This window comes from Schistocerca piceifrons, chromosome 8, assembly GCF_021461385.2.
Source record: "Schistocerca piceifrons isolate TAMUIC-IGC-003096 chromosome 8, iqSchPice1.1, whole genome shotgun sequence".
Lineage (NCBI taxonomy): Eukaryota > Metazoa > Arthropoda > Insecta > Orthoptera > Acrididae > Schistocerca > Schistocerca piceifrons.
The window spans coordinates 93,420,545-93,664,337 of record NC_060145.1 but is presented as its reverse complement, the minus strand read 5'-3'; the positions used below and the strand labels follow the sequence as shown (position 1 = coordinate 93,664,337).

The following is a 243,793-nucleotide window of genomic DNA, read 5'->3' as shown; positions in this document are numbered from 1 at the left end:
AAAACAGTGACCTATATCTTCTATGTGAATGCTACATGTGCAAAGCCAGTTCATAACATCAATGTATACAGCTTGAACATAAGGGAGCAATCTATTTAGTCTTTCCATCATAGTAGTTATTGCTGAGTGCAGACCTAACAAGTTATCAACTGTTGAGTGCTGCGTGTAAATACTCTGCCCGTCGGCATTTTTAACTCTTATTGTAGTATCATCATAACTGATAATGTACTCACAGTTAGGCCTCGACAATAGATGTCCTGGTAGGATTGGGCCAGAACATATTCCGTAGCCATATGCCTCTTGATGTTTGGCACAACAGAATTCATAATTCATCCTACTCATAGTCTGAAAAACGCACTTTAATACTTTTTGGCACATTTTCGAGCACTACACAGCTGACACGTCACTTCTTGTGAATCTTCAATTCCTACATTAATACGTTTTGAACCGATAGTTGTTAAGGTATAGCATGAGGTGAATAGTAAAGGTGATGGTGCAGTGGGGGTGGGTAGCTTCTCATCCACAATATCCACACCAGTGTGATTAGCCATCTGTTGTTCCATTGAGGCTGGAATGTCTCTTGCGCTTGGCTTAATGGATGTTGCGTACGATGGGGTCCAGTACAATGTTGCACCCTCGACAGTATCGAGCAGCACAGACAATAGAGCCCCATTATCCTGATCCAGCATGCTGAGAAGCTGCATTAGAGGATCCAGCGATGCCATGGGTGCAGGTCTCTGCAGGTTGGAACCTGCCCACCCCGACAGGCTGGAGTTTGCCACCACTGCATGTGCGGAACCAGATTGGTTGGAACTCGCCGGTCCTAGCTGGTTGCATCTTGCCGGCGCCATGGGTGTGGCTCCCGACAGGGTGGAACTTGCCAATGCTGACAGGGTGGATATTGCCGACACTTGTACTGACCCTGACAAGCTGGAGGGGGACTCTATGGATACATCTGGTGGAGAGAGAAGAATAATCATCAGCATCATATGTTGCTGCTACAGAAATAATAATAATAATAATAATAATAATAATAATAGAGCAAAGTAGATACTTACTTTTCTGCTGCATCCTCCTCCTGTACAGCTGGGCTGACTGGCACTTCACCATCCTGGCTGACTGACTGAAAGCGATAGAGTTTGAGCAGCTGATGGACTCGCTTTATGTACACCATGCCTACATCATCATGATGCTGTGCTCCTATAGGTTGAACTGCACGATCACATGACCTAACGCAGTGCCCTTTAGCGGTGAACTCTCGAACTAGCTCAGTTCGGAGGCAGTTGCCTCTTGTGGGGTGGCAGCTTATATGTGGGTTTTAGAAATGACAGACAGTTGCAGCAGAGACAGCTGTTTCCATGTGTTGTGTTATGCATCTTTAATGCATCACGATGCAAAGCATTTATTTGCAGGACTGTATTCTTCCTCTTCATATGTTCAAGCATTAATGCTCACTTCCATTCTACATGTAGGAGGCTATGGGTGCAGTCCTCAGCCGTATGCTTTTAGGCAACATGGCTGTTAAACTTCTTCCAGTCAGACATCAACAGCTGTTCAATAGAACACATTCTGCACAGCCATGAGGATGGAGATGAGCAGTTGGTCTTCAATGGTATATATCGCATATATGAATATGCTTCCACTGAAGCGAATTGACATGAACTGCACGCATCTTCCGTTTTAGGAGAGTGAATCCTTCGTGTTTGAATATCTCGACAGTTTGCACATGCGCATGAGCATGTGTTGTTACGACACGCATCTTGGCTGAATCCCTCTGCTTTGTCACAATCCGCTGAATTGAATTCTTCTGCTTCTCTCTCCTACACTCTTCCGTTGTCATACTCTTCCATACCTCATGTAGTGAACTGTGGCTACACTCCTCATTGAAATGTGTGCATGCAGTGCAGCTATTGAAAGCTGCTCTATCCTTCACTTTCATCTCGATGATCGAACACATCACGATGGTTCCACCATGACAGCTCAGCAAAGACTGAACGTGTGCCACCAATTCTGGTCATGTGAGTGGAGAAAAAAAAAAAAAAAAAAATTCCCTCCAGAATTCGAAATTCCCGCCCATTTTCCAAGAGGAGACGCACCATCACGCAAAAGTGGGAAAGGGGGACCCGTAGAAGCACATAATTCAATTTCCCGCCAAAATTCTAACTTCCCGCCAGGGGGGCGTGGCACTTTCCCACCAAAAGCCACCATCTTGCATAATGATACTCACGACATCAGCTGACGTCACGGCCGCCATCTGGGATAACAGTACTCCGGTCATCAGCTGAGGTCACGGCCGCCGTCTTGGATGGCGCCAGTGGGGCTGTAACAGCTTTGGTTTACTACTTTCCTGCTAGGAGAATGTTTTTAGGGGCGAGTATGACATAGATAACTACGTCTATATAATGGAAACGTTCCTGAAAGCAAATGGGTTCAAAAGTTGTCGCTAATCAGTTAAATGTGATTAATTATTTAAGAAAGTAGATTGTATTAAGTTTTGATCCTTACCTTTTTTCACGTGAATTGGCATGACAGGATAACTGAAGAAATATTAAGGACAGCCTCAACATTGTCTACACGTTGTAGCATTCCGCCAGTAAAATTAATTTTGTATTCTGCTGAAAGACAAACTCGTTTTTGAAGTTGTTATACTGGGTGATTCAAAAAGAAAGAGCAGATTTCAATTGTTGATTGCAGACAAACTATGAATGATAGAAACAAATCGCGCGTTGAATCAAGAGCTTCAACAATTCGATTTCTCAGCTTCTGGAGAGTACCTGCCTAGGGTTTTCAAAGATTCTTTTAGGTACTCCCACAGAAAAAAACGTTACAAGGTGTGAGGTTCTGGTGATTTAGGAGGCGAAAAGCAATGGGCGAGATCCTGTTGTCTTCCTTTTCCAGTCCACCGTTGTGGAATGATGCTGTTAAGATAACATCGCACTTCTAGGTGAAAGCGAGGCGTGCGCCTTAATGCATACAAATGAAATCATTGGAATTTTTGTGTTGGAGAAACAACCAGTTTTGCAGTACGTCCAGGTATAACATTCCTAACACTGTTTCCTCCGAGAACAAGATGGGCCCGCAAACTCTGTGAACAGAAACGGCACAAAATACGTTCAGTTCCGGTGAGTCTCTGTGATGTTCGATGACGATTTCAGGATTTTGTGACCCCCGAATTATTTTATTATGGAGGTTTACATTCTCTGACATATCCTGGACAACTGAAACGCAAAATTCGTACCTTCTATTATGGTAGCCGGGACACAAATAGTACGGTAAGAGTAACTTGTAAGGCTTCGAATACAGGCCTCGTTTCAAAACACGCCACACCACTGTTTGAGGAAGTTGAAATTCTGGCCTTCGCGTCTTGTGGACTTTCGACAGCTGGAAATTTTCATCAAACGTGCGAGGCTGACCAGTGCTCTTCCCTTTGCATATGCAACCAACTTCCAAGAATTTTGTATACCAGTCCAATCAGCTCGTGCAGAGGCGGCTGCTTACTGAATAGACGCCGGAACGCACGTTGCACTTGAATTGTGGATTGACTTCGCGCACAAACCAACACACAAAATGATTTCTCTTATGGTCTTGTCGCTTCAAACAAACAACGTCGCAGCTCTGTTAAAACTTTGAACCTTCCTCTATCCAGTGACAAACGTGCGTGTTTCTATCTTTTATGGTTTGTCCGTTACAAACAATTCAAATCTGTTCTTTTTTATTGTACCAAGCGGTACTTCATTAATGCAAAAATTGGTCATGAAAATCTTACAAGGGAATGGTCCAATAAGACATGCCGAAACCTGCCATGAAATTTTGTAGACAGGAAGAAGACAACGAAAGAAATGCACTCTCAAAATTTTAGCTACTAAGAGGCACTGCAAGTATTTTGTAACAGATGTTGAAGTCACACATTTTTGCCGCGCGAAGAACAGCTTATAATGGCGGTTTGCACAGCCATACCCGCCTAGCGATCGACTCGGCGAATCGCTCACGTAGCGTCCGTAATGAAATTGTGCGGAGTTCACAGACACCAATTTTAAGCACCTGTAGCTTTGTTTACAATTGAGCAAGTGGAAGTGGACACGTGCGAATGAGCATTTGCAGAAAATTCGCTACCATTCGCTTGTATATTGACAGAATCGTTTATACTAGAGGGAGTGAAAGAAAATACGAGGTAGCGAACATTGCCTATGAAAGCTGTGTTATTGGTTTTTAGTTCTTGGAGCTAATATTCAGCATACAAGATAGAACTGTATCTTGTTGGAGCCACAATGCCAAACTTTGCTATTCAGTGAGGATTACTTTGCATGGCGAGCCCACTGTTCTCGACGGAGTATGCAAAATGGCGCAGGGAAGCGCAACACGAACGGAGATCGTGCTCTTTGCACGGAATTGCATCTCCATCTCTCCTTGCCACTGATCCAAAATTTTCCTTGTTTGTCGGCTGCCACTTTCTCCTGGCTTCTCATTACCATTGAGGGGAAATTTATAAACAGAACACTAATTGCCGACGTCGACCACCATCTCGAGAGGTGACACGATGCGCGTAAGGTCTAAGGGTCATATTCTTTTTTGTTTTTCTTTTCTTTTCTAAAATAAAAATGGCCTAGTGGCAAAGCGCGCTCTTCATGATCAAAGAGCGCGGAGTCAAATCCCTTTCACACCACAACTTTTTCACTATGATTTTTAACCGAGCATTCACTTCTCACAGGTGTTGGCGTGACCACGAAAGACATGTGCTTCGGGTTCCACGTTAAACTGCAGGTCTCCATTTTCCGATGAGGTAACTGGGGATGGTTGAAACACCTGCAAGAGGCCTACCGGGTACACCAGACAGAATTCTCTTTTGCTCATGCTTGTTTGCTCCGGTGAAAACCTGGCTTAAACCAAACAAACGTATTTTTGAATAACTTCATATCGACAGTTCAATTCTTGCACATGTAATTCTGATAAAAGTAGCTATGAGACAACATGAAATCATGGCAGTGTTAGATGTCACAGATGACTTCCATCAATGAGGACTTGTAATTTGTTGAAATGAAATGTGTCTCGCAGTACTATTATTTATAACAATTCCTGTGGGCCATTCCTTATAATAATGTTTGAATGTTGTATATTTGACTATCAGTGAAACAGTTCTTTGTTCATTCCCTGCAGTCGTCACAAAAATGTGGAGTGTCTACTGAACGACAAAAACAAACATCTTTCTTGCACCAGGCACATCGGGCAAAGGAAAAATTGACGCAGTCAGGCACTTCGCAGTAACAACTAGTCTTACACTCCTGGAAATGGAAAAAAGAACACATTGACACCGGTGTGTCAGACCCACCATACTTTCTCCGGACACTGCGAGAGGGCTGTACAAGCAATGATCACACGCACTGCACAGCGGACACACCAGGAACCGCGGTGTTGGCCGTCGAATGGCGCTAGCTGCGCAGCATTTGTGCACCGCCGCCGTCAGTGTCAGCCAGTTTGCCGTGGCATACGGAGCTCCATCGCAGTCTTTAACACTGGTAGCATGCCGCGACAGCGTGGACGTGAACCGTATGTGCAGTTGACGGACTTTGAGCGAGGGCGTATAGTGGGCATGCGGGAGGCCGGGTGGACGTACCGCCGAATTGCTCAACACGTGGGGCGTGAGGTCTCCACATTACATCGATGTTGTCGCCAGTGGTCGGCGGAAGGTGCACGTGCCCGTCGACCTGGGACCGGACCGCAGCGACGCACGGATGCACGCCAAGACCGTAGGATCCTACGCAGTGCCGTAGGGGACCGCACCGCCACTTCCCAGCAAATTAGGGACACTGTTGCTCCTGGGGTATCGGCGAGGACCATTCGCAACCGTCTCCATGAAGCTGGGCTACGGTCCCGCACACCGTTAGGCCGTCTTCCGCTCACGCCCCAACATCGTGCAGCCCGCCTCCAGTGGTGTCGCGACAGGCGTGAATGGAGGGACGAATGGAGACGTGTCGTCTTCAGCGATGAGAGTCGCTTCTGCCTTGGTGCCAATGATGGTCGTATGCGTGTTTGGCGCCGTGCAGGTGAGCGCCACAATCAGGACTGCATACGACCGAGGCACACAGAGCCAACACCCGGCATCATGGTGTGGGGAGCGATCTCCTACACTGGCCGTACACCACTGGTGATCGTCGGGGGGACACTGAATAGTGCACGGTACATCCAAACCGTCATCGAACCCATCGTTCTACCATTCCTAGGCCGGTAAGGGAACTTGCTGTTCCAACAGGACAATGCACGTCCGCATGTATCCCGTGCCACACAACGTGCTCTAGAAGGTGTAAGTCAACTACCCTGGCCAGCAAGATCTCCGGATCTGTCCCCCATTGAGCATGTTTGGGACTGGATGAAGCGTCGTCTCACGCGGTCTGCACGTCCAGCACGAACGCTGGTCCAACTGAGGCGCCAGGTGGAAACGGCATGGCAAGCCGTTCCACAGGACTACATCCAGCATCTCTACGATCGTCTCCATGGGAGAATAGCAGCCTGCATTGCTGCGAAAGGTGGATATACACTGTACTAGTGCCGACATTGTGCATGCTCTGTTGCCTGTGTCTATGTGCCTGTGGTTCTGTCAGTGTGATCATGTGATGTATCTGACCCCAGGAATGTGTCAATAAAGTTTCCCCTTCCTGGGACAATGAATTCACGGTGTTCTTATTTCAATTTCCAGGAGTGTATTTGGACAGAACTGGGATGGAATCATAAATGGTCCCGCCCGTTGTTCTGCATATTGCGCTGCGTAGCAGACATACTTGATCAAATTCGTAAAGCGTGGCGAAGATAACTGGTAATGCACAAATGACTGGAGCTTAAGAATACTGTTCCGCTGATAAACCTGAAATGAAAGAGAGGTATCGGAAATTATGTTGTCTGATAATTTCCTGAAAAATACTTTCCACTGTCGAAAAAAATTCTTTGTCGAGAGGTTGAACCGTACTAGTAGTTCCTCTGCACACTGCATAGCTTCAAGCATTTTTTTCCCTCCGTCATTTAATCAATATTCCACTGCCTTTTCACGACGCTGAAAGCTGCTGCAGTACGTATTTTTTTCACGCTTGGGAGGTATTCTTCTTCAGAACTGTTACTGGCACAACTGACGACTGAACCACAGTTCATGGAATCGTCACAGTTATTTCCAATTTCTTCCAACGTATCCACAATTTCAAACGAAATGTAGATATCGTTCGAATGAATGTCAAGGAAATCAACTAACAAATGACACGTATGTGCGTCGGCCGGAGAAGTAAGTGACTTCGGCTGGAAACCAAGTTCTTCATATTTCATCATTGCTAAATTGAGAGCGTTAATTGGATTCCACGTTACTGTGAAAGTGGAAGAAAAAAAAGGTACTATTAGCACGCGTGCCTTATGAAAGCACAATAAATATTAACTCAGCTTTATACGTACTGTCAATACTTACCAATACTGCAAAAGGCAAGTGATAATTTGTGATAGATGTTACTTGAGTGACTAATTTGAGAGAATAGTAACTGTGTACTGTAGTGTCAGAGAAACTATCAATGAACGGTATCCTGAAACTATACTACGCTTGTTCGTCCTCTACCAGCGTGTTGCTGTGTGATATGGTAGCCTTACCAGATAGAATCGACGGAGAAAATCGAAAAGGTCCAAAGAAAGGCGGGTCGTTTTGTATTATTGCGAAATAGGGGAGAGAGTGTCACGGATATGAGGTGGCAATCATTAAAACAAAAGCGTTTTCATCGAATTTCAGTCACCATCATTCTCCACTGAATGTGAAAATTCCATAATTTATTGTCGCCAACCTACATCGGGATAAATGATCATAGTAGTAAAATAAGGGGAATCGGAGCTCTTACAGACAGATTTAAGTCTTCATTTTCCCCAGGCGCTGTTGGATCGTGGAACGGTAGACAAATAGTCTGAATGTGGTTCGAAGAACCCTCTGTCAGGCACTTAAGGGTGTCTTTCACGAAAAGGACCGCTATTTACAAGATGCAACAAATTCACAATTTTGAAGATAGGGCAATGAAATTTTGTACCATACTTTACACGAAATTATCACGTTTGATGATAAGTTCCTTGGATTATACACATTTAAATTTTTATATGCAATTTAAAACTTTTGTGTTCAAGAGATTATATGTGTACCTTTTCTCAGAAACTATTCAAGAGATTCCTACAGAATTTTCTCTGTTTAATCTCTTTACATATTCTAAGCTTCTCGCATGAGGTTTTTTGAATATATCTAATAGGAGAATTTAAATTTTTTTAATTATAATTGTGTAAGTATATAAAATTGATGCCAAGTTCCAAGCACGTTGCACCGTATCTCAGCCTATAATCAAAGTTTCAAAATTTTCTCTTGAGACAACAGTTATTGGGTTTATAGAAATAAGTGTGCAAAATTTAATAATTCTAGTCTTCATGGATTCTGAGAAAAAGGTATATAAACTTTAAAAAACATAATTTTCAGGAAATGCAATTTAAAGTTCAATCAGACGTTTTTTCTTGTGTCATCTCTTCAGAAGGCCCCAGATTCTCACTCAGGGTCCTATTTCCCTTCAAGGCTTCTCTTGTGGTTTCTTGTTTACTGTCTTCTTTCCTTCACCAGGTCTTCAACTGACTTTCCAACTGCAGAGAGGCGCTGTAAATATATTTTTCTCAAGATTTATTATATGGAATTTCCTACATTAAAGCCCATTCTCTCTAATACTTTCATTCTCCCATTACTAAATACAAAAAGTGCATCGTATGTTGCAATTCTGACAACTATAGCAAACGAAAATGTGCTTTTAGGACCTCGTTCCCGTATGAGTGAGTTTGCAGAGAAAAGTAGATTCTGGGTTTTGCCATGAACTCATTTCTTTAGAAGTTCAGGGGCGACCAGAAACCTGTAAGTGGGCGTCACAACATCCAGGATACAATTTTGAAGCCTCACCTTGTGAATGTAATCCGCAGGACAGTTGTTCACCGAGCTAGTACTGAAGCCTTGTGTCAAAAAGTGGGCGTGGCAGGAAGGTCGCGTCACACGTGTAATTATTTTTCAGTCATTTCGGACGCGATTTCATCATTGAACTTTGGGAACTTATTGTCCATTAGTTCTGTTAAGAAATAAAAAATACATTGAAAATTGACATTTTTGGTGAGTTTCATGAAGTTCTCCCTGAAGTGTGAATTGCAGAGAAGTAATGTAGATGTTGACATCTATACGTGTCAGGCCCTTGACCTAATAGCTTCCGAAAAATGGGAGATTTAGTGCGGGTGCCCTCAAGGAGGAAAGATCTTCGTAACTATGACAGTGGCCGTGGGATAACATATGCAGTTGGACCACAGTCAAATTACGTGTGCGTGGGCTCGAAGCATGCTCCAGGCAATACACTTTACCTGTGGCGGAAAATGTAAGTTGTCTCGAAATTCATGCATAGTTATGTTAAATAGAATAAGTTTTCTTTAATTTACGTCTGTGGTCACAAACGTTTTGTTAACAGATTACCGATTTCGGTCTATAACGACAAGCATCAGATATGCAGCAAAAAAATGAAAAAAAACATAAATACACTCGCAGATTGTCTACAGCTTAAAAACAATAAATATACCACAATGAAAAGTTCTACTGTTGTACATACGCATTTGTGCGCTTTGAGTATGAAGAGGCATACCTGTTTTATAAAATCAAAGTCCTAATGTACTGCAGCCATAGTGGTATCGTCAACTACTGTCTCTTAACTCTTCCTCTTTTTAACAATCTGACTTTTGTCGTGTTCTCTTTCATCGCTTTTCATTACTGTAATCCTTTTATGCGTTATAAACTCATTACAGTCTTCAACTATTGTATCCCCCCTTTATTTTACGCTGTTCAAATAATTATTGAAAACTAGTGTATGCCTACGTTAGCGACATCTGCTGAACTTACAACACAAACATCTTGTAGCTACTGTACGGCAGCTTGTTTTGAGCAGTAATGCTACTGACAACATGACTCGTGCATATGATGTTATTTATGTATATGTGACGATGCTGGTGCTGATTTTGCATTTAACATTTGACGATGCCACTATGGCTGCAGTACATTAGGACTTCGTTTTTATGAAACAGATATGCCTCTTCATACTTAAAGCGTACAAATGCATATATACCGGTATATAAGTAGTACTTTTCATTATGGTCTATTATTGTTTTTAAGCTGTAGACAATCTGCGGGTGTATTTGTTTTTTTCCCATTTTTTTGGCGCCGGTCTGTTGATGGTCATTATAGACCGAAACAAAAAGTTTGTAACCATAGACTTAAATTAAAGGAAACTTATTGTGTATACAGGTCACTGTTTTATTCACAACAATGTCGCAGCTTGTTAAATAGAATAAATTTTGAAACCTCCTGGCAGGTTAAAACTGTGTGCCGGACCGACATTCGAACTCGGAACCTTTGCCTTTCACGGGCAATGCTCTACCCAAGCACGACGACTCAGCGACCCCCCCCCCCCCCCCCCTCCCCCAAACAGCTTCGATTCTGCCAGTACCTCGTCTCCTACTCCCACTTTCCAAACCTCACAGAAGCTCTTCTGCGAACCTTTCTGTCAGGTTTGGAATGAAGGAGACAGGTACTGGCAGAATTGAAGGCGTGAGGACGGGGCGTGAGTCGTGCTTGGGTAGCACAGGCGGTAGAGCACTTGCCCGCGAAAGACGAAGGTCCCGAGTTCGAGTCTCGGTCGGCCCAAAGCACACAGTTTTAATCTGCCAGGAAGTTTCGTATCAGCGCTCTGTCCCCTGCAGAGTGAAAATCTCATTCTGAGAAAGAATTTTATTATAGTCAAGGGGGAAAGTGGTCACTACACGAGATTAATTACACTGGTGGTACGTGTTGGGTCATCGGTGCAGACTACATTTTTTTGTATTGTTTCCTACAAAGTACATATCCCGTTTTCAAGAAATGATAAGAGGAAATGGAGATGGAAAGCGTCACGCAATTATTTCTGGAATACCTCTTTCTCTGTCTCTAGCTGTAACATATTTTTTTTGCAAATCATGTGGGACGTGATCGCAGTAGGATGCGGCTACACTCAAGGAGGAAAGATCTTTCTAACTGTGGCGGCCACAGTTTACAGCCCACCGCAGATAACAACTTACTAATGTAAGTTTGTGTGCGCGTATGCATATAAAAGAATATTCTTTTAGTTGTTTTTAGTTTGATGTCGATGTACGTGTTTTCAAATACACAGTGGTCATACTATCAGTCCGAGGTCCATTTATTGAACATACCTGAGAATTTAGTGTACTGTTTCTCAATTCATTTTCTACGTGCTTACGTCGCCCACCCGCGCATATGGCAGAGGCGTGTACCAAATTCAGTTACTGAAGACACACGATGAGTGTGAAATTATTGCTCTAATGCACCGCTGGGAATTTCGAAAGCTTATCAATTGAGGCGCCTGCAACACTCTTTCAATTACGTTCGGAATTCTGTACACTCATGGAATTACCGGGATCTCTGATACAGATTTACTAGCTCAACGATGACCTCGCAGCATAGCGTATTACACGGAATTCCTGATCTCTTTTTAATCTTCACACATTAATATCATAGTATCAAGAATGTAGTTTTAACTCTTAATGTTAAAGTACTTATAGGCCGACAGATAGCAGATTTCTTATCCTGACAGTACCCGAACCCTTTCAAGGTGTTTGGACAGATTCACGTCTGAAGAAAGAAGTTTTTGCTGTGCGTTCCTTGACTGTATAAACTGTACTTCTGATATATCTACATTCACACTCTGTAGACTGCAGTGAATTGTGTGACAGGGATACTTAGTATTGTACGTCTAGGCCCACTTCCCGATCCATTCAGATGTGGAGGGCAGTAAGAGTGATCGGTCACAGGCCTCTATGCGTTCTTCAGCTAGCAATCGAAAGGAACGACAGGAATCTGTAGTACGTCGTTCGATTGTTATTTTAAATTATCTGATTACTTACAATTATGTGGCTGTGATTCATCATTTTGCTACGGTCGCAGGTTCGAATCCTGCCTCGGGCATGGATGTGTGTGATGTCCTTAGGTTAGTTAGGTTTAAGTAGTTCTAAGTTCTAGGGGACTGATGGCCACAGCAGTTGAGTCCCATAGTGCTCAGAGCCATTTGAACCATTTGATTCATCATTTACTTTCATTTTTCTGTTGTTTTCTTTGTAAGCTTTCTATAAAAATTACTGTCTGTCAGAGAAAACCGAATTTATTGATTTCAGAAACTATCTTCTCATGTAACACGTATTTTAGATGTTGTTGTTGTAGTGGTCTTCACTCCAGAGACTCGTTTGATGCAGCTCTCCGTGCTACTCTTACCTGCACAAGCCTCTTCATCTCCGAATAACGACCGCAACATACATCCTTCTGTAACTGCTTGGTGTGTTCATCTCTTGGTCTCCCTCTACTGTTTTTACCCTCCAGACTTCCCTTCAATGCCAAATCCGTGATCCCTTGATGCCTCAGAAAGTGTCCAACCAACCGATCCCTTCTTCTAGTCAAGTTGTCTAGGAGTATAGTTAAGTTGCGCACAGATTCCTCTTCTCCCCAATTGTATTCAGTACCTCCTCATTAGTTACATGATCTACCCATCCAATCTTCAACATTCTTCTGTAGCACCACATTTCGAAAGCTTTGATTCTCTTCTTGTCCAAACTGTTTATCGTCCACGTTTCACATCCATACATGGCTACACTCCATACAAATACTTTCAGAACAGACGTTCTCACATTTAAATCTCAATGTTAACAAATTTCTCTTTTTCAGAAACGCTTTCCTTGCCATAGCCAGTCTACATTTTATATCCTCTCTACTTCGACCATCATCAGTTATTTTTCTCCCCAAATTGCAAAACTCATTTACTACATTCGGTGCCTCATTTCCTAATCTAACTGCCTCGGCATCAACTGATTTAATTCGACTACATTCCATTATCGTCGTTTTCCTTTTGTTTATGTTCTTCTTATATTCTCGTTTCAAGACACTGTCCATTCCGTTCAGCTGGTCTTCCAGGTCCATTGTTGTCTATGACAGAATTACAATGTCGTCAGCAAACCACAAAGTTTTCATTTCTTCACCATGGATTTTAATTCCTACTCCAAATTTTTCTTTTGTTTCCTTTACTGCATGCTCAAAATGCAGATTGAGTAACATCGGCGTTATGCTACAACCCTGCGTCAGTTCCTTCTCAATCACTGCTTCTCTTTAGTGCCCCTCGACTATTATAATTGCCATCTGGTTAACGCACAAAGTGTAAATAGGTAATTTAGACATCGTATTCGATTTCTGAGTAAAATGAACTGTTGGTTGGCCCTGGGCTGCGAAAGTGAACAGTGTCCTGAAATAAAACTTTAAACTTCATGACATGCAGAATTTGAAATAAAGAAAATGAATATAATTAAATGCCAAAAGAGACTAACTGTGGGCTCAGTGGAAACTGTATAATTACGTCTCAAAACCGAAGTACATTATGAAGCTTGTGTGGAATGAAGTGCAATGTTTGACTTTGAATATCAACAAAAATAAATTACTTCTCCAGTTGCATGAAAATAAATATTTGAAATTACCGGCACTGTTCACTGAAAATTAGTCTGCTTACTAGTACGACATCTGACAATCTCGAATACACATATATTGCTCAAGAGTGTAAGGTGAGGCTCACCCTAAATAAAAGTAACTTTCTTCTTGCACAGTATACTCTACTTGTCTCTGGAACACGACGTTCTCGAAAGCAAATACAAATCAGCGTATGCAGCAGCTAAAGGAAAGGAATCTACTACTCGGTAGTGGGACATCCTATGTGCGGCCCCACTGACGTCATCCAAGATGGCGGCCGTGACGTTAGCTGATGACGCAGGTGCATTTATCCAAGATGGCGGCCATGACGTCAGCTGGTGATACGGGTACCATTATCCAAAATAACTGCTTTTGGCGGAAAAGATTTCCCCCTGGTGGGAAGTTTGAATTTTGGTGGGAAATTGAATTATGTGCTTCTACGGGTCCCCCGCCCCCTATCCGACAATTTGCATGATGGTGGGTCATCCTCTTGAAAATTGGCGGGAATTTAGAATTTTGGACGGAATATTGCTCTAAGAGCTTACTCCTGCAGCTGAGGGGTGTTTGTATGGTCTCACCCCATGTCGCTCATGATGTCATTCAGTTCGAATATAATTTGTTTAAATTAGTATAAATTTGTAGAAATTCGTTTAAATTTGTCTAAATATTATTATCTACTTACAGCGTTATTGGCTTAGAGTAGTGTTACTACCACAAGAGGCTGAGATATCAGTGCTTGTTCAGATGTCAGTGTGGAAGAAGTACGGGGAAATGTCGGTGCCAGATGGGGGGAGCTTTAATAGCTGTATTACATGCACTCATTCAGCTGTGGAGTGCACCCATAGCCTCTTACATGAAGAATGGAAGTGAGCATTAATGCTTGAACATATGAAGAGGAGGAGTACGGTCCTGCGAATAAATGCATTGCATAACACGATGCATGGAATCATCTGTCTCTGCTGGAATTGTCTGACAAAAAAAAAATGGTTCAAATGGCTCTGAGCACTATGGGACTCAACTGCTAAGGTCATTAGTCCCCTAGAACTTAGAACTAGTTAAACCTAACTAACCTAAGGACATCACAAACATCCATGCCCGAGGCAGGATTCGAACCTGCTACCGTAGCGGTCTTGCGGTTCCAGACTGCAGCGCCTTTAACCGCACGGCCACTTCGGCCGGCAATTGTCTGACATTTCTAAAACCTACATATAAGCTCCCACCACACAAGAGACAACTGCCTCTGATCCACCAGAGCAAAGAACTGAGCAAGTTGGCGAGTTCACTGCTAGAAGGCACCGCGATAGGTCACGTGGTTGCGCAGTTCACTCCATAAGAGCACAGCATCATGATTACGTTACATGTTTTTCTCAGGTACACAAGTGCCCCAGCCTCCTCGCCGCCCAGCGGTCTGGAGGGGTAAATTGGTAGGCTGCTGGAGAGAGTAAGGAGTGTACTACTTTTATTTTGGAACAATTTATGTTTAGGGATGGATTTCACCTAGTTTATTTATTATGCTGATACAAAACACTCAGCCTGACGTGCTTGGGGTCACAATACACAGTTTACAGACCTGTTAACTACTCCTAAATGATGCAGTACACTGATGTGCAGGAATGCAAACAACTGGTAAATTTCTAGAATGAAATTTTTACTCTACAGCGGAGTGTGCGTTGATATGAAACTTCTTGGCAGATTAAAACTGTGTGCCGGACCGAGATTCGAACTCGGGACCTTTGCCTTTCGCGGGCACTTGCCAGGAAGTTTCAACTGGTAAATTACCGAAATAATCCAGTACACAGCATACGGACGTGCAAACTACTCGTAGATAACCGAAATAATGCATGCAAATATGCTTAAACACCCGAAAATAAAGCAGTGCACAAACACTCAGTGCACCTAAAAAACACAACGTATCAGCGACTCTAACCCTGATCCTACTGGATGGAAAGCCTAAGTGGATCCCACGACACATGGAAACTGTCCAGATGTGGTTCAAAACATGGCTCTGAGCACTATGGGACTTAACATCTGAGGTCATCAGCCCCCTAGAACATAGAACTACTTAAACCTAACCAACCTAAGGACATCACATACATCCATGCCCGAGGCAGGATTCGAACCTGCGATCGTAGCGGTCTCGCGGTTCCAGACTGAAGCACCTAGAACCGCTCGGCCACTACGGCCGGCCTCTAGATGTGGGAGGGGAAGGTTAGCTTAGTGTACTTTATTTATTTTGATCGGAAACTGACTCAAATATCGATCCTAATTACGTAATTAATCACAAAGATCGGTCCTAATTACACAGCGACAGAAGAACAGCTTAAAATCGCAATGCAGCTCAAAAACCGACGATATCATACAACTGGTCTTATCCTGCTGGGAATAGATTTCGCAATACCTCGAAACAGACCCAAATGTCGATACTAATTACGTAATTACTCACAAAGATCGGTCCTAATTACAAAACTATATGCATAGCGCTGCACAAGGACGGCTTAAAGTCGCAATACAGCTCAAAAACTAATGATACCAACAACTGGTCTCATCCTGCTAGGAAAAAATTTCGCATTGCCACTCGAAACTGACCCAAATATCGATCCTAATTACGTAATTATTCACAGAGATCGGGCCAAATCACACAACTATATGCATAGCGCTACACAAGGACGGAAAGAAAAAGCTCAGTACACTACAAAAACTGATGATTCCATACAACTGGTGTTATCCTGCTCGGAAAAAATTTCGCAATACCACTCGAAACCAGCGACAGAAACACTCAAACTCTACCCTACACCTAGAAGCTGGGGGGAGGGGGGGGGAGGGGGGGGGTTGGTGAAGGCTGGGGTGTAAGGCACTATCTCTATTCTTTATGGTGGGAAATAAGTTCAACTGACGAGATGCTGGTGTTGGACAGACAGGAGTTTTAAAAAAGTGTATTACCTGCAAGAATACAGCATCTATCGCTGGTTGACGACAGAGTTCACTATACACGCCTACTAAAAATCACCCAACAACCCAACTAACTGAAACCAATACACGCTGTTAGAGTTGATGGAAAAAAAATGCATCACAGTTCTAATTACACTTCGAAATTGTCATAAAAAAACCAGCACTAGTATTGAACTGGTCATAATGCAGCACATGTACTAACGAAAATCGTCGTCCTAAAAGATTGCAGCTGACTGTGTGTTCTTCTTCTCCATGGACAATCAAAAACTGCCGACAATCCACCTATGGGATAGAAGGACTGAGGGAGGGAGCTACTCCGCCGGCAGTCTCGTGACAAATGCTGACCGCCATCCGCCTTGAAGCGGTGGTCCTTTGTCAACACGAAAGCAGATAGGAGACAAAAGGGCGGCTTTCCCAAATGCATGTTGGTCGTCTAAAGTATAGTGACGCAGCCACTCCTAATGGCTAGGAGGGGCCGATGCAGCGACTAGCTATCACAGACTAGACAGGTCCCCAATGCCCCCAATAGGCCTCTCGTTTTGGGATGGAAAACACTTTTGTTTGATGTCACATAGGACGCTCCAGCTGGGACTGGTCTCATAGAGAAGTTGCCCGCCGATCTGCACTGGATTATTTAACACCAACTTGACTCCTGTAGTATAGCAAATGTTTAAAAAAAAAGGGAAAAGAAAACATTCGCGACGATAATAAATGTCCTCTTTCCATGAAAATAGACAAAGTCCATTTGCATTTAGTTTCATGAGCAAAATTGGTATAGTTTTTTACGTTCGACTGAGATATTTATCCCGTCTATGAAGACCTTTACGTGAAAACTCGAAAAAAATAGACGAAACTGAAATTTCCATTCGCGAATACCGATGTCGGTGATACAACAGATTCCAAATCATCCTTATAATTTACAAAGACAACTAAGGTGTTTTCCAAGTCTAGAGAATCAGCAAACGTGTGCTCCACCCGTCATTCACCTGCTAGATGCACTCAACACACTCCACGATCTATCTTCTCTCAACCAAAAAAGATGGGAAATGTGAAGAAGCAGTCAGTTAGACAGTTTACATGGGAGGGAATAAAGGTCCAGTTGCAAGCACATGTCCATATTGAATCTTCTCCAATTTCCACGTGATCACGATAGCTGTCCAACACATACAAAGTATTAGTCCGCTATTCGGCCGTCTAGAGGGCGACATGGTTACATCAACTACATTACTGAATCACAACAGGCTTCTCCATTCGGACAGCTCCTGCTGGAAGCGGGAAACGCGAATCATTCTCGTCCCAGGCCACTCCCGCCGCAGCGCCAAGCACGTATAGACAGAATCATCCTACGAAATCGGCCACATATATATTTGATCACTATACTTACAATTAAATGTTATGATTGCGTTTTCAGATGAACGACATTCGACACTGAGCGAAGAATCGGAAATACACCGTGGTGACGGCTGTCGCTCTGGAAATAGAAAAAAATATCTGTACCATTCTTATGACTTGACCCTTCTCTTTGCTATTACAGTATTCCACATCAAATCCATACCTTCCTTACGACTGTTGCCTTCGCGCATGTCGGAACACAAACACTATTTTATAAGCCTGATGCTCAAGGCGAACCCTTCAAACATCCACCACTACTAAGTATAATACTTCATCAGTAACTGACTACTGGCGATACGAAATAATACTGACCGATAATCAACGATGGGGTGACATGTCTCATAAGTTTTCTTGCAAGTGAAAGAGAGGCTTCATCGTCTTACAAATAGCCAGATGTTAAAAATACAACCACATTACTATCAGGAGCGGTCTTGGTTCTACAGGCGCATACAAGTATCCATGTTAAAAGTTATACTCGTTTTATAAATCTATATATGGTATTACCTCTGAATGAAGTGGTTTTTTTCCAGACAAATGCCGTGACACTGAATGTAGATGGTGATCGCCGGAGTGTATAGTATCAGACACAGTGTGGTTACACGTCGCCAACTGTGCTACCTCATAATAAAATCACAGCGACACATGCATATCCACAGACATACAGAAAACAGAGGAAACGCTCTCTAAATGTGGAATATGTGGGGTGGAGGCGACTGGATACAATACAGTACAGTGCTATACTACGTCTCCTGATCAGAGCGTTTGGGCTAACAAGGGGAGGCCGCCAATTGTGAAATTCAGATTCGATTCATACTGCGCATAATAAAAGCTCATGGCCAGAGGTGTAATGTGGCAAAGCACCAAGATGCACTTCTCAGCCGTTGTCGAGAAAATCTACAGTTAAAAGAAACCGTTACAGTGAAATACTCTCTACGATTATCAATTTTCTACAGCGTCGTGGCGCAGCGGTAAGCGCTCGGGTTCGTAATCCGAAGGTCGCCGGATCGAATCTCGCCCCATGCAACTTTTTTTTTTTTAGTATTTGTTTTTTGTAATTAAAATGTGTATACACACACACACACACACACACACACACACACACATATATATATATATATATATATATATATATATATATATATATATATAATTCCCGGCAATCAGTTGCAATAATTATGCATATAATAAGTTGTTGAAAGTCGTTTGTCGTGGAAAAACTGGCGACTTCGAACATCATTATGTTTTCCGCAAACAAAGTTGTATTTCACAAATGTTATTAATTGTCTTCGTAATGTTTACCACGTATAGTTAACGGAAGACTTAGAAACGATATTCCGAAACGAATACGTATAACGTAAGTCAAACGTTCGAATTAGAATAGATACCCAAGAACACAAATTTGCTGTGGCAGGTATGAAATATGAACTCCGTTACTCGCTCGTTACACTTGAAGGACAGATGTTGAATGGGCCGAAACGAGCCGCCGCATAACAGCGTAGTTGCCTGCTAACTTCGAAAGAAGGTAGATGCGGTCCCTAGCGCAACTTATAACATCGTCGAAAATCAGTGCGGACGTGAGAGCTTTGGTACACCCTGTTGAACAAACGGAAAAATGGAGGCGGTACAATTGGAGAGCGATCCGCCTTCACGAAAATGCATAAGCAATTCATTAATAGTTTATGTGTGTGTGTGTGTGTGTGTGTGTGTGTGTGTGTGCGTGTGTACATTTGAATTACAAAAAACTAATAACAAAAAAAGTTGCATGGCGGAAGATTCGATCCGGCGACCTTCGGATTACGAACTCGAGCGCTTACCGCTGCGCCACGACGCTGTAGAAAATCATTAATCGTAGAGAGTATTTCACCGTAACGGTTTCTTTTAACCGTCGATTTTCTCGACAATGGCTGAGAAGTGCATCTTGGTGCTTCGCCACATTACACCTCTGGCCATGAGCTCTTATTATGCGCAGTATGAATCGAATCTGAATTTCACAATTGGCGGCCTCCCCTTGTAAGTGTTGGCAGCTGTGCTACATTTACAAGCAATTTTAGAACTCAGAACGAGAGGTTATGTCATGATCTCATGGATAGAATTGTCATAAAATCGATAGAATTGCCAAAAATGATGGGAGAATATTGACGAAGTACTTGCGTATCTTCTGCTTGGCGCAGAACTAATTGTACATGGGAACAAGTATGCGATAGCAAGAGGAATCAGAGAAAACATCGACAGAGAAGCCAAGGTAACCAGGGAAGCAGTCACATTTTTCCATCGTGGTAGCATTATACTGTATGTGTATTGAGGTAACAGTGATACACACAAGTTGACTACTGTATTTGACGCTTTTCAGGAAGACAGAGAACCATCTGCCTCTAAACTTACATGCATCTGCGTTAAAGGATAACAGAGAGTGGATGGGATGATCGATTGAGATGGAGCTGTAACGAGGTACGATTTAATGGTAGACTGCTGATGCATTCTAGAGAGGGAGAAGTTGCTGCAGGTCAATTTTTCCGCTGTTCTGTCAGGATGTATCAGTCGTGTGACAGCCTGTGTTCGACTCGTATACAACCATGTGTTCTGTATGTGATTTAGATCACTGTCTACTTGCGATCGTTAACGGCAAACCTGTCGGTCATCAGAGGACTTCCATCTCATGTGTGATGAAACGTGACACATTCCTCTAAACGAACTATGTTTTATGCAATGTACTCCATCCCCCTGTCGCATCTTGGGTGTAAAATCGAGACTTCAGCTTCATAACTAAGATGATTCTAAGTTAGCCATAGGTGTTTGTGAGGCACTGCAGTCCCCGTGTATACATTTGCCTAACTGACAGAAGTGCTGTTTACAGAGTTAGTGGCTGAATGACTTGTAATTTCACATGTCGGACGCTGCTGCTATGCTTTAATCTGTTTCCTTGTAAGAGGTATTCTCCATTACTAACCATTATTTTATATAAGACTAATGAGGGCGTAGTATAGTGGTTGTGTTTTTTAACATCTGGCTGTTTGTAAGACGATGACGCCTCTCTTTCTAGGACACAGTGGCATCACTCGCAAGAAAGATAATGAGACATGTCCACCCATCGTTGATTTTCGGTCAGTATTATTTCGTATCGCCAGTAGTCAGTTATTGGTTGGTTGGTTTGGGGGATTAAAGGGACCAGACTGCTACGGTCATCGGTCCCTAGTCAGTTATTGACGAAGTATTATACTTAGTAGTGGGGGATGTTTGAAAGGTTCACCTTGAGCATCAGGCTTATGAAGTATGTGTTTGTGTTCTGACATGCGCAAAGGAAATGAGTATGTACAGTCATAAGGAAGGTATGGATTTGATGTGAAATACTGTGATAGCAAAGCGAAGAGTCAAGTCGTAAGAGTAGTACAGATATTTTTTCTATTTCCAGAGCCATAGCCGTCAGCAGGGTGTATTTTCGATACTTTGTCCTTGTAAACTATAAGGATGATTTGGAATCTGTTATATCACCAACATCGGCATTCGTGAATGGAAATATCATTTTCGTCTACTTTTTTCTAGTTTTCACGTAAAGGTCCTCACAGACAGGATAAGTATCTCAGTCGAACATAAAAAACTATACCCATTTTGCTCATAAAACTAAATGCAAATGGACTATGTCTATTTTCGTGGAAAGAGAACATTTATTATCATCGTGAATGTATTTCCCCCCCCCCCCCCTTTTTTTTAAATGGTTGCTTTATTATAGGAGTCAAGTTGGTGTTAAAATAATCCAGTGCAGAACGGCAGGCGACTTCTCTATGAGACCAGTCCCAGCTGGAGCGTCCTACGTGACATTAAACAACAGTGTATTCCATCCTAGAACGTGAGGCCTATTGGAGGCATTAGGGACCTGTCTAGTCTGTGACAGCTAGTCGCTGCAGCGGCGCCTTCTAACCATTAGGCTGTGTTCACACTGCCGGCCGGGCCGAGCCGAGCCTGGCCGGGCCGCCGCCCGCTTCGATATCAAACACATGGTTTTGAATTGCGATGTTCACACTGGCGGCCGGGCTGCGCCGACACGGCGTGAGCCTCCCGGAGCCGAGCCGACGACATTCCGAGTGTTTAATATTGCCGGCGCGAGCCGACCGCAGGCGCGAGCCTGTGGAGCAGCACTACAGCTTCTGCAGTACACGCATCACACGTCTCCCTTCTGCTTTCTTCACAAGTGTGACTGCACACGTCTTTTATATTAAGATGTTACCTCACATTTCACAATCAGTGAGGAAAAATTACGTTTATTATGATGATACATGCGAAATTACTTTTATTTCATTTATTTAATCTACCGTATTTACATGCATTTACAACAATAGCTTGCCAGCGATCGCGGCATTGCCGCCACTGAATAGTTCGCAGTTACTTGTAAACGGAGACATATGAGTGTCAATGAGGGACGGAAATGTGTCCCTACCAGATGATAATGCATTGTAAAGTCATGCTGTGGCAGTTCCTTATCAGTGGAAATAGAACCACTGAGTCAAAGGGCATTATCTCAAAACTCTTCGCCTATCAGTCTGTCTATCTTACAAGGTAATGAAAAGAATTCTGTGAGGTCATCAGTGGCTCCACATGATGAACCATCACCACTGCCAAGCGCTGCATCATGAAGAAAAAAGAAGAAACAAGTTGGAAAATTCTGAAGGAGTATTTCTGCGATTCTTCGTTGAAGGCACAGCAAGACATTACCCAAAATGACGAAGCTAATTACTTCCTAATGATTCTCAGGAGTCCCATAAACTCTCTTCCCCTCAGAGGTTAGCGTTTGTGAAATTTAAAATACAAAAGCATGACTACAATTAACTGGAGGTAGCGAATGCTGTACAAAGTTCTACTGCAAACCAAAAATTTTGTACTAACGAATCTTACCTTATCGTTATACACAATTTTTCTTCTGCTGTTATACTTCTGCGAAAATTTGTGTTCTGTTTAGAAATTTTGTCTTGAATGTTCTGCAGCACATACTGAAATGTATTATGATTCATTCTGTAATTAGAATAAAATTTTTCAGGATAGTTTTTAAGTTCTTCATATAAAGAAAAAAACTCTCCTAAATGTCTGTCGCTATTTATGGGATGAATCCATAACCTCCTAGTTCTTCTGTACTTCAAAACTCGACGAGTTACAGCAGATTCAAAACAATACGAATAGAAGAGTGAAGACATTGTTCTACACGACAGCACAGACTAGCTAAAGGCGAGCAGCTGTTGGCTGCAGCTGCGTTTTCTACTGACTTGCTTGTCAGCTGTCGAAGGGTGGGGATTTTTTAAAATTTATTTATTTGGCCTCCGGCAGCTGACATCCATTTAGCCAAAGAGTGGGGATTATCTTGACAGTGCAGCGCAGCCCGCCAAGGAAGAAAAAAAAAAAAAAACAATGAAGAACAATGAAACGCACATCTGTGTCGATGTACAGTAGTTTCATTAACTCTCCATTATTTTTTCTGTTAAAGTAGACAACGAGACTACAGAATTGCGCTTCAGTTTCTGCAGTAAACGTATCACAAATCTCCAGTTTGTTTTTGTGATTAGTTTTACACCACTGATCACTAGTAATTAATTTTTTTCTGTCCTGCATAATATGACTACATTAAACCAAGCTGTAACCGCTCGAACTCCGTGGCTTGCGGACGCGGCACTGACGCCACTGAATATCTCGCATTACTTGTGACCAGAGACAGATATCAGTGTCATTATCATTTCAAAAACTTTTTGGTACTTTTAGCTACATTTCATTCGCAACAATGTATGGTCTAAAACGGATCTAACAGTAAGCTACCCGCTACATAACTTTTTCACTACAAGATTTGTAAATCAAGTGCACAACGTTGACAAATAGCATCATTTCACAATGACTGTTAAGAAATATGAAAAGATAAATGATTCAATACGAAGCTAAGATGTTACACTAGCACGTGTACAAAAATCAGATTTTTTAGCCGCATACTTTCTTCAAAATCGGTTGGGAAGCGTTACGAAACTAAGAAATCACGCGAAACGAAAAGTAGACTTTTTCTTTTTTCACGACGTAAGTAACGCTTTTAAGGAAAAAATGAGTTCATAAAACGATGTGGCGCAGTCTTATATACCTCTAAGAATTTTTAGAACATGAAAATCGGAGAAGTGGATTTTCCCCCATTCCGCCGACCCGGCTCGGCGCGGCGCGCAGTGTGAATGCCCTACACGTCGGCCTGAGCTGGCTAGGCACGAGCCGAGCCAGTACGCGTCAGCCCGGCCCGGCCCGGCCGGCAGTGTGAACGCAGCCTTAGGGGCGGCTGCATCACTATACTTTAGATGACCAACATGCATTTGGGAAAGCCGCCCTTTTGTCTCCTACCTGCTTTTGTGTTGGCGAAGGACCACCACTTCAAGGTGGATGGCGGCCAGCATTTGTCACGAGGCTGTCGCCAGATTAGTTCCCTCCCTCAGTCTTTCCATCCCCTAGGTGGATTTTCGGCAGTTTGTGATTGTACATCGAGAAGAACGCACGTTCAAGTGCAGTCTTTTAGGACGACGATTTTCCCCAGTACATGTGCTGCATTATGACCCATACAAAACGAGTGCTGGTTTTTTCATGACAATTTCGAAGTTTAATTAGAACTGTGATGCATTTTTTCCCATCAGCTGTGATAGCGTGTATTGGCGTCGGTTAGCTGGGTTGTAGGGTGTTTTTTAGTAGCTGTGTGTAGTGAACACTTACATCAACCATTGACAGATGCTGTATGCTTGCAGGTAATACACTTTTTTAAAACTCCTGTCTGTCCAACACCAGCATCTCGTCAGTTGAACTTATTTCCCACCAAAAAGAATAAAGATAGTACCTTACACCCCAGCCTTTTCCCACCTAGCTTGTAGGTGTAGGGTAGAGTTTGAATGCTTCTTTCGCTGGTTTCGAGTGGTATTGCGAAATTTTTTCCTAGCAAGATAACACCAGTTTGGTATGGTCAGTTTTTGCGCTATATTGGTATTTTATGTCATCCTTGTGTAGCGCTATGCATGCAGCTATGTAATTAGACACGGCCTTCGTGATTAATTACATAATTAGGATCGATACTTTATCCAGTTTCGAGTGGTATTGCGAAATTTTTTCCAAGCAGGATAACACCAGTTGTATGGTATCGTTAGTTTTTGGGCTGTATTGCGACTTTAAGCCGTCCTTGTGCAGCACTATGCATATAGTTGTGTAATTAGGATCGATCTTTGTGACTAATTACATAATTCTGATCTATATATGAATCAACTACGACGAAAATAAATAAGGTACACTAAGCTAACCTTCCCTTCCCGCATCTGGACAGTTTCCATGTGTTAATGTGTGCACTTAGGCTTTCTATCTAGTAGAATCAGGGTTCGAGTCGCTGATTCCTTGCGTTTTTTAAGTGCACCGAGTGTTTGGGCACTGCTTTAATGTCGGGTGTCTAAGCGCTGTTAGCGTGTTTGCATGCATTATTTCGGTGATCTATGAGTAGTTTCCACATCTTATGCTGTGTACTGGATTATTTCGGTGATTTACCAGTTGTTGCATCCCTGCACATGAGTATACTAGATTATTTAAGAGTAGTATGTTGTGATCCCAAGCACGTCAGGGTGGGTGTTTTGTATCAGCATAATAAATAAACTAGGTGAAATCCGTCCCGAAATAAATTGATCAAAAAAAAAAAAAAGAAGTACACTCCTTCCTCTCTCCAGCAGCCCAGAACAGGCTGATTTCTTTTCCCATCAATTTTCTCCTCCGGACCGCCGGGTGTGGGGGGAGGGGGTGGAGGCTGGGGCACATGTGCAGCTGAGAAAAACACATGACATAATCATGATGCTGTGCTCCTATGGACTGAACTGCGCACTCACGTGACCTATTGCAGTGCCATCTAGCGGTGAACTCGCCAACTAGCTCAGCTCTTTGCACCGGTGGATCATAGGAAGTTATCTCTTGTGTGGTGGGAGCTTATACGTAGATTTTAGGAATGACAGACAATTCCAGCAGAGACAGATGTTTCCATGCGTTGTGTTATGCAAAGCATTTATTTGCAGGACCATACTCTTCCTCTTCATATGTTCAAGCATTAATGCTTGCATCCATTCTTCGTGTACGAGTCTATGGGTGCACTCCTTGGCTGAATGAATGCATGCCATACAGCTATTAAAACTCCCCCTGTCTGGCGTCGACATTTCCTCGTGCTCCTTTCACACCAACAACTGAACAAGCACTGATATCTCAGCCTCTTGTGGCGGTAACACCACACTAAGCCACTAATGCTGTAGATAGATAATAAATTTAATCAAATCTCAACAAATTTATACAAATTTAAAGAAATTATATTCGAATTAAATGGCATCATGATCAGTCTCTAATGGGAGTGACACCATAATAACTCTCCTCAAATGCAGGAGTAAGCTCTTAGAGCAAGATCCCCTCCAGATTTCTTTCACACCAACAACTGAACAAGCACTGATATCTCAGCCTCTTGTGACGTTAACACCATACTATGCCACTAATGCTGTAGGTAGATAATAAACTTAATCAAATCTCAACAAATTTATACAAATTTAAAAAAAAATTATATTCGAATTAAATGGCATAATGATCGCTCTCTAGTGGGGGTGACACCATAATAACTCTCCTCAAATACAGAAGTAAGCTCTTAGAGCAAGATCCCCTCCAGATTTCGAATTTCCCACCCATTTTCCAAGAGGATGACGCACCATCATGCAAAACGTCGGAAAGTGGGGGCTGAGGGCCTGTAGAAGCACAAAATTCGATTTCCTTGCAAAATTCAAACGTCCTGCCAGGGGGGCCTGTTCCTTTCCTGCCAAAAGCTGCCAACTTGGATGCCATCATCAGCTGGCGTCACTGCCGCCATCTTGGATAACGGTACTCGCGTCATCAGCTGACGTCAAGGCCGTAATCTTGGATGAAGTCAGTGGGGCTGCACGTAGGTTGTCCCAATACCCTACCCTGTTTCTTTTGTGCTTGTCAGAAACAATCTGTGACTTCATGTGGCGTAAATGGCAATGGACGCACGACAAAATATTCCAAACTTCACTATGGATCATGGAGGTGGGTTTTACTGTAAAGGAATTCGTTATTGAGAAATCAGACCCTGATTACTGACAAAAAGACTGCACATCATAAGAAGACTCTAACACTTGCGAAATTCTCTCATTACAAAAATTACAAACATTTCAACCAATTGCGTTATTTGTCACATAATGAAAACGAAGAGATGAAATTAACACTAAACCTGAATCTTCCTAATTACCTAAGGGACAAAGATTTGCTGCAATTAATAGTTCTGCCAAACAAACATTTCATTCTTGCGCATTCAATGGTTACCATGAAAAATTCGTTTACAAATAAGCTTTCATCTCCATAATAAAACATTCAGTATAATTTATCTCAGTTTCACGTACTCCTTCTCTAAAAATTCGACTGACTTCTACTTTGTCCCAGATAGGAATGTCCTAGTGCGGCACAACTGACTAACTAGCAAATCAGCCACAGACTAAACTAGACACAGAGTCAAGGATCTTATTCACTACTCGTGCAGTTCTCACTAATCTTTGTCGCAGTACAGTAAAGTTGAATTATTTACAATAGCAGAAAACATAAGAGAACGTTACACCATGCGTCCGTCGGTTCTTATGTAGCCAATATGTGCACATTCGCAACTGTTAAAAGTCACATCTGTATGCATTTCAATGTAAATAGTCTTTCCTTTTGTATACCACAACGGAGAGCCTTCTGTCAATTGGAAACCCATATTGTGTGGACCTAGTGGCTAAGGGACAACCAATGGATTGTAATGACCGAATCATGAAAGACTGTCACGAAAAAAAAGAAAGAAAACATCCAGATCTGAGTATTAGCTGTAAGTCTTGGAACTTAGGTAGAGGCGCACAGTGCAACCCGCTATCGTCAACCCTTGGAGGAGGTCCCGTCCGAAAGTGAAGTATAGGCAGATAGTGGTGAAGGCGGAAAATTACACTTCATTGCGCCTACAAACATACTCACTGGCAGAACCTAAAAGGAATAGAGCAGCTGTTGCGTGAATTAGAAAACAAGTTAGGGTAGTGTAGAATAGTAGCAGGGACTGAGAGATCCAATTGGAAAACACCAATTTCAGTTTACACGTTAGTGATTACCACCAACCTCGTAACAATAGAAGTGATGCTTAGACATCTCGGACGCAGTATCCAGTGCAGTGTTATGTCCGTGTGTGTGTCACTTTTGATCCAGCTCATGGGAAAGTTTCACAAGCAATGCACCCCCCCACCCCCCTCCTCCCCAAGTGAAATTATTTCTAACCACAGTGCTTAGACATCAGATACACAAGATCGCAGATGAAAAATGGAGATGATGTGATTATTTAGCGTACATACTTTTGTTCTAAGGATATATTAATTGTATCAACGAAAAAAAATTATGTTTGTATATTTATATGCAAAAACAAAAGAGAAACCAAAGTATTTATGAACATATATGTACACACCGGTGCAACTCGTGTAAGAGAGTAGTGTAAAATTAATGCCTAAGATTCAAGGCGAATCTTCCCCATTTAGCGAGTCTTTTTTTCATGTCTTCTCACTGGTTTGATGCCGCCCGCCTCGAATTTCTCTCTTGTGTCGACCTTTTCGTCTCAAAGTACCACTTGCAACCTTCGTCCTCAATTATTTGCTGGATATATTCCAATCTCTGTCTTCCTCTACAGATTTTACCCTCTACAGCTCCTTCCTGTACCATGGAAGTTATTTCGTGATGTCTTTAACAGGTGCCCTACTATCCAGTCCCTTCCTCTTGTTAGTGTTTTTCGTAGAGTCTTTTCTTCGTCCATCCTGCGGAGAACCTCCTCATTCCTTACCTCATCTGCCCACTTAATTTTCAACATTCTTCCGTAGCACCACATCTCAAATGCTTCGATTCTCTTTTGTTCTGGTTTTCCACAGTCAATGTTTCACAACCATACAACGCAGTTCTCCAAACGTACATTCTTAGAAATTTCTTCCTCAAATTAAGGCCTATGTTTGATACTAGTAGACTGCTCTTGGCCAGGAATGCCATTTTTGCCAATGCTAGTCTGCCATTGACGTCCTTGCTCTGTCTGTCATTCGTTATTTTGCTGCCTGGGCAGAATAATTCCTTAACTTCATCTACTTCGTGATCATCAATCCTGATGTTAAGTTTCTGGCTGTTCTCATTTCTGCTACTTCTCATTACTTTCATCTTTCTTCGATTTATTCTCAATCCATATTCTATACTCATTAGACTGTTCATTCCATTCAGAAGATCATGTAATTCTGGTCACTTTCACTAAGGATAGCAACATCATCAGTGAATCGTATCACTGATATCCTTCCACCCTGAATTTTAATTCGACTCCTGAACCTTTCTTTTATTTTCATCAGGTGGATATTGAACAGTAGAGGCGAAAGACTACATCCCTGTCTTACACCCTTTTAATCCGACCATTTCATTCTTGGTCCTCCACTCTTATTATTCCCTCCAGGTCGACAAATCCTATGAACGTAACTTGGTTTTTCTTTAGTCTTGGTTCCATAACCAAAGCCAGCATCAGAACTACCTGTCTGGTGCCTTAACCTTTCCTGTATCCAAACTGATCGTCATCAAACACATGTTCCATTTTCTTTTCGTTTCTTCTGTATATTATTCGTGCAGCAATTTGGATGCATTAGCTATTAAGCTGACGGTGCGATGATTCTCATACTTGTTGGCTCTTGCAATCTTCTAAATTGTGTGGATGACATTTTTACGAAAGTCAGATCATGTATCGTCAGACTCATACATTCTATACACCAACGTGAATAGTCGTTTTCTTGCCACTTCCCCCAAGGATATTAGAAATTCTAGTGGAATGTTATCGATCCGTATTGCCTTATTCTATGCTAAGTCTTCCAAAGCTCTTTTAAATCCTGATTTTAATACTGGATCCGCTATCTCTTCTATGTCGGCTACTGATTCTTCTTCTATCACGTCAGCAGGCGAGTCTTCCTCCTACATACAGGCCTTCAGTGTACTCTTTCCACCAATCTGCTACCTCCTGTGCATTTAAGAATGCAATTGCCATTGCACTCTTAATGTTACCACCCTTGCTTTTAATGTCACCGAAGGATGTTTTGACTTTTCTATATGCAGAGTTGGTCCTTCCGAAGTTCTGACGGAATCATGAGCGGCTGCCAGAAAAGAGAACAAAAGCATTCAAGTATGAATATCAGTCTTGTGACTTAGGCAGAGGCGCACAGTGCAAAGCGCTTTCGTCAGTCCATTAAGAGGTCGTAGGCATTGCGAAAACGCTGAATTCACACACACCGATTAGGAATTGGAAGTAAAAGGCGACGCAGTCACGTCTCACCTGTAAGCACATAGCACCAAATGCCGTATCGACAGGCCTTCAAACGCCATTCAAGGCAGAGTTCGAGAGTTTAAAAGTCCAGCAATCAGAAGAGTTCCAGCCTCGGATGAATGAGTTTATAAAACGAGTAAGCTGTTGTGGTTCAGAACTCTTCGCCAGTTCGCCCATCTCAGTTTCAATTTTACGAATGTCATAGATCGAATGTCTTCCTCCATTCCAATCTAGTAACACAAAAAGCTTTATCGACTCTATAATAACAGGTTTTGTGGATTCAGAACTTATATGTTTGTACACCATCAGCCTCTGGAGTTGTAGTGACAAAAATTCTATTAGACAGCTTTTCGCATGTTTCGCTTAAATTTCTTAATTATACTTCGCATAAAACTTCCAGGCTGATAGGCCGTGCTCGATGCACAAAACTGTAACTTAACGTTTCATCTCCGACTGCGGGAGACATCTTCAGAGATAAAGCAGCGCTGAAACATCGGGAAAGTTTTAGGCATCGATCACTACCTATCGACCCGGAAGTTCTAAATGAAGTAAGTATCGGCCGTGAAAGCTTACATTCTATCATCACATTCGAAGTTATGCTATATTAAAAGGTGAGAGATCTCAGGCATAGAGACTCACGTGATTAGAATACGTGGAAGGAATGGAATTAATGTGAAACTGTACAAAATGTCTTTTTCGAAAATTACATTGCGCGAAGTCTTGAGGGTCTCACAATGGGGTGAAAAAAGTTATGCGATACCTCCTAATGAAACGTCCCCTTTGAACAATTTATACAGGACTGTGCTTAACCTGACACACAATACTTTGTTAGCGCAACGCAATCTGACTTTCAAAATTCCCTACTAAAGAATGGCCCTGACTAACGTTAAACTATACCTTTCGCAAATCACTTACCTCACAAAAATCTCCGCTGCTCAAGCTACTGCAATACAGCGAGCGCCACTACTGCCAGCTAAATAAAAGATTCAAACTATGGAAGGCACTAACTACTGAAAGATATTAATAGAGAACAAACAATGTATTTACCTTGATATCATCATGTATAAATATACCAGTTCATGACAAATTACAAAACTCCGCCATCTCTCTCCCCACATCCACCACTGCTGGCGGCTCACCTCCAACTGCGCAACGCTACGCGCTGTTCACAGCCAGCTGCCTAACACTACAAAGGCGAGTATTACAACAATGCAAAGCAGACACAGACTGCCCACAGCACAGCCAGTGATTGTCATACAGAGGTGGCGTTACCAATAAAAAACCTAAACAGCCTACTTACATAGAGAAAACATAAACAGCCTACTTACATAGAGAAAACATAAACAGCCTACTTACATAGAGAAAACATAAACAGCCTACTTACATAGCCCCCATGCTCCCCACAAAAAATTTTACAAAACTTTTTTGGGCAGTGGCCAATAATGATTTGATAAAATTTTTCATAATTACAATAAAAAAGAAATCAAATGCACACACTTATTGATACAATGTTGGCCAAAAGCTAAAATTTTCTCACAGTCCATAAAGACAGTCCTAATCGTACATAACAGGAGAATAGCAGTGTTTTTCTCAAAGTCTGAGCAGTAAAAGAAAATGCACACGGAAGTAGTGGATTTCCATGCAGTCTTGAAGAAGTAGTGTTGTCCTTCCAATGGAAAGACAGTGTTGACTCTCGACATGCTGACAGGTAGTGGGCCACAACAGAGCAAACCCACTGCAGAGTCAGTCGAAGTTTTGATGAATATTGGTAGGTAGGTCATCACAGAGCAGACCCACCGTAGTCCTGGTAGAGATTACGATATTGGTGGGCCACCAGAGGTGCAGACCCACTGCAGTCCTTGTAGAGATAATGGTATTGGTGGGCCACCAGAGGTGCAGACCCACTGCAGTCCTTGTAGAAATAGCCAGCAGCCATCTGTTGTGACTGTGCAGGTGCACAATCACCATTGAAGAGTCTTGCGAATAATATAGCAAGTCCATAAACCACCACTTGTGCACTCACAAAGTTTCTGGAATTGTCCTTAGAACCAGCAATGCTGTTATCCAGTCCCTTGCTGAATTATAAACACACGTGCAAACACTAACAGTCCCAACTTCTCACATATTGTCCATATACTATGACCAACAGAAACGTGTGCAGTGAAATGTAACTTACAAGTTAATAATAAGATGATCTGGTGTCAATTACAATTTTATAAATTTACAACATGAAAATACAATTACAAAGGTACAAAATACATCATTAAAGAACATAATAATACAGATAACATTTGTAGTACAGGCTTTACAAAAGAATAGAAATAAACATATACATCAGTGGAATTATGACATGAGTACATACATAAAGGATCACAATAACTTTCGAAACATCAACTTCACACATGAGCATTAAACAGAACGGAATTAACAATATGTAACATCTTTACAAAGTAAATAACATATTATTAATGCCAATTATATTCGAGGATAACAGTATTCCTCATCATAGTGAATGTAGCTTAATATTAAAAGAGAAAAAAATTCTATGAAACTGTACACAGAGACAGGAAGAAAACAAATACACAAGGGTACACAAACATATAGTGGGATAACACAAAAGGGAAAGGACAGGGTTCATTTTCAGTGTAACATGTGGTACTGCAGTCCAACCCAAAACTTCATATATCTTTCCTCTTATTTCATCCTTTGTTTCCACCCAAAAAATTCTATCTAAGCATGCTTTCTGTATTTATATGTTCACACATTCCTTACCTCAACATTTATTTCCAAGAAAATCCTACCTAAACCTGTTTTCTCAATGCATTTCTTCCAATTCATCGCAACTCATTCTCTTAGAGGCTACCCCCTCTTAAGCTAACTTAAATCTACTGAGCTCAGATGCTAAACTAAGGGACGAGGCAATGCAGCATCACATAACAATTAATATAAACAGCAATTACCAAAAAATTGGAAAATTGCAAAGCAAGCTACCGTAAATCTAAATTAACAGATAAAATGCAAAATTACAACTAATATGAGCCAATGTGCAGCAACATGAAAAATCAATGAGTAGTAAAATTGGCTTAGCAGAGTAACACAAATTAAAGTTCAGTAGCACTATGCCTGGCAAACAGCAGCTTATATCTAAACATGACATAGCTCAAGAAGAAAAAATATTACAGTAAAAACAACAATGCAGATAAGGGAAATGTATATTCACATCTTAATGTCTATGTAATTAAAGTGGTGCACCACAACAACTTATTGTAAAAGAAATATTACCATGTACTTGAAAAGAATATTATGTATGCAGTTACTAGTTCCTTCTTATTGTTCTTTCCTTTCCAAGTGCTCCTTTTTTAAAGAATGTGGATCATAAAATAATTATTTAATAGATCTGTTGACAGAAAGTGTTCACATTAGCAAATGCATTTTATTTTATAAAAGCAATGCTGCAACACAGCTGGAAACCAGTTATCAAGTGAAATAAGCAATTACGCAAACCAAAGCATAAAAACATCATTCAATAGTCATGTGGCATTTCGTAAGTCAGTAGCTCTCAACTCTCATAGAAAGACACTTGTCATAATCAGGTGTGCAGATGTACGAATATTTCCCATCAATTCATAAGCATTTCAGCAATTAGCACAAAGTGCGAGTAATCATATGTTTTCAAGTAACGAGGGTGTCGCATTAGCGATGAAAGGCACACCCTAATGGCTTGTTCTCCAGGTGTTTTCCTGTGCTCTGAAAGGCACGCGCTAATGGCTTTTTCTCCAGGCGTCTGACACAGCTGGGTGCCCACGACGCATTATGTGTAGGTGGTCCGTTAACTTTCTTACGGAAATATTTACGACAGCAGTTTCCGCTACAGAGACAGTCGCACATAAAAATATTTCACAGGTCAAGAATTAGCGTTGCAAATCTGTAGAAACAAAATCCTATAAATATAAGTGTCCAAAAAAAATATTGGTCAGCATTGTGATACAGTCACACATTTCATAACTCTTAAAGTACGTTTCTTGGTTTCCAACATCCTTTTCATAAATCAGAGTCCCTAAACACTACTCATTATTCCTTACCTCATTATACATATACATATTCGTCGACACTTCTTCAATATTTCATCATGAGAAATACGTAGCATAATAAACATTCCTCAACAACATAATACACATCGTCGTCGTAATAATAACATCATAACACTTCAGTCAAATCTCAAAATCGTCGTAACTTCCTCCAATAATTTCTAAGCCTAAAATAATTCTCTGCTCATGTCAAAAGTGTCAGCTGCCTCAAACGTACTTTAAAAATCATGATCTCATACCAAATACATCATTCAAAGCTCTCATAGTATCACAATGATTCCGAAAAAATATGAACAGTTTACAAAGTACAGACAAAATACAGTTTCATAAGTGTGAAGTTATCCAACGGTGTAATTGCGTAAACATCTGTCACTGATGTAGTAAAAAACATGTTTATCTCTCAGTTAAATGATCAGATAGCTGTGTAATTTGTGTGTTAGAGAAATATGGTACCGATGTGTAAAGTTGTATAAGCAAATACCATATTAGCTAGGGTTCCTTGTGGTTGCCACACACATGGTACACAAAGTAAGCGTGTACCCCCCTGAGGATTTATGTAATTATACCCTCAGGTGTTACAGATTACAGCAATGAAATGAAATATATCACGGAAAACTTTCTTTGTAATTCAAAAATCTTTAAAATTAAATGTTTTAAGTATAAAATTGATCACTGAAATGCGTGTCCTGTAGCGCTAAATGTGCATCTTGTTGTAAGATAATCTCTGTGGAAGTGTCGTAGTTATTTTCCTCCGAAAGCTAAGTTCTGCAGAAGTCAATGTACTTACCTCATGATACACAAAAGTGAAATGCTTTGCGTATAGATATCTTAGTTATTACGCTTATTGCCGTGATGAGGAAAGTACTGTACAGTAACGTATTGTTATGCCACGAAAAAGGCTGTCTCATTGTTGCTATACCACAAAAGTTACTACTAAAACATGTTTTTCTTCCTAGAAGAATTCAGAAAACTGTGCAGATATAAAACAGATACACCGCAAAAGCAACATTGTAAATTGTCACTCATTAGTAGCGTCGTGATAAAAATCGTGTGGCTGTCACATAAACTAACCACTGTGTCATCTGGTATCTCACAGAAAGTACTTTAAATCCAGAATATATTTTCAAGTAAACCAAAATGTTGCATTAAAATCTCATTAGCAGTACTGGTAAATGTTCTAAGTATGTAAGCCTTATAGTCGTTCCATAATCGTGCAACTAACAAGCAAGAATGTACACACACAATAACACTGTGACGTCTGTTCACTATAGCAATGCATTCGTCATTTCTGTTTAAGTAAGTTCTCTTGGTTCTTGATTGGATATTTAACTTCAAACATTGTTGTATGTTAACAGATTCTAAGTCTGATAAAGCATACTAGTAACGTAAAGTGAAAAGTTATATGGCAAAGACAAAGGTAAAAAGCAGATTATCTCTCAATAAACGGTTTTACATGTGAAATGTGGTGTAAACCTTTACTCTTCATAGTACTCAGAGTTTGAACTTGAATGCAATTGTCAGGCGGTATACGTCGGTAAAGAATACTGGAGTTTTTCTCAAGGTTAGCGTCTATGTTATTTTTCTCTGAGCCACCTGGCGCACGCGGCTGCCTGCTGTGCGAGTCATTGTCTGTCTCTTTGTTGGCGCGCGTCGTTATTGGGATTAGGAGACCTAACTTCTACAAATTCACCGTGACGAGAGGGCCCTGCTCTGTTTGAATCCCGCCAGTTCTGATGCAATTCAGGTCTGTCGTTACGATCATATCGTCTGTCGTCATGTCGGTAGATTCCATAGTTTCTTTCTTGTCGGTCACATGGTGGAGAATTTCTCCCTGAATCGTAACTGCGCGCTGGTCCTTTGCGTCTAAAGTTATTCTGTCTCCCTTGATAGTATTTGTTTTGGTTCCCATATTGTCTGTTTCTCTTATTGTCTCTGTGATAGTCATTACCACGGAGAGGTAATCTTTCCCTATAGTTATTACTACTCTGCCAACGGTTGTCATACGGGTGGTGTCTATTTTGGTCACGATTTGTGTGGTGAGAATAGCCTTGTCGCGTCCAGTTATCGTTTCTGTCGTCACGGAATTGTGACGGATGTGACCTGTAGTGATTGTTTTCCTGTTTTCGCATCCCGCGACTGTCTGTGTCAATTTCTAATTCTTGTAACAGTCCCTGAAATGCTTCAATGTCGTCTTTGCAACGTCCTGCCAAAATAATATGCCGTAAATGTTCAGGTAATTTGATTAAGCAAATGCGGATGAGTTCTGAGGGGCTGTATGGGTTTGAAAGATACTGATTCTTATGCAACATGTCTTCAAAATATTTCATAAGACTGGAAAATTCAGATTGTTCGAAACGTTTCATCATTATGATGCTATGTTTTACACGGTCTTGTGTGGCTTGAGACCAATATGCTGAGAGGAAGGCATGGTAAAACTCTCCTTCACTGTGGCAATCGTGAATTACCGATCGCATTCTTACAGCTGGTTCATTCTCTAAATAGCCACACATAAATTCTAATCTGTGTTCTAATGACCAGTTGGGAGGAAAACAATGAGAGAATTGATGGAGCCATGCTTGTGGATGAATGTCGTTGCCAGAATTCTTAAATGTTTTGAATTTACGTGTAGTAATGAACAGCTTATAGTCAAAATCATCATGTCGGCGAGTCGCATATCGGTCATTGTTAGGTCGTGTCGGCCGTTCCATCTCAAAATTCGGTGCACATTGCCAATTTCCTTCATAGCTTCCGAAATGCCCTGTGTTATTATTTTGCAGCTTTTCCGTGTTTCTAAGTCCCTCTTCCCGTGTTGGAGCGCAAGTGTCTTCTGAAATACGTAATTCTTGTATTACCTGTGTCAGCTGATCTTGTACTTCCCGGATTTCTCTTTGGTGTTGCGTATCAATTTGATTCAGATTTTGTTTCAGTTTCCTAATTTGTTCGCTCTGTTCTGTGTCATTAAAGACTACCGGTTTTGCGTCATTCAGATTATCATCTACCTTCGTAGATAAATTATTTAGCTGATCCGAAAGTTCAACTACTTTCTCTGATAATGAACTAATTTCCTCCATGTGTCTTTCTACTGTGTCCTTTAAGTTTTCCTCAGTTTTTGCAAGTTGCGTAACCGAATCGGTAGATGCAACTGAGTCAATTTTAGCTTGCAAGGTCTCATGATTTTCATGAACAATAATTTGCAGTTCTTTTATGGCTGCTTCGTGATTCTGTAATGCATTTTCATGCCGCGAAAAAATAGGTTGAAAATGCTCACAAATTTGTGTTTTTACGTCGTTACAGACTTTTTGACATTTCGATTCGATTTTATGTAACTCAGTAGTTAAATCTTCACGTGTTTGTTCAAGTGTGGTGTCTAACTTTTGAAGATTTTGTTCCATTGTGTCTAACTTTTTAAGATTTTGTTCCACTGTGTCTAACTTTTTGAGATTTTGTTCCACTGTGTCTAACTTTTGAAGCTTTTGCTGTGTTTGTCCCATTTGTTGTATTAATTGTAATAACAATGCATTGGTGTCTGAAACATGTTCCTCAGTGCTTTTCGGCAGTGAATTTACACCGGAAACATTCACATTTTGACAAGCAGAAAATGTGTCTTGACTTATTTGAGAAAACAGTGAGGATCCAAAACCTGAATCTACAGTATTTGCGAGATCGTGTCGTGTCATTTCGGCTTCCTGAGGCGAGCTGTTGCCGACCGATCGATCAATAATGATTCCCTCTTCACTAATTGTTTCACTGTCCACGCCATTGTTTGACGCCCGCTCCATTTCCCTGTGCACAGTTACCAAATTACTACTTTGAACATTAGTAAATTCATTACTCTGCGGCGCTGATAAGCTACGCTCGTCGTCACTATTATTTCTCAGTTTAGTTTGGAGCCTAGTGTTACGTTTTTCACACGCCATAATTGTCACAATATTTCACACGATAACACAGAAAAGCACAATTTGAAGTGCAAAAATAGGAGAACACATTAACATAGCACTGAAAATAATATCTAGTTAATTGCAAGCGTAGCTGCGAAATACTTGGTGCAAATCTATATGCATGCCACAACTGTTTTACTGTACAACAATGAAAGACTGCAACTACAAAGGAGATTTTCTCTACAATTACGCGCTAGAAATAAACAAAATCTACACTAATTACACAAACTACAACAAAAGATCAGAAGATTCCAGTGAGGTATCCTCGGCTAAGGGTCGACATATGAAACGTCCCCTTTGAACAATTTATACAGGACTGTGCTTAACCTGACACACAATACTTTGTTAGCGCAACGCAATCTGACTTTCAAAATTCCCTACTAAAGAATGGCCCTGACTAACGTTAAACTATACCTTTCGCAAATCACTTACCTCACAAAAATCTCCGCTGCTCAAGCTACTGCAATACAGCGAGCGCCACTACTGCCAGCTAAATAAAAGATTCAAACTATGGAAGGCACTAACTACTGAAAGATATTAATAGAGAACAAACAATGTATTTACCTTGATATCATCATGTATAAATATACCAGTTCATGACAAATTACAAAACTCCGCCATCTCTCTCCCCACATCCACCACTGCTGGCGGCTCACCTCCAACTGCGCAACGCTACGCGCTGTTCACAGCCAGCTGCCTAACACTACAAAGGCGAGTATTACAACAATGCAAAGCAGACACAGACTGCCCACAGCACAGCCAGTGATTGTCATACAGAGGTGGCGTTACCAATAAAAAACCTAAACAGCCTACTTACATAGAGAAAACATAAACAGCCTACTTACATAGAGAAAACATAAACAGCCTACTTACATAGAGAAAACATAAACAGCCTACTTACACTAATTTCGTGTAGGATTTCCTAGTACCCGGAGTAGAGCATCAATCCGGCGTGCCATGGACTCAGCAAACAAGTCGTTGGAAGTCCTCTGCAGACATATTGAGCCAAGCTGCCTCTATAGCCGTACGTAACTGCGAAAGTGTTGCCACTGCAAGAGTTTGTGCAGAAACTGACCATTCGATAATGTCTAATTAATGATAGATGGGATTCATGTCGGGTTATCTGGATAGTCAAATCATTTGCTCGCATTGTCCAAAATGTTCTTCAAACTAATCACGAACAATTGCGGCCTGGTGACATGGCGCATTGTCATGGGAACATGAAGTTCATGAATGACTGCAAATGATCTCCAAGTAGCTGAACATAACCATTTGCAGTCAATGATCGGTTCTGTTGGATCAGAGAACCCGGTCTATTCCATGTGAACACAGCCCACACCATTATGGAATTGGAAGTAAAAGGCAACGCAGTCACGTCCCATCTGTACGCACATAGCACCAAGTGCCGTATCGACAGGCCTTCAAACGCCAATCAAGGCAGAGTTCGAGAGTTTAAAAGTCCAGCAATCAGAAGAGTTCCAGCCTCGGATGAATGAGCCTCCAGGAGATGCTATGTAAATGACCAGTCAGACTCAGTCAACACTGTGCACTAAAGAGAACTTGCAAAGCTTTCTTGTACGTAGCTCTGGGCTGCTCTGGGCTGGGGTTATTGGTTTCCATCTAGCATTTGTCTACATTTACCTCTATGTATTTGTCACCTACGTAGTGACGACTACTCGAACCTAAGGGTCCAATTAGGGCAGCAGACTCTCACACCTCCATAGTTTCTGGTCTGTAGTACGAGGCATTACTGTGTACAGTGTACGACTTTATATGCAACGGTAAGGAGAGGTTGGCTACAGAGATGTGTGGCAAGTGTCGTTGTAGGAAAGCAGAAATGATTAGCGAGCAAGGCAGCGCAACAAACATAAGTGAGACGCCCTGCTAAACCCGCAGGACAGGATAGGTAGTTTAAGTTGTGGAAAGGGGCCAAAATAAGCGGCTGTCAGCCGGACTCAAACATACAACTTTATTATTTGATCAAACATTACAAGAGTGCAAAAAATTTTTTTGAAAAACACATAGCTTTAATCTTTGGGACTGAAAGCCACCTTAATTTAAAAACGGCTGAAGGCTGATAACTTAAAACGGAAGCATAATCAGAAATGTAAAAGGCAAGCCTTATATTATAACAGTTCTTTATTTAGGCTGAAGTCCCAAAGAATCTGAGATTTTCAGAGCACACAATTTGAAATTAAAAATCGGCTGAAAGCCCAACAGTTAAGGCTAAACAACATTAATTTAAAAAAAAAAAAAACAAAGGCCTTATGTAAAACAATTCTTAATCAGTCAAAACTCAACCGAAACAGAAATTTAAAAGGTAAAGCCTTACCTTAAAACAGTCCTTTACTTAGGCTGAAGACCCAAATAATCAGACACTTCAAGAGGAGACAAGTAAAATTCAAACCGGCTGAAGGCTTACCACTTAAAACTCCATAACATCAATTTTTTTTAAATACCAAAGGCCTTGCGTAAATCAGTTCTTTAATTTAGGCTGAAGGTCTTAAGAGCAAAACAACTCAAACTCAAAATCGGCTGAAGGCCAACACTTAAAATTCAACAACATTAAAATTTTTAAAATGCCCAAGGCCTTACGTGAAACAGTTCTTTGAACCAGGCAGAAGGCCTTAAGAGCAAAACAACTCAAACTAAAAATCGGTTGAAGGCCCAACACTTAAAATTCAACAACATTAAAACCTTTAAAATGCCGCCGCGCGGGATTAGCCGAGCGGTCTAGGGCGCTGCAATCATGGACTGTACGGCTGGTCCCGGCGGAGGTTCGAGTCCTCCCTCGGCCATGGGTGTGTGTAATTGTCATTAGGATAATTTAGGTTAAGTAGTGTGTAAGCTTAGGGACTGATGACCTTAGCAGTTGAGTTCCATAAGATTTCACACACACTTTAAAATACCAAACAAAGGTCTTACGTGAAACAGTTCTTTAAATTAGGCTGAAGGCCTAAAGAATCTTACGGCTTAAGGGCAAAACAACCTAAATTTTAAAAAATCGGCTAGAAGCCATACAAGTACAAACAACAAGAGCAAATAAAAAAGTTCAGTACACCCAAGGGCGCTCGGATGTTCGAGGGTCGGGCTGAATTTCAAACACTAACGCTCGCTTGGGTGAGACAGGCAGTCAGGCCAACCATTCACGATCCGACGACAACCCAACCAACCGACAGTCAACGGACCCACCGACAACTTCCACTTTAGCCGTTCAGGGCACAACAGGGAGTCCAACGGAACAACGTAGAAGATATTGGTGCCCACAAACAATCATACATGGAGCTGTCAAACTACACACCGTGCTGTACAGCAAGAACACGGTGAGGAAACTACATTGCCTGAAATTTACGTTAACGGCCAGGGCAGGTAACCGGAACGTTAACGGTCACAAGGCAGAAGATTCCGCTGGTGCACTTCAATTCAAATAACCAATACAGAGAAGCTCGACCCAGGGTGGCTACAATTTTCCAACTTGAAAAGCAAGTTTTTGCTCGCGGGAATACCCCAACAGCCGACAATGAACTCCAAATGACACAAAGTGAACAGCCTTGACTTGCTGGTAGATTAAATCAAAACTCAACTTTCGTGTCCAGGATCGGTGGGCCACGGACCTCGTAGCAATGGGAACAGCACCACACACTCCGACCGTGTAGAGACCGCAGGCCCCGGCCAAAGTACATCTCACGGACAGTTCCTCGCTGCTCCACGCCAACCGACCGACTACAGACCCGGAAAAGGTGAAAGGACCAAATATACGTCGGCCGATGAGACGACCAAGCGAACGACCAACCAACGTACGTCCCGCTCCAATCTCCCTCCTTCGGAAAGTTCATGTGTCGCGAGCGGTCGGCGAGCACTGAATGTCGGCGCCTCACCGGCGCTGCGTCCCCCGTCTTCACTGCTGCTGCGTCCCGACTGCACTGCTGATCCGTCCCGAACCAACACCGACTCAAAGGAAGGCCTAGGCGCTTCTTCGTGACGTCGCGTCAGCTAGGCACGGCGAACGCCAGATCTGTTGCAGGCATACTCATAACGGTGGTGTCTCCCTCTCTGACACAGGACAACATGAAACTATTGGCGGTAGTTGACCAACACACATTATCCTGAGAGATGTCTGCAATCAATTAATTGTGCAATTCATTACACTTCTTAACAAATAGTGTACTCCTGACCTTAAATTTCCACCTGTTTTGAGGATTGACATACAAAAACAACTTCACGGTCCAGCAGCAATAGAATTCGTGCTTCTTTACCTTATTTGTAAATCTGAGGAAGTTACGTTTGTACTGGGTTGCTTTTACAAGAAACTGTGAACATATTGGTGCTCTTCTTTAGGTATCTTGGTTGACTTATCAAATAAAATTTTTTTACCTTATAAAGTTTCTCCTTTCAGTTGGAAGAGGGGAATATTTATCTTTTCTAATGTGCACGTTTAAAAAAGTTTAAGCTCAGCAGTATTTTCGATGTATGAAGCTAGTTTGTTTCCTGTTTAGAATTCCTTTCGTTGAAAACGATTGTAATCTAATAACTGGCAACACCTGGACATTTACACATGTAAATTAGTTCACATTTCCAGAGACGATGTCAAACGAAAATAAATAAATAAATAAAAGAAACGAATTAATTGTAAGGGGGTTGGGGTAAGTTTCGATAGCAAAATGGATCAAGTAATTATAGTTACTTGAATGTAAAATTTCCGAAGCTTGCAATGGGGCAAAGCATCTTCTCATATTGATCTACGTTTGTTTCGACAGGATTCTGTAATACAGAACTATGATCTTCATTTGTAGCTTTACGATAGTAAGAAAATCTTTCATTTAAATAAAACTGCAGAATCCAAAATAATACCAAACATTTTGTCCAAAAATAAGAGATTTATAGTGATAAGCACGCCGAGGCGTTTCTACCTGCAACAGACCTGGCGTTCGCCGTGCCTAGCTGACGTGACGTCACGAACAAGCGCCGAGGCCTTCCTTTCAGTCGGTGTTGCTGAGGCACGCCTGGCCCTGTACAAGGAACGCCCTCTGCTGCCGCGATACAGGTCGGCCAGCGGCAGCCAGACGTCCCACTCGGTCTCGGAGCCTCTTCACTGCGACACACTACACAGAGGCCGCCTTGTAGTGGCTCCGACTCCATCGTTTGTGCTTTAGTACAGACAGCTTCATCCTAGCTTCTATTGTATTCGCTGGACTCTACTTCTTGCTATATTATTTGTGCTGAGTCTTCGTTCGCTTGGATAAATACAAGCTAAGTAAATCTTATTGAGCCGTGCACGGCTCGCGTTTATCCCATTTATTATTTGTCATTTCCTATTACGACCAAAAAAGGCTCGTCAGGTAAGAGGTCAAATGTCTTTGTCTTTGAACGATTAGTTTATCACGAATGCGTGCTACAGTGGCAAACTGTTAATCGGTAGTACTATCGGGACGTGTTGCGACGCCTGCGAGAATATGTGAGAACGAAACGGCCTGAAATGTGGCGACAATTCATGGCTCTTGCATCACGACAACGCACCCTCACATTGATCCCCGCTGGTGAGTGGCTGTTGCACAAATAACGAAATCGCTGTGCTGCCTCATCCTCCGTACTCTGCGGACTTTTTTTATTTCCAAAGCTGAAAACCCCGTTGCAAGGACGAAGATTTGCAACTGAAGACGAGACAAAAGAAAAGCAAGAGGCTTATCAAGACTGTTTCCGGAAGTGAGAACGGCATTGGGAGCGGTGTTTCAGGTCTGGAGGAGAGTATTTCGAAGGAGACCACGTACGATAAGTGGCCAAAGTTCCGGTTTTTTTTTTTTTTTTTGAACAGACTACGTATATACCCGAATCTTAACTACACTACTGGCCATTAAAATTGCTACACCGCGAAGATGACGTGCTACTGAAGCGAAATTTAACCGACAGGAAGAAGATGCTCTGATATGCAAATGATTAGCTTTTCAGAGCATTCACACAAGGTTGGCGCCGGTGGCGACACCTACAACGTGCTGACATGAGGAAACTTTCCAACCGATTTCTCATACACAAACATCAGTTGACCGGCGTTGCCTGGTGAAACGCTGTTGTGATGCCCCGTGTAAGGAAGAGAAATGCGTACCATAACGTTTCCGACTTTGATAAAGGTCGGATTGTAGCCTATCGCCATTGCGATTTATCGCATCGCGACACTGCTGCTCGCGTTGGTCGAGATCCAACGGCTGTTAGCAGAATATGAAATCGGTGGGTTCAGGAGGGTAATACGGAACGCCGTGCTGGATCCCAACGGCCTCGTATCACTAGGATTCGAGATGACAGGCATCTTATCCGCATGGCTGTAACGGATCGTGCAGCCACGTCTCGATCCCTGAGTAAACAGATGGGGACGTTTGCAAGACAACAACCATCCGCACGAACAGTTCGACGACGTTTGCAGCAGCATGGACTATCAGCTCGGAGACCATGGCTGCGGTTACCCTTGACGCTGCATCACAGACAGGAGCGCCTGCGATGGTGTACTCAACGACGAACCTGGGTGCACGAATGGCAAAACGTCATTTTTTCGGATGAATCCAGGTTCTGTTTACAGCATCATGATGGTCGCATTCGTGTTTGGCGAGATCGCCGTGAACGCATATTGGAAGAGTGTATCCGTAGTCGCCATACTGGCGTATCACCCGGCGTGATGGTATGGGGTGCCATTGGTTACACGTCTCGGTCACCTCTTGTTCGCATTGACGGCACTTTGAACAGTGGACGTTACATTTCAGATGTGTTACGACCCGTCGCTCTACCCTTCATTCGATCCCTCCGAAACTCTACATTTCAGCGGAATAATGCACGACCGCATGTTGCAGGTCCTGTATGGGCCTTTCTGCATACAGAAAATGTTCGACTGCTGCCCTGGCAAGCACATTCTCCAGATCTCTCACCAATTGAAAACGTCTGGTCAATGGTGGCGGAGCAACTGGCTCGTCACAATACGCCAGTCACTACTCTTGATGAACTGTGGTATCGTGTTGAAGTTGCATGGGCAGCTGTACACACCATGCAAGCTCTGTTTGACTCAATGCCCAGGCGTATCAAGGCCGTTATTACGGCCAGAGGTGGTTGTTCTGGGTACTGATTTCTCAGGATCTATGCACCCAAACTGCGTGAAAATATAATCACGTGTCAGTTCTAGTATAACATATTTGTCCAATGAATACCCATTTACCATCTGCATTTCTTCTTGGTGTAGCAATTTTAATGACCAGTAGTGAATGTTATAGGCCGGGGTGGCCATTTGTCCTGATAACCAATTGGAGAATGTAGTAGGCCTCATGTAAGTTCTTATAAAACTAGTTTCTGTGCTGTTCTGCGTGTTCCTTGCTAACACTTGAAGAAACAATAAAAAGCAGACTAGTAAGCCAATCCAGGAGTCTCATTTCTCATATGTACCCCCTTACCCCAACGTCTGAGTAATGCTCTACTGTCTGCCACCGCAGACACCTGACAAATCTCAACTTGACCTTGTCGCTGTTTGCAGCCGCTCGCATTTCAAGAAACGGATGACCAAAAATGCCGCTTAACCTCTGTTATGAGCGTGAGTTTCTGAAGTAAGTATGTCGCTGAGCCGTGCTGCAGCTTGGGCTGGTGCTGTTTGTAGGTTTCTGTTGGAGGCCAGACCGTATCGTTTAGTTGACAAGGTTGCGGTTGTTTGTTTTGTCCTCGTGTTGACTGGCGCCACTTGGTTTCGCAAGTGTTGCCTGTCCGCTAGTGACAGCGGCGGCGGTTATCGATATGTAGTAACTTTGGCCCTATCTTTGGGGCGACGTCGTGGTTCTTCCGGGTAGAGTCAGTTGGCAGTTCGGTTGGGGACTCAGGAGAAGCCAGGTCCTTGCACTGCGAGAACATGTCAGGACCGTTGGCGGCACGCATGGACTGCCGGATCGAAGGTCTGTGGTCACGTGGGTGCATGACCTCTTCGTAAACCGGATTCAAGTAGAGGAACCTCCACTATTGTAAGACCTTGCAATTCTCCAGTGATCTGGGTTCCTGTTGCTGCTCGTAGTGTTGCTGAGGTGAAGAGCAGCGAGTGGGGCACTTGGGGAAGGCGGATCTGATTAGCTTTCCTCGACTTCTAATTACTATTTATTGCGTTCAGTTTGTTACTATTTGTTAAGTTCAACCAGCGGTATTTTTCGTGCCTCGTGGCCACTAACGCCCAAGTTACCTACCCTTGGGGTTAGTGTATGTAACAGCAATGTACGTTTCCTCGCCTTGCCGCTGCTGTCCGGTGAGGCGTGTAGTTTTGACAGCTTTCTTGATTGTGGGTTGGTTGGCGATTCTTCTACTCTGGTGGTAGCGATTTCTTTCTCGTTCCTGGTGCTCTAAGCACAGTATTCTGTGGACAGAGTCCAGACCGCCGGTTCCGGCTTTGGCGTAATTTTACATCTTTGCATTTTGTTTATTGGATGTCAGGTAGCCTCAGCAAGATTATCATTAGTCATTCGTTAGACTGCCACTAGTCTGAATTACCATCTTGTGAAGTGAATGTAACTTTTGAATGCCTATCTCATCGCTCGTGTTAAGTGTTTTTTGCCGGACCTACTCAGAGGTCGATTACTGGTGCACCGTCTGTGACTGGCCCTTGTGTTTTATTATTGTATTTGCTGTTTTATTGTATGTTTCGAAAATTTTTTATATAATTGCCATTCTTGGCGTTACAGCAGGTTTAAATGATTGCGCTATCAAGTTTACCATCATTTTATCTCACCCGTTTGATGATCAGTTGCTTGTCCTTTTAAATTAACTTTTGCTGTTGTATTTGCTGTTTTACTGTATGTTTTTATTTTATTTTATATAATTGCCATTTTTGGTGTTACAGCAGGTTTAAATGGTTGTCCTACCATGTTTACCATCATTTTGTCTCACCCGTTTGGTGATCAGTTGCCTGTCTTTTTAAATTAATCTTTGTTATTGCATTACTGTTTTACAGTGTGTTTGTTAAATTTTTTATAATTGCCGTTATTGGCGTTAAAGGCCTTCAGCCGTGCCTGTGGTTACTAAACTTAAAATTCTAACTAAGATCACGTTGGCTTGTTTTTTAAACATTATTTGCTGTGGCTGTATTTTATGCTCCTTTGGTAAATTGTAATGCACTGAAGTTTATTCTTTCATTAATAACGTGTGATATCGTTACTTATTGCTGAGTCTGGAATCACCGTTTTAAAATAAATGTGTCTAATTGCAAGAGGAACCAATAGTAATTGATTACGGCCCCGTCCACAATCGTAACCGAATCCTGCCTTCCTTGACAACCAGGTTTCAGTTGCGATCCACGTTGTGTTATGACAGGATACATGAAAATAATAGAAAAATGAAACTATGTAATAAATCACAACCATGTATTTATAAACAGATAATTTAAATGTGCTGCCAGGAAAGACTTCAGACCTGTTAAGAAAATATTTTTCTTTATATTATATTTTTCTTTATATTATTCTTTATATTATTTTCTTTATATTACAGACCACTGATGATGCCTAGTATGAATTGGTGAAACACATTTGGTTGAAAACAAAATAAACATCCATTTGTAAAATACAAAATTTTTCTTATATACATGATAAACATCGAACTAGCAACTAAGGAAGAATGCCGAATATTAACGATACAAATAGGTCAGCTCCTTGCTTTGCGGTGACTCTAAAGCTCTAGCCTTTAGGTTTTACTTTTCGGTGATACGAGTATCTGAAAGATCAAATGTTGAATGTGCTGATTTCTGTAACTGTCTTATCTAAGAAAAAAATCATATGTTTACGTTGGGGACAGTGCATGGCGCATCCTGTTGTTGACAATGATAAGTTCTCTGTCACCTATTTTTATGTTTTGGGACGTTATTTGCCCTTCCTTTTGAGATAACAGTTGCTCTCAAAGATGAAGAACGAATTACTTATCAGTGTTTACACGAACTTTCAATAACAGGATAGTTTCACCTGCTTCTCGATAAAAACGTCTTGACGTCATACGATATTCAACCTGAAGCGTCCAAGTTTGTTTCCCGATATCGTCTGTCCATCTTCCACTTCATCGTTATCTAGTTCATTGTTAACACGGCAAATGTAGCACATGGCATATAGCAGTAAAACTCTTATTGCAAATTAAATGCACAGACGGTGCCTTAATAAAATGGCGAAACGTGCCTGGTTCATAAATAAATATAGACTATAGCAAAAAAAAGCATTTCAGTTTATAAAACGAGTAAGCTGTTATGGTTCAGAACTCTTCGCCAGTTCGCCCATCTCAGTTTCAACCTTATGAAAGTCGTAGATCGAATACCGTCTTCCCCCATTCCAATCTAGTAACACAAAAAAACTTTATCGACTCTATAAAAACAGGTTTTGTGGATTCAGAACTTATATATTTGTACGCCATCAGCCTCTGGAGATGTAGTGACAAAAATTCGATTTGACGGCTTTTCGCATGTTTCGCTTAAATTTCTTAATTATACTTCGCATAAAACTTCCAGACTGATAGGCCGTGGTCGATGCACAAATCTGTCTTTTAACGTTTCATCTCTGACTGTGGGCGACATCTTCAGAGATAAAGCGGCGCTGAAACATTAGGGAAAGTTTTAAGCATCGATCACTGCCTATCGACCCGGAAGTTTTAAGTGATTAGAACACGTGGAAGGAATGGAATTAATGTGTTGCGCGAAGTTTTGAGTGTCTCACAATGGGATGAAAAAAGTTATGCGATACCTCCTAATTTCGTGTAGGATTTCCTTGTGCCCGGTGTAGAGCATCAGCCCGACGTGTCATGGACTCAACAAACAAGTCGTTGGAAGTCCTCTGCGGACATATTGAGCCAAGCTGCCTCTATAGCCGCACGTGACTGCGAAAGTGTTGCCAGTGCAGGAGTTTGTGCAGGAACTGACCATTCGATAGCGTTTAATGAATGATAGATGGGATTCATGTTGGGTTATCTGGATGGTCAAATCATTTGCTCGCATTGTCCAGAATGTTCTTCAAACCAATCACGAACAACTGTGGCCTGGTGACATGGAGCATTGTCATGGGAACATTAAGTTCATGAATGGCTGCAAATGATCTCCATGTAGCCGAACATAACTATTTGGAGTCAATGATCCGTTCTGTGGGATCAGAGAACCCAGTCTATTCCACATGAACACAGCCCACACCATTAGGGAGCTGCCTCCAGCCATCAGCTTGCACCTTGGGTCCTCGGTTTCGTGGGGTCTGCACCACACTCGAACCCTGCCATCAGCTCTTACCAACTTAAATCAGGACTTGTCTGACCAGGCCACGGTTTTCCATTCGTCTAGGGTCCAGACGATATGGTCACGAGCCCAGAGAGGTGCTGCAGGCGATGTCGTGCTGCTAGCAAAGGCATTCGCGTCGGTCCTCTGCTGCCATAGCACGTTTACGCCAAATTTCGCCACGCCGTCCTAACGGATACGTTCGATGTTCGTCCCATATTAATTCCAGCGATTATTTCACACAGTGTTGCTTGTCTGTCAGCACTGACAACGCTACATAAGCGCCGCTGCTTTCGGTCGTTAAGTGAAGGCTGTTGTCCGTGGTGAGATGTAATGTCTGATATTCGGTATTCTCGACACACTATTGACATTGTGGATCTCAGAGAACTAAATTCTCTGACATTTTGCGAAATTGAATGTCCCATGGGTATAGCTCCAACTGTCCGCCCCCAGTAGATGAGTGGTGCTTGCACGGTAACCCAGCGTGTTTGATCAGAGGGCTAGCTGCCCTCTGTAATAAAAAAAAAAAACTGAGTTAATGGATCAACAACGAACTGAAATGGGTGTCTTTCGGCGTCCGCCCCGAGCAGATACAACGAACGAAAACGAACAAAAATGAGATGAAAAAAACAAAAAAACAAAAAAAAAACAGTGGTCAGCGCGACAGAATGTCAATCCCAAGGCCCCGGGTTCGATTCCCGGCTGGGTCAGATGTTTCACTTCTCTCAGGGACTGAGTGTTGTGCTGTCCTAATCATTATCATTTCATGCCCATCGACGCGCAAGTCACCGAAATGGCGTCAAAGTGAAAGACTTGCACCCGGCGAATGGTCTACCCGACGGGAGGCGCTAGTCACACGATATTTACATTTTAGCTCCAACTACCATTTCGAATTCAAAGCCTTTTAATTCCCGTCATGTGTCCATAATCAAGTCGGAAACCTTTCCACGTGATACACTTTTTAAACATGGCTGTTTCTCAGCAACCGTAGATATTTTTCAAACATAAGAATTATACTGGTTGCAAATAACTGTTTGGTACACTGATCCTGGTTTCGACACCTCTAAGAGTGTCTTCATCAGAGTGAAATTTATAAACAGTAAAATTACATTGCGAGAAAGAAATTGTCAGAGTTTTGAGCAGATATGTCCAAGTGAAAAATAAAATAAAACACGTTCCAGCCTTTGGCACGTATGCCCTAGCTAGGGACAACATGAAACTGATCGGCCTAGTGGCTTACATTGCCGCCACATTGCTTTCTTGCAGTGTAATTTTGCGGTTTCTCAGTTTCATTCTGATGAAGACACCCTTAGAGGTGTCGAAACCTACATCAGTGTACCAAACAGTTACTTGCAACAGGTTGCTTGTATATTTCCTATGTTTGAAAACTTTTTACATGAATCACATGAGTGCAAATGAAGGCTCCGCCAATCCACCGCCCTTTTATACCTTGTGTACGCGATAGTACCACCATCTGTATAAGTGCATTACGCTATCCCATGATTTCTGTCACCTCAGTGTACATCACTCCGCGAAAAACAAACGTCAACTTTTAGATTCACTTTAAATGCGAACATTTTAGGTTAGGCTTTACCGTAACTGTTATTGACTTTACTGTTTTACTGTCACCGGTCACTGTTTATTTACCTCCATGACGCGTTTCAAATGTTGGAACCTCCATCATCAGGTGGATTTACATTTCTTAGTATGACGTTTGTGTCTGTGTTTTGTTACGATTTTTTGGAGGAACTTGTGGCACTGTTTAGTGGAGAAACAAAACATTTCAGAATATGGATTTGGGTTTCTTTTGACAAAAACTAAATGTATATCAAACGGTAAAAATAAAATAAGTAAAATAGAGTACCTCCAGTGGTCACAGTAACACATGTATACTGTCATATTTTTTACACAAATATGGCGTCTAGGAACTATTAGGTGCAAGGACCATATAGCAGAAGAGTAAACATTATCACAAAGTACAAAGAATATACATTGTACAACATTACTGCAGAATAAACTTTAAAGGCTTTTGGATATCTTTGTTTTGAAGTGTCGAATACATGCATTGGAATAAATATTTCAGGTGGTATGTAAATCTGATTTTGACAAGTTAATAGAGCTTAAACTTCATACTCGTTTATATAATCAGGTGACCTGTTACAAACTTTTAAGTTCAATAATTATGTTGGCTACAGTCGTAAAATTATTCAGTTCAACTAGAAGACGCAATCTGTATTTGCATGGTTTTACAAAACCAATAAATTCTGACGTTATCTAGAAATATTGAGGATGGGGTACTTTTTCGATAAGCGTGTTCAGAAAGAAGATTACCTGAGCCGTCAACATCAAACATGCGTCTCCGGGTAATATGGATGGATAAAATTCAAGGAGATAGGAAGATGGGAAGATTAGGGTCAACATTCCGGCGATATCGAGGTCATTAGGGTCGGATCACAAGCTCAGGCTGTTTCAAGGATGGGGAAGGAAATCTAGCCTTTAAAAGGAGTCATCCAGGCATTTGCCTGGAGCGCTTCAGGGAAATCACGGGAAACCTAAAAATTCTAGTGTTGCACAATACGCTTTCGAAAGATGCGTGCCAGGAAAATTTTGAAGAATGTTGGAAAGACACGCAGTTAATAAGTATCCTTGTTAAAAAGTTCCTACAAAAGCGAAACGGCTGCAGGACAGATTTAAGCGGAAAGCTTTGTCGATAAAAAAAAAAGAAGCAGAACGAAGGGAAAATAAATCTAAGGGGACCAATGCGAGAAACGTTAAGTAAGTTCGAAAATAAAATTATATGTTCCGATGTGACGAAAAGCATTCGCCTCATATAAAGGAAGTAAACAGATTAAAATCATCTGTCCAGTCGCTCAGTCATCACATTTGCACTGTTACGGAAACTTGAAGTGTCTAATGTGCCTTGCGAAATTGTGTCATATTACGCACTATCCCTGACTGCGACATGACGCATGATTTAATGTAGACCATTTACATTTAGTTTCATATCTTTCGCAGTCGGTTAAGGAATCACTTGATGAACAAATGTCTCGTTTGCCCAGTCATTTTCACTTGTCATCCGTCGAGGCTGAAATGACATGAAGTGTCTACAGGGTGGCGCACGAAATGTGTTACCAATTGTTTCTTTCACAATTTACGAGGCACAGTAGATATCCGGCTGGGATCTCTACAGCAGTACCAGCAGAGCTTGGAAACACAAATGAGATACGAAATGACGTGTAATTCACGATACTGCCGCTAGGAGACTGGTAAGCAGCAATGGCTGACAATGGAAGACTGACGACACAGCAACGATCGGCAATTGTGTTACTTTTTCATGAAACGAAAAGCCTTGTTGTGGCTCAGAGGCGTTTTCGACAACAGTTTAACACACGATGGGTGCCTTGCAAGAAGACCATCCACAGGTTGTACGACAAATTTGTACAGGAAGGAACAGTATTGGAAACGAAGTGACCTCTGCCTAAGCCTGTTTGTTCGCCGGAGAATATTGAAGCGGTACGAGTTGCTGTACAGAGAAGTCCCGGGAAATCGTGTAGAAAAGCAGCAGTTCAACTGGGAATATCCAGACGCTCCGTTCAACGCATTCTTAAAAGTGACCTCCATATGTACCCATACAAGATGAACTGTGCACAGAAGCTCACTCACTGAAGAACACAAGCAGCAGGGACTATTGTTTGCTCAGTGGGCGGCGGATAGGGAAGAAACTCTCAACAACGTTTGGTTTTAGACGAGGCGCATTTTCATTTAGACGGTGTGGTTAACAAACAAAATGTACGCTTTTGGGCCACTGAAAACCCACAAGCGCTTCATGAACGACAACATTATGCTCCGAGGATTACAGCAGCAGCAATTTCCAGTCACGAAATTATTGGACCCTTTTTCTTTGAAGAAACTGTGAACACCGAGCGTTATTTGAGCATGCTTCGCAATACCTTCATTCCACAGCTTCTTGCTACTGGCTTGCCCTTCAACACGCAGTGGTTCATGCAAGATGGAGCAAGGCCACATACTGCAAACGCTGTGTTGGAGTTTTTACACGATCATTTCGATATGCCGATCATTTCACTCAGGTTTCCAGGTCGCGTCAATGATGGGCAAAATTGGTCCCCAATAGTCCAGACCTCAATCCATGTGACTTTTTTCTTTGGGGCTACCTAAAGGAAAATATTTTCCCGAAACGTCCACGTGATTTAATGGAGCTCAGAAGACTTATTCTTCAAGCTTGCAGTGAAATTACGGAAGACATGTGCCGTAGGGTGATCACTAACTTCAGTGTTCGTTTGAAGGAAGTTAGGAAACGAAATGGTGGACATATTGAGCATGTGCTGAGTTATAACAAATCTCCATGGACGGCTCTTCATTGTAGTATATGTTCCTTTCAGATTGTATTGACAATAAAGTTTATATTCAAAAACAAAATGGTAACACATTTCGTGCGCCACCCTGTAGATCACACATAGTGTCGCATCTTCTGCTCTTTTGTTATAAACTGCAAAAGCAGTGCGCCAAGCCAACGGTAAGCCACGCTCTTGAATACGATATCCGGTTAATGCCAACAGTATCGTCTACCCGTATTGTAACATGGTGTGCATAGAAGGGAGCGTAGGTAACGAGATGAATTTTAACAATAACAAAAAGAAGGCACAAAATGTGTAATTCTATAACGTTCCTAAGGACCACAAGAGGTATGAAGCAGCGCGTTACTGGACAGTTTAGCTGCAGTTTTCTCGTAACCTCCATGAATTTAAAAAAGAATAACGTTTCCATACATTGAAATAATTAGCAACCAGTTGCATAAAATAAATTTAATTTCTTTCTTAATGATAGAGGAAGCCGTGTGGTAGAATTTTGCACAGAGCACAACATAATCATAGCTAACACTTGGTTTAAGAATCATGAAAGAAGGTTGTATACATGGAAGAACCCTGGAGATACTAAAAGGTATCAGATAGATTATATAATGGTAAGACAGAGATTTAGGAACCAGATTTTAAATTGTAAGACATTTCCAGGGGCAGATGTGGACTCTGACCACAATCTATTGGTTATGACCTGTAGATTAAAACTGAAAAAACTGCAAAAAGGTGGGAATTTAAGGAGATGGGACCTGGATAAACTGAAAGAACCAGAGGTTGTACAGAGTTTCAGGGAGAGCATAAGGGAACAATTGACATAAATGGGGGAAAGAAATACAGTAGAAGAAGAATGGGTAGCTTTGAGGGATGAAGTAGTGAAGGCAGCAGAGGATCAAGCAGGTAAAAAGACGAGGGCTAGTAGAAACCCTTGGGTAACAGAAGAAATATTGAATTTAATTCATGAAAGGAGAAAATATAAAAATGCAGTAAATGAAGCAGGCAAAAAGGAATACAAACGTCTCAAAATCAAGATCGACAGGAAGTGCAAAATGGCTAAGCAGGGATGGCTAGAGGACAAATGTAAGGATGTAGAGGCTTATCTGACTAGGGGTAAGATAGATACTGCCTACAGGAAAATTAAAGAGTCCTTTGGAGATAAGAGAACCACTTGTATGAATATCAAGAGCTCAGATGGAAACCCAGTTGTAAGCAAAGAAGGGAAAGCAGAAAGGTGGAAGGAGTATATAGAGGGTCTATACAAGGGCGATGTACTTGAGGTCAGTATTATGGAAATGGAAGAGGATGTAGATGAAGATGAAATGGGAGATACGATACTGCGTGAAGAGTTTGACAGAGCAATAAAAGACCTGAGTCGAAACAAGGCCCCGGGAGTAGACAACATTCCATTGGAACCACTGACAGCCTTGGGAGAGCCAGTCCTGACAAAACTCTACCATCTGGTGAGCAAGATGTATGAAACAGGCGAAATACCCTCAGACTTCAAGAAGAATATAATAATTCCAATCCCAAAGAAAGCAGGTGTTTACAGATGTGAAAATTACCGAACAATCAGTTTAATAAGCCACAGCTGCAAAATACTAACACGAATTCTTTACAGACGAATGGAAAAACTAGTAGAAGCTGACCTCGGGGAAGATCAGTTTGGATTCCGTAGAAACACTGGAACACGTGAGGCAATACTGACCTTACGTCTTATCTTAGAAGAAAGAGTAAGGAAAGGCAAACTTACGTTTCTAGCATTTGTAGACTTAGAGAAAGCTTTTGACAATGTTGACTGGAATACTCTCTTTCAAATTCTAAAGGTGGCAGGGGTAAAATACAGGGAGCGAAAGGCTATTTACAATTTGTACAGAAACCAGATGGCAGTTATAAGAGTCGAGGGACATGAAAGAGAAGCAGTGGTTGGGAAGGGAGTAAGACAGGGTTGTAGCCTCTCCCCGATGTTATTCAATCTGTATATTGAGCAAGCAGTAAAGGAAACAAAAGATAAATTCGGAGTAGGTATTAAAATCCATGGAGAAGAAATAAAAACTTTGAGGTTCGCCGATGACATTGTAATTCTGTCAGAGACAACAAAGGACTTGGAAGAGCAGTTGAATGGAACGGACAGTGTCTTGAAAGGAGGATATAAGATGAACATCAACAAAAGCAAAACGAGGATAATGGAATGTAGTCGAATTAAGTTGGGTGATGCTGAGGGAATTAGATTAGGAAATGAGACACTTGAAAGTAGTAAAGGAGTTTTGCTATTTGGGGAGCAAAATAACTGATGATGGTCGAAGTAGATATACAAAATGTAGACTGGCAATGGCAAGGAAAGCGTTTCTGAAGAAGAGAAATTTGTTAACATCGAGTATAGATTTAAGTGTCAGGAAGTCATTTCTGAAAGTATTTGTATGGAGTGTAGCCATGTATGGAAGTGAAACATGGACGATAAATAGTTTGGACAAGAAGAGAATAGAAGCTTTCGAAATGTGGTGCTACAGAAGAATGCTGAAGATTAGATGGGTAGATCACATAACTAATGAGGAAGTATTGAATACGATTGGGGAGAAGAGAAGTTTGTGGCACAACTTGACCAGAAGAAGGGATCGGTTGGTAGTACATGTGTGAGGCATCAAGGGATCACCAATTTAGTATTGGAGGGCAGCGTGGAGGGTAAAAATCGTAGAGAGAGACCAAGAGATGAATACACTAAGCAGATTCAGAAGGATGTAGGTTGCAGTAGGTACTGGGTGATGAAGAGGCTTGCACAGGATAGAGTAGCATGGAGAGCTGCATCAAACCAGTCTCAGGACTGAAGACCACAACAACAACAACAACAACCGGTTTCGGGCAGTTAGTGCCTTTCTTCAGAAGATTCTACCTATCGCATCATTTGCGAGTGTCAAAAGTAACATGCATACACGAAATGCCGTCGTCGTGTGGTTCGCTGAGCCTGTACAACAATGGTGTAACAATTCTTTTTAACAACAGGAAATAGTAAACAGCAGAAGTCTTGAGGAATTGCAGAATGACGTCGTGTATCTACACAAGATCGTGAAGCTGTGTTCATTATACTCCGAAACAAACCAGTGTATGAATGAGTAAAATATGAAATGGTACCGAATACAATGGATGCAATACCTGCTGCTCCCTCTCTCTTTTAATCTGCTTCTCTCACTTCTCTGGATGCACCTCCTCCCCTCTTCCCGCCCCCATCACGTTCTCCTATCTCCGTATATCTCCTCCTCCGCCTCCGTCATGCCATCTCCTCTTTCCCCGTCTATGAAAAAATGCGTACATCTGCGAACTTTCATGCTGATTGACGAAACGATGTTGAATTTATTTAAAGGTAGGCCAACCCTCCACCATCCAGCATACGTTGGCTTGTATAAATACCTTCACCACGTAAACATACATACATGAGCCAACTCCCAAGCTGATCAGTCAAACGGTGCGTAATTCTGTTGTAAGGTACCCTCTGCCATACACCGTATGAAATTTCACGTAGAGGGAGAGGTTCCCCTTGGTTTGAAGATCAAATGCACAAAATTTCATCAGGATTGGAGGAACACTGTCGCTTATGTTGAAATCCGTAAGTAAAGTACCCTCTACCATGCACTGAACGAAGTTTTATGTAGACAGTGACCTTCCTCTTTGTTTGGGAAATAGGGATTCATTTTTATACACCCCGCTCGCTTTATGCCGACTTTGTTGCGAAACATAAATAATAGATTCGAACAACAGAAATCATGTAATGTTTTCTGTCTTATAAGGGGCAACATAGCTATTAAATAATAGCAACGAGATTACGAGAGCAGTCACTTTCAGTGTTACGTAAAATAACGTTATACCTTGTAAATTATTACGATACAAAATGAAGATGATAAGCAATGTGGGACTTCCTTCCGTTTGCGTTTGAAACTCTCGGAGAAATCCTGCGTGGCGAGGAGGGTGGGAGGGGGCAGCAAGGGGAGCCTCGATTTGTTTTGCCGGCCCCGGCCTCTGACAGGTTTAGTGTGCCACTGCTCGTAGGAAACCCCACGACACCTGTGGTTCCGACCAGGCGAATTCGGTGGTCAAGGTATCAACCTGAGGTCACTACCATGCGACCCAAACCACTGCAGCGCGATTCGGGGTAGACTAGCACGAACAGGCGCAAGTGGTCCGAAAGAATGTTCGCGTAGCCTAATCGACGGCTGTCATTGTGCATTAGATTACTACCACAGGCCCCCTGGAAGCCTAGCTGACCGCCCACCATAGCATAACACTGCCCCCATCAGCCTGCGTCCGTGACGTAGTGCATGTTTAGAACAGCTGTTTGTCTGGATACAGGGTTACCTGGAAACGCCCATTGCCCTGACGTAACAACAAACGCGATTCATCCGACCAGGTGAAACATTTCCGTTGATGCAGGGTCAAATTTTGATGATTCCGTGCCCACTTTAGCCGTAACTGACAGTGCCGTTGCGTCAAAATGGTGAACACGTTGGGGTGGTTTGCTGCGGAGCCATATTCTGCATTGCGCGGCACAGTTTCTTAATGGTCTCGCAGTAACCATGTGCATTGATTGTTTGGCCTCGTGGTAAGAAATCAATCAGCAAAATGCTTCTTCTGTCCCAAAAAACGGTGCACATGACTTTTCAAGGTGTCAAGATTCGCTTAGGCTTAACCTTCGATGGGGATGAAGTGTGCCTCCATTCCATCGATTGCCGTTTTGTTTCAGGGGTGTCGTACGATACCCAAGTTTCATCCCCCGTGACTATCCAAGAAAGAATACCATCGCCTTCTTCATTGTAGCTTGTCAGAAACTGAAGTGCACTGCCCATCCGTTGTTTTTTTGTGTTGTCCAGTAAGAATTTTCGGTACCCAACGTGAGCAAAGTTTTCGAAATTTCAGTACACTATCAGTGCAGACAGTCCTTCGCCGTTTATTACGGCATGGGTTACGGGCACATCGTCCACTTCTCCGCCTGCCTTTGACAAAAGCTGAACAGTCCTAACTACGCCTCAATGCGAAGAAGATCGTTTACCTATCAAGAGATGCAAATAATACGGACACCATCAAGATCAACGGTATAGATCTGCCAAAGAAAAACATCTCGCTGCCGACGGCTCACTTATCCCAGAAATCATGCCGGCGGGGGTGACCGAGCGGTTCTAGGCGCTACAGTCTGGAACCGCGCGATCGCTACGGTCGCAGGTTCGAATCCTGCCTCCAGCATGGATGTGTGTGATGTCCTTAGGTTAGTTAGGTTTAAGTAGTTCTAAGTTCTAGGGGACTGATGACCTCAGAAGTTAAGTCCCATAGTGCTCAGCGCCATTTGAACCATTTGAACCCAGAAATCATAAACCGCGTTAGCAATGTGTATTGCAGACAATGAGTGGTGTGCTTTGTGGTCAGGACATCACAGACCCGTGCAGTTCGCCCAGTTGCCTTCTGCTGTGCACGATGTTGGTCCGCAACAAAATTGGAAATTTGTGGTAAGGTGTTATGGGATCAAACTGCTGAAGTCATCGGTCCCTAAGCTTACTAAGGACGACCACCCATGCCCGAGGGAGGACTCGAACCACCGACCGGGGTGGGGTGGGGGGGGGGGAGACGCGGACCGTGACAAGACGCCCTAGACCGCCCGGCCCGCAACGAAAAAACCAGATCAAAGACTTGCTGTAATGGAAACCAAAATGCTTCGGTGAACATTTGGTCTGACACTACACGATCAAGTGATGACCAATAATGAAATTCGCAAGCTGTGCTGAATGTCAGATATCGCCGAGAAGATGAGAAAAAGGGTGTCTACGATGGTACGGATACGTACTTCGAGTAGATCAATAGATATTAGCGGAAAGGTGAGTTTTCGCTGAAAGTCGATGGTAAACGACCTATTGGGATATCGAGGCGGGGTTCACTGGTTACCCTCCATATAGACCTCAAGATAGCGGCTTTCCAGCCTTACCAAGCACAAGATCGCGATGTCTCCGAAGCTACATACGTTTCAAATGGTTCAAATGGCTCTGAGCACTACGGGACTTAACTTCTGAGGTCATCAGTCCCTTTAGAAGTTAGAACTACTTAAACCTACCCAACCTAAGGACATCACACACATCCATTCCCGAGGCAGAATTCGAACCTGCGACCGTAGCGGTCGCTCGGTTCCAGACTGTAGCGCCTAGAACAGCACGGCCAATCCGGCCGGCCTACCCTCATGGAAAATGTTTGCTGTTACCAACCGAACCATGATTCTACCTAAGCGCGCACCTCTTCGTTCGAAGCAAATCGACGACCACGAATGTCATTCTTCGGGGCTTAAAAGTCATGTAAAAGCGTATGCGGAAAGATCGGTACTGTATGGACGACGTGTAAGGGCTTTCCAGAGAAACTTCTGAGCGTACTCGAAACAACTTTTCCAACCTGTGGGCTGGCATTATCCTGCAACAGAATGCTGCCTTCCGTCGATATTCCTGGGCGTTTCTACTTCATGATGCGCCTCAATTTTTGCAAAGTGTTCACGTAGCGCTGTGCGTTAACTATGGCGCCGTGTTCCAGAAAGTCAATAAACAGCGGGCCCTTGCAGTCAAAGATAAAGATTGCCGGAGCTGGATCGCACGGCTTTGGATTTTTACAGTGGGAGAGAATCCATTTGCATCCATGGTTGGCTATGACGCCTTCTCTCCGGCTCAAGATGATGACACCTTGCTTCATCTCCTGCGAAAATGCGGGACAGGAAACGACGTTCTCCATCGTGGTACAGTTTCAGGTGCTGCAGTAAAGTCGACATTCTGCTCAACTTCTGGTCCTGTGTCGGACTGTGTGGAGAACCCACTGCGCACAGATTTTCCGGGACTTCAGATGCTCTGCCATGATGGCGTGATGGGTACCGTTACTGATGCCCAAAATAAGCCGAAAGTCTTCCACCGTATGCTGCCGGTATTTCTGACGGCAGAATCCGCCGCAGCCAGTGGCAAAAGGGATAGCGACACGATGGGTCAATGACACCCGACCTTCTCGAAATCGTTTATTCTACGCAAACACATACTGGGTTTGCCAAACACAGCAGACATTCGGTAATGAATTTCACTTCTTGACATTCCTTCCGCACTCAAAAACCACACTACAAGTCGTAGTTTCTTCTTCTCGGCCACCGTGGTGAAGTCGGACGCACACACGAATCGCTGGTCTCACAGCGAACACGTCTAACGTACAAATGGCATAGCTGTGAAAGTTTGCGCTGTTTCTTGCTGATTCACAATAGAGGGAACTTCTATACACTTACTTACTTGCGTTACCAATTTCCGCGCCATTCTTGTTATACGGGGTGAATCACCTAAAACTGTCCGCCCCTGGTAGCTGAGTGGACAGCGCGACGGAATGTCATACTTAACGGGCCGGGTTCGATTCCCGGCTGGGTCAGAGACTTTCTCCGCTCAGCGACTGGGTGCTGTGTTGCCCTTACCATCATCATTTCATCCCCATGGACAAGCAAGTCGCCGAAGTGGCGTCCACCCGAAACACTTGCACCAGGTGAACGGTCTACCCGACGGGAGGCCCTAGCCACACGGCATTTCCATTTACCTAAACTTGCAGCGCAAATATTGCTAAAATGGAAAGTGCTATTGATGAGCGGTTTTCTCAGAATGGATTGGTAGCCAGGGGCTCGTACTGTTAGCCAATCAACAGACTGCAATAATACTTAAAAAGTGTATTATTTGTGCAAACATACACTTTTTAAGTGTCGCAATGTTCATTGACATCAACAGACTAAAAGTAGGGTAAATTACGGTTTCTGTGGTGTTTGTTGCAAGTTCTAGTGCGAGTCGTGTAGAAGATACCGTACTGTGAAACATTTCCACACAGATACTTGAGTGCGCCTTTGATCCTGCGTAATTGCTGGGTACGACGTTGCTATGTTTGCTTACAGTGTGCTTGTGTGTTCCTTGAGTGCAATGCCACTTGCTAGTCAGTTAGTGTGGGACAGACGAAGTAGTAGGTCGTGTGTGGACGATGGGATTTACCAGTGCAGAAGAAGCCGACATGCTCATGCTGTATTATTTACTAACACCTTCAACCTGGTGAAAGTTGTAGTGTAACACCTAGACAACGTAACAGAAGGAAGCAAATAATGGCAGGAGAGGGGAGAATTAATGTTCTGGCTGCTGTTGCAGTTGATCCGCACTTTAGTTCCCTCGCAGTCGCAGCAGGAAGTGTCATGAGTCAGGCAAGTGTCCTACACATTGTCCATCGACAAGGGTTCCATCCCTACCACATCTCTCTGCAGCAAGAGCTGCATGAAAACAATTATGTCAATCGCCTTAACGTTTGTACGTGGCGACTGAGACAGGTTGCTCCACACATTTCATGTATCTCGTTTAGTGATGAAGCCACATTTACCAGTCACGACCAAGTAAACCGCCGAAACATGCGCTATTGGTCTGTTCACAATCCCCCTAGGATTCATCAGCATCCATGGGGTGTAAATGTGTTGTGAGGGTAGTGAACCATCGGTTCACAGGCCCGTTTTTCATAGACGAAAAATTGAACTCGCTCAGGTATCGCAACCTCCTAACAGACCACCTTCCACGGATGCTAGAGGACATTCCTCTGCAGACTAGGAGGAACCCGTGGTACCGAGATGATGGCTGTCCAGCCCATAGTTCACGAGCCTACTACACCATGTCTTCACCTATTGTTTCCGGTGCATTGGACAGGACACAGAGGACCCATACCTTGGTCTCCCAGTTCTCCGCAATTTTTCGCTTGTAGGCCTCTTTCTCTGGGGAAAGCTGAAAGATGCTATCTACAGGGACATATCCACTACACTCGATGATATGCAACGACGTATCACTGCAGCCTGTTCGCACACCTCCGTTGAAATGATAGGACCTGTGCAGCGGTCATTCTGCACCAGACTGTAAGCTTACACTGTGGCCACCGACGCTCATTCTGAATACAACCTGTGATGGCCAGTTATCCCGTTACTGGTTACAATCCACATAACTATGCACTTGTGTTGTCCTTTAGAGTATGCTAGCACAGGTGTTGTACAAGTGTCGCTTTGAAAACTTTTCAGAATACGACATCTTGTTAACGATTTGCACTAAACTCCTGCAACAAACACCAGTGACGTTCTAACTTACCCTACAATGAGCGAGGTGGCGCAGTGGTTAGCACACTGGAGTTGCGTTCAGGAGGACGGCGATTCAAACCCGCGTCTGGCCATCCTGATTCAGGTTTGCCGTCATTTCCCTAAATCGTTTCAGGAAAATGCCGGGAAGGTTTCTTTGAAAGGGCGCGTCCGATTTCCTTCCGCCTCCTTCACTCATCGGATGGGCCTGATGACCTCGCTGTTTGGTACCCTATCCCAAATCAACCAACCAACCATCTTCCCCTGTTTCTAGTCTGTTGATGTCAAAAGGCATTGTTCCATTCAGAAAAGTGTATGTTAGCGCAAAGAGTACACTTTATAAGTGTTACTACAATCTGTTTATTGGCTAACAATACGAGGCCATCACTATCAATCCATTCTGTGAAAACCGCACATCGATAGCACTTTCCATTTCCTCAATATCTGCGCTGCAAATATTAGGTGGTTCACCCTGTATAGTCTGTCTCGTTTTCATTTGACTACCGCTTATACTACGAAGTCTTCAGTCGAATCATCAAGCTGTTACGTTATTCTCTGAAGTCACTTCTTGTTCGCTGGGCGACAGTGCAGGACTGTATAGAATGCCTTCCGAAAGTCAATCAGCAGAGCGTCAACATGGGCGCCGATGCCTATGGTACTCTGTATCTCAAGGACGCGCTTCGCAAGTGTGCTTGCGGAATCTGTGAACATTCCCTTAGCTGATATTTGCGCACTCATGAAACTTCGTAGTATCTGATCTTAAAACGTGTTCTATAGTTCCACAAGAGCTAGACGCCAGAGATATACGGCTACAATTAAGTACACCTGCCCGATGATTCTTCTTGAAAACGAGAATGACCTGCCCGTTTATCCTGTCGGTTAGAATCCTTCCTTGTTCCAGCAACCTACGATAACTATTGCTAGAATTTAGGGTAGGTATTTCGCGTAATCTGTAAAGGTTGGTCATCAGGTCCCGTCGCCTTCCTTCTGTTGAGAGATTTCGGTTTAGGCTTTTTTTTTTCTATTCCGCGATCACCCATCTCAGTATCTGCCATTCCGGAGTTAGTGCGAAACATAAAGGTGAAAGCTTAGGACAATACTCCTCAGTGAATACGTTGTCCCCGTTTGAGAGTTGTGTTGGCTCTGTATCTTTAAAAGATATAAAGTTGACTGATTCGTTTCAAAATAATGCAAGTAACGCAAATATGGTACAGACTCGCCGTATGCATCTCTGATCTTTTGCAGTGGTGAGCACACTCCTAGATTTGCGTCCACTCTAGTACTGTGGGGTCTGTTACCGCCTAACAATTGAAGGTACACTAGCATCCCTATCGGCGAGAAAGTCATTCGTCACTGAACGTCATATGGGCCGTAAGATTAATGTTTATTCTAAGTTTTCTACTTACTACATTTGTAATTACAAAACTTTAGTAAAATATCAGGGGAACTAAATAATTGTAAAATAAGGGTTAAAAGAGCGAAGCTGCTGAATGATATGAGATTTCTTGGTGAAGTAATACTCTTGAAATGCCAACTTATCCTAGTGAAAGCAAGAGAATGAACACACGGGTATTTCATCCCTATGAAGCATATTTATTTCTGTTGCTGACTGTTCTTGCAATTGGCACTTTATTTGACAAGGAACAATTTTGCACAAAGTGCAAAGATGTGCTCATTTTTGCACTCGACTCGACTTTTGAACTCACGGATATTTCAGTAGTATAATTACATATTCTTCAAAAGACGACTGTGTTGAAAAATTCTGACGCTTGAGGGTCTGATGTAGTAACAAATCCGGAATTTGTATCTTTTACGTCCGGAATCGGTTTTATTGTTATTGCAGTTTTATTATCACGCCTCTGTTGTAGTCTTCTCTTCAGCGGCTTATCTGATGCGTCAGGTATTGCATCCATTGTATTCGGTACCATTTCATATTTTACTCATTCATACACTGGTTTGTTTCGGAGTATAATGAACACAGGTGGTGAATGACTAGTGGAACACTGTAATAAATACATAAATTAGGGGTGTTATTGTGAATTTGATGTACTATTAGAAAAAGCAGTGGAGGAGGAGGTGGACAGAGATGGGAAGATGGATGGAGAAGGAGAGGAGGAGGAAGTGTTGTGAGAGAGTGGGGCAGATGGAGTGTACACTGCATAGAACAGAAGTCGTATAGGAAAATGCACGGTATGAAAGCTATCGACGACACTGTTTGAGAAACGGTGACAACACCTGCACTGAGGGTGAGCGACTGGGGTAGGCAAGCAGTGGGGGAGGCTCAGTTCGCAAACACCTCGTTAGGGAACCGGTTTCTCGGGACAGTTTCGCTACTTGCTGCACCCTTGTAGGAAACCCCACGTAGCCGAACCACACGGAACACATCTGACACGCTACAGAATGACAGCTCTGCAACCGTAAACCATCGACACTTATTTTATGGGAATTGACATGCACGTAGACAACTGGTGCCATAATACCTGTGGTGAATGCATCTCACGAAAAATCACTCTTGTATTGCAATTCAAAGGTGCACCAGGCGACTGCGACGTTTTGTCGTTTGCAGGGTTACATATACAGTGCCGGAGCACACATTAGCAATAATACGAGCGAGCGATACTATCTACTGGTCCACACTTCATTGCTGGCGGTATCACCGACGCTCCAACCTGGCCCCTCCCCCTTTCCACACACTTAAAAATGAGTGCGTATTTCAGTATATGAGTTTTCTTAATGAGAAAGCTCTTAAAGATTTTGCGTATCGCTTTGTACAAGGTCGAAGATAAGCGGTGGCACTAATGGATTTAAAGCGATCTTATCTTGGAATTTATTCTGAGGCAGTTCATATCAGCGGCTCAATTGACAGTCGTTCATGCGTCTTGTAAGCAAACTGAGGTACCAGGGAGTGGTGTGAATGGCGTAATTTCCTGCTGGTTCGGAAAGAGCAGTCAGAGCAACATCCGACGCCAGTCTGCGAACTTCGTGCGAACTGTTGTACGAGCGCTTGGAATCAGGACTGTGCTACTCCTCTACTTGTATTCCCTAGTGGCATTTGTGGTTCATGACACCGATTCACAGTAAGAAAACCACCTTATTCACTCACTGAATACTAGACGGGAAAACGATTTGCACTTAGCTAATACCCCTCTAACTGATGTAAAGAAAGAGCTACACTGATCCTCAGATGTCATTTTCAGTAGAATTGCAGCTAAAGTGAAAAACATGATCGATAACCTGAGCTTTTTTAACCAAAAAATCAAACGTAAGTTGAAAAGATTGCTTCTGGCACATTCAACTTGTTATATATATACAGGGTGAGTCACCTAACGTTACCGCTGGATATATTTCGTAAACCACATCAAATACTGACGAACCGATTCCACAGACCGAACGTGAGGAGAGGGGCTAGTATAATTGTTTAATACAAACCATACAAAAATGCACGGAAGTACGTTTTTTAACACAAACCTACGTTTTTTTAAAAGGAACCACGTTAGTTTTGTTAGCACATCTGAACATATAAACAAATACGTAATCAGTGCCGTTTGTTCCATTGTAAAATGTTAATTACATCCGGAGATATTGTAACCTAAAGTTGACGCTTGAAACCTCCGACGATCAGCTGCGTGTTGTAACAAACACGGGCCACGGTCGGCGAGCAGCATCTGCAGGGACATGTTTATGATGACGACCGTGTTTACGAGTGTGGCTGTAGTGCACTGCTGTGGTTTGGTCTAGCTGTCGCAGTGTCCGCATGTAGCGCTTGCAGCTATTGTTATTCTGCATTCGTCTCCGCACGCAGACCAACTGTAGTACACCGTGTTACCAGACGTCTGTGATAGTGTAGTGTTGTAGGAACTGTGACCATGGTGTATTCGAACTCTGAAAAGGCGGAGATGATACTCATTTATGGCGAGTGTCGACGAAATGCAGCTGAAGCCTTCAGGGTGTATGTAGAACGGTACCCGGACAGAGAGCATCCAACTTGCCGCACATTGCAAAACATCTACCGCCAACTGTATGCAACAGGTATGGTCGTAGCACGCAAACGGGTCCGTAACAGGCCCGTCACAGGAGAAGCAGGTGCAGTTGGTGTGTTAGCTGCTGTTGCCATGAACCCACACATGAGTACACGGGACATTGCGAGAGCCTGTGGATTGAGTCAAAGTAGTGTCATGCGCATATTGCATCGTCACCGCTTTCACCCGTTTCATGTGTCGCTACATCAGCAATTACATGGTGAGCCGGCCGCGGTGGTCTAGCGGTTCTAGGCGCTCAGTCCGGAACCGCGCGACCGCTACGGTCGCAGGTTCGAATCCTGCCTCGGGCATGGATGTGTGTGATGTCCTTAGGTTTAAGTAGTTCTAAGTTCTAGGGGACTTATGACCACAGATGTTGAGTCCCACAGTACTTAGAGCCAATTACATGGTGATGACTTTAATCATCGGGTGCAATTCTGTCAATGGGCATTAACAGAGAATGCGTCGCAGTTCTACCTGTTTACCGATGAAGCGGGTATCACAAACCACGGGGCAGTGAATCTACGGAACATGCATTACTAGTCCGTGGACAATCCTCGCTGGCTCAGACAGATAGAGCGACAGCGACCGTGGGCTGTAAATGTACGGTGCGGAATCATTGGCGACCATCTCATTGGTCTTCACTTCAATGCAGGGGCCCAAACAGCTGCAACATGCATCGCGTTTCTACAGAATGATCTGCCAACGTTGCTCGAAAATGTCCCACTGGAAACGCGTCGATGTATGTGGTATCAGCATGATGGTGCACCTGCACATTCCGCGATTAACACTAGGCTGACCTTTGACAGGATGTTCGACGGGCGTTTCATAGGACGTGGAGGACGCATAAATTGGCCAGCCCGTACTCCTGATCTTACACCTCTGGACTTCTTTCTGTGGGGTACGTTAAAGGAGAATATGTACCGTGATGTGCCTACAACCCCAGAGGATATGAAACAACGTATTGTGGCAGCCTGCGGCGACATTACACCAGATGTACTGCGGCGTGTACGACATTCATTACGCCAGAGATTGCAATTGTGTGCAGCAAATGATGGCCATCACATTGAACATCTATTGGCCTGACATGTCGGGACACACTCTATTCCACTCCGTAATTGAAAACGGAAACCACGTGCGTACGTGTACCTCACCCCTCATGGCAATGTACGTGTGCGTCAGTGAAAAAGACCAATAAGAAAGTGTTATTAGCCTGTGGACGTAATGTGCTGTTCCAGTCTCTTCTGTACCTAAGGTCCATCACCGTTCCCTTTGGATCCCTACGTAATTCGGTGCTCTCCGATACACACGATCGAACAGCGGAGGAGTGGTACTCAAGCGTCAACTTTAGGTTACAATATCTCCGGATGTAATTAACATTTTACAATGCAACAAAAGGCACTGATTACGTATTTGTTTATATGTTCAGATGTGCTAACAAAACTAACGGGGTTTGATTTAAAAAACGTAGGTTTGTGTTAAAAAACATACTTCCGTGCATTTTTTTTATTGTTTGTATTAACCAATTACACTAGCCCCTCTCCTCACGTTCGGTCAGTGGAATCGATTCGTCAGTATTTGATGTGGTTTACGAAATATATCCAGCGGTAATGTTGGGTGACTCACCATGTATATATATATATATATATATATATATATATATATATATATATATATATATATATATATATATATATATATATTACAGGAGTTTGTTTGCAGTAGTCTAGATCCTTGCAATGTAGCGCCTTATTTATTGTACCGGGTGATCAAATAGTCAGTATAAATTTGAAAACTGAATAAATCACGGAATAATGTAGATAGAGAGGTACAAATTGACACACATGCTTGGAATGACATGGGGTTTTATTAGAACCAAAAAATACAAACGTCCAAAAAATGTCCGACAGATGGCGTTCATCTGATCAGAATAGCAATAATTAGCATAACAAAGTAAGACAAAGCAAAAATGATGTTCTTTACAGGAAATGCTCAATATGTCCACCATCATTCCTCAATAATAGCTGTAGTCGAGGAATAATGTTGTGAACAGCACTGTAAAGCATGTCCGGAGTTGTGGTGAGGCATTGGCTTCGGATGTTGTCTTTCAGCATCCCTTGAGATGGCGGTCGATCACGATACACTTGTGACTTCAGGTAACCCCAAAGCCAATAATCGCACGGACTGAGGTGTGGGGACCTGGGAGGCCAAGCATGACGAAAGTGGCGGCTGAGCACACGATCATCACCAAACGACGCGCGCTAGAGATCTCTCACACGTCTAGCAATACTTTTTTTTGTTCTAATAAAATCCCATGTCATTCCAAGCATGTGTGTCAATATGTACCTCTCTATCTACATTATTGCGTGGTTTATTAAGTTTTCAATTTTATACTGACTTTTTGATCACCCGGTATATACCAGCTGAAAACTCCGGCATTGCCCTGGTATTAATTTTGCCATTTTTCTACGAACTGTTTGTAATGTAATATGAAAAAAATACATTTCTTTGTATTCGTAAAAACACCTTTGAATGTATGAAACAGTCGTAAAAAAAAAGAAATACGCATAATGTACACATTTGTAAGCACAGTAACGAAATTAAGAAACATAGTAGGCTATTACTGCACGTTCAGCGCTGCAGCTTCGCGTGTGTACAATGTCATTTGGCGAATGTCTCTACGCAAACACCGCTTCGTAGCTCTATAAACGGCTATTGTTTTCGCCTACAGCTGTTTGCGCTTAGTAGGTGAAATCGGTCAAAAGCGCTGCCAGGTAGCACGGATTTCGTGAGAAGACTCGATTGTAGGAGTGTCTTAGTAATAAAGCATGAATACATATATTAAAACTTCATGCGTGATGAGGCATTTTTCACTCATCTTAGTGTTGAGGACACTATAGCCCTTGAACTATGCGTCGTCCAAAGACATACGTATTTTTGTGGGTACATTCAGTGGCATATGTGTATACTATCTGCTGAATAGACTGCTGGCCATTAAAATTGCTACACCACGAAGATGACGTGCTACAGACACGAAATTTAACCGACAGGAAGAAGATGCTGTGATATGCAAATGATTAGGTTTTCAGAACATTCACACAAGGTTGGCGCCGGTGGCGACACCTACAACGTGCTGACATGAAGAAAGTTTCCAACCGATTTCTCATACACAAGCAGCAGTTGACCGGCGTTGCCTGGTGAAACGTTATTGTGATGCCTCGTGTAAGGAGGAGAAATGCGTACCATCACGTTTCGGATTGTAGCCTATCGCGATTGCGATTTATCATATCGCGACACTGCTGCTCGCATTGGTCGAGATCCAATGACTGTTAGCAGAATATGGAATCGGTGGGTTCAGGAGGATAATATGGAACGCCGTGCTGGATCCCAACGGCCTCGTATCACTAGCAGTCGAGATGACAGGCATCTGATCTGCATGGCTGTAACGGATCGTGCAGCCACGTCTCGATCCCTGAGTCAGCAGATGGGGACGTTTGCAAGACAACAACCATCTGCACGAACAGTTCGACGACATTTGCAGCAGCATGGACTATCACTTCGGAGACCATGACTGCGGTTACCCTTGACGCTGCATCACAGACAGGAGCGCCTGCGATGGTGTACTCAACTACGAACCTGGGTGCACGAATGGCGAAACGTCATTTTTCCGGATGAATCTAGGTTCTGTTTACAGCATCATGATGGTCGCATCCGTGTTTGGCGACATCGCGGTGAACGCACATTGGAAGCGTGTATTCGTCATCGCCATGCGTGATGGCATGGAGTGCCATTGGTTACACGTCTCGATCACCTCTTGTTCGCATTGACAGCACTTTGAACAGTGGACGTTACATTTCAGATGTGTTACGACCCGTGGCTCTACCCTTCACTCGACCCCTGCATTTCAGCAGGATAATGCACGACAGCATGTTGCGGGTCCTGTACGGGCCTTTCTGGACACAGAAAATGTTCGACTGCTGCCCTGGCCAGCACATTCTCCATATCTCTCACCAATTGAAAACATCTGGTCAATGGTGGCTGAGCAACTGGCTCGTCACAATACGCCAGTCACTACTCGTGATAAACTGTGGTATCGTGTTGAAGCTGCATGGACAGCTGTACCTGTACACGCCCAGGCGTATCAAGGCCGTTATTACGGCCAGAAGTGGTTGTTCTGGGTACTGATTTCTCAGGATCTATGCAGCCATATTGCGTGAAAATGTAATCACATGTCAGTTCTAGTATAATATATTTGTCCAATGAATACCCGTTTATCATCTGCATTTCTTCTTGGTGTAGCAATTTTAATGGCCAATAGTGTATGTTGCGAATAGATTTAGCACCAATGAGTTAATGAATTTAAAAGTCATACATGATGCGACAGATTTTCATGCATCTCAGTGTTTATGACATCATATATCCTGATGATAGGTAGGTGGTTCTTACCCCCACTTTTAAATTTGTAAGCTTCTTTTTTGTTTTTAAAATTTTCTTATTAGCTTTCAATGAATCATGTAGTCACTCATCCTGTGACCAAGTAACTATCGTTCACATGATGATACAGAAATGAAGAGAAATGAATTAAATATCTTATTAAGGAGGTTATAGATAGGATTCTAGCTCCTAGCTACCGTGTTTAACTTTTGTGAAGAAGAAGTCGCTAACGTAAAGTAAGAGAGTATTGTAACAAAAACAGAATTATAAAGGGAGCAGACATTAATGGTTCAAATGGCTCTGAGCACTATGGGACTTAACTTCTGAGGTCGTCAGTCCCCTAAAACTTAGAACTACTTAAATCAAACTAACCTAAGGACATCACACACATCCATGCCGGAGGCAGGCTTCGAACCTATGACCGTAGCGGTCGCGCGGTTCCAGACTGTAGCGCCTAGAACCGCTCGGCCACTTCGGCTGGCCAGACATTAATCCCAAGGTTGATTTATAATATAGTCCTCTTGGGTTGTGAGTGAAGAACGATTACGAAATGTGTTAAATGACACAGATAAGCTGCGTAGCACCTTTTATTTCGGATGATCAGTCTTTTGGATAATTACCTGCGGCCTGCCGCGAATTCTTCTCCTGTGCCAACATCTTCATCTCAGAATAGCACTTGCAACCAACGTTCTCAATAATTTGTTGAATGTATTCCAATCTCTGTTTCCTCTACCGTTTTTACTCTCTACCCTACCCTCATGTACCATGGAAGTTATGATTTGATGTCTTAACACATATCCAATCATCTTGTCCCTTCTTTTTGCCACCTTTTCCATTCTTTTTGTCTCCTTTCCGATTCTGCGAAGAACCTCCACGTTTCTTATCGGTCCTAATTTTTAGCATTCTTCTGTAGTTCCGGAATTGCTTCGATTCCCTTCTTTTGCGGTTATCCGATAGTCCGTGATTCACTTCCGTACAATGTGGTGCTCCAAACGCACATTCTCAGAAATTTCTTTCTCAAAGTACGTCATACGTTCTCAAAGTAAGCCCTCTTTTTCTGTACCAGTGTGGCTAAAATTGGCTTCATTACTTCGTTCGTCCGTTATGTGTTATTTTACTTCCAAGCTGGCAGAATCTCTTAACCTTGCCCAATGCGTGGTACTCCTCATTATTTTCTTCTTTCTTAGGTTTCTTCACAATCCATATCCTGCACTCATTAAGGTGTTCATTCCATTCAACACCTCCTACAATTCTCCATTTTCACTGAGGATAGTAATGTCATGAGCGAATCTTATCCTTGATATTCTTTCACCTCGAATTTTAGTCCCGCCATGGCACTTTCTTTCATTTCTGACATTACTGCTTCGGTGGATACATTCCTGTCTTATAGTTTCCCTAATCCGAATACTTCGTTCTTGGTCATCCGTTCTTAATTTTGACTGTCGGTTCTTATATGCATTGTCATTTTTTCCCTATAGCTTACACCTATTTACCTGACAATTTCGATCATCTTGCTCTGTTTCACGATATCGAACGCTTTTTCTAGATCGACAAATCCTATAAACTTCTTCCATTATCAAGCGCAACTTTGGAAATGCTTCTCTGATGCCTTTTATTTCCCAAACACAAACTGACCATCTTACAAATCCTCAGTTTTCATTTCCATTCTTTTGCGTATTATTCTTAGCAGCTCCTTGGATGCAGATGTTAAGCCAACGTGAGATTGTTCTTACACATATCTGTCCTTGCTATCTTCGGGATAATGTGTATGATAGCTTGTCTCCACACTCGCTGATTTTACACAGCAACTTGTATAGTCGTTTCTTGTCATTTCCCCCAATGATTTCAGACATTCCGAAGGGATTACGTTGGTGTCTTCTGCCTTATTTCATCCTAAGTCTTCCAAACCCAAGTTATACTCTGACTCTAATAGCGTATCCCCTGTGTCTTCCAGATGACTCCCATTCCTTTCACGACGCCATCACACAATGCTTCTCCATCGTAGAGACCTTCCAGACACTCTTGCTTTGCCTTTAACAACGAAATTCCTCTTTTTCTCTTTGTAGTGGCAACTTCTGCCACCGAATGTATTAGGATGGCCAAATGTAGCGGGAAGAGGTAGAAGGCACCATATTAAGACTCATCCGAGCTTTCCAAGTGATCTATTGTTTCCAGTTACAGTGCCCCCATTCCTCTTGGTCTGCATCACCAGGTCCCGCAATGCTGAGGACACCACTTCGCTGTCTGCGAAACAGCTTGGTGCAGAATGGTTGCCTCAGTGACTCGTGCACGCACTGTGTGCCAGCCTTGTACGCCAGCACAGTTGTGTCATCGTCAGGATGCCGGCCGTTGACTTGGTGGTCAGCGTCCCTGCCGACTCAGCGCCGCTCGGTGTGAGCCACAGGTGGCCAGCTGCATCCTTCTCGCCGGCATGGCTGAAGAGTGGCCCACCACTGGCTGGCTGGTTACAGACCCCGCGTCGGCCTCAGGGGGTCGAACCAACGACCTGCCATGGACTGGAACGCTGGCGCCCCATCTGGTGCTGCGTGTAGCTGGTGGTGTGACACGCCCCACCGTCCAGGAGAGCTGCCACACCTGAATGAATCTCGTTAGAAACCCACACCTATTTATACGTGGCTGTGCACCTCTGTTTCGCCATACATGCCGCTTCACGTCACATACTCATAACACACTAGGTTGGCCAGTGGGCGCCTTCTGCCTGTGGCTTATGACATGCGAGACCGCTACGTATACTCTTTCAGCAATTTGACAGCCCTGTCACCTCTATTCTACTTTGTAACTGTTGGTATGTGTAACTCACTGCAATCTGACATGAACCTGGCTGTAACTTGTGCTCAGAATATTGCACAGAACTAACTTTCCCTATCCTAAACGGTGGTGCCGCTACATCTTAATGTTAACGCTTCTGCTCTTAATTTCACTGAAACTTGTTTCAACTTTCCTATGAGGGCGCACTAAAAGCAAAGCCTCCAAAATTTTCGTCTGAAATCTGTTCATGATTTTGAAATAATTCAAAATCTTTGTTCTTCTATCTACATATTTATTTTTCAATGTACTCACCGTGGTGACAAACACATTTCTGCTAATGAGAGATCAGTTTGTTGATACTGTCACTGTAGAATATTTCAATTTAATGGAGAAGCCACAACTTCACCTCTGCTTGCACCGTTTCATCACTATCTAAGTGGAGTCCTTGAAGGCGTTATTTAAGTTTTGGAAACAGGTGAAAATCGGATAGGGCCAAGTTGGTACTGTATACAGGATGACAGGTGACGGTGAACCCAAGGTGTCAGATTGTTGCAGACGTCGCAGTACTCACGTGTGGTCTGGCAATGACTGCTGAAGAAGATTGTGCTCCATTTGTGGACGAAACCTTCGAATTCGCGCTTTCAATTTTCTGATGGTCTTGCAATACACCGACATACACTCCTGGAAATTGAAATAAGAACACCGTGAATTCATTGTCCCAGGAAGGGGAAACTTTATTGACACATTCCTGGGGTCAGATACATCACATGATCACACTGACAGAATCACAGGCACATAGACACAGGCAACAGAGCATGCACAATGTCGGCACTAGTACAGTGTATATCCACCTTTCGCAGCAATGCAGGCTGCTATTCTCCCATGGAGACGATCGTAGAGATGCTGGATGTAGTCCTGTGGAACGGCTTGCCATGCCATTTCCACCTGGCGCCTCAGTTGGACCAGCGTTCGTGCTGGACGTGCAGAACGCGTGAGACGACGCTTCATCCAGTCCCAAACATGCTCAATGGGGGACAGATCCGGAGATCTTGCTGGCCAGGGTAGTTGACTTACACCTTCTAGAGCACGTTGGGTGGCACGGGATACACGCGGACGTGCATTGTCCTGTTGGAACAGCAAGTTCCCTTGCCGGTCTAGGAATGGTAGAACGATGGGTTCGATGACGGTTTGGATGTACCGTGCACTATTCAGTGTCCCCTCGACGATCACCAGTGGTGTACGGCCAGTGTAGGAGATCGCTCCCCACACCATGATGCCGGGTGTTGGCCCTGTGTGCCTCGGTCGTATGCAGTCCTGATTGTGGCGCTCACCTGCACGGCGCCAAACACGCATACGACCATCATTGGCACCAAGGCAGAAGCGCCTCTCATCGCTGAAGACGACACGTCTCCATTCGTCCCTCCATTCACGCCTGTCGCGACACCACTGGAGGCGGGCTGCACGATGTTGGGGCGTGAGCGGAAGACGGCCTAACGGTGTGCGGGACCGTAGCCCAGCTTCATGGAGACGGTTGCGAATGGTCCTCGCCGATACCCCAGGAGCAACAGTGTCCCTAATTTGCTGGGAAGTGGCGGTGCGGTCCCCTACGGCACTGCGTAGGATCCTACGGTCTTGGCGTGCATCCGTGCGTCGCTGCGGTCCGGTCCCAGGTCGACGGGCACGTGCACCTTCCGCCGACCACTGGCGACAACATCGATGTACTGTGGAGACCTCACGCCCCACGTGTTGAGCAATTCGGCGGTACGTCCACCCGGCCTCCCGCATGCCCACTATATGCCCTCGCTCAAAGTCCGTCAACTGCACATACGGTTCACGCCCACGCTGTCGCGGCATGCTACCAGTGTTAAAGACTGCGATGGAGCTCCGTATGTCACGGCAAACTGGCTGACACTGACGGCGGCGGTGCACAAATGCTGCGCAGCTAGCGCCATTCGACGGCCAACACCGCGGTTCCTGGTGTGTCCGCTGTGCCGTGCGTGTGATCATTGCTTGTACAGCCCTCTCGCAGTGTCCGGAGCAAGTATGGTGGGTCTGACACACCGGTGTCAATGTGTTCTGTTTTCCATTTCCAGGAGTGTAGTTACGTTATACACCGCTATGCTACAAACTACAATTCAGAGCCCTATGGTGGCAAAGGGTTGCACTTCTGTCAGCGGGAAAGTTGAAGGAATAATATGCATGACAGGTAATACCTCAACCGGTAATGAGAACAGTTCCCCCTCGCATCCCCTGCTCTCCCGCCCCTCCTCCCGCCCATCTGGAAATTGGTGGGAAAAGGACTCAGTCGGTGCGAGAGAGGAAGATCTGATTATTCGAAATTGAAGTCAAGTGCTTAGAAGAGGGTATACTGTTTATTTATAAAATTCAAGTTTCAGGGGTTGAATCTTTTTATTTGGTGGAAACAGCTCACATACAGCAACTACTGGTCCTGGTTAAGTAATAACACTGCTGAAGATTGGAGGTGTTGGCTTGCTGGAAAACTTGCATGTGTGTGCCCTCCTTCACACGCAGTGAGTGACTAAGACAGGGCACAATCCACCATGGAGGAATTCTCAACCCCCTCTCTCCCCAGAGTGAGTCTCTTTCCTGCTAATTTTTTCTGGGAGGGGTGGGGAGAGAGGGGGTGAGCGGAGGGGATGGGACGTTCTCTGGCGATGGCATTTTGCACTACCTCAGTCGATACCTGCATGTCAAGGCGAGCACATACACGAACATCTTCCATCAAGACAACACTTCCAATCTGCAGCAGTGTAATTACTTAATTAGGACATTTAGTTTCTGGATATGAGCTTTTCTCACCAAAAAAAGAGATTCAACCCCTCAAAATTGGATTTTGTAAATAAACAGTATATCCTCTGCCAAGTAATTGACATCGACTTCAATTTCATATCATGAGATCCTTCCTCTCTAGCACAGACTGGATAATTTTCCTGGCAATTTCCAGATGGGGGGAGGGGAGGGGGAGTGGAGGAGGCGAGGGGAGGACTGGGGGTTTCCCAGACGAGGAGGGGGTAACTAATATATCGATTTCATTCATTAGCCAATTAGTTTGATATCAAAGTTGTGCTTCTATCGGTGAGGGGGGTTTTCCGGAGGGGGAGGGGGAGGGGAGGGATAGGGGTTTCTCATAAGAACAGGTTATCCCCAGGTGGTCATAAATCAACCGCCAGGGGGTCATAAACCACTTGGCAAAACAAGAGGTTAAGGGGAGGGAGGCAAAAATCAATCAAGTTTACCCCTGAACGTATGCAACGTGCACTACAAATTTTCTCAGAGACGCTGTTATCCCAGTACTACTTCTACTACTACTACTACTAAGTATTCTTGTAGTTAATTGTTCGTTTTAAATTCTGATGCATTATTTACAGCGAATTTCATTAGCGAATATATGTACTTGTCACAGCGCAGTTAAAACGCCTAGTTCCTTGAAGAAGTGTCCGCAGCTCGTGGTCGTGCGGTAGCGTTCCCGCGCCCGGGTTCCCGGGTCCGATTCCCGGTGGGGTCAGGGATTTTCTCTGCCTCGTGATGACTGGGTGTTGTGTGATGTCCTTAGGTTAGTTAGGTCTAAGTAGTTCTAAGTTCTAGGGGACTGATGACCATAGTTGTTAAGTCCCATAGTGCTCAGAGCCATTTGAACCTTGAAGAAGTGCCCACATACGTCCACAGATGTACACCACACATTATTATTATAGTTCGCTTTTATGCTATCAATATTTTTTTAAGTGATTAGTTATGCCAGAAAATTATTCTGCAAAACATTACTGAGTGGAAATATGCAAAACATGTGAGGAGATTGATACCTTTGTTTCCGAGATTAGCAATTATACGAAGAGCAAGAGCAGTAGAACTTAATTTTTTAAGGATCTGAGTAATACGCTTCTTCCTGTTCAAGTTTTCATCAATATGTAACCCAAAAATTTGGAGCAAATTATCCTATTTACTGAACCCTGCTCATGTGCTGCATCAATTATTGGTATGACTCTAACTGTTGGGCCGCGGTGGTCTAGCGGTTCTAGGCGCTCAGTCCGGAACCGTGCGACTGCTACGGTCGCAGGTTCGAATCCTGCCTCGGGCATGGATGTGTGTGATGTCCTTAGCTTAGTTAGGTTTAAGTAGTTCTAAGTTCTAGGGGACTGATGACCACAGATGTTAAGTCCCATAGTGCTCAGAGCCATTTGAGCCATCTAACTGTTGTACAGAACCGAATGCAGTGTGTTTTTAAAATTTGAAAAGAATCCATTTTCAGGGAACCATTTAATAATTCCTTGGAAAATGCTAAATGAGTCCTTCCGAAGGGCATTTGTTTGTCAATTACTTCGCATTTTCGCAGCAGCAGTTGCTTGGCTACCCAGTACTTCCTGTTTATCTCATTTCTAACTGACTTATACAGGGTCGTTTACAAGTTACTCCGGAGAAAACTGCGCGAAAGCTACAAGAGATGAAAAAAACATCCACGTATAGGTCGAGAGAGCAACATCCCAAGTTTTTAATTCGCATTAACGCTGCTCGTTGCTGGCAGCGCTTGATATATGGCAAACATAAATACGTGCATGCTGAGTATTGAGGACGCTGTCCTTCCGCCTTTCCAAGCACGAACTGACGGCGGCTTTCTCTGGAAATCTGTTCATTAGACTGCCTGTTTCGATCGTTGTAAGTGCAACGTGTTTCTTTGGCTGTGTGACTTTCAATAGCAGGGATGAGCCAGACAAAGTGGCCGTTGGGAATCTAGGGGCTTCAAGGCGCTGGCATAGCGCAGGAAATGATTCAGTGTGTTCTCCATGGAGGGCCTCCTCACTCCATGAACTTTAACCTATTAGCTTCACCGGCCCTCAGAGTTATAATTCTTTTTGTTGATTTTAGTTACCCTGATATAAAGTAAGTGGTCATTTGGCCCATTTACTGTGGAGACGGAATGTGACTTAGGTCTTTTTAATTAAATTGTGTTGACTCCATTATCCTACTTTAGTTATTGAAATTTCGGTCATGCTATTGGAGGATATACAGCTTTTATCCAATGGCGTTATTGCAGTCAATGTAGCCATCTTGGGTCCCACTTTGTGTAGGGGGAAAACGTCAAAGCTGCAACCGAAAGCAGGACTCCCCGTCGATACTTGCAAGAGTAATACAATAGCGGTAAATAAAGAAAGAGAAGAAAAAGAAAGTGAAATGAAGGAAAAACGGAAAGCAGCCGAAGAGAAGGAAGAGTCTGAAGAGCAGTAAACCCAGTCCTTGAAGATCTCTTTTCGACGACGATATTTAAATCAGAGAGTGCATGTACCGTGAAGAAAATTTTTCATATTAAAGGCCGAAAGAACAGAGGATTTAGTGCCACTTGCACTCTCTCTGGGCTCACGAACTCTGTACAGGAGGAACACAGTTTGACTTTCATTTGCGAAAAGTGTAAATAATTTAATGTGAATCATTTTTCACTGAAAATACATTTATTTCTTTGTTTAAAAAGTTTGTTATCCGCTATTTTTTAGTTTGAAGCTCTGTGGCCACTTTGCTCGTTTATGTGGGGCAATGTGGTTAGTTTGCCACTTTGTCAAAATTGATTTCATTTAAGTACTTCATTTAATCCTAAAATAATCAAACTATTCGATATTTTATATCAATCACAGATTTCTATGCATTTCTGTCAATTGCTTTTTTTTCGAGTCATCAAGCTTCTGGCTGATTTGCTGTGGCCCGCCACGAATTTCTCTCCTGTGCCAACCTCTTCATCTCAGAGTAATACTGGCAACCTACATCCTCATTTATTTGATGGTTGTATTCTAATGTCAGTTTTCCTCTACAGTTTCTACCCCGTGCAGCTCCCTCTAGTACCATGGAAGTACTCCCTGATGTCGTAACAGATGTCCTATCATCCTGTCTCTTCTTCTTGTCAGTGTTTCCGAGGCATTCCTTTCCTCGGCGAGTCTCCGGAGAACCTCCTCATTCACTTACCTTATCAGTCCATGTAAGTTTCAACATTCTTCTGTAGCACCACATCTGAAATGTGACTTTTGAGAACATTTCTCTTCTCTTGGGGAACAACGAAATTTTTTATATTTTTTATTACTTAAAATTGCACATGTATAGTCACAACCGCAAGAAACTTTCTTTTTCTTAGGAGGTTACCTGTTTAGGTCTGTTTTAGACCATCTTCAGTCCTACCACCATGATGGTAGATGGTGGCGGTAAACGGAGCAGGCGCTATAGAGTCCACGAACGCTGTTAGAAAGTTTCTTGCAATTGTGACTACGCAAGTAGTCAATCCTGTTCCCTCCCGCTTTTCCAGCAGTCCATGTTTCACTACCATACAATGCTGTGCTCCAAATGTATTTTCTCAGAAATATCTTAAGTCCTACGTTTGGCTCTGGTAGACTTCTTTTGGCCAGGAATGGCCTGTCTGCTTGTGCTGGTCTGCTTTCTGTGTCCTTCTTTCTTGAGTTACTTTGCTGCCTAGCTAGCAGAATTCGTTAACGTCATGTACTTCGTGATCACCAATCCTGGTGTTAAATTTCCCGTCGTTCTACCTTCTACTACTTCTCATTACGTTCGTCTTTCTTTGATTAACTCTCAGTTCATATTCTGCACTCATTAGACTGTTCATTCCATCCAGCAGACCCTGTGGTTCTTCTTCAGTTTCACTGAGATCCTTTATGAGGAACACTATTAAGAAAATTTAGAGGAACGGCACTTGAAGCTGACTGCAGAGCGATTCTACTGTCTGCAACACGCACTGCGGGTAAGGGTCACGAAGATAAGATACGAGAAATTACGGCTCATACGGAGGCATAAATACAGTCGTTTTTCCCCCACTCTGTTAGCGAGTGGAAGAGGAGTGGAAATGGCTAGTGGTGGGACGTTTACCCTCCTCCACGCACCGTACTAATTGTGGAAAAGTAATTATTGGTAACGTATGTAATCAATATTAGTCTTACAAATTTCCTGATAATAGTAATGATCTTTTGACTCGCCGGGGTAGCCGAGAGCGCTAACCCGCTGCTTCCTGGACTCGGGTAGGCGCGCCGGCCCCAGATCGAATCCGCCCCACGGATTAACGACGAGGGCTGATGTGCCGACCAGCCTGGATGTGGTTTTTAGGCTGTTTTCTACATCCTGATAGGTGAATGCTGGGCTGGTCCCCATGTTCCGCCTCAGTTACATGGCTCACAGACATCTGAACACATTCGCACTATTCCATGGATTACACTCGATGCAGATAGTTAGTGTACACTAATTTCGTCCCAGGGGCTACGGGGTGGCGGCAGGAAGAGCATCCGGCTACCCCTTAACCATTAACATGCCAACTCCGATTATCAATGGCTGACCCTGCGTAACTGCGGGACAAGGCTCAAGAGATAGATAGATAGATAGATAGTAATGATCTTTTGAAAAAATTTAGTTACGTGACTGAAACAGAATCAAATCACTTAGTTTTTAGCCCTCAAAAAATTTCACTATACCCCTCAACGGGTTATTACCCTAGGTTCGAACCATTGTGTTTAAGTGATTGCGCGATAGTTCTCGCACATGTTGGCTCTACTGCTGCTCGGCTTAAGGGATATGAGTAACTTAATCTGCCCACTTTGTCCATCTCTCCACTACACTTATTCTCATTCTGCTGGTATAAAATTCTTAGGAGCAGATGCCTTTTCTTAACATTACTGGACCATTAGTTTCGCATGTCGTTAACATACCGACAAGTGTGGCTAGGTTGCAATCTGTCCTCCTTGCCTAACGCCCTGGGTGCGATTCCCGCTGCAGGGCGACGTGGCTGCGGCGGCTGCACTGCTGGCGCTGGGGGCGGTGCTCAGCCTGTGTGCGCCGGTGTGCGAGGCGGCCAACATCCTGGCCGTGTTCCCCGTGCCCGGCAAGAGCCACTGGATCGTGTTCCGCGAGCTGCTGCTCGAGCTGTCGCGCCGCGGCCACAACCTCACAGTCATCTCGCATTTCGCGCTGGACGAGCCGCCGCCGCCCAACTGGGAGCAGATCGTAGTAGGGGCCTACCACGAGGAGTTGCCCTCTGGTGAGTAGCAAGAAATTACACGACTGGGAGAAGATCACCATGGGGACCCAGCTCAAGGAGCTGCTCTCTGCTGTGTCGCACCAAGTTATACACTGGGAAGCAGATCATCGCAGTGGACTACTGTAATATTCCTGGCTTAGTCAGCCATCATATTAGGCTCCAAGAAGCTGTTCCCAGAGCAGTGGAGATGCAGGAAGTATATAGATGACGAAATGTGGTGAGAGGTACCTGTGACAGATGTTGGATTCGGTACCATTCCCGTGAGAAAGACCACCTGCATAATGCTACTGCTCTGTGTTCGGAGCAAGGGCGCCAAAACGTTAAAGTACAGTTATTATTATTAGTTAAACTACTCATTGGAATTACTTCACTTTTTAATATAAATGTCTCTCAACAGCTGACTATCAATCAGTCATTTTAGAATTATTAAAACAATTTAAATCAAAAAACAAAAGAATGACGAAATTACAGACGAAGCACTTCGGAAGCGTTCGAGTCACGCCTTTTCTGGTATGGCGTGCGACGTGTTTCGGGCTGTTCGTCACTCTGGAATATGCAGTCGAGAAGAGCAGACATGTTGTCTGTCGTAGGATGTGTTTGCAATTTTTATTTAAGTTCCTGTTCGTCACTCTGGATTAGGCAGTCGAGAAGAACAGACATGTTGTCTGTCGTAGGATGTGTTTACAATTTTTATTTAAGTTCCTGTTCGTCACTCTGGATTAGGCAGTCGAAATGTACAGTCATGTTGTCTGTGGCAGGATGCGTTTGCCAGTATTCAGTATTAAAAGATTCACTCCGGTAGTCACGAGGCACAGACACGTGCCACAAATAGTGTAAAGATACATTTTCGTAAACATTATGTTGGATCATGTACTTTGCTGTATCAGAAGGTGTTGTATTAAGATCACGTAGTCTTCTCGTGTGGCTATACGAAAATACGCGAGTGGCATCCAAAAGAAGTGATACATTATTTCAGAACAGAACCTCGCTAAAATTCAGTTTCAGCCTCAAGATACAGAACCTACGACCTGCGTGCTGTTTTCTGCGCTGGGGACATCAACTTGAAGACAGCAGGTTAGTGAACTATAACAGAACCTTCGTATCCCACACAGTGCAATGGAAACAACTAGGCGCCTCACGTGTACTGCATGCATAGAACAAATGTGCTCAGTGACACGTCATCTGCAGTAATGGAGAGGAGGTAAAGGAGGATGATCATTATTAACACCAACAATCAATTCATTCTTTCTTTCTTGCTGTACTACCACGAGAAGCTGCACTCTGGTGACTAGCACCAAATTGTTCAACTGGGCCGGCCAGTGTGGCCGAGCAGTTCAGGGCACTACAGTCTGGAACCGCGCAGCCGCTACGGTCGCAGGTTCGAATCCTGTCTCGGGCATGGATGTGTGTAATGTCCTTAGGTTAGTTAGGTTCAAGTAGTTCTAAGTTCTATGGGACTGATGACGTCAAAAGTTAAGTCCCAAAATGCTCAGAGCCATTTGAACCATTTTGTTCAACTGGCAGCAGATCATCTTGTCAGCCTACTGTGATAATCTGCCATCTGGTGAGTAGCACCAATTTATATAACTGGGAGCAGATCACTGTGGCAGCCTACCATGAGGAGCTGCCCTCTGGTGAGTAGCATCAAGCTATACAACTGAAAGCACATCTTCATGCAATCCTACCAGAAAGAGCTGCCCTCTGGTAAGTAGCAGCAAGTTATGCAAAAAAATGGTTCAAGTGGCTCTGAGCACTATGGGACTTAACTTCTGAGGTCATCAGTCCCCTAGAACTTAGAACTACTTAAACCTAACTAACCTAAGGACATCACACACATCCATGCCCGAGGCAGGATTCGAACCTGCGACCGTAGCGGTCGCGCGGTACCAGACTGAAGCGCCTAGAACCGCTAGAACACCCCAGCTGGCGCAAGTTATGCAATTGGGAGCAGATCACCATGGCGGCCTGCCACAAGGAACTGCTCTCTGGTGGGTAGCATCAAGTTATACAACTGGAAGCTCATCAGTGTGGGAGCCTACCACAATGAGCTGCCCTCTGGTGAGTAGCACCAATCTATACAACTGGAAGCAGATCACCGTTGGAGCCTACAACAATGAGCTGCCCTCTAGACAGTAACACCAAGTCATACAACTGCATGCAGATCACCATGCAGGCCTACCACGAGGAGCTGCCCTCTGGTGAGTAGCTAAAAGTTATAGAACTGGGAGCAGATCACCGGGGTACCTACCATGAGGAGCTGCTCTCTGGCGAGTAGCCCCAGCTTATACACTGGGGAGTGGATCACCATGGGGCCTAGCGTGAGGAGATATCCTGTTGTGAGTAGTGACAAACTTAATTTGGGATCCACGTGAGGGAGAGCACTGAGTTGTTACAGGTGAAGGTCAAAAACTAGGGGTGGAGTAGAGATCCCACTGTCTACTAGAGTGGTCCAGTTTACATTTTGAATTCACTGAATACAGGCAGGATTGTGCCGCAGACTTTATTAAAACTAAAGTTAAAGAGATTTGAAATTGCCACCCAGATTTTATTAGTGCTTGCACTGATGCGTCTAAGCAGGAGAATTTTATCATCGTGTTCCCTGACATTGTCATTAGGATAGGCCTCCCACAGCAGTTTTCAGTTCATTATCCAGAACTGTTTGCTACGATGGGGGCGCGGGAGCAGATGAGATGGCAATGTGACAAAAAATCCCTCTTCTGCCCAGGTGTCCAAGTGCTATTTTTGCTGTTGGTCAGATGTATCCAGCAGATAGGGTGGTGCAAAAAGTACAGAATGCTCTTCTTCTCTTGCAAAGGCTGCAAACGGAAACGGTTTTCTAGCGGTTTCCAAGGTACGTAGGGACCTGAGGAAATGATCTTGATGATGCCGCTGCTCAGGAGGTTTGCTCGTTTTCATTTCCTGCTCGCTGTTCTGTCCCTCAGGGGCTATTGCCACACACCTGACGCAGAACACCATGTGTTGGTTGGAGCGCAGTAGCTGGAAGTGGAGTGTTGTTTGATTGACATTTCACCAGCAACTTATAGTGAGCAGATTTTGCATCTTACTGAAAAAAAATGGCTCTGAGCACTATGGGACTTAACTTCTAAGGTCATCAGTCCCCTAGAACGTAGAACTACTTAAACCTAACTAACCTAAGAACATCACACACATCCATCTTACTGAAGATCCTGGTTCAGTTCCGACATCAGCGTAAGTTTATTTCGCAATAGGTGAACGGTCGTGATGCTCTCGAGGACGTCTAATAAGATAACGTTCTCAGTTGCTTGTCGGTGAGATCACAGCGTACAGCTACGGATAAGAGATACCGAAAAGGTGTCCTTCAGTGGCATGTGGATTCTCGCCGGAAGACTGATAAGACGTTATTGATGGCGGAAAGGTCACAACAAAAAAAGTTTTAGTAGTGAAAAGCAGAACTCGATACTTAACGTCTTCCTCCAGATGATGTTAAGACTCCATCTCCTTCATCAACCGATCTGCACTTGCAACTTCACAAAACTGGCAGGCACGACGTACTATCACGCGGTGTACGCTTTCACGACTGGTATTTGGATCCTTGCTGATTTTTTGGTTTTCTGTACATCTAACGGTAAACACGGAACCCTTATTTTAACACTTTGTTGTCCACCTGTCTGTCCGACTGCCTTTTTCTCAGGAAGGGGCAGACGTACCAAGTTGATATTTATGTTACATACGAAGGTCTACGATCTATTGGTGGTCTAATATACGTAAGTTTGTAGGTCAGTGCAATCAAAACGTTCAGCCATTTATGTCACATATTTTTACACTCGCAAATTCACTCATCAAAATCTATAAGGTACTTCCCATTGGACTAGAATCTTGAAATTTAACAAAAACCAAGGTTTCACAGTAAAGCTAAAGGAAAAATTCCTAAAAATTGTTAAATTTTAACTATATCACAGGGAAATTTTTTTATCATTTGTTGTCCGACTGTCTATCTGTCCGTCTCTTAATACCCCTTTTTCTCACGAATGGGTAGAGTTGCTCCCTCTTCCAACTATGGCGACTGGGGAAGGAGGTGTCTTTCTGCTGGGTACCAGGGCACATGGAAATTATGGCGAATAAAAGGGCTGATCGAGCAGCCAAGGAGGTCTTTCAGTGTGCTATCCCCCTGAATGTCCTCATGTCCTATAAAGTCCTGTGTCGCTGGGAACATGAGTGGCTAGAAGTGACCGACAACAAGCTCCGTGTCGTCAAGCCCACAACTCGGCCGAGGCATCCTTCCTACCAGCCAGGTCGACGGGACGAGGTCCTCCTTACTCGTCTTCGCATCGGCCACAGCCCTATGACGCATCGATTTTTACTCCGGCGAGAGGACCCTCCAATGTGTAGCGCTTGTGGCGTGCAGATCACGGTGCACCACATTTTATTGGACTGCATTTTATTTGCTGACCAGCGGACTGCAGCGGATTTGCCGGCGGATCTGCAGTCTATGTTATGCAATGATCAAACGAATGTGGTTCGCGTTTCAAAGTTTTCTGAATTGTCCCATGTTTTAACAAGATTTTGGGGAGATGTTTTTAATGTGTCAACCGGGTGGCTGGCTCACCCAAGTTTTTTGTAAGTGGTCAGCCAGTCACATTTCCCTGTACTGTTCTTTAAGCTCTTCTGTGTTTTGTTTTCCCTCTGTTTTAATTTCTTGATTAGCTATCTTGCCTCCTCATTGGTTTTAGTGCATGTGGGAGTGCCTGTTTGATAGAGAAAATGTGGTCATTTCGTGTGCATACGTGTACGACAGTTTTCGTTCTTATCCACATTCGTTTATTTTAATCACTGTTAGGACGCTGATAACATCACCGTTGGACGCCCATAAAATCCCCAAACCACACACATACACGACTTATCGCCTTGAAATTTATGTCGCATATTAAGGTCTACAGTTACTTGGCGGTGTAATAAATGTAAGGTTCTAAACCGATGCAATCAAAAGATGCGAACATCTATGTCACGTATTTTTATACTCATAAACTCAGTAATCAAAGTGTACATCCCATTTGCCAAGTATCATGTCATTTGGCAAGAAGAAAGAGTCATAGTACGAGTAACAAAAAACCGTAAAATTGTTATTTTGTAATTCTATTGCACGAAAAAAATATTTCTTTTGTGACTTCTTATTCAGCTTCAAACTTAAAATGAAAACATACTCGAAAGTCTTGGAATTACCGTGACCGATAACTTGCGAGTATCAGTGCTGATAACAGGAAAAGTCGTCTAGATTCTCGATTCCCGAGATGGATTCACTGTCCGTATCCATAACTGAAGTTCTGCGGATCCCCCCGAGCGCTAGTGCTTCTCGCACCTGGCCAGTTTTTGTTTTACGGAGATTAGGCCGTGGTCCGAGGTATAATTCTCTGCCTAACGTTTCATCTCCTAATACTGCAGACGTCCTCAGAGGCTACTGTGCCGTCACGAGATGTCACACGTCCACGCCGACTTGAAATTCCGCGTCATTACATGAGAGCGAGTTCTACCAGGCTCGGCTGGTGGAGCCAGGCTACTGCAGTTTCCCCGCCCTGTACGAGAGGGCATTGCTGTCGCGAGTGGCGGAGCTCCAGCGCCGTCTGCAGGTGTCGGGGAAGCCCCGCTGCGATGGAATGTTGTGGACCAGCCGAACAGGACGGACTTCAGAAGGTACCTGAGCAGCCAGTGGCTGGTTGGTAGCTGGCAATACGTATGTGCTGTTCGAGGGTGGAAGTACGGCATGTCGGGTGTCGTTTTGTTGCAGAGGGCTCTGGTATTTGCAGTTCCTTGAGAACACGAACTGGGAAAGTGTCTTGAGCTGTGAATGGGATAGAAATTGGTAAATGTGATGTACATGTCCAGACAAACAAATGATTACAATTCCAGAAAAAATTTGGCGATTTATTCCAGATAAACTGTTTCACAAATGGAGAAAGTTATTAAACACGGTTTTCCGAAACTCCTTCACCAAAGAAGACGAAGTAAATATTCCTAAATTGCAATCAAGAATCATAGAAGTAGATATTCTCGGTGTAGCAAAGCAGAATAAATCACTTAATAAAGGCAAGGCCTCCAGTCCAGATTGTATACCAGTCAGAATCCTTTCAGAGTACGCTGATACAATAGCTCGATCATAGAAAGATCCTTACCTAAAGACTGGAAAATTGCTAAAGTCACAGCATTACCCAGAAAGGGAAACAGGAGTAATCCGCTGAATTACAGGCCTATACCACTAACCTCGATTTGCAGTAGGGTTTTGGAACGTATTCTGTTTTCGAACATAATGAATTATCTCGAAGTAAACGATTTATTGATATATGTATGTATGTATGTATGTATGTATGTTAACCGGGGACCTAGAAACGACAGAGAGGCGCTGTCCTCGCCACAGCCGCAGTAGTCCACAACCCCACGACGACTACCGCAGTCCACTTCACACCTCCGCCGCCCCGCACCGAACCCAGGGTTATTGTGCGGTTCGGCCCCCGGTGTCCCCCCCCCCCCCTCCCCAGGGAATGTCTCACACCAGAAGAGTGTAACTCATATGTTTGCGTGATAGAGTAATGGTGGTGTACGCATACATGGAGAACTAGTCTGCGCAGCAATCACTGACATAGTGTAACTGAGGCGGAATAAGGGGAACCATCTGCATTCGCCGAGGCAGATGGAAAACCGCCTAAAAACCATCCACAGACTGGCCAGTTCACCGGACCTCAACACAAATGCACCGGGTGGATTCGTGCCGGGGACCAGGCGCTCCTTCCCACCGGAAAGCAGAGCATTAGACTGCACAGCCAACCGGGTGGGCTATTGATATATAGTCAGCACGGATTCAGAAAATATAGTTCTTGTGAAACACAACTAGCTCTTCATACTCATGAAGAAATGAGTGCTATCGACAGCAGGTGTCAAATTGATTACTCATTTTTAGATTTCCATTAGGCTTTCGACACCGTTCCTCACAAGCGACTTGTAACCAAACTGCCTGTCTACGGTATATCGCCTAAGTTGTGCAACTGGATTCGTCATTTCATGTCAGAAAGATCACAGTTCGTAGTAATAGACGGAAAGTCATCGAGTAAAACAAAAATAATAACCGGGGTTCCCCAAGGAAGTATTATAGGCCCTCTTTTGTTTCTGATGTATATTAATGATGTAGCAGACAATCTGAGTAGCCCTCTTAGATTGTTTGCAGATGATGCTGGCATTTACCGTCTTGTAAAGTCACCCAATGACCAAAACGAATTGCAAAATGATTTAGATAAGATATCTGTATGTTGTGAAAAGTCGCAGTTGACCCTGAATAAAGAAACGTGTGTAGTTATTCACATGAGTACTAAAAGAAACCTGCTAAATTTACATTACACGATAAGTCACACAAATATGAAGGCTGTAAATCCAACTAAATACTTAGGAATTACAATCGACCTAAACTGGAATGATCACATACGAAATGTTGGGATAGAGCAAACCAAAGACTGCGATTCATTTGGAGAACACTTAGAAGGTGCTACAGGTCAACTAAAGAGACTGCTTACACCACGCTTGTCCGCTATATTCTGGTGTGTTGCTGTGCAGTGTGTGACTGACGAATGACATCGAAAAAGTTCTAAGAAGGGCATCTCGTTTTCTATTATCGCGAAATAGGGGAGATAGTGCCACAGACATTATACGTGAATAGGAGTGGCAATCATTAATCACAGGCGTTTTTTGTTGCTACGGGATCTTCTCATGAAACTTCAATCAACAGTTTTCTACTCCGATTGCGAAAACATTCTGTTGGCACCCACCTACATAGGAAGAAATGATCATCATGATAAAATAAGAGAAATCCCGGCACGCACATAAAAATTTAAGTGGTCGTTTTGCTTGTTTGTCGTTCGAGAATGGAATGGTAGAGACACAGCTTGAAGATGGTTCATTAAACCCTGTGCCAGGCACTTTAGTGTGGAGAGCCGAGTAATCACATAGATCACGTAAGTATTAGAGCAACAAGGACGTCACCTCACTCTCCATTGTTGCCAAATTTATTCAAGATGGCGGATCCAAGATGGCGGCGATAGATATGGCAACATTGCAATGATGTCATGGTGGGAAGTTGAAATTTTGTTGGGAAGATAGGTCAATTGGCCTACCTCCACTAACCTAACCATCTCTCCTCCCCCCTCCCCTATCCACCCCTCCCTCCCTCCCCAACCCCCCACCCTCTCTTCCCCCAGAAAACGGCGGGATGTCCAAATTCCCATCAGGAAAATGCAACACACCATAGCTACCTCCACTAAACTAACAAAATGGCCTGAAAATACATTACTTGGCTACCTCCACTGACCTAACCCTCTCCCCTCCCCCTCCACTATCCACCCCTCCCTCCCCCATAAAATGGCAGGAAGTCCAAATTCCCATCAGGAAAATGGAACACACCATGACTACATCCACTAACCTAACAAAATGGCCGGAAAATACATTACTTGTGCTACCTCCACTAACCTAACCCTCTCCCCCCTCCCCTATCCACCCCTCCCTCCCCAACTTCCCCACCCTTCCCTGTCCCAGAAAACAGTGCAAGTCCAAATTCCATAAATTCCATCAGGACAATGCAACACACCTCGACTACCTCCACTAACCTAAGAAAATGGCTGGAAAATAGCTTACTTGGGATACCTCCACTAACCTAAGTCATCCAAGTGCCACCTCTTCCTAGGAATTGACAGTAAAATGACTCAGCCTGTGCTAGATAGGATGCACATATGCCTCTGTTTTCAGTCTTTATTTAAACAATTAGAAACAGTATCGCCATCAAGTGTGTTAACTCTGAGGTCCAGAGTCCAGCTGACCTAGTGCACCAACGCTGTCGCCCCTCCCATGACGTAATCCAAGATGGCAGTCTGGAGGGGGAAAATGGCGTAAAAGGACTCTCCTGTGCTGGGCTGCTGGATAGGAGCTGTTTTGCAGGCAGTCTTAATTTAAACAATTTGAGGCAGTAGCTCCTTCCACTATATTCACTGTGTGTGCGTGCTGTGGGGGGGGGGGGGGAGGGGGGCAGGAAGAACTGGCCACAGTTCGCGAGCAGCTGAGTGTGCTGTTAGCCATGGTCAGCCGCCTTCAGGCTGCTGCTGCCTCGAGGTGCAGCGACGGCGGAGGGTCTGGTGTGGTTCTTGGGACACCTCAGGTGTCGGTTACTGCGTCCGCTAACTCAGCCGCCGAGGCAGCTTCTAGTGTACCCGGCGCATTGGGGCTGCCCGTACCTCAGGGTGAGTGGCGGACTGCAACGCGTTCACGTCACTCGAGGCGGAGGGCCAATGTGGAGGCTGGCCGGCTGGCCTTACCTGCTCATCCTGTCAGTGGGCAGGTGGCCGCTCCTTCAGCAGGGCCTGAGCAGGCACACGGGGACAAAGGCTTGCTGGTTATTGGGAGCTCCAACGTTAGGTGGGTGATGGAGCCCCTTAGGTCAATTGCATACAGGGCTGGAAAGAAATCCAACGTGCACTCAGTTTGTCTGCCGGGGGGCCTCATCCAAGATGTGGAGGTGGCCTTGCCTGTGGCTATCGAGCGTACGGGGTGCAGTCATCTGCAAGTAGTAGCTCACGTTGGCACCAATGATGCCTGTCACTTGGGTTCTGAGGCAATCCTCAGTTCGTACAGGTGGCTGGCGGATTTGGTGAAGACTGCTGGCCTCGCACATGGGGTGCAAGCAGAGCTCTCTATTTGCAGCATCGTTCCCAGAGTGGATCGGGGTCCTTTGGTTTGGGGCCAAGTGGAGGGTCTCAACCAGAGGCTTCGACGACTCTGTAATTGTCTTGGCTGCAGATTTCTAGACTTGCGCTATTGGGTGGGGAATTATAGGACGCCCCTAGATAGGTCAGGGGTGCACTACACAAAGGAAGCAGCTACTCGGGTAGCAGAGTATTTGTGGTGTGCACATGTTTTTTTTTTTAGGTTAGGCAGTAGTGCGAGGTGTCCTGATGAACATTCACCAGTCGATGTGCAGGCAGGGAAATCAGGACGCACTCAGTGTAAAGACACTTCAGCTATCAAGATATTAGCAGTAAATTTTCAGAGTGTTTGGAATAAAGTTCCTGAATTTGCTGTCCTCCAGGAAGTGTGTGGCGCGCAAATTATTCTTAGGACTGAGACCTGGCTGAAGCCTGAGATAGGAAGTTCTGAAATATTTAGTGAGGGTTGGAACGTGTATCGGAAAGACAGATTAGACACTGTAGGAGGTGGTGTCTTCATTGCAGTTGACAAAAATATTGTGTCTACTGAGGTCAAAGTAGAGTGTGATTGTGAAGTTATCTGGACACGTTTAACAGGGCTAGGGGAAATAAAGTTAATTGTGGGGTGTTATTACCAGCCACCAGAATCCACCACGACAGTTCTAGAATTATTCAAAGGGAGTCTACATTGTGTATCGCAGAAGTACCGGGATCATGCTATATTAGTCGGAGGCGACTTCAACCTACCTAGTATAGACTGGGATGTCTATGGATTCATTACAGGTGGTACAGACAAGCCGTCATGTGTATTACTTTTGAACGCATTATCCGAAAACTGTCTTGAGAATCTAAATCGAGAGCCAACGCGTAATGGAAATATTTTAGATCTGGTAGCCACAAACAGACCAGGCCTCATCGACGGTGTCAGTATTGAGACAGCGATTAGTGATCATGATGTTGTCATTATGACTATGTTTACGAAAGCTAAAAAGTTGGTCAAGAAGGCTAGGAGAGTATTCATACTAGAAAGAGCAGATAAGCAGTTGTCAGCACCCCACTTAGTAAATGAATCAACTTCATTTACTTCCGGAACGATGGACGTGGAAGAATTATGGGCAAATTTTAAACACATTGTAAATCATGCATTGGACAAGTATGTGCCGAAAAAGTGGGTTACAGACGGAAAAGACCCACTGTGGTTTAACAGCGCAATTCGGAGAATGCTCAGGAAGCAAAGGCAGTTGCACTCGTGGTACAAGAATGATCGAGAGAATGAGGACAGGCAAAAGTTAGCAGAGATTCGTGCTGCTGTAAAAACAGCGATGCGCGAAGCATTCAATCACTACCACCGTCATACCTTAGCAAAAGATCTTGCTGAAAACCCAAGGAAATTCTGGTCTTACGTAAAATCGGTAAGCGGGTCGAAGGCTTCCATCCAGTCACTCACTAATCAGTCTGGCCTGGCAACGGCAGACAGCAAAACGCAAGCTGAAATTTTAAATTTAGCATTTGAGAAATCTTTCACGCAGAAGGATCATACAAACATACCGCCGTTTGAGTCTCGTACAGATTCCCGTATGGAGGACATAGTGACAGACATCCCTGGGGTTGTGAAGCAGCTGAATGGGTTGAAAATAAATAAATCGCCAGGTCCTGATGGGATACCATTCGGTTTTACAGAGAGTACTCTACTGCATTGGCTCCTTACTTAGCTTGCATTTATCGCGAATCTCTTGCCCAACGTAAAGTCCCGAGCGACTGGAAAAAGCGTAGGTGACGCCTGTATATAAGAAGGGTAGAAGGACGGATCCTCAAAATTACAGACCAATATCCTTAACATCGGTTTGTTGCAGGATTGTCGAACATATTCTCAGTTCGAATATAATGAATTTCCTTGAGACAGAGAAGTTGCTGTCCATGCATCAGCACGGCTTTAAAAGCATCGCTCCTGCGAAACGCAACTCGCCCTTTTTTCACATGATATCTTGCGAACTATGGATGAAGGGTATCAGACGGATGCCATATTCCTTGACTTCCGGAAAGCGTTTGACTCGGTGCCCCACTGCAGACTCCTAACTAAGGTAAGAGCATATGGGATTGGTTCCCAAATATGTGAGTGGCTCGAAGACTTCTTAAGTAATAGAACCCAGTACGTTGTCCTCGATGGTGAGTGTTCATCGGAGGTGAAGGTATCATCTGGAATGCCCCAGGGAAGTGTGGTAGGTCCGCTGCTGTTTTCTATCTGCATAAATGATCTTTTGGATAGTGTGGATAGCAATGTGCGGCTGTTTGCTGATGATACTGTGGTGTTCGGGAAGGTGTCGTCGTTGAGTGACTGTAGGAGGATACAAGATGACTTGGATAGGATTTGTGATTGGTGTAAAGAATGGCAGCTAACTCTAAATATAGATAAATGTAAATTAATGAAGATGAATAGGAAAAAGAATCCTGTAATGTTTCAATACTCCATTAGCAGTGTAGCGCTTGACACAGTCTCGTCGATTAAATATTTGGGTGTAACATTGCAGAGCGATATGAGGTAGGACAAGCATGTAATGGCAGTTGTGGGGAAGGCGGATAGTCGTCTTCGGTTGATTGGTAGAGTTTTGAGAAGATGTGGTTCATCTGTAAAGGAGACCACTTATAAAACATTAATAGACCTATTCTTGAGTACTGCTCGAAAGTTTTGGATCCTTATCAGGTCGGATTGAGGGAGGACAGAAGCAATTCAGAGGCGGGCTGCTAAATTTGTTACTGGTAGGTTTGATCACCACGCGAGTGTTACGGAAATGCTTCAGGAACTCAGGTGGGAGTGTCTAGAGGAAAGGAGGCGTTCTTTTCGTGAATCGCTACTGAGGAAATTTAGAGAACCAGCATTTGAGGCTGACTGCAGTACAATTTTACTGCCGCCAACTTATATTTCGCGGAAAGACGACAAAGATAAGATAAGAGAGATTAGGGCTCGTACAGAGACATATAGGCAGTCATTTTTCCCTCGTTGTGTTTGGGAGTGGAACAGGGAGAGAAGATGCTAGTTGTGGTATGAGTTACCCTCCGCCACGCACCGTATGGTGGATTGCGGAGTATGTATGTAGATGTAGATGTAGAGGTCTGGAGTCCAACTGATCTAGTACACAGTACTGCCACCAGCATGCACTTTCATCGCATGGCGGTCTGGAGGGGGAAAATGGCGGGAGAATGGCTCAGCCTGTGCTGGGATACTGGAGCAAGGGGGGAGTGTACTTTATTTATCTTCGAGTAATTTATTTAGGGACGGATTTGACATAGTATATTTATTACACCGATACAAAACATTCACCCTGATGTGCTCGGGGTCACAATACACAGCATACAGACACGCAAACAACTCGTAAATTACCGAACTAATGCAGTACACTAATGTGCAGAGACGCAAAAACTCCTTCATTGTCAAAATAATGCATGTAAAACGCTTTGCAGACAAGCTTGTTTATCGTCAACTGTCTAAATCATGCATTGCACAGCCTACAGATCTGTTCACAAAATAATGCAACAGACACGCAAACACTTCGTAAATTGTCAAAAAATAATGCCTGTGTAACGCTGTTTAAACACGCTTATAGCGCTTAAACACCCGAAAATAATGTAGTGCAAAACTCCCAGTGCACGTAAGAAACGCAATGTATCAGTAATTTCAGGAAGCAAACACGTGATGTCTCGTTAGAACCATTGGGAAGAACGCAATCGGTGTTATCTGGGCTATTTTCGTAAACAGCTCCTGGCCACTGCGAGAACATTTTGTAGCGATGCGTCAGCCATGCTGGGCAGGGAAGCACGCATGCTTGGCTAGACATGGCTCGCATGTCCCATTAAGAACACTAGGAACAATGCAGCCTGTGCTATTCTGGGAAGCAATGGAACAGATTTCTGCAGCGTCTGCGAGGATGAGTTGCTCGGCAATTAGGTCTTCGTTGGACCACAGGTAGAGAGAGGGATCGCGCCAGTGATGGTGAACGCATGTGTCTGGTCCAGAGGGTGACTGTACGCTTGTTTAAGTAGACATGTGACGTCAGTATAATACTCAATGAACTCTAAGGGTAGGCGCGAGTTTCACCTGCCATCGGCAGCGACGTGACAGCACTGGCTTGTGTCCCGCTGGCCCTGCAGAGTGCGAGCGCGCATTGAACAGTTTGCTGATACATTGCGTTTTTTTAGAGTTATGTGCATCCTACCCAGCACAGGCTGAGTCATTTTACCGCGAATTCCTAGGGAGAGGTGGCGGTTAGATGACTTAGGTTAGTGGAAGTAGCCCAATTAACCTATTTTGCGGCCATTTTCTTAGGTTAGTGGAGGTAGTCGTGGTGTGTTGCATTCTCCTGATGGACTTTGAATTTCGCGCCATTTTCTGGGGGAAGGGAGGGGGTGGGAGTGGGAGAGTAGGAGGGGATGCTATGGGAGGGGTGGGGTAATGGGAAGGGTTTAGGTTAGTGGAGGTAGCCCAATTGACCTATCTTCCCACCATAATTTGAACTTGTCACTGTGACATCATAGGAACATTGCTATATCTATCGCCGCCATCTTGGATACGCCATCTTGAACAAATTTGGCATCAGTGGAGAGTAGGGTGATGTCCTTGTTGCTCTACTACTCACATAGGTAGAACGAGTTGGTCCACCTCTGGCCCTCAGGCAAGCAGTTATTCAGGTTGGCACTGACTGACAGAATTGTTGGATATCCTCTTGAGGGATATAGCCCGAAATTATGTCCAACTGGCGCATTACGTAGTCGATAATCCAAGGTGGTTGGAGGGCCCTGCGCATTATGCTCCAAACGATTTCAATTGAGAAGAGATCAGGGACCTTGTTGGCATAGGTAGGGTTTGGCAAGCATGAAGAGAAGCAGTAGAAACTCTTCCCGTTTGAGGGCGAGCACTATCTTCCTGAAATGTAAGCCCAGGTTGGATTTCCATGAAGGACAACAAAACGGGGCGTAGGATATTGTTGACATACCGATGTGCTATAAGACTGCTGCAGGTGGCAACCAAAGGGATGCTACTATCAAAAGAAATGGCACCCCAGATCATCACTCCTGGTTCTCGAGCCATATGGCATGCGATAATCAGGTTGGCATTCAAGCGCTGCCTGAGACGTCTACAGACAGGTCTTTGGCCTGGGAGATCATTGACTGGAATATAACTGTCTTCTTTGAACGATCCTGCTTCGAACTGAGCCTCGAAGACCAGCTTGCCAAATCCTACCTTGGCCAGCAATGTCGCTGGATCTCTGTCCAAACTGAAAACGTTTGGAGGAATACGGGCAGGGCCGTCCAACTGTCTAGGATTTACACGATTGAAAGCGCCAATTGGACAGAATTTCCTCCATGGCATCCCTCAGGAGGACATCCAACAGCTCTACCACACAATGTCAAGCCGAATAACTGCTCGCATAAAAGCGAGAGATGAACCAACACGTTATTGACTTGCTCAGTTTGTGAAGCTCTTTCCCTTGAATAAATCATCTAATTTTTATCAAATTGTATTTCTCTTTTTGTCTCTGCATGTACATCACATCTACCAAATTCCGTCGTATTTGGACAGTTCTTTCGTGGTGCGTTGTTTTTCCTGTCTTAGAGTGTATTTACATGAAAACAGCAGACAGTAGTACTACGTGGGCTATTACTGTGTGCAAGGCTGGCCATGTTATTACTGTGTCAAGTGATTTTGTGAAATACTCATCACGCCTGGTTCTGAGTACAAAGGACAAAATTACTTCAGGCTGGCGTAACAGCAGTATTCAGTGTACCAGTTCGTATTTGCCATCAGTGATGCTTATGTATCTGGATAATAAAACTGTTTTTGGGTAAACTGTGATGAGTGACAAGTCTAATTTTTTATAGTTCTGTATATGACAGGGCCTGTGGGCACGAAGAAGTAGAGCAAATTTCCCGTGAATTTTTTTGCCTCTTGTATAACGTGATTTTATTTAGCTCACTGGTTCTATTCATTGACATTGTTATCAATTTTGTATATTCCTTCCAGACTTTTTATTTTATGACTTCGTCTAGCGTAAACTAATTCTCTTATTGTTAATGTTGTGTTGTTATCACTTTTGTCTGTCTGGGCTTGTTCTCTCACGCTGGATTTTAATTATTTTTCTAATCGCTCTAGCATTCATCCTCAATTGAGCAAGAATTATTCTGCTACGAACTATTAGTCTTTATTCTACCACTCTGTTGGTTGATTCACAGTTGTTTTAAAGAAGATTCTGATTTTACAGTAAATTGAAAATTTGTGCACGTTGGTAAATAATATGTTAGAAGTTATGTTCACTCACGGCTTAAGTCAGCCATAACACCTTCCTGTACCATTACAACTGTAGTAAAATAGCAGTTTCACACTTAAAGAAGCTCAGCAAGCCGAAATGTTTAGACATATCGACGTCACGTCATCTGACCACCGTCTAAGATGGTGGAGTCGCTCCCACGCATGTTATGGAGGTTGTAGTAGAGAACACTTTGCGCTGTTTACTTTAGTTAACACTAAAGCTCACAACCTAATTCCAATCCTTCCTCTTCTCAGTTAAAGTTGTTTTTGTGTTACTGAATTTCTATGGCCGCTCTGTACATATTAGTATAGTAATAACTGAGTCTACACTGCACAACAGAATTATATGATCACTTTTCGAGATCCCGTGACTGTCTCCTACTGCGACGCAGAAGTTTTAAATTTGGCTCCAAGGTGCCTACAGCCTTCCTCCCTCACGGAACAAAGCGTGGCACCTTGTGACGTCGCTCGAGGTCGACGACGTATCAAACAACAAGGTGCCGACACATGCGAAAGAAAGGCTAGAACTCAAGAAGTTCGTGTGTCGTTTAAGGTGGGTTAATGGTATCACATTACCACCAAATTTCATCACAATTCTGCCCAACGTCACCATGGGCGCGTCATACTCTGGGAAGGTCCTCACAGTCCCTCTTACCGAGATGTCGTCCTTTCTTTTGTTGCCTCTGTGATGGGGGTCAGAGCCGGAACGCCTAGCACTGAAATCACGCGGTTTTCTTCTGGGCGGCTGGGATAACATTTCGGACACACTGCGGCTCAGAATCGGCACGAAAAGGTTTCAGGGGATAGCATAAAGGGAGCCAATGAAGTCACCTTAAATCCTAACAACACCACCCTACAACAATGTACTGGAAGACGTAGGCAACAGGATCTTGGTCACTACTTTTGGCCTCCCAGGTCACCAGATTTCACACCTTGCGATATTCTTCTCTGGGATTACCTGAAAAATGGAATCTTTGTCCCACCTATGGCAGCTACTCTTCAAGAGCTGAGAAATCGAATTGTTGGAGCTGTCGATTCAATGAAGACGGACCTGCCGATTGGTTCGTGGAATGAAATGGGCTACCGTTTCGATGCGTTTCGAGATCATGGTTCTCTTATTGAGCGTATGGTATAGTGTGTCTGCCAACGTAAAACTCTGAACCTCAGTGACATGCGCAATGCTTTTCTACATCTACATCTACATCTACATGTACGTGATTACTCTGCTAGTCACAATAAAGTGCCTGACAGAGGGTTCAATGAACCACCTTCATGCTGAAACTTCCTGGCAGATTAAAACTGTGTGCCGGACCGAGACTCGAACTCGAGACCTTTGCCTTTCGCGGGCAAGTGCTCTACCAACTGAGCTACCCAAGCACGACTCACGCCCCGTCCTCACAGCTTTACTTCTGCCAGCATCTCGTCTCCTATCTTCTAACCTTTACAGAAGCTCTCCTGCGAGTAAAGCTGTGAGGACGGGGCGTGAGTCGTGCTTGGGTAGCTCAGTTGGTAGAGCACCTGCCCGCGAAAGGCAAAGGTCTCGAGTTCGAGTCTCGGTCCGGCACACAGTTTTAATCTGCCAGGAAATTTCATATCAGCGCACACTCCGCTGCAGAGTGAAAATCTCATTCTGAAAACATCCCCCAGGCTGTAGCTAAGCCATGTATCCGCAATATCCTTTCTTTCAGGAGTGCTAGTTCTGCAAGTTTCGCAGGAGAGCTTCTGTAAAGTTTGGAAGGTAGGAGACGAGATACTGGCAGAAGTAAAGCTGTGAGGATGGGGCATGAGTCGTGCTTGGGTAGCTCAGTTGGTGGAACACTTGCCCGCGAAAAGCAAAGGTCCGGAGTTCGAGTCTCGGCCCGGGACACAGTTTTAATCTGCCAGGAAGTTTCATATTAGCGCACACTCCGCTGACCTTCAAGCTGTCTCTCTACCGTTCCACTCTCGAACGGCACGCGGGAAAAACGAGCACTTACATTTTTCCGTGCGAGCCCTGATTTCTCTTATTTTATCGTTATGATCATTTCTCCCTATGTAGGTGAGTGCCAACAGAATGTTTTCGCAATCGGAGGAGAAAACTGGTGATTGATATTTCATGAGAAGATTCCGTCGCAACGAAAAACGCCTTTGTTTTAATGATTGCCACTTCAATTCACATATCATGTCTGTGACACTATCTCCCCTATTCCGCGCCGGCCGCGGTGGTCTCGCGGTTCTCGGCGCTCAGTCCGGAACTGCGCGACTGCTACGATCGCAGGTTCGAATCCTGCCTCGGGCATGGATGTGTGTGATGTCCTTAGGTTAGTTAGGTTTAAGTAGTTCTAAGTTCTAGGGGACTGATGACCACAGATGTTAAGTCCCATAGTGCTCAGAGCCATTTCCCCTATTTCGCGATAATACAAAACGAGCTGCCCTTCTTTGTACTTTTTCGATGTCATCCGTCAGTCTCACCTGATGCGGATCCCACACCGCACAACAGTACTCCAGAAGAGGGCGGACAAGCGTAGTGTAAGCTGTCTCTTTGGTAGACCTGTTACACCTTCTAAGTGTTCTGCCAATGAATCGCAGTCTTTGGTTTGCTCTATCCACAATATTATCTATGTGATCGTTCCAATTTAGATTATTTGTAATTGTAATCCCTAATTATCTAGTTGCATTTACAGCCCTCAGATTTGTGTGACTTATTGCGTAATCGAAATTTAGCTGATTTCTTTTAGTAATCGTGTGAATAACTTCGCACTTTTCTTTATTCAGGGGCAATTGCCACTTTTCGCACCATACAGATATCTTATTTAAATCATTTTGCAAGTCGTTTCGATCATCAGATGACTTTACAAGACGGTAAATGACAGCATCATCTGCAAACAATCTAAGACGGCTACTCAGATTGTCTATTGTTACTGTGGTGTCACCGCCAGACACCACACTTGCTAGGTGATGGCCTTTAAATTGGCCGCGGTCCGCTAGTATACGTCGGACCCGCGTGTCGCCACTATCAGTGATGTAGACCGAGCGCCGCCACACAGCAGGTCTAGAGAGACTTCCTAGCACTCGCCCCATTTGTAAAGCCGACTTTGATAGCGATGGTTCACTGTCTACATACGCTCTCATTTGCCGAGGCGACAGTTTAGCATAGCCTTCAGTTACGTCATTTGGTACGGCCTAGCAAGGAGCCATATTCAGTTACTATATGTCTTCTGAACAGATAATATTGTGAATCATGTACCGTCAAGAGCGACGTTCATCATTAATGGATTAAAGTAAAATATCAAACTAATTATGTCCACTTTCTGAATTCTAATTCCTTGTCATGTTTCAGACCTCACGTCAGTATAGTTCTTCCCTCCTCACGCCAGCCTGCGTGAGGTAAAACGCGTGCATTTCGGCCTCCTCTAGTAACACGGTGTTGGCACATCTGCCAACACTACAGTTACTACCTTTCATAGCTCGCCTTCAATAAAGAATTAAAATAGATTCTTTGTTTTTGAATCGCCCTGTATAATATCGACATGCAGTTGTTGCTGAGTTTTCTTTTCTCAGGTCCAAACTTATTTGACCTCGGAACGTCGGGAGCAATGCAGGAGGTGAAGTTCCTGATGGCGCACGGGAGGGGTTGGTGTAGGAGGGCCCTGGAGGAGGAGGACATGCGGAAGCTGGTGGCGTCGAAGGACCGCAGGTACGACCTGCTGCTGATCGAGGTGTTCTTCAACGACTGCCTGTTCGCGCTGGCGCACAAGTTCCGGGTGCCGACGGTGGGGGCGTGCGCCCTGGGCGGCGGCGCCAGCTGGATGGGCGACGCGGTGGGCAACCCCTACCCGCACAGCTACCTGCCCGAGCCCTTCCTCAAGTTCACCAGCCGCATGAGCCTGCCCGAACGCCTCTACAACGCCTTCTTCGGGACGTACTTCAGACTGGTCCGCGAGCTCAGCTACCTGCCGCAGCTAGACGCCATCGTCCGGGAGCGCTTCGGCGACGCCAGCATGCCGCCCTTGTCGCAAATCCAGCGCAACATGTCTCTGCTGCTGGTCAACAGCCACGTCAGCTTCTACTACCCGCGACCACTCGTTCCCAACTTGATAGAAGTCGGGGGGATGCACATCAAGCCGCCGAAAAAGCTACCGGATGTAAGTATGCGACCTCTGGCAAAGTTTGCTGATTTAATCTATTTCTGCACTACTGGCCATTAAAAATGCTACACCACGAAGATGACGTGCTACAGACGCGAAATTTGTCCGACAGGAAAAAGATGCTGTGATATGCTTTTCAGAGCATTCACACAAGGTTGGCGCCGGTGACGACACCTACAACGTGCTGACATGAGGAAAGTTTCCAACTGATTTCTCATACACAAACAGCAGTTGACCGGCGTTGCCTGGTGAAACATTGTTGTGATGCCTCGTGCAAGGAGGAGAAATGCGTACCATCACGTTTTCGACTTTAATAAAGGTCGTATTGTAGCCTATCGCGATTGCGGTTTATCGTATCGCGACATTGCTGCTCGCGTTGGTCGAGATCCAAAGACTGTTAGCAGAATATGGAATCGGTGGGTTCAGGAGGGTAATAAGTAACGCCGTGCTGGATCCCAACGGCCTCGTATCACTAGCAGTCGAGATGACAGGCATCTTATCCGCATGGCTGTAACGGATCGTGCAGCCACGTCTCGATCTCTGAGTCAACAGATGGGGACGTTTGCAAGACAACAACCATTGCACGAACAGTTCGACGACGTTTGCAGCAGCATGGACTATCAGCTCGGTGACCCTGGCTGCGGTTACCCTTGACGCTGCATCACAGACAGGAGCGCCTGCGATGGTGTACTCAACGACGAACCTGGGTGGACGAATGGCAAAACGTCATTTTTTCGGATGAATCCAGGTTCTGTGTACAGCATCAGGATGGTCGCATCCGTGTTTGGCGACGTCGCGGTGAACGCACATTGGAAGCGTGTATTCGTCATTGCCATACTGGCGTATCACCCAGCGTGATGGTATGGGGAGCCATTGGTTACACGTCTGGGTCAGCTCTTGTTCGCATTGACGGCACTTTAAACAGTGTACGTTACATTTCAGATGTGTTACGACCCGTGGGTCTACCCTTCATTCGATCCCTGCGGAACCCTACATTTCAGCAGGATAATGCACGACCGCATGTTGCAGGTCCTGTGCGGGCCTTTCTGCATACAGGAAATGTACGACTGCTGCCGTGGCCAGCACAATCTCCAGATCTCTCACCAACTGAAAACGTCTGGTCAATGGTGGCGGAGCAACTGGCTCGTCACAATGCGCCAGTCACTACTGTTCATGAACTGCGGTATCGTATTAAAGCTGCATGGGCAGCTGTACCTGTACACGCCATCCAAGCTCTGTTTGACTCAATGCCCAGGCGTATCAAGGCCGTCATTACGGCCAGAGATGGTTGTTCTGGGTACTGATTTCTCAGGATCTATGCACCCAAATTGCGTGAAAATGTAATCAAATGCCAGTTCTAGTATAATATATTTGTCCAATGAATAACCGTTTATAGTATGAAGGCTTTGACGACCGGATGACATATCTTCTGGTAAACCTTGCGGGATGTAGGGTCGTGGTCCATGAAACTCTTCAGCTCCTAACGTTTCGTCCAGTGCTTCGCTGGACATCTTCAGAGGGGTGTTTCTCCTCCGGTGAGTCTTGCCGGCAAGAAACGTTAGGAGCTGAAGAGTTTCATGGACCACGACCCTACATCCCGCAAGGTTTACCAGAAGAATACCCGTTTATCATCTGCATTTATTCTTGGTTTAGAAATATTAATGGCCAGTAGTCTAAATCAATATTTTTCCAACAGCTGTGAAGTTTATGGTCGAAGTACTTCCTGTTATGTCCGTGGCGCAAGTCCGAGACTGGGGTACTGTATGTACAATAGAGCGTTTTTTCACAGTGAGACTAGGAGTTGCCATTGCCTCGATCGCCTTTGACCACAGGAAGAGATCGCCAGTACTTGTTTGATAGCAGGCCGGGTGGACCTGGAGGAACTGGATTGGGAAAAGATCCCCACCTCTATCTAGACAGGAGGACAGAATGTATTCGACTTGGGGATGATGTTGTGTTACTGGCAGAGAACGGAAGAATTATGATTGGAATGTTAAAAGAATTAAATGGAACCTGTGTGGAATTCGGAGTGAGAATTAATAAGAAAAAGACCAAATGTATGGTGATAAGTGAAAGAAAAAGTAAGAACGGCTATAAGATAGGATAGGAAGATAGGATGAGGAGGAGGAGATCAGCTTTTAACGTCCCGTCGACAACGAGGTTGGTTCAAATGGCTCTGAGCACTATGGGACTTAACTTCTAAGGTTATCAGTCACCTAGGACTAAGAACTAACTAAACCTAACTAACCTAGGGGCATCACACACATCCATGCCCGAGGCAGGATTCGAACCTGCGACCGTAGCGGTCGCTCGGTTCCAGACTGTAGCGCCTAGAACCGCACGGCCACTCCGGCCAGCGACAACGAGGTCATTAGAGACGGAGCACAAGCTCGGATTAGGGAAGGATGGAGAAGGAAATCGGCCGTGCCCTTTCAAAGGAACCATCCCGGCATTTGTCCGAAGCGATTTAGGGAAATCATGGAAAACCTAAATCTCGATGGCCAGACATGAGTTTGCACAGTTGTCCTCCCGAATGAGAGTCCAGTGTGCTAACCACTGCGCCACCTCGCTATAGGAAGATACAATACAAGTTAGTGCTCTTAGACACCTCGGAAGCATAATTACGGAAGACATAAGATGCAATGAGGATGTGAAAACGAGTGTAGCTATTGCCTGAAGGCTTTTAATAAGAAGAGGGGGCTTCTATGTGCATGGACATCGACTTGAGGAAGAGGTTGGCGAAGTGCTCCTTACGCAACTTGGTATTATACAGAGCTGGGACATGGACACTGAGGAAAGAGGAAGAAAGGAGAACAGATGCATATGAGATGTAGATTTGGTGGGGAATGAAAATGATAAAGTGGATAGATAAAGTGAGAAATAAGGAGGTGTTGAGAAAAGTGTGGAAAGAGAGAGAAATTTTAAACGTAATCAGGAAGATGAAATGTGATTAGCTTAGGCATTGGATGAGGAGAGATTGTTTACTGATGGGTGCTATGGAAGTAATGGTGAAAGAAATAAAAAGAAAAGATACAGAAGAGACCAGACGGTGGATAGTATAAGGATATAAAACAACTATGAGAAAACGAATAGGGTATCAAATGACAGGACTACATGTGAAGACGTGCCCTAGGGCATAAGACTGGTGATGATGATATTCCAGGATTTAACCCAGGATCTCCAGAACGAGAGCCTAGTACTCTACCCGGCAGACCACCGTGGCCACACTCCCTGTTATGCGACGTACCAGAGTTTCTTCCCGTTTCATTCGTATATGGAGCATGGAACGGATGACTGCTTAAATGCCTCTAAGCGTGCTATAATAACTATAATATTTTTTTAAATTTCTTTGTCGTTGTTGGCGGTGGCATTTCAGAGGCACAGCAGCTGCAATTATGTGTAAGATTATAGTAATTCTAAAGATGCCCTTTTGTTGGTGCTGATTATTAATGCAACATAAACGGTCGATTTCGGAATACACAGTCCACCATCAAATTATAATTTTAGGAAATTGGTGGTAAGTTCCTATGGCACCAAACTGCTGAGGTCATCTGTCCCTAGGGTTACACACTACTTAATCTGTCTTTAACTTACGCTAAGGACAACACACACACTTATGCCCGAAGGAGGACACGAACCTCCGACGGGGTCAGATTATAACTGATTTAGTTTTGTGACATGTCTGAACCGCCATGAAAAAACAAAAATAGACATTTCTATTGCGTCCTAGTAAATGTTTACTACGTGAAAGAAATTTAATAACCGGACTTATCTAATATGCAGGATTTGTAAAATACCACACATTTTACAGGTATCGAGTCATCCACATACGGATCGAAAGGCTGACTACGGGCACAATAAATCAGTTACCACCAGTAATGACATTCAATTTTAAATCAGTGTCACAATAACACAAAAAATCGTATACGAAGATTACTGATAATCAGTTTCGTGTAGCTCATTTTCACATGAAAAGCAACCACGTTGTGGGGCAATAGGTTACATATAAAAATATTATGTAGTAAACATAGATGTTCATGCACCTCAAACACTTAATTTGTACAATAATACTTTTAATTCATGGTACTTTTTAAGTGACAAGAAATTAATAAGAAAAAAATTACAAGCAGCAACATTCACGAATATGAATACACTCCGTCTTAAGTTCATTTCACAAAGGAGTGAATGTACTGAAGTATTGTGTGTCTCAAAAAGGGAGGCCATTTTATACAATTATTAAGGCAGCCTGCGATTTACCTTCTATATTCCGTTGTCGCCTCTTCCTCTTCCAAATCTGGCATCAGACTGGTCCCAGAAACCTCTGCCCATTTATTGCCAAATCATCTTCAACAACTCAGTCAGTTACAATAGGCTCTTGCATAATAGTCATCTCTCACACAATCTGCCTTCGCGTAAGTAAGATGGCTACCTCTGCTCACGCCTGACGCCGTCCAGAGAGTCTATCTCAGTACTCCTCCTCGTGACTATCAGTGTAATCTTTGGTCCGAAAACTTACTGTGGCCACTTAACGTTTATTAAACAGAATTCTGTCCCTCTTGAAAATTACGGTATTTTAGATAGCTTTTTTTCAGAGGACGAAAATAAATTTTCTTTTAGCAAAACCCAGATGTGCAGAAATGAGGAGCTGGATTTGGGTTCAAATGGCTCTGAGCACTATGGGACTTAACTTCTGAGGTCATCAGTCCCTAGAACTTAGAACTACTTAAACCTAACTAACCTAAGGATATCTCACACATCCATGCCTGAGGCAGGATTCGAACCTGCGACCGTAGCGGTCCCGCGGTTCCAGACTGTAGCGCCTAGAACCGCTCGGCCACTGCGGGCGGCCCTGGATCTGGGAAGCCAATCATATCTACATCGAATCAATGATGTACGTCGATGCACGGATAGACGATAACTATCGAAAGGCTGCCGTACCACTTTGCCGCTTAGGTAGACTCACATAAAGTTATACGAAAACTTCCTTTTTTTTTGTTTTACAAGTCATACGAAACCCATACGGACTCTTGAGCGTACCAACAAAAACTAGGATCCCCTCATGGTACATCAGAGTGAGCACTTAAAAATTGTATTCTGTCTATCTACTACCACCAGACTGCCACGCAGAAACACAAATTAGTTATTTTGAAAAAAAAAAAAAGGCATCCACTTTGATGCATTGAACATGACTGAGAAAAAAAAAAGGCATCTGTCCGCGTGTACAGGGGACGGTTCTGCGACGAGCGGGGATTCACAGTTCCTCCCCTCCCCCTCCCCTCCATGGTCCCCTCCCTCTTCCCAGAATATAATTTGCTGTTACCACCAAATTTAATGTTCCACAGGTATGTTCAATTTTAATAATAAAAACAATAAAATATTAAAGTTTTATTACAATCATAGTAAGTCCGTTACTCCGGTAATTTGGACAATGGTTTTGCTTTTTTGGAGGGGGTTAAGACTCCAATACCCTCTCCATACTGCCCCCTCCCTTGCCCCTTCCCCTCCTATTGGATCCACTCTTTATGTAACACGTGCTAGCTTTTACCGTGACTGCCGAGAAAACGAAGACTCATTTATTGACTTCAAGTTTTCTAAAGACTAAAAAAGCATCTTTTGCGACATTGTATAAAGGCACATTTGCATGCCCTGCGTGAGTTTCCTCGGAAACGCGAAATCTTAATTAAATAATTAATCTCTGACAAATAAATAAAGCCTATGGCACAGAACGGCAGCGCTATGCCGCTGATAAAACAAAATACAATTACGACACTCTTTCGTTTCATTAAGAAGTAGGTCTTGTACAATAGCTGGTGCGGGAAGCACGTATATTTTATTAACTGGCACACCGCCATATTTGATGTCATATAAGAACACTGCGAGTTGCAATCTTACTAGGCATTCGACTCTGTAAAGATTCTATATTTATGAAAGTAAGCTGAATTATTTAACTATAGGCTTATTCGTTGAATATATCTGATTTAACTAACTGTGTAAACTTTTTTATGTTTAGTAGACAGTCACCTCTGTACGACGTATTGACATGGCTGGCAAATTATTCTAATATTGAGATTTTGAGTCCGCACCTACCGCAGCTGTCTTTGGAAACGATTTAAATACGAAGTCCGATTATTTGAGTTACATTTCACGGTCAACTACGAATAACGTTGCATTTACGAAATAGCAATTGTCAAGCGTCTGATACCAAATAATTAAACGTCTACGTTCTAGATAAGCAAATATTAATTACTACCAATCACTATCACACATATACAATAATTAATATTTTATTTTATTTTTTATTTATTTATTTTATAATTGTTCCTGGTAAAACGGCCTTCAAAATTAAAATAAAAGTTTTAAAATAAAAACAGTCTAAGATCGTACGTAAATAATTAAAATTTATCAATTAGGTGACCGGTTTCGATTGTGGTGCTATCATCTTCAGAGCTCCATGATGACGGCTTCAGTGAGTGTGGCTAGGAACAGTGTTTACCGGCGCTAAATAGAGGGCTCCTGCCATCTACACTTTCTAGCCGTCAAAGTGTTAATTTTCTGAAGATGACAGCACCAAGACCGAAACCTGTCACCTAATTAATAAATTTTAAATTTTATCAACTTACATGCGGCCCTAGACTGTTTTCATTTAAAAACTTTTATATTAAATACTTTCCTAAAGTTTACCAAAAGTTTTTAAGCCTCATTCTGCCTCGTCATTTCATGGAAAAAATTCTTATTTACTGATTAAAAGCCGGCCGAAGTGGCCGTGAGGTTAAAGGCGCTGCAGTCTGGACCCGCAAGACCGCTACGGTCGCAGGTTCGCATCCTGCCTCGGGCATGGTTGTTTGTGATGTCCTTAGGTTAGTTAGGTTTAACTAGTTCTAAGTTCTAGGGGACTAATGACCTCAGCAGTTGCGTCCCATAGTGCTCAGCGCCATTTGAACCAACTGATTAAAACACAAAGTGTGAATGTTCACGCCAACCGGTTTTCGGCCGGTGTTGCCACCTCAGTTTACTGGAACCTCACAGGGTGAAATGTGTTCGATGTTCAGGACCTGCGAACTTTCATGGACGAAGCGACGGACGGCGTCATCTTCTTCAGCATGGGGACCAACATCAAGAGTGAAGATATTCCGGAGAAGCAGAAGGAAGCCATTCTCAGAGTGTTCTCAAGACTGAAGCAGAAGATTCTGTGGAAATTTGGCACGGAGCGCTTGCCCAACCAGCCGGCGAACGTGAGGCTGGGGAAGTGGCTGCCCCAGTACGACGTGTTGAGTGAGTACCGAAACTGTTCCACCGCTGTGTCCTTCCAGCCACGACACAGGACCAGAGGACTGCGTGGTACAGATTTCACTAAAAAAGTGTTCAAATTTTCCATATGACAGGCTTCGGGCCGACTGTCTCTCTTCAGGTCATTCGTTACAGTTACAGAGTAATCCGTCGAATGTGGAACTCATGTCGAGCTTGGACAGTGAGCTCTCATTTCACATTTGACAGTCTTCCCAGTAACTGTAACAATTTATCTGAAGATAGGCAGCTGGCCGGAAACCGGTCATATGGAAATAAAGAAAAGCGATGTAGGGACTCGAATACGTCAAGTTGTGATTACAACTTTCACTCACTACTGAGTCCTTCCAGTCTTGTCGTTTGGGTGTTGCCAATAGTCAGTGTGTTAGTTGCAAAATATTTTTAGGTTTGCTTTAAGGTATGTTGCATTTGTTTATGTGAGTCTAAAATGTTAGCAGAGCTTCTTTTATTAATAATATTCTCGTGTCAGTCAGTACTACATAATCCCAAGAAAGTGTTTGCATAGGATCATTAATGATCAAGACGCACCTCAAACAAACTACTAGGACAGATTTATTACTAATAGTAGTAAACTCATCAATCTGTATAACAATTTTAATGTTTCTTCCACAAAATGTTCAGCTATTTTCTTCCTCATTTCTTCTAATATGTGATCATTAATGCTCGCACAACTAAAATTAGACTGTAGAACTCTTTACATGTTCAACTCGCTAGTTTCTTGAAGCTGAATGTTCTCAGAAAAATCTGAATAACATCTATTCATTCTGGAGTTTTTATAGACATTCCTAAAAGCTGTGTTAGTCGTTTCCAGCTTGTGTGTTCATTTTTTCAACACTAAATTCCATTTGATTTTTCTATGAGCTGTCCAATATTGACTTACATTTCAAATAAGTTACAATTTTCTTACGATAAGCAATTTTTTTCGCAGACTTAACTGTAGTAACTTCTTAGTGTCACCAAAGAAACAAACCTCGCAGGGTCGCCATTTTTTTTGCTGCGTTTACTCCGATTCCAGATTGGGGCCCCATCCCTAGTTTATTTACTGCTGCACATATTCGGCAGCCAAACTTACTACACACATCAAAAAAGTTTTGCGTCACCTCAGTTCCGAGAGTTGCGGAACCTGTACAGAAAATTGGAATAGAGACCAACATAAACATCATTTCCGCCCTTTTTATTGCTCATGAAAACCACACATTGCATGTTGTACCACCATACAGCGAGACCGTCAGAGGTGGTGGTCCAGATTGCTGTACACACAGGTACCTCTAATACCCAGTAGCACGTCCTCTTGCCTTGATACATTCCTGTATTCCTGTATTCGTTGTGGCATACTATCCACAGTTCATCAATTCACTGTTGGTCCAGATTGTTCCACTCCTCAATGACGATTCGGTGTAGATCCCTCAGAGTGGTTGGTGGGTCACGTCGTCCATAAACAGCCCTTTTCAATCTATCCCAGGCATGTTCAATAGGGTTCATGTCTGGAGAACATGCTGTCCACTATAATCGAGCAATGTAGTTATCCTGAAGGTAGTCATTCACAAGATGTGCACGATGGGGGCGCGAATTGTCGTCCATGAAGACGAATGCCTCACCAATATGCTGCCGATGTGATTGCACTACCGGTCGGAGGGTGGCATCCACGTATCGTACAGCCATTACGGCGCCTTCCATGACCACCAGCGGAGTACGTCGTCCCCACATAATGCCACCCCAAACAGCAGGGGACCTCCACCTTGGTGCACTCGCTGGACAGTGTGTCTAAAGCTTTCAGCCTGACCTGGGTGCCTCCAAACAAGTCACCGACTATTGTCTGGTTGGAGGCATATGCTACACACATCGGTGAAGAGAACGTGATGCCAATTCTGAGCGGTCCATTCGTCATGTCGTTGGGACGATCTGTAACGCGCCGCATGGTGTTCTTGTTGCAAAGATGGACCTCGCCTTTGGATGTCGGGAGTGAAGTTGCGCATCATGCAGCCCATTGTGCACAGTTTGAGTTGTAACACGACGTCCTGTGACGTTGCTGTCAGGGTTCCTCCGAGCCATAATCAGTAGCTGGCGGTCATCCACTGCAGTAGTAGCCCTTGGGGTGCCTGAGCGAGGCTTGTCATCGACAGCTGCCGTCGCTCTGTATGTCCTCCATGTCCGAACAACATCGCTTTGGTTCACTCCGAGACACTTAGACACTTCCCTTGTTGAGAGCCCTTCCTGACACAAAGTAACAACACGGACGCGATACAACCGCGGTACTGACCGTCTATTCATGGTTGAACTACAGACAACATGAGTCGTATTCCTCCTTCCTGGTGGAATGACTGGAACTGATCGGCTGTGGGGCCCCTCCGTCTAATAGGCGCTGCTCATGCATGGTCGTTTACATCTTTGGGCGGCTTTAGTGACATGTCTGAACAGTCAAAGGGACTGAGTCTGTGATACAGTATGTACAGTCAACGTTTATCTTCAGGAGTTCTGGGAACTGGGGCGATTCAAAACTTTTTTTGATGTGTGTTGTTTGCACATCAAGCCAGGCATTTTCTTTAGTAAAATATCTGTACTGTTTTGAAGTCGAGTCTGCCGGCAACAAAGGTACAGCCTCATTGGTCAAGCGGGTTTCAACAGTTTCCTTATTAACGACATTGCTTGTCCACACATAACACATTCTCTTACCTCCATCACAATCACTGGTATCCTCCACTGATCGTTTAGATGTAATTTTCAACCACTTCTCGCACGTTCGGCCATTCTGATTTGGTTTTCTGTGATTGCCCTAAATCGCTTCAGGCAAATGCCGGGATGGTTCCGCTGATAGTGCACGGCCGACTTCCTTCCCCATCCTTCCATAATCCGATGAGACCGATGACCTCTTCTCCAACATCAATCCTCAACCGCTTCAACACTTATAACACTGGTGTTGCTCTACAAATGTTACACTGTTTCAACCTGTTAGCCAGATGGCTATAAAGAGAAGCAAAATAGCACAAAATAAGAACAGAAGAGAAAGGCAGCCGCTTGCGGGAATAATGCTTGCATCCGAACATGCCGAAACTTCCGAAAAAGCAAAAACGAAAAACGAAGCAGATGCTCATAACCGAAGACTGGGTCATGGTAGCCAACGTGAAGTGTATGGGGAAAAAAAATGAAGATTGGGATACGTATCTACGACCAGTTTAATAATGCTTTGTCTTTACTAACAAATATATCCTCAAATTGCATTGGAAATTTAATATTTCGTGATAATATAATTTTCCGCACTGGCAGCAGGGCGTACTGAAGCACTTATTTTTCCCAGTTCGGAAAGAGGAAAATCATTTTATAGCGATATACAGTACCGGTGTGTACCGGCCCAACGAAAGTGGTGCAGGTAGTGCTCGTTCGTCAGAGAATGAAGCTTCTTGTATCCATATCGCCACCCGAAATGAATCCGGGCACTGAACACAACTCTTTCAGCAACTCTGATAGACTACTCTCAATTTTGCGGAAGGCATCAAGCCCAACTAACAGCAGAACAAAAATCGCAAATATTGAAATTAAAATCTTCTGGGTTGTTAGGCCCTGTCATATTTCTTCAGAAAAATTGACGTTTCGACCTCTCTGCTGCGATCTTCTTCGGAAGATTGTCGTGTTTACTATAGATTAAACACTGTCAGAGACCTGTGTCGCCTTCTCTAATAATGGAGAGTTTCCCCGCGCTTCTGCTGGAGTAGTAGGATTATTGGGTAAAAATCTTGGGCTACCATTGGTGGTCCATCATCAGTGGATAATAGAAGACGTTTTCCAGCGCTAATGCTGAAGAAGAGGGCTATTGGCTAAAACGCCTGCGGCTACCACTGGTGGGCCAACGTAATTGGCTGGAAAGGGATTTATCTCGCACTTATACTGGAGAAGAGTTATTGGTTAAAATTCATCTTGCGATGTCAAGGCCACAGTTCTCGGAATTTTATTCTCTAAATGTTGGCTTCCTTAACCAGCACACGTAAGTAATTGAAATCGATGTCAAGGTCACAGTTCTCGTGAACAATGGCTGTGACATCAATTTCAATAACGTACATGTGCTGACTATGTAAACCCAAATTTTGAGAATAAAAGCCCGAGAAGCGATTCAAATTTCTAAGAACGCGCGTAACTTCATAGGGATGACGGCTACAGGCTCCCGACATCGTGGCTTCCCGCCATCAAGGAAGTGAATATGCTGCCGTGGTGTACGAGCAACACAAACAATGCCCTGGAAGCCACCTCTGCCGACAATAATATGTTGGATGAACATTGATCCTCGCTTGCTCAAAGACGCACCAACATTTAAGTTATTTGCATGTACTTTGGTGGTTTCCTAAGACATTGGTGATCCCCTTCCTTTATGCAATTCAACAAATGCCAGTTGTTTTTGTGTTGGAGACTAACACCTGTCTAATTGTTGAAGTCCCATGTGTTTGGCCGGGCGTCTCCACCCGGAATCATTTTGATAGCTGGTGCTCCACACTGCTCTTTCACTTTAATTAACTTCGAGCGTAGGTCGAGTTATTACAAAAAGCTGCTCCGCATCAAATTTTTCTCTCTGGTGTTGTCATTCATAGTTTTTCTTCTTCTTCTTGTTATTATTGTTTCAAACCACATACGGTGCTGTGTAAGTATCTGCTGATATAGTTTCATAGTTTTGATATTTATCTGAAGAGAGACAAATGTAGAGCAGATGAACGATGAAGTGTAGTGGTGTAAGTTCTTCCACAAATCAGAGACAGAACATGCGCTGAGGAGCCAAAGAAACTGGTACACCTGCTTAATATCGTGTAGGGCACCCGCGAACACGCAGAAGTGCCACATCGTGACGTGGCAAGGACTCGACTAATGTCTGAAGTAGTGCTGGAGGGAACTGACACCATGAATCCTGCAGGGCTGTCCATAAATCCGTAAGAGTACGAGAGGATGGAGATCTCTTCTGAATAGCACGTTAGAAGGCATCCCAGATATGCTCAATAATGTTCATGTCTGGGGAGTTTGATAGCCACTCAGAAGAGTGTTCCTGGAGACACTCTGTAGCAATTCTGGACGTGTGGCGTGTCGCATTGATCTGCTAGAATTCCCCAAGTTAGCCGGAATGCACAATGTGGACTCAGGTTATCAGACAGGATGCTTACGTACTTGTCATCTGTCGCAGTCGTATCTAGACGTACCAGGTGTCCCATATCACTCTACCTGCACACGCGCCACACCATTACAGAGCCTCCACCAGCTTGAACAGTCCCCTGTTGACATGCAGGGTCCATGGATTCATGACATTGTCTCCATACCCGTACACGCCCATCCGCTCGATACGATTTGAAGCGAGAGGCGTCCGACCAGGCAACATGTTTGCAGTCATCAACTGTCCAATGTCGGTGCTGACGGTCCCAGGCGAGGCGTAAAGCTTTGTGTCGAGCAGTCAAGGTACACGAATGGACCTTCGGTTCCGAAAGCCCATATCGATAATGTCCCGCTGAATGGTTCGCACGCTGACACTTGTTGCTGGTCCAGCATTGAAATCTGCAGGAAAGTGCGGAAGGGTTGCACTTCTGTCACGCTGAATGATTCTCTTCACTCGTCATTGGTCCCGCTCTTCTAGGATCTTTTTTCCGGCCGCAGCGATACCGGATTTCTAATATTCACGGTACACTCATGAAACAGTCGTTAGGAAAAGTCCTCAAAAAAAAAAAAAAAAAAAAAAAAAAGGTTCAATTGGCTCTGAGCACTATGGGACTTAACTGCTGTGGTCATCAGTCCCCTAGAACTTAGAACTACCTAAACCTAACTAACCTAAGGACTTCACGCCCATCCATGCCCGAGGCAGGATTCGAACTTGCGACCGTAGCGGTCACGCGGTTCCAGACTGTAGCGCCTAGAACCGCACGGCCACTCTGGCCGGCTGAAAAGTCCTCGCTTCATCGCTGCCTCGGAGATGCTGGGTCCCACTGCTCGTGCGCGGACAATAACTCCACGTTCAAAGTCACTTAAAGCTTGATAACCTGCCAGTGTAGCAGCGGTAACCGATCTAGGAGCCAGACAATTGTTGTCTTATGTAGGCGTTGCAGACCGCAGGACCGTTTTCTGCTGGTTTACCTGTCTCTGTATTTGAATACACATGCCTATACCAGTTTCTTTGGCGTTTCAGTGTATATACACTATTTACAAGTTTAATTGAAAAGGAATAATGTATAATCGTACGGTCAAATTTAAGAGTAAAGCTTCTGTACCGTTTAGGTAGGTAAACTCGTACATAACATGAGATGCTTTGTAATGCCAGGGCCGGTATATCGCCCATCGGATGGTTTGAGTTAATGACGTTATCTTGAAATTCATACTTAAGCTGACTTTTACTTATTTCCTCTATCCAGAACATAAGAACACGAAACTCTTCATAACCCACGGAGGCCTGATGAGCATACAGGAGGCCATTTCAGCGGGAGTGCCGCTGCTGGGAATCCCGGTGTTCGGAGACCAGCAGGTGAACCTGGGCAGAGTGGAGAGCGACGGCTTCGGCATCATGCTCACCATGGACAACATCACCGAGACGTCCTTCGGCTGGGCGTTGTCCAAACTACTGACGGACCCAAGGTAGGCGCCTTGCGGAATGTCACGTCTCAAGTTTCCTCTGAGAGACTGAGTCATCTGGATCGCAGCACGGGGGTCTGAACCATTCTCCTGCCGTATGAAGGGCATGAGTAGGGTATCCATTACTCATATACGAGTATGGGGTGTCTGTCCTTCCGGACATGTCTGAAAGAACCGACACGAATTTGATCCTGCATCCACTATGAATCAAGACACAAATGAATTAAAGACATTAGCTCCCAGTGGGCACTGATTTAAACCAATGCAGTAAGTTGAAAATTTGTGCGAGACTGGGATCCGATCTCTTACTTTCTAGGCACAGTGTCCGGATGGCTCAGTGGTCTAGTCGGCCTAAAGCCATCGGCACACGGGCCGTGCTGTCGAACGTCAACGTTGAGCGTGCCAAGTTCAACGTGCTGCTGAACGCTCAGGAACGATGCGACTTCTGCATACTGTACGTCGGCCCCAACGTAGTATACGCGATCGCAACGCACTCCTGCGGCAGTTGAAGGATGTTTCTAGTTCGTAAATCACACTGTTTACGCAATGGGCGCTCGTAAAATTCCCACGTTAGCCCTATTAAAATGCACATTTCCTTCATCGTCCACGAAAAGGAAAGTACCATGTCCAATCAATAAGGACACAGGCCTACAAAAGTTCCATTACAAAAATTGCGGTACAAATTTGGAATACTTCTCTGCATAAGATAAACATTATTTCATCATTCCCATATTTTAGTAAAATCCCAAGGTCAGTCTTACTTGATCACTGTTCCTACCTAGTAGCAGAATCTTTGCAACGTGTGAATTACGAAGCGTAAAAGATAAAGGAGCAAAATATGATTATACAAGTAGCGCAGGCAGTCCTGTAGATTAAGCCAATCGAACAAAGTCACCCCTCAAAAAAAGGTGACCTTATATGTACATAACATCAAATACTATAACATATACTTATATTAAACTAATAATAAAGTATCAGAACCTAATAAAAGCGCGAATGTTAGGAAAAAAATTAAGAAGTGTTCAGACGCGAACCACCGCCCCAACAAATACTCCTTATCGAACAGAGACGTTACTTTTTTTTTCCTTTTTTAAAACAACCATATATGTACATAAGCACAAAAACAAAATAATGAAGTGCTGGAACTGTTTCAACACGAACTGTATCCTACAATAGACTGAAGAACACATTTAAATATAGTGCCATTTGTAAGCTTACAAAATAGAACAAAAATAGTAAACTGACAATAGCCTCTTCAGTGCAGACAGAGACATAGAACCAAAACGCAAACATATATATAATTGACTGTCTTAACTAGAATGACAGTTCTGTCATTTGATTCTTAACCTTCCAAACTCAAAGTCATTTGGAGCATAAAAACGGATGCACAGGAACATAAATTAATGAAAACGTCATAATGAAGTTAATAACACCATTGAGAAGTCGGGAGCAGTCCTAGGAACAGGTGTAACCCCTTATTCATTGTGTATTTTGTTCGCTACATAGTCTTGCACGTGATTTGTGTCCTTACCGGCATTGAGAATTACCCTACGCCTTGTTTGTCAAAAATTATGTCTAACATGTTAGCAAACATCTTCCTGAAATTTGGGTAACGTTTCATCTTTCAGCGTGCCGTTCTCATGTAAGCCTCGAAACTAATGAGATTATCTTCACTATTGTAGATGATGATATATGTCACACACTGTCCTAACATCCACATCACGGTGTTGTTCTTGGTGGCGGGAAAATGTTTCGCGTCCGGCCAGAGCAGGATGTCGGTGCAGCGGCTGGCTGGGCTGCTGCGGGTAATCAGGCCCAGCCTCTGTTGCACCCATTTCCAGTTAATGAGGTGACCGCCACAAGTGAAGCGATGGCGTAAGGTGTCGACCAGACCACAGCGGACGCATTTATCACTGTCACTTAAACCGATTCTACGCAACCTTTCATTAGTGGGTATAACATCGTTTACCACTTTATACCATGTGGACCTCACTTCAGCAGTGTGGACAGTTAAACTTATGTTGTCCCAAACTGCCTTCCAATGAACACTCGGGTGTTTAAGTTCAATGGGATTCCGGACTATTGAAGATGTCCATCTTTTTAATAACAGGTGCGTCGTCGGTAAATCCTGCGTGAAATAATGTCCATCAATATAGCTTACTTCAAGAAAAAAACTGCTTGACATGTCGTAGTTTGTAACGTATTTTACCTAAATCAATGGGTGGGTGCATATCGGTGGTTTGTAAGGTTCGGAAGAGCCAACTGGTTACGCTGAGAGGTTCCTTGTCCAGCAAATGGGCGATTCGTTTAACATATAACGCAGTACACTTTCGGTTAATGTCAGGCATGTTGAGTTCGCCGACCTGTCTGGAAGACGTCAGTGTGGTATATTTCACTTTGAACAGATGCCCTTGCCAGATAAATCTATTAGAGAGTTTCATCACGTGTTTGGCCTGCATCTTGGGGACTGGAAATAGTTGGGCCATATAGTACGCTTTACTGAATATATAACTGCTGAGGAGTCGTATGCGTTGGAGAATGTTAATGGACCGCCAATTGTTTTCATAGATGGCACCTTGCATTTTATTGGTGACCTGCTTTCAATTTTTTGCATTCATTTTTAGCGGGCATTTGTCGATAATCATCCCCAGAGTGGTGTGGGCTTCGACACGCTTCGCCCAAGGTATAATAACTGCGTCGAATCCTCGAATGTTGACAAAAGTGCATTTACCGGCGTTGATTTTAGTACCGGAAGCACAACAGTACTCGTCTACCGCGGTCTTGAGTGTTGATACGTCTCCGTCGTTGCGCACTCCGACTTAAAAATCTCATTTTTCCTTTTTTGTTCGTTGAATTTGATTGGGGCGGACGTCGTAAGATACCCATTTGAGTTCGTTGTTGATCTAATAACTCAGTTTTTTTATTACAGAGGTCAGCTAACCCTCTGACCGAACACGCTGAGCTACCGTGCCGGCATGAAATTTAATTATAACACATTGTACCAAGAACAATGTGTTTTGGATGGATCTTCGGTGTGTCGCTGCCTTCAAATAACCTACCCTCATAATACGCAAGTTACAATAATTCTTTTGCCACGAATGTGATGTTTCTCATTATTTTATTGGAACGAATCACACAGCTAACAACGGTTTTTCCAGGGATTCTCAATTTTATGGTGCTCAGAAACCGTATATATACATATAGGCTTGAAATGAATGCCAATATGGCGTCTCACAACTGTGTACTGAAGGGAGACGGCGTGCGTGTGACGTAGGTGGCGTTGTGCTACCTCATTGGTCAACGCTCAGAGGCACACTCAGAATATCTGACATGCCAGATATTGCTCTGCACGTTCGGAAAGACTCCCGAACGTGCTACTCCACGCTATGACGTAAGAAACTCGGCACCCTCAACGCTCAACTTTCGGATGCACGGTCGGTGTGCCGACGGCTTTAGGCTGTGGAGCGGTGCGGTACGTGCTGGCCATTCCATGTCGCGTTTCCAGGTGTGTTGTTGTTTACCGCGCCACCGCGCTAGTGTTAAGTGTTGTAGTTACGTTCAAAAAGTTCAAATGGCTCTAAGCACTATGGGACTTAGCATCTGAGGTTCAAAATGGTTCAAATGGATCTGAGCACTATGGGACTTAGCATCGGAGGTTCAAAATGGTTCAAATGGATCTGAGCACTATGGGACTTAACTTCTGAGGCCATCAGTCCCCTAGAACTTAGAACTACTTAAACCTGACTAACCTAAGGACATCACACACATCCACACCCGAGGCAGAATTCGAACTTGCGACCGTAGCGGTCGTGCGGTTCCAGACTGTAGCGCCTAGAACCGCTCGGCCACTCCGGCTGGTCATCTGAACTTATCAGTCCCCTAGATTTAGAACTGCTTAAACCTAACTAACGTAAGGACATCACACACATCCATGCCCGAGGCAGGATTCGAACTTGCGACCGCAGCAGTAGCACGGTTCCGGACGGAAGCGCCTAGAACCTCTCGGCCACAGCGGCCAGCTGTAGTTACGTTCCTGACATCCGATCGGTCTTTCATATCGGAAAACCACGATCAAGCTGCAGTTCAACACTACGTACTCTATACCCAAGATCCACGAAGTAGAGAGATTTTTAAGAGACGTGATACACGTTGACCTGTACGTGCTGGTATCAACTTACCTTTTTTCCAGCGTTGTATATCTTAAGTTCACTGACAATGAGGCCTGTGACAAACTTCTCAGACGCTCGATCGTGCTGGATTGGGAACACAAAATGTGCGGGTGTTTGAGCCACCATTTGAAGTTGCAGAGGATTTGGTCACCCTTGCTCTTCGACCCTATGGCACACTTCTCAGCCATAAGAGCAAAGAATGAAAGACCTTCGAAACTTACGCCATCCTTAACAGAGTGCGACAGATCCGTAATGAATTGCACCGCCATATACCTTCGTATCTCACGATCGCTGGTTGCAGGGCGATAATTATTTACAACAGTCAGCAGAGGACCTACTCCGGATGTGGACAGGTAGGACACGTGCGTACCGAATGCCTGCAATGCAGATGCCCTCAGCCAATCACAGTCAACCGTCGATTACGTATGTTGCGGCGGCGAGACGGGATATGCCAGCTATTTATGAGGACCCCTCTGTGTTGGCGCAAGCCTCGGAGGCCCCTGCGATGGTTGCTCAGGAGCTCCCTGCATCTTCCAGCGCCGATGCTTCTGTTGTCCTCTCGTCGAACCCTGGCACACCGTGACAAGCCGACAGTGCGGTGGAAGTTGAAGAACAGGATTCAGCGTCCCCCCCCCCCCTGCCCTACGCCGGAAACAGAGGCGAGGCAGCGTAAACAGAAATCTCCAAAGCGCCATAATAAACGGCGCATACCAACCAATGCAATAAAACAGCCCGAGACGGCAACGATGGATGATCAGGTGCGTCAGCCGATAAACCGATCTGACACGGGCGATACTAACGTACCACACGGTTGCATGTCTTCTCCCACTACCGATGGGTCACCACACTGTGGGGATGCGGAAGCTCACCGAAGCCCCAACTTCGGGGATGCAACCAAGACTATGTCTGCCTCTCAAGACCCAGTGGTATCGCCGTCCCTGGGAGACTGGGCGCAGGAGATGGAGATGCAGGATGCGTCTCAGGACCCTGACGATGCACCGATGCCACTGGCAGCGTCTACGTTGCCGGCGACAGACGCCTAGGCCGAAACGAGCCACACCCGTTTCTTCCTATCTCTACGCCCTAATGACACTTCGCACCACGACCACTGCCCACCATGACTTGATGGAACAGGCATACCACCTTGCCACGATCAATGTTAACGGCGTTACTTCTGAAACTTCCTGACAGGTTAAAACTGTGTGCCAGACCGAGACTCGAACTCAGGACCTTTGCCTTTCGCGGGCAAGTGCTCTACCGACCGAACTACCCAAGCACGACTCACGCCCTGTCCTCACAGCTTTACTTCTGCCAGTACCTCGTCTCCTACCTTCCAAACTTTACAGAAGCTCTGCACAAAACACCAATTTTTGCGGAATTCTGACTCCCAGGAGAGTACTTCAAATTCCTTGGTCCTATGTTCCCATCGGAGGCCGGCGTATTTCATTCTGTCGCTCTTCACCTGATTTACTTCAGACTCTGCGGACTGTGAATTCATCATGAAGTTGCTATAGTCACGAACACGCATATTTTGGCCTCTGTTGACCACTCCACCATAGCTTTGTGCGGCTTACTCGCATGTTTCACTGAAAATGGGATGACGGACATTTATCAACAGGCATTCAAGTTCTCCGTCTGCTTCCTGGTACGCCAGCATGGGGTCAACCACCCACTCACTGTCACCCATCTTAAGGCAGCTGGAGGCCACACCCCGTTACCACTTTCTTAGAGCTTGAGCCGCCATAAGCTGCCTATTGTCGCTTCCCATCGGCGCTCCCCAGCCGGCCAAGGTCTACTCGAATACTTCCCTGGGATAAACTAGCCTCCAGTAAATCGACACGTTTCCACAAAGTTTTTATGTCATGTGAATTACTTTAAAACCATCACCCAACATTAATTATTCCAATACGTCCATACTGTACCCTCTACAAGATACATTGTGCTTTGTCAGTCATTTTTGTTCAGCCCTACTGTTCGCTCAACGTGAGTTAGGTGATCTGTAATGACTTCATGTAATGGGCATAGTTCTTGTCATCTTACAACTCTTACTTTACCTTTCCACAAAGGAGTGTTGGACTCACTCACGTCAAGCGTAGAACATTGGCATTGTACCTTCGCTCGAAGTGGCGACTCTGGCTTTCACCAACAGACAGTCTCCCTGGAATCCTGATAGCAGAGGTGGCCCTACACACGCTGTGCCCACCGCTACCTGTTGGTCATTTATCGCCCTCGCTATCAAATGTTAGGACGCTTTTCGTGGAGCACAGCTACATGTTGGGGGCTATACCGGAGACACAGAATCCGACAGCAAAGATTTATTATAGTGTCGTCCAACGCTGGAATCGGGCTAACGGCATTGTACGACGCAACCCCACAGTCGCCTGGACGTGGGTTTGGCGAGCCATCCACGCGCCCTTCCTGTCCACTTCAGTGCGGTCGACGTAGTATGTGGTCACTAACGAGAAATTTACGACCCGACGAAGGCTACATGCCATCAACCTAACTGACGACCCCATGTGCCCCCGCTGAGCAACGGTAGACGCGGACGAACACAGACTGAACTGTGGCCCTACACGTGAGTGCTGGAAACTAATCCGCCAGATACTGGCTTTCCTACTATTCCGACCCTATGTTTTAATTGTGCCCCTGGACCTCTTTCATCCCCACGCCGTCTACTTCCCGATGACCCGGATGAATGTGGTCAACTGGGTGCGAGGAATAGCGATACTTTACATGTACCGCGACGGCGAAAAGGAAGTCCTCGATTTGCGGCAGTACATGATCGATGAGTTCCTGGTCTTAACGGACAGAACGGAATACCGGAACCTTTTGGCCAACTATTTGGGATCGTCATTCATGGACCCACAGCCCAGCTGGGGTGTGCCGGGTGTGAGAAGAAATTGACTTGCAGACGTGATGTTTCCACGATTCCCCTACGGTAACAGGAACAGTCTCTGACTGTGTGCAGCGGCCCCTGACGCCCCGACGGTTGATGGCTGGTGATGTCCATTGCAATGACGATCGCCTGTTACTGGCCGCCCGATTCGATAAGTTCATCCCAGCGGACGAGATGGCCCTTTTAGTTCACATTTTCGGCATAATTTTTGTCGTATAGCTCCCTTGTTTTTGTTACTTCTTACATAAAACGATAAAAAGAAAAAAGTGGTGTGGTTTAATAAAAAAATAAATAAAAAAGTGGTCAGAGCATCTGCCTAGTAAGCAGAAGACCTGCGTTCGAATCTCAGTATGGTACAAAATTTCAACTTATCCCATTGATTTAAATCAGTGCCCACTCGCAGTCAATGTCTATAATCCCCTTGTTCCTATTTCATTTAAATTAAAAGAGGAAAACATTTCAAACGTTTGGACAAAGGTCTGGGACAAGTAAGGAAAGAAGGGGACACAAATCGTAATAACAAAATCAAATGGACATAGATGTTTACCTTTGCGTCATACACTCAGATGACCCAAATGACTTTTTACAGTTATTCTGCCACACTCTTATCATATTTTTCACTTTTATGTGTTTTATCAACAAGTGCATTTTGTCATAGGAGTCAGCACATTAAAGTGCCTATTTTTCATCTGGCCACAAACATTTCATTAAGGAAAGCAAAAATTCCACAGTAGCGTTTGACCTAGGAATTGACAGACATAATACATGTTTTTCGTGTTAGTGATATTGCTATTGAAATAAACTACTGGCCATTAAAATTGTTACACCAAGAAGAAATGCAGATGATAAACGGGTATTCATTGTACAAATATATTATACTACAACTGACATGTTCACGCAATTTGGGTGCGTAGATCCTGAGAAATCAGTACCCAGAACAACCACCTGTGGCAGTAATAACGGCCTTGATACGCCTGGGCATTTAGTCAAACAGAGCTTGGATGGCGTGTACAGGTACAGCTGCCCATGCAGCTTTAACACGATACCACAGTTCATCAAGAGTACTGACTGGCGTATTGTGACGAGCCAGTTGCTCGGCCACCATTGAGCAGACGTTTTCAATTGGTGATAGATCTGGAGAACGTGCTGACCAGAGCACGTATCCAGAAAGGCCTTTACAGGACCTGCAACATTTGGTCGTGCATTATCCTGCTGAAATGTAGGGTTTCGCGGGGATCGAATAAAAGGTAGAGCCACACATGTGAAATGTAACGTCCACTGTTCAAGGTGCCGTTAATGCGAACAAGAGGTGACCGAGACGTGTAACCAATGGCACCCCACACCATCACGCTGGGTGATACTCCAGTATGGCGATGACGAATACACGCTTCCAATGTGCGTTCACCGCGATGTCGCCAAACACGGATGCGACCATCATGATACTGTAAACAGAACCTGGAGTCATCCGAGAAAATGACGTTTTGCCATTCGTGCACCCAGGTTCGTCATTGAGTACATCATTACAGGCACTCGTGTCTGTGATGCAGCGTCAAGGGTAACCGCAGCCAGGGTCTCCGAGCTGATAGTCCACGTTGCTGCAAACGTCGTCGAACTGTTCGAGCAGATGGTTGTTGTCTTGCAAAAGTCGCCATCTGTTGACTCAGGGATCGAGACATGGCTGCACGATCCGTTACAGCCATGCGGATAAGATGGCTGTCATCTCGACTGCTAGTGACACGAGACCGTTGGGATCCAGCACTGCGTTCGATCTTTCTCTCCTGAACCCACCGATTCGATATTCTGCTAAAAGTCATTGGATCTCGACCAACGCGAGCAGAATGTTGCGATACAATAAACCGTAATCGCGATAGGCTACAATCCGACCTTTATCAAAGTCGGAAACGTGATGGTACGCATTTCTAGTCCTTACACGTGGCATCACAACAACGTTTCACCAGGCAACGCCAGTCAACTGCTGTTTGTGTATGAGAAATCAATTGGAAACCTTCCTCATGTCATCACGTTGTATGTGTCGCCACCGGCGCCAACCTTGTGCGAATGCTCTGAAAAGCTAATCATTTGCATATCACAGCATCTTCTTCCTGTCGGTTAAATTTCGCGTCTGTATCACGTCATCTTCGTGGTGTAGAAATTTTAATGCCCAGTAGTGTTGGTAAACATTTTGTACAACTTTTCACATAGACTTTCATTGTGTCCTACTTTAGTTTCCCTGAAATTCTGTACACATGAAAATTCATGAAACAGTTCGTTCTTCGTCAACAGAAAAAATTGGTACAATACTTTCAACAAAAGCACAACACTCCTGAATATCTTCCCACTGTAGCTGCTCGTTTTCAAAGATTTTCCAATCAAATACTTTAGTATACTCACTGCAAGCGTCATGAAAGCTATCTGCACAAACTATGAAGTTCTTCTACCGTAATTTGCCATACGTTTTGCAGCTTTCGCAGTTGATCAAGTACAACAGATATGAGAAATTTTTCAAATTTTTTACATTGCAATTTGCCCAGTAATTTGTTTATTTCTTGATACACTTGCAACACTATGATTCTTTTTCCTCAACACACTTTATTGTTTTGGAGAAAGATTCTAGGAAGCTAACAAGAAAACACTGAAGAACAGTACCTAGAAAGGTTTTGAAAGAATTGCTCAAGGATAAGAGGACACGTATCAGCGGAAATGAAACAGAAATTCAAAGCAGGAAATACCTCTTGAATGGTTTTCAATGCTGGTAGCAGGAACAGCCATTTTGTCTTGCTGTATCCGAGGATGGTTTTGCATTTATTTTCAATAAACTTAGTTGATGACTTAAGAGATTTAATCCTAACCGTATATATGTGGAAATTCTGGTAGATTTTGTTTACAACTAATTGGCAATTGGTGGTATTGGCAGTTGGTGGTTACGCAATCTGAGCCAGTTTGCAAAGAGCTGTCCACCACGCATGCTGGGCAGCCAAAACCTATAAGATTATTCACTGTCTTCTCTTGGAACGTATAGAACGAACTTTTTTTTCCTTTCCACTGCTTACCACAAAAATGGCTGTTAATGTCGCCTGCAGAAACTGCAGTGACCTTTCCTTCAAGTTCATATTTCTGTAAAATTGCCAGGACATATTTCTAAATTAATCTGAAGTTTCTCTAGATACATTAACCAATTCAAGCACTTTCTCCATTATGCCATTTTCATGGTGACAATACATGACGAAGAAAGGAGCCAGCTTCAGATCACGATGATTCGATGTATCTACCATTACAGAATTGAATCGAGCTGTTTTCAGTTCATTAAAACCTGCTGAAGTGCATACTTTGCAATAACACTTGAAATGATTGCCTTATATTTTGTGTCCGCATGTGATTTTGGATTGAAATTTTTTTAACAAATACTGAAGTACAATCCATTGACAGTCAGTTACGGTTATGCTACTGCACTGTGGTATGCGAAAGTTGCATCTTGTGCTGCCAACTACCTATCCGTTTCAGTTATTGTTTTTGAGCTTACGCTGTAACCACTGATACTTTTATTTGGACTTTTCGTTTGAATATGCATGCGTTGTTTCTTCGTCTTAACGTGATTCACAATGTCAGACCTTCCACTATGTACAGTAGCATAGCTTGGTATGAACAACGCACATTCTACAGTTTCTCTACTGCCAGTGACGAAAGGAAATTCACTTTTTATATTGCTGTTAAAATTACACTTTCGTTTTGGGCATGATGAAGCAGTGGTTGCACAGATTTAAAATTGTCACGTATCAGCTATAAAGTCCTCAGACTGCTTAGCACAAAGGAAAGAGAAATTCTTTCTAACTAAACCAACTGTAATAACAACTTAACATGAGTCGGTACTAAGATCAGTCCAAAACATTAAGAGTAAATAAACAAGGATTGTAGAGTAGGTTGCCGTAGCGTAGCAAGTTACAAATCAAACATCCAGTAGCGTAAAAAACTTTAGTCAAGCGCATCACAAAAAGGGGACATTTGAGCGTCCCCTCAAAAAAACGACTTTCAGGACAGAACGCAAATTTGGAAGAAACGGGATTGTCTCGGGAAAAACGAGACGAATGGACGCCATATTCTAGATCCGTAACCAACGTGCCACATCTCCTAGTGCAAACACTGTAGTAATGATCTGGTCGTTGTCTGTACGTGGGTTGTCATGGAATCCAGGCACACCGTATGATACATAACTGACCACAGTGCCTTTCTCTCTTTTGTGCATCAATGGTTCTACATTAATACAACCTGAAAAGCCAAACGTGTTGGCATTCGGCAACACTACCGGAACGCCACCAGATTCTATCTGATAATCCTGTCAATCAAAATGAACAAGGTTGGGACTGAACCTACAGTTATAACAGAAATGCATTCTGGCAACAGGCGGTTCATTATGACGACCCAAGTGCCCGATTATTACTGGAAGCTTAACACATGGTCACAGTAAGATAAATAACCCTAAATGTACGATTGTAAGGTTAAGTAACATCACTGCTCCAGCTGCTGCAGGTATGCGTAAGGCCATCAAACTGTTGGTGCAACTTTCCAGAGCCACTCCTCACTAATCACATACGGTACCAATGTGTGCTACTTAGAGTTGCGCTTTTCAAAAACTATGATTCGACTGTTTCGGTACACTGCATTAATGACGTAGTAAATGGTAGGATTACCGATAGTATTGGTAGAATCGGCAGGGGAGAGAGAGAAAATGGGAATCGAGAATTTATCTTTGGTTTTTTTGTTTGTTTACTTGTTGTTTTGCAAATAATTACAGCTGCACATCATTCAGTGTTAATCCATTGAATATTTTATACTCTTACAGGATATAAATTACATTTTATAAGTGATAAAAATTGTTTGATCTCATTACTTCTGTGCTTTTGTCACCAGAGCAAATATTTTCGATGCAAGTACAGTTTACATGCACAAAAAATACACGTAATTGTTGTTGTTATTTTGTACTCCACGGAACGTTCTTCATCATGACCAAAGGCAAGAGTTTCCTGTTATTACTGATAACTGCTGAAGTTCTTTATGAATAACAGAAACATGCTTTATAAACGTTCGACGAAGTAGTGAAGTAATGTTTTTAGTTTTCTTATTTTACATTTTCATGGACGAAATTGAATTTTCTTTAGTTTTACAATGACATCACTCTGTCTCATGTTAAAAATCAACAATTTTCGAATAATACCTGAATCAAACATTGACGGTTTTAGTTATGCTATAAATAATGTTTATTCTTAAGTAATAGACAGAAGGATAACTATATAGAAAGATAACGTTGTGCAGGTTATCCAGCCTTTTGTACATCTTCATTAAGTTTCTAGATGTTTCGTCACTTCCTGTTTTTAGAAGAATCTAGTAAGAGACTGATCGCACACGTAAAGAAAGCGACCGTATTGTGGTAACGCCAGATAGTATGCAACACGCCCGAAATGCAAATAACGCGGGTACGACCTTAAACTGCTAGGAAAACTAACGTAGTTTACACTTGCTTGTGGTAGTCTGCAGTAGCCAGTGGTAGTTTTACAACTGTAGTGATACTTAAGGATGGCCTCTTCCTAGATCCCTGTGCCACGAAATGGTCACGTATAAAACTGTATCAAAGAACTTTAGTTGGACAAATCACCAAAATTCATAAAATTAATTTTTGCAGGTAATAATATAATTAATATTAGCACTGTAAAACAAAATTATTCAAAAATTTAAGTAATTTCGTTTTGCACTTGACTTCTGTTTACACCCAAGAGATCCCCTTCTGCATGATCTACGGAATTCGGCTAGCGTAACGTAATTAAATTAAGATTTACCTGAATAAATACAGCAGCCAGCCGATTTTTATTTAGCTTTGTTTGTACCAGTTCGCGTTTTGGTCTTTCACCCATCCACACTTGTCGAAACACGACGTATATTTACATCTTCATGCGTACAACGTTTCATCGATTGCATTTTGGACGCTGCTGCTGGCTTGTGCAAAAGAACGACCTGTTTATCTTCCACGTCTCCCGAGTTGTATATTTATGTTACTTAATAATTAGGTGCACTTATTTTCATTTTGTAACCTGGAGATCCTTGGTCGGACTTATATATGCTGCACATATACTTTTAGCTGCATTCACGCAGTGCAGCGTTCACCATGTGGCTGTCTTACGCGTTTGATCGTAATGTAAATTATGTCTGTAGTCAAAATATAATTTTCTTTTATATTTTGAAACTACTTTCCAAACAATTTGTGTTTATATATTTAATATTGTCGTACTTAAAACTTGACGCCTGCCTCTCTAAGATAAACAAAAAGAAAAAAAGAAAAGAAGATGGTATCGTATTCCTTGCGTAATACCGTATGAGGCGTCGCAGTGGCCAGCACGCTGGACTCGCGTTCGGGAGGTCCACGGTTCACATCCAGCCATCCAAATTCAGGTTTTCCATGCTAGGGTGCTTCCTCTGAAAAAGGCACAGCGTTTTCCTTCCCCCATCGTTCAGTAATCTGAGATTATTATCCGACTTTAATGGCAGAGCTGTCAATGGGATGTCAAACTGCAATCTTCCTTCCTTCATTTCTTGCTTAATATACGAGGGTTATCTAGAAAGTAAGTGCCGGTAGGTCGCGAAATGGAAACCATAGTCAAAGTCAATTAACTACATCTTCCAGATACTTGTATAAAGTCACCGCCCCGAATTAGATATTTGTCGTAGCGTTGTACCAACGTTTCAATACCCTCGTCATAGAAGGCGGCCGCCTCTGCTTTCCGCCACTTCTCTACGCTGGTCTGTAGTTTGTTGTCTGTCTCAGAATGTTGTCTCCATAGTCAGCAATTCATATGAGCAGATATGAAAATCAGGAGCCAAGTCCAGGCTGTATGGTGGGTGATCAATCACTTCCCATCGAAAACTCTGCAGGAGCGTCTTCATCGCACTTGCAGTGTGGGACCGAGAATTGCTTCAAATGGCTCTGAGCACTACGGGACTTAACATCTGAGGTCATCAGTCCCATAGAACTTAGAACTACTTAAGCCTAACCATCCCAAGGACACCACACACATTCATGCTCGAGGCAGGATTCGAACCTGCGACCATAGGGCCGAGAATTGTTGGTTGGTTTGGGGGAGGGGAACGAACAGTGAGGTCATCGGTCCCATCGGCTTAGGGAAGGAAATGGAAGGAAATCGGCTGGGCCCTTTCAAAAGACCAATCCCAGCATTTGACGATTTTGCGAAATCACGGAAAACCTAAATCAGGATGGCCGAACGCGGGTTTGAATCGTCGTCCTTCCGAATGCGAGTCCAGCGCTCCACCTCGCTCTGTCCGAGAATTGTTATGAGGGGAAAAATGCATGACAGTTACGTGATGTGGGACTGCATAGAATTAGGGGAACCATTTTCGACAGGCACCCACAACTGGTGACAGATGCTATTTCCTAGGCATCTTTATGTCCTCATTGTGCAGTCAGAACTCTAAGGAGCGACGTGACGCGATCGAAGAGCATGCTAGAGACAGTGCCCAACACCTCTGTGCAAAGCTTCATCGGATTTTCACTGTGGTTTCCATTTTGCGACCGATCAGAACTTACTTTCTGGACACCCCCCGTACTATTAACGTACTATAATCAGTTGTGCTGGGTTATTTTATGGGTGGCTTTCTCAGGGCAATGATATAAAATGACTGTACTAGCAAGTATGACTGGCTAGACTTAACAGAATGATTACCAAATCAGGTTAAACGTTACAAAAATGATATTCTTGCTTTACACGTAAGCTGTTATATTAAATACTTTGCTTACAGTTAACTTACTGCCAGATTGTAAGCATATTCTAGAATGAAAAAAGCAACAAAAGAATGACTTGCATTGTACTGCTTACTAAGTTATCACTTTGGGAAGGGAATGGTATTTTATTTATTATAATCATGCTTTTTTTCATTTTTGTACTTGATGTTTAGTTGTATGCATAATTTATGGGAATGTCTTAGAAACGTTTTCCTTCGTAACTAATCATGCATGACGGAGTTCCATCACATTTCAGTCTCAGTGTTAGAGATGCGCTGGCTGGTATCCACCACGACAGACTGATAGGTAGACGGGCGCTAGTTCTGTGACCTGCATGCCCCCTCCACCTCATTGCTTTGGATTATTATCTGTGGGGCAGCTTAAACGATTGGTCTATGCAACAGACCACCTGGATGCAAAGTCTCTTCATTGATGTGTCATGGAAGCCTGTGAAACCCCTCGAAACTGCGAGGGTGGATTTGAAAGAATGTGACAGTTCATGATTTGACGAGTTCATGCGCATTTAGAAGCAATAGGAGGACATTTCGAGCACTTGTTACGAGTTTTATGTTGAACGCTAATCTCCTGCATTTCGACGCGCAATTCGCCAAAGTGGCGTCAAATCGAAAGACTTGCACCCTGCGAACGGTCTACCTGACGGGAGGCCCTAGTCACACGACATTTATTTACTTCCTGCATTGTAAATTTTCGTTAATAACTCGAAAACGAATGATTTTTTGACATATGTCGATATGAACTTTTTGTCTTGTTTTGAGGTAAAGAACCTGTCCCCAAATTTTGTAAAAGTAGTCAAAATATCCACGGGTGTGCTGCCGGTCTATAGTGTCCAACGGGCACAATATTTCGGCGATCATACATGTCGCCATCATCAGGTGAACTGACGGACTGAGCTCCTGTGAACGCGCCGGCACGGAGATCCGTACGCTATGGCTGCTCAGAGGGAACTGGGTTCGGTCGCGGCGGCGGCCGATTTAAATACCCTCCGCCCGCGGCGCGCTCCCTCCGCCGTCCGCGCCCCGCGCCACGGTCGCGCGGTGGAACAGATTGCGACGGCGTCTGAGATGACGTCGGAGTGATGGCTCTGTCCGCCGTGGTCGTCACAACTATACGTTTGCTCGATTTACTCTTGATTAACCCGATCGCTGGTTCCCAAGCCTTGCTAAGATTATAGCCACAGTCACGGTTTATGAGGTCGTCATTGGTGCGAATTTCGATGGCCTCTCTAACAACGCTGTCCCAGTATCTCGACGTCTGTACCAGAATCCTCGTACGGTCATATTCCATGGCGTGATTTTCCGACAAACAATGTTCAGCGACCGCCGACTTGCTCGGATACATCAGGCGAGTGTGCCTCTGGTGTTCACGGCATCGATCCTCGGCGGTACGCATCGTCTGACCAATATACGACTTGCCACATTGACACGGAATCTGGTACACGCCGGCCTTCCTCAAACCGAGGTCATCTTTGGCGCTCCCCACCAGTGCACGAGTTTTATTTGGAGGACAAAACACAGTTCCGACCCGGTGTTTCTTCAGTAGTTTTGAAACAATCCCTATTGAAAGTTTTTCTACGTATACCCTGTTCCGCCGGCCGCTGTGGTCGAGCGGTTCTATGCGCTTCAGTCTGGAACCGCGGAACCGCTACGGTCGCAGGTTCAAATCCTGCTGGGGCATGGATGTGTGTGATTTCCTTAGGTTAGTTAGGTTTAAGTAGTTCTAAGTTCTAGGGGACTGATGACCTCAGCTGTTGAGTCGCATAGTGCTCAGAGCCATTTGAACCATACCCTGTTCGCCTTTTTCTGTTTGCTGTGATGAGTTATTTGCTGTTGTTTTGTCTTTGTCATTGGGTATGTGGGAACTGATTTTAACATTTAAATCGTCTGTTAATACTTGACTATAGCCATTGTTATAAGCAATGTTTTAATGACGTTCTTCCTTAATGCTAATTCTTTAGTTTGGTTCTGTTGAGATTTTATGCATTCTGTTGGGCATTGCTTTGTGGTATGGCACTTTGTGCTTATCTGGTTTACTTGAGGTTTTCTTGATAGTGACATCTATGTGTTAGTACTTTCTGTGGTCCAACGGAGGAGATAATATTATGATATATATATATATATATATATATATATATATATATATATATTGCAAGGGCATCCATTTCCTCGTATCATCGACAAAGACAACCTATCTTTCACAGTGTATTACTTCATTAACTACCTGAGGGTTCTCTCTGAGTAAGTTACATTCTAAGTCATTAATGGAAAGATCAGAAAGTAGAATGACAAGGCTGGTACTCATTGCTAAGCCAACTTTCTGCTGCCAAATTATGTTATTAAAAGTAATGCAGCTTCATTTGTGATAGTATTAGTCGCAATAAATCTACGAAATCACGATTTTGGTAAAGTTATTTTTTTGTGCCTAAGCAAGTTATTTTAATTATTTCTGTTACTTTCATGACACATATTTTGTGTAGAGGTTAGTTATTTGCGCTTAACAGATGAAGCATTCAAAGTACAGTCGACGAGGATGTTGTAGTGATGAAGACATGAATATACTACATCAACTGAAGATGAATGAATGTCTGAGAAATGTCTTAATACAAAAAGTGTATGGCTGCTTTATTTCCTCAAGTACTCTACTATACAGCCATGCAGTGCCACCAAAATAATCACAGATAAATTAATGTAAGACTGGTGTTATGTCTCAGGTACCAAGAGATGGCCAAGAAGAAATCTGTGGTGTTTCACGACCGCCCCCAGAAGCCGCTGGACACGGCCGTGTACTGGGTGGAGTACGTGCTGAGGCATGGCGGCGCGGCGCACATGCGGTCCGCCTCCCTCGACCTCTCGTGGTACCAGTACCTGCTGCTGGATGTCGCTGCGGTCGCGCTGGCGGCATTGTTTCTTGCTCTGTCCGCTGTGGCGCTCATCACGACAGCTGTCTTCAGAAGAATCACTAAAAACGGATCGGTGGCCCAAACAAAGAAGAAGCGCACGAAGAAGGACTGAGTTAACGTTGTGACGGATTGACCGTTCAGCTGTGGGGAGTAGTTTTCCCTGAATCAGAGACTGCGGAAATGGGCACCAGGACGTAAGATCAAAGGGTGAACACTGTATTTGCATTCACTTGTGTGAAGGTAGCTGTGTGGACACCGAGCAGTGTGCAGTGAACAACATGCTCAGTGTTGTCAGTATCAGATTTTGACTATTCTGGAGTGAAGAATAGCTCGATTTGGATGTTTATTTTATGTGTAATGCGGACTGTGGCACTGTATATTGCCAAGGAAGGACACGCTTCTGTATTGTAGTCCTGCAGTTTTTTTATGGTTGCTACTGTCTTGTACAAAAACTAACAAAAAGTACCTTTGCTATCAACTTGTTGTGAGAGCAAAGTCATTTTGTAAAAGCTACACTGTTACAGCACAAGATGTTTAATTTTTTACTTGTAGATTTTTTTTCAGTTCACAGTTGTCAAACATACCTTGTTAACATGACATAATAGCTATTTGTAATGTACTTGTCTCTCTGAAACTGTGATAATGTTGGTAATAAGTCTTGTATATGTATGCTTACAACAGCTGCTTATATGAACCAAACAATTTTGCCATTGTTATCAATTTATTCCTCCATGCAGTATTAATAAAAGGAAAGAAATCTTATGAGGATATTTATTGTATTCTAAACTATCTAAACATCTGCTATAGCAAGTTCGGCACTTCCTCCATTGATCTAGCCCTGCATCTCCTTATGAAGCTCTAATAGATACTGCAGCTGACCCAGTACAGACTGTAATGAAGAATGAAATGTATGTGAGTGGCATATTTAGCCAAGAATTCCCTACTGGGGTGTTTGGCAAATCTTCTTATTTGATGCCACTTTGGTGAACTGGACATCAATGATGATGAAATGATATTGAGTACAAAACATTCACCCAGTACTGAGCCGAGAAAATCCCTGACTTGGCCAGGAATGGAACCCCAGGTTCCATGATAAAGAGTCAGCAACACTAATCACAGGACTAGGACCTGCTGACACAGATTGTAATATTTTGTTAAAACTTACCAAAGATGCAAAAACTACTCACACTTGTGAAGGCACGTTGTAACATCACTGACAAAGTTATTATGGTGAGTCCCTCTTGATATTGCAGACGTTTATTTTCTGTTTATTTTCCTTTCCTAGGATGGAGATCATCAAAGATCGCTATGCTCTCACATTAGTTGGAGAGTTACTAAACATCAGTTTTTGCTTTACTTTAAAACAATCATGTGTAATTTCATATTCTTCCTATATTTGTTATAAAAGGTGCACCAAGTATGACTTGGCTGTTATGTTATGGAGGAAAGAATACATCCTTTCTTGTTGCGGTTATTCTACAGAATATCTGTAACATTGTGACACATTTATGTTTAATGTATTGATATCTTTGTCAGAAGAGGATGTGTAGGTGCCACATGAGTCCAACAACAAGGGAAACAATGAATAGCCAACTAGTACTGAGGCGATGTATGGGGTAACATTACATAGCTAGTCAAGCTATAACTCCACCGCCATCTCATGATGATGCTGCCTCTCTGCACTCCAAGAAGTTAAGGATGTGTTTATTTCATTTAGTGATACTTTGAGGACACAGATAATGACAGGTTCGATTAAAAATGATGATTGTTGGTGGGTCACAAAAAGCGTGGTTTATTATCGATATCATTACTCATTTCAAACATGTAGTTATAGCAATGTTTCACATGCCACCATACGACTTTGATCATTTCACACTGTAGCCTTAAAAGTAACCAGAACGCAGCACAATAATTATACAGAAGACAACTTGACAAAAAACCTCTGAGACATGTTAGCATGCACACCATCTTAGCTGCACTCCCATTGAGAGTTACCAGTTTCGATTTGTTTTCATGTGTGAAAGTAAATCTGAATCTGTAGGTAGCTTAAGGCTAACTATTGGTGATAAAATTCAGCTGTGAGAATACATAGATGGATCTAATCGCAAGTATCTTAAGAAAATCATGCCCTGTCCGAAATTTATTGTAATCACAAAGTCTGACTATGAACTTTGATAAAAGAATGTAAAAATGAATTCTTTTTCTCTCAAAAATGAGTCTTTTACTGAAACATAATATAATTCCTAAAATCTCCATTGCTACTATTAAACCAAAACTCGACTGTTCGCATCTAATACGAAAGCTCAGCTGACTGCCTCTTCTCCTTTCCTCTTGATCATAGATAAATCTGATGTGCATCTTTGCAGAGCAAAGATCACCTCTGACTCATCTCTGTGCGGCGCAGCATCTCTGCCAAGGCTGCGCATGCACAAACATTTTAGTGCACAATCTCTATTTTTGTACAAAAAAACTGTTTCTGCACAAAAAGACAAGGGTATACTTTCCTTTTAAGGAAGGAAGCATAATAATGAAATGTGAACATTAACTATTCAATAACCACAATCAAATATTTTTTTAATTTTGTTTATTTTTACAGAAAGAATTAAATCAGTACATCCTACAATCTTAATCTGTATTATCCTCACTCATTATGAGAGCTTCATTTTGATTAGCAAAATGAATATCTAGGAGAATAAATTTTTCTCATTTGTGTTATTACGATAGACAAATTCAACTTCTTGCAATGTAACAGAACAAAAGTATTCACACATCAGACAAATATATACAAAAAACATATAAACATTCCAAGTATAGACATCTGCTAAATATTAATAGTGATGGAAGAAAATATAGAAGGGGGAGAGTTATGTTTGAGGCATACAATTTGCAGATTTAATTTCACAAATACCTTAGAATTTGAAACATCCATGAATTTGAAACATCGATTAGATTCTTTACAAAGCAGCTGTACCATATTTTACATTGCACTATTTCATCTTAATCATTCGCTGCATTCGTGCGAACTCTGCTTTGTAAAGAATCTAATCGACACTGTAAATAAGTCACACAAAACTGAAGACTCGTATCATCGCTAAACTCCATTTGGCCTTATTGATAAAGAGACAGCTCCCATGCTGTCTACCGTGAGGAGACGAGCGTGCAGCCAATCCACGCAGGTTAGGCAAGTGCGCCGCCTGCTTCACGCAACACAGATTGGAGAGCTGCTCAGTGGAATGTATACCAACTGGTGCTCTTGTATGGACTGGTGTAGTACTGCTCCCACTCAAGACATCACGGTGATGTAGAGTCACTCACCAGCACCTTGCAGACACAGAGAGAGAACAGCCGACAGTATCACGCCAAAACAAAACTGGATCATAAAACACGTAAACAAAAGTCCTACAGAACTTATTTTTAACCCACTATCAAGGTGTGGCTTGAAATACACCATCACCCTGCATATTGCCATTGTAAAGAAACTTTCTTTGTACACATTATATTTGTTTATATAATTGTTCACAATTGCTGATAATTCTTTAAATTAAGGACAGAGGGCATGTTCAACCAATTTCTTATACTACATCACTGGGAAACACACTGAACCAGTCTGTCACATCTTGATACAGGCACAGTATTATCATATTGTTTCTGCGACACTATTCATTTACGTTCTCTCCCACATGTCGATGGTAGAATTTGACGTTCTGTACATTATGAAGTCTAAAATATTTTTCCTCTTTAAGTTTCTCCAACTCGACAGAATATGATTGCACTATTTTCCCAATTCTATATGGTGCCAAGCAATAATGCAGAAATTTCTTGATTTCACGCTTTGCTGCTGAAGATTTGAAATGTGATCGCATAAGTACATAATTTTCAACTTTACACACAAAAGATTTCACTAAATGGTCATGTTTCAATTTTATCGCTAGTGCCATCTTTCCCATCTTCGAGAAGGTCATTTGCTGTCTTTCTTCAGCTTCTGCTTCTATCTGTTAGATATAAATGAGCTGCAAACTCGGATTCACTGGCTTCAGTTCCAAGGTGAAACGGTTTATTAAGAACTTATGTGTGCAGTATTGGAGGTTCTAAGAGTTTCTTCTTGATCGCATCAAATGCTTCCTGTTGATCGGTCCCACATCCTAAAATTGAGTTCTTCTTAATTTATTTAATTACATCAAACCAAGTGACGACAGGCAATTTCCTTTAACAGAACGCTGGTAGTATTCATGAATCCCGAGTTGTAAAAATTTTGACTGTATCTAATTTCTTCGTATCTGGCTCAATTCCTGTTGGCGAGGTGGTACTAGTTATCTTCTTCCTCACGAATTCCGATTTTTTCACACTGAGTGTGTTTCCAGCCGATTTAAATGTATTAAAACCTTATCTAGCGTGTCTTTGCTCTCTGCACACGACGTCATCGACGCACATTGTTACGTTCTGCAAACGTCCGTCCCCAGTAATATCATTCAAAGCTTGAACAAATGCTGCTGAGGAAATATTTAAACTGAACGGCATCCATTTAACGTGGTAATAACATCTGTTATGTAACAATGTGCTGAACTTGTGGCTTCCCTCCTCCAGCTTAAGCTGCCTGTAACTAATTGTCATATTTATGCTATTGTTGTAACAGTTACCAACGAACTTTTGCAGAATTTCTTCTGTATTTTCTGGCTGATGCCTATGATGCAGAATGACTTGATTGATAGCTCAAGTTGCATGGAGGCTTAATGAAAAAGAGAAACGAATAAATGGAATAATTTTAGTAGCTGATTCACCGGTTACGAAGTCTCGTAAGCGGTTGGCCCTGACTAGTATTAGCACGCAATCTGACTGCATAAAATAAAAATAAAGAATGACAAGGAATTTCCATTAACACAATTGATTAATTAAGTCCCCTGCAACTATAAAAGCTACGAAGCAACAAAGCACAATTGTCATTGTTCTGTGTGTGGTAGTGTGACTCAACGACCATGTATCTGGCTCGGCTCTTTCTCAATACGACAAAATATTTTAAACACCATTTACAATGAACTAATCGAAAAACCAGAAATACTATAATTGCACATAGAAACCAGAATTACAAGTCTAATAAATGAACACGAGCCAGATGCTTTGTTGACTGCACCTGTGAGTAAGGGGCATTGTCATTAAAGAAAACTGTAATACCTTTTTACCTCATTATATATTGACGAAAATTTTCCATTACACCAGCATGATAAATCAAAAGCCCATCTCCTTTCTCAAATACACTGTGACAATTGCAACTTCTTCCATCTATACATTACACCAGCTGAACAGCATCTACTCTCTCGCCCAACATAGCAACAACTGCCGTCGACATCCTCTCAACTACTACTACTGCACCAGTGGAGGTGGCGGAATAATAATCTTTGGCGCAGTCTCTGGCGCTGTGACTCAGTGTAGCCACCTTTCAAAGTGTCCAAAACAAGCCTGATTGAGTCATACTTTTTAATTGCTGAATGTAGCAGATTGCAGTATTCACTATCTGATCTCTCAGTTAATTTTCTACCATACATTTGATGTCTTTCTTTACAGCTCCTCTTCAAGCTGACGGTACCGAATACAATTTCATTCTGAATGGTTCGTGTGGTCGCACCTTAGTTTGACACTGACATCCCTAATCAGCCTAGGTTTACTTGAAAATACTCCGACGTGCATAAGTATAAGTTCCCACAGTTTTTCCTTGTAGGACGTGGGGATACTACCCAAATCATCAATTTTTTCTTGAATTTTTGACTAGACTTTACGAATTTCTCGCTCTTTTAATGTGGATACATTATGCTTCATTTACTGATATACTGATGCTTCGATTCCATGGTCTATCTCCTTCTTGACAAACCTAACTACTAATCCTGCAGACTCTTCTTTCTCTCACACGAAACAAACGAAATTAACCTCCAATTCTTCATTCTTAACGCAAATGCTTGAAAGTCTTCCTCCAAAATCAATCCTACATCTTTTCTTGCTCAATCCACAGTTAAAGAATCAATAATCAACACAGTCTCTTCAACTTATCTTCCTAACATCTTACGCTTTATAAGCACTTTCCCAGTAACATTTCGATTTCTGTGACTAGTTTTGGTGACTATATGCACAGTATTAATAAATATGACACCATTAATAAATATAGACTTCGATAAGAAATCGGTAGCTAAAGTAGAATATTCGAAATTTCTAGGTGTATGCATTGATGATGGGTTGAACTGAAAAAAAAACAAAAAAAAAAAAAAAAACCACACTGAGGATCTGCTGAAACGTTTGAGTTCAGCTACTTATGCTATTAGGGTCACTGCAAATTTTGGCGATATGCATCTCAGTAAATTAGCTTACCACGCCTATTTTCGTTCTCTGCTTACGTGTGGCATCATATTCTGGGGTAACTCATCAAAGAGTGTTCATTGCACAAAAGCGTGTAATCAGTATAATTGCTGGAGCTCATCCAAGATCATCCTGCAGACATTTGAAGAGCTAGAGATCTTCACTGTAGTTTCACAATCTGAACTTTCTTAATTCATTCGTGCCTAGGTCTTGTAATGTAATCAAACCAATGGTACATTAGGAATCCTACGATACCAGTGGATATTGGCATCTTCGTTTACATAAAAGTAAATTCGTGTAAATCCGTGTTCATAAAAATTAATTATTTCACGCTAAATATTTATACTCCATATATTTAAAGCAATGTTGGAATATTCACATAAAATTTTATAAATTCATTTAGCCGGCCTGGATGGCCGAGCGGTTCTTGGCGCTACTGTCTGGAACCGGCAAGCGCTACCGTCACAAGTGCGAATCCTGCCTCGGGCATGGATGTGTGTGATGTCCTTAGGTTAGTCAGGTTTAAGTAGTTCTATGTTCTGATGACCTCAGAAGATAAGTCCCATAATGCTCAGAGCCATTTCAACCTTTTTTTAAAATTCATTTGTATTAGTTTTGTTAAATTTGCGCCAGTAACTGTCTCTGACAGAGATGCAAACTCTTTGCTTTGTACATTATCTCTCTTCTTGTTAGTTGTGTACAGACATGGAGGGAAGTCGCTGTATATGGAAATGAAGTCGTTTTGTGTTCCTGCAGAAGGCAGAATAATTACATGTATTGTTTGTTCGAACTATGCCACCATAATGAATCTAAAGTTTCTGAATACCAAACGTATAAATGTACAGCTACTTTGCTTCATTTAGTATTTCGAGAATTATCCGATTTTTCACAATCCCTTCAATCAGCTAATTTTCTACATACTAGAAGAGGACTAGTGGACAGCATCATACCTCCAAAGAAGACAACGAAGCCATTGTCAAGATAATCAGCTAAGTAAAATTTCCTCTATCCACATGTGAATCTGTCCTTCGCTGCAACTCGTTTCAAAATAATGACTAAGGTCTGCTTTGAAGACAATTGGTTGGAAATGCAGCATTGAATAGGCGTATTTAAATCTTAATCTACAATTTTTGCTCCCTCCCCTACACTTCCCTCAGTTACCAAGCAGACATACCTTAGAACAGTGGTTCCCACAAGGTGGTCCGCGAACCCTAGGGCTCCGCGAGCTATGCCAGAGGGGTCAGCAAGATGTTATTAGAATAAAAAATATATTAAATATATTTCGTATGATAACAGATTTTTTTGTTTTGGCCGCTTCCTGCATGAGCAGAGATTAGCGAACGCTAACTTCTGAGTCTAGCGCCTTCCTAGAGCCAACTGACACTAGCACAATCTAGCGCTAAACTAGAATTAGATAGAGGCAAATAGTTCTGCTGTAAGCCGTTAGGCTGCACTCGCTGTCTCTTTGCAGCTGACAACTGACAGTCACTTTACACAGAAACTCGCATTTCAGAAGACAATCGGCCATTGTTAATTTATTGCGAATCCTTTCGCAGACCGTGTTGTTTACGTACTCAATATTTTGTATTAAGACAGTAGTGTTTCTAAAGTGTCGTTTTTCGCGGATGCTACATTCGTGTAGTTAAAAATGGACCGTTGGTTAAAAAGTGGTTCGCTAAAACGAGAAAGGCCTGCAGATGAAGAGGAAGATAATGCATTTGATGTTCAAGCAAGTAAGCCAGTGACTCTTGGACCGAAGTTGTCAGTGTCCATTGAACCTAAATCGTCGGCGTCCCTTGAACCTAACCCTTTCCAAGATAAGTGTTAAGTTAACTGGAAAAATTAGAAAATATTACTCTGATTACTTGGAAATCGGTTTTACGTTCACTAGACCTGAGCAACAGCCTAAACCTCAATGTGTAATTTGCTATGAAAGCCTTTCGAATGAATGTATGAAACCAACAAAACTCCGGCGCCATCTTGAAACAAAGCACCCAGAGTACAAAAGTAAGTCATTAGATTGTTTCAAAAATAAATTAGGAGAGTTGAAAACATCTCGTTAAACAATTACAAAGCACTGTGGTGCAAATGAAAATGTAACCCTTGCGTCTTACGAGGTGGCTCAGCTTGCTAAACGTGGGAAAAACCACACAATTGCTGGGGAACTTATACTGGCATCAGCAATAATACTTTGCAAGAGAATGTTAGGTGATGCGGCCGCTAAGCTAATAGGAACTGTCCCATTCTCAAATAATTCTGTTCGAAGACGAATTACTGGTATGGCAGTTAACGTCGAAGAAATATTGCTGGCTAGACTTTGCATGAGTTACATGTACGCTCTGCAATTGGATGAAAGCACAGACATATCAAATAAAGCTATAAGGTTGGTTTTTGCACGATTCTTATGGGAGGACCAAGTGTTCTAAGATTTTCTTTTTTCATGCGAACTACTGCATACGACAGCAGACGAGATTTTTACTGCTTTAAGTAAATTTCTCAATGAACACGATGTCACCTGGAAAAAAATGTGTAGGCTTGTCGACGGATGGAGCAAAGTCAATGGCTGGCAAAAAAACAGGACTTCTAGCTCGTATCAAAGCAGTAACCCCTGAGGTGAAATGGATTCGCTGTTGTATCGATCGTGAAGCCTTAGTAACCAAAACATTGCCTGAACCTTTGCAAAAGATACTTAACGAAGTAGTTCAAATCATCAACTACATTAAAACACGACATCTGCAAACCAGGTTATTTTCTTTGTTGTGTAAAGAGATCAGCAGTGAGCATGAGCAACTCCTTATTCATACGGAAGTAAGATGGCTTTCTCGAGGTAGGATCTTATCAAGACTTTTTGAACTTAGAGACGAGGTTCGTGTCTTCCTTCTTGACACAAAGTACGCAGATTTTTGGCTTTGCACAGTTGCGTACTTAGCTGATTTGTTTGAACACTTGAATGTGTTAAACTTGAGTTTACAAGGGAAAAATATAGACATGTTCAAAGTTGAGGATAAGATTAGTGCTTTGGTGAAAAAGTGTCAGATCTGGACGTCAAAGATAGAAAACGAGTCACTAACTAACTTTTCTACTTTAAAACAATTCTTGGAGTCATCAGAGGAGAGTTTGCCTGACCAGATCAAGATCAATGTAGACGAGTATCTATGCAGCCTAGCCACCACTTTTAGAGAGTATTTCCCTGAACCTGACCCTGATGACAGATTGATTCGAAATCCCTTCAGCTGTGAAGAAATAGACAAAATCCAAGGCCTCACTGAAGAAGAGCAAAATCAACTTGTGGATCTGTCCAGCTGTGGTACGATGATAAACATTTTCATCGGTGATAAAATTACAGACTTCTGGGCACCAGCACGCAAGGACTACAAGGAACTTGAAGATAAGGCAATGAAAGAGATCCTACCATTTGCAACCACATATCGGTGTGAGCAAGCATTTTCTTCCATGTGTTTCATGAAAAACAAATATAGGAATCGGCTCGACATGCGGTCGGATTTCAGACTGAAAGTGTCAAGTTTAGAACCTAATATTTCAGAAATAATGGTCTCAAAAGTCAGATTGAACTCATCTCATTAAGAACTGAAAATTAAAACTAACTGTATACTGATGGAGTACTCTGTTGTAACTGTATTTTTTCAAATAAATAATACCTTGTATGAAATTAGTGTTTTTTTATTTTTCAAACATGTCTACTCAATGCAATCTCAAGTGTAGTGCACGTGAAAGACCAATACACTCAGTTTTAATTTTTTCCTGTCATTTTCAGTCATACTCAATTTTTATTTTTTGAAGGAGTTTTTTGTACTAAACACTCAGATTTGAAGACAAATATTTGGAACAATAATCAAAAATTTTACAAAAACAATGATGGCTAAATTGAAAAAGTTTTAAACTCAATACTTTTTCAATAATGAACATGTCAATGTTTTTTCTAAGTACCAAAAATAGAGAACGTATAAAAAGACTCTTAATTTCGCTTTTTTAGGTACTTGGTACTGTGATATGACAAGGTACGAATCATGCTCGATGAGGGGTCCTCGAGAAAATTTTGTTGGGAACCCCTGCCTTAGAATGTACTCTGTAACTTATTCCTTCCTTTGGTCAAGCTGTGCCATGCTTATCTTTTTTCTGCATATCTCCTCCTTAGTTATTCAGTTTACCCACTATATTATTTGGAAATAAAATATGGGTTGTCTGGAAAGTGAAAATGATACTACAAGTGTTTGAAATACTGTGCTATCAAAGGATGTTAGAAACTGAAAGGATAGACAATGTACGAAATGAGGAAGTACTAAGAGGAGTGGATGTCGAGAAACATTTATAGAGCTTACTCAGAGGAGGTGACAGATTAGGAACCCGTCGGCTTTGGGAATAGTGAACGTGGTACTAAAAGTACTTGAGTGGAAAGAGTACAGGAAGCAAGAGATTAGAATATTTAAAACAAATTAGAGTGCATAATAGGTGTAGTGGCTAGAGATGAAAAGGTGGTAAAAGACAGAGGACAATATCAAATTCAGTCGAAAGACTGATGACTTAAAAAGATGTATCACTCGTCGAACTGTGTACCATTAAGCCCATTTCAAACATAGTAAGTTTCGGCATTAATTTGCTAGGAGGGGTGCTTGATCGTCGGCTAGGTGGGAGTGTGAATGCCTGGCTTGCGTATCTTGCAAAGCAGCCCCACAGTATGAAGTTTGCTGCAAATTGTATCATGTCATTCCATATGATGGAATAACAGGATACTTTCTCAGAACATCAAACCGGCTATTCCCTCTGTGCATCGATTAAAACAATAATGGTTCCTTTATTCCATTTTTGGACGTTATTTTGTAGTCTATCAGGTACCTAACATGGCCACACTTGCGCTGAGGCGCCACCTTCGAGGGGGTGACGTCAAGACGCCAATAGAACTTCTGATCGGCCAGTGCAGGTAACATTCAGAGAACACAACAAGGGTAATACCACACAAACCATCACAAGAAAAGATTGAAAGGTCCGTCCAGACAAGTAGTGTAACAGTCAACAGAATCTGTTTGGAAGGTATTGTGCGAGCCAGTAAGCAAGCTCACAGCGAATCTTACTCCATATGGGCTGGGCTTTACTATTTTTGGACTTCCTTACGCCTTGTGGGCTGATGGATTCTACATTTTCACTACTTTCTATGTAGCTTACTGTTCTAACAGTTCCGTATTTTGTCTTTGAAGACCTACAGCGCACTGGACTCGAATAGTATTACAGTGTGTTAATCATAAGTTGGTCAACTAGCTACCTAGTCCTGAATCCGCAGAAAACGGAACACATCTGTTGGTAGTCATATGATTTTCAATAATTTCCAAGAACGATTGCCTATCAAAGTCGCGGGGTCCAAACGGCACAAATCGAACGTGCGATTGTAAATCGATCATACGAGTCTCGTGGCGGGCGTTACGAGTGTGTTTACGGTGGTCAATACAGCAACGACAAAAGAAGAGCGTTAAAAAAATACTTATTATTACGAAGGAGACGAGTTACCTTACTCGTCGTCGGTGTTGTCGTCATGTGAAAGTCCATGTGATGTGTACACTACAGGGACAATTCCCTTTTTGCCGTAGCCTGTGTAAACTCTGCTAATATCACTCAAGAATATGGGCAGAGTGTCACATGCGTTAACTTCTCCCTGCAAACGCAAGTTGTGGAAATAGAGATACTGAAACAAGTACAGTTCCTCTCTTTGTTCTGGACGCCCTTCTCTTTTAATGGAAGACTTCACAAATTTCCATAGGCGCTCGATATTCTGCGTGTGCACACTAGTATCATCCAAAGACACGAACTCTAGTGACTGGTTCACGAACTCGTGGTCGAATCGTTCAGCTTTCAGAGTCTTGCAGGACTGAAAGCCGTTTCTAATGACTTTAGTACCAGGCAGCACGAAGTGCTTTATCAGACCCACTAATGTGACCTTGTCTCGGGACAATACTGGGTATGTGAGATTCGCCCTCTTCCACAACTTTACTCGCTCCACCAATTGGTACACTGTCGTTTGTCACTGCCACATAATAGACTTCTCTGCAAAACCCGAAATAGTCACACACGGTATTAGCAGATAACTCAGTTTCCGATGCTGTTGCTTGCATCCAGCAAGATAGAAGAATCACGCTGGTCTGGACATATTTGCGACCAAAAGTCAAACAATTTTCTATGCTGGATAAGCATGGAATTAGATTTTTCCATGTGAGAGAATCCGCCGAAGAAACGTCAGGAAGACCAGACATCACACTCACTATCGACAGAAATCGTCTGGGTTTCCCAAGCGCAGAGGAACGCAATTTAGAGCAACTAAAGGATCGACGGAAAACATATAAAAATGACGATCACAAACATTTTATCATAACGCCCGCCAGAGACACGCATGATCGATTTACAATCGCACGTTCGATATGTGTCGTTTGGACTCCACGACTTCGATTGGCAATCATTCTTGTCTTTGAAGACATACAACACACTGGACTCGAATACTATTACAGTGTGTTAATCATAAGTAGGTCAATCAGCTCCATAATCCTTAATCCGTAGAAAACGGAAAACATCTGCCGGTATTCGTCTGTTTTTCACTGCTGTCAGCGTTACCTGCAGTTGAGTCAGCATATGTTGGTCTGTGACAGGTGCATTGGGCTGGGAGTGGCAGCTTCACATTCCTTCCTCTACCAATATCATAACGTGGTTTTGTAAACGTCTCTATGGAAACGCCTGAGTGTTGTCACATCTCTGTGGACGGCTATCGTCTTCTCCTGCAGCCGTTTGCTCTTCGCAGTTGACAGTTGGTAACAGCTCTGCCAGCTGTCACTAATTTTCTTACTTCTTCTCGACTAGAGTTGACATTACTATGCGGAGTAGCTATTGTTGTCTGCTGTGTTGTAATATTCTATTTCCTACTGTTTCCTTGTCTTGCTGTAAGTGTACATGAATGTTGCAGCTACGGTGTTTATTAAACATGTCACTAAACAAGACGATTTAGAACAATGTTGTAACAACTTTTACCTTTGTGTGTGACTTTCGCTTCCACGGAAGCAGTAAGAGGTAGGCGGGGCTTGTCCCCTACCTCCCCCACAACCCATCACCGCGAGGTGTTTTATCTGGGAGCCAGGCTCGCTTCCTCTGCTCCAAACAACTCCTTCTGGCAAACTGCCAACTTACAATTAACGCATCGAAGGTCTGTCGACAACTGTACTGGCATGGCAACTAGGAGCTTGGGCACAAGGCAAACGTCATTGGGTGTGAGCAAGATTTCTTAAAATTTTTGAGACGGAAATCGTAAGTTGCTCGACCGACAATATCAGATGCGCGTGATGGACGAACAACTGCACAAGCATCGAATGTAACAACAGCAACAGTAAAATATGTCGTTATTCTGTCATAATCTCACAGAGCCCTAGAAACTACAGACGCAACAGCAAGCGACTTGTGGCGGTGATACTGCCATCTGCGTCATTGTTCCAGTTAACTGCATGAGGCCAGCGAAGGTCGGAGCACACATTTTCAATGCCTCCTTCAACACACCATTGCCTACTAGGTAGAGGAATCGAGCTTCGTGGGGCTTTCCTTTTTGACCATGCGGTAAGGCCAAGTAGATGAAACAGTGAAGGTAGCAGAGGAACAAGTAGGTAAAAAGACGAGGGCTAATAGAAATCCTTGGGTAGCAGAAGAGATATTGAATTTAATTGACGAAATGAGAAAATATAAATATGCAGTAAATGAAGCAGGCAAAAAGGAATACAAACGTCTCAAAGATGGGATCGACAGGAAGTGCAAAATGGCTAAGCAGGGACGGGTAGTGGACAAATGTAAGCATGTAGAGGCACATATCACTAGGCTTAAGATAGATACTGCCTACAGGAAAATTAAAGAGGCCTTTGGAGAAAAGAGAAGCACTTGCATGAATATCATGTGCTCAGATGGAAACCCAGTTCTAAGCAAAGAAGGGAAAGCAGAAAGGTGGAAGGAGTATATAGAGGGTCTATACAAGGGCGATGTACTTGAGGACAATATTATATAAATGGAAGACAATGTAGATGAAGATGAAATAGGAGATATGATACTGCATGAAGATTTTGACAGAGCACTGAAAGACCTGAGTCGAAACAAGGCCCCTGGAGTAGAAGACATTCCATTAGAACTACTGACAGCCTTGGGAGAGCCAGGCCTCACAAAACTCTACCATCTGGTGAGCAAGATGTATGAGACAGGCGAAATACCATCAGACTTCAAGAATATAATAATTCCAATCCCAAAGAAAGCAGGTGTTGACAGATGTGAAAATTACCGAACTATCAGTTTAATAAGCCACGGCTGCAAAATACTAACACGAATTATTTACAGACGAATGGAAAAACTGGTAGAAGCCGACCTCGGGGAGGATCAATTTGGATTCCGTAGAAATGTTGGAACACGTGAGGCAGTACTGACCTACGATTTATCTTAGAAAATAGATTAAGGAAAGGCAAACTTACGTTTCTAGCATTTGTAGACTTAGAGAAAGCTTTTGACAACGTTCACTGGAACACTCTCCTTCAAATTCTGAAGGTGGCAGGGGCAAAATACAGGGGACGAAAGGCGATTTACAATTTGTACAGAAACCAGATGGCATTTATAATAGTCGAGGGGCATGAAAGGGAAGCAGTGGTTGGGATGGGAGTGAGACAAGGTTGTAGCCTATCCACGATGGTATTCAATCTGTATAATGAGCAAGCAGTGAAGGAAACAAAAGAAAAATTCGGAGTAGGAATTAAAATCCATGGAGAAGAAATAAAAACTTTGAGGTTCGCCGATGACATTGTAATTCTGTCAGAGACAGCAAAGGACTTCGAAGAGCAGCTGAATGGAATGGACAGTTTCTTGAAAGGAGGATATAAGATGAACATCAACAAAAGCAAAACGAGGATAATGGAATGTAGTCGAAATAAGTCGGGTGATGCTGCGGGAATTAGATTAGGAAATGAGACACCTAAAGTAGTAAAGGAGTTTTGCTATTTGGGGAACAAAATAACTGATGATGGTCGAAGTAGAGAGGATATAAAATGTAGACTGGCAATGGCAAGGAAAGCGTTTCTGAAGAAGAGAAATTTGTTAACATCGAGAATAGATTTAAGTGTCAGGAAGTCGTTCCGGAAAGTATTTGTATGGAGTGTAGCCTTGTATGGGAGTGAAACATGGACGATAAATAGTTTAGACAAGAAGAGAATAGAAGCTTTCGAAATGTGGTGTTACAGAAGAATGCTGAAGATTAGATGGGTAGATCATATAACTAATGAGGAGGTATTGAATAGAATTGGGGAGAAGAGGAGTTTGTGGCACAACTTGACTAGAAGAAGGGATCGGTTGGTAGGGCATATTCTGAGACATCAAAGGATCACCAATTTAGTATTGGAAGGAAGCGTGGAGGGTAAAAATCGTAGAGGGAAACCAAGAGATGAATATACTAAGCAGATTCGGAAGGATGTAGGTTGCAGTAGATACTGGGAGATGAAGAAGCTTGCACAGGATAGAGTAGCATGGAGAGCTGCATCAAGCCAGTCCCTGGACTGAAGACCACAACAACAACATAGAGCTCATTTGTTTGTTACATTGCTAGTCTTCTAAGCTCACGAGGTAAAATGTTAGTCACCACCTTAAAAGAGCACAGTGTTAGCTTTTTAACGTAGCACGAGTAGATGGTGTGGAAATGATACTAACTTATCATGTGACACTCCGTCGCTGACAAAAGTCGTAACAGTAATGTGGCGTGTATGTCCCAAACTGTATAGAGTCAGCACAGTAAAAATGGATGGAAGTGGAGACACGGTCGGGTGGCAGGAAACAGCTATTGTGTTTGGGCGTGCCCCTGCCCACACCGCGAATGAAGTTGCCTGATTTGTTGGTATAACAGTGAGAACCGTCTAATCTATCCTCTATACTGTAGGCTATATGTTTTAATGCACCCCTATTCAGGTATATAAATATATATGAAATACTAGCTAGCGCCTACTGCTTTGCTCACGTAGGCTGTATGGTCTGCACGGGTTTATGTGTTTTGTTCTTCTTAAATCGAACTTTTATGCTGTTCAAAAACCACAACATCTACATTTTCACGCCGTAGAAGCATGGTCTTTTGCGAATGTACTTCTGATAGCTGGAATCCAAGGTTTTCGTTAAATTGTGCCTTTTGCGTTCCTATGGTGGTGTTTCCATAGAAACTTTCATCCTCTAACAAATATTTCTTTATATTTAACCGAGAAATGAAATTTCAGATTTCCCAGATTTACCTATAAATTTTTTTAATATAACGAAATATTTTCTTAAAAATTTTCATCTCGTATTTCAGCCCCTTAGGGGTTCAATTACCAAAAGCAGTTAAACACGCATTTCTTTATTTCCAAACGAGAAGCCAAATTCAGATTTTCATAGATTTAACTTTAAAAATCATTTCATAATGAAACATTTTCATAAAACATTTCATCCCCTATTCCATTTCCTTAGGGGTTGAATTTCCAAAGACTCTGAAACGCACTTTGCACCCTTATAGCGGCTAATTTTTAAAAATTGCAGAGACACATATTTCTTTATTTCTTTTCAAGAAACCAAATACCAATTCTCATATCTTCAAAATTGCCTTAATAGCAACATAAGTTGAAGAAATGTTTCATCTCCTAGTTCATCTCCATAGAGGTGGAATTCTGAAAACCCCTTATCAAGCTACGCTTACAATGTAAGATCGAAACCCTCTCCATATTTCAAATTTCTATCCTTAGAGGTTAGGTCTGGGTCAGTCAGTCAAGCCATTGCCTTTTATACTCGTTGCATATAAAATATCAACGGCAGCAAAAAATGCTATAACGAGAGTAGGATTCGTTATGAATAGGAAGATAGGGCTACTGTAAAGAGTTCAGTGACAGGTTTGTTCTGATGACATTGCTATCCTGAGTGAAAGTGAAGAAGAATTTTGGGATGTGCTGAATGGAACGAACGGTCTAATGAGAACAGAATATATACTGAGAGTAAATCGAAAAAAGACGAAAGTAATGCGAAGTGGCAGAAATGAGAACAGTGAGAAACTTAATATCAGGATTGATGGTAACGAAGTAGATGAAGTTAAGGAAATCTCCTACCTAGGCAGCAAAATAACCAATCACGGATGGAGCAAGAAGGACATCAAAAGCAAGACTAGCACTGGCAAAAAGAGCATACCTGGCCAAGAGAAGTCTGTTAGTATCAAACATAAGCCTTAATTTGAGGAAGAAATTTTTGGGAATGTGAGTGTGGAGCACAGCATCTTACACTAGTGAAACACGGACTGTGGGAAAACCAGAACAGAAGAGAATCGAAGCATTTGTGATGTGGTGCTACAGACGAATGTTGAAAATTAGGTGGACTGATAAGATAAAATATGAGGAGGCTCTGCGCCGAATCGGAAAGAAAAGGAATATGTGGAAAACACTGACAAAGATAAGAGACAGGATGATAGGACATATGTTAAGGCATCAGGGAATGACTTCCATGGTACTAGAGGGAGCTGTAGAGGGTAAAAACTGTAGAGGAAGACTAAGACTGGAATACATCCAGCAAATAATTGAGCACTTAGGTTGCAAGTGCTACTCTGAGGAGGAGAGGTTGGCACAGAAGAGGAATTCGTGGCGAGCCGCATAAAACATCAGAAGGCTGAGGACTCACAAAGATATAAAGGTGGAACGGTATTACGAAAAATCTGGAAAAGTTTTTGAACGATTTACTTCATATTTTTACATAATACACTAATAAACATTCAGATGGACATACAATATACAGAGTCCGCCAGAAAAATTTATACATTTCTTTCCAGGCTCTATCGAGATATCGATACTGCCGTTCGATTTGAGTTACGAGTGTGTTGTAGTATGGTCTTTGGCTCAACACATGCTAGTGCCTAGTACTTTGATCTCGGTATTGGGAAAACAAGATAGCTGGAGCACGATTGACATTCGAGCAACGAAAATGTATTGTGAAGTGGTTTTTCAAGTTTGATAATGCCGCTGAAGTGCAATATCAGTGGGATGGGAGTTTGAAACAGAACCGCCAACCCGCCTAGCAACTAAACGCATCATTGAAAAGTTTGAATTGCGTGGAACGATTTGCGATATGCACAAAGGATTATCAGGAAGACAGCGAACAGCTACAAGTCCTGCTTCGTCGGCTCTCGTGTTGGAAGCGTTTGCTAATTCTCCACGGAAGTCTGCTATGCAATGTGCACGTGAAGTGGGGGTTAGTAGTACAAGTGTACGAAAAATCCTGAAAGCTGCAAAGTGGAAAGTTTTCATTCCACTATTACTGCATGTGATTAATGATGACGATCCTGATCACCGAATGAGATTTTGCAAATGGTATCAGCAAAAGGTAACTGATGACAGTTTGTGACGAAGGTAGTGTGGAGTGATGAGGCACAATTTAAACGTATTGGAACCGTGAATCGGCATAACAGGGTGTACTGGTCATCGTTAAATCCGCATTTTTATGTGGATAAAGCGGTCAATTACAGGGGTTCTTGTGTGGTGTGGACTATCATCTAGGGTGTTAGTATGACCCTTTTTTTTGACGCTACTGTCACTGGAGAAGTGTACTTGAAAATGTTATGCACAACAGTTTTGCCAGGTATACGTGCGCTTTATGCAGCTGATGAAGAGGTCTTCTAGCAACAAGACGGGGCGCCACCACACTACCACCTAGGCGGATGAGCTTTCCTGGATGACAATTTTCCAGGGCAGTGGATCGGACGAAGAGTCCCCATTGAGTTCCCTCCACGGTCGCCAGATCTAACGCCTATGGACATTTACTTGTGGGGAATTGTGAAAGATAACGCCTATCGACGTAAGCCACGCACGCTGGAGGAACTTCGCCAGGAGATAAGAGCGACGTGGGTAGCGATCTCCACTGTAACATTGACTGACGTAGTTGCGGCGACTGCTCGTCGTTCTGTTATATGTATAGCCGCCAATGGTAAACATTTTGAACATTTAAAGTAACAATGTGCTAAAAAAATGGTTCAAATGGCTCTGAGCACTATGGGACTCAACTGCTGTGGTCATAAGTCCCCTAGAACTTAGAACTACTTAAAGCTAACTAACCTAAGGACATGACACACATCCATGCCCGAGGCAGGATTCGAACCTGCGACCGTAGCGGTTCCAGACTGTAGCGCCTTTAACCGCTCGGCCACTCCGGCCAGCAACAATGTGCTAAACAGAAGGTTGTACAACATGTGTATTGAAATATTAAATGTAAAACAAACACATAAATAATAGTTTTCGTTCCTTAACGTGTGTATACATTTTTCTAGCGTGTTTTCTTCAACGGGAATGCTGTATTTATGGATTATCGGCTTATAATACTAATAAACACATCTAGAAGTTTCTGATACTGGCCACTCGCAGAATAAAGCTATGAGAAATGTTGTCACTGAATCTACTATCCTCACAGATTCAGCAGCTGGAGAGGTGTCTCTTATACCCAATGTACCAGTGACCCCAACACATTTGCCCACTCATTGTAAGCGATGTCAATCCCCAATCAAGGTGTCGTTTGCAATAACAAGAAACAAGGCCCAAGGTCAGAGAGAGGCATAAGAGGGCAGACTAGGGGGGGAGGGTAAGCAATGATTATAGGGAGAGAGGCGATGAGGAGGTGGACAGAGAGAGAGACAGAGAGAGAGAGAGGAGAAGCTGAGGCACATAGAAAGGGGGACGGAAGGGGGGGTGGGGGTGGGGCGGTGCGAGGAGGAGATGCACGAAGCTAAGAGGGTAGGAGGAGATGGGCAGAGAGAGACAGAGATGGGGGGGGGGGGATTATTTATAATGTACAGTGTATCCATGAATGTTCACCCTGTTAACAAAATACTGTAACTGTTTATTGGACACAGTAAATGAAACATGCAATGTACCACATATGCCTGTACTCATTATACTTTGAACTTTACATAAAAATTTAATACAGGTAATTACACTTCAACATTTAAATCACTTTGTCATGTGTGAGCCTAGTAACTTGCAGAATATCAAGCCAGTATTCAGTCTCTTGCCACATATTTTGCAAAATGTCTGGTGTGATTGTGTCGATTGATCTCTGTTGCATTGTTGAAATGTGGCAATATCAGGACACTTCTTTTGTACACAATATCTTTCTGCCAGGTGATCACGGTGACCATGGATTGGGTTGTCTCTGCGTATCCATCTGTTGGGAAAGCTTTCATTAAGAAAATAGCGAACTTCTCGTGCTCAATGAAGCAGGGCGCCATCTTACTGAAAGATGGTGGTGTCTTGCATATCCTGTAGCTGGGAAACAGCGTATTTCACCAATATGTCTAGGTAAACATATTAACTTACATTGTTTTCAGGGAAGAAAGGAAGAAAATGGACCGATTACTTGACCACACATTGACCCACACCACACATTAACCTTTGGTGTCCCAGATGTGTTCTCCTATGACATGAGGTTTTTCTGATCCCCTGATGTGGTCATTATGGGGTTTAAATGAGCCACAAACATAAAATTTACCGTAATCCGAAGAACACGCTCTTCAAGAAATCATTGTCCTCATCCAAATGTTTCAGCATGTCCACTGCAAATTGTTCACATTTCGAGCGCTCGTATGATTGTAATTCCTGAACAATTTGGACATAACAGTTTAGGACGATTGTGAACCACTTTATTCACTGCACTTTTTGGCACATGAAGCTCCCACGACGCTTGTCTGATCGATTTCCGTGGCGACCTCGTGAATGCAGTTTGAACTGCCCGCACAGTCTTCTCTGAAACAAATGGTCTGTCGCTACTTGTTCATTACTGAACCCACCCCATTGCTAAAAAAATTTCCATCAATGTTCTGATGAACTTGACCTCCATAACGGGACACAAACTTTCATTGCACAGTAATCGGTGATTTGGTTTCTGCTAGTCACACAACGCATTGAGCTTTCTGCTGGGGGAAAACCGTTTTTACTGTAGGGCTCACACAGCGCTCCTTGTGACGAAAGTATTGAATGAGACACAGATGTACGGAAACTTCATGGATTCCGTAAAATACCTATAACAAAAAAGATACGTTACCATCATAAATATAATTATCTTGAAATCAGGGTAAACATTTATGGACACCCTGTACATCCAATTCCCCAACCTATTCAGCAATTACGAAGCATTCCCAGGTTCGCGAGTGTGTCTACAATATGTCCGCAGCTCGTGGTTGTGCGGTAGCGTTCTCGCTTCCCACGCCCGGGTTCCCGGGTTCGATTCCCGGCGGGGTCAGGGATTTTCTCTGCCTCGTGATGACTGGGTGTTGTGTGCTGTCCTTAGGTTAGTTAGGTTTAAGTAGTTCTAAGTTCTAGGGGACTGATGACCATAGATGTTAAGTCCCATAGTGCTCAGAGCCATTTCAACCATTTTTTTGTGTCTACAATGACTGGGGCACCGCTGACAGCCACGTAACACAGCGTGGAAATAACGATTGTAAAAACATCGTGACCAATAGGCACGGATGACGAGTGTCGCCTTGGGTTGCTGTCCGTGTATATCGGTCCGTCTCAGTGTTTTTCAGAGTGAACGTTTAGAAAGAAACTACACGCACTGGGTGTTTTGATTCGGGTGTCTCACAACAAGAAACAGAATGTTTATTTCAACATTACAGGGGATGTGTGTGCCCCTTCTTCATCACGATTACACTTTCGACACTCCAGACTGTCTCCCAAGATGACAACAAGCGTATTCCCAGGACTGCATACATACGTTCTTGGTTTGACAACGCTAAGATACCCTATCGACGGACTCGCTAAATCACCCGGTCTGAATCTCATAGAAAATGTCCGGGACTATTTGGAACAGTGGAAGTGGATGAAACGTATCACCTCTGAGGGATAAAATGATAAATGAGTGGCCTTAGGTTCATGTGGCATACCTACAAAAAACCTGTGTATTATTTTACTCGTCGAATTGAAGCCATTATCAATGGACCCTACAATCACGTGTCCCTGAATCTGAAGGAAAGCACGTTTATGAAATCGACACATCACTGCTGGGAGTCGTTTACCGTTGGACGTATAGTGTGAAGTTACACAATATGCCTCCAGTCCAATGCCGAGAATCTGTTCCACGCGTTGCAGATATCTTGTGTTAATGACGCCTACGTAAATGCGTCTCACGCCAACAGGGAAGTGTGTGCTTGTAGCGTGGCGGACTCTCACGGCCACCGATTGAGTGACCAGTAGAGATAGTTGTGCGGATATCCCACAGATGTCGCGTGCTGCTCGGCTCCTCATTGGCAGCGCGGATATGGGAGGCAACCAATGGCTGCTAACCTTCACTACTCCCGCGGGAACTCGAGGTGAGAGGGCAGCGGTAAACGAGGTTTCTGGGACGAATAAAAGTACGGAGAAATACCGGGAATTCGAGATACATGAAAATAAATGGAAAAAGGAGAGACATTTTGAAAAGGCAGCCCGGCGCTACAGGAAAAGTCGTCACAACTAGCATTAATTGGCTCTTAGTCAATAATTCCGGCGGCCGAGCGGTTCTAGGCGCTACAGTCTGGAACCACGCGACCGCTACGGTCGCAGGTTCGAATCCTGCCTCGGGCATGGTTGTGTGTGATGTCCTTAGGTTAGTTAGGTTTAAGTAGTTCTAAGTTCTAGGGGACTGATGACCTTAAAAGTTAAGTCCCATAGTGCTCAGAGCCATTTGAACCAATAATTCCGGCACTGATCGACGCTGTAAAGTTGATGTTACAGATATTTTGCGAATCACAGAATAAGCGGCTCTGTCTTCTCGAAGCCTAAGAGTGTCACAGGGCTCAATAATGCGCATGTGGTCCTCTTGCGCACTACGTACAATAAAAAAATTACAGAAATGAAATAACATTAAATTGTGTGCTTTGGTATTCTGTCACACAGTTTAAGAGTAACAGAAATCGTGTGATACTGAACGCAGCACAGCATATGTTGTTCAGTACAGTCGTGTGGTGGAAAAGTAGATTTTTGTCACTCAGAAGTGACCAGCAATTGTCTGCAACTAGACTGTCGGTTTACTGTTTCGCTCCAGGCCAACTGTGTCTTCTGGGATCGCTGGTGGTGTTGTTCAGTACTTGCGTCCCAGTGTTATTAATCTTCGACATTACTTTATAAAATGAATGGCTTCGGTAACGCATCACGTTCTCGGAATACTTGATAACCAAAACAAAGCAAAAGGTAGAAAGTGATACTTACGAAGAATATTAATGCTACTTAGATGTCATAACAATTACTGACCACTTATTATATAAAACATCTCAACAGTTGTGCATATAGAGAAAGGTAATAAGTACTTTATGACAGAATATCGTGTTCTGACTGTCAGAACACACCAAAGATAGTTGATACAAGCTGTCAACGAAGCAGAGATGTAACTCACACCATTTTATGTAATAGATTTCATTATATTCTTTGCTATGTATAATTACAGGATAATAACTGTTACAGTGAAATCCCAAAACAAACGAAATGAAGGAGAAAATTTAAAACATCTCTAAATTAAGTGGAAGTACACCTATAGGCATTTTTTTCTGTTATCAGTTCCAGTGGAAGTACATCTATTGTACATACATTTTTCCCGTCTTTCCAGTTTCCACTTCTCGCTTTCCGCTATTAGGCGACAGGATCCCAAAAATGTTTCATCGGGGGTCACGACAGGCGAATTCAGTGGCGGAAACATCAATGTAAATTCACTCTCGTGCTCCTCAAACCACTACAGCATGCTTCTGCCCTTGTGACACTCACAGTTAACCTTCTAGAAGATGCCATCACCAGAGGGCAAGACAACAAACATCACTGGATGCAGTCATAGGGCCTTCGCTTACAATCTCAGGTACAAAGGGAGTCCAGTCTAATGTCCCCCATAGCACAATAAGAGTGCAATGGGAATTACACTGTTAAATGCATGGGAGATAGGGGGTAAGTGGGAAGAAAGCATCTGATGACGTGATAGAAGAAAAAGCTGGAGACGCTGTAGATTAGAGTCACAATTTAAAAGCGCTCTGGAAGACTTGGGATCAAATAAAGTGGAAGGTGTGGTAACATTCCATCAGAATTTCTAAAATCATAGGGCGAATAGCAACAAAAGAACTGCTCACGATGGTTTATAGAATATACAGGGTGTTACAAAAAGGTACGGCCAAACTTTCAGGAAACATTCCTCACACACAAAGAAAGAAAATATGTTATGTGGACATGTGTCCGGAAACGCTTAATTTCCACGTTAGAGCTCATTTTAGTTTCGTCAATATGTACTGTACTTCCTCGATTCACCTGTGCTGCTAGAACATGTGCCTTTACAAATACGACACAACATGTGGTTCATGTACGATGGAGCTCCTGCACATTTCAGTCGAAGTGTTCGTACGCTCCTCAACAACAGATTCGGTGACCGATGGATTGGTAGAGGCGGACCAATTCCATGGCCTCCACGCTCTCCTGACCTCAACCCTCTTGACTTTCATTTATGGGGGTATTTGAAAGCTCTTGTCTACGCAACCCCGGTACCAAATGTAGAGACTCTTCGTGCTCGTATTGTGGACGGCTGTGATGCAATACGCCATTCTCCAGGGCTGCATCAGCGCACCAGGAATTCCATGCGACGGAGGGTGGATGCATGTATCCTCGCTAACGGAGGACATTTTGAACATTTCCTGTAACAAAGTGTTTGAAGTCACGCTGGTACGTTCTGTTTCTGTGTGTTTCCATTCTATGATTAATGCGATTTGAAGAGAAGTAATAAAATGAGCTATAACATGGAAAGTAAGCGTTTCCGGACACATGTCCACATAACATATTTTCTTTCTTTGTGTGTGAGGAATGTTTCCTGAAATTTTGGCCGTACCTTTTTGTAACACCCTGTATAATAGCCTCTGATTAAAAAGGGATGCAGTCTTTCGCCGCTACTGTTCAATCTATACATCGAAGAAGCAATGACGGAAATAGAAGAAACGTTCAAAACTTGAATTAAAATCTGAGATGAAAGGATATCAATGATAAGACTTACTGCTTTCATTACTATCGTCAGTGACAGTGAAGAAGAATTACGGAATGTGTTGAATGGAATGAACAGTCTAATGAGTATAGAATATGAACTGAGAGTAAATCGAAGAGAGATGTAAGTAATGAGACGTAAAAGAAATGAGAATAGTGAGAAACTTAACACTGGAATTGGGGATCAGGAAGTAGATGAAGTTAAGAAATTGTTGTGCTTAGCCAGCAAAATAACCCATGCGGGACGGAGCAAATGGGACATAAAATCGGAAAATTTGGAAATTTGTGGTAAGTTCCTATGGGACGAAACTGCTAAGGTCATCGGTCGCTAGGCTTACACACTACTTAATCTAACCTAAACTAACTTACGCAAGGACAACACACACACCCATGCCCGAGGAGGGTGTCGAACCTCTGACGAGGGGGGCGAGGGGGGGGGGGGGCAGCCGCGTGAATCGTGGCAAGGCGCCACCCCTCGCGGCTAAAAAGCGGACTAGCACTGGCAAAAAGGGCATTCTGGCCAAGAGAAGCCTACTAGTATCAAACATAGGCCTTAATCCGACGAAGACATTTCTGAGAACGTACGTTTGCAGTACAACATTATATGGTAGCGAAAAAATGACATTTGAGATCTGGTGCCACAGACGAATATTGAAAACTGGGTGACCTGATAAAGCAAGGAGTGAGAAGGTTCACCGCAGGATCGGCGAGGAAGGGAATTTATAGAAAACACTGACGAAATGACGGAACATAAAGATAGGACATCTGATAAGGCATCAGGAAAAACTTCCACGGTACTATAGGCAGCTGTAGAGGGTAAAAATTGTAGAGGAAGACAGAGACTGGAATACATCCAGCAAATAATTGAGGACGTATTCTGTAAGTGCTACTCTGAGATGATGAGGTTGTATATCAGTCAGGTATGCTGATGAAATAGCTCCATATTTAGCAATTATATACAACCACTCGCTCACAGAAGGATACGTACCTAAAGACTGGAAGACTGCTCATGTCACACCAATACCCAAAAAGGGAAGTAGGAGTAATCCGCTGAATTACAGGCCTATATCACTAACGTCGATTTGCAGTAGGATTTTAGAACATATACTGTATTCGAACATTATGAAGTACCTCGAAGGAAACGATTTATTGACAGCACGGATTCAGAAAATATCGTTCTTGTGAAACACAACTAGCTCTTTATACTCATGAAGTAATAAGTGCTATCGACAGGGGATGTCAAATTGATTCCATATTTTTAGATTTCCATAAGGCTTTCGACACCGTTCCTCACAAGCGTCTTCTAAGCAAACTGGGTGCCTACGGAGTATAGCCTCAGTTGTGCGACTGGATTCGTGATTTCCTGTCAGAAAGGTCACAGTTCGTAGTAATAGACGGAAAGTCATCGAGTGAAACAGAAGTAATATCCGGCGTTCCTCAAGGAAGTTTTATAGGCCCTCTATTGTTCCTGATCTATATTAACGACGTAGGAGACAATCTGAGTAGCGGTCTTAGATTGTTTGCAGATGATGCTGTCACTTACCGTCTTCTAAAGTCATCAGATGATCGAAACGACTTACAAAATGATTTAGATAAGATATCTGTATGTTGCGAAAAGTGGCAGTTGACCCTGAATAAAGAAACGTGCGAAGTTATTCACATGAGTACTAAAAGAAATCAGCTAAATTTCGATTACGTGATAAGGCACACAAATCTGAGGGCTGTAAATTAACTAAATACTTAGGGATTACGATTACAAATAACCTAAATTGGAACGATCACATAGGTAATATTGTGGGTAGAACAAACCAAAGACTGCGATTCATTGGCAGAACACTTAGAAGGTGCAACAGGTCTACCAAAGAGACTGCTTACACTACACTTGTCCGGCCTATTCTGGAGTGTTGGTGTGTGGCGTGGGATCCGCATCAAGTGGGACTGACGGATGACATCGAAAAAGTACAAAGAAGGGCAGCTCGTTTTGTATTACCGCGAAATAGGGGAGATAGTGTCACAGAAATGATACGTGAATTGGAGTGGCGATCATTAAAACAAAGGCGTTTTTCGCTGTGGCGGGATCTTCTCGTGAAATTTCAATCACCAGTTTTCTCCTCCGTTTGCGAACACATTCTGTTGGCACCCACCTACATAGGGAGAAATGATCATCACGATAAAATAAGAGAAATCAGGGCTCTCACGGAAAAATTTAAGTGCTCGTTTTTCCTGCGTGCCGTTCGAGAGTGGAACGGTAGAGAAACAACATGAAGGTGGTTCATTGAACCCTTTGCCAGGAACTTTATTGTGAATAGCAGAGTAATCACGTAGCTGTAGATGTAGATGTAGACGCGGGAGGGAAATTCGTGGTGGACGTCATCAAACCTGTCAAAAGACTGATGAGTTAAAAAAAACGGCGTAATACTGAACCCTGCAACTTGTGTCCGGACCGCGGTACATATTTCATGCAGACGTTCTTCTGGATGTAGCGTATTCTGAGAAGACCATCGACCTGGGGTAAGAAGAACCGCAGTTCACCTGAAGACACCATTCGGTCAACATGGAGCATGTTCGGTCGTCTGTTTCCAGACCCCATTTTCAACATAGTGAGCTGAGCGGTACGCTTCGAAATATTTGAACGCTCGCACGAGCGGTATTCCTCGGTCGTCAGATCCTCCACAGACCGCCGCGTGACCTACTTCACAAGTGCGGGCGAGCCACCGGCCTCCACGTTCTGTGGTGAGGCGCGGACATCCACAACCTTGCCGCCCACTCCTGGATTCGGTCTCACCGTCCCTCAACAACTTTCGACAGATGCTCGCCATAGCAGCGCGAAGACAGCTGACTAACATCGCCGTTTGCGAGATGGCCGTTCCTAGGCGCCGGACCACAACAATCTGTCTTCCTTCAGAGTCGCAAGTGTCTGTGGATTTCCTCATTTACATACCGTATTCTGCCAGACTGATTCCCCAGTCGCCTCTGCATTGCTTACACGGGGTAATTCTTATTAACGTTTAAAGAACCCCACAGCGACATTAATGACGCTGAGACATTTAATTTAATGTACGACACATGGGGTCGCAAGCGCCGCGAAGTACCCCAAAAGAGGATAACAAATGTTGGGCACGTGATGGAACATCCAAAATTTGGAGGGTGTTTTCGAGCCCGTGCGTGAAGGTATAATTGAGCATTCAAACAAACGGTGCAAATTTCTAATACTTCTTGTAAATGTGATCTGTTGGTGGACTCATAAGGTGAATCTAAGAGGAAAGGAATATGTGGACAGCCGGCTGGTGTGGCCGAGCGGTTCTAGGGACTACAGTCTGGAACCGCGCGACCACTACGGTCGCATGGATATGTGTGATGTCCTTAGGTTAGTTAGGTTTAAGTAGTTCTAAGTTCTAGGGGACTGATGACCTCAGCAGTTAAGTCCCATAGCGCTCAGAGCCATTTGAACCATTTGAATATGTGGACAACACTGACAAGGAGAAGGGACAGGATGACAGGACATCTGTTAAGACATCAGGGAATGACCTCCATGGTACTAGAGGGAGCTGTAGAGGGCAAAACCTGTAGAGGAAGACAGAGATTGGGATACATCCAGCAAATAATTGAGGACATTGATTGCAAGTGGTACTCTGAGATGAAGAGGTTAACACAGGAGAGGAATTCGTGGCGAGCCACATCAGACCAGTCAGAAGACTGATGATTAAAAAAATGCCCACTTACTGGTCATGCAGTACGGTAAATTTTTATTGTACTGTACTCTGAAATAAACCAGCGTAGACCAGGACACCTGTAAACAAATTAATAAATTAATACCACAATGTAAACATATAATTGTCTCACGCAGTTAATAAAATTGCTGCATGCAAGACGCATGATTCGAAGACTTGAGCCCCTTACACTAAAGTCGCGCACGTAAGCCCAGAGCCACACTGTCGCGAATACTTCACTTGGGTTGGGAATATGAGGTGTGACACACCGAGACTCCACCGCTGCACGTGCGTAGATGTACGAGGTGCATTCAACTTCTAAGGCCTCCGATTTTTTTTTCTAATTAACTACTCACCCGAAATCGATGAAACTGGCCTTACTTCTCGACGTAATCGCCCTGCAGACGTACACACTTTTCAGAACGCTGACGCCATGATTCCATGACAGCGGCGAAGGCTTCTTTAGGAGTCTGTTTTGACCACTGGAAAATCGCTGAGGCAATAGCAGCACGGCTGGTGAATGTGCGGCCACGGAAGGTGTCTTTCATTGTTGGAAAAAGCCAAAAGTAAGTAGGAGCCAGGTCAGGTGAGTAGGGAGCATGAGGAATCACTTCAAAGTTCCTATCACGAAGAAACTGTTGCGTAACGTTAGCTCGATGTGCGGGTGCCTTGTCTTGGTGAAACAGCACATGTGCAGCCCTTCCCGGACATTTTTGTTGCAGTGCAGGAAGGAATTTGTTCTTCAAAACATTGTCATAGGATGCACCTGTTACCGTAGTGCCCTTTGGAACGCAATGGGTAAGGATTACGCCCTCGCTGTCCCAGAACATGGACACCATCATTTTTTCAGCACTGGCGGTTACCAGAAATTTTTTTGGTGACGGTGAATCTGTGTGCTTCCATTGAGCTGACTGGCGCTTTGTTTCTGGATTGAAAAATGGCATCCACGTCTCATCCATTGTCACAACCGACGAAAAGAAAGTCCCATTCATGCTGTTGTTGTGCGTCAACATTGCTTGGCAACATACCACACGGGCAGCTATGTGGTCGTCCGTCAGCATTCGTGGCACCCACCTGGATGACACTTTTCGCATTTTCAGGTCGTCATGCAGGATTGTGTGCACAGAACCCACAGAAATGCCAACTCTGGAGGCGATCTGTTCAACAGTCATTCGGCGATCCCCAAAAACAATTCTCTCCACTTTCTCGATCATGTCGTCAGACCGGCTTGTGCGAGCCCGAGGTTGTTTTGGTTTGTTGTCACACTATGTTCTGCCTTCATTAAACTGTCGCACCCACGAACGCACTTTCGACACATCCATAACTCCATCACCACATGTCTCCTTCAACTGTCGATGAATTTCAATTGGTTTCACACCACGAAAATTCAGAAAACGAATGATTGCACGCTGTTCAAGTAAGGAAAACGTCGCCATTTTAAGTATTTAAAACAGTTCTCATTCTCGCCGCTGGCGGTAAAATTCCATCCGCCGTACGGTGCTGTCATCTCTGGGACGTATTGACAATGAACGCGGACTCATTTTAAAACAATGCGCATGTTTCTATCTCTTTCCAGTCCGGAGAAAAAAAATCGGAGGCCTTAGAACTTGAATGCACCTCGTACGTCATGTAACGACGTCACATGTTCAACATCTGCCATCCACTTTTGGCGTATTTCCTGACATATGCGGCCTCATGATGTACTATACTAAATTACTTGTCTCGGCATCATCTGTGTCGCTTCGGATGTTTTTAAACGTTAGTAATAATCACCTCGCGTAATTTTGTTACCGCTGAACGTGCCCGCAAAGTCACGAGGCCGCATTCAAATTCGCGATGGGTGGTGGTCATAAAGTCTTGGTTCACCAGTGCCTGTACCCAGTAGAACAGTTCGTGATGGGCGGGACGTTCCTTGGGATACGGTCTCTGTAAAGAAAGTTCTAAAGAAACAGAAACTATTGCGTCATAGGTGTAAAACAAAGTATACGGCTATTGTTAGGGAGCTGCTGAATGAAACGCGTTTGACTCTCAGGATGGCAAGGAGTGAAGCCTCCAGCGACTACGGGGTCCCCGGTTCGATTCCCGGTGGGATCAGGGATTTTCACCTGCCTCGAAATGACTGGGTGTTTGTGTTGTCCTCATCATTTCATCATCATTCATGAAAGTTGCGAGATTGGCCTGAGAAAAGATTGGAAATTTGCCATGGTAAGGTGCTTCGACGAATCCACCTGTCATGAAATATGCTATTCAATCCCGCTTCAACCGCACGCGAGCTATTTGCCGGACATCCATGTTACATTTGTGTTGGTTGAATAAATACGAATGACATCCCGAAAAGTGAAGGAATCAGCCATTTAAGCAGTGTTAGTTCCTCGCTAACAGTTAATTACAGCTCAAGACAACGGACCTACGACCTACATCCTATTTTCTGCGCATACGTTCAAAGATTCTACAACAAATAGACATCAGGGATACTGGGCGCATAGGACTTCAATAGAAGACTGCAGCTTGGTGAAAGACAGACAGTCTTTCATAAAGCGAAATTCTTTTACGCCGCAACGTGATCGATGTATTTGGAATCCACGCTGGCTAGCACGGAGGAAGTCATAGCGCCCGACTTATCTCATTACATTTGAACTCATCCGCTGGGTTAGGAGTTCCGCGGTGACGCTCGGTCTGGTGGCTGGACCATCGCCGCCGCCGCTGCCGAATTGAACTTCCGTGCTCTCAAGATTTTAAGATCGTAACTTAGCTGGCTGGGCCTTCTCGAGCATATGCGGCCAGTTGACCTTGTGAGGCAAATTGAGGAGCTATTTGCTTCAAAAGTAGCGGCTCCGGTAACGAAAACAGACAGCGGTCGGGAGAGAGGTATGTTGAGCACATACCCCTCCATTTGCGCATCCAGTGACACCTATGGGCTGAGGATGAGGTAGCGGTCGGTCGCTACCGTTCCATCTTCAAGGCCTGTTCGGACAGAATTCGTTAATAATGTTTTGGCTCATCAGTATATTGACCCTATTGGGGACAGTTGTGAGTGTGTATGTGTGTGTGTGTGTGTGTGTGTGTGTGTGTGTGTGTGTGTTAATTTCTAAGTGACCAAACTGCTTAGGTTCAAAAATGGTTCAAATGGCTCTGAGCACTATGGGACTTAACTTCTGAGGTCATCAGTCCCATAGAACTAAGAACTACTTAAACCTAACTAACCTAAGGACATATCACACATCCATGCCCGAGGCAGGATTCGAACCTGCGACCGTAGCGGTCTCGCGGTTCCAGACTGAAGCGCCTAGAACCGCTCGGCCACCCCGGCCGGCAAACTGCTTAGGTCATCGGTCCCTAGACTTACACACTACTTTAACTAATTTATACTAAAAACAACACACACTCCCATGCCCGAGGGAGGACTCGAACCTCCGGGAGAGGGGCCGCGCAGTCCGTGACATGACGCCTCAAACCGCGTGGCCACTCCGCGCGGCGGGGACAGTTGACGCTTATTACTTACAGTGATGAGCAAGTGAAGCACCGACACCCTAAGTTACTCAATTTGCAAAGTTCCCTCCGCTTACTGGTCTCTGGTAAGAATTGGATACGTATTATGCTGATAAGCTGGAACAGACAGGATGTCACCTTTAATGCGTGACGACCTTGCTCTCAGCTTGCACCTCTGGGCCTACCTGGCACCGGTGGAGGAAAGCAACGGCACTATGTCCCCCAGAACATTATATACGTCTTTAGAGCGTCACGTGTTTGTACTGTAGTACAAGGGGCTGACGCAATTGTTAGATCGGTTACTGTTGCTACAATGGCAGGTTATCAAGATTTAAGTGGGTCTGAACGTGGTGTTACAGTCGGCGCACGAGCGATGGGACACAGCAGCTCCGAGGTAGCTATGAGGTGGGGATTCCCGTACGACCATTCCACGAGTGTGCCGTGAATATCAGGAATTCGGTAAAACATCAAATCTGCGACATCGCTGTAGCCGGAAAAAGATCTTGCAAGAACGGGACCAATGACGAGTGAAGAGAATCGCTCAAAGTGGCAGAAGTGTAAACATTCCGCGAATTGTTGCAGATTTCAGTGCTGGGCCATCAAGTGTCAGCGTGCGAACCATTCAACGAAACTTCATTGATACGAGCTTTCGGAGCCGAAGGCCCACTCGTGCCCCCTTGATGACTGCACGACACAAAGCCTTAACGCCTCGCCTGGGCCCGTTAACATCGACATTGGACAGTTGGTGACTGGAAACATGTTGCTTGGTCGGACGAGTCTCGTTTGAAATTGTATCGAGCGGATGGACGTATACTGGTATGGAGACAACCTCATGAATCCATGGACCCTGCATGTCAGCAGGGAACTGCTCAAGATGGTGGAGGCTCTCTGATGGTGTGGGGCGTGTGCAGTTCTAGTGATATGGGACCCCTGATACATCTAGATACGACTCTGACAGGTAACACGTATGTAAGCACCCTGTCTGATCATCTGCATCCATTCATGTTCATTGTGCATTCCGACGGACTTGGGCAATTCCAGCAGGACAATGCGACACCCCACACGTCCAGAATTGCTGGAGAGTGGCTCCAGGAAACCCTCTTCTGAGTTTAAACACTTCCAATGGCCCCCAAACTCCCCATACATGAACATTATTGAACATTTCTGAGATGCCTTGCAACACGCCGTTGAGAAGTGATCTCCACCCCCCCCCCCCCCCCCCCCCCCACCGTACTCTTACAGATCTATGGACAGCCGTGCAGGATTCACAGTGTCAATTACCTCTGACACAACTTCAGACATTGGTCGAATCCATGCCACGTCGCCTTGCTACACTTGTGCGTGCTCGCGACGGCACTAAACGTAATTAGGCAGGTGTACCAGTTTCTTTCGTTCTTTAGTGCATATAACTGTGCATCGCATTTATTGTTATGCTACGTATTTATTTTTATCATGCAATATATTAATTTCGTGTAAATCTTTGTGGTTACTTTACTAAATGTAATGAGTATTATGATGTGATCTGCGAGAGCGAGAAAGTGAGTAATAAATCGATAGCTGAAGAGTCCAAGAGATCCTGTTCGTGGACGCAGAGATGGTAGCGTTTTCTGTCATGTCAGAATGCAAAGTGTGCCAAGAACTCCCTAATGCGGTATGGACTTTGAGTCGCCATCAACTTTATGCGAAGAAGTATGAGACTGGTTCAGACAGAATTAGCCTCGAGAAATGCTATAGGCTATACTGACAACGCACACGTCGGAAAGCCTTGGCCGTTGCTTAGCTGGACTGAATTCGATGGTGTGACGTGAGTGGCTGAAACTGATAATTTTTATAATTTTCGTTAGCAAGTTAAAGTGGTTTGGTCTGTGTTAAGAGAGTGAAAGTGTTTATAAAGATAGTTAAAAAGTTTTTCATACAAACACGTTGAAACGGTACAGTCGTTTCCGCTCCATAAGCAGCAGGTTTCGCTGCTCGCTCGCAACGGGAAATAGAACAGAGGCAGCTTCTCCGTTAATTTTATTGCACGACGCGGCCGGCTGCGGGTGCAACAGAACCCATGTGGACGGGTGGAAAGAAATGTGTCAGGCTTCATTATACGTATTTATATGGGTTGTGTATTATGGATCTCTTGTACGTGAATGTGAATCTGCACTTGAACTTTCCTAATCCTCCTAGCACCTTTCCATAAAGCGTGGCCAAATCTTAGTTGGGAAGTAGTTCTGTAGTATAGTAGTGCGAACCTTACTCCTCGGTGGAGGATCAGAGAGACAGCACAGGCAGGTAAAAGTCAAAGACGTTCCAATGTCACAAGATTTGGGGTGGAGAGGTTGGTCACGGCCAGGTGGTTCGACCATCCCCTCCACCGGGGCCCAGGAAGACCTCTGGGTGCCCGCGATATTCTCGGAGTGTTACAGAGGACGGGTAAGTGAGCAGAAATGCCCTCAGTGCGTCTGTCTCCATGTTCACGCGTGGAAGAGAGGTATTTGAATATTTGCGCTAATTCTTTTATTCCAGCTTCGGATTGTGTAAAGAAATGAATGTTCTCGTTTAATTTCGGAAATTTGACCCCCTGTGTTAATGTATCTGGTCCCCAGTTTGCCCATTATCCTCCTTACATAGTGGACGTCCTATGTAAATTATTGGGAGACTTTGGTGGTATACATTTGGCCAACGCCATTCCGTCTTGCCTCTAGAAATGTGCGTGCAGACTAGTATATAATATACCCGAGCTATAAGTTGTAAAATTGTAATATCTGTAAACGGGAACAATTGCTGCAATCGCTGTAAAGTCGAGTGATAATGTTTAAAATAAATAGGTAATCAATTGTCATCAATCTTTAACATATCCTAAAAATCACAAAGGAGTCAAGTTAAAGGAATTCATTTAAAATAAAAGATATAGAATGCAGGGACCCACACATCAGCGTGTGAGCCCTCCAGCTCCTTGTCTAGTATCGTACAGAAAGGGCACACTCTCTAGGTAGCGCTCTCAAGCTCCCCTCCCCAGTTATCCGTTGCGCAACTTTCATTCAGGGCTTGACGACATCAACTTTCACCTGGCGTCCCTAGGCAAGGGGGTTTGGCGGTAATCTTTCAATGTGTACACAATGCAGGTTGCGAAAGCGTGAAACTGATACGTGTGGCAAAAATCTGTGTACTGCGTCTTTATATTCCTCTACTTGAAATGGCTCCGCACTATTTAAAAGCTATGCTCCTCACACTACCGCTTTGAGGCGTAGCGCCGTATAACAATCCTGTCTTCGAGGCGGTTAAGTGGGAGATGGTGACGCGAGACTGGACGCGCACGTAGTTTATGTATCAGCCGATAGAGGACAGTATTGGATAGGGGGACTGTGATTTTAGTTTGGATTGTGCCCACTTGAGTGCACCAAAGTAATTGAATGTTTTTGATGAACTGTTCTATTATTTTCATAAAGTGTTATATGTCTTTTTATGTATGTAAAATGTTGTAAATGTGTTTTAGCAGCATGAATGATGCGCGAGTGTGGTTTAAGGTTAATATGAAGATAAGTGTTTAACGAGTTATGTAGTAGGATTTAGTGTGGGAACATTTCGAAGTAGTATGGATATGGACAAAGGGGATTTTTGTTGAATAGATTTGTAAAATAAGTTTATGGAAAAAGGGAAAGTTAATTCAGATATAAATAACAATAGTAAATAAATTTATGCATAAACAAAACTTCAGCATATTAGATAATTACGTCGGTAAAAAGTGCAGTCGTTAGGTTTACTATTTTGCGATTGGTTATTGATGGAAAGCGCGGACTGACGCGGGAAAGTGCTGTTTTGCTATTGGCTGTTGAGTAAATTGACCAATGGTAAAGCAATATTCTTCGCGCGCCTTTCTCTGCTGGTAGAGAAGACTTTGAGCGTTCTATGGAGGTGTGGAAGCCTAGCCATGAAACAGTTCGGATGTGTGTAGTAGTAGTTCCGATGGAAATGATAAGTTGCCGGATCTAGCAGTGTTTCATACATTAAAAGTGTGGTGAAGTGACGGCATAATTATTACGATGGGCGTGTAGAAATTTCGGAATTTTTAAATGAATTTTGTGACGAGAAAAGACATAAATTCCGCGTGGCGTATTGAGCAGGTCGGTGGCTAAAAACTGTGACTGCATTTGGTACCGACAAACTTAATATTTTACGAGCATTATCGATCTAAAACAATCAGTATTTTTGTAGCTATTACGTTTCCGGGAAATGCAACACAATAAACTTGCTAACGTGAGTGAAAGGGATTGTGAGTGACTGTGTTAAGACTAGCACGGGCTAGGCAGTGATACTTGTTCATCTAAGTTTCAGAATATATTAATTGAGGACAAAATTTCCAAGCTTTTCATTTCATATGAAAACTTTCTCCCGAAACATAGATTAGTGACTTTAATTGCAGCCTGGTTCACGTTGAAGTAAAGTAGGTTTCACTCGGCTTCCCTACTGATGATCTGCTGAGACAATATTCACAGGTAGGTGCAGGTCCGTCATGAAGGGACGGAAAGAACCGCGCCGCCGCAGCTTGTTGACATTCTAAAGGGCGAAGGACTGGACACAGATGGGAATCTCTGTTTTGATACACAGGGAGTGGAGAAAAACACGGAAACACCAAAAAGACAACTCACTACCACTCCTAATAGAGTGTAGAAACCCCCTGGCATTCAAAACCTTCCAGTCGTCTCGGAATGGATAAATACACGCCCTATAATGTTTATAAGGGAATATTGTACCATTGTTCCTTTAAAATAGTGGCAACTTCATTAAACGGTAATGAAGATGGTTAGCGATCACGCAACTTCCATTCTAAAGTGGATTACAAAGGCTCAAAAATATTGAGATCTGGTGAACGTGGTGGCCAGGAAAGATGTAATAATTCATCCTCGCTTTCACAAAGCTAGCCTTGTGACCAGGGTGCCTGCGTCTTGGTACACAGCATCACCACCCGGGGACAGACATCGTACTAAGGGTGGACCTGATCAGCCGAAACGGTCGCACAATGCTTGACAGCAATGCGATCTTGCAGGGTAATCAAGGCGCCCATGTAATACCGCGGTGTGGCTGCCTATACCATCACCGAATGCCCACCAAGTTTCACTGTTGTAAAGTAAATTGGGCCAGAAGTTGGAAACAGTGTGAAACCAGACTCATCCGACCAAATGTCTTTCTACCATGGCTCCATAGTCCAGATTTTATGGCCTCGGCGCCACGTTTTCCTGTTGCGGCCATTTGTATCACTGATGAGTGGTTCTGGAACTCCAGTTCGCCTTGGAATTCCCTGCTCATGGAGCCGCCTCCGTGTAGTTTTAGTGCTGACAGAGTTCGCGAGTGCGACATTCAGCTCTTCAGTGACTTTTGCAGCTCTTGTCCTCTTATTTTTTGTCACAATCCTCTTCAGTGATCATCTCTCACAATCACTCAGCAAACATTTTAGTCCACGCTGTAGCTTATGGGATGATGTTTTCCCGCGTTACCTGTATGTGGAGTAAATCTCCGACACTTTGTCCGGTTACAGAAGCACCCACCATTTCGAACACAAACAATTTGACCAGATGGAAGTTACACTTCTGGCCATTAAAATTGCTACACCACGAAGATGACGTGCTACAGACACGACATTTAACCGACAGGAAGAAGATGATATGATATGTAAATGATTAGCTTTCCAGAGCATTCACACCTACAACGTGCTGACATGAGGAAAGTTTCCAACCGATTTCTCATACGCAAACAGCAGTTGACCGGCGTTGCCTGGTGAAACGTTGTTGTGATGCCTCGTGTAAGGAGGAGAAATGCGTACCATCACGTTTCCCACTTTGATAAAGGTCGATTGCAGTTTATCGTATCGCGACATTGCTGCTCGCGTCGGTCGAGATCCCATGACTGTTAGCAGAATATGGAATCGGTGGGTTCAGGAGGGTAATACGGAACGCCGTGCTGGATCCCAACGGCCTCGTATCACTAGCAGTCGAGATGACAGGCATCTTATCCGCATGGCTGTAACGGATCGTGCAGCCACGTCTCGATCCCTGAGTTAACAGATGGGGACGTTTGCAAGACAACAACCATCTGCACGAACAGTTCGACGACGTTTGCAGCAGCATGGACTATCAGCTCGGACACCATGGCTGCGGTTACCATTGACACTGCATCACAGACAGGAGCGCCTGCGATGGTGTACTCAATGACGAACCTGATTGCACGAATGGCAAAACGTAATTTTTTCGGATGAATCCAGGCTCTGTTTACGGCATCATGTTGGTCACATCCGTGTTTGGCGACATCGCGGTGAACGCACATTGGAAGCGTGTACTCGTCATCGCCATATTGGCGTATCAACCAGCGAGATGGTATGGGGTGCCATTGGTTACACGTCTCGGTCACCTCTTGTTCGCATTGACGGCACTTTGAACAGTGGACGTTACATTTCAGATGTGTTACGACCCGTGGCTCTACCCTTCATTCGATCCCTGCGAAACTCTACATTTCAGCAGGGTAATGTACGACCGCATGTTGCAGGTCCTGTACGGGCCTTTCTGGATACAGAAAATGTTCGACTGCTGTCCTGGCCAGCACATTCTCCAGATCTCTCACCAATTTAAAACGTCTGGTCAAAGGTGGCCGAGCAACTGGCTCGTCACAATACGCCAGTCACTACTCTTGATGAAATGTGGTATCGGGTTGAAGCTGCATGGGCAGTTGTACCTGTGCACCCAATCCAAGCTCTGTTTGACTCAATGCCCAGGCGTATCAAGGCCGTAATTATGAGCAGAGATGGTTGTCCTGGGTACTGATTTCTCAGGACCTATGCACCCAGATTGCGTGAAAATGTAATGACATGTCAGTTCTAGTATAATATATTTGTGCAATGAATACCCGTTTATCACGTGCATTTCTTATTGGTGTAGCAATTTCAATGGCCAGTAGTGTACTTAGATCCGAGATAATGGACTCACAACTACACAGGACATTATTCTAACCATGACAGACATTTGCAACGTAATGAGAACGCTGCACAGGTGCCGTTCGTGGTCAGATACAACAGCACAACCTGCAGGCCTGGCTGGAATCTTCATTTCTGTCCAGGGCTGCACTGCACCCGGTGCAATATCCTGCCGAGACGCAGGGTTTCGCAGGGATCAAATGAAGGGTAGAGCCACGGGTCGTAACACATCTGAAATGTATCGTCCACTGTTCAAAGTGCCGTCAACGCGAACAAGAGGTGACCGAGACGTGTGACCAATGGCACCCCATACCACCACGCCGGGTGATACGCCAGTATGGCGATGTCGAATACACGCTTCCAATGTGTGTTCACTGCGATGTCGCCAAACACGGATGCAACCATCATGATGCTGTAAACAGAATCTGGATTCATCCGAAAATATGACGTTCTGCCATTCGTGCACCCAGGTTCGTCGTTGAGTACACCATCGCAGGCGCTCCTGTCTATGATGCAACGTCAAGGGTAACCGCTGCCCTAGTCTCCGAGCTGATAATCCATGCTGCTGCAAACGTCGTCGAACTGTTCGTGCCGATGGTTGTTGTCTTGCAAACGTCCCCACCTGTTGACTCAGGGATCGAGACGTGGCTGCACGATACGTTACAGCCATGCGGATAAGATGCCTGTCATCTCGACTGCTAGTCATACGAGGCCGTTGGGATCCAGCACGGCGTTCCGTATTACCCTCCTGAACCCACCGATTCCATTGGATCTCGACCAGCGCGAGCAGCAATGTCGCAATACGATAAACCGCAATCGCGATAGGCTACAGTCCGACCTTTATCAAAGTCGGAAACGTGATGGTACGCATTCCTCCTCCTTACGCGAGGCATCACAACAACGTTTCACCAGGCAACGCCGGTCAACTGCTGTTTGTGTATGACAAATCGTTTGGAAACTTTCCTCATGTCAGCACGTTGTAGGTGTCGCCACCGGCGCCAGCCTTGTGTGAATGCTCTGAAAAGCTAATCATTTGCATATCACAGCATCTTCTTCCTGTCTGTTAAATTTCGCGTCTGTAGCACGTCATTTTCGTGGTGTACCAAATTTTAATGGTCAGTAGTGTACGTAGCAGTTACTGTATAAATTCGGTAGGATGAATATTACTAAACTTCAGAATTCTCTGTAGGCTGGCCACGCTTTTTCATGTGTAGACAGCATCTCGCCTTCCAGACTGAGCAAACCTGTGTAGCACTTTGTTCCGCTGCTTTTTTTTTAGTGCCGCAGAAGTTTACGACATTTAGCATCATCTTGCGAGTTCGGCTCCGAATCACAGCTCCCTTTCCACGAGCATCAGTGGAAGGAGGTGAAGGACTCACACACGATGAAGCAGCCTGAGACTAATCACTCTTTTTCATAATAAATATAAATCGCAAACCGCTTCACATGTCACAACTCGGCGCGGCCAGTTTAACCCTGAAACAATATGTCTACAACAAAACAGACATGAATTTTAGAAATTGCGTTATTTGTTCCCATTGCGAAGTAGAAGTTCGTGTGTGGCGCGTACTGAGACGCCCTGCTTAAGTCCGCAGGACAGAACAGGTAGTTGGAATTGTGGAAACGGGCGAAAAGGGGGCTTTCAGTTACACTCAAACACATATAACTTTATTTAGTTGTCCAAACAACACAGCAAAAATTTTTGAACTTAGTTATCGGCTGAATAGACCACACTGTCTTCTACCTTAAGGACACAACCACTTAAATTTAAAAACGGCTGAAAGCCATTAACTTAAAATTCAGATTCAAACCGAATATTCAGAAGGCAGAAGGCCTCACGTAAGTAAGTTCTATAACTTGGCTGTGGGCCCAACAAATCTAACACTTGAAAAGCAAACCAGTTTAATTTAAAGGCCCATGATATAAGACTGCCGGCAAAATTAATTAAAAAAAAAACACAAGGCAGAGGCCTTATCTCCAATTAGGCTGAAGGCCCCACACAGTCTGATACTTGAAAGACAAGAACTTTAATTTAAAAACGGCTGAAGGCTGATTACTTAAAACAACTATAATAATTTTTAGTAGGCAGATGGCCCAAAGCTTGATCTTTAAACAATATTTTACACAGAATGAAGGCCCAAACCATCTAAGATTTAACAAGTAAGGAATTTAAATATTTAAGCGGCTGAAGGCGCATTATTAAGAAACACAACTTCAATAAGTTTTCAAAAGGCAGAAGGCCTAAAGCTCTATCCAAAAAAATATTTTAAATGAGGCTGAAGGCCCAAACAATGCAAGACTTCACAGTTAAGGAACTTTCAATTTTAAAGCCCCTTATTTAAAACCCAACTAAAAGCTTACAAATTCAAACCATCGGCTCTAAGCCATTAAAATACACAATCAAACACCAATAAGAAAAGGCAGTACAGCCAGCGGCGCTCAGAAGTTTCTGGGGGTCGGTCTGCACTTGAAATATTAACATTCGCTTAGGGGAGACAGATAGTCAGCCCAACTACATACCCAACCAAGAGACAGTCAACGGACTCACCGACAAGACGATTTGATTTCCACCCGACCAGTGCACAAGGAACTCGAAGCCAAAACGTAAAAGGCGTAGCCGCCCACAACCAAGTATGTATAAGCTGTCAAAACTACACACGCGTGTTGGACAGTGACAACATGGTGAGGAAATTTTACGTCAACGGCCAGGGCAGGTAACCGGAACGCTATCAGTCACAAGGCAGATACTTCTGCTGGTGTACTTGAACTTCAAATAACCAAAATACAGTTAAACTCCACAGGATGGTGGTCAAACTTTCACCAACTCTAACACTCGCTATTGCTCACTGGAATACCTCCAACAGCCAGCCATGAAATCCTACGGCACAATGTGAACGGTCTGGCTTCAGTAATTAAATCGCCACTCAACTTTGATGTCCTGGGTCGGTGAGCCACGAACCTCGTAGCAATCGGAACAGCTCCCACACACTCCGACACTGCGTAGAGACTGCCAGCGGGCCCGGCTCACTGTGCCGCACGGAGATTTCCTGGATGATCCACACCAACCGACCGACTGCCGCATACCGGCTAGCCGGAAGCTATAAGCACCAGACCAAAGATAGTACAAGGTTCGAATATCCATACACGCCGCTGCTGCCACACGTAGAAAGAGGAAGAACCACGGCATAACGGCAATAATCGCGGGAAACCAAGTGCGGAGTAACAGTCAAGGTTTAAAACAAGTCATAAGCCGGGGCCAACACGGCTCACGTACGTGCCTGCAAACTTCCTCCGTAATGGTGTAAAAGAGTGTCACCCTCCTACGTCACCATAGGGTTTGTTGACTCTTCAAACAGCAAGGTGTCAACATGTGAAAAAAAATGCGCCACTATTCTACGCAGTGCCATCCTGGACGTGTCATACCACTGGAACGTCGTCACATGACTTCTCACCATCATTTACACACATCCTCTTGACGCATCTGCGCAACAAAATCCAAGCGTCTCTTGTTTGAAACCCAGCTACGCCACTGCACCACACTATCACTTGCTGGCCGCATGTGAAAACTGACGGGGTGTCGCAAAGGGTTGCCTATCACATCGGCGCCTAAGAAGCGGTGTACTGGTGTCCCCGTACAGGGACTTTTCCAAAGCACCGAAGTAAGATGTACGCGTGGCACCGAAGGCGTCGCCAAACTCAGTGGTCTTTTGCCATTTTATTGGCGCTCGTGCCAGTGTCGCAGCCCCGCCTCCTGAAGCCCCTGCGGGGGATGTCAGAATCGGGACGCCCGACGTCGGAATCACGCGATGTTCATAGGGTGGCCGAAGAAAATATTTCGAACACACCACTGCTCATTATGAACAGGGAAAGTCCCTAGAGGTGTCATAAAAGGTGTGAATGAAACCAACTCCTATACTGAGGCATTCATTTTCACACATTTGACACAGTTGACAGTCGCCTGTACACCCTTATCTAAGGAAACTGACCTGAGACCTTTGCAACGTAGTATGACCGCAATTTTTGCTCTGGTATACAGGACACAACCATTAGGGACCGACCAGAACAATTCGACGTAATTCAACGTGATCCGAAGTGGAAAGGGGTGTTAAAGCTTTTTCTCGAGTCCTCGTGTGTGTTTTCATAATCGCTAGATGGCACGTCGCACTGCTTTATAGCTCACGGTAGCTGCTATGAGATGTCCGTAGAGTGGTACATGTGAGTTTTCATAACTTTAGTTTTGAACAGTTCTTAGTGAGGCGCTGTTGAAAAAAATTGGAGCACGCTGCGGTTTGGAAACCTCAACACACCACCCTCTTGTCCTGCAAGAATAAAAGTCAAGGTAACAATTTCATTGCATTTTTGGATGTATTTTCCTTAAGATATAACGTTTAATTGTATAATTAACAGCAAATATTGTTACAGATGGATGCTTAAGGGGCCAGAAGCGGACCAGTTACGAGCATTGATTGATGGTGTACTTGGTAATCTTCATCTTCCGATGAAGAAGATGCTCTTATTGTAAGTGATCACGACACATCATCAGAGGAGCAAGGAGATGAAAATGAGGTCAGTGATGGTTATTATCTTGGAAAAGACTGACGACTGAATGGTGTGAAGAATTCCCACGACCTAACGTTAGAAGCAAGTCGCGCAATATTATCACCCACCCTCAAGGCGTCGTTGATGATGCCAAACAATGTGTTACACCATCAGAATGTTTCAATCTCTTCATACGTCTTGACATTATTGAAAAAAATTTTTTGCGTACAAATAAGCGCAAAGAGTGTCAGAGAGAAAAGCATTCACAAAAACACCTACTAAAACCTACAACGAAACACGAAATTAAGGCAGTACTAGGACTTCTGTATTTAGCAGAGACACACAACGCAGTTAGGTTGAATTTAGATGATCTTTGGGCACCTGATGGAACTGGGATAGAGATTTTAGGGCAACTATATCCTTTCAAAGATTCCGATTACGCTTGTGGTGTGCCGGCCGGAGTGGCCGATCGGTTCTAGGCGCTTCAGTCTGGAACCGCGCGACCGCTACGGTAGCAGGTTCGAATCCTGCCTCGGGCATGGATGTGTGAGATGTCCTTAGGTTAGTTAGGTTTAAGTAGTTCTACGTTCTAGGGGAAGTTAAGTCCCATAGTGCTCAGAGCCATTTTGAAGCTTGTGGTGTCTTCATTTTGGTGACCAAGATACTCGAGCAGCCAGAAAAGGAGGAGACAAACCGGCTACAATTAGGGCTGTTCTTACCCAGTTCGTGGGTAACTGTTAGCAACATTTCCTTGTCAGTGAACCTGTCACATTAAACGAACAATTAGAAGTACTTCGCAGTAACTGCTCCATCAGAATGGACATACCCAAAGAGCAAGCAAAGTATGGTTTGAAAATCTTTGCCATAGTTGATGTCAGCGTGTCTTACACCGTGAATTTAGAAGTCTATGTATCGTAGGTCAGCAGCCAGATGGGCCTGTCAAAGTGAGAAGTAAAACAGAAGACTTAGTGGAACGACTTATACAACCAATTTCGGGTTCTGGTAGGAATGTTACGACAGATAACTGGTTCACAAGTTGCAGCCTTGCCTCCAAACTTCTAAAGGAACATAAAATTACAATAGTTGGTGCAATGCGGGAAAACAAGGGAGAGATTTAACCATCATTTGTAAACGCCCCATGTCGGAGAGTTCATTCCAGCATTTTCGGCTTCCATGAGGACAAAACTTTGGTTTCGTATGTACCCAACGACAGTGAAGTGGTATTACTGATGTCAACAATGCACCTTGAAGCTTCCATTGATGGTTCCACAGGCGATACGGCTAAACTGCAGATCAGTACTTTCTACAATATTACAAAGTGTGGTGTTGATGTTCTAGATGAACTTTCTATCTCATATGATACATCAAGAAACAGTGGACGGCGGCCACTGACCTAGTTCTTTGCTGTAATAAATGTGGCACGAATTACTGACCATATAATTTGTGATTTTAATACAAAAAGGAAACATATACGTCGGAAGTTCTTGAAGAATTTGTCCCTTTCGCTTACTAGGAGCCAAGTGAATCAGAGACAAAATGTGAATCTCCATACAGAACTCGTTTGAACTGTCCTACGACGCTCAACAGAACCTTAACCTCAAGGACCTCCTAACAAATGTCGGAAAATAACAAAGTCATTGTGTCAAATATCCAAGGAATAAAGATAGCAAAACAATCTATACTTGCAAGAGATATGACAGGTATTTATGCATGGAGCATTTTGTAGTAACGTGTGGTGGTGAGTCATTAAAACGTTTTTTGCATGATGAGTATGTTGTTGTACTGTCTACGCCTAAAACATTTTGTTGACTAAAACCTTATAATGTATAACAAGTAAATATATACGATAACGCTGGAAGCTGAAGAAGTGAATTAAAATTTCTGCTGGAGCTAGGACTCGAGCCCAAGTCTTCTTGCTTACTACACAGATATGCTGCCCATTAGGCCTACACCACCCCAGCATTATGACCAGCAAAGCAGCACAAACTACCCAAATCAATTACCCTTCCCAACACAAACTCCAAATCTCCCCTTATATTGTCACTATTACAAGGGCTCTCCGACATTGGAATAGCACCCCAGCATTGGACGTGATGGGGAAGTGCTGTACTACATGTGACAATATAAGGGGAGATGTGAATTGGAGTTTGCGTTGGGGAGGGTGTTTGACTTGGGTAGTTCACGCATCTATCTATGTTGACCATACTGCTGTGGTGGTGTAAAGGTCAGCATATCTGCCTAGGAACCAAAAAGACCTGGGTTCGAGTCCTGGCCGCAGCACAACTTCTAATTCACTTCTTCAGCTTCCAAAGTTATCTTAGATAAATTAGAGACTTAAATGTCTCAGGGAAAGTTTAATTTAAGTAAATATACGTCACATAATTTAGAGCTTTTATGTTTTCCTACATTATGTTGATCTTTTTTGTGGTAATAACTTACTGTTGATTGAATTACTGCTTTCAGTGTTAAAATATCCAAAGTATATAAAAAACTACGTGGGGTATACTCCACCTCACACACCACTAGCATAATTGAAATTCTACCCACATCTCCTCCTGAAATTAAGAACATAATAAGTTCACTCAAAAGTAAAAGCTCAATAGGAATTGATGGCATTTCCAACAAAGTACCAACAGATAAGTAGGATTCTCAGCCATATATGTAGTATCTCACTGAAATAGGGCATCTTTCCAGATAAACTGAAATATGCTGTTGTTAAACCATTGCATAAAAAAGGGATAGGTCTGATGCTAACAACTACCAGCCAATCTCTCTTCTGACAGCTTTATCCAAAATTCTTGAAAAAGTAATGTATTCAAGAGTAGCATCACATATTTGTAAAAATGAAGTGCTAACAAAATGTCAGTTTGGTTTTGAGAAAAGATTTTCGACAGAAAATGCTATATATGCTTTCACTGATGAAATATTAAATGCATTGAATAAAAGAACATCACCCTTTGGGAAATTTTGTGATCTCTCAAAGGCTTTTGACTGTATTAATCATAAAATTCTTCTATATAAGCTTAAGTATTGTGGTATGAGTGGGACAGTGCACAAATGGTTTAATTCATATTTAACTGGAAGAATGAAGAAGGATGAAATTAACAGCACAGACAGTCTACAAAAATCAGCAGATTCCTCTAACTTGAGAGGTATCAAGAATGGTGCCCCACAGGATTCAGTCTTGGATCCCTTTTTGTTCTTAATATATATTAATGACTTGCCGCTTTGTATTCATGAAGATGCAAAGCTAGTTCTTTTTGCTGATGATACAAGTATAGCAATCACACCCAACAGACAAAAATCAGCTGAAGAAATTGTAAATAATGCCTGTCCGAAAATTATTAAGTGGTTCTCTGCAAATGGACTCTCACTAAATTTGGAGGAAACGTAGTGTATACAATTCTGTACAGTAAATGGCATAACTCCATTGATAAATATAGGCAGAATTTTAAAAAACTCTGGGTGTGTGCATTGATGAGTCTAGGCGCATCAGTCCGGAACCGCGCGACCGCTACGGTCACAGGTTCGAATCCTGATTCGGGCATGGATGTTTGTGATGTCCTTAGGTTAGTTAGGTTTAAGTAGTTCTAAGTTCTAGGGGACTCATGACCTCAGATGTTAAATCCCATAGTGCTCAGAGCCATTTTCATTGATGAGAAACTGAACTGGAAGAAACACATCGATTATCTGATGAAATAGTTAGGTCCAGCTACTTATGCTACTAGGGTTACTGCAAAATTTGGTGATAAACATATCAGTAAATTAGCCTACTATGCCTATTTCCATCCACTGCTCTCAAATGGCATCATATTTTGGGGTAATTCACCATTAAGAGAAAAAGTATTCATTTCACAAAAGTGTGTAATCAGAGTAATAGCTGGAGTCTACCAAGATCACCTTGCAGATATTTAAGGAACTCGGAATATTCACAGTACCTTCGCAGGACATATATTCACTTATGAAATTTGTTATTAATAACGCACCCCAATTCAAAAATAACAGCCAAGTGCATAGCTACAACGTTAGGAGAAAGGATGGTCTTCACTATTCTGGGTGAAATCTGATTTTGGCAGAGAGAGAGGTGAATTACGCTGCCACAAAAATTTTTTGTCATTTGCCAAATAGCAGAGTCTGACAGATAGCCAACCAACAGTTAGAAACAAATGAAAAGAATTTACGAATGACAACTCCTACTGAATAGATGAATGTTTAGATATGAAGTAGTTACTGTAAAAAAATGAATAAATAAAAATAATTATTTTGTGTAAAGGAAACTTATGTTAAAGTCACAAGTTCCATATCAATACGAAATGTAGTAATCATGATTAATAGGACATGCATTAATGCATGTATGTACGAATTCCAGGCCACAACTCTGCTAGGTCAATAAAGTGGCAAAGAGCCCCTCTAAGACTACCGAGTTTGCCACCCGCACAGCTTACTTGGGTCCATTGAAAAAGTACCTGTACAGAGGGGGCCCATTCACCGATTCCAGGCGCCGGTGATATGGGCCACTTTGGTTCCGTTAGATTACAGTAGGCTACGTGCCGCCAAAGGATTTCACCCTGTCCCATCTGCCATCATCATCATACAACACACACGTAGCGTCACACTCTAACTACATCCCTTACATTCACCTCAGCATCATTTTGCGAACTCGGCTCGGAATCGCAGCTCTCATTCCACGAGAAGAAGTGGAAGGGAGTGAATGTGCAGCAGGCAATGAAGCAGCACACATAAGACACAGCTTTCACCTATCCTCAAGGAAAGTGCGACTGTGGGAGACGGAAGAAAACCCTTTCAGACAGGCGGTTCAGCCTACCACTTAGAGTCTCTCAGCCAACAACCACACGAATTTACTTAGGGCGTACCTACAAATTCACTAATGTATTCTCCCTACTACGCTATATAAACGCAATAAGTAAAATTTCGATATTTGCTGTCCTTCTTGGCTCCTGGTGCTATGTTTCCTCGTCTGGTTGGCTTAATTGGATTGTGAGAGGATGGCATAAGCAATCTTCATTGTTATTTTCTATTCTTTTTCGGTACGTGTATTTTATAAGCTTCAGACGTATCATTACTTTAGAGGTCAGTTAATGTGTTACATATTTCACGTTAAGCATGTAAAACCATTATTTTTATTAAAAATGAAACTCCTTCAACTGTACTTAAGATTTCAAATTTATTTGGCTACTAGTTTCGACGTTGCGTCAACGCCATCTTCAGGCCAGTACACTTTGATGATATCAATTGTGTGTGGCTGAGAACTAGAAGTCCGCGGTGAGACCAATACGTGCCTGAAGATGGCGTTGAAGCAACGTCGAAACTAGCAGCCAAATAAATATGAAATCTTAAGTACAGCTGGAGGAGTTCCATTTTTAATAAAAATTATACCAACTGAAGTCCCACCATCATTAAATATGCATATACGAAGATAAAACTTTTACGGTTGAAGATACAAAACCGTAATTATGTAGATTTTTACCAATTTGTAAACTAGAAGAAGTTTATGAAAGATCTGAAACGATGTTTAAAGTTTGGTGGATGTCGCTAAGTGCTATCGTCATCAAACACCGGAAGAGTACGGTCTCGGAAGTTTGCGCTCACTTTTAAGAAAAACTACGCATCTCATCGTTTACGATGCCACATCTCCTGAACTACGTGCCGAACAATCATCTAATCTTGTAGTTACATTTCGTGTTATAAGTTGATATAGTCTGCAAAATTTCGTGGGAATAGTTATTAGTGAATAGGTAATAAAGTGAAGCGTCCTGCGTAATGCACAATCAGCGAAAATGTAGCCAGCGATAAACTTTTTTCTTTCACTATTTTGTGTGGTTTGTCAACGAGAAAAATGTTCGAAAAGCTTTGAAATTATGTGTAAATTTTGTTGGAAGTGGGTAAGTGCTCTCAGTCACGAATACTGGATGAATAGTGTCTGGGTGAATTGCGCGCCATGACGGACGCTTTCTCGATACGTGTACACGGTCTCCAGCTTTACGACTTGTTTCATCGTGTTAAATCTTAAACGTAAGGTTATACCTTTTAATGATCATATTACGACAGAAATTTAAATTTGTAATTTTCGTCAGTCATTATATGAAACACTGAAAATCAAGTTTTGTTGTCTCTGGAAGGAGTTAGACAAACAAGCCCTGCGACTCGCGCCTTTTAGAAATGTAGATCACCAGAACGGTGGTTGCTTACGTGCGCTTCATTAACTCGCATTCCCTTTTGATTTTTCCAGATTAGTTATCTGAGAACCTCCTCTAGGGCTGCAGGAAATAGACGTAGTGATACAGATTCTCATTCCATTACTTCTACTACAGTTCCGAAATTCTCTCCGGCCAGATGCCTGACTGAAGCTTTGGCGAGAAATATACACATGAATACGATAAACAAATCTAATGCCACTGTAAGGACACATCCTACGCGCTATATGGGATCTTAATCCTGAAATTCGTGCGAATTGTAACAGAACAACAAACACCAAACGTAAAAAGGGATGGCCGCTTGGAAATTTGAACTTGCCCCGCCTGACAAGTGTAACTGCAGAATGTCGATTTTTAGGCCGATATACGAAGCTAGTAGTCCTGAAATGCCACCAGTGTTAACAGTCCTTTGCAAGGAGATGAAGTGTCACTTTTGCAAGGGAACAAACTGTTCATTGAGCAAGCACGTCGAATGTATCTCTCGCTGGATCTCTGCTGTTCCCCCCGTCGAGATATCTAAGGCGCACATATACGTCGTTTTATAGCCAAAGATGAATATTTATGCGTGTCGTCTCCACGACTGCGTCCTATATTTTCATTTCCGGAGAGCTGCGTTTACTGCGACGTCGTACGCTGCGGACTTCTGCGCTTCTGCCGGGCAGCCGACCATATAAAGCCGCCATAAAACCTCCATTCCTCTGCCGCACTGTGCCCAGTAGCGAAGTTTCTGCCACTCTGTTGTGACCGACAAGACTGAGAATGCACACTGCGTCGGGAAACTGGTGGCTAAGTTCACTCGTTCGTTATAACGTAGTCGCGACATTTCACGTTATCACATTACTCTTTTATTTGTTAGGAAGGCTGAAAATGTGATATCATTTTCTAGCTGCAAGTCCTACAGCAAGCGCGCAACCTGAATATCGCCCGCAAGGCACTGCACTGTGGATACTCTGATGCGACATGGTAAATAGTCATTGGAAAACTTCGTGGCAGATTAAAACCGTGTGCCACAAGTGGACTCGACCTTGCCATTCGCAAGCAGTGGTCTCATCAACTGTGCGGCACGGGTTCAGCCTGACAACAAGTTTCAAAAATGTGCGCCATGCATTGAAATCCACAAAGGAAGAACACTAGTGCGTAGCTATGTAGGCCATTAGTGTCACTTCAAGTACCTGGATGTATCTGGTATCCAAAATTAAAGCAACAAACTGTTATTTCACCGTCCTGTGTCTCATTCACCATGTTGTTGTTGTTGTGGTCTCCAGTCCAGAGACTGGTTTGATGCAGCTCTCCATGCTACACTATCCTGTGCAAGCTTCTTCATCTCCCAGTACCTACTGCAGCCTACATCATTCTGAATATGTTTACTGTATTCATCTCTTGGTCTCCCTCTATAATTTTTACCCTCCACGCTGCCCTCCAGTACTAAATTGGTGATCCCTTGATGCCTCAGAACATGTCCTACCAACCAAGCCCTTCTTCTAGTCAAGTTATGCCACAAACGTCTCTTCTCCCCAATCCTATTCAATACTTCCTCATTAGTTATATTATATACCCATCTAATCTTCAGCATTCTTCTGTAGCACCACATTTCGAAAGCTTCTATTCTCCTCATGTCCAAACTATTTATCGTCCATATTTCACTTCCATACATGGCTACACTCCATACAAATAATTTCAGAAACGACTTCCTAGCACTTAAATCTATAATCGATGTTAACAAATTTCTATTCTTCAGAAACGCTTTCCTTGCCATTACCAGTCTACATTTTATATCCTCTCTACTTCGACCATCATCAGTTATTTTGCTCCCCAAATAGCTAAACTCCTTTACTACTTTAAGTGTCTCATTTCCTAATCTAATTCCCTCAGCAACACCCGAGTTAATTCGACTACATTCCATTATCCTCGTTTTGCTTTTGTTGATGTTCATCTTATATCCTCCTTTCAAGACACTGTCCATTCAGTTCAACTGCTCTTCCAAGTGCCTTGCTGTCTCTGACAGAATTACAATGTCATCGGCGAACCTCCATGGATTTTAATACCTACTCCGAATTTTTCTTTTGTTTCCTTTACTGCTTGCTCAACATACAAATTGAATAACATCGGGGACAGGATACAACCCTGTCTCGCTCCCTTCCCAACAAATGCTTCACTTTCGTGCCCTCGATTCTTATAACTGCCATCTGGTTTCTGTGCAAATTGTAAATAGCCTTTCGCTCCCTGTATTTTACCCCTGCCACCTTTAGAATTTGAAAGAGAGTATTCCAGTCATCATTGTCAAAAGCTTTCTCTATGTCTACAAATGCTAGAAACGTAGGTTTGCCTTTCCTTAATCTTTCTTCTAAGATACGTCGTAGGGTCAGTATTGCCTCACGTGTTCCAATATTTCTACGGAATCCAAACTGGTCTTCCCCGAGGTCGGCTTCCAAACATTTTTTCCATTCGTCTGTAAAGAATTCGCGTTAGTATTTTGCAGCTGTGACTTATTAAATTGATAGTTCGGTAATTTTCACATGTGTCAACACCTGCTTTCTTTGGGATTGGAATTATTATATTCTTCTTGAAGTCTGAGGGTATTTCGCCTGTCTCATACATCGTGCTCACCAGATGGTAGAGTTTTGTCAGGACTATCTCTCCCAAGGCTGTCAGTAGTTCTAATGGAGTATTGTCTACTCCCGGGGCCTTGTTTCGACTCAGGTCTTTCAGTGCTCTGTCAAACTCATCACGCAGTATCATATCTCCCATTTCATCTTTTTCTACATCCTCTTCCATTTCCATAATATTGTCCTCAAGTACATCGTCCTTGTATAGACCCTCTATATACTCCTTCCACCTTTCTGCTTTCCCTTCTTTGCTTAGAACTGGGTTTCCGTCTGAGCTCTTGATATTCATACAAGTGGTTATCTTTTCCCCAAAGATCTCTTTAATTTTCCTGTAGGCGGTATCTATCTTACCCCTAGTGAGATAAGCCTCTACATCCTTACATTTGTCCCCTAGCCGTCTCTGCTTAGCCATTTTGCACTTCCTGTCAATCACATTTTTGAGACATTTGTATTCCTTTTTGCCTGCTTCATTTACTGCATCACCATATAATCACATAAACTGTCAGCAGATGTCAGTACGATCATGTTCTGGACGGAAGATGGCGTTCCTGGCAACGGACAACCACGCCAGCTACGACGTCACGACACCTATCAAACGGGGTAGTTCTTTCCGGTTAGCCCTATACCGGCAATCGTTGCGTACGCAGTCCAGACGGTGTAGCGTGGCACAGAGAAGACGCCTACCAGACTCTCTGCGGTGGAGGGCCTGGGAAGAATGAAAGCAGAACAGTCACAAACCGATCTGGCTCGCTGGCTTGTTGTGAGTCGTCCTGTTATTTCTCAGGAGTGGGGACAGTTTGTAGAGACCGAGACTTTTTCCAGCAAACCAGGGCAGATTCGACCACATGTGGCATCAGAAAGAGATGCCCGCTATCTGGTTGTACTCCCCTTACTACTGCACGGCAGCTGGCATCTGGCGTCGCGGCATCCACTGGACGCTTCGGCAGAGTTGCCTTTACTGTCGGAGACCTGCTGACGCGCCTTCACAGAAGGAAACGCTAGAGTGGAGTCGTCAACATGCCATCTGGACGGTCGGACAACGGGCCAATGTTCTTTCCGCAGATGAATTCCGATTTCGTCGATTCTCGCCGGATTCACATCTGGTGGGAATGTGGAACACGATTTCGGGATCCAAACATTGTGGAGAGAAACCAGTATAGTGGAGGATCGCAGACGGTGTGAGCAGAGATTATGTTGAGCACTCGAAGAGACCTTATTGAAACTGTATGGGTGAATGGACAAGGTTTTAGTGTTTTCAGGTATCGTGACGAGATCTTGGGACCTCGTGTGCGATTGTTGCGAGGTGCCGAGGGCCCAGACTTCGTTTTGATAGGCGATGATGCTCGACCTCATAGGGCACAAGTGATTGATGTTTTCTTGGAGAAGGAAGATACTGTACGGATAGCGTGACCTGCTCGCTCCTCCAATTTGAATAACAGAAAGGACTTCAAATGGTTCAAATGGCTCTGAGCACTATGGGACTTAACTTCTAGGTCATCAGTCCCCTAGAACTTAGAACAACTTAAACCTAACCAACCTAAGGACATCATACACGTCCATGGCCAAGGCAGGATTCGAACCTGCGACCGTAGCGGTCGCACGGTTCCAGTATGTAGCGTCTAGAACCACTCGGCCTCCTCAGCCAGCCATAGAGGATTTCAGGGATGCGTTATGGTGACAGGTTGCAGCACGTCAGCATCCACCAACCACTCTCCAAGGCTTGCGAGCAGCTCTGCAGGAAGAATGGGTGTTACTGCCTCAGCACGAGATTGATGACATCATTCACAGCATGCACCATCGTTGTCAGACCTGTATTGCTACCTCCGGCCGATGTGGCCGAGCGGTTCTAGGCGCTTCAGTCCGGAATCGCGCGACCGCTACGGTCGCAGGTTCGAATCCTGCCTCGGGCATGGATGTGTGTGTTGTCCTTGGATTAGTTGCGTTTAAGTAGTTCTAAGTTCTAGGGGACTGATGATCACAGATGTTAAGTCCCATAGTGCTCAGAGCCATTAGAACCATTTGTATTGCTTCCAGAGATAGTCACACCCCATACTGAGCTAGTTAACGAGTTGTCGGAAGGTGTGCGCAAATCCGTTAAGTTGGAAAAAACGAAGAACATTTTAGTCTACCGTTTTCATGTAGCAGTTGTTTATGTTATCTATTATTTACATTGTTTCTACTTCACGGTCGCCTGTTTGTATTGTTTCGCGGCAAAATAAAGGCAAGCTTGAAAAATTTCCGATTTTGGACGCCAGTGTATATTTTCCAACATACCCTTTCAAATAGCTGAAATCTTTTTGTGACCACATCACTACTACTGAGAAATTTCGTGTACGTTCTAACCCATGTCGATTAAAGCTTAAAAACTTGTATGGTGTGAATTAAATATTTCTTCGTCAATGAAGAATACCAGTTTACACTGTCGGAAAAAAATGGAACACCTTCAAGAATAAGGTTATTTTGTGGAAGAGTAATGTGTCACGTTGTTCGCCACTGTACGATAACAAATGCAGACCTAATGAAAGACGTTCCACAGTGAAGGGTGCACAGAAACTCGCATCAGTACATAGTTTTCTCATCTCTGGGCGCAAGGCATGCGTGTATTCCCATAAGGAAATGACCAAAACGTGCTGTCGGCAGCCTCACGACTGTCGAAAATATAGTCGATAAATTTTACTGTTTTAGGGTCCTGATTAGTTATAAGTTATTAAAATTTACTTTCATAATACACTGAAGCGCCAAAGAAACTGGTATAGGCATGCATATTCAAATACTGCCCGCTGTTAAACACGTGAGCTGCGGGCAGGGATAAACTGGGAACATGTGAGCTCCGGACAGAGGATTAGTCAGCCAGTTAGCAGTAGTCGGCACACACCATGAGGAGGTTGGCTCACTGTCTTCCATACTCGCCCCCTAGATTACAACTAAAACATCAGTCATTCAGCCACATCATTGACAAATATCAAATCGTCAAAAATAAGTCGGCTTCTTCAGTTCTTGGCGCAGATACTTGAAACTAACGCGTTTAACAAAACTAAACCGATCGATGATTCTTTCCCCAAGCCTTCCACCCGCACCCTTAAAAATACTTCCTTCTTTACAGTTGCCCTTTATCTTTGTCGCTTGGCACTGTTCACACTCCTTATTTTCACGTATGTCTCTGCTTTGCACCTCAAGCAGAATCTCCTTCAGATAGTAGACAGAAGGATGGGCAGAATAGAACCAACTGTTCAGTTTAGAATGGAAAGCTTCACAACCGTTAGTGCTACGGTCGAATGTGGGCGAGTTTTCAGCCCAGACAGTTGGCGGAAACAAGGCATCGGGGGATATACTCCTGTCGAAAATATAGTCGATAAATTTTCCTGTTTTGGGGTCCTGATTAGTTATAAGTTACTAAAATTTACTTTCATAATACACTGAAGCGCCAAAGAAACTGGTATAGGCATGCATATTCAAATACAGAGATAAATAAATAGGCTGCGGTCGGCGACACCTATATAAGACAAGTGTCTTACTCAGTTGTTACTGCTGCTACAATGGCACGTTATCAAGATTAAAGTAAGTTTAAATGTGGTGTTACAGTCGGCGCTCGAGCAATGGGAAACAGCATCTCCGAGCCAGCGCTGAAGTGGGGATTTTCCAGTGCGACCATTTCATGAGTGTACGGTGAATATGAGGAATCCAGTAAAACGTCAAATCTGTGACATTGCTGCGGCTGGAAAAAGATCCTGCAAGAACGGGACCAACGACGGCTGAAGACAATCGTTCAACCTGACAGAAATGGAACCCTCCCGCAAATTGTTGCAGATTTCAGTGCTGGGCCGCCAACAAGTGTCAGCGAGGGAAACTTTCCCGAAACATCATCGATATGGGCTTTCGGAGGCGAAGATCCACTCTTGTACCGTCGGTGACTGCACCACACAAACCTTTACACCTCGCTTGGGACCGTCAACACCGAAATTGGACGATTGATGACTGGAAACATGTTGCCTGTTCGCACGAGTCTCGTTTGAAATTGTATCGAGCGGATGGACGTGTACCGGTTTGGAGACAAACTCATGAATCCGTGGACCCTGCACGTCAGCAGGGCACAATTCAGAGTGGTGGAGGCTCTATAATGGTGTGGGGCGTGTGAAGTTGGAGTGATATGAGACCACTGATACGTCTAGATACAACAGGTGACACTTACGTAAGCATCCTTTCTGATCACCTGCGTCCATTCATGTCCATAGTGCATTCCGACGGACTTGGGCAATTCCAGCAGGACAATGCGACAACCCACACGTCCATAATTGCTGCAGAGTAGCCCCAGCAACACTCTCGTGAGTTTAAACACATCTGTCAGCCACCAAACTCCCCATACATGAACATTATTGAGAATATCTGGGATGCCTTGCAACGTGCTGTTCAGGAGAGATCTCCACCCCCTCGTACTCTTACGGATTTGTGGAGAGCCCTGCATTGTGTCATCTCCCTCCAGCACTACATCAGATATTAGTCGAGTCCATGCCATGTCGTGTTGCGGCACTTATGCGTGCTCGAGTATGCCCTACACGACATAAGGCAGGTGTGCCGGTTTCTTTGTCTTAAGTTATTCGGATAGTATTAGTTAGATGTGGGTATCAATGTTAATGTTAGTACTCGTAATTTCGCTTACCTGCTGTCCGCACGATAACGGTGCTCCCGATAAATGTCTCTCAGAGCACATTCTGCGGCCTCTTATACACTTGGATCGTGGCTCTGTTGTGGCGCTGACCGCGGATTCATGAGGAGTGCTACGTCCGTGTCCAGCGACTGGTGTTCCTCAAACGGCCGCGTTGTAGTGAGTAAATAAAAGTGACTAAAACTGAGTGGACGAGTAGAACGAAGTGTTTGTACACTACTGACCATTAAAACTGCTACACCACGAAGATGACGTGCTACAGAATCGAAATTTAACCGACAGGAAGAAGATGCTTTGATATGCGAATGATTGGCTTTTCAGAGCATTCACACAAGGTTGGCGACACCTGCAACGTGCTGACATGAGGGAAGGTTCCAACCGATTTCTCGTACACAAACAGCAGTTGATCGGCGTTGCCCGGTGAAAAGTTGTTGTGATGCCTCGTGTAAGGAGGAGAAATGCGTACCATCACGTTTCCGACTTCGATAAAGGTCGGATTGTAGCCTATCGTTATTGCGGTTTATCGTATCGCGACATAGCTGCTCGCGTTGGTCGAGATCCAATGACTGTTAGCAGATTATGGAATCGGTGGGTTCAGGAGGGTAATACAGAACGCCGTGCTGGATACCAACTGCCTCGTATCACTAGCAGTCGAGATGACGGACATCTTATCCGCATGGCTGTAACAGATCGTGCAGCCACGTGTCGACCCCTGAGTCAACAGATGGGGACGTTCGCAAGACAACAACCATATGCACGAACAGTTCGACGACCAACAGCATGGACTATCAGCTAGCAGACCATCGCAGGGGGTACCCTTGACGCTGCATCACAGACAGGAGGGCCTGTGATGGTGTACTCAACGACGAACCTGGGTGCACGAATGGCAAAACGTCATTTTTTTCGGATGAATCCAGGTTCTGTTTACACCATCATGATGTTCGCATCCGTGTTTGGCGACATCGCGATGATCACACATTGGAAGATTGTATATCGTCATCGCCATGCTGGGGTACCGCCCGGCGTGATGGTATGGGGTGCCATTGGTTACACATCTCGGTCACCTCTTATTTGCATTGACAGCACTTTGAACAGTCGACGCTACATTTCAGATGTGTTACGATCCGTGGCTCTACCCTTCATTCGATCCCTGCGAAACCCTACATTTCAGCAGGATAATGTAGGACCTCATGTTGCAGGTCCTGTACGGGCCTTTCTGGATACAGAAAATGTTCGACTGCTGCCCTGGCCAGCACATTCTCCAGATCCCTCACCAATTGAAAACGTCTGGTCAATGGTGGCTGAGCAACTGGCTCGTCACAATACGCCAGTCACTACTCTTGATGAATTGCGGTATCGCGTTGAAGTTGCATGGGTAGCTGTACCTGTACACGCCATCCAAGCTCTGTTTGACTCAATGCCCAGCCGTATCAAGGCCGTTATTACGGTCAGAGGTGGTTGTTCTGGGTACTGATTTCTCAGGATCTATACACCCAAACTGCTTGAAAATGTAATGACATATCAGTTCTAGTGTAATATATTTGTCCAATGAATACCCGTTTATCATCTGCATTTCTTCTTGGTGTAGCAATTTTAATGGCCAGTAGTGTATAATGTCATCAAATGACTGTTCACAGTTCACCAGTTACGACAGCGAGAGTCGTGGGGCAATTATCGAATTAGTCGGTAAGCCAACAAGCCGGCTCGATCCGCAGTTGACATGGCAACATAATGAAGTGGAAGTAGTCGTTCGCAGTTCAAATGTAAACAGCATCCTTCCATGGACTGTCCCATGCTTCTAGCGCCTTTTGTTGCAGATCGACAACGGATGTTGCGGGTTGTGGAGGAAAAATAAGTCCCTTTCCCTCTACGTCACCTCCCACAAGTGTTCAGCTGGCGAGATGTCTGGTAGTCTTACGGGTGAGGGCAGTTTTTTTACACCAAGGCAGCACGTTGCGCTGCAGCAGCCGTTCGTGGACGTGCTTTGTATGTGCTGGAAAAGCGCATCACCTTCCTGTCGAAGAAATAGCAGCAGGTTAACAGCCTGTGCAGTGTAAAGTGCACTGGATGGTTTACATTGCGGAAACACCTAATGTGACCTCGAGTTGTAACCTCCTCACAATGAAATGTGGGCTGGGACCTGTGTGTCGTGGGCGAATGCACTCCTGAGTCGGCCACTTACCGTAACTACGCTGTACTCTTGAACGTCCATCACTCGCTTACAGACAGAACCTATTCTCATCACTGACGGCAATAGAGCGCCATTGCATTGTCCGGTCGACTCTTCTTGAGATCAGAGTAGCCTTGCTTGGTGGTATCGTGCTGTCAATGGCAGCCTGGCCAGAGCCACACGTCATCACAGTCCTGTTGGAAACAGTCGGTACCCGATGGCCCCTGGTGACACAGCAGATGGAAAACGTGTCCGGATTCCGTCCCTGGATGCTGTACAACCGGCCACCGCTGCTTGCATAATGGAATGTCAAATCATCTTTCAGCTGTGAAACTTCCTGGCAGATTAAAACTGTGTGCCGGACCGAGACTCGAACTCAAGACGTTTGCGTTTCGCGGGCAAGTGCACTACCATCTGAGCTACTCAAGCACGACTCACGCCCCGTCCTCGCAGCTTTACTTCTGCCAGTACCTCGTCTCCTACCTTCCAAACTTTACAGAAGCTGGCAGAAGTAAAGCTGTTAGGACCGGGCGTGAGTCGTGCTTGGGTAGCTCAGATGGTAGAGCACTTGCTCGCGAAATTCAAAGGTCCCGAGTTCGAGTCTCGGTCCGGCACACAGTTTTAATCTGCCAGGAAGTTTCATATCAGCGCACACTCCGCTGCAGAATGAAAATCTCATTCTGCATCTTTCAGCTGTCTAATGTCTATTGAGTTACCAGTTTCGGCGATGTATTAAGCCATAATCAGGTCCCCTGACCGACCTGCAGGAAGATTCCAACCTCGGTACCGGTCGAAATAGGGACCAGCTTTCAAAGACTGTGTAACCTCCCCACAGATAAATAATATGTATAATAACCTCCCAACAGTAAAAAATATATCATTCACATTCAGCGTAACCTCCCAACAGTTAAGTTCCGTAACCTATCAATAATAAAATGTGACTTATCTCTCAATAAAAAATTGTGGCTCACTTATAACCTTTCAATAATTGACTGTGAATTTAAACTGATAAATTTGGACGTCAGCAGTGCTGCGTCATGGCCCTGAAAGAACATTCTGAATATATTGAAATTCTTACCTCAATAAGGTCGCCGGATAACGCATATATATCTGCTCCTATAATAAATTTTTCTGGCACAGCCCAGTGCAATGCTGGCCGATAGATCTGTCATGCATAAAAAGAAACAACTGATTTTTCTTTACAATAATCTGGATGACCATGGATTTGAGAAATTAGTAAATTCTTTAAATTGATATAAATGAATGTCAAAAGTTAATTTTTTATAAGAAAGATTATTATTAAGATATTTTTTTAAAAAGATTTACATGGGACTTGATATAACAATTGTAAATATGCGCGAGGCTGCTTTTACCTTATACTACATCGCTCAGGCACCGCCATCGCTCCGCACGACCGGCCTAGCCAATTCGATACACCAGACTGCTAGCTACAACTTACTCCTACTGCTAGCGACACTACATGCAACACTGCTCTCTGGTCTGAGATTCTCTTATAGCTTACATATTGCAGGCAGCGCGTGAGCAATCCATCGAAATTACATCTCCTCGAGTGAGCTAGCAACAAATTCGTTAATGATGGACCTCTTACAATTGATATCTGTATATCTCTGCTTGATACAGTGATCATGGATGATGTTTTAAGTGATCGCTGTACCAAGCAGAAATCTCCAGATATTTGTTCTATGGGTGTGCGAATGTTCCACAGAGCATTGGCGAAAGTAGCGACACCCTACCGCTAGTTTGTGCCCGATATGTGCAGCAGCATTCCGTCGGTACGTTCATCCAGCTTCCCTCAGGCCCATAATGTGAGCCCCTTCAGATATCTGAAACCGTTCAACATGAGTCCAGACTCGTCGGTGGGTCATGGTTGTACCCTACAATTAATGTTGCACTGTTCGTCTCTAAACTCAGCACATTTACTGCCTGCAGAATCAAAACAAAGTGTACACAGGCAGGTGTCAAGAGCGTCATTTGATCGCCGATGATCGGGACAAATCACTCACTAACACTAGACGCCCTCCTTATGTACATATTATATCCAGATGCCATTCAGCACAGTCCTTGGAGGGTTGCATTTTCTTTCCGGCGGTGTATATTAGCCATGCAAACTTCATAGACAATGAACCTCGACAAAAATAATTTTTTGACAAAATAACATAAAAGAGGATACTGTGTGCCACACAATTAGTAATTTTCCTGACTGGCTTGGTATCAATATTCCTACGATAAGGGCTATCTTAATTATCTGGAGCTTAGACAGCAAGTTAGAGATGCACGATGTTGGGATGTCATCGACGTCGGAGCATTGATAGACGATAGTAACTGACTGCAAAACGTTTATGTTTTTAATGTCGATGCTAAATGATGACTTTATAGATTGGCATCATACAAATACATCTAATGTCATATTTATTAATTAATAAGCACAGAAATAATAAAAGTTACATATTCCACAATTTTTTTTGTCTACACACCACTAACGGGTTTTCATGATACGTTTTGGTCGTTTCCGTAATAACCGAGGTATAAACTGACCCATACTGCTCCTTCAATGTTTAACGGAATTGTCCTGTATTTTTGTAATGCGTTTCGTAAAAACGTATATGAAAAACGGAGCATCAGCGACCCGCTGACATAGTTGGTCAACAAATACGACTTTCCTACACTGCCGTATCATTTCGTCATCATCTTTATCGTTAACACAGACCGTGTATCGAAACTGTTTATCATTCATAAGAATTATCTTTTAAAGTAAGAAATGGAAAGAGCAAAATTATTCGAGAACTGACAGGCACAAGCAGCTGAAAAACAGTAAGTGGGGTAAACTGATTTCCTTAATTTACGTAAGTATTTATATTTACGCTTGTAAAATGTATTCTTCCGTAAATTGAAGTATAATTTTTGACAGTTAAGAAAAAAAAATCTTGCAAGCAACAATACTTGACATCTTAAAAGCATGAACTGAATGAACGATCAGGCCAACGGCTTTGGCACTTTGGATAAACCGATTTTCGCCCGATCACCGAGGCTAAGCAGCGTGGGGCCCGGTTAGTAGTTAGGTGCGTGACGGACTCGGTACACCGGCTGCAAATGGCTCAGGGACAATCAAGCAGCTGCAGCGGCATCCGGTTGAAGGTTCGCACTAAACTGTTGAGCTCTTAGACGATATTATCAGTGAACATTGAAAGTTATTAGCCCACGCTTAGCTGCAACAATAGCTAACCTTCCTGTCCTCGTTCGCTCAAAACTGTGGTTACTGCCCCTCCCCCTCCCTCTCGCCCTCCCGATCATGTCTGGAAAGCCGCAACTACGTTGCACCGGTGTCAGTACGAGACGTGTTCAGGAAAAGACTCGTTTGACTGACGAAAAAATGTTGACAGTGCTGACAAGTAGCTCGATTGTCTTGCCAACATGCAAGGCCAATATTTTGTCCTTAAAAATGATTTCGCCGATTTTCAAAGAGTACTGAAAAATCGATGTTAAAGTGCCTCACGTCTGTATTTTATAAATATTGGCGATCATCGAACATCCTTGCACCAACCGTACTATGTTCATTTCCACTAGCGTGCAGCCACAATTGTTGACTAACAACAGGTTGTATTATCAGCAGCGGTTACTGATTACACTAGTGCAACAGTGTTCTGTAGTTAATGCCTGGGCAAAAATGAATGACGCGCAGCAGTAAAAGAAGCAAAGTAAACAACAAATACGTGATATAGTAAGCATGATTTACCCGTAGTATGTACCGGGTGATCAAAAAGTCAGTATAAATTTGAAAACTGAATAAATCACGGAATAATGTAGATAGAGAGGTTCAAATTGACACACATGCTTGGAATGACATGGGGTTTTATTAGAACCAAAAAAATACAAGAGTTCAAAAAATGCCCGACAGATGGCGCTTCATCTGATCAGAATAGCAACAGTTAGTATAACAAAGTAAGACAAAAGAAGACGATGTTCTTTACAGGAAATGCTCAATATGTTCACCATCATTCCTCAACAATAGCTGTAGTCGAGGAATAATGTTGTGAACAGCACTGTAAAGCATGTCCAGAGTTATGGTTTAGGCATTGGCGTCGGATGTTGTCTTTCAGCATCCCTAGAGATGTCGGTCGATCACGATACACTTGCGACTTCAGGTAACCCCAAAGCAAATAATCGCACGGACTGAGGTCTGGGGACCTGGGAGGACAAGCATGACGAAAGTGGCGGCTGAGCATACGATCATCACCAAACGACTCGCGCAAGAGATCTTTCACGCGCCATCTGTCGGACATTTTGTGAACATTGTTTCTTTTGGTTCTAATAAAACCCCATGTCATTCCAAACATGTGTGTCAATTTTTACCTCTCTATCTGCATTATTCCGTGGTTTATTAAGTTTTCAAATTTATACTGACTTTTTGATCACCCTGTACTTCTCAAACCATCACCCTGCGCCCGGTTGAACTTGTTTGTGTGTCCCAGTTTCGTTTCCTTTCCATTCTGTTCCATTCGTGGACGCTACACGAGAATAAAGATTGTCAGTATCCCTCTGTATAGGGTTGGCAAATCTGAAACTGTCCCAGACAATATTTCATTCACCGTAACGTAGACTACTCACTTTACATCATTTACTGCGAGTGTGAGTGACGTAAGTTGGGTTGCGTGTCTTAAGCTGCATGAAATACACTTAAAAGAAAAGGTTACAATTTCAGAAGAATTGTATGATTTAATCAAGAGAAAGAACTTCACATATTGAGCAAATCAAACGCGTTGGTCCATCTCGGGTCCTCATGCTCGTAGTTATTTCGCTTGGCAGTGATTCACAGATGTGTTGGATGTCCTTCTGAAGGAGTCATGTCAAATATTGTACAACTTGTGCTTCAGATTGTCAAAGTCCCGAGCTGGTTCGAGGGCCCAGCCCATAATACTGCAATCATTTTCAACTAGCGGGGTACCTGGCGACCTTTCTGGCCAACAGGTTTTGGCAAGCACGAAACAAGCACTAGAGAAACTCCCGCGGAAAGGCATTATCCTGCTGAAATGTAAGCCCTAGATGACTTGCCATGAAGGTACGGCAAGAAAGGAAGAATGGATTGGCCGGCCGGAGTGACCGAGAGGTTCTGGGCGCTTCAGTCTGGAACCGCGCTACCGCTACGGTCGCAGGTTAGAATCCTGCCTCGGGCATGGATGTGTGTGGTGTCCTTAGGTTAGTTAGGTTTAAGTAGTTCTAAGTTCTAGGGGATTGATGACCTCAGAGGTTAAGTCCCATAGTGGTTCAAATGGCTCTGAGCACTATGTGACTTAACATCTGTGGTCATCAGTCCCCTAGAACTTAGAACTACTTAAACCTAACTAACCTAAGGACATCACACACATCCATGCCCACGGCATGATTCGAACCTGCGACCGTAGCGGTCGCGCGGTTCCGGACCAAGCGCCTAGAACCGCTAGACCACCGCGGCCGGCTAAGTCCCATACTGCTCGGAGCCATTTGAACCATTTTTTGAAGAATGAATTGATTGTTGCTGTTAATAACGGTCATCCTCCTTTACCTCCTCTGCATTACTGCAGATGACGTGTCACTGAGCACATTTGTTCTGTGCATGCAGTACACGTGAGGCGCCTAGTTGTTTCCACTGCACTGTGTGGAATACGAAGGTTCTGTTATAGTTCACTAACCTTCTGTCTTCAAGCTGATGTCCCCAGCGCAGTAAACAGCACGCAGGTCGTAGGTTCTGTATCTTGAGGCTGAAACTGACTTTTAGCGAGGTTCTGTTCTGAAATAACGTATCACTTCTTTGGAATGCCACTCACGTATTTTAATATAGCCACACGAGAAGACTAGATGATCTTAATACAACACCTTCTGATATAGCAAAGTACATGATCAAACACAATGTTGATGAGAATGTATATTTACACTATTTGTGGCACGTGTCTGTGCCTCATGACTACCGGAGTGAATCTTTTAATACTGGATACTGGCAAACACATACTGCTACAGACAACATGTCTGTTCTTCTCAACTGTCTAATCCAGAGTGACGAACAGGAACTTAAATAAAAATTGTAAACACATCCTACGACAGACCACATGTCTGTTCTTCTCGACTGCCTAATCCAGAGTGACGAACAGCCCGAAACACTTCGCGCGCCATACCAGAAAAGGCGTGACCCGAACGCTTCCGAAGTGCTTCGTGTGCAATTTCGTCGGTCTTTTGTTTTTGATTTAAATTGTTTTTAATAATTCTAAAATGACTGATTGATAGTCAGCTGTTGAGAGATATTGATATTAAAAAGAGAAGTAATTCCAATGTGTAGTTTAACTAATAATAATAACTATAACGTTTTGGCGCCCTTGCTCCGAACACAGCAGCCAATCACAGAGCAGTAGCATTATGCAGGCGGTCTTTCTGACGGGAATGGTACCGAATCCAACATCTGTCACAGGTACCTCACACCACATTTCGTCATCTATATACTTCTTGCTTCTCCACTGCTCTGGGAACAGCTTCTTGGAGCCTAATATGATGGCTGACTAAGCCAGAAGTATTACAAAGGGCAACAAAACGGGATGTAGGAAATCGTCGAAGTACTGCTACACTGTAAGGGTGCTGCGGATGAAAGGAAATGGTACCCTAAAACAACACTCGGGGCAATATGGCTGGCAACAGTCTTGTTGGTGTCCCATCATTGTCCTCAGCGTCTGCACACACGTCTTCCCTGTTCATCGGGGCTCAGTTCGAAATGGAACCCATCAGAGACGACAGTTCCACTCCAGTCAATGAGATTCCAGGCCATAGATGTGTGTGGAGACGCCCCCATACAGTAGTGGGATACCAGCCGCCATACGGTCCGGCCGCGAGGAGTGGCAGACTGGAGTGCCATTTCATTTCATTTGGCGGCAGGATCCCTTTGACTGACATCCGCGGTATCTTTAAGCACAGCGGTTCGTCGAAGATATTCTAAGCCCCGATTTGTTGCGCTTCATGGGAAGCCATCATGGGCTTACATTTCAGCAAGATTATGCCTGACCAAGAGAAGTCTGCTAGTATCAAACAGGGGCCTTAATTTGGGGAAGAAATTTCTGAGAATGTTCGTTTAGACTGCAGGACTGTATAGCAGTGAAACATGGACTGTGGGAAAACCGGAACAAAAGAGATTCTAAGCATTTGAGATGTGGTGCTGTAGAAGAATGTTGAAAGTTAGGTGAACTGATAAGGTAGGGAGTAAGGGGGTTCTCCGCAGAATCGGCGAGGAAAGAAATACACGGAAAACACTGACAAGAAGAACGAACAGGATAACAGGACGTCTGTTAAGACATCAGGGAATCACTACCACAATAGTAGAGGGAGCTGCAGAGAGTAAAACTATAGAGTAAGACAGAGATTGGAATACATCCAGCAAGTATCTGAGGATTCTTTTTTTCTCAAGGCCTTTGTTCCACTCCAACGTGGGGTCGGCTTTGTTATTACGGAGTTGGCAGTGTTAACTGCAGAGGGTGGCCAGATGCCCTCCCTGACGCCCCCCCCCCCCCCCCCCGCCCGGGATGGATGTAGTGCACCCCAGCTGTCTGTGTCTAGTGTAAGTCATGAAATAGTGCGAACGCTTTCAAATGCCAGTGAGTCGTGTAACTGAGGCGGAACTTGCTGACCAGCCCTGTATTCACCTAGCGGGATGTGGAAAACCGCCTAAAAACCACATCCAGGCTGGCCAGCATACCGGCCCTCGCCGGTAATCCGCCGGTCGGATCTATAAGGGGCCGGCACGCCTACCCGAGTCCAGGAAGCAGCGCATTAGAGCTTACAGCTACCCTGGCGGGTTCAGCAGGGAACTGAGGATATAGGTTGCAAATGCTACTCTGAGATAGAAAGGCTGGCACAGGAGAGAAATTTGGGGCTCGCTGCATCAAACCAGTCACAAGAAAGATGACTCAAAGAATGCTGCTTGCCTTCGCGCTTGCCACACCCTATCTTGGCCAGCAATGTCGGCGGGTATCTCTCCGGTCGAGAACGTTTGGAGCATTATGGGCAGGGTCCCCCAACCATCTCTGGATTTTGACGATCTAACGCTCCAATTGGACAGAATTGGGCACGACGCCAGTCTGGGGACATCCAGCAATTCTATCAGTTAATGCCAAACCGAATAACTGCTTGCTTAAGAGCCAGAGGTGGAACAACACGTTATTGACATATTTGATAAGCTCTTTGTCTCGAATAAATCCTCCTATTTTTCTGAAATACTAGTTATTTGTTTGTCTGTACATGTACATCACACCTACGGATATCCGTTCCTTTCGGATAATTCCTTCATCGTGCGTCACTTCTCCTTTTTTGTCTTAGAGTGAATTTTGCGGCCCTGTTTTACTTTGTCCATCTCGTGTGCACGCACGTTTCTGTGATTTTTCAAAAATTGGTGCAAATGGCTCTAAGCACTATGGTACTTAACATCTGAGGACATCAGTCCCCTAGAACTTAGAACTACTTAAACCTAACTAACCTAAGGACACCACACACATCCATGCCCGAGGCAGTATTCGAACCTGCGACCGTAGAGGTCGCGAGGTTCCAGACTGTAGCGCCTAAAACCGCTCGGCCACCAGCGGCCGGCTCTGTGATTTTTGCGTCGTGAATATTTCGCTAGATGTAATTTGGAAAACGTGGCGTTTCTTACTTCGTTGTGGACCGTGAGCTGTCGGAGTTCTGTGAGTGAGGCTCAACCGCGATGCACAACGCCTCTCTTGTAGCGCCTCATTCTGTAAGTCAGTGGGCATTTCCCGCTGACCTTTTTTGAACTGTGCAGCTTATCTTTGAATCTTCTGTGTCTACCTCAGTTTTGTTAATGTTCCCAGATTGACGGACAATAATCGAAATTTGGTCGAACAAGCGTTATGCAAGCGACCCATTCCCGCGTCAATTGCATTTCCTTCGGAATTCCTCTAGCACATATTAGACATCGCCAAATGGCATGAAGTTGACTGCTGGGTCGAAGTTGATCCCAACATTAAAGAAAACATGTTATGCTGAATATCTACATTTTGATGTCATGAGAATTCTTTTATTATTGTTACTATATTTACTGTTCGAAAGTTCTTAATTTATGGTAGTGGCTAAATATATATAGTATTCCGAACCTCTGCCTGAATACTAATCATTTTCAGAAGGACTGTCTTTTTAATGACAAAAGTTTTTATCGTGTGACTTACCAAAAACAACTCACGTGCCTAGGTAATATGTATGTTGTGTGTTGAAACCTCACAGCGACAGCTAGAGCAATAACAAAAGTTAATAGGTGATACTTACATTTTTATACACACATAAATAATACTCGTACTTTGCAAATTCTTGGTCGAATCGGGGTTCTCTACCTGCACGTGTCGTGCTGCAAAAGCTGGTTATTCGTGCTTTTAACGGGTGGTCACATTATAGTGACGGTATCTTGTATTTGGTGTACGACGACGGGAAACTTGTAGACATCTCTTCAAGGAGATCGGCAACCCAATTGTACATTCGCAACACATAAATTCGCGGATGAAATTCATTGGAAAAACTGCATCGTAATTTGAAATGAATAGTGACGCCCACACAAAAACAACAGAAAAAATTTCCTTCATTACTCATTACTTAAGCTGTCGTTGGGACAGAAAAGAGTTCAGAATGTAACTACAATAATCTTTGATCATTTGCCCAATAATGTAAAAAGTTTGACAAGCAGCAAAGCAAATTTTGCCTATTTTCAAATCTTTTACTCTGGACAAAAATGAAGTGATCGTATAGTATTGTTAGCCAGGAGGTCCCGTCCAGGGAAGTTCGGCCGCCGGTATGCAAGTCTTATTTCAGGTGGCGCCACAGACATGCACGTCGGTGATGACGAGATGATGATTAGGACAACACAATACCCAGTCCACGGGCAGACTACATTTGCAACCCGTCGAGAAGTGAACCTGGGCCCACTGCATGGTAGGCAAGTATGTTACCACCTTTTCTTTATCTCATTTTGTTCGTTATTATTAGTTGCATTTGTTCGGGGCAGACGTCCCACGACAGCCGTTGAACGTCATAGTTGATCGATTCACTCAGTTTTCTATTATCACAGAGCGCAGCCAACCCTCTGACCGATCACGTTGAGCCCCCGTCCTGACACCACTCAGCTAAGCAGGCGGACTGCTCTGAACGATTTCTGTTCCAAGACACCGTGACAAAGCAAGCTGGGATATTTTTACTTCTCCTCTTGTTTTGCCATCTGCCTCCTTAAAATTCATTTTTTCATGTCTGACTAATTACCATTAACCTACGTGAGAATAATCTGCATTTTCATAAAAGTATTAAAGAATATAACACCAGATCTAATTTTGTGTTTAGTTTTATGTATGTAATTGATTTTCTAATTCGTTTTGACTATTCCTGGATAATATCTTTTGTTATATGGTGAAATCAGTAACTGTATCGTAGCTTAAATTCTATTGTTGACTTATAAACAAATATAAATTCTGTAGTAATTATAAACATTTGGTGGAACAACTAGTAGCATTCTTCAAGTATTTACTTGGCTCTGTTCGAAAACATGTTAGCAAAGCCAGCCCCTAATTAATTCCAAAGTAATTACCAGTTTTGTCAAAAGTATTGTTTGTATAATTATATCTGTTCATTTCATCATTTAAACAGATAATTCAGCTTAACCATTGTAGTAGAACAAACTGTTAAAAAGAAGGAAGTTTTAGATGTATTCAGTTAGTTTAATGAATTAGGTTTTACTTGTAATTTCTGTAAATTAAACACCAAATAATGTGTAGTTTCAGTACCTATTACTGTGAGGATATGTAAGTTCCCGAATTTTCGTCCCGAGACAGTCAGTCCATGGCCGAGTTTCAGACAAAAGAGCTGTGTTGGTTAGAACAATAACAATGCATCAACTTACCTGTGAAATAAGAGTATCAAAAATATGCTGTGTGTTAAAACAACGACAGTGTGTATTATACTTATTTCAAAGGCTGTGAACTGTGTGCTGAGGTTTTACTGCTGATAGATGTTCAAAGTTAAACTATCGTAGCAGTATGTTGACGTCTGGATGAAAACTATTAATGAGGCCTTTCAAAATTTGCCAATAGTTAACTGGCCACTTGACTGTGCAATATTTGGGGGGGATCGTTAACAGTGAAAGTAAAGAACTATGAAACGCAACATCATTTATAGATTTATTGTAGTCAGTGTTGAACTCCCCCCCTCGGAGAAGAAATGCAGATGATAAACGGATATTCATAGGACAAATATATTATACTAGAACTGACATCTGAATACATTTTCACGCAAGTTGGGTGCTTAGATCCTAAGAAATCAGTACCCAGGACAACCACCTCTGGCCGTAATAACGGCCTTGATACGCCTTGGCATTGAGTCAGACAGAACTTGGATGGCGTGTACATGTACAGCTGCCCATGCAGCTTAAACACGATACCACAGTTCATTAAGAGTAGTGACTGGCGTATTGTGACGAACCAGTTGCTCGGCCACCATTGACCAGACGTTTTCAATTGGTGGGAGATCTGGAGAATGTGCTGGCCAGGGCAGCAGTCGAACATTTTCTGTATCCAGAAAGGCCCGTACAGGACCTGCAACATGCGGTCGTGCATTATCCTGCTAAAATGTAGGGTTTCGCAAGGATCGTAACACATCTGAAATGTAAAGTCCACTGTTCAAAGTCCCGTCAATGCGAATATGAGGTGACCGAGACGTGTAGCCAATGGCACCCCATACCATCACGCAGGGTGATACGCCAGTATGGCGATGACGAATACACGCTTCCAATGTGCGATCACCACGATGTCGCCAAACACGGATGCGACCATCATGATGCTGTAAACAGAACCTGGATTCATCCGAAAAAATGACGTTTCGCTATTCGTGCACCCAGGTTCGTAGTTGAGTACACCATAGCAGGCGCTCCTGTCTGTGATGCAGCGTCAAGGGTAACCGCAGCCATGGTCTCCGAGCTGGTAGTCCATGCTGCTGTAAACGTCGTCGAACTGTTCGTGCAGATGGTTGTTGTCTTGCAAACGTCCCCATCTGTTAACTCATGGATCGAGACGTGGCTGCACGATCCGTTACAGCTATGCGGATAAGATGCCTGTCATCTCGACTGCTAGTGATAGGAGGCCGTTGGGATCCAGCACGGCGTTCCGTATTACCCTCCTGAACCCACCGATTCCATATTCTGCTAACAGTCATTGGATCTCGACCAACGCGAGCAGCAATGTCGCGATACGATAAACCGCAATCGCGATAGGCTACAATCCGACCTTTATCAAAGTCGGATACGTGATGGTACGCATTTCTCCTCCTTACACGAGGCATCAGAACAACGTTTCACCGAGCAACGCCGGTCAACTGCTGTTTGTGTATGAGAAATCGGTTGGAAACTTTCCTCATGTCAACACGTTGTAGGTGTCGCTACCGGCGCCAACCTTGTGTGAATGCTCTGAAAAGCTAATCATTTCCATATCACAGCATCTTCTTCCTGTCGGTTAAGTTTCGCGTCTGTAGCACGTCATCTTCGTGGTATAGCAATTTTAATGGCCAGTAGTGTAATTTAGCATTTGTAGCGTGTGTAGTGTAATAGAAAAATATTTTTACTTTGTCATAAAATCTACGTCTCCGCTATTGTAACATCAGTAGTGAGTAAAGCTGATACGCAGATGTTTATTAAATTTAACGTACGGTGCTGTGCAGTACTGTGTAAACGGTCAGCAAGTTGTCATACACACAAATGATCACGTCTACATAAAGTGCAAACTGACTTGTTACTGGTAATTTCAGTGGAAATCGCACGAATGATCTACAAAACGTATAAATAACAAACAGTTTCACTTGCGAATGCTCTCAAATGAAGGCCTTCAGTAGTAGGAGTGCTGGCAGAGTGTTTCTCGCTGTTCGGGGTTTCCACTATCTACACCAAACTCTTGCTAACAAAACTCCAGTAACAGGAGTGGTCTATCCGCCTTTGCTTCTTTCTTTTTTCTTTTATTTGTCTCTTGCTTCCCCGGATTTCGCTTCCTCTCCTCCGTCTTATCGGAAGCGAAGCAGCGGCTCCGCGTCCTCGGCAACAGCCGCCGACGGCGGGGCATTTGTTATCTCTGGGTGTGGGTGTCCGCTGCGCTCCTCCGTGTATCATTTATCTCCTCCCATCACCGAGCCTCCTGTCCGAATTTCGCCCTTTTCTTGGCTGTAAACATTACAAGTTCCGAGACTAGCGTTACTTCGTGCTAGTAACAGTTGGCCTGAGAGGGATATTTAGTCAATACCTCGAGGAAAAACACAATCGACACCACTGAAAAATCATCGCTGCTGCCACTGACTTAGAGGAGGAGAAATGGCTAGTAAAACTTTCTTTCCGTACTTATCTACTGAGAGAAGGTTGAAGACTACTGTTAAACGCCCCGTCATCGACGCGATTGTCAGAGATTCAACACTAGCTCGGACCGAACAAGTATGAGGAGGATAGCTTTTCAAAGGAATCATGCCAACAATTACTTCAAGTAAGGCGTTGCATGGGGGCTTAATTAAAAAGAAATAAATGCAATAATGCAATAACTTTAGTAGCTGTGTGTCCGGTTACGAAATCTCGTAACCGGTTGGCCCTGAGTAATATTAGGACGCAGTCTGACTGCATAAAATAAAAATAAAGAATGACAAGAAATTTCCATTAACACAATGAATTAATTAAGTCCCCTGCATATATAAAAGCTACGAAAGAACAAAGCACAAGTGTAACTGTTCTGTGTGTGGTATTGTGACTCAACGTACATGTATCTGGCACGGTTCTTCCTCAATACGACAAGATATTTTAAACACCATTTACAATGAACTAATTGAAAAACCAGAAATAATGTAATTGCCCATAGAAGCCAGAATTACAAGTCTAATACATGAACACGAGCCAGATGCTTTGCTGAGTGAACCTGTGACCAAGAGGCATTGTCATTAAAGAAATGTGAAATAAATTTTTTCTTACCTCAATATATATTGACGAAAAATACACTGTGATCATTGCAACATCTTCGATCTATACATTACACCTACCACGAACAGCATCTACTCTCTCGGCCAACAGAACAACAACTGCACTCGACATCCTCTGAACTAGTCCTGCTCTCGACATCCTCTCAACAAGTACTGCCCACGGCAACCTCTGAACTACTACTGTCCTCGACAACCTCTCAACAAGTACTGCCCACGGCAACCTCTGAACTAGTACTGCACCAGTGGAGGCGGCGGAATAACAATCTTTGGCGCAATCTCTAGCACTGCGACTCAGTGTAGCCACCTTTCAGCGTTTCGCGTATTTTGTGTTTCCGTGGTAGGAAACGCCACTGCAATTTATGGACAGATTTCTAATCTGAATATAACTGTGTTAATTACTGAATAAATTTTGAGCGTTTAGATGTTACGTTTCTCAGCCAGTGGATTTAAATGTTTTGAAAAAGGCAACACCATTGCTTTTCATTTTAAATACGACGGTCATTCCGTAAGTCATGGCAATTATGGTATACCTTGCGATAATGTGACGATATGGGAATTCCGCACTGTGCTCTAAATCGGTAAGGCCAACATGAAATACACTGACAAGCCATACCATTCTGACCACTGCCCACCCGCGACGTTGGATGCTGCCTGGTGACGTCGCGGACATGTAACGCGGTAAAAGCATTAACCGGAGCATGTAACGCCGGAAATGCATATCCTCCTATTTCTATCTGTTGTACTATAAATTTTTCCTTATTTTGTTACCTGAAGATATGACATTTCTGTGTCTTTATATATTGTAATTGTTTTGCAATTTATATATATGCATTTATGTCGATGTATAATTGGTTTGTTTTGTAAATATTATTAGTATTTTTACGCCAGGGCTTTCCTAGGTAAAACTATGCTATCGAACGATCACATCGATAGGTTGTGTGGAGAACTAAAGTGTTTAGGATCTTGGGTAGTGTTAACTCTGCCGCGTGGAGCATTGGCAGAGCAGAGTGGCTGGAGTAGGGCGGTGGAGCAGGTGTGTTGTGTGACGCTCCCGCGAGTTGCCGCGCTTTCGGGGTTTGGCAGCATGTAATTGCGATCGACTTGCTATGATAGTTTCTGGCACGGTGTCGCGGACGGGAAACATTAGCTGGCACACATCAAGAGCCCATTTCGCCTGGTGACCGTGTCAAGAAGAAGGCGCGCCAACATCCAGCTTCTGCAACAGCGACGGCCGACAATAAGTGATTGTCGCCACCTCTTCGATCAACGACTTCAAACCTTGAATCAACCAACAAGGAAAGCTGAAAGCATGTAAAGTTTTAGTACTGTATGGCAGACCTCAGCTTTTCAGACTGTTCCATTTGCATCACTAAAATACAGCAACTTAGCATGAACCTTTGTTGCTCATTGTCCCAATTGCATTACCAAGCAGGGTCCCTTCCTTTTCAGAAATGAACACGAGTGTCGTCGAAATTCAAACGCCAGCATTAAAGTAATATTGTTCCATTTCACTGTTTTAATTTCAAAGTTCAGTTAAAGTATTCATAGCTGGCTACAATTACCAAACAGAACTATATTTAGATTACACAAGCACAAATTAAGAGTGCGAGTTTTGTTACCGCATTTTAGCTTACCTGTGCCTGCAGCTCAGCTTGGTACGTACTAAATTTTACTATTGTCAATTGTTCAGAATCATTTAATTCAAGTTCAAAGTTAAATCTCTCATTTCAAAAACTGCGTAGATTCAAGTTGTTTTTGAGATGATTGTCGAGGTAGCCCAAGATTAACCTTATGTTATTTAATTTCGTAGTGCTTCAGAAACAAAGTTCACTATTAATTTCAGTCACTAAATTAACTTTCAATTTTCCGGTTTCATTAATTCTTTTGCTAAATTAAGTCAGAGTGTAGCGAAATTTGTTACTTCTGACAAACATTCAGTTTTCACACAACACGTGTCAACCTTCAGTTCCCACGCTTTTAGTGCTAATTATATGTGCATTAACCTTTCTTTTTCAGTTATTATAGTAGTTGTCCATAGGACTGGCGACCGTAATTTTCCCCAAATCTCAAATATCTAATTAACGCCAGTTAATTGTTAACGTAACGACCACACATTTACTTTCTTTATTAACTTTACCCTTTTTCAAAATTAATTTCCACCAATTTAATTTGCATTTTTCCTTTCATTTAGATGTAACCCTTTCCTCCCTCTTTACCGACAGATTAACTTCGGTGACGATTGCTTTTCCCAAATTTCCATTAGGTACACGCGGTTTAATTTTTCGCTGTCATTAAGGTCGATAAATTAGGGGGAGGTTACAAACAGACACAGACGGGATATCACTCTAGCAAAGATAAGGACTGCAAATGGGGAAATCCATTGAGATAAGCGACTTCGAGAAAAAAGAAGATTACTATTATGCAGAGTCTGTGAACGTGTATCTGGAAAACGACGAAGCTGGTCGAACGTTCACGTGCTACTGTCGTGAGCATCTACGGAAAGAGGTAGAAGGACAGTGAAACTACCACTAGGCACTAAATGGTTGGACATCCGCGACTTTTCACAGATCGAGGGGTTCAGAGGCTTGTCTGCTCTGTAAAGTAGGATAGCTGGTGATCTGTGTCATCTTTGTCAAAAGGGCACAATGCTGGTGCACGCTGTTAACAAAGGAGAGGGCTTACGGATAATGTTCTCAGATAAGTGAATGGCTCGAAGACTTCAAACGTAATAGAAACCAGTACATTGTCGTCGACGGCGAGTGTTCAGCAGAGACAAGGGTACCGTCCGAAGTGTCGCAGGGAAGTATGACAGGACCACTTTTATTCCATGTAAGTCTAATGATCTAACGGATAAAGTGAGTAGCAAATTACGGCTGTCTGGAGATGACTCTGTGGTGTGTGAAAAGATGTCGTACATGAATGGCTGTTGGAGGATCCAAAATGACCTTGACAAAATTGCTAGTTGGTGTGATGAATAGCAGTTAATGCGGATGAGTAGGAAACGCAATCCTGTAAATTTCGGATCCAGCACTAATAGTGTCCTGACTCGTACAGTCACATCGATTAAATACACTATGTGATCAAAAGCATGGCTGGACACCTCCCAAAACATACGTTTTTCATATTAGGTGCTTTGTCCTGCCACCTACTGCCAGGTAAACCATAACGGCGACCTCGGTAGTTTTTAGACATCGTGAGAGAGCAGAATGGGGCGCTCTGCGAAACTCACGGACTTCGAACGTGGTCAGGTGATTGGGTGTCACTCGTGTCATAAGTCTGTACGCGAGATTTCCCTAGGTCCACTGTTTCCGATGTGATAGTGAAGTGGAAACGTGAAGGGACACGTACAGCACAAAAGTGTACAGGCCGACCTCGTCTGTTGACTGACAGAGTCGGCCGGTGTGGCCGAGCGGTTCTAGGCGCTTCAGTCTGGCACCGCCCGACTGCTGCGGTCGCAGGTTCGAATCTTGACTCGGGCATGAATGTGTGTGATGTCCTTAGGTTAGTTAGGTTTAACTAGTTCTAAGTTCTAGGGGACTGATGACCTCAGATGTTAAGTCCCCTAGTGTTCAGAGCCATTTGAACCATTTTTTGAACTGACGGAGACTGCCGACAGTTGAAGAGGGTCACAGTGTGTAATAGGTAGACATCTATCCAGACTATCACACAGGAATTCCAAACTGCATCAGGATCCACAGCAAGTACGGTAACAGTAAGGTGGGACGTGAGCAAACCTGGATTTCACGTTCGAGCAGCTGCTCATAAGCCACGCCAGTAAATACCAAACGACGCCTCGCTTGGTGAAAGGAGCGTAAACATTGGACGACTGAACAGTGGAGAAACGTTATGTGGAGTGACGAATCACGGTACACAATGTGGCGATCCGGTGGCAGGGTGTGGGTACGGCGAATGGCCTGTTAACGTCATCTGCCAAAGTGTGTAGTGCCAACAGTAAAATTAGGAGGCGGTGGTGTTATGGTGTGGTCGTGCTTTACATGGAGGAGGCTTGCACGCCTTGTTGTGTTGCATGGCACTATCACAGCACAGGCCTACATTGATGTTTTAAGCACTTTCTTGCTTCCCACTGTTGAAGAGTAATTCGGGGATGGCGATTGCATCTTTCAATACGGTCGAGCACCTGTTCATAATGCACGGCCTGTGGCGGAGTGGTTACACGACAATAATATCCCTGCAATGGACTGTCCTGCACAGAGTCCTGACCTGAATCGTATAGAACACCTTTGAGACGTTTTGGAACGCCGACTTCGTGCCAGGCCTCACCGACCGACATCGATACCTCTCCTCAGTGCAGCACTCCGTTAAGAATAGGAAGCCATTCCGCAAGAGACCTTCCAGCACCTGACTGAATGTATGCCCGCGAGAGTGGAAGCTGTCATCAAGGCTAAGGGTGGGCCAACATCATGTTGAATTCCAGCATTACTGATGGAGGGCGCCACGAACTTGAAAGTCATTTTCAGGCAGGTGTCCGGACACTTTTCATCACATAGTGTATCTAGGCGTAACGCTGCAAAGCGATACGAAATGGAACGAGCATGCAAGTGTTTTCTGTAGGCAGGGCGAATGGTCGACTTCGTTTTATTGGAAGAGTGTCGGGGAAGTGTAGCTTATCTTAAAGGAGACGGCGTATAGGACACTATTACTGCTATAATATTTGAGACCCAGCACCAGGTCGGATAAAGGAATACATTGAAGCAAGAAGAAAGAAGATATCGAAATGAGAGGCGTGCTGCTAGATTTGTTACCGTTGGTTCGATCATCGTGCAAGTTTTACGGAGCTGCTTTGTGAATTCAAATGGGAGTCCCTGGAAGGAAGGCGACGTTCTTTTCGCGGGGCTCTATTGAAGAAATTTAGAGAATGCACATCTGAGACCGACTGCGAAACAAAGTACATTCCACCTAAGGACCGTGAAGGTAAGAGTCATTGGGGCTTGTACAGTGGCATGTAGACAGTCGATTGTCCCCCGCTCTACATGCGGGTGGAACAGGAAAGGAAATGAATAGTAGTGGTACGTGCTACCCTTTGCCACACACTATATCGTGGCTTGCGGAGTATGTACGTAGATGCAGATACCTCCTGAGGCATGAAGATCCAAGGAAAAGCAATGTTTTAACGTCATATGTTTTGTAGGCTGATATGAGGAAAGTCTTTGGCCTACCAAGGGACTTAATTTTAGGCAATGACTTATCAGATGGTCGACTCGTTCTATTATTTCAGCGATCAACCGCCCATCTTAATGGCAAGGATGGAAGGTTGGATTTAACATACTGTCGACAAGACGGAACACAAAGTCGGATTGGGAAAGGAAATGATCTTTCAAAGGAACCATTCGGGAATTTGCCTGGAGCGATTTAGGATAATCACAGAAAACCCATCTCTGGATGGCCGGACATGGTTTGGAACCATCTTAGTAGCGAATCTGAGTCCAGTGTGCTGTCTTAATTAATAACAACAATGTATGACAGAGAAACTAATAGATATACTGGAGACTGTACGTGAAATTCATTATATATGTGTTTCAACAAGAGTAACTACACGTACTTAAGTAACATGATGCTGAGAAAGGACGCTGGTGACTTAGCTGCTTAGTGCCCAATAATTTCAAATCGATTCAGTTACTAATTCAACGACAGCCATGTTTACTGCCTTAATGACATTGAATTACGAGAAGTCCAGCAGTACGCAACAATTTTGCTCCCTGTATAAGTTTTCTGGTATCACCCGCGAACTCTCCATTAGCCTCATGGGTAATCCATTTCTATGTCTTACTTGGAACCCAATGTGTGAGGTAACGGGCGAATTGTGGAGCCCTGAAAATATTCTAAGTTCGGAAATGGTGTGGCCGCACAGGCTTGCCGACCACGTGGTGCCGGACGTTGGCCGAAGCAAGAAGAGTCCAGCTGTGTGGCTGGGATTCCATGGCGACGCTGTGTCGATGAGGGAGACACGCCAGGAGTGCCAAAGATGGCGGACTTTCTGAAATCTTAACGGCAGGCATTTCACAGTTCATATAGAAATTAATAGTAGCCAGATGAATCATGATACCTCGAAAAGAAACATGTACATTACTGTTATTTACACGACGATTCTGATGGTGTAATCAGATTTTCAATATCTTTATTAGTTTAAAGTTTAGCATCTGACTTAAATTATACAAGTAATACCCAGAAACGAATTTCCAAAATCCAAACCCTTCATCCGATTTCGTCGACCGATGTGTCTTTAGAAAGCTATTAGTGTAAACCTAAATTGGTGTAAATTACAGGCATGTCACTTGAATAGTACATGCGTTATTGGAGGTCAAAGTGGCCGATTACTATTGATCGTGTCAGGCCATAAGTACTCCACAGTTACACGAAAAAACGGTAGCAGCATGCTTATAAATATATTTATTCATCATGTCTTTGTTTATATCCGATATATATTATTCATGAAGAAATTGGTTAAATATTTACTGTGTTTTAGAAAGCACAGAGACATTAGGCTAGTGGCCTACCTTTTGTCGCTATTCCTTTTATTTGTGTTTAATTTGTGTATGTATTTAATAATGTGTGTTAGAGCATGTTAATGGTCAAGCCCTAGGAGTATTTATTTAATTTCAAGTTCTTTAAATGTAAATCCGGTATTTCGTATGTGCTTCAATATGTTTGTGAGCATACGTTGGCTTGGAGACATGGAGGGAGCGCTCTAGCCAATCACGGCGCTCATTACTAAGAGAGACGTATGGAGGTTGGGGAGGAGCATTGTTTCCGGAGAGGACACTAGGTAGTGTGGGAGAGTAAGGCACAGGACACAGGCAGGACAGTCGCACAAGACACGGTGAGTGCTGGACGTGATGGCTCGTGGTCGTGACAGTCGCGGAAAACTCTTGGACAGTGGAGCAATTTGGCTGTGCCGACTTGTGCTCTTGTGTCATTTCCGTGGCTGCTGCAGTGAAGATGTAGTGTGCGTTTAGAAGTGAATATCTCGCAAGCTATATTGTTGTTCATAACTAAATACAGGGTTATTACAAATGATTGAAGCGATTTCACAGCTCTGCAATAACTTTATTATTTGAGATATTTTCACAATGCTTTGCACACACATACAAAAACTCAAAAAGTTTTTTTAGGCATTCACATACGTTCGATATGTGCCCCTTTAGTGATTCGGCAGACATCAAGCCGATAATCAAGTTCCTCCCACACTCGGCGCAGCATGTCCCCATCAATGAGTTCGAAAGCATCGTTGATGCGAGCTCGCAGTTCTGGCACGTTTCTTGGTAGAGGCGGTTTAAACACTGAATCTTTCACATAACCCCACAGAAAGAAATCGCATGGGGTTAAGTCGGGAGAGCGTGGAGGCCATGACATGAATTGCTGATCATGATCTCCACCACGACCGATCCATCGGTTTTCCAATCTCCTGTTTAAGAAATGCCGAACATCATGATGGAAGTGCGGTGGAGCACCATCCTGTTGAAAGATGAAGTCGGCGCTGTCGGTCTCCAGTTGTGGCTTGAGCCAATTTTCCAGCATGTCCAGATACACGTGTCCTGTAACGTTTTTTTTCGCAGAAGAAAAAGGGGTCGTAAACTTTAAACCGTGAGATTGCACAAAACACGTTAACTTTTGGTGAATTGCGAATATGCTGCACGAATGCGTGAGGATTCTCTACCGCCCAGATTCGCACATTGTATCTTTTCACTTCACCATTAAGAAAAATTGTTGCTTCATCACTGAAAACAAGTTTCGCACTGAACGCATCCTCTTCCATGAGCTGTTGCAACTGCGCCGAAAATTCAAAGCGTTTGACCTTGTTATCGGGTGTCAGGGCTTGCAGCAATTGTAAACGGTAAGACTTCTGCTTTAGCCTTTTCCGTAAGATTTTCCAAACCGTCAGCTGTGGTACGTTTAGCTCCCTGCTTGCTTTATTCGTCGACTTCCGCGGGCTACGCGTGAAACTTGCCCGCGCGCGTTCAACCGTTTCTTCGCTCACTGCAGGCCGACCCGTTGATTTCCCCTTACACAGGCATCCAGAAGCTTTAAATTGCGCATACCAACGCCGAATGGAGTTAGCAGTTGGTGAATCTTTGTTGAACTTCGTCCTGAAGTGTCGTTGCACTGTTATGACTGACTGATGTGAGTGCATTTCAAGCACGACATAGGCTTTCTCGGCTCCTGTCGCCATTTTGTCTCACTGCGCTCTCGAGCGCTTTGGCGGCAGAAACCTGAAGTGCGGCTTCAGCCGAACAAAACTTTATGAGTTTTTCTACGTATCTGTAGTGTGTCGTGACTATATGTCAATGAATGGAGCTACAGTGAATTTATGAAATCGCTTCAATCATTTGTAATAGCCCTGTACGTGCTGTAGAAATCTATTGTTTCTATGTTATTCAACTTATATTTTATTTAATTGCTGGACCATCGACACCAATAAGTGTTTTGCAGAAATATATGGCATTCTCAAAAGTACTTCTGCTATCGTACTCATCATTTAAGTCGTTAAAATAGTACCTGCAAATTTTATTTAATTGCAATCTTCCATTTATAAATTTCTACATTACTTCGCAATTGCCAAGTGATAGGAACCTTCGACCATTAGATTCATGTGTGTATTCATATTGTATATTGTAGGCTCAGCAGTATTTGGCTGTAATGTGGCAACTATGTATCCCAGCCCCTAGACAACGAAACCAGCCAAAGCTTTTAATATTTCCACTCTGAGTCTGAGGGTACGTAGTTGAGGGCCACCACCTCACATCCTCATTTCATTTTGTATTTGTAAAAGCCCGCAAGTAACTATACGCACTCAAGTACCACGATGCTGAGAAAGGATGCTGGTGTCTTAGCTGCTTAACGCCCAATAATTTTAAATCCATTCAGTTATTTATTCATCGACAGCGACGAAAACTTTACTGCCTTAACGACATTCAATTAGGAGAAGCCCAGCTATAAGCAAAATGTTGCTCCCTGTATAAGGTTTTTGGTGCCATCCGCACACTCTCCATTAGGGTCATGTATCGTCCATTTCTTGGTCTTACTTGGAACCCAACAGAGAACTTCATGACTGCAACCGCAGTCCATTCATCTGGCTACACATCACGCCCACCTCCTTTAAGTTTTCATCCCACTCATGATAACGTTCGGTTTTTCAATATGTTCTCTGACTTACATGATTCTTTTCATGTTTCTCCTAACTTTTTCCATCATCCAACCCTCTATTGCTCGCTGCGCTGGCCACTGTTTTTGAATCGTTCTCCCATTAAAAGTCCAAGTTACACTTGGCATAGATCAAAACTGTTATCACGTATTGAATGCAAACTTGTCTTTGCAGACATACTGGAAACGTCGCTCTGAAAACTGTTGGTTTGCCAACAGCACTCCAAATCGTTTTACCCCTTCTGTTTAGCCCTTTCGCTATCCACGCAGTCGTATTCTTCAACTTCCATAAATGCAGAAACTCCCCAACTGAATCTACCTACTTCTTCATTTGCCAATCTTACTATTTTCTTCTGGTGTGTCGACTACACATATCTTTATTCTTGTCAAGCCTGCTTTCTGACTTACTCTGTACAGCTTGGAATCTACCCACAATCCCCCATAATTAACGACACATGTGCTTACTGTTCAGTAAGTTGCAGAAAAGGCATCAGTTCCGAAGAATTTTTACCGACAGGATTCAGGTAAGTGTACTACTGAACGTTATAATACCAATAAAACATGTTTCATTAATAAGGATTGAAAAAACATGTGTAATTGTGTTGACGATTTTAATTACTTAACGAAAACGTCATTAATTATGAATTTGTAACTTAGTAACACCGTAGTATTTGATGAAATAATATGGTCGCCAGGCTATTTAAAGATGAAAGTAATGAATCGACTATGATGGGTTAAAATTAGAATTTATAGTTGTAATAATTACTGAAATTTATGTGTCACTGATAAATGTACTTACAATTGCCCGCTTTAAAGTGCAAGAGGTTATAAAATATTTGAAAGTTAACCATCATGATGGTGAAAACTTTGCAATAATTCAAAATCAGAAGTAGTTTATTACTTGCAACACATGGTACAGTAATGATAGATAACGTTACTTCATTATAATGTTAATTATGTTCAGGTTGTCCTAATCGTTACTTTCTAATAAACAGTACTCTTTACCAGAAGTATAACGACTGACATTAACTACGTCAGAATTTGCGACAATTAGAACAGGCAACGCCCAAAGAAAAGAACACGCAGCGTAGGAATACATTACATAAAATTACAACAAAATATGAAGTCTTACTTTGCCAGACAACTTATATTGATGATTAATAAGTTTCCTTCTCAAGAAGATGATGAATACTGTATAGTTAAATTTGTAAAATTGAAATAATATCTTCAGTTGCATCGTAAAGTTTCTCTTCTCCATTGAAATAGCAAAATTTAAGACTTACTTTCTTGCATAAAGAATATTTTCATATTAGACTGTATCTCTGTTTTAATAATATGACACTCAGTTATTATGATAATGGTAACAGGACCCTATTGTTGGCAGTAATGACAAAAGGAAATTATTAACACAGAGTAAGAATTAAAGCTGACAAAAATTTTAAAATTAACTAACTGATTCTACTATGATGGCAAGTCTTTTACATTTCTAAAACTCTGAAATGGCTCAGTCTTACTCTGAGGTGAAGCTGCCATAGGCACAACACAATAATTTCATGACAACAGTTATTGAGCAAGAGGCTGTTCTTCCATTAATGAGCAAAATTTATTGTACTTAATACTCTTGAAAATATTCTCCAATAAATATTGTACTGTGGTGCAAACACCACTGACTGCCCATTATCTTCATAATGTCTTGCTTGGCATTTTATCACTGTGAAGTTCACACATATATTCTGCACATGCTTTCACAGTTAATCATCTCCTACCTCAAACACCTTGTGTCTCTTCGTGCGTGCTGTTGGGTACCAATGATATGAATTCGACGTCGACAGTACCTTTGGTTAGACATTGTTGTTATGCAGTGCAAAGACGCTGACTTTATTAGCATTCCTAGTACACATATTACAACATTGTATTTAAATTGTTTGTAATTAGTTTATAATTATTCAAATACTCAGTACTGACAAGAAAATGATAAAATATGTAAATTTGGCATCATAAAATAATATCTAAAATGTAGGAAGAAATAATGTGATAATTACGAAGAACTGTTGTAGTGTTATATGCTATTCCCATAGATGTGAAAGTTTGTCTTCCACTACAATGTCATCAGTAAAACAAACGTGGTTATCTTAAGTTTAAAATGTATACCTTCTTCGTTTTCCCAGCTCAGTGATCTGAAATCTTGTTCTAAGGCTACTGAAAACTGTTTTGACGATAAAAAATCTTCTTACCTTTCATTTCTGAATCACACTGATATTTACATTCTTTGCTGTACTAACGTACATACATCAAGAGCTGTTAATGCAATTTTTTTTTTGTTGCAACAACCTTCTATAAATCTAACGCTAAATGATAACTCTTATTCACCAGTCGATTCAAGAATTTCGTTTACAACTTGCAAATTGCCTTTTTTTTAAAAATTACATGTTTTGGCCTGTAGCTGTCCATTTTTCAGTCAATTACTATACATTCTCTTCCAGTGTAGCACAGTTTCATATGATTTGTTACAGTAACAGGAGATTTTCGATAAATCTCATTATTTCTTAGTTATATTATCATTAAAAATAACAGAAACATGTAAAAATCCTTATTTTGTGCTGGGAATAATAACAATAGACAATCCTGTTTCACTGGAATAAGTTTCATGATTGTCATCACTGGAAGAAAATAACTAATTGGGCAAGAGATTAACAATATACATGAATAATCAATTATGAAATGACTGCATACGGTTTTGTATTATTGTCGCACGTGAGCACCTGTGGGTTCAATAAAGTATTGGGGTTGCTGTGGAATTTAAAGATGAATGTCCTTCTCTTGAAACTATCTTGTATTGTGGATAAGGGTGTTTGACTGTGGGGCAAGATTCATGACACTTTTGTGTAGCCAATCCTCAGTCCGCTCAAGTACACTGTTAAGCACCAAATAGATAACAGCGCCAAACTTTCTAGACCTGAGAACTAGAATAATGGCTAATAGTCACCAATTTTAAATTTATTGGTAATCTACCACAACATACACTACCATCGACAGCACCTCTTGTCACCCCACTGCCCACAAAATGGCAACATTCCGGTATTAGGTCAATAGAGGTAGCCAACAACCACTCTATGAAGACAAATGAAATAAGAAATTGAAACAACAAAACAAACAGCCATTGCAAATTGTTATGAAACTCCACAGTAGACACTCAGAAACTCTCAATAACGGCGATACAATCAGAGCACAAAAAAACAAATAGAAAATAAGATCTTCCATAAAAATCCCTTTTCTGAGCAGTATTTCATATGTTCCAATTGAAAGGCATAAACATATCTTTCATCACTGACACAAATTTAAGCACATTAACTCGAAAATAACACACGTATCCTATCTTTTGTTAATTTCTTATCACAGCCTACCTCGAAAACACAACATTACGCTGTACGCTGCCAGAATAAAACAGATGTACTTAGTTAAATATGCTTACGCTACTGGCCATTAAAATTGCTACACCACGAAGATGACGTGCTACAGACGCGAAATTTAACTCACAGGAAGAAGATGCTGTGATATGCAAATGATTAGCTTTTCAGAGCATTCACACAAGTTTGGCGCCGGAGCCGACACCTACAACGTGCTGACATGAGTAAAGTTTCCAACCGATTTCTCATACACAAACAGCAGTTGACCGCAGTTGCCTGGTGAAACGTTGTTGTGATGCCTCGTGTAAGGAGGAGAAATGCGTACCATCGTAAAGGTCGGATTGTAACCTATCGCGATTGCGGCTTATTGTATCGCGACATTGCTGCTCGCGTTGGTCGAGATCCAATGACTGCTAGCAGAATATGGAATCGGTGGGTTCAGGAGGGTAATACGGAACGCCGTGCTGTATCTCAACGGCCTCGTATCACTAGCAGTCGAGATGACAGGCATCTTATCCGCACGGCTGTAACGGGTCGTGCAGCCACGTCTCGATCCCTGAGTCAACTGATGGGGACGTTTGCAAGACAACAACCATCTGCACGAACAGTTCGACGACGTTTGCAGCAACATGGACTATCAGCTCGGAGACCATGGTTGCGGTTACCCTTGACGCTGCATCACAGACAGGAGCGCCTGCGATGGTGTACTCAACGACGAACCTGAGTGCACGAATGACAAAACGTCATTTTTTCGGATGAATCCAGGTTCTGGTTACAGCATCACGATGGTCGCATCCGCGTTTGGCGGTGAACGCACATTGGAAGCGTGTATTCGTCATCCCCATACTGACGTATCACCCGGCGTGACGGTATGGGGTGCCATTGGTTACACGTCTCAATCACCTCTTGTTCGCATTGACGGCACTTTGAACAATGGATGTTACATTTCAGATGTGTTACGACCCGTGGCTCTACCCTTCATTCGATCCCTGCGAAACCCTACATTTCAGGACGATAATGCATGACCGCATGTTGCAGGTCCTGTACGGGCCTTTCTGGACGCAAAAAGTGTTCAATTGCTGCCCTGGCCAGCACATTCTCCAGCTCTGTCACCAGTTGAAAACGTCTGTTCAATGGTGGCCGAGCAACTGGTTCGTCACAATACGCCAGTCACTATCCTTGATAAATTGTGGTATCATGTTGAAGCTGCATGGGCAGCTGCACCTGTACACGCCATCCAAGCTCTGACTCAATGCCCAGGCGTATCAAGGCCGTTATTACGGCCAGAGGTGGTTGTTCTGGGTGTTGATTTCTCAGGATCTATGCATCTAAATTGCTTGAAAATGTGATCACATGTCAGTTCTAGTATAATTTATTTCTCCAATGAATACCCGTTTATCATTTGCATATCTTCTTGGCGTAGCAATTTTAATGGCCTCTAGTGTACTTAGTTAAATAGTCATAGTCAGCCATTAACATTGAGGAGATGGTTATGAACTTCATCTGTCTGAGATGAATCAGCAAGCAGTCACAGTAAGTCTCTGCTAACAATAGCTGCTGCTGAGTGAGCAAGCTGCTGACTTGATGCCTTCACACCATCAGGCCACCAAGTGGGTGACTACCAGCTGCAGGCAGTCACCTTCTTGGTGCGTTCCTGCTGGACCACCTGGCTATCCAGCCATCGCCACCACCCAGAAGGGAAACACTATCAATGTACATTGCCCTGAGAGGGCATAAGGTGTCACTTTTCACCGTTGCCCAGTGCTGGCCCAGGCCACCGTCATCTTCCACACCTCAAGTGACGGTTGGAATCCATCTGGCCCGGTACATATCGTGCTGAGCAATGGCTCAAGGCCAGCTGCTTCAGGCCAAGCTTTGTCTGTTAGCTGAAGGCGGCCTGGCGCCATTGCTGACTCAGAATTGGTGCCGATGTGCTGATGGCAGCACTTTCCCAGATGCTACCACCACCCAAGGGACCTCGCAGCATGCTGTCCTTGCGATGAGTTACTGCTGACAGAGGCACATTGCACTGATTGTGGCTACCTACCTTACAGACGTTTCCACCTCTGTCTCAACTGCTGTAATTGTTACGGAATATAGGACTAAACCAACCAGCATCGTTCCCATGACGGTCTTCCACCCATCATCTGTCACCATTCCACTGCAGGCATGTGCTGGGAGGTGTTCTGCTACATATGCATTACCTGTAAATGCCAGCTTCACCTACCACCATGGAGGTCATATACCCCTGTTCTCTACGTAGGCTATAGGAATCCTAACAGTCGTTTATTACGTTATGATTGCACTTCCTACTCTGTATAATCACACGGATACTATCACATACATCTGTAGAGCTTTTAACCACATCTTTTGCAAGACACTCTTCATCTTACACCATAGCCAAGGTCAATAACGCACAGCTGCGCGATGGTGGCTCATCTCGGAGGCAAGTTGGGTGGAGTCCTGGTAGTTGATGAAATGTTCGCTGCTAGTATTTGGTCGGAAATTAAAGGAGAGGAGGCGACGTAGCGGCTCTGGCCATCAGTGTTTGTGGGAATGTCCTGAATTAAATTCCAAATACCTCTTCAGTTCTCATAAAGTGAGGACACTTGACACTGTTGACGGTGATCCGTCCATCTGATGGAGATGTTAAGCTCGGCAGGTCCCTTGTTGTTATTCGAGAGTGGTAAGTCCTGTGCCAGTTCTGGGATTCACCGTCTACCTTTTCTCACCACTGAGTACAGCTCAAACGTAACACCACACTATACATGCATGTGTTACACTCAACTACACTCTACAAACATACATTCGAGACAACTCTCACATATCTGCATGACGAGGAGCGAATGAGTGTGGAGGGAGAAGACGCTTTCCGACAGACGGCGGAACCCACGCCTTGGAATATCCCAACCAACAACGTCATATGACATTTACATTTATCTCATGAAGATTTTCCCCTCACTTCAGTCCTCTTTCATTTAAATATGTTCTGACATCCAGATTTAATCAAATGTTGCGGTTGATTCGTGAACACACTTTCACCTAATTTTTCTGATTTTGAGAGTTCCTCCGCTCATTCCCTCTCAAATATTTGAAACTATCAGCTGTTATGTACTATTATTGAAACTGATTCTCAAAGAAATTATCTCTCTTGGAAATTATCCAACAGTTTTTCGGAATTTCTCTGTGTATGTCTGTATCTGATGGGAATCCGGTTGTCAATGTGTAGCTCTAATCGCCATTGTAACGATAACTGCTTCCACATCCTGGGATAATGTTTGTCCCAATGTGACATCGTAAATGACCAAACAATTACCAAACAAAAATTTTAAGTGATTTCCATAATTTGCTCATACAGTCACACACTATGTATATTTTGTTTTTGTTGTTGTGGTCTTCAGTCCTGAGACTGGTTTGATGCAGCTCTCTATGTACAGTAAAACTACATGCCCTCGGGAAAAATTACGGCCGTAGTTTCCCCTTGCTTTCAGCCGTTCGCCGGCCGAAGTGGCCGTGCGGTTCTAGGCGCTGCAGTCTGGAACCGAGAGACCGCTACGGTCGCACGTTCGGATCCTGCCTCGGGCATGGATGTGTGTGATGTCCTTAGGTTAGTTAGGTTTAACTAGTTCTAAGTTCTAGGGGACTAATGACCTCAGCAGTTGAGTCCCATAGTGCTCAGAGCCATTTGAACCATTTCAGCCGTTCGCAGTACCAGCACAGCAAGGCTGTTTTGGTTAGTGTTACAAGGCCAGATCAGTCAATCATCCAGACTGTTGCCCTTGCAACTACTGAAAAGGCTGCTGCCCCTCTTCAGGAACCACACGTTTGTCTGGCCTCTCAACAGATACCCCTCCGTTGTGGCTGCACCTACGGTACGGTTATCTGTATCGCTGAGGCACGCAAGCCTCTCCACCGACGGCAAGGTCCATGGTTCTTGGGGGATGGCACTATGTATAGCTATGAAAAAAACATAATCTGATGTGAAGCCATCCACTGCATAAAATATTTATGCATACACTGATGAAGCAAACCATTATCGCAACCTGCTTAATAGTTTGTTTGTCCATGAAACTTGCTGGCAGATTAAAACTGTGTGCTGGACCGAGACTCGAACTCGGGACCTTTGCCTTCCGCTGGCAAGTGCTCTACCAACTTTTTTTTTTTTTTTTTTAAATCTCATTTTGTTCGGTTTCGTTCGTTGTATCTGCTCAGGGCGGACGTCGCAAGACACCCGTTTAAGTTCGTTGTTGATCGATTAACTCAGTTTTTTTATTACAGAGGGCAGCTAACCCTCTGACCGAACACGCTGAGTTACCGTGCCGGCGACCAACTGAGCTACCCAAGCACGACTCACGCACCCGTCCTCACAGCTTTACTTCTGCCAGTACCTCGTCTCCTACCTTCCAAACAACGGAGGCTCTCCTGCGAACCTTGCAGAACTAGCACTCCTGAAAGAAAGGATATTTCGGAGACATGGCTTAGCCACAGCCTGGGGGATGTTTCCAGAATGAGATTTCCACACTGCGGCGGAGTGTGCGCTGATATGAAACTTGCTGGCAGATTAAAACTGTGTGCCGGACCGAGACTCCCGAGTTCGAGTCTCGGTCCGGCACACAGTTTTAATCTACCAGCAAGTTTCATATCAGCGCACACTCTACTGCAGAGTGAAAATCTCATTCTTGTTTGTCCATCTTTGGAACGAAATACGTCACTGGTTCTGCGTATCAGGACTCCCATAGTTTGTTGGTAGATTTGTGGAGGTTTATGGCACAGATCACGTAATTCGCGTAAATAACGGGCAGCTGATTTGCGTAAGACGTAATAGGACCCGATAGCGACCCAGATGGTCTCCATCGGATTTACATCAGGCGAATTTGCTCACCAAGACGTCAACGAGAGTTCACTGTAACGCTCCTCAAAGCATTATAGCACGTTTCTGGTTCCGAGACACGGACAATTATACTTCTGGAAGATGACGTCGCCGCCCGGAAAGACATCAAGCACGGAGGGATGCACGTGGTTCGCAGCTGTCAGCGTGTCTTCGATTACTATCACAGGTCACATGAAAGCGCAGGAGAATGTCTCCCATAGCATAATACTGGTCCCAACAGACTGCGTCCGTGGCGCTAGTGCTCGTTTATTGGCGCGTTCACCTCGAATATAGCGTTTGTGGAGACGACCAGCGGCGTAATGTAACAAACATGTGATTCACCCAAAGAGCCGACACGTTTCGATTGATCGACGGTCGAACCCGATGATCGTGTGCCCAGCGCTTCGTAATTGACGTTGTCCTTGGATCAACATGTGAAGACGCAGGGGTGGTTTGCTGCGGAGCTCCGTGTTCAGCAATGCACGTTGAACGGAGTGCTCCGAAACACTTGTGTATTCACCAGCACTATGCTCATTTGGCAGAGATGGCACAGATCACCATCTGTCCTACTTTATAGAGCATACAAGCATCCGAACCCCAAGTACTGTGAAGAGTCATGAGCCGTGGTAAAAAGTGCTGCTTTGAAGAGCGCGCCGCAGCGCGTAGTGTGAAGCAGTCGCCCTCCGTTTCTCGCGGTGGCGCCGCTGTGGCAATCGCAGCTTTGGTGTCTCCCTCTGGTGGGAAAGGGGAAAGGTTGCCTGTTCACGTGCATTTAAGGGGCGCTATGAGCTCGCCAGTCAGTCTGGGTCAGTGTCTCGTCCCCAGCTTACTAGTCTGTCTCTCGTCCGCATTTGTTAGGCAGTTAGTGTCTGTCTGTCGTTCGGAGTGCTAGTATGTCCGTCGTTCGGATCAACCTTTAAAGCCGGCAAAATGAGAGTCTTTCCACTCTGTCAGTAAGAGAACTCAGCGAGTGATCACTCGGTCAGGGCTTAGTTCCTGCATCTGAGTCTGCGTGTTAGGCCGCCAGTCTGCTCGAGTTTGCTCAGGCAATGGTCATTGGCGGTTGGATCGATCGGTTGGTCGGTCGCGCACTGAGACACAAAATGACTTGTCCGTCTTGAGCGTTGGCGCATGTGAGGTCGCCACGTGAGTCCAGTGAGCCGCGACGTATAGCGAGGGGTAGTGACTTCGCGGTCGACACGAGAGCAACAGGAGTCAACCCACGACATCAGTCTGGCCGGTGCGAGCTGCGACGCCGTGAGACGGGAGATCGGCGCGCCTTCCTGCGTCTGTTGAAGCGGCTGGCAGCGGACGGTTCGGGAGAGTGATTTGGGGGTGCTGCGCCAGGTCTTCTCGAGAAATCGCAGTTTATTAGAAGTTAAGTGATTGGTGATATCTTGTTTGATTAACTCTTGTTAAATTCTACTTGTTTTCTTGGTGAGGTCACCAGCCGTTTTGTTATGGTGTCGTCCCATTATTCTTCTCCGTTTGCCCACCCGCGGGAAGGTGGTTGTATATAAATTGGGTGGTCCGTTTTTCCCTTGTGGAGTAGGGGCGGGTTAGAGCAACCTGCGGTTCGGGTTGTTCGGTAATCTCCCTATCAATCTACCGTACGTTAGTAGCTGCCTCTGTCATGTTTGTCGAATTTGGTGTGTTAACGAATTTATTGCTTGGAGTGTAACGGCCTAGTACCTGAAGTATGTTTTGATCTTTGGAAACTTTGATATTATTGCCTATGATCTTGAGAGGCGGTATCTGTGTACTGTAGAGCATCTTAACTATTGTTTGGCCAATCTTGTAGAATTTTATATAAGATTGCATTTCATGGGCTTTTATTTAAATGATGATTTTAGTGTATAAAGTTGCCACCCTTTCACCGTAAGACTTTTCTTAGAAGTTAAAATCAAGTTGCACCTTCGGTGGCAAGGTTAATATTTTAATTGTTAGTGTTTTGTACCATTTCCATCCCTCCTACGGGGGGTGCATAGTTTGTGTGCTTGTGTAAATTGTTGAAACTCTTAGTTTAAAGTTATCTGGTGCGTTGTAGATTTGCACCAGTGTAGTCTTTCAGAGGCTGTTGTGAGCGGTCGTAACTACGGCCGTGTCAAAAGGGAGCGGTAAGGTTCTCTGCCCGAAAGCTCATACAGTCAAAACTTGTTTCTTTCTGCCTCTGAATAAATTGTAACTTTGATATTTGGAGGGTGCTTTCTGGCTGTAATTTTAAATCTGTTTCTTTTAAAAATGCTTTTAGGCACTATTAAAGTGAATAAAATTCCCATTTGTTAAAAGGAATTTGGTTATGATTTCATCAGTTACTCCATGACAACTACTTCCATGCATACATAGTGTGATTAAATGTGTTAATGTTCTTGATGAATCGCTAGTAAATGAAATAAATTCTTAAGGATATTCATTGAAAATAAATCACGGTTCAGACGTCCTTCTATGTCTTTCCGTAGATACTCACAACAGTTGAATATTCGGCCAGCTTCGCCGTTTTAGAGGTACTCGAAATGTTCAAATCTTCAAATGTGTGTAAATTCCTAAGGGACCACACTGCTTAGGTCATCGGTCCCTAGACTTAAACTTATGCTAAGATCAACACACACACACCCATGCCCGAGGGAGAAGTCGAACCTCCGGAGGGAGGGGCTGCGCAGTCCGTGACATGACGTCTCAAACCGCGCGGCCACTCCGCGCGACCGAGATACTCGTTCGCAGGCTCAGCGTAATAATAATCTTCTCATCGTCAGAGTTATCTCGGTGGATTTCCTCATTTGTAGCCCATATCTTCCCCATTTGTAGCCCATCTATTCGTTAGGGTGATCCCCCGTCCGTGTCTGGTCCGCTTACATGCTTCTGTTTCCATGTCACGTGTCCGCAACGCCACCAGGCGGCATCCAGCGCCGCGGTGAGCGGTGGTCATAATGTTTCTGATAAGCGTAATGTAAACCTGTTGTTCTGTCTTTGTTGTTTATAAAAGTTATTCCAACTGTGAGAAACAAATGTAGATAAGACAAATTCTTTCATATAAAATATAGTACATTCTTTTCATTTCTCTAATATTCTATATAGACCGTCACTATTGCACTTTTTAATAACCATGTAGAGTACTCAGCACTTCCACGCTAAGCAGTTGCACTTCTTTTTACTTATACAAAACCTGTCTTCAAAATGTAACTTTAACCTCAGAAGAAACTGTAAGCAAAATATAAATATTGACCATACATTTATTTTTCGTATGTAAACAAAGATGTCAGTTGCCAACATGGCGAGTACTAATCTGTTTTGTGCAAAATAGAGGTAAAAAAGTGTTTGTGACACATTCGTAAACATGAAAATCGGAATAACAAAGAGCAGAGTATAAAATAAGTACACCTAATACGCAATATGTCGTAAATATGCAATTCAAAAATTGCGGTAACAAAACAAAATTGCACAGTATAGCTATAGCTTTCAGTTGTAACTATGTGCTGACGGAATACTCAAACATGTATTATGCTAATTAAAGACAGGTGAAAGCCCGAAACGCGTAACAGCTTAAATAAAAGTACATAACAAGTGGCTGGACACATTATTTGTTAAAATAATATAATATACAGCCACGGAGCTCAACAGCCAGTGAAGTGTATAATTATAGTATTTGACTGGCATCTGAAAAACGTCATTTTCTCAACAACAATGTGTTTTTACCATAAATACGCACCACTTTTTAACTAACACTTTGCATCGGTGCAGTTCACTTTGTGTTTTCACATTGTCCTTATATATTGTTTTTATACCAACTAGTAAGAAAACATGGACTGTGGGAAAACCGGAACAGAAGAGAATCGAAGCATTTGAGATGTGGTGCTATAGACGAATGTTGAAAATTAGGTGGACTGGTAAGGTAAGGAATGAGGAGGTTCTACGCAGAATCGGAGAGGAAAGGAATATGTGGAAAACACTGATAAGGAGAAGGGACAGGATGATAGGACATCTGCTAAGACATGAGGGAATGACTTCCATGGTACTAGAGGGAGCTGTAGAGGGCAAAAACTGTAGAGGAAGACAGAGATTGGTATATGTCAAGCAAATAATTGAGGACATTGGTTGCAAGTGCTACTCTGAGATGAAGCGGTTAGCACAGGAAAGGAATTCGTGGCGGGCCGCATCAAACCAGTCAGTAGACTGATGACCTGATGACCAAAAAAAAAAAAAAAAAAGAAAAGAAAACTCGCCTCTACGGCAGATCAGCTGTCTTTGAACGTCTAGGGAATCAGTGTATCAGATATTTCACTTCTCACAACAATGGAAACCAAAATTTTCAAAATTTGTATTTATCTCAACACACTGATCTAAAATATCTGGACACACCAATGTAATAGAGATTTGATCACTAGATGTCACGGAAGGCGGACACGCCAGTATAAAAGGGGGTTGGGGAGTATTGTGTTGTCAATCTCTTTAAATATTTTTTTACAATAACAAATCAGTAAGAAAACTCGCCTCTACGGCAGAACAGCTATCTTTGAACGTATAGGGAATCAGTTTATCAGATATTCCAAGTCTCACAACTCAAATGAAAATGTTCTAAATTTGAATTTCTCTCAACGCACTGCAGTATAGTGATCTAAAATAACTGGACATCGCTACGTAATAGAAAGTTTATCACTAGATGTCAGGGAAGAAGGACTCATCAGTATAAAAGGAGTTGGGAACTACTGTGTAGTGCCGGCCCGTGTGGCCGAGCGGTTCTAGGCGCATCAGTCTGGAACCGCACGACCGCTACGGTCGCAGGTTCGAATCCTGCCTCAGGCATGGATGTGTCTGATGTCCTTAGGTTAGGTAGGTTTAAGTAGTTCTAAGTTCTAGGGGACTGATGACCTCAGATGTTAATTCCCATAGTGCTCAGAGCCATTTGAACCATTTGAACTACTGTGTAGTCAATATCCTTAAACATTGTTATTATAGTAACAAATGACTAACAAACTCGCCTCTACGCCAGATCAGCTATCATTGAATGTCTAGGGAATCAGTTTATCAGATATTCCACGTCTCACAACATCGAAATCAAAATGTTCAAAAATTGTATATCTGTCTACACAAAATGCGCTATACTACCTGATCTAGAATATCTGGACACCCGTATGTAATAAAGAGTTTTTCACTACATGTTATGGAAGGCGGACTCGCCAATATAAAAGAAGATGGAGAGTAGTGTGTTGTCAGTATCTTTAAATATTGTTTTTGTAATAATAAATCAGTAAGAAGACTCGCCTCTACGGTAGTTCAACTGTTTTTACAAGTCTAGTGAATCAGTTTATTACATATTCCACGGCTCACAACAATCGAAATCAAAATGTTAAAAATTTGTATTTCTGTCCACACACACTGCTGTATACTACCTGATCGAAAATATCTGGACTCCCCTATGTAATAGGGAGTTGACCACTGGATGTCATGGAAGGCGGATTCGCTAGTATAAAAGGCGATAGAGAGTACTGTGTTGTCACTAAAAAGGCTATAGCAGCAGAATGGGTCTCTCAAAGGATGTCAGTAACTTCGAAGGTGGACTAGTCACTGTATCTTACCTGAGTAACAAATCCATCGCGGAATTTTAGAACTTGTAAAGCTGCCCAGGCAGACTTTTGGCGATGTGACTGTTAAGTAGAAACTCGAAGGTATAACCACAGCTAACCCGAGAGCCGGCAAATCTCATGTACTTTCGGCCAGGTTGCGTCGAACATTGCGCAAGTTGTCTGTAAAAAATCGCATAAAATCAGAGGAAGTAATGAGTCCTCACTTTCGAAAAGCTACCGGAATTGCAGTTAGCGCAATGACAAGTTAAAAAGAGTGAAGTAAAATGGTCGAGCAGGTTTTTGTGGTTAGTGATAGATGTCGCCTGATGTGGTGGAAACAGCCGCGCCACTGGACGTTGGAAACTGGAAACGAGTGATCTGGAGTGATGTATCGCGCTGTCCTCTGTAACAGCCCAATGGAATGGCTTGAAATTTTTAAATGCCTGGGGAACAAATGTTATTGTAATTTATGAGGACAAAGTCAAAACACCTTAGGCATTACCTGCTCGCATTATGAATCCAATAGTCGAAATTAAGAAGAACCCTGTCAAACTGAAACTTGCAACAAAATCCGTTCATTCAAGTGCAGCTAAATGCATTGAACTCGGTGGAGACATTTTTGAAAATTTATTGTGAATGTATTGTGAAATTGTATGTCACTGCGCAACTTCCTTAACAATGAGCTTTGTTTTTTTCCGGTTTAACATGGTGTTAATAAAAGCAGATCATCTGACACATTCATACAGTTTCAGTTAAGGTTATTACCATAATTTTTCCAAAATTAAATTCTCTACAACTTCTGTTGAAAACTTCGTGCAATTGTCTGGAATTTAAAAAACAAATTGGAGCAAGTAGTTAATAAATTGAAAATTTTACGTAATTACTTCTTTGCTTCTTTGGAAGTTCTGGAAACCTACTGTAGACACAGGCCTGGGACATGTTTTATTAGATTCACGAGACCAATAACAAGAAAATAAATGGAAATCGTGCTTTACTTTTACCTCGTACAGTTTTGCGATCGCTAAATTTAATGCAAAATCTTTTATTAGCTGTAGCTCTGAAAATAAACATTTGCGAAGTTATGTTTATATGAACTTTTTATTTAGTTTTACGTACAGAATAACATATTAAAATATTTGCACATCTTCGTGAATCAGTACAGTAAAGGAACAGTTGGGAGACGATGATGGTTTCTAACACCATGACAGCACCCTGTCATAAAGCAGCATATGGGAAGGAATGGTTTGTGGACAACAACATTCCTGAAATGGACTGGCCTGCCTCAAGTTCCGACCTGAACCCAATGCAACGCCATTGGGATGAGTTAGGACGTCGATATCGCTGGAAATCCAGCGTCCAACATGACTACCATCCATGGTTTCGACTCTTGGGGAAGAATATTTGCCGGCGGAAGTGGCCGTGTGGTTCTAGGCGCTGCAGTCTGGAACCGCGAGACCGCTACGTTCGCAGGTTCGAATCCTGCGTCGGGCATGGATGTGTGTGATGTCCTTAGGTTAGTTAGGTTTAACTCGTTCTAAGTTCTAGGGGACTAATGACCTCAGAAGTTGAGTCCCATAGTGCTCAGAGCCATTTGAACCATTTTTTGAAGAGTATTTGTATTGTACTATATGGAACTGGGGACCCGGAAACGACGGAGAGGCTTCGTCCCGGCCGTAGGCCTCAGTGGTTCACAACCAGGCTACAGCAGTCCACTCACTCCTCCGCCGCCCCACACCGAACCCAGGGTTATTGTGCGGTTAGGTCCCAGTGGACTCCCCCCCACCTCCCCCCAGGACCGTCTCACACCAGACGAGTGTAACACCAATGTTTGCGTGGTAGAGTAATTATGGTGTAGGCGTACGTGGAGACAGTGTTTGCGTAGCAATCGCCGACGTAGTGTAACTGAGGCGGAGTAAGGGGAACTAGACCGCGTTCGCCGAGGCAGATGGGAAACCGCCTTACAAACCATCCACAGACTGGCCGGCACACTAGACCTCGACACTAATCTGCCGGGCGGATTCGTGCTGGAGACTGGCACGCCTTCCCGCCCGGAAAGTATTGCGTTAGATCGCACGGCTAACCGGGCGGGCTAGAGGAAGAGTCGTGTGCCAGTCCTCCACAGACATTTAGTCACCTCTTTGAGAGTTGCCCAGCAGAGTTCAAGCCGACATAAAGCGGAAGGCTGGACACACCGCATATTAATTATCGCTAATAGGTGTCAGGTAGTAGTTGTCACTTGTCATGACTCCGACTTGTGTAAAGTCGGCTGTGGCACAGGTGTACATTAATGGCTACAAACGTATTATCGTTACGCCTAATCTTATTTGCCATGTCAAAAAGTGATCGCAGTGTTTGTTCGTAGGAGTAATGTTCACTTAGAAAAAAGTTAAACGTACAAAACGCAAGGTGCACGTAAAGGCAATGATTCGTGATAGAACGGAACTCTCTGACCCAAAGAAAACATCGTTACGAAGTAGTATCTCCTGGGACTTGATCGATCCCAGGGGGCAGAGAAATAAGTTTTGCTCGTAGTGCGACTGTTGTCGGACGAAGACCTGCACAGGGCCCTTGGGAAGATGCAGAGATTATGGAGCTCGGAGCGGAAGGGGGGGGGGGAGGAGCGAAGAGCAGAGGAGAGGGAACTTTTCCAGCGGCGGGCCGCTGTGCGAAGCCGGCGTTCGGGGGCGGATTGGCGCCGAGGGTGTGGGGTGGGGGTGCAGGAGGCGGCGCTGGCGTCGTCGCGTCGGGGGCGTAGGAGGCGGTGAGGGTGGCTGTGGCGCCGCGGGGCCGGCGTCCTCCCACCCCCTGTCCTCCGGGTCCACAACCTCTGCCCGCCAAGCCACCGAGACAAGTGTGTGTGTGTGTGTGTGTGTGTGTGTGTGTGTGTGTATGTGTGTGTGTGAGAGAGAGAGAGAGAGAGAGAGAGAGAGAGAGAGACTGCGCTGCGAGGGCAAGGCAGGGGGCGTTTCAGCGCTGGTAACGTCCAAGGTATGTTTAAGGGGTAGACCAAGGTAGAAATAGTTCTTTGAGCCTAATATTTTAATTGTGTATCACGTTCCTTAGAGAGCTTTTTTTTTTTGAAGATACGTTCCACAAACTGTCAAATACTTTAAAACCGCCATGTACTGCATGGGGGTCTGGCCCACTCGAGCTCTCGTATTCAAGCGATGTAATACTGTAATAGTTGCCGACGGCCTAGGCGGTCCTGTTAGTTTCCAATAGTATCACAGACGGTATTAGTCTCTATTAAAATACTGTTCTCAACAAGGTTTCTCTTTATTAGATGGTTCGTTTATGGTAATCAGTCTGAAAGCAGGTGCTTGTCTCACGTGTGTTTAACATGTTATTTCACTTCTTTTTTATACGAAACGCTCGAAAAGGGCAAAGAAAAATATTTATGAGGATAGAAAAGCTCGAATATTAGTACCAGTCGTGTAAAAAGCGAATCTGTTGGTAAGCGGAAGCCAGTTAATCAACATTAATCCTCGTCAAAATGAGGATGTTTCCACATCGGTGAAAAAAAGGATACCAGTGCGGTGCCGGCATTGCCGATTAAAGGTTTGTTCAATTCCCGTATTAAACAACACAAGATGAAACTTTATAAGCATTTTTTCGAAAAAATAAAACATTTTTCAAGCTGGCGGGAGCTATAGCTACTTAATTTTCCATGCAGTTACATTAGACCTGTTTGTACCTTGTGAGTCGCAGTTTTTTCTATGTAGTTAGATTTTTGGTGCGCTTGTTTACAATGACTTTCTGTCGAAAAAAATTGACTTCTTATTCAGAGGGTCGCCATTTTGTTAAAAACCATTTTTATTTAAAAACCATCTCTAGTTACTGCGTTCGACAACGTCATCAATTTCAGAGCATATTTTTGAAATTTAGTTCTAATTGAAAACTGTGACGTTCAGAGCTCTCACCGACCGCCTTTGCACTCGGCAAAGGCGTGTAGTGTCCTCTGAGTGCAAGTTTTTATACTTAAAAATAGATAATACAATCCTAAGGGTTTAAAATCAATGTCAAAAGACAATTTTGTTTGTTATTTTATTGTAGAAATCACGAATATCGCTTCCAAAATCGAGCGTCACCCTGGACACGCTTAAACAAGGCCTGTACCTTCACTGCGTAATCGCCAGGCTCCTTCCTGTCCTCGCCTCACGCCCAAAGTAATCCCCGCCCGGGCTGTCGGATTCTGTCGGGACACGCACGCATGTGTCATTCCTTTCACCGTTAAACCGTCGGCACACGCACCGTGCTGTCGAACGTTAACGTTGAGCGTGCCAAGTTCAACGTTCTGCTTAACGCTCAGGAACGATGCGACTTGTGCATACGGTACGTGGGCCCCAACGTGGTATGTGCGATCGCAACGCACTCCAGCGGCAGTTGAGGGATGTTTCTAGTTCGTAAATCACTTTTACTCAACGGGTGCACGTAAAATTCCCACGTTAGCTCTATTAAAACGCACATATCCTCCATCGTCCACGAAAAGGAAAGTACCATGTCCAATCAATAAGGACACAGGCTTATAAAAGTTCCATTACAAACAGTGCGGTACAAATTTGGAATACTTCTCCGCATAAGATAAACATTATTTCATCATTCCCACATTTTAGTAAAGCCCCAAGGTCAGTCTTACTTGATCACTGTTCCTACCCCGTAGCAAAATCTTTGCAACATGTGAATTACGAAGCGTAAAAAAAAAGGAGCAAATATATTTATACAAGTAGTGCAAGCTGTCCTGTAGATTAAGCCAATCGAACAAAGTTACCCCTCAGAAAAGGTGAACTTATAAATACATAAGATCAAATATTGTAGTATACACTTATATTAAACTAATAATAAAGAGTAAGAACCTAATAAAAACGTGAATGTTAGGAAAAAAAATTTGGGAGTGTCAAAACGCAAACCACCGCCCCCCGCCCCACTAAACAACTCCATACAGAACAGTGACGCTCTTCATTACGCTATACCAAAATCACGCATTTTTATTATAATCATATTATATCACAGGTTGCTCAAAACCTTAATCGTAGATATGTTACTAATTGAAATTTAATTATAACAAATTGTACCAAGAACAATGAGTTTTGAGTGGAACTTCAGTGTGTCGCTGCCTTCAAATAGCCTACTCTCATAATACGGAAGTTACAATAATTCTTTTGCCACGAATATGATGTTTCTCATTATTTTATTGGAACGAATCACACAGTTAACAAACGGTTTTCCAATAATTCTCAATTTGCTGGTGCTCAGAAACGGCATATATACATATAGGCTTGAAATGAATGCCAATATGGCGCCTCACAACTCTGTACTGAAGGGAAACGGCGTGCTTGTGACGTAGTTGGCGTTCTGACATCTCATTGGTCAACGCTCAGACGCACGCGCAGAATATCTGACATGCCAGATATTGCTCTGCACGTTCGGAAAGACTGCCGAGCGTGCTATTCTACGCTATGACGTCAGAAACTCGGCACGCTCAACGCTCAACGTTCAGATGCACGGTCCGTGTGCCAGCGGCTTTAGACAGGAGTATCAACAGGACAGTCTTCTCAAGACTGTGGCCTGCCCCTGCAACCACCGCCCTATGTTTCGAGCTATGCTCTTCACTTTTTGGCTGTTGTCACATTCTGTCACCTCCAGCAGAGCTCCTATTTGACTGGCGATTGTGGGAGGTGCTACACCATGAAGCACCGGCCCAATGCTTACCAGATTTTGTGGAGATGTTCGTCAGATAACGGCCATTAAACGATTAAAGTTTCATTCATTCAGTAACCAACGTCCATCATAAACATCAGAACGAAGTATGATTAGGGGGGGGGGGGGGGTATTCGTTATGGCACAGAAGGGAACTTCCTGCCCGGGCCAAGTTTTCGTCATGCCGAAAGACATGCTATGTGAGTTCATAAATATGGCTTACAGAACACTGTTATGAGAGTGTGTGTCATTCCGTCGAATGTCACACGTGCGTGACAGAGCAAGGGACTGGGTAAGCCAATCACGAACCCATACATTCGCCAAGTCATTTATAGTACGAAATGCAGTCTGGGGTCTCGCGTTGTTGTTGTTGTGGTCTTCAGTCCTGAGACTGGTTTGATGCAGCTCTCCATGCAACTCTATCCTGTGCAAGCTTCTTCATCTCCCAGTACCTACTGCAGCCTACATCCTTCTGAATCTGCTTAGTGTATTCATCTCTTGGTCTCCCTGTATGATTTTTACCCTCCTCGTTGCCCTCCATTACTAAATTGGTGATCCCTTGATGCGTCAGAACATGTCCTAGCAAACGATCCCTTCTTCTACACAAGTTGTGGCACAAGCTCCTCTTCTCCCCAATTCTATTCAATACCTCCTCATTAGTTATGTGATCTACTCATCTAATCTTCAGCATTCTTCTGTAGCACCACATTTCGAACGCTTCTATTCTCTTCTTGTCTAAACTATCAATCGTCCATGTTTCACTTCCATACATGGCTACACTCCATACAAACACTTTCAGAAACGACTTCCTGTCACTTAAATCTATACTCGATGTTAACAAATTTCTCTTCTTCAGAAACGCTTTCCTTGGCAATGCCAATGCCAGTCTACATTTTATAACCTCTCTACTTCGACCATCATGAGTTATTTTGCTCCCCAAATAGCAAAACTCCTTTACTACTTTAAGTGTCTCATTTCCTAACCTAATTCCCTCAGCATCACCCGACTTAATTCGACGACATTCCATTATCCTCGTTTTGCTTTTGTTGATGTTCATCTTATACCCTCCTTTCATGACACTGTCCATTCCGTTCAACTGCTCTTCCAAGTCCTTTAATGTCTCTGACAGAATTACAATGTCATCGGCGAACCTCAAAGTTTTTATTTCTTCTCCCTGGATTTTAATACCTACTCCGAATTTTTCTTTTGTTTCCTTCACTGCTTGCTCAATATACAGATTGAATAACATCGGGGATAGGCTACAACCGTGTCTCACTCCCTTCCCAACCACTGCTTCCCTTTCATGCCCCTCGACTCTTATAACTGCCATCTGGTTTCTGTACAAATTGTTCGCTCCATGTATTTTACCGCTGCCACCTTCAGAATTTGAAAGAGAGTATTTCAGTCAACATTGTCAAAAGCTTTCTCTAAGTCTTCAAATGCTAGAAACGTAGGTTTGCCTTTCCTTAATCTAGCTTCTAAGATAAGTCGTAGGGTCAGTATTGCCTCACGTGTTCCAACATTTCTACGGAATCCAAAGTGATCTTCCCCGAGGTCAGCTTCTACCACTTTTTCCATACGTCTGTAGAGAATACGCGTTAGTATTTTGCACCCGTGACTTATTAAAGTGATAGTTCGGTAATTTTCACATCTGTCAGCACCTGCTTTCTTTGGGATTGGAATTATTATATTCTTCTTGAAGTCTGAGGGTATTTCGCCTGTCTCATACATCTTGCTCAGCAGATGGTAGAGTTTTGTCATGACTGGCTCTCCCAAGGCCGTCAGTAGGTCTAATGGAATGTTGTCCACTCCCGGAGCCTTGTTTCGACTCAGGTCTTTCAGTGCTCTGTCAAACTCTTGACGCAGTATCGTATCTCCCATTTCATCTTCATCTACATCCTCTTCCATTTCCATAATATTGTCCTCAAGCACATTGCTCTTGTATAGGCCCTCTATATACTCCTTCCACCTTTCTGCTTTCCCTTCTTTGCTTAGAACTGGGTTTCCATCTGAGCTCTTGATATTCATACAAGAGATTCTCTGTTCTCCAAAGGTCTCTTGAATTTTCCTGTAGGCAGTATCTATCTTACCCCTAGTGAGACGGGCCTCTACATCCTTACATTTGTCCTCTAGCCATCCCTGCTTAGCCATTTTGCACTTCCTGTCGATCTTGTTTTTGAGACGTTTGTATTCCTTTTCGCCTGCTTCATTTACTGCATTTTTATATTTTCTCCTCTCATCAATCAAATTCAGTATTTCTACTGTTACCCAAGGATTTCCATTAGCCCTCGTCTTTTTACCTACTAGGTTCTCTGCTGCCTTCACTACTACATCTACATCTACATCTATACTCCGCCAGCCACCTTACGGTGTGTGGCGGAGGGTACTTATTGTACCACTATCTGATCCCCCCTTCCCTGTTCCATTCACGAATTGTGCGTGGGAAGAACGACTGCTTGTAAGTCTCCGTATTTGCTCTAATTTCTCGGATCTTTTCGTTGTGATCATTAAGCGAGATATATGTGGGCGGTAGTAATATGTTGCCCATCTCTTCCCGGAATGTGCTCTCTCGTAATTTCGATAATAAACCTCTCCGTATTGCGTAACGCCTTTCTTGAAGTGTCCGCCACTGGAGCTTGTTCAGCATCTCCGTAACGCTCTCGCGCTGACTAAATGTCCCCATGACGAATCGCGCTGCTTTTCGCTGGATCATGTCTATCTCTTCTATTAATCCAACCTGGTAAGGGTCCCATACTGATGAGCAATACTCAAGAATCGGACGAACAAGCGTTTTGTAAGCTACTTCTTTCGTCGCTGAGTCACATTTTCTTAGAATTCTTCCTATGAATCTCAACCTGGCGCCTGCTTTTCCCACTATTTGTTTTATGTGATCATTCCACTTCAGATCGCTCCGGATAGTAACTCGTAAGTATTTTACGGTCGTTACCGCTTCCAATGATTTACCACCTATGGCATAATCGTACTGGAATGGATTTCTGCCCCTATGTATGCGCATTATATTACATTTATCTACGTTTAGGGAAAGCTGCCAGCTGTCGCACCATGCATTAATCCTCTGCAGGTCCTCCTGGAGTACGTACGAGTCTTCTGATGTTGCTACTTTCTTGTAGACAACCGAGTCATCTGCAAATAGCCTCACGGAGCTACCGATGTTGTCAACTAAGTCATTTATGTATATTGTAAACAATAAAGGTCCTATCACGCTTCCCTGCGGTACTCCCAAAATTACCTCTACATCTGCAGATTTTGAACCGTTAAGAATGACATGTTGTGTTCTTTCTTCTAGGAAATCCTGAATCCAATCACAAACCTGGTCCGATATTCCGTAAGCTCGTATTTTTTTCACTAAACGTAAATGCGGAACCGTATCAAATGCCTTCCTGAAGTCCAGGAATACGGCATCAATCTGCTCGCCAGTGTCTACGGCACTGTGAATTTCTTGGACAAATAGGGCGAGCTGAGTTTCACATGATCTCTGTTTGCGGAATCCATGTTGGTTATGATGAAGGAGATTTGTATTATCTAAGAACGTCATAATACGAGAACACAAAACATGTTCCATTATTCTACAACAGATTGACGTAAGCGAAATAGGCCTATAATTATTCGCATCTGATTTATGACCCTTCTTGAAAATGGGAACGACCTGCGCTTTCTTCCAGTCGCTAGGTACTTTACGTTCTTCCAGCGATCTACGATAAATTGCTGATAGAAAGGGGGCAAGTTCTTTAGCATAATCACTGTAGAATCTTAAGGGTATCTCGTCTGGTCCGGATGCTTTTCCGCTACTAAGTGATAGCAGTTGTTTTTCAATTCCGATATCGTTTATTTCAATATTTTCCATTTTGGCGTCCGTGCGACGGCTGAAGTCAGGGACCGTGTTACGATTTTCCGCAGTGAAACAGTTTCGGAACACTGAATTCAGTATTTCTGCCTTTCTTCGGTCGTCCTCTGTTTCGGTGCCATCGTGGTCAACGAGTGACTGAATAGGGGATTTAGATCCGCTTACCGATTTTACATATGACCAAAACTTTTTAGGGTTCTTGTTTAGATTGTTTGCCAATGTTTTATGTTCGAATTCGTTGAATGCTTCTCTCATTGCTCTCTTTACGCTCTTTTTCGCTTCGTTCAGCTTTTCCTTATCAGCTATGATTCGACTACTCTTAAACCTATGATGAAGCTTTCTTTGTTTCCGTAGTACCTTTCGTACATGATTGTTATACCACGGTGGATCTTTCCCCTCGCTTTGGACCTTAGTCGGTACGAACTTATCTAAGGCGTACTGGACGATGTTTCTGAATTTTTTCCATTTTTGTTCCACATCCTCTTCCTCAGAAATGAACGTTTGATGGTGGTCACTCAGATATTCTGCGATTTGTGCCCTATCACTCTTGTTAAGCAAATATATTTTCCTTCCTTTCTTGGCATTTCTTATTACACTTGTAGTCATTGATGCAACCACTGACTTATGATCACTGATACCCTCTTCTACATTCACGGAGTCGAAAAGTTCCGGTCTATTTGTTGCTATGAGGTCTAAAACGTTAGCTTCACGAGTTGGTTCTCTAACTATCTGCTCGAAGTAATTCTCGGACAAGGCAGTCAGGATAATGTCACAAGAGTCTCTGTCCCTGGCTCCAGTTCTGATTGTGTGACTATCCCATTCTATACCTGGTAGATTGAAGTCTCCCCCTATTACAATAGTATGATCACGAAACTTCTTCACGACGTTCTGCAGGTTCTCTCTGAGGCGCTCAACTACTACGGTTGCTGATGCAGGTGGTCTATAGAAGCATCCGACTATCATATCTGACCCACCTTTGATACTTAACTTAACCCAGATTATTTCACATTCGCATTCGCTAATAACTTCACTGGATATTATTGAATTCTTTACTGCTATAAATACTCCTCCACCATTGGCGTTTATCCTATCCTTGCGGTATATATTCCATTCTGTGTCTAGGATTTCGTTACTGTTCACTTCCGGTTTTAACCAACTTTCCGTTCCTAATACTATATGCGCACTATTTCCTTCAATAAGAGATACTAATTCAGGAACCTTGCCCTGGATACTCCTGCAGTTTACCAATATTACGTTACCTTTTCCTGTTTTTGGTCTCTGAGGACGGACGCTCTTTATCAACGATAATAATGTCCTCTCTGGTAAGCCGTCAGGTATTTTATCGTTTCGCCCAAGGGGGGGTCCCTCTAACCTAAAAAACCCCCGTGTGCACGCCACACGTAATCTGCTACCCTAGTAGCTGCTTCCGGTGTGTAGTGCACGCCTGACCTGTCTAGGGGGGCCCTACAGTTCTCCACCCAATAACGGAGGTCGATGAATTTGCAACCATTATAGTCGCAGAGTCGTCTGAGCCTCTGGTTTAGACCCTCCACACGGCTCCAAACCAGAGGACCGCGATCGACTCTGGGCACTATGCTGCAGATATTAAGCTCAGCTTGCACTCCGCGTGCGATGCTGGTTGTCTTCACTAAATCAGCCAGCCGCCGGAAGGAACCAAGGATGGCCTCAGAACCCAAGCGGCAGGCGTCATTCGTTCCGACATGTGCTACTATCTGCAGCCGGTCACACCCAGTGCGTTCAATAGCTGCCGGAAGGGCCTCCTCCACATTACGGACGAGACCCCCCGGCAAGCACACCGAGTGCACACTGGCATTCTTTCCCGACCTACCCGCTATTTTCGTGAGGGGCTCCATAACCCGCCTAACGTTGGAGCTCCCTATAACTAATAGGCCTGCCCTCTGTGACTGTCGGGACCTTGCCGGAGAATCGGCCACTGGCCCAACAGGCGAGGCATCCTGTGGTGGCTCGGAAACGATGTCATCACCACCAAGAAGCACCCCGTACCTGTTGGAAAGGGGTAAGGCAGCTGCCACGCGGCCAGATCCCACCTTCGCCTTTCGGCCAGGCACGCGCGAGCCCACCACTGTCCGCCATTCACCCTGGAGTGATGGCTGACCGGTAAGATGCTCACTGCCGGAAGACGCAGCGACATCAGGGGTTCCATGTGATTCCAAGGCCACCGAAGTAGGCATAGGTCTCACCACAGTTGCCCCAACGCCACTACGAGCCGACGCCTGCGCCTCGAGCTCGATGAGCCTAACTGACAAAGCCTCCACCTGCCCCCGAAGAGTGGCCAATTCTCCTTGCGTCCGCTCACACTACATCTCTCAAAGCTACCCATTCTTCTTCTACTGTATTTCTTTCCCCCATTCCTGTCAATTGTTCCCTTATGCTCTCCCTGAAACTCAACCTCTGGTTCTTCCAGTTTATCCAGGTCCCATCTCCTTAAATTCCCACCTTTTTGCAGTTTCTTCAGTTTAAATAGATTGTGATCAGAGTCCATATATGCCCCTGGAAATGTCTTACAATTAAAAACCTGGTTCCTAAATCTCTGTCTTACCATTATATAATCTATCTGATACCTTCTAGTATCTCCAGGATTCTTCCATGTATACAACCTTCTTTTATGATTCTTGAATCAAGTGTTAGCTATGATTAAGTTGTGCTCTGTGCAAAATTCTATCAGGCGGCTTCCTCTTTCATTTCTTAGCCCCAATCCATATTCACCTACTACATTTCCTTCTCTCCATTTTCCTACTAACGAATTCCAGTCACTCATGACTATTAAATTTTCGTCTCCCTTCACTATCTGAATAATTTCTTTTATCTCATCATACATTTCATCAATTACTTCGCCATCTGCAGAGCTAGTTGGCATATAAACTTGTACTACCGTTGTAGGCGTGGGCTTCGTGTCTATCTTGACCACAATAATGCGTTCACTATGCTGTTTGTAGTAGCTTACTCGCACTCCTATTTTTTTTATTCATTATTAAACCTATTCCTGCATTACCCCTATTTGATTTTGTATTTATAACCCTGTATTCACCTGACCAGAAGTCTTGTTCCTCCTCCCACCGAACTTCACTGATTCCCACTATATCTAACTTTAACCTATCCGTTTCCATTTTTAAATTTTCTAACCTACCTGCCCGATTAAGGGAACTGACATTCCACGCTCCGATCCGTAGAACACCAGTTTTCTTTCCCCTGATAACGACGTCCTCTTGAGTAGTCCCCGCCCGGAGATCCGAATGGGGGACTATTTTACCTCCGGAATATTCTACCCAAGAGGACGCCATCATCATTTAATCATCCAGACTGTTGCCCTTGCAACTACTGAAAAGGCTGCTGCCCCTC

General features: G+C 43.5%; 1 protein-coding gene across 1 annotated transcript; it reads left to right on the top strand.

Moving 5' to 3' along the window:
* Positions 1-723: 723 nt before the first annotated feature.
* On the top strand, positions 724-134,642 carry LOC124712095 (UDP-glycosyltransferase UGT5-like). Its single transcript, XM_047242392.1, has 6 exons — positions 724-894; positions 82,045-82,306; positions 101,861-102,444; positions 109,497-109,719; positions 116,124-116,343; positions 133,917-134,642. The coding sequence occupies exons 1-6, from the start codon at positions 724-726 to the stop codon at positions 134,215-134,217; spliced, it is 1,761 nt and encodes a 586-aa protein (XP_047098348.1). The 3' UTR covers positions 134,218-134,642.
* The last annotated feature ends 109,151 nt before the right edge of the window (positions 134,643-243,793 follow it).

What these genes read in the sequence shown, in the direction of transcription:
- LOC124712095 (XM_047242392.1), top strand. Translation starts at nt 724, where the DNA reads ATGGGTGCAGGTCTCTGCAGGTTGGAACCTGCCCACCCCGACAGGCTG. An exon ending in AACTTGCCAATGCTGACAGG is followed by an intron (nt 895 to 82,044) that starts GTGGATATTGCC and finishes TTCCCGCTGCAG; the next exon opens with GGCGACGTGGCTGCGGCGGC. An exon ending in CCACGAGGAGTTGCCCTCTG is followed by an intron (nt 82,307 to 101,860) that starts GTGAGTAGCAAG and finishes TTCTTTTCTCAG; the next exon opens with GTCCAAACTTATTTGACCTC.